This window comes from Equus caballus, chromosome 1 (assembly GCF_041296265.1).
Source record: "Equus caballus isolate H_3958 breed thoroughbred chromosome 1, TB-T2T, whole genome shotgun sequence".
Lineage (NCBI taxonomy): Eukaryota > Metazoa > Chordata > Mammalia > Perissodactyla > Equidae > Equus > Equus caballus.
In genome coordinates, this window is record NC_091684.1 from 160,862,562 (window position 1) to 161,137,097 (window position 274,536).

Below are 274,536 nucleotides of genomic sequence, written 5' to 3' on the forward strand. Positions count from 1 at the left end.
CATGTCCATCCCTTCTTGTCTATTGCCACGGCTGCCCTTGTTCTGGGTTCTATGCCAGCTTCCAGATAGACTCCCAGCCACCCTGCACAAGCCACCCTGCACAAGGTTCCCTCCTCCAGTCCTGCCTTCATCTGCCCTTCACCTGTTCAGACCCTAGTGACCCCCAAGAACCCCTCTGGCAGTGTTACCTGGATGGACTCATAAAGTTCAGTATGTGGAGAGGCAGAGAGTGGCAGAGCTATCGTGGGCCTTAGTTAAAGCCCTTCTTCCTAGTGAGGCTGAGATTTGTTCTTGATTTGTTCAGAGACACAGAGCTAGTGGCAGAGGCCAGCCCAGATTTCAGGTCTCTCTCTTTTCTTTTTTTTTTTTTTTTTGAGGAAGATTAGCCCTGAGCTAACTGCTGCCAATCCTCTTCTTTTTGTTGAGGAAGGCTGGCCCTGAGCTGACATCCGTGCCCATCTTCCTCTACTTTATATGTGGGACGCCTACCACAGCATGGTGTGCCAAGCAGTGCCATGTCAGCACCCGGGATCTGAACTGATGAACCCTGGGCCGCTGAGAAGTGGAATGTGTGAACTTAACCGCTGCGCCACTGGGCCAGCCCCTCAGGTCTCTTGACTGCCAATCTTGGGCCCTTTCTGTGATTCTGACCTGCCTCCCTGCAAAGCGTTTCCAGATGATATTGTTTTCTAATTCTATATTGCAGGCCCAAGGAGAGCTGTCTGGATGAGTTTGTTCTTTTGTTAGACCATGTGGCTCACCCTCTCTCTGTGAATTTGGGGAGAGAAGGCCTGGGTTTACACTAGCCTTCATTCCCATTTGCCAGAGCACCGGTACTGACCATTGCTCTGAGGAGTGGGTGGTTTGGTGAGAATATTCAGTCCTTAACACTACTACTAGGAAAGGAACACTGAGGGGCTGGCCAGGTGGCCTAATGGTTAAGTTCACACACTCTACTTCCGGGGCCCAGGGTCCATAGGTTCGATCCTGGCGCGGACCTAGCACTGCACGTCAAGCCACGCTGTGGTGGCATCCCCCATAAAATAGAGGAATATTGGCACAGATGTTAGCTCAGGGCCAATCTTCCTCAAAAAGAAAAAAGAAAGAAAGAAAAAAAAGAAAAGGAACACTGAGCCAGCCCTAATGGCCCAGTGGTTAAAGTTTAGCACGCTCTCCTTTGGCAGCCTAGGTTCAGTTCCTGGGCACAGAACCACACCACTTGTCTGTCAGTAGCCATGCTGTGGCAGCAGCTCACATAGAAGAACTAAACAGACTTACAACTAGAATATACAACTAGGGACTGAGGCTTTGAGGAGAAAACAAAGTGAGAGAAAGACTGGCAACAGAAGTTAGCTCAGGGTGAATCTTTCCCAGCCAAAAAAAAGAAAAACAATATATATATACACATATATATATGTGTGTATTTATATAAAATTCTGAAAAAGAAAGAAAAAGAACACTGAGTGCCTTGTCTCAGACAGTGATATGGTGGTTTCTATGGGTAGCTGTGGTGGATTCTCTGCAGAAGATGGTGGACCAGACCTCCCCTTCCTGTATGTGCAGCCTGCTCCTCCCACCAAGAGGTGGTATCTTTCTTTCCCTTCCCTTTGACTGTCACTTGCTTTAACCAATAGGACAAAGCAGGAGTGGTGCCACATGACTTCCAGATCTCAGCCTTGTGGCTTCCATTTTTCCCTCATAGAACCAGTTGTGATGTAAAAAAATGTGACTCCTCGCAGGAAAGACAGGCCACCTGAAAAGAGCAAGACCCTGGAGGATGCGAGACTATGAAGGGAGAGAAAGGGGTCCAGCTGTCTCCCAGCCACCGCAGCTGAGGCACTGCGTGAAGCCATCTTGCATCCTTAGCTCTGTCGAGTCCCCCCCAGCAGGAACTAGCTGCATCTGCCAAGTCTGCCCAAGTTGCAGAATCGTGAGCAAATAAATGACTGTGTTTGTTTTAAGGCTTTAATGTCGGGTGGTTTGTTATGTGGCAATAATAACTGAAACATTGTGGCAATGATAACTGAAACAGAAGGATAATATAATTACAGAATAAATTTTAGTTTTAATGATCTAATAATCGTAAATCAATAAATTTTAGGGTTTTTTTTTAAGATGAGATTTTATTTTTCCTTTTTCTCCCAAAGCCCCCTGGTACATAGTTGTGTATTTTTAGTTGTGGGTCCTTCTGGTTGTGGCATGTGGGATGCTGCTTCAGCATGGCTTGATGAATGGTGCCATGTCCGTGCCCAGGATTCGAACCAGCGAAACCCTGGGCTGCCAAAGCAGAGCGCACAAACTCAACCGCTCGGCCACGGGGCTGGCCCCAATAATTTTTAGTTTTAATGGTCTAAGTAAGAGCCCACTAATTCCACTGATAGAACAGAACTGAGCATTTTTGATAATGAATTTTGGGGAAAGTAATGCAATATTTTTCAAGGTGAGGTCACTGTCATTAGTTCAATCTTTATTTAAAGGAGACAGTTCCTCTCAGATACTGCTGCAGCCCTCAAAGGGGCATTTTTGAAGAAGTCTCCTAATGTCAAAAATACTCACAATTGGGGCCAGCCTGGTGGCATAGTGGTTAATTTCACGTGCTCTGCTTCTTCAGCTGGGTTCACGGGTTCGGATCCTAGGCGCAGACCAACACACTGCTCATCAAGCCATGCAGTGGAGGCATCCCACATACAAAAAATAGAGGAAGATTGGCACAGATGTTAGCTCAGGGCCAATCTTCCTCACCAAACAGAAAAAGAACAGCCTAGTTCTGATGGGTTGTGCCTGCTGCCCATTTATCCCACTACTGGACCCAGGCCAGGACAGGAGAGCAGGGCAGACACCCTCGCCTCTGCCCAGGCCCGCATCCTCTTTGTTTCCCTGCCCTGATGCAGCCTTGTGGTCCTGGTGGTTTTCTCTTCCTATCTTATCTTGGGTCTTGAGTTCCCTTATCTTGGGCAAACTTATTGAGGAATGGTGACACATGACACACCTAGGCCACTGAGACGTGTGTCAATGCTGAGATGGAAGAATGTAAATAAGGAACCTCACACTATAAATAACGGACATAACTCATTTGTGTGCCATCGAGCTTCACCAGGCCATGCTGCATGCTCATGCAGAATCTCACCAACCCCTCATTTACAGATGAGGAAACAGGATCAGAGAGGCTCTGTGCATGAACCTGTCTGTGTCCCTGTGTAGGCATCCATGAAGTTTGCATATTATGTACCCCTAATCTATCACCAAGTTCTATTAAATATTACTCCCTGATTAGCTCTCCAGTCTGTCCACTTCTCGATGTTGACAGCACTGCCTCCCTGGTCAACCCCTGCAGCAGTGGCCTCCCAGCTGGTCTCTTCCAGGCCTTCTGCACCCTCTGATCTATTCAACAGCCAGGGGGATGTTTGGAAATTTAAATCTGAACATGTCAGCCTGAGCAACCACCATTGCTTAAGACTCTTCAGTGATTCCCAGTGGTCTTAGGATGGAGGCAAAACTCCTCAACATGGTTCAGAGGGCCTTGTGTGTATACCTCCATCCCTTCTGCCTCATGGCTCACTTTTCTCTCCCTCCTCTCTCTGTTCCTAGTCCGTTGTACTCGCTGTCTCCCTCCTGCCACAGGGCTTTTACATATGCTCTACCTTTTGTTAGATCCACTTCTGCTGGCCTTGTGCCTCCTACTCGTCCTTCAGAACTCAGTTCAGATGTTACCATTTACTAGGTCACACCCTCACTAGACATTCTCGTAGCACCTCTTACCTTTTCTTCAGATCACGAAATATAGTGGTAATTTCACATTTATTTGATTAGTTGACTAAATATTTGTTTATTTTCACACTAGACTGTAAGCTCATGAAGGCAGGGACCGCCAATCCCCAGTATTGAGCATAATGCTTGGCCTGCTAGAGGAGCTCATAAAATCTTTGTTAATGAATGAGTTAATGAGTGGAAAAAAACCCAGTGACTCTTCTGAACTAGTTCCTTTTCCGAAAGGGCTCCCAAACCCTTCCAAAGACAGGAAACAGAAGAGGGAGGAGACTATCATAATAATGCCTGCCATCACAGGCTCGAAGTAAGAGCTGAGTCTACTGGCTGTGTTTTAGAGGCCTCGCTACTCTGGCTCATCTCCACCCTCTTCCAAAGAGGGCTGAGAAGGAAGCCACTGCAGAGAAATCCCAGGGCCAGTCTTTGGGGGACAGACCCCCTCCCCCCGGAAGTCAGGGAGAATGGGAAGGCGAAGAAAGGAAGAGGATGGATATCTACTGAGAAGGGACTGTGTTTTGGACACCCTGCTAAATGTTTACATACATCATCTCATTTAATCCTCCCCAAACCCCATTTTGCAGGGGAGAAAACAGACTCAAAGAAGTTGTAAAGCTTGAAGGTTATAAAACCAAGGCAGGACAAAACTGAGTGTGAACTCAGATCTGTCAGCCTTCCTGCAGAGCCTGGGCTTTTCCAGGCTACCATCCCGGCCTCCAGCCCTCAAACACCTCCCCCACCCTGATAACGTACGTAGGGCCCCAAAATTTCATCGTTAAAGACTCATCTAGCAGCCTTTGTCTAAAGCTCTCTTTTAGGAGTCCGTGTGTCATGGTTGATGTCAATACGTTGGAAACAGAAACTCAGCATCTTAAAGGCGACACCACAAGACCTAAAAAGAAATATATAAACAAAAATTGGAACATGGAAAGTAAAGGAGATGAGGGAGTTAATTTCTCATCCTTCGTATTGAGGGAATGAGAGAGACTGTCTAAAATGGACAAATTTATGATATTACATAAAGCGATAATGGTGATTACAGAGAACTAAAAGCGAGCTGTTGATGGGAAGATGGGGAGAGGAGAGAAACTTTCGCTTTTCATTTGTCTTTCTGAGCTGTCCATTAAAAAAAAATTATAGTGCTCTCCTGTAAATTTTTTTAAAAGTTTAGAAATTTTTGTTACAAAGGACTACTAAATAAGCAAAAATACCCTTCCTTTAGAATGCGAGTATGGCTAAAAGTATTAGTCCTGACTCCTGGGTGTAAGTTAGATCTGCAGGTTTCCTCTTTGTCAGGAAGCACTTGAGTGAGAGGAGGGTCATGTGACGATAAACATGGCTTCCTAAGCAGTCGCTTCTGGGGGCCTGGCATGGTAGACGAGCTGGATAAATTTCCTCCACGAGTGCACAGCGCCAGCTGACAGAGGAGCCCCTCTGCCCTCACATATTCCCAAAGGCAGCTCACATTCAGACACACCCCCCGACAAGAGGGTACTGACCCCACAGGAGCCAGAGATAACCCCTCCTCTAACCATCCCTGGCGAGACTCTGCCCCCAGCAGCAACATACTCCCAACAGGAGCCCCTGCCGGCCAGGGACTCTGCTCCTGCTGGATCCGTCTGACTGCTGCTGCTTAGGGCCCAGGAAGGTGGGATGCTGAGGCTCTCAGGTGAGTGTGACTTAGGTCTTGTTCCAGAGCCGGCCATAGAGCGCCCGTCAGAGCCCCACACCCCTCAGGATACAAGGGCCCTTTCTTCCTCCCGAGGCACGGCACCCACTTGACCTTTGTTCGACTGCAGTTTATATCACTCTGGGCCCCAGTGGCTGCAGGAAGGGAGGCTGGGGCACTGCTCAGGAGTGCCACTAACTGGCAGCAGGGAGCCAGGAGACTGGCATTCCCAGCACCAGACAAAGGCCTGTTGATCTTTGACCCCGGCCCTTCCTGGAGCCTTGGGCCTCCCTCCCTCCCGCCTTCCTTTCTTCTCTGCTGGCCTCTCCCTCTGTTCTCCGTCTCCTCACTTCCCTGGCACCCTTGCTCTGACTGGCAGTTTTTCCCGGCTCCTTGCCCAGGCCGATCCTTCCATGCTGTCTTCAAGCCCCACTTCCTGCACATCTCCCAACCCAGACAGGGAGAACTCAAGTAAGAAGGTCCAGTGGGCTTCTGGGAGGAGGAGGACGTCATCCACAGACTCAGAGTCAAAGTCCCACACCGACCTCTCCAAAGTGCCCAGGTCCCGGAGACCCAGCCGGCTGACGGTGAAGTACGACCGGGGGCAACTCCAGCGCTGGCTGGAGATGGAGCAGTGGGTGGATGCACAGGTTCAGGAACTCTTCCAGGTGGGTAGCACCAGGGGTGGGGGTCGGGGGGTGACAACATGGTGCCTGGGGCCCGGGCAGATGGCTGGGAGAAAGCCTGCCTGGAGACCTCAGGAGTTGCTGGAGGGCTGATGTGAGATGCTCCCACAGAAAGCTTTTCCCAACAGGTGAGGCATGGCTTTGCAGCCCAGAAATCTGCCTCCCTCTGGTCTAGGCTCTGCCTCTAACTGTTCCTAATCTGGGGCAGGTCTTTCAACATCCCTGAGACTTAGTTTCCTAATCTATAAAACGGGGCTGTCGGTGCCTGTCATATCTCCTTCGTAGGACTTTTTGATGCTCAAATGAGACAGTAGAAGGGCTATTTTTCTTCGTTTTATATCTTTATTTACTCTCATCCTCAGCACACATGCGGTCGAGAGCTGCAGTGTCCACGACTGTAGCTATTAGCGGTGTGTAGCTATTTAAATTAATAAAAATCAAATAAAACTGAAAGTCCAGTTCCTCAGTCACACTAGACACATTTCAAGCGCCCCGCAGCCCCATGTGGCTAGTGGCTACCATATTGTCAGGACAGCTGTAGAACATTTCCATCATCTCAGAATGGACAGAGCCCAAGAGAACATCAGAGTAACCAACAGTGAGGCTAACACCAGCGCCTGACCCAGCCTTGGCCCCAGCCCTGACTGACCCCCCCTCAACCCTAACCTGGGAAAAGGATGGGTCTTGGCCCCTTGTCACGGAAAGTGGCATTTTCTTACTTCGATACCTCCAAGTTGGGGTCCTAGATAGTAACAACTGTTGCTTCAACAAGAATTACATTTTGAGCACTTAACTCTGTGCTAGGCCCAGTGCCCAGCTCTGGACACGCACTATCTCATTCAGCCCATCCCACAACTCCATTAGGTAGGTACTGCTTTACCATGGAGGAAGTGGAGCCTTAGAGATGTGGAGGAACTAGCCCAAGGTCACATAACTAGGAGCTGGGGCTGTGCTGGCAGAGCCTGAGCACTTATTGGAGCAGCTAGCGGTTCTCCACCCCCGAAGTACTTCAGAAAAACCCGATGCCCCGGCTGCACCTCCGCTGACTTTATATCTACTAGGATAGGGCCCAGGCGCTGGTCTTTTTTATAAGCTCCGCAGTTGATTCTAGCGTGTGGCCAGCTGAGAATCACTGTACCAAGCCAGAGACCAGGAGTCCTCCTTGTCCACATACCATGGTCCTTGTTTCTCCTCCTTCTCAACTCAGGTCCTCTCTTTTCTTTTTGGGGCAGCGAGGGCCTGAGATTCTTCCAGGCAAGGGCTGTGTCAGCTGCCCTGTGGTTGGGGGCGGGGAAGAGTGATGCATGTGGCCTGGGCTGTCTTGTGAAGCTCACTGGGTCATGTGTCAATTTGGTGCATGTCCCCTGCGGCATCCTGGGCCCATTCGAGGAGGGTGGGGAGATGCCCTGGAGCTGGATCAGGAGAGGAGAGCTTTCTTGGCCTGTATCTGCTCTGACCTTACAGGGTACCTCCACTGCCCTTCACTACTGCCAGCACCTTCTCTTTCTGATTCAGTTTCAATTTCAGAGTGTTGTGCACTTGCATGAAAAGTTTCATGTTTCAGACACCTCAGGGTAAATTCTTCCAGGCAGAGGGGAAAGACACTAGCTAAAGAAACTTGTTTTGCGAGATCAAGGCGGGGGAAAGCTGTACAATAATGAGCTTATACTATTGGAAAACAGCACATGTGGGAGGACTGCTCCCAGGCAATGGCCAAAATCAAATACCCGGTCTAGAGTTGCCATGGCAATTGTCCAAAGGGGCCACGTGGCAGTTCTTCTCCCACTCTCTGCTCTTTCCAGCAGGAAGCAGCCAAGTGGCTGGGGAAGCCCCAGGTGGCTGGCCGTTTTGGGCAGAGATTGAGGCAACGCAGTCTCCAGGCTTACCCTGCCCTAGTTCTACCTTCACAGAGCCCCTCCCCGCCCACCAGGGCTCTCCTCCACATGCCCACCTTCCATAGCACCCTGGGAGTCGTTCAAGGGATGCATTGCCACATATTTAGTTTAGTTTAATGGCACTCACCTTCCTTTATTGGAGGGGCCCACTTCTTCTCACTGGATGTGCAGCATGCTTTGGGGTCTTCAGAGGAACCAAATTCGGGTTCATCACAACAAACAGACCTGAGGCCCTGGAGCTCCCATTGTCCAGAGGTGGAGTGTGGATTTGGCTTCTAAGAAGGGACTTCAACCCTCCTGAGTTTCTCCTATTTTAAGGAGTCTCTTGCTCAACGGCCTGCCGCCTTCCAGTTCCCATCCCCTATTTCACGTCTCCTTTACAAGAAGACTCCTTGGAGGGTTTGTCCATCCTCACTTACCTTTTCCCTTCCTAACACCGTTCACACCACTGAAATCTGGCTTCTGTTCCCACCACTCTGTGGAGAGCTCTTGCCAGGGTCACTGCCTTGCGGCTTAATCTAATGTGCACATCAGCAGGGGACACTGTGACCACCCCAGAGTTTTTTTTTTTTTTTAAGATTTTATTTTTTCCTTTTTCTCCCCAAAGCCCCCCAGTACATAGTGGTATATTCTTGGTTGTGGGTCCTTCTAGTTGTGGCATGTGGGACGCCGCCTCAGCGTGGTTTGACGAGCAGTGCCATGTCCGCGCCCAGGATTCGAACGAACGAAACACTGGGCCGCCTGCAGCGGAGTGCGCGAACTTAACCACTAGGCCACAGGGGCCAGCCCCGACCCCAGAATTTTTAAACATTGCTTTTCTATAGCTTCCATAATACTATCTTTTCCTGGTGGCAGCTGGTGTTTTGATGCAACACTTTTTTTTTTTTGAGGAAGATTAGCCCTGAGCTAACTACTGCCAATCCTCCTCTTTTTGCTGAGGAAGACTGGCCCTGAGCTAGCATCCATGCCCATCTTCCTCCACTTTACATGTGGGACACCTACCACAGCATGGCATGCCAAGCAGTGCCATGTCCACACCCGGGATCCGAACCGGTGAACCCTGGGCCACCGAGAAGCAGAACATGCGAACTTAACCGCTGCACCACCAGGCCGGCCCCTTTTTTTTAATATATATATTTTTTAAAGATTTTATTTTTTCCTTTTTTCTCCCCCAAGCCCTCCAGAACATAGTTGTATATTTTAGTTGTGGGTCCTTCTAGTTGTGGCATGTGGGACGCTGCCTCAGCATGACCTGATGAGCAGTGCCACGTCCGTGCCCAGGATTTGAACCAGTGAAACCCTGGGCCGCCAGCAGCAGAGTGTGTGAACTTAACCGCTCGACCATGGGGCCAGCCCTGATGCAACACTTCTGATGTGGTGACACTGTAAGAAACAATCTATTAAACTTCCAACTTTAAAAAAATATTGTCAATAAATATGTGAAACAAAGATTTGTTAGCTTGTCTCTGAGCCTTACTCCATTGCTGGTCCCCATGGCGTAGGGATCAGGAGTAAGGGGCCTGAGTATGGAGTGGAGGTGAGAAAGGGGGTAACATCAGGCAGCACTTGGCAGGAAACTACCACATGTAATACAGAGTTACAAGTTTACCACACTTGTTCATCTCAGTAGGAGTTGTTGGATATATCCCCTCATTTTCTGAGAATTCAAAAAATACTTGAGGGAAAGAATATTTGGATTATGATATGAACCCATATTCTCAACTCTAGGCTACAGGGGCAAAATGACTCTCAGTAATTTACGTACTTTACATCCAATAGGCGTATAGTTAATATCATAAGAAATATACAAAGGCTTTGGGGGCAGGACTGATGCTTTTTAGAGGAGAAATCCTAATCATTAGAATGGATCTTTTTTTTTTTTTTTAAGATTGGCACCTGAGCTAACATCTGTGGCCAGTTTGTGGGGGTTTTTTTTTTCTTTCTTTCTTCTCCCCAAAGCCTCCCAGTACATAGCTGTATATTCTAGTTGTGAGTGTCTCTGGTTGTGCTACGTGGGACGCCGCCACAGCATGGCCTGACGAGAGGTATCATGTCCGTGCCTGGGATCTGAACCGGCGACACTCCGGGCCACCTAAGTGGAGTGCGCTAACTTAGCCACTTGGCCACAGGGCCGGCCCCCAGAATGCATCTTTATTGTTTGCCTACACCCTCCACCTTCTAGGATTCCAATTAGTGATCTGTTAGACCCCTTAATATGGTCCCACAGGTCACCAAGGCTCTGTGCTGTTCTCTTATATTTTCCCCCCAGGTTTTTTTCTCTCTAGGCTTCATTTTGTCTAGTTTCTTTTGCTCTATCTTCAAGTTCAACTGACCTTTTTTCCTGCAGCATCAAATATACTGTTAATTCCATGCAGCAAATTTCTCATTTAAAATACTGTACTTTTCATCTCTAGATGCTCCATTTGGTTCTTTCTCATATCTTCCATTTCTTTCATTATTATATTTGTGTTTTCCTCATCTTCTAAGTCCATCATCTCTGTCACTTCTGGGTCTGCTTCTACTAATTGACTTTTTTTTTTAAAGATTTTATTTTTCCTTTTTCTCCCCAAAGCCCCGCGATACATAGTTGTGTATTTTCTTTTAGTTGTGGGTCCTTCTAGTTGTGGCATGTGGGACGCTGCCTCAGGATGGCCTGACGAGCGGTGCCACGTCCGCGCCCAGGATTCGAACCAGAGAAACCCTGGGCCACCGAAGCAGAGCACACAAACTTAACCACTTGGCCACGGGGCCAGCCCCTAATTGACTTTTCTCCTTGGTTATAGGTCACATTTCCTGCTTCGTGGCATGACTAGTGATTTTTTATTGGATACTAGACATAGTGAATTTTATGTTGTTGGGTAGCTGAATTTTTTTTTTTCTTCCTTTTAAGAGGGTTGAGCTTTGTTGTGGTAGGCAGTTGAGTTACTTGTGGTTCAGTTTGATCCTTGTGAGCCTTGTTTTTAAGTTCCGTTAAGGTGAGTCTAGAGTGGCTTTTAATCTAAAGAATAATTGACCCCTCCTACTAAAGTGTGGCCCTTCTGAGGTCTCTCCTGAATTCCTGCATGGTCAGCAATGTCTGTCCACTCTGCTTGTGTGCAACTTGATTTGTCCCCAGTCTTGTGTGAGGTCTAGGAACTGTTCACCTCTGTGCCCTCAGTGCCTCATTGGCCTTGTGAAGTTTCACCCTATGAGTGTGAATCTTGCATTTAGCAAAGACTCAAGAGAACCCTTATACAGATTTCTGGAGGCCTCTTTTTTCATAACTCCCTCCTGTCCAGAACTTTGTCCAACAACTTCTAGCCACCTCAACCCTGAACTCTGATCTCTGTCACATCAATTTAGCAAGACCACTGTGCTCTGCTTGGGACCTTCCTCTCTGCCCTGAGGTCTGGAAATTGCCTCCAGGAAGAAACCCAAGGCAATTGTAGAGTTTACTTCTTTTGTTTCCTTTCTTTCGCAGATAGTCCTGAGCTACCTGTTGTCTAATGTCTGAAGATGTTGTTCATATATTTTTGTCTAGTTTTCTAGTTATTTATCTTGGGAGAATAAATCTGGTCCCTGTTACTCCATCATGACCAGAAGCATAAATATCTGGTTAATTCTTACTCAGTCTTCAGGTCTCAGATTAGAGGTCACTTCTTCCAGGAAGCCTTCTAAACCCCAGGCTTGGTTAGGTCCCCCTTCCATGTGCCCCCATAGTATCTTAGTATCTCATCAGAGTGCTTATTGCCCTGAATTGTAACTGTGTCTATAGCCCTCACTAGTCTGTGTCCCTCAGGAGACTGAGCTTTTCAAGGGCAGGATCGTGTGTGTCCGTCTTGCTGTTATGGCCCCAGCTCTCATCACAGTGCTTGGTACATGGCGTGCACTTGATAAACAGGCATTAACTGAATGAATGCTGAATCAGGCGAGGTAGAAACCAAGGCAGCAAAGGGAAGGTCTAGAGTGTGGGGTGAAAAGGCTGACTCAGAACTCTAGAACCGTTAACTTTTAAAAAAGGTATGGAGGGACCGAAACTGTTAACCGTGGTTACCTGTTGGCAGTGAAAGGAGTGAGGGGGTAGATGAGCCTTCTTTTTCTTTCTTTTCCTTAAAAATCAACTTTATCGAAGTATGATTGACAGAGAATAAGATCTGCCTGTTGGAGGTGTACGTTTGGCTGCACTTTGCTGTATGTAACCGCTATGCCAATCAAGATACGGGACATTTTCATCATCCAAAAAGTTCCCCAAATAGTACTTACCTTTAAACAAATTATACAAATTAATTACTTAGTACATCTGTTTTTATTACGTCTCCTCAACCGCCCCTAACGTGTAGGCTCTTCGAGGGCTAGATTTTGTTTTGTTCACTCAAGTTCCCAAGTTCACAGTGATGGGTTACTAGCAGCCACTTGACACAGTTGTTGAATAGATGCCAAAGGATTAAATAATCGAATGGAAAAGGTGAAATCATCAAACATCTAGGAAAATACAAAGGCGAATATCAAATATTTATCCAAGTCAGTATGGGTAATTGCTAAGCATTAAAAAAAAGAAGCAGCAGCAAAACCCCAACACAAACATCTATTGCTCCAGCCCCTCCCCCAAACACAAAGGCTATTTCCATCATATGTGGAATACTAGGGCTTATCTGAATTATAAAAAAAAAAAAAAGATTCTTAAATCAATAAGAAAACACCGAACAAACCAATAGAAAAATGGATAAGACAGCAGTTCTTGAAGTGTGTTCTGGTGACCCTCAGGGTTCCTAAGACCCTTTCGGGAGGTCCATGATTATTTTCACAATAATACTAAGATATTGTTTTCCTTTTTCATTATGTTGACATTTGCACTGATGATGCAAAAGCAATGGTGGCCCTTAGCACGAATCAAGAAAGTGGCACTGGGGCTGGCCCTATGGCCGAGTGATTAAGTTCATGCACTCTGCTGTGGGCGGTCCAGGGTTTCGCTGGTTCAGATCCTGGAAGCAGACATGGCACTGCTCATCAGGCCACGCTGAGGCGGCGTCCCACATGCCACAACTAGTAGGACCCACAACTAAAATATACAACTATGTACTGGGGGGATTTGGGGGAAAAAAAAAAAAAGATTGGCAAGAGTTGTTAGCTCAGGTGTAATCTTTAAAAAGAAAAAAAAAGAAAGTGGCACCAACCCGTACTAGTAATCGTGCTCTTCACCACCATGCCACTTTCTCTTGAGAAAGTCCTTGATGAAGCAGTAAAAAATTAAGTTTATTAGATCTTGGCCCTTGAGTTTACATCTTTTTTTAAAGTAGACTTTATTTTTTAGAGCAGTTTTCGGTTAACAGAAAAATTGAGCAGAAACTACAGAGAGTTACCATATTCCCCCAGCCCCCACACACGCACTGCCTCCCCTCCTATAAACGTCGCCCACTGGAGCAGTACGTTTGTTAACAATCGATGAACTTATTGACACATCATAATCACCAACAGTCCATAGTTTATATTAGGATTCACTCTTGGTGTTACACATTCTATGGGTTTTGGCAAATGTATAATGATGTGTATCCACCAGCAGTGTCATACAGAGTAGTTGCACTGCCCTGGAACCCTCTGTGCGCCACCTATTCATCCCGCCCTCCCTCCAACCCACGGCAACCACTGATCTTTTTTACTATCTTCATAGTTTTGCCTTTCCCAGAATGTCACATAGTTAGAATTATACAGTATGTAGACTTTTCAGATTGGTTTTGTTCACTTAGTAATATACATTTAAGCTTCCTCCATGTCTTTTCGTGATTTGATAGCTTGTTTCGTTTTAGCACAGGATAATATTCCATTGTCTGGATGTACCATAGTTTATTTATCCACGCACCTGCTGAAGGACATCTTGGTTGCGTCCAAGTTTTGGCAATTATAAATAAGGCTGCTATAAACATCCATGTGCACATTTTTGTGTGAACCTGTTTTCAGCTCATTTGGGTAAATACCAATTGCTGGATCGTGTGGTAAGAGTATGTTTAGTTTTGTAAGAAACTGACAAACTGTCTTCCAAAGTGGCTGTACATTTTGCATCCCACCAGGAATAAATGAGAGTTCCTGTTGCTCTACATCCTCATTAGCATTTGGTTTTGTCAGTATTTTGGATTTTTTGCCATTTTAATAGGTATGTAGTGGTATCTCACTATTGTTTTAATTTGCAGTGTTTTAATGAGATATGTGGTTGAGCATCTTCTCATATACTCTTTGCCATCCGCACATCTTCTTCAGTAAGGCATCTGTTCGAATCTTTTGCCCGTTTTTAAATTGGGTTGTTCACTTCTTATCTTGTTGAGTTTCAAGAGTTCTTTGTGTATTTTGGATAACAGTCCTTTATCAGATATATCTTTTGCAAATATTTTCTCCCAGTTTGTGGTTTGTCTTCTCATTCTCTTGAGCTTCTTTCATTTTTAATTTTATCAACTCTGTATTGTTTAGGTTTTTTTCAATGACTGTAATAACTTTTAAAGGCAGCTTTATTGAGATATGATTCACATACCATACAATTCACCCATTTAAAGTGTACATGCCACATCCCACATGCCACAATGAGAAGGATCCACAAATAAAAATATACAACTATGTACTGTGGGCCTTTGGGAAGAAAAAGGAAAAATAAAATCATTCATGTTGTAGCACGAATCAGTGCTTTCTTCCTATATATTGCTGAATGATATTGTATGGTTATATCATATTTTATTTATCCATCAGTCAATGAACATTTGGGTTGTTTTCGCTTTTTGATTCCTATGAATAATGCCGCTATGGACATTCATGTGCAAATTTTTGTGTGGATATGTTGTCATTTCTCTTGGGAATAGACCCAGGAGTGGAATTGCTGGGTCAGATGATACCTCTATATCTGACTTTTTTTTTGAGGAAGATTAGCCCTGAGCTAACATCTGCTGCCAATCCTCCTCTTTTTGCTGAGGAAGACTGGCCCTGAACTAACATCCGTGCCCATCTTCCTCTACTTTATATGTGGGACGCCTGCCACAGCATGGTGTGCCAAGTGGTGCCATGTCCATACCCAGGATCTGAACCGGCGAACCCTGGGCCGCCGAAGCGGAATGTGCGAACTTAACTGCTGTACCACCGGGCCGGCCCTGTATTTGACCAGCAGTGTATGAGAATTCCCTTTTCTCTACATCCTCTCCAATATTTGCTATTTTTTGTCTTTGTGATTATAGCCATTCTAACGGGTGTAAGGTGATATCTTAGTGTAGTTTGGATTTGCATTTCCCTGATAGTTAGTGATAATGAGCATCTTTTCATGTGTTTATTGGCCATCTGTATATCTTCTTTGGAAAAATGTCTGTTCATATCCTCTGCCCATTGTTTGATTGGGTTGTTTTTTGTCATTCAGTTGGGTGAATTCTTTAATATATTATGGAGATTAACCCCCTGTTGGATATATGATTTGCAAATATTTTCTCCCAGTTGGTGGGTTGTCTTTTTGTTTTGATTCTGGTTTTATTTGCCTTGCAGAAGCTCTTTAGTCGTATGAAGTCCCACTTATTTTTTCCTTTGTTTCCCATGTCTGAGTAGACATGGTATTCAAAAAGATGCTTCTGAGACTGACGTCAAAGAGTGTACTGCCTATATTTTTTCCTAGGAGTTTTATGGTTTCAGGTCTTACCTTCAAGTCTTTGATCCATTTTGAGTTAATTTTTGTGTATGGTGAAAGGTAGTCGTCTACTTTCATTCTCTTGTATGTGGCTGTCCAGTTTTCCCAACACCAATTATTGAAGAGACTCTCCTTTCTCCGTTGTATGTTCTTAGCTCCTTTGTGGAAGATTAGCTGTGTGGTTTTATTTCTGAGCTCTCAGTTCACTTCCATTGATGTGTGTGTCTGTTTTTGTGCCTGTACCATGCTGTTTTGATTATTGTAGCTTTGTAGTATGTTTTGAAGTCAGGGATTGTGATACCTCCAGCTGTGTTCTTTTTTCTCAGGATTGCTTTAGCTATTCAGGGTCTTTTGTTGCCCCATATGAATTTTAGGATTCTTTGTTCTGTTTCCAGGAAGAATGAACAGATACTCTTTATAAAGAGCCCTAGCATTGTTTCAGGTGGAACATAGTAGGTCTTCAGTAACTGTTGAATGGAAGAATGAGTGGGTGGTTTGAGTAAGGTGAGGAGAAGGACTGAACATGGGAAATAGGGTGGGAGGAGGGTGAGCCCCTGACGGTAAACATCACTCCCGCTCCAGCTGGCCAGGCCCCTCTGAGCCCCATGTGATTCCTAAACAGGATCAACCAACTCCTTCAGAGCCTGAGATTGACCTGGAGGCTCTCATGGAACTATCCACAGAAGAACAGAAGACTCAGTTGGAGGTAGAATGGCGGGGCTGGGCCCAAGCCCCGGGGGTCAGGGGATGGAAGCTGGGCTTGGACTAGGGAACCCAGGAACCCAGGCTCTGCTTCTTTGGGTGGAGTGGGGAGAACCAATTCAGAGGAGAGAATTCCTGGGAGACTGAGTGGGGCTTGCGGGAAAGTGCTGTGGCTTGGGACCCACTTCTTTTTCTTCTACCCAGGCCATTCTCCAAAACTGTCCCCGCCCCACAGAGGTAAGGATGCTCTGCTGATCTGGGGGTAAGAAGAGGCCCAGTGGGGAGGCAGCTGAGGAAAGGAAAGCTTGGCCCTGGGTCCTTCTCCTTCCCGGCTCTGGGGAAATGGGGTCAGGGGGGATTAGGGAGGGCAGTGTGGCAGATGGGTATGACCCCATGCCTTGATCTCATCCCTGTTTCTCTCTCAGCCGTTTATCTCTGAGCTGCTTGGTGAACTCAAGAAACTCCGTAGACTCAGTCGGCCTCAGAAATAAGCCTTGTGAGACTACCTTCAGCAGCCTCAGCACTGCCGGGCCTGCCCTGAACCTCTGGATCCCGGGCTGCAAGGGAAATGACTCCTTGAGACACAGACAAGGAACGTGGAGGATGAGGGACATTTGGACACCCCTGGTGTTTGTGCAGTCACAGCTAGTTCCTGTCAGCTGGTCTTTCTGGGAGCCAGTCGTGGCTGTTGCCCCGTGCTTTCCTTGGCGGCTAAGTGGATAAAACCTTTAGAAGCCCCAGCTGAATGGAGTGTGGAGCATATCTGTGCTGAGGGACGGGGGAGGGAGAGGGTGAAGTGATATACCAGAAGGCCAGCAGCCTGAGTCACTAGGCTCTATCTGCACACCTCATCCATCCATCCACCCACCCATCCATCCAAACAGACCTTGAGAATTCAAAGATGAAAGCCACAGTTCTGCTTCAGAGAGATCACAATCTACCAAGGCCCAGAGGCCAACCAGCGGGCACCTGGTTAAGACACACAGCGTCCTGGCATCACCAATAATAGGAGCCCAAGCGGCAGAATAGTTCTGAATCCCAGAGGAGAGGTAACAGGAAAAACCTAGCTGGGTCTGGGGGCATCAGGGAAGGCTGAACTCTCCTTCCTCCCTAAATGATGCGGCAGGCTTTGAGGACGCTTTGTTGAGCTGGCTCCAGCCAGAGGCAGGAAGAGATAAAGCAGGGGCTAAGCAGAGGGGTATAAAGGGTCCAGGCTGAGAGGCCAGGAGGGAGTTGCTTGAAACAGGCACTGAGTCTGAATGGCAGGGAGGTTGGGACAGGAGCCCTGGGAGGTGGTGTCCTTTGGGAGTAAGGCTCAAAGCAGGGCACACATTCATCGTTTGTGCATGCAGTGTTTCAGTACTAAAGAGGCTGAGAAATCCAAGATGGTGGGGCCTGGGGGCTAAGCTGGGCTGCGCAGAGCAGGAAGCACAGTTCAGTTCATGCCTACTGTGTACACGGCCACCAGGGCAGGGGGGACTGTTCCTGCCTGGAGAAGCTTGCAGGATGGCTCAACCTTTTTCCTCACCCCACAGGCCTGGACTTATAGCCTACTCTACTCTTGCCACCTCTCCAAGGGCCCAGGTCCAGGGCCTACAGGATTTTAGAATTAAGAGATGCTGGGTCCAAGGAATCAACATACTTTATTAGATCCACTAAGTGCCAGGGGAGGGCCCTGGGCCCTTGAGCAGGTTTCAAGGCTCATCTTTAGATTCAGTCTGGTCTTTCCCCATCATGCCTCTCACTCCCAGTCCAGGCTTTGCTGCTGGAGGGCTCCTGACTTCTGCCTTCCCTCTGGCTCCTCCAGTTATCTCGAATGGAGACTCTTTCCTCCTTCCAGGGGGGACACTGAGATTCCGGAAAGGATGCATCCGTGGGCAGTCTAGCCTGACATGCTCTCCCGTCAGATGCCCTGAAGCTGGGCCCAGAGTGGGCGCCCCAGCCTGTGCAACAGCCTGTAGGATCACCTTCCCAGGAGGACCAGGGTCTCCTCAGTGCCCTCGGCCTGCATACGGGGGGTGATAGGGAGATGTCTGGTGCTCTTTAAGATCAAAGGCATCATGGCCTTCCCTGCAGAACAAACAGATACAGGTCAGGAATCACAGGCAGCCCTCAAATCCTCCCAGTCTCACAGAACATTCTACCTGTACCTACCGGAAGCAGCGGGCACAGTAGAGGTCTCCGTCACAGCCAGCACAACGCAGGGTGGCATCCTCATTGCAGATGCAGCACCAGGGGAGCTCCTCTTCCTCAGCCTCAGGCCTGGGGGCCATGGCCTGGGCCTTCAGGGACCAGAAAGGAATGGGGACAGTAAGATACCCGATGAGGTATGGGAGGGCTGCTGCAGGAGCAGCCGGCCAGGCAGGGAGGCAGGCTGTGGTGGCAGCCTGGGGTCTGTGTCTGGGGCTTTTCTCACCTCAGGCTCTGCCCTGTGGGATTGGGTCCGGGGTCGGGGAGCTGGCTCCACGGGAATGTTAAAGCCACTTGCCTCATCCAGGGCAGCTTCTTCAGTGAGCTGTGGACAGAGCAAAGAGGTACAGCACTGCTCCAGGCCCAGGCCCAGCGACCCCACCCCCTGTATTTATGTGCTCTGTAGCCTTAGCTTCTCAACCCCTCTTCCTTTATCTGTTGCCTGTGGGTGCTGACACCCCATCTCAATGGGCCAAGGGGCAGGTCTGGGTCACAGGGACAGTAGGGCCCCAGCTAGAACAGGAGCTGCACAGCGACTGACCATCCAGCCTCAGAGCGGAGGCAAGATGAATGGGGCCAGGTGGGAGGTGGGGCAGCGAGGAGGGCAGGACACGGGATGGCCGGGTGGCTGAGACGGGCCTCACCTGCTGCAGGACTCTCTGGATGGCTGTCTCCTCATCCTCGTCGTCATCACTGTCTGGGAGGCGATAGTCTTGAAGGGTCACTTAGACCGGGGAGATGGGAGCAGGGGAGGAGGAGTGAGGCTGAGAGAGTTCACCTGAGTGGCTTTTGGCTATACTCTTGCCCCAGAGCTGGTTGGGTTCCCAGTGGCACTTGTTCCAGAGCTGAGCAGCTCAGCAGCCACTCTGATCAGACCCTGCCCCTCCCTATCCCATTCTGCAGGGCTGGGGAGCAGGAACAGAAGGCTCTGCACCTGAAGGGACTGAGGGTCCCCTGTCCCCTGATGACTGCCACTTACTCCTCATCCACTGTTTTGCCCCAGTACCTTCCTCATGACTCTGGGCAGAGCTTGTTGGACCCCTGGGCATGGGGACTCCGGCACCTGACTCAGCCTGGCACAGAGTGCAGCCATTTTGCAGAGCTTGGCCTGGGGGTGGGAGCGGGGGGCCTGCCCAATGGATGTGAGTGAGTGGCTGCTCCCCAGCCTCTACCTCTATCGGGGTCCTCTCCCCGCAGCACGGCCAGGCGCTTGGCAAGAGCCAGGATCCGCTCCTGCCTCGTGTTCTCCTGCCGCAGCTCGACTGCTGCCTCAGCCAGCAGCCTGCTCTTCTCCTCCTCCAGAGACCAGGTGGCCTGCCCCTTGGAATCAGTGCTCTGGCCCCCTGGGCCACCCTGGTTGAGGTCGTTCTGGACAGAGGCAGCTGGAAGGAGCAATGCAGTCAGGGAGGCAAAGACATTCTAGCTACTCATCAGAAGCCACTGAGCCCATTTCTCAACTTTTTAAAAAAACCATAGATGACCAGCTTTTTGTTCAGCACTAGCTCCTGTGGTTTATATTACAAGTAAAATGAGTATTTCCCCCATTTTTCCAAATGTAAAAAGCTAGTAATCTTAGACTTGTTTTCTTCAACCATATCCATCCCCACCCACCTGATACTGTAACATGCTACCCTTAGGGTGGGCACCCCATGGTAGGAGAATCACCGCCCAAAAGGATCAGGGTTTGGGGAGGCCAAGGTTCAGCCAGCCTCTGCCTTACAGGTTGGAAGCACTTCCAGGGAGCAGCACAGAGAGGACAGGAGGGAAACTCAGGTCTTGTATGTCACCGACGGAAAGAATTTTACCAGAGTGGATGTGGCTCTGAAATGGTTTCAGAGCAAGAGATTTGAAATCAGACAGCTTTGGGATGAAGTCCAAGATCTGCCACTTAATAGCTGTGTGACCTCGGCCAAGTTCCTTGAGCTCACCGGGCCTCAGTTTCATCATTTTATTAAATATGGATAATAACAGTATGCACCTCACAGCATTACTAAGGATATTGAATGAGATCGTGTCTCTAAAGCAGGGTTTCTCAATCTTGATTCCACTGACAGCTTGGACAGGATAATTCTTTGTCGTGGGGCTGTCTTGTACATTGTATGATGTTTAGCAGCATCCCTGGCTGCTGCTCACTAGATGCCAGTGGTACCATCTGAGTAGTGACAACAAAGTCCCCAGATATTGCCAAATGGGCCCTGAAGGGAAAATCATCCCTGCTTGAGAACCACTGCTCTGAAGCCTTTGAACAGCACTGCCTGATAGAATTTTTTATGATGATGGAAACATTCCATATCATGGTCTATATCTGTGCTCTCGAAGATGGTAGCCATGAGCCACATGTGGCTACTGAGCACTTGAAATGTGGCTGGTAACCCTGAGGAGCTGAATTTTAAATTTTATGTAATTTTAATTAACTTTAAATAGCCTCCTCCCCCTCATCATGATCAATGCAGAGAACATTCACTGAGCACGTCCTATGAGCCAGGCAGGGTCCCAAGCACTTATTGGATTATCTCATTTGCTCCTCACGACTTTCCCAGGAGGTGGGTGTTACCACACATATCTCCATTGTACAGAGGAGGAAAGTGAGACTTAGATAGGTCAAGGATGTTGCCCAGGGTCACCCAGCTAGTAAGTGGTAGAACCGGGAATCACTGTCTGATTCTAAGGCCCACACACTTATCCACCAGGCTTACACTGACTCCCGTTGAAGTAAATACTCAATAAATGGTAGCTCTTATAATGTTGATTGTTCTCTGATTTATATTCACCTCCCAGAGAGGGTGCGGCAAAGCCTCTCCTACCTGGGGAAAGAGGTGGGGCAGGTCCCTGGGCAAGCCAGGTGGAGGGGTTACCTGGGCCTCCTCGTTCCCAGCTCTCATCAATAGCCACCTCAGCTGCCAGCTGTGTCAGCAGATCCTGTGCCTGCTGGGCCTGGGTCCTGGTGTCTGGTGGTTGATGTGCCTGTTCAGAGCAGAAAACCTCAGTGGGGAGCAGGAGAGGGCGGAAGCCACACTGTAAGGCCCAGAGCAGTCTAGGTCAGGGGTGGATGTTGTGGACATCTCAAAGCTCAGAGAAAGGGGACTAATCCAGGGCCCACATAACTGAGTAGAACTAGCAGTCCCCAACAGGACTGAGGGGCCACTCTTTCCTGCCCGACCCAATCCTGCTGCTTGACCCTGGTTCCCTGGCCTGGCAGCAGGCCTGAGGATCAGGAGCAGGGTGCAGAGGGGGGAGGGTTTGCCAGCTCTTGCCAAGTACATAAGCATAGGTGTATCTGGGCTTCTTCTGGTTCCTCGTTCTAGGACCCCCTTCCCTCCCAAGCCATAGAACTCACCAGCTGGGGGGTGTGAGAAGGTGGAACTCTGCCCTGCAACGCAGCAAGCCGTGTCTCCATCTCCTTGGTGGAAGGTATGGAACCCTGGGGTTCATCCCTCAGTGCAGCTAGCCTGGCTTCTATCTCCGCCTGTGAGGGCACTGACTCTGCAATTGGCATGGGGGAACCTTGTAAGATCCAGAGAACTCCCAGTCCCTGGAGCCCTGGATGGTGTCCTTCAGGCCACCCTGCTTGCCGCCACTCACTGGGCTTGTTCTCCTGGCGGAGCCGTGCTAGGCGCTCAGCAATGACTTGGTCTTGCTGGCTCAGTACCTGACTCCGTGGAGTGTGGGACTTCTGCTTGGCTTCCAAGGCTGCCACACGCCTGGCAAGATGAGATAGAGGCTCTTGAAGAAGGCAGAAGGGAGGGATGACCACTCACTCACTCCCATTCAAAGAATTCTAGGCATCTAGGGAGGCCTCCAATGGACAGTCTTCTGTAGTCTTCACTCATGTCGCCCTGGAGCCCAACGCAGCTGACCAGGTCAAGGTCTACCAAGCTGAGAGGGCAGGGTCTACCAAGAACCCTTTCTGGGGAGAGGGCTGATGAGCTGCTTTCTGAGTCCAAGCGGGATTCAGGAGCCTGAGAGGTAGACATTCTCCTGACTCTGTGCCCACTTGATCTAGGGGTTAGGAAGAGAGTGCTACCCTATGGCTTCCTTGTCCTTTCCCCATCTCCATTTGTCTCTGTCCCTTCAGCACTTACTTCTTATAGTTCTGAGGTGGTGACCATTTGGAGGTACTGACAGGAGAAGATCCTCTATAGAGAAGAAATCTGGTTCAGAAGTCCTGCCATCTGCCAGCCAGTGTCCCCAACCCCAAACACTTCCTGGGCTGCCCTCTAGCCACAGAGCACAAGGCTGTAAAGGCTGGCCAGGTGCCTGCTGCCATGCTTGGCTGAATCTTTGCCCACGTTGGCTTCTCACCTGGTCAGGACCTCATGGCACTGCTTGCAGACTTTCTGCTGGGTGTTTCCAGCCCGAGGCACCGCTGCACTGAAGCTCAGGCAGCCGGAACAGAAGGCCCGGCCACAGTTCTTACAGCCATACTACAAGAAACATGAAGGAGGGGAATCCACCTCTCACCCACCCCTGCAGGCTCCTCCCTGGTACCCTTCAAGTACACACAGGAAGAAGACGCTGAAGGTGCGAACAGCTGCTGGGAAGAGGATGAGGAGTGGGGCCCCCAAGGCCTAGAGAGAGACAGCATTGGAGGGTAAAGCAATTTCTCAATCTCCAGTCTTACTTGATTCAAATCAAGTAAAGCTTCATGCAAAATTCCCAGGCTTTTTATCCTGTCTTCAATTCCTTGACCCTGGGGTGTAGAAGACAAACTGGAAAGGCCTATGCTTCAGGTCACTGACCCTTCAACAAAGGAGAATTGGAGAGAGTGCAGAGCCCAGGCCTTCTCTGCTCTAGCAGAGATGGAGGGAGGCTTGGCTCAGGATGGACAGGATGGTAACAATAGCCTCCATTTATTTAGCACTTAGTGTGTGCCAGGCACTAAGCTCAGTACTTAATATTCATCATCTGACTTAATGCTCACAATTATACACAGCATTTTACTTAATCCTGATGACCACCATTATTATTCCTATTTCAGAGGGAGTCAGAGAGGTTATATGACCTGCCCAAAACAAGGTCATCCCGTAAATAAGACAGCAGAGCTCAAATGTGAACCCTGACCACCCTCCCTCCAAAACCCAGGTTTCTGAGTGCTACACGGATCTGCCTCCCCACCTGGTTCCTATCTCCTGGTCACGACTGAGGCAGAGGAAGCCAGCAGTCTACCAGCGGAGGAGACTTAGCGGGTCTGTGCTGAGGACAAAAGAGACTTTGCCACGGTGCCCTGAGGGCAGGAGGAAGGCAGCCGGTAACCTAACTCAAGAAACCTGGGAAGGGCAGCCGGCGTGATGGGGAAGGTTTCAGAGCAGAGAGTACGGGTAAGGCGAGATGGAGCGTGGTCCCAGGGTATTAACTAAGATGGGGCTGGGAAGCAGCAGGGTGGAGGGAAGGAAGCAGCCGGATTCTTCACTTGGCAGACAGAAAAGCCAGTTTTGCAAAAACAACAGGAGCGCACTTTACATTATAAGGAACTTTTACCTCCAGCACCTCACTGGATCCTCACACCAACCCCTGAACCGAGGGAATGTTAGCCCCATTTTACAGAAATGGAAACTGAGGCTCAGAGACTTCATCAAAAGCACGCAGCTGGAAAGGGGCGTAAAACCAAGTCTACGGACTGCAAGTCCTACGCTTTTCCCTCCACTTCGCGTCCTCCCTAGCCCTTTAGCCCCCGAGGAGAGAAGACTCGCCTCCTTCTTGAAGAGGGTGAACTTGACAGCGCAGCCGTAGCACCTACTCTCCATCCTGGGTCCCGGCGCGGCGCGGCAGGGTCTGCAGAGTTGAAACTCCGCCCGCCAGGTCCGGGGCCCCCTGGACCTTCACGGAGCCCCGCCCCCGCCCCCCACGCCCACTCGCGCGCGCCAGCCACGGCCTCCGGCCGGGGAATGGCGACTCGCCACCCCAGCTGGAGAGCAGCAGCCCGGGCGTGGGGGCTGCTGGGAGTCGTAGTTCATTTACGACTACCCGCTTCCCTCAGAGGCAGTCAAGCCTGATCCAGAACACATTTCCCAGGGGGCTAAGCGCCACTTAGCCAACACGGGGCCGACGGTCCCCGGGAATCCCCACGCACGCTTAGACTCTTGGGAGTTGTAGTACGAATCCAGCTAGGGTGGAAACCATGGCGGTGGCCAAGGAGCTCTTACAGATGGACCTGTACGCTCTGCTAGGTATCGAGGAGAAGGCGGCGGACAAAGAGGTGAGAATGATTGGCGAGGAAGGACGATTCCGAGCGGCCTGGCGGCCCCTTCTGCCTAGGCGCCTCGCCCATGGCTGGCACCCGCCTTCCAGGTTCGGCCGGGCCCTGGGCGGGGAGCGAGGGGTGGCGTGATGGCCAGAGAAGGTTGGCTCGCAGTCCTTTTCTGGATGGTCTGAGGGCCTTACGAGGAAGAGGGTGGCACAGGAACGAGGCTCCTCGCGCGGGAAACAGTGCTCTCTCTGTGGCTCTTGTCTAGGAGAGGCCGCGGGGTGAGCCTGGGAGGGAAGGCTAGCCTCCTCCCTGCGCCTGCGCAGTGGCAGCCTCTGATTCCGCTTCTGTCTTGACTGTGGCTGGAGGTGCTTCGTTCAGACCCTCCTGCAGGCTGATTTAACTCCGCTTAGAGCCTAGGGCGGAAGAAAGGCCAGGTCTCAGGGTCCCTCCACTCCCTTTTCATCTCCTCCTTGGCACTGTTACCTATGACTCTGCCGTCTGTTTTTTTCCCACCCCAGCCCATTGACTCTTTTCAAGTAACTAATGCTCAGGTGTTGCCCTCTCAACATGTGCTAGTGGGCCGAAAACAGGAGGATCAGAAGGGTAAGGCGGACACCTGGAGTTCCACAGGAAGGTGTTGATAAATGTGCCAGGGAGCAGGACACGGATCAAGCTGTAATGAAGATTTTGCTTATCTTCTTCTGGATCGTAGTGTAGTTGTAGCAGTGAAGGAAGGGGGGGCAGGTAAATTCATCAGATGAAAATTAATGCCTGCGAATGTCCCTGTACTTCCACGCTGCTCTGCTCATGAGTTGAGTGAGCTTGTGAGAAGCAGCAGGTCTGGGGCAGAAAAGCAGGGAGACCCATAGGGCCCTTGAGGAGGAATGCTTTCAGCCTGCTCAGAGCTGTCCTCTGCAGCTGCAGCTGCGGTGAGAAATGGGCCATAGGCTGGGCCGACCCGGTGGCCGAGTGGTTAAGCTCCCACTCCGCTTGGGTGGCCCAAGCTTTCTCCAGTTCGGACCCTGGGTGCAGACCTAGCAGCGCTCATCAAGCCATGTTGAGGTGGCGTCCCACATGCTACAACTAGAGGGACCCACAACTAGAATATACAACTATGTATTGGGGGGTTTTGGGGAGGAGAAGAAGAAAAAAACTCAGAGCTCCTCTTAAAAAAAAAAAAGAAATGGGCCATGGGCATGCGTACAGAAGACCAAAAGCATCTGCTACACCTGTATTAGAAGTCTTAAGATTTCAGTATTAATAATGCCTAACACCTATATGTGCTGGGCACTATTCTAAGTGCTCTACATTTGTCAATTGTTTAATTAGTACTTCCTTAATAGAAATTACTTTGGACATGTGTTGAAACCCTGAAGTTGAGAACTCTTGAGAAAGGCAGTTGTGAACCATTGATGTATATATTAATCAGAGAAGTGACATAATCAGATTTTAGAGAAAATATTCAACATCAGTATGCAGAATGGACACGAATGGAGGGTGGACAGAGGCACTACCACTAGGGGATCAGGTGGGGCTGTTGTCTAGGCAAGAAACCAAGGTCTAAGCAGGGCAGTGTGGTTGGGATCCAGTTTTCATTCAGATGAGATAAGGGATGTGTGAGGAGGCTCTTTGTAAAGGGTAACAAGTGCTGCTCCTGCCTTTTACTAGGGGAGGCACAACTATAATACAAGGGAGAACGTGTCAGTTCCTTAAAAAGGGATACCGACAGAGTGCTGTGGATGTTCAGAGTAGGCTGAGGTTTCTTCTAGTCTGGGAGAAGGGGCAGGGGAAACAGAGAAGGCATTTGAAACCTTGAAGAACGTGCAGAGTTTGGATGTGTGGAGATGGAGGAAGTGTATTCTGAGAAAGGGGAGGGTGGGTACAGTACAGTTTGTCTGGAGCATAGGCCAAGAAGGAGTGAAAGAACGTAAACCTTGGAAAGTAGGTTGGGGCCTTGTTGTAGTCTGTGGGGGCACCTGGAGGTCTAATAAAGTATATACAAGGAAGGCCTCCTAAACTTTGGTTGTCTGCTCGTATAGTCTAGGAGTTCTTAATTTGGGGTCCAAAGAAAGGTGACAAGTGATGAGGATTATTTTAGGCTGGTTACTTTTAAAACTGCAGATGAGAAGCAGGCTCCGAGGACTGGGATTTGCTTGCCCTTGGAGAGATGTTTGCATTTGTAAAGGAAATCTCCATCTGTTGGGGATGGCCTTATCTCTGGAAACTCTTCATGGGGAAGGCAAGAACTTAAGTTGTTTACTGTCTGGCAACCTCATGTAACTGACCCCCCCCCCCCCAACATCCTCCTTTGTCTTTAGCTGAAGGTAATATTTAAGCGTGGCTTCTGCCATTTACTTAATCTGGTTTGATAACCAGAACCTACCGGTTTGATAACCAGAACCTACCGGCACTGATAGCATTTTAACAACTCTTTTTACATATTCTTTCCTTTGTCTTGTAAAGAGATGGCTCACCTACCTATGCCTTAAATTTAGCCTTACTCTCCACCCGTGTTTGCAGCAGCAGCAGTGGTGGCAGCCGCAGCTCCTCCTGCCCGTGGGTCCTGTCCCCACGCAGCAGCTCTGACTGCCCATGGGTCCTGTCCCCATGCTATTCCACACTATTCTCTAAATAAAAGAGCACTACTCCCAGATCTTGAGAGTCCAAGAAATCTTTCTTTCGACTTTCGGCTCACTGACCCCACATCAATGAATAAACCCCTGAAATCATGTGTAATAGTTTTTGTATATTCATTTTTGAGGAGAGGAGGTACTTCTTATTCAAAAAAAGTTAAAGATATTCTCATCTAGGCCAACCTCCTGTGTTATTGATGGTAAAACTGAAACTCAGAGAGAGTGATTAGTGATAGAATTGGGACTAGAACCCAGATCCCCTGATGTCCAGCCCAGGTCAGTGCTCCTTCCCCTGTGTCACTCTGTCCAGCACCGTTCACCTCTGTGGTAGTGCTGGGCACCAACATCAGACTTAACTTTCGTTCAGACCACTTCTCTGAATCCCAAATCTATATATCCATCTGCCTATTTGATCTCACCATTTGGATGCTTCACAGGGGTCTCAATCTTATGACATCCAGAATCAAACTCTTGAACTTCTCTCTCCAGACCTCCTCCTTCTTTGGACTTCTCTGTCTTAGTAAATGGCACCACTATCCATCTACTCGAGCTGGGAATCTGGAGTCATTTTTTTTTTTTTTTTATTGAGTTCATCATAGTTTACATCAATGTGAGATTTCAGTTGTACATTATTTTTTGACTGTCATCACATAAGTGCTCCCCTTCACCCCCAGTGTCCCCCCCACCCCCCTTCCCCCGATAACCACTGAACTGTTTTCTTTGTCCCAGTACTTGTTTATATTCCACATGTGAGTGAAATCATCTGGTGTTTGTCTTTCTCCGACTGGCTTATTTTGCTTAGCATAATTCCCTCTAGGTCCTTCCATGTTATTGCAAATGGGATCGTAGGGGAGGAAGACTTTTCCTCTATCCAAAGTGGGTTCGTCTGGCCAGAGAATGAATTAAATTCACATGAGACAAAACAGCAAGAGAAAATTAAACAAAGCTTTATGAGGAACCATGGCCTGGGGCCTTTCTTCCTGAAGGAAGAAAGGGCACCAAAGAAGTGGGGTGCACAGAGTGGTTATATACCCCCAAACAGGGTGTTTCACATAGGATTGAAATGTCCCTCCCACAATAGTCACAAGATTGCACAGCGCTTGATGGACACAGCAGATAGTGGGTCTGCTATCTCAGTGGGCGTAGCAGGAGGCAAGTCTATTGTCTCGAACTGGGTGGTCACAGATGAGCACAGCAATCAGTTCCTAGCCTAAGGAAAGATGCTTAATCCTGAAAGAAATGCCAATGTTGGGAGGGGGAGGGAAGTCAGTTACAGGGGGTTACCAGACAAGCACAATAAACAAATGCAGATTTAAGTCCTTGCCTTCCCCAATGATTAACAGTTTCTAGAGACAAGGTCATCTCCTTTCTTCTTCCTGGTACAGAGAGGGAGGCACCTTTACAGATGGAGAGTTCCTTTACAATGTAAATGTCTCCTAACAAAGGGCAAGCAAGTTCCACTCCTCAGAGCCTCCTTCCCTGTCCCAATTTATCAAAAGCAATCAGCCTCAAATAATCCTCATGCCAAAGAGACATATCTTGGGGTGGCTATTTCCAGGTCCCCACAGGATGAATTTGTCTTTTTTCCTGACTGAGTAGTATTCCATTGTATGTGTATATATATATATATATATATATATATATATACACACCACATCTTCTTTATCCAGTCATCAGTTGATGGGCACTTGGGTTGCTTCCATGTCTTGGCTATTGTGAATAGTGCTGCAATGAACATAAGGGTGCATATGTTACTTTGGATTGTTGATTTCAAGTTGTTTGGGTGGATTCCCAGTGGTGGGATAGCTGGGTGATATGGTAGTTCTATTTTTAGTTTTTTTGAGGGGTCTCCATACTGTTTTCCATAGTGGCTGCACGAGTTTGCGTTCCCACCAGCAGTGGATGAGGGTTCCCTTCTCTCCACACCCTCTCCAACATTTGTTATTTTTTGTCTTAGTGATTATAGCCATTTTAACAGGCATAAGGTGGTATCTTAGTGTAGTTTTGATTTGCATTTCCCTGATGATTAGTGATGTTGAACGTCTTTTCATGTGTTTATTGGCCATCTGTATATCTTCTTTGGAAGAATGTCTGTTCATCTCCTCTGCTCAGTTTTTGATCAGGTTGTTTGCTTTTTTATTGTTCATTTGTGTAAGTCTGGAGTCATTCTTGATACCTCCCTATCCTCTCACTCCCGCCATCTAGTCTCTCACCAGGTCCTAATGAGTCAACCTCCCTAATAATTTTCGAACCTGTTTACTTATCTCCTTCTCCACCACCACCACTCCAGCCCAAGCCCCCATCAACCTCCATCTGAACAATTAGAGTATCCTGCCAACTGGTCTTCCTGCTTCCAGTCCCTTCTATTCCGATCTGTTGCTTTCCTCCAATCTGTTCTCCTCACAGAAAATGGAATGATCTTGGTACTCCCTTAAACCCTATTGCGCTTTTAATAAGATACTAAGTAGAATTCTTACCCCTTCATTCATGCTTTTTCGTCTGCCAAGAATGTTCTTCCTCCCCTCCTGTTAATCTGGATTACTTTTCCTTTTCCTTCAGAACTCAGCTTAAGTCCCACTTCCTCAGAGAGGCCTGGCCTACTATTCTCTTTCATGGCAGATGGTTCTCTTCCCAGCACTTATTTTGGTTTGCGGTTACGTATTCATTTGGGTGGTTATTTGTCTCATGGCTTGCTCTCTGCTGTAAGGGGAGCAGATCTGGGAGCTCTGAGGAACAGATCTGATCAGTTCACTTCGGTACAGCCCCTTCCAGGGTAACTGGCACAGAGTGGGCCCTCATAAATATTTGCTGAATGAGTGAAGCAGTGGCTACAGAGACCTCCGGAACAACTTGACTTGAGAATCAGGAGACCTGGGGCAGTCACTGCCTCACCCAGGGTCTGATTTTCCTCAAAGGTAAAATGAGGAAGTTGGGCAAGCTTCAGAGGTCAAATGGCCCATGACCTGTTTTTTTAATGGCCCAGGAGCTAAGAATGGTTATTGCATGTTTAAAGGATTGTAAAACAACAACTACAACTCAACAACAAAAACCAAACAACTTGACTTTAAAATCAGCAAAGGACTTGAATTGACATTTCTCCAAAGAAGATATATAAATGGCCAGTGAGTACGTGAAAAAATGCTCAATACCACTAGTCATTAGGGAAATGCAAATCAAATCCACAGTGAGATACCACTTCACACCCACTAGGATGACTATTAAAAGAAAACCCCAGGCTGGCGCCGTGGCCGAGTGGTTAAGTTCGCGCGCTCCGCTGCAGGCGGCCAATTGTTTCGTCGGTTCGAATCCTGGGCGCGGACATGGCACTGCTCATCAAACCATGCTGAGGCAGCCTCCCACATGCCACAACTAGAAGGACCCACAATGAAGAATATACAACTATGTATGGGGGGGCTTAGGGGAGGAATAAAAAAGGAAAAAATAAAAAATCTTTAGAAAACAAAAAAGAAAAAAAAAAAAAGAAAAGAAAACCCCAGAAAGTAACAACTGTTAGCGAGGATGTGGAGAAATGGGAACCCTTGTGCATTACTAGTGGTGCAGCTGCTATGGAAAACGTATGGTGATTCCTCAAGAAATTAAACATAGAATTACCGTACGATTCAGCAATTTTGCTTCTGGGTATATACCCAAAAGAAGTGAAAGTGGGGACTCAAACAGACATTTGTACATCTTTGTTCATAGTAGCCTTATTTGCAATAGGCAAAAGGTGGGAACAACCGAAGTGGCCGTCCGCAGCTGAATGAATAAGCGAAATATGGTCTATACATACAGTGGAATTTTTTTTTCCTTTTTGAGGAAGATTAGCCCTGAGCTAACTGCTGCCAATCCTCCTCTTTTTTGTTGAGGAAGCCTGGCCCTGAACTAACATCCATGCCCATCTTCGTCTACTTTATATGTGGGATGCCTACCACAGCATGGCGTGCCAAGCGGTGCTATGTCCACACCCGGGATCCTAACCGGCGAACCCCGTGCTGCCGAGAAGCAGAATGTGCGAACTTAACTGCTGCTCCACCGGGCCAGCCCCATACACAATGGTATATTATTCAGCCTTAAAAAGGAAGGAGATTCTGACAAGTTACAACGTGGATGAAACTTGAAGACATTATACTGAGTGAAATAAACTAGTCACAAAAGGGCAAACATTGTATGATTCCTCTTGTATGAGGTTCCTAAAGTAGTCAGATTCATAGAGACAGAAAGTGGAATGGGGGTTGCCAGGGGCTAGAGGGTGGGAATGTAATGAGGAGTTGGTGTTTAATTGATACAGAGTTTCAGTTTTACAAGATAAAAAAGTTCTGGAGATTAATGGTGGTAATTAATGGTGGTACAATAATATGAATGTACCTAATGCCACAGAATGTATACTTAAAAATAGTTAAAACGGTAGATTTTATGTTATGTATGTTTTATGTTACATATATTTTACAATAAAAACAACCAACCAAACCAAAACAAAACAGAAAGAAGCATGCGTGGCAAAGACCATATGTGACCCGCTACAATTTTTACTGTCTGGCCCTTTTCAGAAGAAGTCTGCCTGCGCCTGCTAGAGTTAGGCGCAAGTCCAACTCCACCTTCTGTATGTGGAGCTGCACATGTTTTCCCCTCTTCACAACAAACCTGAGGGGCCCAGAAATGGGCTAAACACCACCATTCATGGGAATTTGGAGAGTCAGCAATTCCCAAAGGTAGACATTTTTGTTCCCCATCCAGCTCTAGGAGACAGGTGGGGCAAGGTGTCATTTTTTGTAAAAGCCTTAAATTGAGGACCTGGGTTTGGTATGGAAGTGCTCCTGGGGAGAGTATCATGCCCCGGGAATCCAGTCCCCTGCTAGAACCTGAAGCAGTGAGCCCTGGATTCTTATGTGTTGTGTGCACATGCTTCTGCACATGTGCATGCACACACACACACACACACACACACTCATGGGACAGGGCAGGGCCCCAGGGCCTACCAAGATGAAGAGTAGGTTGTGGATTAATGCCATTTGCAAATCCTCAAGAGATTATGAGGTAATCTCTGGAATTACCTAGGTGACTGCAGTGCCCTTCTAATCCTTTTCCTGGTTCTGTTCTTGCTCCCTCTTCACTCAGCAGCCAAACTAAGCCTTTAGACTGTAAATCGGATTGTGTCATCTCTGCTCCCACCTCCCCAGTGGCTTCTCATCAGTCTTAGAATGAAACCCAAAGGCTTTTCCTGGCCCATGGGGCCCGCATTACCTCTCTTGCACTTTCCCTACCATTCTCCCCATGTTCACTGTACTCCAGCCCCATCAGTCCTCCTGGGATTTTTTTTTTTTTTTAAAGATTTTATTTTTTCCTTTTTCTCCCCAAAGCTCCCCGGTACATAGTTGTGTATTCTTCGTTGTGGGTCCTTCTAGTTGTGGCATGTGGGATGCCGCCTCAGCGTGGTTTGATGAGCAGTGCCATGTCCGTGCCCAGGATTCGAACCAATGAAACCCTGGGCCACCTGCAGTGGAGTGCGCGAACTTAACTACTCAGCCATGAGGCCAGCCCCCACACTGGGCTTTTATTCAGCCAAACTTTACAGCGTTCTCCCTGCTTCTTGGTGGTTTCCTTTCCCTTTCTCCATGTGTGTTTTAGAGGAAGGGAGAAACATTTCCCACAAACAGCATTTGATTCTATAGACTTATTAAGTGCCTACCGTGTGCCAGCCTCAGAGCCTGGTGCTAGAGATACAAAAGTGAAGAGAGCCGTCCCTGTAAGCTCATCCCATTTTGTTTGTTTCCAGCTTTTCTGTCTCGTGCTCCTGTGGCCCATCGTTTTGAAATGCAGATGTTAAAGCTGATAATTCTAGAAGTTGACATTTTCTAATCAGATGATTTCCTGGAAGGTGTAACTTAGTGTAGAAAATAATAGTTTTTATAACTAATCTTAACAAGTAAGGCCAGGAACTGTTGCTTGTTACATCTACCATGTGTTCAGAATGGATGGAAATCATAATACAGAGCACTGAGCAATGCTGGGAATTGTAAATGTGCCTTTATAATCACCTTTGTACTCATCACCTGTGAGTTAAGACAGTGGACTTTGGAGTCAGACTGCCTAGATACTGGCTCCATGACTTATGTAGTATGTGACCTTTATGCAAATATTTAACCTCTGTGTGCCTTGGCTTCCCTCTCTGCAAAATGGGAATGCTGGCAGTCCCTCCTTGCCAGTGTTGTTGTGGGCTCGATCCAAGTAAAGCTCTTAGCACTGTGCCTGGCGCAGAGTGTGTGCTCACTGCCAGTTATCTCTTGCTGTTGCATTGTCATTCCATCATCCGTACACTGTAAGTGCTCAAGTCAAGTACAGCTGTCCCACAGCTCACGTCCGTGGTTGCCGCGACCCCGACCCCTTCTCGCTCATTCCAGTCCTGACAGACCAGTGCTGATTTATCTGACACCACGCTGGCGATTCTCGACTGAGGCAGCCGTCAGGGTAGAATGGAGGAGGGGAGTCAGATGGAACAAAACTGAGGATCACCAGAGTTCACTGCTTAGTTCAAATCTACGAATGAATGGCGTTTATCACCATGGACAAGGTCCTGGGGGGGCATGGTGGGACTGGTGGGACTTGAGAGCTGAAGAGGATATCGCCTCTGCTTTCTGACGGCTCACACAGTGTAGTAAACAATGAATTCTTAGGTACAGTGAAAGAGGTTCAATAAAAGTATATAAGGAAAATGCTGTAGGGACGAAGAGGAAGACATGATTCATAGGATTGGCAGGATCAGGGAAGACTTCCCTGAGGAGGTGTTTTGTGCAAGGCCTTGAGTGAAGAAATGACTGTATTGCAGCAGAATTAGGAGGGATCTTTGTGGTCACTGACTTTCTTCATTTTGTAGACAGGAGGGTGGAGGTCCAGAGAGGATATGGAACTTGCCCAAGATCAGCCAGTGAGTGAGTGTCGGGCCGGACTGGAGCCCCCGTTTAATATTCTTTCCACCCTGTGCAGCCGATGCTTCTCTCCCTCTCCTGTCTAGAGCAGCCTCCCTTTTCACTGGAAGCCTTTAGAGGGGTATAACTCGCTGTTATCTTAGGAGGTATTACTTGGTGAAGGCAGGTGCTTGAAAGTGCATTTTGATAAACTCTTTCAAGACTCAAATTTTAAGTCTGTTTACCAGAAAAACTACCGTGGAAACTTATTGACATTTTCAGAGAAGGGAGGTTATATTTTATTATTGCTTTAAGGAAAGGGCTATTTTACCTGTATGCTAGCTAATACCTTTATTTAGACTACATATTTCTGTTACGTTCTTTTTTTTTTTGAGGAAGATTAGCCCTGAGCTAACTACTGCCAATCCTCCTCTTTTTGCTGAGGAAGACTGGCCCTGAGCTAACATCCATGCCTATCTTCCTCTACTTTATATGTGGGATGCCTACCACAGCATGGCTTTTGCCAAGCAGTGCCATGTCTGCACCCGGGATCCGAACCAGTGAACCCCGGGCCGCCGAGAAGTGGAACATGCGCACTTAACCGCTGTGCCACCGGGCTGGCCCTCTGTTACATTCCTGAGTGTGACACACCAATATGGTTTCTTAGAGATATAAGAAGAGTAGGTTTTTGAGGACAGAGGACAGAGAAAGGCTTGAAGGGAAGGCCTGAGCATGAAGGTGTAGAAGTAAAAGTGCCTGGAGTGACAAGGCATGGGGCATTGCCCAGGGCTTGTGGAGGATGTGGCAGGAGATGAATCTGAGAAACGTGGTGTCTTCAGGCCTCTAGGCCCCAGAGTGGCTGGACTTGATTCTGTGGGCATCTAGGAGCTATTTCAGGATCTGAGGTGGGCTTGACTCAGTCCACAGTCTCCAACAGGAGCCTTTCCCAAAGCCTCTCACCTCCAGACCAGGCGCTGAGGCCTCGAGTTGGGCACTGAGCCTGGTGTCACTTGCCAACAGTTGTTCGTTCACTAAGGGCCTGACCATCGCCGGGTGGGACCAGGAGCCAGGCCTCCCCGTCCTCCCGGTGTCTCTCCGATGGTTAACTCACTCCTGGGTTTGGGTGTCTCTCCGCTGGTTAACTCACTCCTGGGTTTGGGTGTCTGGCTGAAGCTCTGGATTTTTGAAGTTACTTGTCTGCCTGTTAAGTCAGAAGGAATGATTCATTTGTGTTCGTAAGCTGTAAGCTACTCATTAGCATTCAAAACCATACCTCACATTTATATGACACCAAAGTGCTTTCACATAAATTATCTCATTTGATGTGATCTTCAAAACAAGTCTGTGAGGTAGGCAAGGACTATTAGATCCAATTTATAGATGAGAAAACTGAGACTGAGTTTAATTGACTTGCCCAGCATAAGGTGGCTGGGAAATGCAGAACGCCTGCACAAACCCGAATTTTCTACTCCTTTTTCAGCATTTTTTCCATGACCCACATTTTAGGAGCAATTAGGACAACTGCAAGAGAGCCTTGCAGCTCCGTCTGTGACAGACCCAGAGATTTGATTGAGTAAAGCTGCCAACCCAGGTGAACCTGACAGGTAGGAAGCCGGCCTGGACAGCTTGAGGAAAAGCGTTACAATTTGTGTTAAAACTACCAAAATGCAGTTTCCATTTCAGCCGAGGCAGTACTCAGAATATTCCCCATTTGCATAGCTGCCTTCCTTATTTTTGCTGTTCCTGAGTACTAGTCACTTACTATTTTTTTTTAAATTGATTCACTTCTTTTTACTAACATAAATTTGTTTATAAGGGAAATCAGTGCATTAAGGGAAAAAAAAGACATGACTGAGATGTAGGAAGTAAGGAGAGCCCAGAGAGAAGGAGTTCTGCACCTTGGGAGAGTGCAGAGCCTGGGCAGAGAGTGGCTCTGGGGCTGGGAACCGGGTCTCTAGGCATTGACGGTGACAGCAGGCAGTGGGGAGAGGTGAGGGGCAGCCAGACGCAGGGTATCTGACAGATCTGAGGGGTGAGAATCTCCAACCTAGAAGGAAGGCGGGCAAGGATTTTGGCATCGGAGCCTGATATAGGGGTGCTTAGGGTAAGGGTGGGAGGGAGGAGGCAGGGACTGAGAGAAAGGGGTGTCTGAGGAGGAGGAGGAACGTAGACGGAGCTCCAGGTGGGCAACTGGTTTGGGGAAGTGGGCTGAGAAGGAGGGCAGGGCAGAGGTTGAGGCCCAGGAGGGAGTGCTGGGAGGCCTAAAGGTGAGGGGACCCGGGGGTGAGAGCCTGAGGGATGGGAGGAGCTGAAGAGTGACCTCAGAGATGGGCTGAGGATTCAGATCCCAAAGGGTGCATAGGGGCAACATTTGGGGAGAAGTAGGCCAGGCCCTGTGTGCAGGCCCAGTTGGTCCAGGCTACTCAGGTCACTGTCCTGAGTCTGGACCATGGGCATGGTTAACAGACTAGGAGAGATGTTGGTGTGAGGCCGGAGTTCTCCCAGAGTCATCTCAGTACCACCTGCAGGCACCCTGATTGCGCTGAGCCTTAGGAGCAGTCCCCGGTGTCTGTAGTGACCAGGCATTTGGGGATTTCTCTGTACTGCTGTGGCATTGTGGGCCACAGGCTGTAAGGAATGACAGTGACCAATCTTTGAAGCAGAGGGAGTTGTGGATAAGTGCCCAGAGCTCTGTGGTTTGCTTCCTGCTGTGCCATTGGGCAGTCACATACCCTCTGGTGTTCTGGCTCCTGCAGGGATGGGGCGCTGTCTGCCTCCCTCAGGCTTGGGGAGAATTACTGCCTGCGCCGAGATTACTGACTGTTCCCATTCCTGGAAGCGGTCCTGGTAATGGCATCCTAGCTGATTGACTGGGAGGGTTGGTGCATTTAGTGCTTCTTGTCACATAGAGCAGCCTCCCTGTGTGTCGTCTGTATCCGAGTCCGACCTGTGAGTCTAGCTTTTGAGAACTGGGCCTAATTACTTGTAACACTTACTTACCTGGCCTCAAGTTTTATTTTAAGAGAGGACAACAGCCTTTTAAAAAAGTAATGATCTCTTCTTTGTAGGGCACCGTTCTTTTAAGTTAATGATGGGCTATTTTATGTTTATTGGCCCCTTTAGCACCTTGCTTTTTTGGGTGACTCATGAGTTCATTTCCCTCAAGAGGTGAAACTGGAGGCAGGTGGATTGTCAGAGGCCCTGCTGTGTGCCTGGCACAACACCCAGTGAGATGGCGGGGAACCCAGCTTCCAGCCCCCTTCCCTGCTCTGGGCTCAGGTTGCTGCGAGCGGCAGAACCAGTTATGGAACCTCCAGGAAGGGCTGGGTGGTTGCGGCTCATGACTCATTCTTCCCCTCTGTGATGTGGGCTCTGGGGGGATGATATATAGTTCTCATGGTGGTTTTCTTGGCAGTCCGCTGTAGTGATTTCTTCCCTTTACCAGACTCGGTTTCTCAAGAGGAGGTGTTAGCAGGTAGAAGGGGAAATTGTGAAATAGTGGTAAGGTCTCCTAGGATCCAGACAGCACCACTGCCTGCTGCTCCTCAGTGGGCCTCAAGTAACTGACATAGTTGAGGTTTCCTACTGTGTTTTGGTTGCGAATGAATGAATCTTTGCCACTTTCATTCAATAGGTATTTATTGTGTGCCTGCTAAGTGCCAGGTGCTGTTCGTGTACTGTTCTGGGCCCTGGGGATAAGCAAAACTCCTTGCCCCTGAAAGCACATTCCCTGTATTTGTAAGGGGAACCCCCATAATACCTGTATGCTCTCATTTAAGGTGTAATTGTAACCAGTTTATCTGTTTTTCCAGACCATACCAGAAAAGAAACAGCAGGTTAGAAAGCACCTCTAGGGAAGTGCCAGAATCTGGTCCTGTCTAGTAGAGGCTGACTGGGGAAGAGAGAAAAAGCCCAGAAAAAGTAGAATTTAAGATCATCGCTCCCTGAGGAAGCATAGGAAATGCCTGACTCTTTGCCTTGAGTATCACCTGTATGTGTTGTAGTGTTGAGTAGGTTATGTTCCGGATGATGATCCCGAGACCTGGAAGACAGATTGAACTCAAGCAGTGTCCTAGGATGGAGAAGCGGGGGAGGGAGGCAGTAACATTTTAGGAAGATGTCAGGAGAAAGACCACACTTCTGCAAACGGGAGTTTCAAGTCCTCGTGGGTCTTCTGTTGATCTGAGATCTTTGTTGTGCTGACGCTGGGCCTTGGAGACAGCCTGGTCTTCTGAAAAACCATGGTCCGGGCTGGGGGCATTGGATGGGAATCCCCTCAGCTGTCACCTAGCTCCTCTCTGTGAAGTCTCAGGAGATGCAAATGAATGTTTCCAAGTGCTAAGGAGATGGGCGTTAGGGGAAACCTATAGGTCAAGAAGGAAAGCTGCAGGTGTTAAGACAATCCAGGAGCCTTTGGCAGCTTGCTGTGGGCACTTCACCTGCCTAAGTGGTCCCAGCACCTGAGACTCAGTTTCTTGGAGGAGCTGCCAACACCGATGCCTGGCTTAGGCAGTCCTGTCTTTATCCCACATCATTATACGCAGGGCCCCTCCATTTCTTTGTTCTTCTGAGAGTTCCTCTTCCTAACTCTATCATAGTTAGGAAAACTATTGTTGCATCTTCTTGAATCCAGCCTCTTGAGCTGCTAATAAGGTAGAATTATTTCATAATCAACGATATTGACACCAGAAGCTTTTCAATGGCCTGCCATAGGAGAGTTGTGTTTACGTGATGAGAAATTCTTCAGACAGCAGTCACTCCAGGAGGGCTGGGCAAAGCTGGGAATCCAGTTTGTAACACAAGACACGAAACTTCAGGCCAACTGGTTCGAAGTCAAAACTGACCTTCCAGGCTAAAACCCAGGAATGGGCCCTGCCCGGGGCAGGCTTAGGAGCTAAAGATAGTAGTAACTAGTTAATCAGGACGGACACACTTGACCAGCATTCTTAGGCTGGCTGAGTTTTGGTTCACAGCTGCTCTGGAAGGTCTCAGGCTACCTACCTGTGCCCTCGACACTTTGAATGAGGGTATTTCAGAGCCCCTGGAGGCTACCAAGGATAGAACTTTATAGAATTGCTCCCCAGCAGACTGGAAACCAGCCCCAGCCACTGCAAGAATTCAGATTGGGCTGAGCTGGGCCCGCTGTGGGCCACATCCATCCCTGGAGTTCCTGTCAGGTTGGCATCATACTGGGCTAGTGTCACAATTTACCTCCCTCCCAGGAGTGGATCAGTGAGGGGTTTGGAACTTACATCGAGTGCTAGTTTTTGTCAGGTACTTCACTTGGGTTATTTTCTTTAATCCTCACAGCAGCCTCTGTGTAGGGGATGCTTCCTTCACGTTGCGACTGAGGAACCTAAGGCTGAGTGAGATTCAGTAATTTGCCCAAGGTCATGCTAGCACCATGTGGAAATTCAAAATTTGAAAACACATCTAGAACCTTCTTTCAGTGAACCATGCTTCCTCCTAGCTTAGAATAGTAGATAGAGGCTAAACATCCCTGTTTTTTTTTGTAGAGATGCAGGTGACATGTGTTATTATATTAGTTTCACGTATACAACATAATGATTCAATATATATATATTGTAAAATGATCACCACAATAAGTCTAGTTAACATCCATCACCACACATAGTAGCAAAATTTTTTTTCTTGTGATAAGAACTTTTAAGGTCTACTTTCTTAGCAACTTTCAAATATGCAATACTTATTATTACCTCTAGTTACCATGCATACGTTACATCCCCATGACTGACTTATTTTAGAAGTATATGTCATGGAAATTTGTGCCTTGACCTCCTTCACCCATTTCATCCCCCTGCCCCTCCTCACCACCCGCCACCGGCAACCACCAGTCTGTTCTCTGTATTTGTTAGTTCAATTTTGGTGGTGGTGGTTTAGATTCCACGTATAAGTGAAATCACACAGTATTTGCTTTTGTCTGACTCATTTCACTCAGCATAATGCCCTCAAGGTCATCCATGTTGTCACAAATGGCAAAATTTCCTCCTTTTTTATGGCTAGATAATATTTCCTTGTGTATATCTACTGTTCTTTATCCATTCATCCATCGATGGGCACTTAGGTTGCTTCCATGCCTTTGCTATTGTAAATGACGTTGCAGTGAACATGGGGGTGCATACATCCTTTTGAGTTAGTGTTTTCGTTTCCTTCTGATAAATACCCAAAAGTGGAATTGCTGGATCATATGGTAGTTCTATTTTTAATTTTTTGAGCAACCACCTCTGTACTGTTTTCCTTTGTGGCTGTACCAGTTTACATTCTCACCAACACTGCACAGGGTTTGTTCCCTTTTCTCCACAGCCTCGCCAACACTCGTTATTTCTTGTCTTTTTGATGCTAGCCATTCTAACAGGTGTGAGCTGATATATCTCATTGTGGTTTTGATGGGCGTTTCCCTGATGATTAGTGATGTTGAACATCTTTTCGTGTACCTGTTGGCCATCTGGATGTATTATTTGGAAAAATGTCTATTCAGATCCTCTGGCCATTTTTAAATCAAATTGTTGTGGGTTTTTTTTTTTTGCTATTGAGTTGTGTGAGTTCTTTATGTATTTTGGATATGAACCCTTTGTCAGATATATGATTTGCAAATATTTTCTCCCATTCTGTAGGTTATCTTTTCATTTTGTTGATTGTTTTCTTTGCTGTGCAGAAGCTTTTTAGTTTGATGTAGTCCCTCTTGTTTATTTTTGCTTTTGTTGCTTTTGTTTTTGGTGTCAAATCTAAAAAATCATCGCCAAGACCAATGTCAAGGAGCTTACCACCTTTACTTCCTTCTAGGAATTTGGGGTTTTTTTGCTGAGGAAGATTAACCCTAAGCTAACATCTTTGCCAGTCCTCCTCCACTTTATGTGTGGGTCTCCACCACAGCATGGCTGACAAGTGGTGTAGATCTGCGCCTGGAGTCTGAACCCATGAATCTGGGCCACCATATGGAGCGCACTGAACTTAACAACTACACCATGGGGCCGGCCCCTCCTTCGAGGAGTTTTATAAGGTTTCAAGTCTTAAATTCAAGTCTTTAACCTATTTTGTGTTAATTGTTGTGTATGGTGTAAGATAGTGGTCCAGTTTCATTCTTTTTTTTTTTTTTTAAAGATTGGCACCTGAGGTAATGTCTGTTGCCAATATGTATTTTTCCTTCTCCTTCTCCCCAAAGCCCCCCAGTATATACCCAGCACATAGTTGTATGTTCTAGTTGTGGGTCCTTCTAGTTGTGCAATGTGAGATGCTGCCTCAGCATGGCCTGATGAGCAGTGCCATGTCCGCGCCCAGAATCCGAACCAGTGAAACCTGGGCTGCCAAAGCGGAGCACGGGAACTTAACCACTCTGCCACGAGGCCAACCCTAGTTCCATTCTTTTGCATAGTGCTGTCCAATTTCCCTAACACCATTTATTGAAGAGACTGTCCTTCCCCCATTGTATATTCTTGGCTCCTTTGTTGTAAATTAATTGACAATATATGCATGGGTTTATTCCTTGCCCCTCTATTCTATTCCATTGATCTGTGTATCTGTTGTTGTGCTAATACCATTCTGTTTTGATTATGATAGCTTTGTAATATAGTTTGAAATCAGGAAGTGTGATGCCTCCAGCTTTGTTCCTCTTTCTCAGAATCACTCTACCTATTCAGAGTTTTTTGTGGTTCCATGCAAATTTTAGGATTGTTTTCTCTATTTCTGTGAAAAATGCCTTTGGAATTTTTTTTTTTTTTTTGAGGAAGATTAGCCCTGAGCTAACATCTGCTGCCATTCCTCCTCTTTTTGCTGAGGAAGACTGGCCCTGAGCTAACATCCGTGCCCATCTTCCTCCACTTTATACGTGGGACGTCTACCACAGCATGGCTTGCCAAGTAGTACCATGTCCGCACCTGGGATCTGAATCAGTGAACCCCGGGCCACCAAAGTGGAACGTGTGTACTTAACCGCTGCGCCACTAGGCTGGCCCCTGCATGTTTTTTTATTTGAATATAGTTTCAGTATCATAATTAACCCCTCATTATGTCATAGTTTCCTCATTTATAAAATGAGGATAATAGTTTTTACCTCATAGGGATGTTTTAAGGGTTAAATAAGTTATTGGATATAAAGCACTTCAAACAGAGTGTAGCACACAGTGAGCATTATATAAGAGCTGGTAGGGGCCGGCCCAGAGGCGCACGTTCCACTTTGGCAGCCCAGGGTTCGCCAGTTCAGATCCCACGTGCGAACATGGCACCACTTGGCAAGCCATGCTGTGGTAGGCGTCCCACATGTAAAGTAGAGGAAGATGGGCATGGATGTTACTGCAGGGGCAGTGTTCCTCAGCAAATAAAAAAAAGGAAAAAAAAAGAGGAGCATTGGCAGCAGATGTTAGCCCAGGGCTAATCTTCCTCAAAAAACCCCCAAAACCTGGCTATATAAGTGCTAGTTACTATTTTTTGGAATGTAAATGCTACTGACCTTATTATAAATAATGCTATAAATAAACAGCAGTATTTATAAATATTGTATGAAGTTTTAAATATTTCTTTAGAATAGACCTTTTTTTTATAGAGGAGGATTGGCCCTAAGCTGACATCCGTTGCCAATCTTCCTCCTTTTTTCTTCTTTTTCCCCCTCAAAGCCCCAGTACATAGTTGTGTATAGTTGTAAATTCTTCTGGTTCTTCTATGTGACCCACCGCCACACCATGGCTACTGACAGACGAGAGTGGTGTGGTTCCACGCCCAGGAACCAAACCCGGGCCGCCAAAGTGGAGCATGCCGAACTTTAACTGCTAGGCCATCAGGGCTGGCTGTAGAACAGACTCTTGCAAGAGGCCTTGCTGGATCAAAGGGTCTGCACTTTTCAAAGCCTCCTGATATGAACTGCCAGATTGCTTTCCAGAATCATTGTGTCATATTCACCACAAAGCCACCAACATTAAACACCATCCTGTTCTTCCTTGTTGTCCATCAATAGGTGAAAAGGGACTTAATTTGTGTGTGTGAGGTTGAACATTTTCTTGTTATTAATCATTTATATTCTATAAATTGTCTCTTCATGTTCTTTCTGTATTTCCTTGTAGTTTGTTTTTTTTGGCATGAGTTCTTTTTATAATGAGGATTGTGTTGTCTGTTATATTTCATGCAGATAACTCCCTCAGTTTTCATTTTCCCTGTCTTTTAATTTTGTCCAATTTTTTTTTGATGAGGAAGATTGCCCCTAAGCTAAGATCTGTTGCCAATCTTCCTCTTTTTTCTTGAGGAAGATTGTTGCTGAGCTAACATCTGTGCCAGTCTTCCTCTATTTTTGTATGTAGGATACCACCACAGCATGGCTTGATGAGCGGTATGTGGGTCCACACCCGGGATCCGAACCTGCGAACCTGCGGCTGACGAAGCAGAGCACACAAACTTAACTGCTATGCCACAGGCTGGCCCTATTATTTTTGAGTTAGAGAAATTTAAAATTTTTCATTGTAGATCCATTCATTTTGTGTATGTGTGCCTGCATGTGTGCACATGTGTGTGTGATTTCTTCCCTGGCTTTAATGCTTAGGAATTTCTTTCCCATCCTAAAGGCAGACTAATGGTCCCAATGCTTTCTTTCTTTTAGGTTCTTTTAATTTTGTTTTTTATATTTAGTTTTTGATCTGTCTGGAATTATTTTGGTATATGATTTGAGATGATGATAGAACTTTTTTTTCACTCGGTGTAATAAATTTTAATAATACTTTTTACCATATATTGAATTTTTACATTTATTACTGTATGAGCCAACCTTATATGTTCCTAATATTAATCTTGCCTTTGTGCTTTATGATACGCTTTCCTAGCTGACAGAGAACATCGAGGTTCAAGTTCTTTGGGCTTGGAGACCCCAAAAGCCTCCTCTCGTGAGCTCAGAAGGCTGTGCACGTCTGGCCCTGCTCGTGTGCACCCTGGGGTTTTCCCTTCTGATCGTTCTGCTCTGTCTTTCATGAAGCACATGTACATTATGAGTCACATGAATTTTCTTATGTTTTCAGTACCCTTGCCTGAGTTAAGTTCATCATTCTTTCTTCTTTGTTTCCTTCTCTTCTCGGCCCGGTTAGCGTTTCTTTGCCTGTATGTGTGCTCTCATTCCCTGGCATTTCTTCATCCCAAGTCTGTGAGTGAAAACCTGTTTGTATGAATTTATTCTTTTTCTAGTTTTCTTCCATTACTTTTCTTTGGTTGAAGTTTTTTAATTAACCAAAATATCCTTTGACAAAAATATTTTTACTTCTATGTTTTATTGCAACCATGTCTCTCTTTTTTCATGTCCTTTTTTGTTCTCAGCACCTTTTCCCCATTAAAGCAAAGCTTTTACATTTCTCCTCTCAGAAGAAGTACTGCTCATCTTTCAGACCCAGCTCAGATACTGCCTCCTCTGGGAAGCCTTCAGAGCTCATATTAGTCACCATCTTCTCTGTGTTTTCATTATTTTTTTTTTCCTCCCCAAAGCCCCATATCATATACATGGTTGTATATAATTGTAAGTTGTTCTAGTTCTTCAATGTGAGCTGCCGCCACAGCATGGCAACTGACAGACAGGTGGTTTGGTTCCGTGACCAGGAAGTGAACCTGGGCTGCCGAAGTGGTGAGCGCTGAACTTTAACCACTGGGCCATCAGGGCTGGCTCTGTGTTTTCATTCTTATGGACCATGTTATGGCATCTCACACACCGTGACTGTAATGTAATTCATTGTTTTCATGGCCATCTTCCTTGCTAAGAGCGTCCTTCCTCTTCAGTGTCAAGGAAATGCCTGATTTTTCTCTATATCCCCAGCTCCAGCTCAGCCCTTGTATGTCCTAGATGTTCCATCAGTGGATCCAGCAGGTGGGGTAGATTCAGGGCTGTACTGGAGGGTTCTCAGAGAGGTCTCCTTCTACCCTTAGATGTACCTCCCTGGGAATGAATAGCATCCTCACCTTGACTTTCTAGCCTCACCTCTCTCCCTACTAGTATCCAGCCAGTGCATGAAACTGATAACGTTTCCCTATTGGATCTTGAAACACAGAATGGTCAGCCCTTTACACCTTTAAAGGGTGGTTTGGAACTTGAGGCCCATAGCAGGCCTTGAGGGAATGGGGGTCCAGGATTCATCAAGCTGATTGGGGCAGTGGTATTTGGTTGTAGATGTTGGGAGTGTGGGAGGCTAGAGGAGTGGGGGTAAGCTGGGGTCCACCCAGACGGAGTGAGGTTACCTAGGTCTGCGTAGTTGCACTGCTGCTTCAAATAAAATCTGCTGAGACGGTTATGGACATTTGTCAAAGGAACACATTCTGGAAGGAGAATTGATAAGGAAGCAAGTTAATATGTACAGATTAATTTCCCATTATTACATAATTAATTTTTTCACTTTGAACAATTTTGTTTCCTTATTTAAGTAAAAAAGCAATTTTTTGATATAGAACATCTAAAGTGAATTATAAACCACAAAACAATATTTAATATCATTCCTTTAGAATAAAATCCATAAAGCATCCTCTCAAAAGAAAAAAAAAGAAAACAAAGAATGTACTACCACCCAGGCTACCGCATGCTCCTTTTATCCCTCTTGCCCCCTCTCTCTCTTTTATTGTCCCTCTTTGATTTACGAAAAAGAACATATAACACTTTAGAGAGCCCCGCGAGACCAGAGAAACCCTAGTCCACGGAATCCCTGACACCAGTAGGGCGCCCTGCTGCTCCTGGTCCCGAGGAAGGTCATTCCCAGGGGGCGCTGTGGGGTGAGGCAAGAGGCACCCCGCCTCTGTCTGCTTCTCACCCGCCTCAGAGAGGCGGACACGGGGTCGGAGAGAGAGGTGGGGGTAGAGAGGCTGAAACAAACCCCGGAAGACTCCTGAGTGTCACACTGATCAAGGAGGAAGGTTTAGGAGGACGCCCACCATCCAGTTAACGTTGGAACCTGGACGAGAGGGTGGGGGAAATGGGGAAAGAACATTAGCTTTCGAACTTTCTCTTTATATATTTTTGGATTGTTTCACTTATTGAAAAAACAAAAGACCTTAAAATATAAAGAATATGTAGTAAAGGCTAGACTTAAAATAAAATAGAAATGAGGTCGGGGTCACCATGGGGGTGGCAAAAGGAAGAGAAAGGGAGAAAAGGGAAATGCAGAGGGGCCTGAAGAGTAAAGGTGATGTTTCTAATGTAAGCTTATTTGTAAAACTATCACCTCCACTTCTCTTAGTATTTTTCTAATAGTGAAAACGGAGCTAGATTTTGTTGTTGTTCTTTTTCAGTGGTGAAAGCCAGGTTGGGGTGGGGAGGCAAGCAGGTGGGCCAGGTGAGCACAGCTGGGCGATTGGAAGGTGGGAGGGCCAGGAAGCACTTCTGCACCCTGGCTGCTCAAGGCCGGTCCTGTGAGTGGTACTCCCTCTGGCTCTGGAGCTGATGGGCTGATGGAGGTGTGGTGCTGGCCATGGCCCAGCAGGTGGCAGCACACCCCAGAGGTCCTGGGCTAGGAGCTGCTGGCCCTCCTTGGCCATGGAGGTGGTAGTGGAACCAGGCACCCACCCACAGGCCCTACCCTGGTGCTGCTGGCTGCTTGCCTCTGAAGGTCCTTGTTTCACACACTGTGGATAGAAGTATTTATTGGTTCCCTCTGAGAAGCCCGGATAGCCAGTCTGCTTGGCTGCTCGTGGAAGTTCTGGGTACAGAGGCTCCTCCTGCCAGGAGGTTTGAGCAGCAGATGAGGTGTGCAGGCGGAAGTGAAGGCAAGGCCTCAGGAAGCAGAGGGCAGATCCTGGGATTTTGAGCTCTGCTTTCCCTTAAAACAGCTGGGTTGGTAATATGTGAAAGAGAATATTGGTACCTATGTTGGTTTATTTTTCTGATCTAAGAAGTAATACTTTTTTTCTTTTTTAAGATTCTGTTTTTCCTTTTTCTCCCCAAAGCCCCCTGGTAGCTAGTTGTATATTTCTTTTTAGTTGTAGGTCCTTCTAGTTGTAGCATGTGGGACGCCACCTCAGCATGGCCTGGTGTGCAGTGCCATGTCTGCGCCCAGGATCCGAACCGGCAAAACCCTGGGCCGCTGAGACGGAGCGGGCGAACTTAACCACTCGGCCACGGGGCCGGCCCCACCTCTGTTAAATTTCTTACGATTACTTTGAGAAAAAAGAAAACAAAGGCTCTGCACTGGTTTGACTATCTCTAACTATTTATGTTTCTTTTATTTATTTGTTTATTTTAAACCCCAAAATGATCATATTGTATATACTGTTCTAAGCCTTGTTTTTTTCACACACTATACCTTGAAGATTTTTTTTTCATTGAGGTATAATTGACCTATAGCATTGTATTAATTTCAGGTGTACAATATGAAGATTCCATATTTGTATAGATTGTGAACTGATCGCTACAAGAAGTCTAGTTGACTTCCGTCACCGCACACAGTTACAGAATTTTATTTTTTTATTTCTTGTGATAAGGATTTGAAGATCTTTCTAGTCATCACATATAGACTTCTGTCTATCATAATTTTTTCACTGGATCTCCCTGTTGATGGAGATTTTGGATGGTTCCAGTTGGGGGCTGATATAAACAGTGTTACAGTGGACATCCTTGTGTGTTTATTTTGGCATACTTCTACAAGTCCAAATTCTTACAAGTGAGTCAAAGGGAAAATTTTAAAATTTGATGGCTAAATTTTCCTCTAGAAAGGTTGCCCCGCTTTACACGCCCAAGAAGAACGTGTGAGGGTGTCTGTTCCCATGTGGCCGTAGAGAAACCTGCCCCTGCCAGGAGCCCTTGGACATCCTAGGTGGTAGGATTGGGCTGTGGACAGGAAGTGGGCCCAGCGCCCCTGCTGTGGGACAGCAGCCACCTCCCTCCGTGGCCTTTACCTCCTCAACTGCAAATGTCCTCGGTGGTTGTGAAGTGACTGTTGCACTGTGGGAGCCAGCAGCCTGTCTTCTAGTGATGGGGAACACTCCCTCGATTTCCCTTATCGCTTCAGCAAGGCTTTCCTGTCTGCCTGTGGATGAGAGAGTGATTAACCACATCTTCTGACTCTTCCAGGTGAAGAAGGCATATAGGCAGAAGGCCCTCTCCTGCCACCCAGACAAAAATCCGGATAATCCCAGGGCAGGTGAGAGTCTTAGGCATGGGAAGAAGGAGACCCGCTCGCCTGGGTGTGGTGTTTCCCCATCTCTGCTCCCGTGTGAGTGCTGTGCAGCACCGATGCGCGCAGCCTGGTGCTGGGCCCCACAGCTGCACTTTGCACCTTAGGGGCCTCTGGTCAGTTGCTGATGTGCACACCTTTCTTTGCTTGTCCTTCATCTGCTGATGTCAGCTTTTCTGCCAGCCTTTGGCTTCTTTGAGGTGCTTTGTTGAGGGAGCACACCATCACCAAGTCTAACTATTTTTCTTTTCTCTCTTTTTTGATCCTTATGTTTAGCTGAACTCTTCCACCAGCTTTCTCAGGCCTTGGAGGTGTTGACTGATGCTGCAGCCAGGGTGAGCACATCCTCCTCTATCTGAATCGTCCCCCAGGGTAGAGACCACTGTGGCACTTCCCCCTCCGTCTTCTATACCCTGCCATGTGGCACAGTCCTTGCCGTCCCAGCCCAGAGACCCAGTCACCAGGCTGCTTCCCGACGGCTCTGGGGCTGGGTGGCGGGACCAGGAAGATGCCTGGGCTCTGTGCTTCTCTGGCTGAGTGCTCCTTGGCGTTCCTTTCTCCCACCAGGCTGCGTACGACAAGGTCAGGAAAGCCAAGAAGCAGGCAGCAGAGAGGACCCAGAAACTTGATGAGAGAAGGAAGAAAGTGAAACTTGGTAGGTGACGTCGTGGTGCTGGGTGGCCTGCGGCTTCCCGGGGCCATTCCCACGCAGCTCCCTCACCTGTCTTCCTGGAGCTTCAGTTCCAGCTACTCAGCTTTTTTTGCTCAGCTCTAGGCAGAACCCTGTTCTTAGGGGTGGATCCCAAAGGACACCCTTAGAAATAATAACAGTGACTAGATTTACTATTAGCTAAGCATTGTGACAGATGTTTTACTGTCTCCTTTAATTATCACAACCATCCAAGGAGTGGGTATTACTAAACCCATTTTTTATAGACAAAGAAGCTAAGGCACCAAAAGGATAAGAACTTGCTGGCGCTGGGACGTAAAGCCGCGCAGTGTGAGCGGGACCAGTGTTCTCAGTCACTGTGCCGTCCTGGTGACTCCTCCCAGCCTCATTTCTGCACAGAGCTTTCACTCTGAGAAGTCCCCTCGGAAAGATCCAGAGAAGTCTAGGCATTCTTTTTTTATAAAAATAGCTTTATTGAGCTATATTTTGTATATCATAATATCCACCCATTTCAAGTGTACAATTCAAGAATTTTTAGTAAATTTGCCAAATGGTGCACCTACGACTATAAATCGATTTTAGAATATTTCCATCACCCTAGTAAGATTGTTCCAGGCATTCTTTACTTGATTTTTCTCCCCTTCTTCTCACCTATTTGATATCTGTATATTTAATATGTGCATATGCCATCCCAGTACATCCATTTGTCTATCAAAAACAAACAAACAACCTTGGACGTTCTAGGCAAGTAAAGTGCAGAGAAAAGAAAGGAGTGAGGCCCAGGCCTGAGAGAAGGGTTTGCCACAGCAACTGGCCTGGCACAGAGCCACAAGCAAGTTTCTCTTGGAAGGCGGGAAGGGCTCCAGGACCTGGGGTGACTCCCTCGCACAGAGTCGGCCGTCCCTCTAGGAGTGGCCGTAGCCGGTCCGCAGTGAGGCTTGATCAGTGCAAGTTGAGGGGGAGGGAAAGAAGACAGTGGGAACTTGAGCTCAGTGGTGGGAAAAGCATCAAAGCCAAAGCAGGGTCACAGGTCAGGCTGTGGTGCCAAACTCCAGGAGCGGAGGCCAGCAGCTCCACCTACTGGCATCCCTGACATGGCCCTGGGCCGCCGACATAAGCACCCACCCACGACATAAGCACCCACCCACACCCTGTTCATTGATCAGAGAACCGGCTTGATCAGCGTGAGCTGATTTAACTCTTCCAGACCCCGGCCGCTCAGCTGCAGCCTATACTTCTTCTGTGCTATGACTTTTCTCAGTAGAAATGAACTTGGGAGCACAGGGGTGTGGAGGCAGGCGGCAGAGTTACTGTATGGTTTCATCCCGTGTGAGACTCTGGGGAAGCATCCGGAGCTGGTGGGCTGAGGCCACATAGAAACCGCTTAGACCAGACATTGGGTCATTCGACCTTTGTGCCTAGACCTGGAGGCCCGGGAGCGGCAGGCCCAGGCCCATGGCAGTGAGGAGGAGGAGGAGAGCCGGAGCACCAGGACGCTTGAGCAAGAGGTGAGCGTCCAGGCACACTGGCCCGAGGCCATCTGCAGGAGGAGGAGGGGGACCCAGTGGCGGTCGTGGCAGGGGAGGGCACCTTTCCACCTTCTTCTGTAGGATCTGGGTAATCTGTCCCACCCGCAGGTTGCTGAGCCCTACCTTGCAGGTGGAACCTCCCAGGGACCTTTACAAGGTGAGCCAACCTGGAATTGGATCTGCACAGAATTGTCACCCTCCCAACCCCTGCTCTGCAGATCGAACGCCTGCGAGAAGAGGGTTCCCGGCAGCTGCAGGAGCAGCAGAGGTTGATCCAGGAGCAGATCCGCCAGGAACGGGAGCAGAGGTTGAGAGGTGAGAGGCCAGCCCCTGCCGCCTCTGCCTCTGAGGCGGCTCCAGATGCCCAGAGTGGCCATGCTGGCTGCCCAGTGGAGTCGCTGTGGAGGCTTCCACATGCCAGAACCCAGAGGCACCCCTCTCGGACACGTGCCGCCTGTCCCTTCTTCCTACCAGTTCTCTGGGGCCTATTTGCTTTTCACTCTGCCTAAGATGTCCTGGCCCCTCTGGTCTCAGTCCCAGGCAGAGCTGGCTCTATTTTGGAGCATATCACTAGGGGGAAAGGCCCTGGGACACTTTGTTTCAGGGGAACTGTGTGGTCTGTGCCTCTGCCTCTTGCCCCCAACCCTTTGTTGGCAGAGCGCTGACCGTGGCCTTCAGCAGGCAGCTGGGCAGACGCCCCTGGGCTAGCGGCTCGTCGGGATGCGGGCGTTATTGCCTCTACCTTCCCCACCAGGCTCCTCAGCAGGGCAGGGCAGACACTGCCCTTAGTCAGGAATGACTTTTTCTAGGTCCTTCTGGCTCTGGGCAGTATCTCCTTTGGGAGAACCTCTGGCTTCCTCACATTCTACCTTGCTAATTTCCCCAAATTTTCTAGGAAAGCCAGAAAATCCTGAAGGCAAAGCGACCCCCAAGCTAAAGGTGAGCCCTGTGGGCCCATGGGCCACTTTACACTACCTCTATCCGCAAGAGCAGATGCTTCCAGTGGCTTGGGGTTCTGGCGGGGACGCTGGATCTGGGAGCCAACAGCACTACCTACATCCTCCCATTCTGCCGCCTCGGGATGAGGATGTGCCGTGAAAGGCTGCTCTTAGCCCTCACGGTTTCAGCGCAGCACTCTCCAGAAGCCCCCGAAGGAGAGTATCTTATAGGGCTGGAAACACGGCAGTGGGTGAGCAGGGTGCCTGCCTGTCATTTTCAAGGGGAACACATTTTGGGGGGGTGCTCCCTAGATTAGAAGGGCCTTGAAGACTGGCAGGGTGTCTGTGTGGACTAAAGCTCCGTGTAGGGGTCTGTGCTGTTCAGGCGAAGGTCAGTGGTTAATGGTGACGCCCACTGCTGTCTTCTCAGCTGAAATGGAGGTGCAAGAAGGAGGTCGAGTCGGATGGTGGCTACTCCAGAGACGTCCTCCTGCGGCTTTTTCAGAAGGTCTGCCCTGCTGACTTGCCCCTTTCCTGTCACCTCATGCCACATCTCAGCCCAAACCCCAGGAGCTCCTTCCTAAACTTTCCTTCCGTCTCTACCTGCCTTTTGTTTTTTCTGTCACATAGACCATAGGACAGCCTGGAGACTTCTCCCCAGGCCACCGCCCTCCAGTCACTCTTGTTGCCATGTGTGGCCTCCGGCCTGGTCTCACCCTCACTGCCGGGTCTAGCCCTTGTCATCCCTAGAAGCAGAGGGCTCGGCCGAGTGTGGGGACAGAGGATGTGGGCATCTGGCACAAAAGCCCCATTCCCTCCACTGCCCTCAGTTGCTGAGGCAGCTGTGCAGCTCTGCCTTTCTAAGTGCCCAGTCCTTGGCCCAGCTCCCCTGTGCCATCCTTCTGCATTCCTGGAAAAGTCCTTCCTTTCCCATCTCTGCTCTCCCTGCTCTGGGAGCCTAGCAACAAGAAGTAATGCCCCGGTGGGCCTCAGGGCAGCCCAGGCTTGTCTCTGGCATGAGGTGGGCCATCCTGAAGGCTGAGCCATGCTTACAGGGCCCCTTGTCCCCACAGTATGGAGAGGTGCTCAACCTGGTGCTGTCCAGTAAGAAGGCAGGCACCGCCGTGGTGGAGTTTGCGACCGTCAAGGCTGCGGTGAGTGCTGCGTGAGGCTTTGAGGGGCCACTGGCGCCCTGCTATTCCAGGGGATGGACCTAATTCTGTGGGCCCTCTGAGCTTAGGTATCCACACTCCCCGGGGATCTCTGGTCCAGCTCAGAGCCAAAGTTCTCTAGGAGCCCCCCAACTCCCGGGAGTAGTGGCACAGCAAGTGAAGGGACGGATGGGAGAATGCTCCAGGGATGAAGGAGAGCACAGACTGACTTTGTTATCTGCTGCCTGGTCCACACCCTCCACCCTCCTGTGGAAGCCGGCACGCCTCCAGTTTGGGGGTCCCGCACTGCCTTCTCCCCTTCTCCCACTCCTCAGTCAGAAGGCTCGTACGCCCCAGTCGCCCATGAGGAGGGTCAGAGCTTCAGCACAGCACCGTGGGAGGGTTGCGGAGGTTGCTTGGCCCTCTTGGAGGACGAGAGTGCTGGCTCTGGTTCTTTCAGTGGGGGAAGAGAGAGCCACCTCATAGCTGACTGGAGTGATGGGACCAGGGCTGGATGCTGTGTTGGCAGGAGCTGGCTGTCCAGAATGAAGTGGGCCTGGTCAATAACCCTCTGAAGATTTCCTGGTTGGAGGGACAGCCCCAGGGTGCAGTGGGCTCCAGCCACCCAGGACTGTCACAGGTAAGGAGCCAGGCCTCACCCACTTGGCCTGCTCAGAGTTTGGGGGCCCTTTTCATGTTTGGGCTCTTCTCAGGGCCCTTTCCTTGCAAATGCAGGTCACGGGGAGTAGAGTGAGATGGGCAGGTCCACCCACCAAGCAGGGGGACTGTGGTTCCGTGCTGACATGTTTTTGGCTCTGAGGGCCAGGGGGCCCCACACCACGCAGAATTCTTAGACCTTACCTTCCCTCCTGTCCCAGGCTCCAGTTGGGGCTCTCACCATCACTCAAAGGGGTTTTCCTGGGCCGCGGGGTGCTCGGTTGTGGTGTGAAGCATTTGGCATTTAGACGACCTAGTGCTGCGGGGAAGAGGCAGGTGACACGGGCAGCTGCTTCCCTTCGCAACTTGTTTTCCAGATGTGTCTGTCCCAGACAGGCCCCCGCTGGCAAGAGGGATCATTTCCTTAGAAATAACACGGGCTACCCGGCTGACACTGGGGCGCTGCCTGGGTGCCTGACTCATAGTGAATCAGAGACTTCAGCTGACGCGTGCCCAGCACTAGCTCTTAGTCCTCACAGCTCAGCACCCCCCCAAACACACACACACACAGGGCCCTGGTCACACCTGCCCCTACTTTGGTGGGACAGAGAGCTTTCAGGCCAAGGACTCTCCCTTCTGTGAAATGGCCTGGGGGTGTGTGGGAGCCTCAGGCTGATGTGTTCACAGACCCCTCTGTGGGGGAATGCCCCTCTGTGTGTCAGCAAGGCCTTTGCTTTCATCGCCTCGGTCATGCCACCCCTGCTCCCCTACATGCCCCTCACCTGGCCGTGAGGACGGGAAGTTTTCTGCGAGTGTGTCCCAGACCCTGGACAGAGCAGGAAAATGAACTGGTCTGAACCCAACTCAGGACCCTTCTTTAGAGACCTCATTCCCCCACTGTGAGTCCCAGCATTTCACAGCCCCAGATGACACTCCATAGGCTGTGTTAGAAAGAACTTTATTCATTATCTCCTGCATCCAGAGGGGAGGCTTTCAGCTCGGCACATCCACACAAGAGGAGGGAAGAGGGGGCCACAAGGTCTGGGTTGTGGAAGCGTGTGCATTGAAGCTCCCCTCTCCCCCTCTGCCACGCTTGGAAAGGCCTGGCATGTCAGAACCAAATGGCCCAGCCAACTTGGGCTCTGGTTTCAAGTCTTCTGGTCAGGCCACAGAGTGGGGCAGTAGTGTGGCCTATGGCCTTGACCCAGGGGGCTCGGCCCTGGGTGGCAGGCCCCCATCCTCAGACGGTCCAGGCAGGCAGAGCTCTCCAGTCCTGGTGGACCAGCTGTGGGCCACAGCTCTTCTGTGGAAGAGGCAGACCAGCTACGCCTCTTCACGGTAACAGCCACGAGTTTGGGTCCATCCCCTAAGCCACTTCTCATGGGGGTGGGAAGGGGGGAAATCTACCACTATTTTTGGTGCATTTCCCAAGGGCTCCCATCAGTGATGATTCTGGGGATTCCCCATAGCACCCCTTTGCAAGGTGTGTCTGTGCCTTCGGTTGGCATGCCCTCGAGCCACCTTCCTCGGGCACTGGGGAGAGCTCCGGGCGGCTGTGTTGGCAGCTCAAGTCTCTCACGCCCCCGTTTCTGCTGAGATTCTTCTGGCCTTTCTCATGAGTTAGGCTCTGTATGTCTCCGTGCTCTGCTCTTCCGACTCTGCCAGCCCCTCCCTCCCCTCGCAGGCCCATGTGCTTCCCCTTCCCCACCATGCCACTGGTGGCTCCAGGCCATGGTCTAGGCCAGCGCTGTCCGATAGAACCTTCTCCATCGATGTTAATGTTCACCCTGCACTGTCCAGTGTGGTAGCCGTGGTAGCCGTTAGTCATGTGTGGCTGTTGAGCAGTTGAAATGCAGCTAGTGCAACTGAGGAACTAAATTTTTAATTTTACTTATATTAATTCCAACTACAACAGCTACATGGAGCCAGTGGCTACCGTATCAGACAAGGTCAAGCCTGTCGCATCCTCCTCCCCTCAAGTCTCCCCCCTTTCCTATTCTGCCTGGGGTGGACCACTTTTGCCTAGACCTGTCCTGTAACCTCTCTCTGTTGACAGTGGCTTCAGAGGGGGCTGGCACAGGGCACCTGTCTGATCTGCCAGGTCTCTGTGTCTTCCACCCCTTGACTGGCACTTGTGCCACCCTCCCCCTCTGCTGACCTCTGCCTGGTCCCCGCAGTTTAGGCGTGGCCTCCCTCCCCAGCTTAGCCAGCTGCCTTCAGGGTTCCTGCCAGCAAGCGCCACCCTCACAGCGTTTCCAGCTTGCCTCTGACCCTCTGCCCTGCACTCTGGGGTGACCTGGAGGATTCTTCAGGTCCCAGAGGGCAGGCAGGGCCCTGGATTCGTCTCCCTACCTTTTCCTTAATCCATGACTGTACCCTCCTTCCCTGGGTCCCCAGGCTCTGGGTCTTCCAGTCAGCCCTTCTCTGCCTACCCTCGCCGCATTCAGAAGCTGGGCTCATTGGGAAACTGTTCCCTCAGCATCTGTAGAACTTCTTCAAGAAGAGAAATCCCCAGGTCCACTTTGAAGGAGAAGAAGGGATCATTAAGGTCTGGAGCCCGTGTCCCCTGGAAGGGGGGAGTGTCCAGAAGGTCCTCCTCGGAGCAGTGGTGGAGGGTGCCCGCCAGGGAGAGCGCTGAGGGCAGGGTAGCCGAGTAGGCAGCAGTGTATGCAGGTGTCGGCTCCAGGATGTTGGGGCAGCTGGAGCTCTCTCGGTAGAGGCGCGGGGGCTTCGGAGGGGCCAGCAGGGTGGCCCGGGGCTGCTCATCCCCCCACAGTGGCAGGCGCCGGCCATCTGGCCTCCCTTGCAGCTCCCGGATGACCTCTCGGTTGCTGTACTCCTCATGGTCCCCGCCAGCTGTGCTGGCCTGGCTAAGCACACTGCCCTGTCGCCGGAGTCGTCCTGGCCGCCCCAGGCTCAGCCGCTTGAAGAAGGAGGCGTTGCGGAAGGAGCCTTTCCGCCAGGTCTCCATGGGACCCCGGGGAGCCAGCAGACAAGCCTGGTACCTCCGAAGCCTGGTCAAGAGCAGCCGCGGACCATTTGGTTCCCTGCTGGAGCAGTGACTGTCAGGAATTGGAGAGATGGCCCTACTGGGCCCGGAGCAGGGGCCTCCAGGTTTCTGCTCAGCATAGGCCTCTGGCCAGCATCTTGGATGGTGAGATGAGGCTGCAGGAGGAGGGTGCTTTTGTCCAGGAGAGCAGAGAGCTGGGAGTTTCCCAGAGGGACAGGAGTGGCCTGGTCACTTGATAGGACAGTAGGAAAAACCCCAAGAGGAAGAAGCAGCACTTACTGGAGCCAGAGTGAGGGCTGCTCCCGTGGAGTCAGAGATGGATCTTCTCAGCTGGCGGGGGCAGCCTGTGCTCCTTGGCCGGCACTGGGTTCCTCATGGCCCTGCTCACCTTCCCTCCCTGGCCCCTGCACCCATGTCCGGAGCAGCACAGGGCTGTGCTGTCTGCCGCGGCTGGGGACTCTGATGAGTGGCTTGGCTGTTTGTGCCTGTGTGTGGCAGTGGAGCTGTGTTGTTGTTTGCAGCTGAGTCAGTCAGGTGGGAAGCTGGGTTTCGTGCTGAGGTAATTGCAGCATCCGCAGGCAGGGATTGGGCAGCCCGGGCCAACACCCCAGGGCACTGGGGAGCTTAAGATTCCTCTGGGGACTCATGTGGGGGCAGCCTGCTTTATGTGTCACCACGCGGCCTCCTTTTTCCCCACAGGCCCACCACCCTGGGCAGGCCAGACTCCCCAGCCCCCAGTGTGTCTGGGAGGGAGGAGCCCAGGGAGGGTGGGAGTTAATTGAAAGGCAGGCATGTGGAACAATTGTTGGGGAAGGAAGAGAGACCTGTCCCTGGTGCGAGTGACTCAGCCCTGGGGCCTGGTGACAGGCCCTCATTAGCAGAACCTGCAGGTATAGGGAGAAAGAGGCAGAGGGTGTGTTAACGGGGAACAGCCCCGTGCCTGTAAAGGGTTGGCTCCGCCCAGGGCTGGGCTCAGGCACGCCAGGGTGACTCCACGTTTTCTTGGCAGAGCAGCATTACCTTGGGGGGGCGGAGAGAATTGCCCTCCCTTTGGCCTGACACCCAGTCTAGCTGCTCATTTCCTTATCCCTCCTTGATTGACCCAGATGGCCTCAGAGCAGGGGAGAGCAGTTGAGGTCCTGGGTCCTGCTGCCTCCTACTCCGCTGTGCTCCAGCCCTTCCCCTCGGGCTGCCCGGGGTCCCTCCTCTTGGAGGGGGCTGGGCCACATGGGGCTGCCCTGAATTTCAGCAGTGCTCTGGGCCAAGCTTAGGAAGTGGGTCTGGCTGGGAGGGCAGCTCTCCTCAGAGCTGCTGCTGCTGCAGTCTGGGAAGGAGGAGGGCTGAGGCCGTGGGCAGGGGCAGGGGCATCTGAGCTGCATACCACTTCCTGGTTTTGTACACCCCTTAGTCCAAACCAGTTGGCCAGGGCCTGGCATCTTAACTCCAGCCACTCCCTTCTTACTCCCCAGGTCACTGGCCACCAGCCTTTCCCCCTGGCTTATTCCATGACAGTGCCCCAGCTTGGTGTACCGCAGAACAGGGCTCAGCAGTGTCCTCTTCTGTGCAACCCCCCGGGCCTGGCTGGCTTCTCTGCCAGTTCAGGTGGGCTTCACACTTCACACAGCTTCAGCTGCACTGAGGGAGGAAGAGATTTAATTCCCACTGCAGACCTTATCAGGGCATGGGGTTGGCGGCTCAGGGCTCTGCCGTAGAGCTGCCTCTCCACCGCACAGCCTTGGCCCGTTGATGTGACTGTTTATTATTCTTTTGATTATTAAAATACAGCACTCTTTAATCCCCTGCACTGTGCTGGCAAGAGCATAAAAGAAAAAGCCACGAGCCCTGCCCTGCAGGAGCCCTGGTTTGTATTTTTAGGAGGCAAGCCGGCCTCTTGCTTGTCTCTCTCCTCCTAGGGTGGGGCTGATTGAGGCTGTCTAGGGTGGGGCTCCCTGCTCCTGCATCCTCAGCAGGAGCCAGGCCACAGGGAAGGTGGGCAGCTGGGAGGGGGCAGAGCGGAGTGGATTCCTGCACCTCTGACAGCCTCCCTTCACCGGAACCTGTGAGAAGCAGAAACCACAGGGTGGAGGAAGTGAGTGTCAAATAAAGGGCTGAGAGGAAGTGAAGGGAGCCGAGGGCCTAGGAAGTGATTCACCCGGGAAGGATGAAGCCAAGCTGACTGTAGATGCGAAGGGCCTGGGAAGGGGAGGTGGCAGGGATAACTGGTTGGGTGGGCTGAAGGGGAGCCAGCTGAGCAGTGGGCCTGCGGCCACAGGCCTGCCTGCTCGGAGGGAACGTGGGGGAGTCGGGGTCGCAGGCTGTTCCGGGGTCCTCCCCTTCCTGGCATCCTCCCTCCTTGACTCTTGACTGCAGCTCTGCCTCGGCCCTGTCCTCCGGGTCTGGAGTCTGGAGCTGTGCTCTGCTGCCCTTAACCCATCCCTGTCCCCACTCTGTCCCCCAGGGCTCAGTGCGGTCTGAGAGGGACTATGAGAGCCTCGTCATGATGCGCATGCGCCAGGCAGCTGAGCGGCAACAGCTGATCGCCCAGATGCAGCAGGAGGACAAGGCGGCGCAGCCCACGTAGCCACCAGCGTCCAGGCCTCCCCACCACAGCCCTTTTCTTAAATACCACCAATAAACTTTGTTTTTTTTAAGTCTTCCTCTATTGTATACATAGCTGTAGGGTGCTGGCTTGCCCAAGTGTGGCCCTGGTGTCTGCGCTCTGCCTCAGAGGGCCCCACCCAGGCCTGCCTCACCCTCCCCGAGTGAGCGGGCGGACCCCAGAGAGGCGCTCCCTGTGGTGAGAGTCAGTGCGCCAGCAGAGGAGCAGCCGCTCATCACAGCCCTTTATTGGCTTGGACCCGCTGTGCAGGATCCACCCACCCAGTCCTGGGCCCATGCTCTGCCCAGCTCCCAGCCAGGGGCGGCCTGGCTCTCACTGGCCCCTTCGGCCTGCCCACAGAACATGGCCTCTTCCAGGGCCCTCACCAGATGTGAAGCTGGAGGGACAGCAGGAACACCAGGGCAACGGGCCCTGCCCTCCCTCCGGCTGAGGCAGGTTTCAGAGAAGGCCACTCACTGCCCAGTGCTTCCGGGCCCAGGAGAGTGATGATTTGGGAAGAGAAGGGCAGGGTAGTGAAGTGAGGCAGGGGTTGGGGCCAGTGGCAACCACTCGAAAGAAGGGGTGCCCTGTCTGCTCCTCGGTGTGAGGGGGTCACTCCTTGTGCAGGCACCACACCAGCGTCTGGCCCACGCCCGTCATGCTCAGCACACGGAAGCCCCTGCGTTCCAGCTTGTCCAGGACTATGCGAGGAGGGTCATTGACGTAGTACTCACAACTGCAAAGAGGGGGCAGCATGAGCGGGTACACAGTGCGAGCTCCCCCTACAACTACAAAGCTGGTATCTGCTGAAGACGAGGCCTGGTCAGGAACACTCACTGCAGCTGGGAGCCAAGCTCAGCACACAGTCCCCGCACCCTCCCCTGGCTTTGCAGGCATGAGCCCATCCTCCTAACAACCTAAGGAAGTTACCACTTTCCCACCGTCTGACAGATAGTAGAACCCAGACACCCCACGACACCCCACGTGCCCTGGGCCACTGCTCTATTCAGGAGGAGTGGCCTGCTCTCCCTGGCTCCTCCCCCAGGCCTCTGCCTGCTCTGGCTGCCCTGCAGTCCTGGAGCAACGGGCTGGCCCCTAATAGCTCCTGGCTCTGGGTGCCGCTTCCAGGCATGGGAAAAGCTTGGTTTCTCTTCTTTCAGGGTTGATTCTGAAGGGCCATCAAGCGGATAAAGGGCTCAGGCCCCAAGCCAGGAATCTTGAGACAAGCGCCTTGAGGCAAAAGGATGGGGTTGGTGGCTTCAGCCCTCCAACCTGGCCCAAGGGGCTGGGGCCAGCTGGCCTCCTTTCTCCTGGCTTTGAACTGGGACTCCTTCTGCCAACCCCTCTCAGGAGTTTGGGACCTGTGGAGCCAGAGTTCCCCCTGCCTACAGAGGAAGCCGTGAGGGGGCAGAAAAGGAAACAGCGCTCACTGTTCAGACGTGGAACTGGTGGGGAGGCTGCCAAGGAAAGTGGCCAAGTCCCCAGGTAGCAGCTGAGCCGAAAGTAGGACCCAGGCTGCCTGCTCCCTGTTTCTAGGGCTTCACTTTGTTACTCAGCTGGCTCTTCAAGACAGAAACCTTTCTCTCTCTGCCTGTCTTTGCCTTGATGGGCTCCCGCTTGGAGCTGAGAGGGCAGGGCAAGGAACAGTCCTCGTAGGGAGTCCTATGCCCAGGGAATCAGGCTCTCTCCTGGGACTTTGTCCTGGGGTCCTCTTGTGAAGGGAGGGCCAGTGGGAAAGCTTTCAGAGCAAAAAAAAAGCTCAGGGAGCTATGGTGAGGCCACAGACGGGGACCCCACCTGCAGAGGTCAAAGCCCCAGGATGCAGGACAAGGGGCTCCAAGGCTGACCCTGGGCTTGATGGTTGTGTAAAGGGAACAGGGACAGGCCTGGGGCTGGTGAGGAGAAGATACTTAGCAATGCCGCTACTTACAAGTTGTTTCCTAGGACACTTCTTTTTGAGGCCCCTAGATGCTGCATCAGCTCCGGATCTGAGTGCTCATCGCCCACCATGGTGGGGCCCACCTCCTGCAAGGGAAGCCACAGCGGCTGCTCGGCTGCTACCAGGGAGAGCTGGCAGGTCTCACGTTTCCGTCCTCCCCTGCTTGCTGGCCCTGAGCCAGCTTCAGTGAAGGGCTAGAGGGGGTGTGAGGAAGCTTGGGGGCTGAGCACAAGCTGGGAAGCGGTGGGGCCCGTCAGTAATCAGGCCAAGCAGTGTGGGGCCTCTCTAGCCCCTCCTTGCCGAGCTGGGCATTGCCCAACTACTGGCACCTGCATGCCAAGCACCACCATCCGTGTTTGTGTGTAGCAGAATCACCTGGAGAACAGAGAGATGAAGACATACCTCCACACAAAAACTTGTACACCAAGGTTCACAGCGGCATTACTCATAACAGCCAAAACGTAGCAACAGCCTAAATGTTTGTCAGCTGATGGATGGATACATAAAATGTGGTATGCCCATACAATGGAATCTTATTTAGCAATAAAAAGGAATGAGTACTGACCCATGCTACAATATGGATGAACCCTGAAAACATGCAAGTGAAAGAAGCCAGGCACAAAAGACCAAATATGACAGAAAGTAGATTAGCAGTTACCTAAGGCTGGGGGGCTCAGGAAATGAGGAGTAACGGGTAAGATCTGAGGTATGGGTAAAGGGTTTCTTTTTAAGGCAATGGAAATGTTCTAAAATTGATTATGGTCATGGTAGCACAACTCTGAACATCCTAAAAAAATAAAAAGCCATTGAATTGTACACTTTAAATTGGTGAATTCTATGCCTATATGTATTTTATATCAATAAAGCTGCTATCTTAAATAAATAAATAAATAAATAAATATATAAAAAGAATTGCCTGAGGAGGAGCACTGATTCCCCAGCCCCAGGCTGATACAGTGTTTCAGGAGGTCTGGGAAGGGGCCCAGGAGTCCACATTTTAACACCTGCACAGGTGACTGGCCCTCACACCATCGCCCTAGGTCACTGCCAAGACCCCTGCGGTCAGCCGAGCTCACCTGCTATCTCTTTCATCCCAAGGAAGCTGTGTACCCGCTGAGGGATCACCCAAGCACGGGGAGTGGGAAGGGGCAGAGAAGCATCCTGCTGCCCAGCTGGGGGACCCAGTCTTATCATTCTGAAGCTAAATGGGGACTCCTGGGGCGACCAGCACCTTCTCAGACCAGGAAATTGCGCAGAGAGAAAGGGGCGTGACTTCTGACTGCTGGCCGGTGTTCTCCCCACCTCTAACCCTAAGGCCTGTCTCCCCTGGCTTCTTCACGAGCAGGAAATTCTTTCTTCTCTTCCTTTCCTAGGGCCTCGGATCGCTCTTCCTGGAAGTGCCTATGGGTGCAGCTAGTGGCTGTGGATGGGCCAGGCACTTGGCACAGGTATTTTAGTGCCTTAGCACGTCCTTTTCTTTTCCAAACCTCTTTCCCTCAGGTTATTTCACTTTTTCCCCCCTGCAGAGCGGTTCTGTGTGGAGCAGTGGGTGCTGCACGGTGAGGCCAGGGCTTCCTGGGTCCCTCCCGGAGGCTCGGACCTCCCGCGACAGGTAGGACAGGAGCCGCAGGTGCCCGGCGCTCGGTCGGGCGCGGAGGCGCACGCACCTGGCCTCCTTCGCGGCCCTGGAGGCGCCGGGCCGGCCAGAGCTCCCCGAGTGCCGGGACCCGAGCAGAGTCCGGTCTCCAGGCTCCCTCCCAGCGGCCCGAGGGGGCGTGTCCCGGGTGGCTTCCGGGTCCAGGCACCCCCCCCCCCCCCCCCCCCGGGAGGGAGGCGCCTCGGTGCGGCCGCAGCCCCCTCGGCCCGGCCAGCGCCAACTCCTGCCGGCCGGGGGCCGGGTACTCACCATGCGGATCTGGGTGCTGATGAGCAGGTAGGGCATGGTGCGCGCGTCCCGGCCGGGCTCCCACCCTCGGCTTTAGGCCGGCGCCCTCGCCAGCTCGACGGGCTACGGGACTGCAACCCGCCGCCGCGAGTCCCGTTACTCCGGCGCTGGCCTCGGGCGGCGCCAGTCCGGGTGCGCCCGGCCCGTGACCGCCGCGGCCGGCCAATCAGGAGCGGGCGCCGTGACGCGCCCAGGCCCTCGGCGACTCGGGCCCGCCCCCTGCCCTCCGGGCAGCGCCCTGGGACATGGGCTGCGACCACGGCTTCCACCGGCTGTCTGGCCGCCAGGAGGGGTGCGTGTTGGGGGGGGGGGGCCGCTCCCGCCCCCGCAGCCTGGAGGCGGGGTGGCCCGCCGGGCTCGGCCGGCTGCGGCGGGCCGTGGCGCCATGTGCGCGTGTCGTCCTTGCGCCCTCTTACTGCAACGCCTCCAGTAACAGGTTCCAAAGTCCTGCTGGTCCCCGCCCTCGTCCCTGCGAAGCAGAGCAGGGAGCCAACGACGACCCCGCTGAAGCCTCCTAAGCTCCAGCTCACCCCACTCAGCGGTTGGGGTGATTTTAGCGGATCCCCACTTCCCGTCCCCAAGACACGGTCTCCAGAGACGACTTCAGCGCGCGGGAGACAGGGGTAGGAGGCTTGAGGCCACAGCTGAAATGCCGTCTCGGCTGCATTGCGCATTCCCGCCTCCCCGACGGTAATGCCCAGTCCAGCGGCGGAGCCTCGCATTTCTGTGGCCCTGTAGGTGAATCTGTAAAGGAACTGAGCGCTTGGCCTGGTGCCCGCCTGGAGGGACTCAGCCCAACCGATCCTGGCCCTGCGTTCCGACGGCTGCCCGCGAAGCTGGAGAAAGGTGGCGCACGCGCAGGAGAACTGAGGACAACACTTGGGGCAAAACAAAGCTCCCCGCCCCGGGCACCAATGAGAGGGCAGGGAGTTCACCTCCACGCGTGCACGCCCTCGTCTGGATGTATCAAAATGCGACAACTCTACATTCCTTACCTGCCTTGTTGTGATTGGTTCTCTAAAAAAACGAAGCAAAACAACAGCCTGTAACGTGCCCTCCCTGCCCTTGAAAACTCTTCATTGAAGGGCGCTTACAGAGCCTCCAGCACTTGGACAAGATGCGGAGAGCGCTCTAAGGGAACTGGGAAGTTGTAATCCTAAAGGATCCTTACTGGTCTAATTTGTTACTCTGCAGTCTCTACCCCTCTTCTCTACCTCCAGGACTAACAGTTTAGCTAGAGAGAGAAGGCACATTCCTGCGTGGCTGGCCTGTGGGGTAGTGGTTAAGTTCGCACGCTCCACTTTTGCAGCCCCAGTCATGGGTTCGGGTCCACGGCACAGATCTATACATGCTGTCAAACCATGCTGTGGCAGCATCCCACATACAAAATGGAGGAAGATTGGCACAGCTGTTAACTCAGGGCGAATCTCCCCCCTCACTCACCCCCCCACACAAAAAAACATATTCGTGCTTAACAAAAGGTTTGTTAAACTGACAAAGGATTAATCCCCAACACATATAAAGAACTCCTACAAATCAATGAGAAAAAGATAAATCAGTAGAAGAAACATGGGCAAATGACTAGAACAGGTACTCTCAAAAGAGAGAATGGAACTGGCCAATAAACGTACAACACGATGTTGAGTATCATTAGAAATCCCAGAAATGCAAATTAAACTACAGTTTAAACCACAGTCAATACTGCTTTAATGATTTGCACAGACACACACAAAATCTGTAAACGTCAAGTATTGGTGAAGATCTCTAACAACTGGAACGACTACTGTTGGGATTGCAAATTGTTATGATTGATACAGTCACCTTGGAAAACAATCATCTAGTAAAGCTAGATGCCTCCCGGGTGACCCAGCCAGACCTCTCCCACATCAACCTCAGAAAAACTCACTGACACGCATCCGGGTCCATGTGCAAGAATATTCCTAACAGCGCTGTTTGTAATGAGGAAAAAAAACTGGAAACAGTCCTTATAGCCATCAAAAGTGGAGTAAGTTTTTGGTTGATTCATGCAGTGGACACTGTATAGCAGTGAAAGTGCTGAGTGAAAAAGCAAGTCTTAGAAAAATATAGAATAATCTTATTTACATAAAGCTCACAAACTTGCAGAACTAAACAATATATTGTTTGGGGATAAAAACATGTGGCCAAATTATAAAGAAAAGTAAAGGAATGATAAATGTAATAGTCAGGGTACTGGTCACCTCTGAGAGAAGGGAAAGGAACAGGATGGGGACAGACGTGCAGGGGTCTTAAAAGGCAAAAGTGATGTTCTCTTCCACTAGGATATGGGTGCAAAGAGTTATAAATGTATTCAATCTTTCTACGTGTATTATAAATACTCTTTTTTAGCCATTAAATATTTTGTAAGAACAATTAAAAAATAAAAATAATTTTTTTAAGTGTCAAGTACCTTAGAGGTTAGACACAAGGGGTAAAGCCACTAGCCCAAGGCATTTGACCCTGTCTCCTCTCTTGGAAGAGCCAAGTAGATAAGGCTCTCTCGTTCTGGCCAGAGAGCAGAGCAGGAGTTAGGGGTCCACTCTGCTCTCTGCTCTCTCAGGTTGGGCTGTGGAGGGTTGGGGGGAGATGGAAGGGCAGTGCATGTCTCAGGCTGCCAGGGCTTTATTACATTTGCAAAGCTGATCTGCAGATGCAGTGTAAGATAGAGAGCTCCATCCAGAATCGCTCACCCCGTGCTGAATGCCCTGGCAGCCCCCTACTTGCCAGATAACATCTTTAATATCCAGGGGGAAATGAATTCCCCCGCTTGGTCTGCCCATCTGGCCTTGCCTCTTGCCACAATCAGTCTGGCAGATCTTCCTCCCCTGCAAAAAGAAGAGAAATTGTTCTTCCACAGCTCCGCTTTTCATCATGAAAGCATCGTCTGAGTGGCAGGGCCTGGGTATTGGTCATTCCTTCTTGCCTGCCTTCCTCTATTCAGCTTTCATGGGTGGCTTCTGTATTAGAGCTGTGCTAGGCACAGGGGACGAGGAGATGAATTAGGCGTGAACCTCATCCTGAAGAGGGAGCGGTCCAGTGGGGTAGACAGATAGAAAGCAAATAATCAGGCACCAAGTGTAATGGAGGTAATGGAGCCTCAGGAGCAGAGAAAGATAAAAAGATTAATTCCACCAAGGTGGTGGCCTGGGAAGGTTTCCTGGATGAAATGAATTTTTATTACCTCTAAAATAAAGTTAATATTTTTTCTTATTACAAGAGAAACGCATGCTTATTTCAGAAAAATGAGGAAAAAAATGTGGAAAAGGATACTAAAAACACTCTTTTCTCATCATCAAGACAATCATAGTTAATAATCCCTTAGTATATCTCAAGAGGTATTAATTGAACTGAATCCTTAAAAATGAGTAGAAGGTACTGGTGAAGTTCTATTCCTTAAGCTGTGCGGTGGGTACCTCACTGCTTTTAAATTAGTCTTTAGAATGTATATATAAATTAAATGTACTTTTTTTTTTTTGGAGGAATATTAGCCCTGAGCTAACTACTGCCAATCCTCCTCTTTTTGCTAAGGAAGACTGGCCCTGAGCTAACATCCATGCCCATCTTCCTCTACTTTATACATGGGATGCCTACCATAGCATGGCTTTTGCCAAGTAGTGCCATGTCCGCACCGGGATCCTAACCGGCCGGGCTGCCAAGAAGCGGCAGGTGCGAACTTAACCACTGCGCCACTGGGCTGGCCCCCTAAATGTACTCTTATATGTGTAAAGTATCTCACAATTAAAAGGTAAATAAATATCTAGTCAAGGATTTTGGGAGGACTGGTCTAGATATTTAGGCTGTCACTAAACTAATTTTTTTGTTTTTTAATTTATTTATTTGAGGAAGATTAGCCCTGAGCTAACATCTGCTGCTAATCCTCCTCTTTTTGCTGAGGAAGACTGGCCCTGAGCTAACATCGTGCCCATCTTCCTCTACTTTATACATGGGACGCCTGCCACAGCATGGCTTGCCAAGCAGTGTCATGTCTGCACCCAGGATCTGAACCAGCAAACCCCAGGCCAGCAAAGTGGAACGTGTGCACTTAACTGCTGCACCACGGGGCCGGCCCCAAAACTAAATTTTAACTCTTAAGAAATGTCGATGATAAAATTGGAATCATAGTCCGTAAAATCCTGTATTTTTAGTTTCTAAAACTACAAGAAATTGCATAAGATCACAAGAATAAAATGGAATATAAAAGAATCTATGGGGGCTGGCCTGTGGCCAAGTGGTTAAGTTCTCATGCTCCGCTTTGGTGGCCCAGGGTTTTGCCAGTTTTGGTCCCTGGCACGGACAAGGCACCACTCATCAGGTCATGTTGGGGGGGCATCCCATATAGCACAATCAGAGGCACTCATAATTAGACTATACAACTGTGTACTGGGGGTGCTTTGGGGAGAAGACCAACAACAACAACAACAAAGATAGGCAATAGATGTTAGCACAGGTGCCAATCTTTAAAAGAATCTATGGGCCACGGGTGGGCACAGAAAAACTGATGAACACAGATTTAAAAACAAAAAAAGCGAAATAGTATCTGAACCAATTTAAGCAATCAGAAATCAAGTCAAATTTCAGCCTCACTCAAATGTTAAAAAATGTTACCAGTAGAGGAACAGAATGTTACCACATGAAGGGCTTTCTGCTGGCTGGGAAGCAAAAGCCAACCGTCAAGAGGTAAGATGGTGGCAGAGAAAGGGCATTTTATCACAGCTTGCTAGCAAGAGGGATGATGGCCAACTAATGTCCAAAAGAACCATCTTCAGGAGGCAGAGAATCTTGAAGCAGTTAGGAATGTTGAACCAGGAGTCACCACACCGGATCTATCAGTTGTCACTGAGATGGCTATCAGCACAGACTCTCTGTTTGGGGGTCATCACATTCCTAAGGAACTCAAAAGAACAAGGGTATCTTCTTATCCTCTTATTGCAGCTGGGAGGTATATGCACTAGCAGGGGTCATAAAATCTATGGAGCAGGCAGATCTCCTGGAGAGTGGTATCCAGTTAGAGGTCATTCAAAGTTACAATATGGCTTCTTTTCTACAATATGGTTTCCCTTATGTCAACCTTGTATTGAGCTGGTATTATGAATTTCATTACATTCTGGAAATGGAAAAACAATTTATAATCCTACCCCTGGTTAATGTAATAACGACAATGTAGAGTTTAAGGCTTTTTTTAGTGCTGGGGTGTGCATCTGTGAGTTTTTAAGTGTCAACAGGCAGAAGCTGACCCTGGGAACTGCGGGACCTCTTGTGGCTAACCAACGATTTATCTGTTCTAATCTCAACTGTCAAAGGCGCTATTGTCTAGTGCTTAGCAAATGGTGTGAGTAAAAATGAATAAACAAATTAAGCCAAAATCAAATAAAGTCTGAGTTTTGGCAGAGTGTTAAGGTGAAGGTAGGAAACGGTAGCGTTTTCCAGGTAGAGAATGGGTCATTCTAGGCACCAACAACAGTAGATCTGAAGGTAGAAAGTGTGAATTTACTGAGCATATAACAGACCTCAGCTGGCCAGACCGCGGGGGTTACTGCTGGAGCGTGCGGCCCTAGAAGTCCCAGCTTTGCCCCTTGTTCCCTCCCTTCTCCCGGCTTCTCCGTTCCCCTTTCCCGCTCTCTGCTGGCTCCGCCCCTCTGGGGGCGCCCCGTGGTCCCGCCCCCTGAAAAAACCTGGGCCGGAGGCGGAGCCTCGTGTAGTCATCTCCCCACGCCGTGCTGACTGCGCGCGGTGCTGAGGCGCCGCTTACTGACGTCACGGTCATTGACAGCGTGAGGCGGCGGCCGCTGCCATGGTGGTGAGGAGGCGGATAAGGGTGTGCGTGGGTCTCCTGCCAGGCCGGGGCGCCTTCAAGGGCGGGAGGGAGGCCGGGAGGTTGCAGCCAGGGCGGCGGGCTTGTAGTCTGCCGTGTCGTGAGGCTGGGGGGAGGGTCGGAGGCCCAGAAACCTGATCGGGAGTCAGGGTTAGGGGGCGTGTTGGAGGGGAAGCTGAGTGAGAGGCGCGGGAGTCAGGCTCGGGGCGCTGGCGGCAACTTTAGGGTCCGGACTGGGGTGAGGGTGGTTGGGAGCTCAGGGTCTGGGCAAGGAGACATCTCCAGGGGGTCGGCCTTGGGGGTGGGGGCACCACACTCACGAATCTCTCTCCCCCTGCCCCGCCGCCGGCTCCCGGTGGCTCACGCGGGCAGCAGGTGCAGCATGTCTAGTTTGGGGGCCTTGGGCGGCGCCCGCGCCGGGCTGGGACTGTTGCTGGGCACCGCCGCGGGCCTTGGATTCCTCTGTGCCCTTTACAGCCGACGGTGGAAATGGAACCAGCGCCATGGCCAGACCCAGACCCAGAGCCTGCCGAACTCCCTGGACTATACGCCGACGTCCGAGCCCGGACGCCAGGGTAGGTCCCCTGCGGCCGCAGTCACGGCTGATGGATGGGCCTGGGGTCCGGGCTGCCTTTGGCAGAACCTGTGGGACAGGACAACAGAGGGAGGGGGTGCCTGAGAGTTTCACCTTTTTGGAAAGCTTATTGAAAAGGAAAGCAGTCTTCCTCTTCTGTACTCTTTCACCTCTAATTTCAGGAAAATGTATTGTGGAAAGGCTGTTCAGCTTTCACTTTTAGTTCTGGCCACAGTAGTGCTATGTATGTATTAAAGGCACTTGCTTAGTGTTGGATGAGGTGTTTAGTAAGTAGAGGAAGGGCCCAAAAGAAGACAAAAGGAAAAGCTAATCCTACAGGCATTAAACGTCTTGAGGCTTGTGTATTACATTGCATACTATTAGAATTTGAAGGGGCGTTGGAGACTACCTAATCCATTTTTTTATCCTTCTTATGAGGGAATCCAGATTCAAAAAGATTGCATAAGTTTCCTGAGTTGGTCACAGGGCAAGTAAGTGGCAGGCTTGGGCCTGGTCACCTGGTCCTGTGGACTTTCCCTGGCCCGAGGCTGGGTGTGCACTTACTGCAGTTGAAGCTGAATATCGCTGGAAGGCAGCCACAGCTGAGAGGGGTAGTGCTTTCAGTTTTGCAAACTTTCCATGTCAACAACTCATTTGAGGAAAGCATCTGGGGCTGGTTCAAACCACTCCCCTCAGGTCTGTGGAATGGAGGAGCGTTCCAATCATTTCACCCCATATTAATTGGGAATGAATGTTATCTCTGATTACCAAATGCCAGATGGTTTGGAAAAGTTAGTTTTAGAATAGTCTTCAAAGAGTTATCACCTTCAGTTGCCACCTGCTGTCAGCATCTTATAACCTGGTGGTAACCTAGGATTGCAAGTGTGCTTGTCTGTCTTTTCCTTGTGTTTTGTTCGTTTGTAATTTCCTAGCAGTTGTCTTTCTTCTGCTGAGGTGGGGAGAAAGTGGCCACATTCCCAGGGATCTTTCTTGCTCGACATTCTTGAACATTGTTGGGTGTGTGTGGTAGTCTGGCCCAGATTGTTACTAGATCTCCTTTAACAGATTTATGGTTGCCTGGACTGTGGGTCCTGCCTTCCTGGTTTCTTTCCTGTTCTTAATTTTCCAGTCCAGTTGCCTTCGTTTCCCAGTATGTGCTGTTGGAATTGACCTACAGCTCACTTCACGGCTTGGGAATGGTGTTTATCCGATGAGGTTTGGCTTGGCTTTTTCCGGTGTACCCTTTCTCTTTGCCCCTCTCTGATGATACTCAGTGAAGTTCTTGAGAGGCACTCAGCGTTTTCTTTGCTATTCTTTGTGACGTGAACGATCAGAATGTGAGCAAGCTCAGTTTTAGTTTTGCTGTGTGGCTGGTGTTGACTGCCTGGTACTTGGGCAGTATATAGTCAGGTAAAGGTTTCTCTTTTACTCTAGCAGGGCAGCTGTCCTGCCTTCTAGATACCACAGTCTTGCAAGCATTTTACACTATCTGCTGTGGTGTGCAGTGCTGCTGAAGGACCTGGTGTGGAAGGTTCTTGGAACAGAGGGCTCTTGTTTAGAGATGGGGACCTTGACTTTTTTTCTGGATAGTTACTTGGGACTCGTGACCAGGACATAGCTGTGAACATAGGCTAACTGAGCCTAAAGGGTCTTTGTAAATTAAACTCCAGTGAGAAGCAAGTGTTCTTGAATTCTAGGCGCCAGATCTTTCCCTCACTGTATCCCGTGGCATCACTGTCTCCTGTCCTCCTTCCTTCAGTGCGGCCGTTGCGGGCAGTCCCAGGCGAGGCTGGAGATGCTGCGGTGCTGCCCGGCCTTCCACGAGAAGGGCAGGAGGAGGTGCTGGACCGCCTGGACTTTGTGCTGACCAGTCTGGTGGCACTGCGGCGGGAGGTGGAGGAGCTGAGGAGCAGCCTGCAGGGGCTTGCCGGGCAGATTGTTGGGGAGGTCCGGTGAGTAACGCATCCTGTCTCCTGCCTTGTCCCCAGCCCCTACAGCTTTTTCATCTAAGGTTCTGGCCTTTGCTGTCTGCCTCTAAGAAAGAAGCCAATTTTAGCTTCTTACCTAATTGGCAGCATGCTGTATACTTGGGACCTTACCTTGCACACATTCCTGGTAGCTTTTGGGCCCTCATGGTCTAGTGTAGCAGCTGAAACGCTTTGTTCTGACTAACCTGGCCTGCCCATGCAGGCTGGGTCCAGGGAGCCGCCCTCCTGTTCCCCTGAGGGTAGAGACCCAGGATTTTCTCTGCTCTTGACCCTTTGATGAGGAGCAGTATTAAGAGGCTTCCTCATGGTGAGGGGAAAGACAGGCTGGATGGAGCTTAATGGCACCCTCTGGAAAGGGGCCTGCTTTTCAGATCTCATGTGGAAGAGACCCAGAGAGTGTCTCGGCGGCGAAGGTTCCCATTTGCCCGGGAGAGGAGTGACTCCACTGGCTCCAGCTCCGTCTACTTCACGGCCACCTCGGGAACCACATTCACAGATGCTGAGAGCGAAGGGGGGTGAGTTGTTGCTCCTGGAAGCGGTCGTGGCTTCAGCCAGGTTACCTTTTGTAAAAGTAATGTTTATCAATGGAAAATTCACACCAAACTGCTATAAATAATTTTTGGAACAAGGTAAGGGTATAAATAAGTAAAATACAGAGCAGTTGAAACAAGAAAAACCATCCACCTTATGTCATCCAGACAAATGGAAATGTTAGTGGTTATTGCTCGCGTCTCTTATTTTCCTCTGAGTAGGTTTGTTTTTACTTAGTTATTAGATTTTTTATTTTGGTTTTCCTGTAACATTAGTGAGCATTTTCCTGTGTTATCAGAGGACTTCGTAAGGCTTGTTGTATGACTTTATCTCCTTCACTGAGCGGCTGAGCTGGGTGGACCGACTCTCTAAGCACCAAGTGTGTGCCCCTCCCCTGGACGCTCTCTTCCTTGCTCACGCTCCCTTGCCATCTTTACAAAAATGACTCTCCCGAGTAACCGGTGGCCCAGCACCTCTGACCACAGGCCTCACTGTGAGACAGGGCAGCCAGCAGGAGTGTTGTGGACAGCCTGCAAACTTGGTTAGGCTAAGGACTTTTTGATTTTAAACCACTGGTGCCATTTTGAAACTTTGGTTCCAAGGACGGAGTCTGAATGAACGTCTTGTTGTGGTGGCTGGTGCTGTCACTGGCAGCGTCTGCCCTGGTCTGCTGCTGGGTCAGTCATCCGGCTGGCCTGTGTGAGGTCTAGAGGCTGATCTCTCCTTGGTATCTGACCTTTCTTCCTCCTCAAGGAAAAGACTGGTGCAGAGAACAGCCAAACCTTCTGTCAGGTCAGAATGACTGATTTGGCTCCAAACATGCACGTGGAAACCAAAAGTTAAAATTTTGATCTTTGCAGCACTGTCCCCTTTTAGCTGAAACACCTTATAATATTAACTACCATTTATTCTGTCTCTGTGACAGACTCTCTGCTAAGCGCTTGAGAGCTCTCTCCTCACACGGATCCTGTGACGTAGGTGGTGGTTGTCTTCTCCCTGTTGCTCAGATGGAGCCTTGAGCTTAGTGAGTTTGACGCCTTGCCTGGGTCTGTGCAACGTGCAGTGCTGGCTTAGCCTGTCTGACCCCGAGTCCATTCTCCCGGCGGCTGGGCTCATCTGCAGGGGTAAGGGTCTGCGATCTGAGGCATGGCCCAGTTGTCAGGGCACAGAAGGGCTTTCACAGGAAGATGTGTCACATGCAGCCCTTGGGAATTCTTTCCATGGACTCAGAGCTGCCATAGCTCCCTGCCCAGGGAAGACCTGCCCGTAGCAAGACGGTTTGTTCAGTACATCTCACTCAAGACATTTCAGCCTTGTTTTCTTGTTTTGGCCGTTATATTCCCTGTTTCTCCTCATTTGGTTTTCTAAGAAAATTACGAAAGTGTTACTCTCTTTTTCCACTTCACTGCCATTGGGCATCTGTGCTGGATTTGATTATTGCTCAGGTGCCCCTTGAACAAGTGCAGTTTTGGTAAAGAGCTGTAGTCCTCCATTTGTGTCATCTGATCCCTATTATCTGTATTCTCAAGAGCTAGCAGAAGTGGCCCTTTTCTATTCAATTTACCTGCTACCTCTGGGCTGAGAGATGCTTTCAGAGGGCTGTGTTAGTGGGGGCAAACGTGAAATTAATATTTGACACATCTGGATTGAAAAGAAAGAAGGACAGTAGTTGATAGTGGGCACTGAGACTTAAAGAGCATCTCTATGCAACCCAAGGAAGCAGGTCACTTGGGTGGGGAATTGGCCTCTGAACATTGTAAGAGGGTAGAACAGAAGGAAAGGTCACAGCTCTGCCCAAGATCAGGATGTAGAACTCAAGGTCCTTGATGATCTTAAGAAGTGTACAAACTTCTGGGGGCAGAGAGAGCCAGAGTGGTTAACCAGGGAAGCTGGGGGTGCTTCACTGCTTAGGGGGCTCCCTGGGCCTCCCAAGGTCATAAAGGACAGGACAGGGCTGCCAGCCACCTCTAATGGGATGAGAGGAAGGGTGGCTTTCTTAATTGTAGCTCCAGCAGGCTCAGCCCCATGACCGATCCTGTGGCATGTGGAGGCCGAACATGGTACGTGGTGTCAGACTCTGGTTTAGCTGGCTGCTATCTAGGGCTGTGACCACGGTGAATAATTCTTTTTTGCCATGGCCAGTGCTGTATAAGTCAAAGACAAATTCTGGGAGACCGCTAACTCTGGAATGGCTTTGAACACACGGGCCTGGGGGAAGGAGTGCTGCTTTGAGGGACAAAAGGATAAGATTGGATGGGCTACTCTACTCCACTGAAGGCTGTAGCCTCCCTCTTTCTTACAAATAAAATAAAATAGCAACTTTGAGCTCCTAGAGGATTGACTGAATGTGGCAGGGGCAGAATCATCGTGTGAGCTTGTTCCGAGCATTGTACCAAACACAGCTTCAGTTTCCTCCCTGTCAAAACCCAACTTGCCCTAAAACGCCACCTCCTCCTGTAAGCCTTCCCAGGCATCCCAGCCGAGATCGCATGCACCCTCATTGCCACTCCTCAGGCATTTACCCCCTCATCTGGGTTGGTCTTATCTTCCCCAGCAGTGAGTCTTCTCAGGGTTGTCTTTAATACTTTAGCTCAGCCCTCTAATGGGGCTGAGGAGTTGAAAGAAACTTAATTGCCGGAAGGAGGGGATATGTGTATAACTGAGTCCTTGATCACTGACTTGTGGGCTCTCCTCAAGGAGCAGAGTAGGGTAGCTCTGGTCTCCTTGCTCTAAGGGAGCCTTGGGTCCTCGACCCTCTGTGGGGACAGTGTGTTCTGTCTGAGTGCACAGATCCAAAAGGCCTTTTCAAAGGCCCCTGCCGTCCCTGGCTGATCTCAGAAGCTGCGGGGCATGCTAAACAAAAGGGCCACCCTTCTCTCTTCTAATGGATTTCTCCAAGGGCTGGGTTGGTGGTCCCAAGAAATGTGAAAGAATGGTGTGAATGCAGAGACAGCAGCCCGCATACCTCTGGCACATGGTAAATCTCCTCTGAAGCCCTGGAAGCCCCTGGGGCTGATGTTGGTGCTCACTCAACAAATGTTGGCCTGCCCACCACATGCCAGGCAGCGGAGTTGCAGACTACTGAGGCAGAGCGCCTCCCAGTGGGGCTGAGGTGCAATAAAGGGCCTCCTCCCAGTGCCAGCCTCCCTAGAGCCCCTTTGCCTCACAGGGCTCTACCAGCTCCCACTCTGGGTGGCAGTAAGTCCCCTCCTGACTGCTCCTTTCCCTTGTCCTGTCAGCTCCCTGCCCTTTAGGACCCCGAGGGATCACAGCAGTGCAGGACTTTCTTCCTGCTCAGCTCCCTGGAGACACTGTGCTGATGCCTGTACTCTAGCGAAAAGAGCAGGGGTCCCTCCCTGGGAGACTCCTGATTTGAACTCCTGATTGGCCAGGGCAGCCTTCAGCTGAGCAGGGAATGGGTCTCCCCTTCTTTGTAGCAACAGGAGGTGATGATTCTCAAGCTCTCCATCCCAGATAACCCACTTACCCATTTTGCCTTTGGGCCTGGCTAGGCTGAGTAGGGGCACTGGTAGACTCAGATTTGACTTTCATTTGGGACAGCTTGTTGACTAAGCCCTAGGAAGGAATTAGTTGGGAGTTTCTCTAGGCTGCCCCGCTGTGGTCTCTCTCATCACCACCCAGGTTGGTTGTGAAATCTGATGCCACTTTTCCTTGTCCCTTTAATTTCTAAAGTTTTTACTGCAAATTGTTAGAGGGAAAAGATACTTGGATAACCTGCTAAAAAGCAAGGTGAGGTCAGGAAGATTTTAAATGCCCCTTACAAGTTCCTGTAGTAAATGCTCCTGGGGCCCCTTCATTAGATGAGTCTGGAAGCTCCTCTATAAAGCAGTCAGCGTGGATTGGGCACCAGGTCTGGCTGCTCACTTGCTACCTTCTGGAGCCTGCTTCCTTGTCATCTCTGCCTTTCTGGATGAGCAAGACAGTACTTCAGCCTAAACATTCAGCCTCTGACTTTAGACTGTCTTGTACGGACTGTATTCGGAGTTTCTCCCACCCCTTTCCCTCAGCTCTGTTTTGCTCCAGCCATAGGGATCCCACCCCTTTCATTCCAGGATGGAGGACGGCTTATCCCTAAGTGACGTTAAGATCTTCCCTGTGCTTCAGAACCTTCTGGCTCTGACAGAACCTGCTTTTCCTTCAGTTTGGAGGGCTCTCTGGTATCTGGTTGTGGCCTCTGGAAGTCTTACCTTCTCCCTTGCTCAGTGTTTATCTGATTCAGTTGGCAATTAGAGAAAACACCCTAATCAGCTGCTGGTGGAGGCCAAGATCTGAGAAACTTGGCTTCCTCTTCAGTGGGCCTACCAGGGTTGGGGCGCCCTAGGAGACCCTGGCTTATGGAGCCCCAGACACCTTCCCAAGGGGTGGCTTGCATCTTCCTCCTCTCCTGCTCCCTGCTGCAAAGTGGCCCCTCCCCATCCCCAGCAAGTTCCCAAAGTTGCCAAGGGCTACTCCTGCTGTGGTTTAGGTTTGGTTGCTGACTTGGGGCAGAGGTACATCTTGAATTGAGAAAGACAATTTGACTATTTGTGGCTATCCATGGCCTCAGAGGCCGGCACCCACTCATGCTGGTTCTGGCAGGTGCCTTTGGCTGATAAAGCAAAAATGATTGATAAACCATTAGCCTGGTGAGCCATGTAGCTCAGGAGATCAGCTCCACCTATATCTTAAGGTTTTTATCTTAAACATTTTTTTCTTTTTTGTTTATAAGAAGATTATGTTTATTAAAGAAATCATCTATTAAAAGACGAGGGAAAAATGACCTTTTATTCCTCTACCCTGAGAGATCTACTGGCAACATTTTGGTACACACCTTTCTAGACTTCCTCTTTTTCTCTATTTTCGGGCAGGCTTGATGGTAATTAAGCAGGGAGTTCTCATATTAACCTTTCACAGGGCCCCCAGTTGGTCACTCTTCCCCTCCGGGGTCATTTTCCCAGTCCATAGTTCTATAGGAAGCTTTGAGGACTAATTTCTGCCTCTAAATGGTGGGAACGGTTCTTACTTGGTGCTCTCAATGACAGTGCCATGCAGAGTCCCTCTTTGTGGGTGGAGGGTTGACCCTAGGGGCACTGGGGCTCACCTCACCCTGTCACTTACATTTCTCTGCCAGTTACACAACAGCCAATGCCGAGTCTGACTATGAGCGGGAGTCTGACAGGGAGAGTGACGATGGGGAAGATGAAGTGAGCTGTGAGACTGTGAAGATGGGAAGAAAGGATTCTCTGGACCTGGAGATGGCTTCGGGTCTGGACACAGGAGCCCTGGAGGCCGGAGGCTCCCCTGGCCTGGAGGATGTTCTGCCCCTCCTGCAGCAGGCGGATGAGCTGCACCAGGGCAGTGAGCAGGGCAGGCGGGAGGGCTTCCAGCTGCTGCTCAACAACAAGCTGGCGGTGAGGCTCCCCCTCCCTTCCCCACCCTGCTGACCCCCAGCGTATGACGGCAGGCCACTGTGGTTACTGACCCGGCAAGGTGACATGGGGAAATGAGGGCCAGATGGCTAGGTCTGCATCTTTCCCCCAGGGTTGCAAATCCTAGTCCAAGGAGGCCAGGCACCCCTCACCCTAGAGCTCCTCCCCCCTCCCCCACAGGGCGGTCCTCTGTCTCCTGGAGAGACTGCAGAAGAGCACCACCTCTCACTTTAGGGAGAAATGTGGAAAGAACTGGAATTTTTTTTACTCTTTTATTTCCCTTGAGGCAGTCCAAGCTGGCTGCCCCACTTGAAGTTTCCATAAGTGACAAGTGTGTAGGTCACTCATCTGCACTTCCCTTCTCCTCAGGTTCACTGCCAGAACTTATTTATACAGAGCTCTCTTGTGTATAAATGCCCCTAAAGTCAGAATTTTCCCTTTTCTTGGGCATTTTCTCATGTTCTTCATTGTGGCACGATGAAAAAGACTTCTCTTGCTGTGCCTCATTACATCTTGGAGTTGACCTTTCTTCCTTACAGTAGTAGGTCAGAGTGCCCTCACTCTGGAATCTACTGGCTAGAGAGACAGTGTCGTCAGTTAACTGCAGGTGGGAGGTTGCATGGGGGTGGTAGCCTGATGTCAGTTAGTGTTGGTGTAACACACTACCTTGGAAACTCAAAGGTGGGAGGGAGAAGGCCACAGCCCCAATTCTCTGCAGCTGAGGGAAGAGGGGCCTCATCCCTCTGTTTGGTTGGCAGTATGGAAGCCGGCAAGACTTTCTCTGGCGCCTGGCCCGGGCTTACAGTGACATGTGTGAGCTCACTGAAGAGGCGAGCGAGAAGAAGTCGTATGCTCTAAATGGTAAGTGCCAACAGGCTCCTGGTGGGAAGGTGACTCACTGACTCTGCAGGTGGAGCCAGCCCAGCTGCTTGGGGCCCAGGGGAACCACCAAGATGCAGGCTGTCGGGGCAGTTATGGCGTACTCACTGGGGACAAACCCTGGCCTCCAGGGAGCCCTGCTTCCTCCTTGGGGCAGAGCAGTCTGTACAGCATGATGGTGAACACAGGTGCACGTGTTTTCAGTAGTGTATCCTATTAGCATAATTCTTTGTTTTCTCCCAACCACAAAGACAGCAGAGCCTGCTTTCTTAATCTGAAGAGGTTTTTTGCTGCTGCTGCTGCTGCGGAATCTGTTTCAGTTATGGAGCCTGTGGGGCAGGTGTTCTAAGAATATAAGTGGGGTATGTTAGGTGAGCACCTGTAAGGAGCAGTTTGGGAGAATACTGCTAGCTCAGTAGTCCCTGGGATCTACTTAGCAACTCTGTTGCCAAAGTGGGTTGCCTGGTGGGTAGGGTGCATCTGACTTGTGCCAGGCTCAGGGCTCGTTACTGTCCGTCATGAGGTCACTGAGAATCCTAGGGCTTCTCTTAAAAAAGAGGCTGGTTTCATGGGGAAGATGATGCATCCTGTCTAACCACACACCCTCTGGGTCAGGCACCATCAATGGGCTTTCAGGCCTTGTGGTTCAGTTAGTTATCCAGAGTTATCTGATCTAAAGTAGATTTGTCTGCTTTCCCACTTTTGTAAGTACAGCCTTGCAAACATTATTGCATCTTTGATTATGTAGAATCTAACAGTAACTCAAGGTCATTGTTCTAAACATTTGTAGAATTTTGTTGATATAGAAAAACAGGCCAATTGAGTTAAATGTTTATTGATACAGATTTTCAGAAAAATCTCTGGAAGTTTTAGCAAAAGGTGCTTGCTTAATTACTGTTTCTTTCTTTTCAAAACAGTTTGTTTTCTCTCCTAAATTTCAGATGAGGATTCTGATCAGCTTTTGGGCTGATTTTTGGACTCTTGTTATCAATAAGAACCTTTCCTTTCCTTTGCTCATTGGTCATCTCTTATTAGTACTAGTACCCAGCATGAACCCTGCAGGTGGAGGTGGGGCGGTGGTTAGAGGAGCAGCCACGGCCAGCACTGGTCTGGTCTGGCTTCCCCAGCTTAACACCTTTGGACTAGTCTGTTCCTGCTGGAGGTCAGATGACTGTAGAGCATCTGTGAAGGCCCTGCTCTGGGATTCTAGCTTTTTAGCACCATCCTTGCTGGTTCTGAAGTTCTTCATTTTGTTCCATCTCTAGAAGCTGGACCACCAGGAGGCAGCCATTCTTTAGGATCTCAGGCGATATCTGTTCACCCCCCGTCTGTCTGTCTTGGCAGGAACTACTTGTCTCATTCTTCACTATTATTTTCCTAGTGAGACAGTGCTTTGAAGTGGGGGGGGGGGGCGGGGGGGCGGAGAGAAGTCCCCTAAGAGACAGTGTCCCTCATTAGCAGGGCCATATGGTTCTTCTGTTTGGAAAGGGGGATGTAGGGTTCTCATCAGCTGTTTTAAAAATGTCTTGGTTGCATATACAACCTTATAGCATAATTACTATCACTGAAGCATGAGGAAACGTTTCAGATTAGCCAGCCTGCCACCTCAATACATTACTTTTGTTCCATTTTAATCACAGGAAAAGTTCCATTTTGCAGTGTGCTCTTTTCTCCTGTGTGTAGGCCTGATAGTCTTCATCTCGAGGGCTCCAGGCTCCTTGACACTCTTAAGGGACCCTTGTCTAAAGCTTTCATGTGGTTTGACCTTCATATTTTTATTAGTCTTGGTGCCTAGAAAACTTGGGTAAGACTGAGTGAGTCATCTCTGGTCAGACCTCAGTCTGTTTGGCTCTGGTGAGGAGTTTTGGCCGAGAGCCATAAGGAATGTTCTTGGATTGTGGATCCTTTTGAGAATTTGATCAAAGTTGTGGACCCTCTCAATAAAATGCACATGTACATAACATTTTATACAACTTCAGAGGCATTCATGGACACCCTGTAGCCTGTCTAGAACACAAATCAAAAGCCCTCTGCAGGAAGGTCTGTTGGGGACAGTTTCTGATTGCCATTGGTCCTTTTATATTTGAAATGCCTCGAGCATATCAGGTGGGTGTTGCAAAAACAAGGTAGCTGGGGCAGCTGATGACAGAGAGAGAGAGCAAGGTGAAGCAGAAGTCATCCCTGAGAAGCTATTTGCTGCTTTTCATTCTGCTCAAGTTCACAACTATTTCCAAACCAGTCCAGGTTGGGGAGGGGTTGGTGAGAGCTAGAGCAGTCATTCTTCCCACAGCCTCTTCTGTGGAAGTGTGCGTGGGAGCTCTTGTTAACTCTGGATCACCTTTGTCCTACAGGAAAAGAAGAAGCGGAGGCCGCTCTGGAGAAGGGGGCTGAGAATGCTGAATGTCACCTGTGGTAATAACACCCTCAGGGGCCCGGGAAGAGCCAGCATGGGTTAAAGCAGAGGAAAGCCCTTTCTTTTCTCTGTCCTGGCCACAAAGGCATTTGCCAGAGAAACCAGGAGAGGGAGCTCTGGCCTTTATTTCGATATGCCCCACCCTACTCCCAGCCAGGGACCCAGAGAAGTTTTCTTTGGAAGGTGCCTCGGGGGTGAGGTACCTCCCTCTGTTGGGGCTTGGAGAAATGAGTCTTTGTAAGAGTCATCCTAGCCAGAAAACTTGTGGGCTCTTGGCTCCTCAGGGAGGCTCAGACAATTTGCAGCTCTCGTCCCCTGCATAAGCTCTCCTTTCCCCTAGCTGTGATCCCTGGCTGGTGGTGGATTTTGGCTTCCTTGCTTGGCTCGCATGAGGAAAAGTGAATGTGAGCTCACCCCCTAGGAAGTTCAGCAGTCAATTTATTAGCTTAAAAAGCATTAGCCCTTTTGTGGTCTCATGTGAGGTAAAGCTCTGCCAACTTGCATGCGTCATTGCCAACTTGTGTCCTGGGGCCTGGTTCCAGCATCTCAGATTTTAGTGAAAATGTTCCTTTCCAACCTCCCTCCCTTCCTTTCCATATCTCTGCCCTCAGACCGTGAGGTGGGAGAGGCTATTTCTCCATCTGTTGCTGAAACTTTGCCTCTGCAAGGGCTCTTCTCAGAGGCCACGTCACTGTTTCTTGGGTGTCACAGGTGCTGCTTCCCTGTGGGCTTTCTTGGGACTCCTGGGCTCCCAAAGATAGAAATTGGCCTCATTTTCTTAGCTATTCTTGGGAAACAGCTGTTTGGAATAAACATGGAAATCAGCCTCTCTATGGATCTGATGCAAATACCCCCAGATATTTAGTGAATTACTAGAAAAGGAAATTGGGCCTTTAGACGCTCATTTAATGTCAGCTGTGTTTCTAGAAACAATGCTGGGGGATGGGGGATGAGACCTTTGTTTGTGAAGACAAAAGATGGGAAGCTGGCTGGCTTTGTTCCCCTGGGAGAGAGGATGTGAAGGACAGGGCTGAAATTGGAGGCCTTTCTTTCTCTGCTTCTGTTGGTTCCCAAGTTAGCATGAGAAACTCCTGGAGTGCCCTGTCCCAGTCTGACTGGCCTGGAGTGCGGTTTCCCAGTGATGTACCTGTATACTTCCAAGGCTAAGGAAACGTTCCTTCACTGTCTGCTCAGGAGACAAGTATCAACACTCTGTTGCTGATTATTAGAGATCTGCTTTCTGAGTTTTTATGATACCTATGATTGTATTCATTATGAGGTGAAATTTGGAGGTCTAGAGTGACCCCTTGCCTAAATATTAAGTATAAGAGACATTTCCTAGGGAGGACCCAGCTTTTTTGTACCTAGTATACTTTGGAGACTTGTGAATCTCCTACTGTGTTTGCTAAAGAACATGAATTGGGACCACAGATCTGTGAGAAGAGGAATTAAATACAGATGGAAACAGTATTTTCAGCTCTAGTTGAGGGGGCAAGGGGGCAGTGCAGTTAGGCCACATGCATTCCTTGCAGTGACAGTACCCAGTCCTTGTCCCTGAGCTTGCTGCTTTCCCCCATAGGTATGCAGTGCTTTGTGGTCAGCTGGCTGAGCATGAGGGCATCCAGAGGCGCGTCCAGAGTGGCTTTAGCTTCAAGGTGAGGAAAGGCTTCTCCTCCTCCCCTTGTGCTGGTCTAGTCCAGGTTCCCTGCTGCATCCTAAATCCTTGTGAAGGGTGTTCCTAGAGCCTCTATAACTTGCCTCTCTTCCCTTTGCAACTCCAGTGTCTGATGTTAGTTTATATTTACATTTTCCCCCCAGGAGCATGTGGACAAAGCCATTGCTCTCCAGCCAGAAAACCCCCTGGCTCACTTTCTCCTTGGCAGGTGGTGCTATCAGGTGAGCTAAATCCCAGGCCTTGATATAAGGGCCCAAAGTGTCCTGTGACACTGATCTCCTTGCCAGGAAGAACAGGATCCTCAACCTGTTTCCTCTAAACAGTCATGGTACTGCTTGATTGGACCCAGCCTTACTTGACCCTGTTTGTTTTCACTACAGAATATTCGATGTTCCTAAAGATACTTCTTAAAACATTTTATTCACACCTTGGTCTTTTGGTGGCAGGTCTCTCACCTGGGCTGGCTAGAAAAAAAAACTGCTACAGCTTTGTTTGAAAGCACTCTCAGTGCCACTGTGCAGGATGCCCTCCAGAGCTTCCTAAAGGTACAGGGAAGGGTGAACAGAAGCCAAAAATGTTAGGGGACATTTTATTTTTGCTTATTCTATGGGAAAATCAGAACCACCTGGAGAGCTTATAAAAAATATTGCTTCCCAGATCCACTGAATCTGTCTTCAGGCTGGGGACTGGAAATCTCTATTTAAATAAACTTTAGCCTAACTAAATTTGGAAACTCCTTACTGAAATGCTTTCCTTCCTTCTCCAGGCTGAAGAACTACAGCCAGGATTTTCCAAAGCAGGAAGGGTATATATTTCCAAGGTAAACTTACCTGCCTATTCCAACATAGACAAAAATATCTATGTTGATGATATTTCTGAGAACTCTTGAAAGCATACTATACTCATCCCCTTCTAGTCTCCTGGCGGTATTTCTCCCAGGTTTTCACTGTTGTCTCTTCTCAGTGCTACAGAGAACTAGGAAAAAACTCTGAAGCTAGGCAGTGGATGAAGTTGGCCCTGGAGCTGCCAGATGTCACTAATGAGGTAGTACTTTAAGAGCTTTTCTAACGCTGGGTTCCATCATTGAGTCATCATGTGACCTTTTCAGGAAAGAATATTCTCCCTTGAGGTCTTATTTCCATGGAAGAGAGAGTCTACACTTTTACATGTAGGCTCTTTTGTAGACATCTCACAAATGAATGGAGTGGGGGTGGGGGGGGTCGGGGAGGAAGATTTCAGAGGCTCCAGGCTATCTTAGGAAAGTAGGCAGTAAAGGGCCCTTCTTGGGTACTAGTGGTTTGGGAAATGTTGGCTTAGATTTTGAGTCCTAGTCTTATTCTCTTGTCTCCCTAGGATTCAGCTTTCCAGAAGGATCTAGAGGAATTGGAAGTAATTTTAGGAGAATAATCACATTTCAGTGGCCACCACGACTTGAGGGATACCACTCCTTAAGGGGGGAAAAAATCAATTCTTTTTTCCCTTAGGCTCTGCTTAGATCAGGAAACTGAGCAAGACTGGTTAAGGGAGTGTCCTGACTCCTGGGTCTGACTGGTACCTGCTATCATTGTCCAATTTCTTGACTATTGTCCACGGATTAATTTATTCTAATCCCTTGCCTAATCTGAAATTGGGGAAGTACTTGTGGCTTGGGTTTCTATTGTTCTCTCCCTTAGGTAAATTCTTGAAAAATCAAGACTAGCATAGCACTTGCCCTAGGGTTGAGAGTGGGTAAGAGCACTGAGGGCTGCCTTGCAACTGCTAGTGAGGTGGATGAACTTCAAAGAGCTGTAGGAACAAAACGCAGAACTTGTACTCTTTAATCTTTTTCACTGATTAATACTCCACACCTTAGTCCTAAAATCACACCCTACCTACTAGGGTAAAAGGAAGGGCCAGGGCAGTCCACTGATATTGCCCTCTTCTTATGTATCATGTGGATTCTAAGTGTATTCTTGGGCCAAGGGGCTGGGCCACTTAACTTCTAGATCCCCGGCAGTTTTGGAATGACAGCAGTGCATAAAGGCTTATGAGACTGAAAGTTGCCTGGTATATATTTTGGTACAAACTTGAAATAAACCAAATTTGACTAGAAATGATTGTATTCCCCTATGTTTATTTGTTATCAGCTCCTTATTCTTGCTTGACACTTCTATAATTGTTTCTTACTACAGAGGCTACTGCAGACAAGCAGAAAAAAACAGCATCAGATAGTTTAGAATAAGCTCTTTGGTTAATGCTATTTCCAGTGAACATTTTAGTTACGTGTAAAACATAGGCAGAGACCTTACTTTTAGCCTAACAAGGCCTATTCCAACTAAGTAGTGTTCCTTGACCCTCTCATGTTCACTCTTAGGACTAACAGCACAAAGCCTAATCTATAAGAAAAACTGAGACAAGTTTCTAGGTTTGAGATGCTTTTATACAAGAACCAAGCTTCCATTCCAGAATCTGTCACTGTGGCTTTATTATGCCATCCCAGGTTTGTTTTGCAGCGTAGAAACAAAAGAGAAGACCTGGAAGGTACTCCATTCTTTATAAAGTCAGGGAACAGAACTGCTTTTGAAACATGGCTGCAGTGAATTGACTATGTCTTCCTATCTCCCTACACATAGTAGGATCAACACAGGCAATAACAGATTTTTACCACCTCTCCTCCCAATATTAGCTGAAAGGCCCTCTGAAATTGCAAGAGCTGGTTAAAACCCATCCTGAGTAGAAGTCTGAAGGGGAAGACGAGGATTATCTCAGACTCCAGAAGTAGAATAATCCAGGCAAGTACCGGAACTCTACATGAGACTTACAGAATAAAAGCAAAGGCCACAGGAAAGCCATAGTATATCTATTTTGTAACATTCTCTATTAGGTTGAAGGACAACCAGCTCAATCATCTGAATGTAGGACTTCCCTTTTAAATTTTCAATTTTAAAGCAATAGAAACTGATCACCCCTATCTACTGCCAAAAAGATATTATGAAGGCCCTATCTTGAAGTATTCAGCTTATACCAGAAAAACAGCACATTCACAACAAATTACATTATTAGCAGCCCCACCCTGAATCTGCTTACTTAAAGAGCCTCTGAAATGCTTAAGATTCCAGAACTATCTTGAGTTGCTCTTAGCAGTAAAAAACCACAGCATGTAGATGGTGAAGGGCTGGCAGCCCAGCAGACCTACTCAGTACCCTTAACTAAAAACAAATTCTTGCATAAGATAATTCAGGCAAACAAACTTAAAAACCTCCTTCTGACTGACAGTTTTACTGACAGAAAAAGAACCTGAAGGAGACCCATTCCCTTTGCCGCTTAGCTGAGGCATTTTTTCCAACATTATTCAGACAGTGAGAGAAGAGTTAGGTCTCCCTAGCTTTAGTTTTCTTTGAAGCATAAAATTGTCCAGTAGACAGCTGTTAGTCCTAAGTCAACCCCAAGGGACTATGTCAAAGGTATTCCATATCTCCCCTCCCAAATCCAAAGAATTCACATAGAGATTAATACACTCTAGAAGGAATAAACATTTCAGATCAGTTTGTGACTACTGACCTGTCTCCTGTTTACACCATCAGAAAAGCTGATACAATGGCTGTTTTCCCGGAAGCCTGTTTCTGGCAGTCACAACAGGAAGAGGCCTGTGCAGAACCCCAGGGAGCAGTCTTCTCCATTAGGCTGCAGCACTGAAGGTTTATCACAGGAAAAAACCCAATGATTCAGTCTTTGGCATCTCCCACTCCATCCGCATTGATGGCAAACATAGCTTCAGCTTCAGGAAGACAGGGAGAGTCGTAGATTTTGCAGATTCTGGTTTCCCCTCTTCCTTTCCTCAGGTACAGTCTGACCCAAAGACACAGACCAAAGCACTAAAGTTATTATAATTAAGAAATTCTATACTTGACTTTTTATGGTGGACTTAAATTTTTTTTAGACATATGTACTTCCTAGAAAGACTTCGGGGTTCTTCTTTAGGGCACTTCCAACCTGGAGAAATCCATTTCTGTCCTGTATCCAACTTAGTGGATTTTCCACATGGAAACAGTTTTTTTTTTTTTTTAAATAACGAGGGAGAGGTATATCAATGCTTCATATTCATTCTTCTGCATTTCAGGCTTTTAATTCCTTTATGAACTAAAAGCAAACACCTGAACTAACCAGAGCGTGACAGTTAGATTTAGCAAGGGCTCCTGTGTAATTACACACAACAGTAGCTTTAACAGGGTTTAAATGGAAATGTTATATCTTCATGTCTACTCCACAGTTAACATGACATTCCAAGATGAAGTCATCTATCCCATCACTTTACCTGGTTGTTGAGGCATGAGCAATGATATTTCCTCCAATAGGTTTTTTAGGATCTGCAGCAAACATAGCTGCTCCGTCCACTTGGGCTACCACCTGGTTGGTGATTACCACTGCTACACCAAACTGATGGGGAAAGCATAAATGTCATTTTTTGTGGCCACAGATATTCTAAAGACCTTAGGGCTGCCACCCTTATCCCCCACAAAGCAATGAATGACTAAAGTCTCTCTTCATATCCAACTGATATCTTGATGATACCAAGCCCTCATGTCCTGGCCTCCCAGCAAGGCTCCTGGAATTCATAGCCCCTGAAAACAGGCATTCTCTGTCACTACCCCACAACTTACCTCATCAGCAAGTCGCAGAAGCATCCGCAGAAACCTGGCCAAGTGCATCTGCCTGGCTGAAAGCTCACCACGGCCCGAATAGTCTGTTCTGTAGAGGGCGGTGGCACTGTCTACAATTAGCAGTGCATACCTACAGGGAGCAAGGATTCTCTGAAGCCTATGTCAGATGCTGCTCCCTTCCTCACTACCCTAAAACTTCATATTCATAAAACACTTGCATATATAGATGTTTTATTAAAATATTTGTACAGCATTCATGTCTGAGGCACCATATAACCAGGTAAAATTTCCAACAAGTTCAGGTGAATTATGGTTTCATATTTTAACAGTGACTTGACCTAAACCACAAAGCAAGGTGTCAAAACTAAAACTTAAATCTTCCCATTTCTAATTGAAGCTACTATCAATTTGGCCAAACTGCCTCTACAGGATTCAGGGTGGGGCTCTGGGAGCATATTCAGTGGCTTCTACTGAGCACATACCTGGACTCTACCATCATGGCTGATGCTTGATAAAGAAGCTGGGTCTGGTGGTCTGTGTTGAACCCTCGAGCATATGCTACGTTATCCAGGACATCACTGCCAGAGAGGCCATATCTAGAAGAGAGGAGAGAACATTTTCAGGCTGCATGCACAACTCAGGCAGATGAGAAATTCATCTCTAACAACGAAATTACCTGGATGTGTAGGTAAGTAGTGGTGTTGGGGGCTAAAGAATATAATTCCCTCTCTATTAGCAAGTCCAGGCAAACTATAGAAAGAGATGACAGCAGCAACTGCTTTAGAGAGATCTTCCTGGCAGGATTTTGAGATAAATCAAATCTATTCTTTGAGGACTCCTGAACTAGAATGACAATTTCCAAGTATAAGAAAGCAGTGTTCTCCTGGAAAAGCCAAGGGCAACACGACAGAATTGGGACTGAAACAAAAATAATCACTCAGATCAATTAAATTAATATAAACTGTTGTTATATAAGAATAAAACCGGGGCCAGCCCGGTGGCGCAGTGGTTAAGTTCGCACGTTGCGCTTCTCGGCTGCCCGGGGTTCGCCAGTTTGGATCCCGGTTGCAGACATGGCACGGCTTGGCAAAAGCCATGCTGTGGTAGGCGTCCCACGTATAAAGTACAGGAAGATGGGCATGGATGTTAGCTCAGGGCCAGCCCTCTTCAGCAAAAAGAGGAGGATTGGCAGTAGTTAGCTCAGGGCTAATCTTCCTCAAGAAAAAAAAAAAAAGAATAAAACCTTCTAAGCAAGAACTCAAAACTGTAAGAAGTTCAAGAGAAACAAGTATATTTCATTTCTTCTGTTCTCCCCTTTTTTCTTGCTGGTAACTAGTTACAGTTCAGACAGAATATGTGACATGTATGTAGTATGGTTAAATAAGTGATACCTTAACTCATCTTAGACTTCATAATGATTCTTTTTCCTTTGCATTTAAAAAAGGCAAATACAGTATCTCCTATTTTCTTAGAATAATCTATATTTCCTCACCTTTGTAACTGCTGCCTAAGGCATGAATGTTCAAGGTGGTTTGAGTAAGACAATTTTCATTCTCATTAAATCTGTCACAGTGGGCCCCATTGCTTCAAAGGTAGTTTGATTTACCTATCTATAAAAAAGACAACTAAATGCCTGCACTTTCATAAAGGCTTCCCTGCACCTCTCAGATATGTGATTCTCCCTCTTCCGCACTTCCAGAAAACTTGACTTAGGCCTTTTTATGGCACTTGTGAGGAGCTACCCTGCCATTCATTTACTAGACTACAAATTTCTCGAGGGGAAAGACCAGGTCTCTCTACCTAGCACATTTTTTATACCTTGTAAATTCTGAATAATTGTTGCTGAATAAAAAGCTTTTATCCACAACCCAAACAAAAAGAGAACCATATATCATCACTTTAACCCACGTAATATTTTCATATTGTCACCTGAAATTATATTCCCAAAGTATTATACTGACTCCCTTATGTCATAGTTCAAAAGAGAATCTGTTTAGACAAAATCAATGTGCTGTAATTCTTTGAGAGCCAAAAGTTTCTACAGTTACAATTCTATCAGTCTTTTAAAGCAATCTATTCTATGTGGAGACTCTGATCATTACAAAAGCATACAGTGTCAAACCTGTTTTTCTGAGATTTAGCTTTAGTAAAACAGCTTTCTTCTCATTTTTCCTCCTCCCAAAAATAGAAAAAACAAAAGACTGTTCTAGCACTTGAAATAACACTGCAATAAGCTGAACTTCAATAGCAGGAGGTTCCACTCTACCCAACTGAACTTTCCATATCACACAATGGATTCTTCATGTTAGGCGCAGTCTTTGCACTTTCCTGGACATTTCTCCTGCTATTCTTCGCCATTATCAACACCAACGGAAGTTTAGCTCTGGCATTAAGTGGATTGATAATGAATTATTACTTAAGTCTGGGCATGGAGATAAGGAAATGATGTAAGGATAGTTTTACCTTGGGAATCCCAACCAAATAAAATAGGAATAAGGAGATAAAATTTTCTATATTCAAATCATAACTGTAAGATAGAAAAAAAGACTCAAAAGGCCTAAATACTGTGCAACACAAGTCTTCTAATCTTGCCTCAAGAAGCATTGATATAATCTACTACCAGGAAGGGAGATTTATCTTTTGATATCAAAATATGGATGGTTTATGAGAAAAACAAGAGTTATCCTGGCTGTTCTCTCAGCAGCTTTCACAAAAAAAGACTATAAGGATCTCTGTGCTTATGTTCCTAGAGCAGCACATGGAATTTTTAATTCCCACAACTTGGAAAAAGTTAGTTGGAAATAAGCATCCTGTCTCATAGTGTTTCCAGAACTTCCTTAAAGATGAGAATAACCTGGAACACCTGTTAAAAAGAAGGTAAATTCCTGGGCCTAATCCAGACTTAATGAATCACAATTTTCAAGGAAGAGGTGTGATAATTTGCATACTTAAATATTTCAGGTGATTCTTAACATGTTAGTTTGACAAGCTCAGCTGTATTGCCTCAAGGGGGTTCTGTCATTCTCTCTTCACAGTACTTAACAGAGCTTTCAAAAAAGGTGGTGATCCTGTAGCTAGCAATTGTGGCTGTGGTTCTCAAACTTCAGCAAGCACCTGGATTACCAGGAGAACTTGTTCAAACAGATTGCTGGACCCTATCCTCAGAGTCTCCGTTTCTAATTCAGTAGATCTGGAGTGGTGTCAGAGAATTTGCATTTGGAACAAGTTCCCAGGTGATGCTAATGCAGCTGTACTGAGGACAACATCCTGAGAACCTCTGAGCTCCTGGAACCTGAATGTGGGTTAATATTCTGCACAAGGGCATGGCAAAAATTAATCAGTGAGGGTTGTGCTGTTGTGAAGGGAAATTAGGTATTAGCTTAAGGAGGCCCTGTAACTGTCTCAGAAATATAAATTTTTAAGTGCAATATACATAAACAGAAATTCAATTATAAAATTTTTTCTTGATAGGTAGAAGTGATTAAAGTGAATTAATGAAATTTCTATTTAAACCTATTTTTCTTTTAGTTGACAAAATAGCCATAAACATGGCCCTAATTAATAAATATTCATTGATTAACAAATACTGGAGGCCCTGTTCTAGGGCGTAGGGATATGAGTGATTAAAACAAAGTCCTTGTCCTCATAGCCAACACCCTACTATCTCCTCTATCCTATCTGAACATTTATGTTGCTGGACAAAATCAATGACTTTATCCAAAAGAGAACTCTTCAACTACTAAAATAGCATACTTAAAAATTAAAAGTGTGGTTTATGTACAAGAACACCAAAAACAACTTGCAGAGGGAAGACAGAGTTTACTATACTCATCTTTAGAAAACTTAGATCAGGTTACAAGGGAGTAATTCTTTTCTCTTGACAAGGATTTTATAAGCAGAGGCAAAGAGCTGCAATTATTGTTCCAACCTAATTTTATGCCTCAACGGTGTACATTTGATGGCTTCGATTCCTCAGATTGTAAACTGGGAAAGAGAATTTTGTTATAATTATAAAACTAGAAAAGAAAATTCTCCTCAACTTAGCCAGGCAGGTTCTAACTGGAGTCTGACATCTCAACATGCAATTAAATTCTATTTAATCACTAGGTTTCAGTAATGTGTGGTAGGGACCAAATTATCACATTTGACCCCAGACAAGGGAGAATAAGTAAGACAACTTTGAGAGTTTATTTGAAAGCTGTATTAGGGGATGTAATGGTAAAAGTAAATTCTTTACCAGCTTTACCGAGGTGTAATTTATATACCATAAAATTGACCCATTTTAAGTATAAAATTCAATGACTTTTCAGTAAATTTGCAGAGTTGTACAACCATCATCACAATATAATTTTATTTATTTTTTAAAAGATTGGCACTGAGCTAACAACTGTTGCCAATCTTCATTTTTTTTCTTCTGCTTTTTCTCCCCAAATCCCCCCAGTACATACTTGTATATTTTAGTTGTGGGTCCTTGTAGTTGTGGCACATGGGATGCCACCTCAGCATGGCTTAACAAGTGGTGCCATGTTCATACCCAGGACCCAAACGGGCAAAACCCTGGGCTGCGGAAGCGGAGCACGCGAACTTAACCACCCAGCCATGGGGCCGGCCCCCAACAATCCAATTTTAGAACATTTCCATCATCCAAAAAAGATCTCTCATGTCTATTTGCAGTTACTTCCTGTTCCTACTTCCAGCCCCAGGCAACCACCAATCTACTGTCTCTATAGATTTTCCCCTTCTGGAAATTTCATATAAATGGAATCATATAATATATAGTCTTTTGTGTATAGCTTCTGTCATTTAGCATGTTTTTGAGATTCATCCATGTTGTAACATGTATCAGTACTTCATTCCTTTCTATTTTGAATAGCATTCCATTGTATGGATAAACCAAATTTTGCTTATTCATTTACCAGTTGATGGAAAATTGGTTGGTTTCCAGTTTTTGCCTATTACAATAATACTATAAACACCCACTTACAAGTCTCTGTGTGGACATCTTTTCATATCTCTTGGGTACATAACCAGAGTGAAATTGCTGGGTGATATGGTAAATTTATGTTTAACTGCCACAGTTTTTCAAAGTGACTGCACCATTTTACAGTCTCACCAGCAATATATTAGGGTTCCAGTTTCTCCACATTCTTCCCAACACTTGTTACTATCTTTTTGATTATTTTATCTCACTGTGGCTTTAATTTGCACTTCCTCGACTAATAATGTTGAACATCTTTTCATGTGCTTATTGTCCATTTGTTTATCTTCCTTGGAGAAATGTCTATGTAAGTCCTTCACTCATTTTTTAATTGGGTTGTCTTTTTACTGTTAGGTTGCAAGATCTTTATATATTCTGAGTACTAGACTCTTATCAGATATATGATTTGCAAATATTTTCTCACATTCTTTGGGTTGTCTTTTCACTTTCTTGATAGTGTTCTTTGAAGCACAGAAGTTTTAAATTTTCAAGAAATGAAAACTGACTCTATTATCAACTTTCTTTTTTGTTTTTTGGTGAGGAAGATTGGCCCTGAGCTAACCTCTGTGCCAATCTTCCTCTATTTTGCATGTGGGACACCGCCACAGCATGGCTTGACAAGCAGTGTGTAGGTCCACACCCAGGATCTGAACCTGCAAACCCCAGGCTGCTGAAGTGGAATGCGTGAACTTAACCACTATGCCATTGGGCTGGCTCCTGATTTTTTCTTCCATGGTCTTTGCTTTTTGGCGTTGTATCTAAGAAACCTTTGCCTACCTTAAGGTCACAAAGGTTTTCTCCGGTTTTTTCCTAAGAGTTTTATAGTTTTAGCTCTTACATTTAGGGCTATTGTCCTTTAAAAAAGTTTATAGCAAATATACATAAAATTTACCATTTTAACCTTTTTAAAGTGTACAGTCCACTGGCAATAAGTACATTCCCACTGTTATACAACCATCACCACCATCCACCTCCAGAATTTTTTTATCATCTCAAACTGAAACTCTGTACCCATTAAACAGTACCTCCCATTCTCCGCACCCCCAGCCCCTGGCAACCCCATTCTACTTTCTGTCTTTATGAATTTGACTACTCTAACTACCTCATATAAGAGGAATCATACACTATGTGTCCTTTTGCAACTGGCTATTTCACTTAGCACAATACTTTCAAGTTTCATCCATGCTGTAGCATGTGTGAGAATTTCCTTTTTAAGACTGAATAATATTCCATTGTATGTATGTATGACATTTTGTTTATCCATTCGTCTGCTGATGGATACTTGGGTTGCTTCTACCTTTTGGCTATTGTGAATAGTGCTGCTAGGAACATTGGCATATTAGTACCAGTTTGAGTCCCTGCTTTCAATTCTTTTGAGTATATACCCAGAAGTGGTTTTGCTGGATCATTTTGTAATTCTGTTTAATTTTTTTTGGAGAACCACCAGATATTATCCACTTTTGGTTAATTTTTATGTATAGTGTAGGGTAAGGTCTAAAATTTATCTTTTTGCACATGGATATCCAACTACATTAGCACCATTCATTGAAAAGACAATTATTATTTCACTATTATTTCCCCCACTAAATCGCCTAGGCACCTTTGTCAAAAATCAAGCGACTATAAACGCAAGAATTTATTTCTGAACTCTCAGTTCTGTTTTGTTGATTTGTATGTCTATCCTTACACCAGCACCACCCTGTCTTGATTATTGTTACTTTATAGTAAGTTTTAAAATCTGGAAGACTAAGACCTCCAATTTTTTTTTTTTCTTTCAAGAATGTTCTGGCTATCTGGGTCCTTGTTATTTCCATACAAATTTTATAATCAGCTTGTCAATTTCCGCAAAAAACTTGCTAGAATTTCAATAGGGATTGTGTCAAATCTATGGACCAATTTGAGAGAGAACTACCATTTTAATAATAATGCGTCTTCCTATCTATAAATGTGAAATGTTTCTCTATTTATGTAGATCTTCAATTTCTCTCAGCAATGTTTTGTAGTTTTCAGTGTGCAAATCTTACACTTGTTACATTTATTACTATTTTATTATTTTCGTTGCTACCGTGAATAGAATTGTTTTCTTAATTTTTGATTTGTTCATTGCTAGTATATAGAAATACAATGGATTTTTGAATATTGACATTGTATCTTGCAACCTTGCTGAACTAATTTAGTTCTAGCAGTTTTTTTTGTGTGTAGTCTCCTTAGGATTTTCTACATGATCCCTTAGGATCATGTCATCAGTGAATAAAGATAGTTTTACACCTTACACTCCTATCTGGAAGCCTTTTATTTCATTTTCTTGCCTGATTGCACTGGCTAAGACCTTCACTACAATGTGGAATACAAGTAGTGAGAATGGACATCCTTGCCTTATTTCTGATCTTAAGGAGAAAGCATTCAGACTTTCACCATCAAGTACGATGCTAGCTGTAGGTTTTTCATAAATGCCCTTTATCAGGGCATCTGATAAATCTTCTGTTATTGAAAGCAAGATGCTGGTCCCTAATTATTATGGTTGAATTGTCTATTTCACCCTTCAATTATGTTAGTTTTTGTTCACATATTTTGAGGCTCTGTTATTAGGTATGTATTTGTTTATAATTCTTATACCTTCCCAGTGAACTGAGCTTTTAAATATAAAATGTTCCTCTGTCTCTAGTAATTTTTTTTGTCTTAAAGTCTATTTCGTCTGATATTAGTATAGCCATTCCAGCTCTCTTATGGTTATTGTTTGCATGTGATATCTTTTTCCATCCTTTTACTTGGAACCTATTTGTGTCCTTGAATCTAAAGTGTTTCTCTGGAAGACAGCATATTGTTGGATCTTGTTTCTTATCCAGTCTGATGGCAATTCATAGTTTTTTGACTAACGAAGAATGCTCTTCTCTACTAAGGAAGGTCATTCTTTTGAACCACACATATAACTTCAGAATATAGAGCAGTAAGAGAAGAGACATTCGTTAGACATTCAACTAACCCTGGCAATCACTATAATGATAGATGCAGCCATATGTCTCTGCTAATCTAGTAACCCACCTCTCAGCCACTGCTAGCAGCCGTTCTGGCCTAAAGGTACCTTCGGTATCAATGTACATGGCCTTTCCTTCACCTCCACCTCGGTCAATGGGAAGCTAGAGAGAACAAAAATAACAGTGGAAATGAACACTGTACTTCTGATATAAGTGACCAAGCTCCCCATGATGGGTCTATAATTTGCCCCCCATTAAATAAAGCAAAAGGAAAAAACACTTTAAAGTGACAATCAGAGGCAGAGAGGAGACATTCCCTTCTGACAGAAATATACTTAGTAGTAGATATAAACCTCATTGTGCCCCCTGGCAGGGGAGGCTAGAATCTTGCCAGAGTTGGACTGCTTGGAAATATAGTTCAAAGTAGGTGATAAAATTCTATGACTGTATACCAACACAATACTGATCAATTCTCTCAAAAGTAAAAACATCTGGAAGGTCATTTAGATTCTCATGTGATACTCAATTAATTTTAGCATATCCAAACCACACTTACACCTCACTTTATAGAGCAGAGTTCGTTCCTATGGGTTACTAAAGGATACTGGCAATGCCCCAGGGGCATCCTAGAAGTTTAAAATATCAGCAACAAAGAAGAAAAAAGGTGTTTGCTCCAATAGCACATAGCGATGTTACAAATGAACAAGAGAAGAAAGAAAAAAATAATAATAGAAAGTAAGTGGGGGCTGGCCCCGTGGCCGAGTGGTTAAGTTCGTGCGCTCCGCTGCAGGCGGCCCAGTGTTTCGTTAGTTCGAATCCTGGGCGCGGACATGGCACTGCTCATCAGACCACGCTGAGGCAGCGTCCCACATGCTACAACTAGAAGAACCCACAACGAAGAATACACAACAATGTACCGGGGGGCTTTGGGGAGAAAAAGGAAAAAATAAAATCTTAAAAAAAAAAAAAAAATAATAGAAAGTAAGAGTGGGAAAAAAAATAAAAGGAGGAATGCCGTGAAAACTGTCTCAAGAGCTACTCAAATTTCTGCTTCCAGCTACCCGTCCCATGCCAGACATCTTTAAGTTCTACAAATTTTAAGAGAATCATGTTAAAGGGTAGTTTCCACCCTAGAAATCTACTTTGAAGCCATAATTCACCTTTAAATTTTTAAGAAAATCCTTTAAGACGTTTTACATTAAGGGCCTGGTAGCACCAAATTTTCTTTCTTTTCCTATTTCTGAGAATTTTTTTTTTCAAAATTACAAAAGTACCATATGCTTGTATTAAAAATTCAAACAATATAGAATAAGTCAAGCAAAAACTGAAAGCTCTTCTTCATCACTCTCATCTCCCAGAAGTAATCTTCCACATCATTTTCTATGCATTTTCATACAAATACTTTTTATATACTATGTGGTTCTGCCACTTACTATGTGACCCTGAGAATATTAAATCTCAGCTTCCTTTTCTGTAAAGTGTAGATAAAACCCATCTTTGAAGATTAAGTAATTCATGTAAAGTGTTTATTTTAGCACAGTGCCTAGCACACAGAAAGCACTTTGAAGACTTATGATATCCTCTATCTCTAGGGCACTGATTTTAGCATATACTCAGTTACAAAGCCTTTATTAACTGGGAAAGGAAAAAATGATTATGTTATCATTTGGCAGGTTGGCAGATAAAATCTTTCAAATGATAGGAATCAACAGAAGGAACAAGGACTATGTATACAACAAGAGAGTCTTGGGGATTGCCTAGTGGCATAGTGGTTAAGTTCATGTGCTCCACTTCAGCAGCCAAGGGTTTGCGGGTTTGGATCCTGGACGTGGACCTACACACCGCTCATCAAGCCATGCTGTGTCAGCATCCCACATACAAAACAGAGGAAGATTGGCACAGATGTTTGCTCAGTGACAATCTTTCTCAAGCAAAAAAAAAAACCAAAAAACAAAAAACAGAGAGAGAGAGTGTCTTGATAGAGGAAAGGTTTGGAACTATTGGCCAAAAGGACAAAAAGCAGAAACTGCCTCAGTTTTTTGGGGAGGAGAAAATCTTGACACTCACAGGGCTAAGTCCCCAGGAATTAAGACGAATGAGCTTCCCCCCTTCTCTCACTTTCTGGTATCTTTAGTGCTAGCATGAGAAGGGATTCTTTTCTTGCTAGGTAGACCTCCTTGGGCAGAAGGGAGGCCATAATGTGGCTGGGCACAGGTAAGCAGACTGACAGCAGAGGAGTGGACAAGGTCCCAGTATATTGTTGGGCCAGTCTCAAGTGGATGGACTATGTACTCTGCACTCCAACCCATTTTGTCTCCTCCACCTTGCCCTCCCAGTGCCATCGCAGCCATTTTGTGTTACTCGGCTGAGACACCACAAGATTAGCTATTTTTAATAACAGTATCATAATTTAACTCGTCTTCCTATTTTATAGTAATACAGGCTGTTTTCAACTTTAACCATTTGATAATGCTACGGTGTAAACTCTTTGTACATTTATCCTTGACTATATGTGAAAAGTTTTGTAAGACACATTTTCTGTCAAAGGGCATGTGCATTTAAAACCAGTACTGATGTTAAATTGTCTTCTCAAAATTTTAAAATGACCCTAGTACTTTGAACAAGCATGTAGTATTCATTTTTTGTAACCTACGGCTCTCAACTTTATTTACATAATTTCACTATTAGACAAAGATCTAACACATAATGGGGTTTCACTTCATTAAGTTGAAAAATTTGAACAAATGAGAGCAGATAATGTTTACATTTAAGTAGTAATCTAACATCCTTTCTGTATGTCTGGTTCAGCTCTTAGAATAGTGAAATGTAATCCTTTCTATTATTAATGAATTAGCATTCTTTTTCTCTGAAAACAAAAAACAAAGATCCATAGTTGTTCAGCCATCTGCGAATGTTATTTTTATAGAGAGAATATGTTTGCGAATTTTGCTTCAGTTTATTGTTGACCAGCATTAGCTGACTGCTTAATAAACATTCCCAGGATAGGATTCTGTTTACACAACTGAAGAACATCAGTGTGATATGCTGAGTTGCCCTGGCAACTATAGATATTGTGTACTGTCCTCTAAATATTTATTCCACATGAATTCCTGTCAAAACATGGGGAAAACATTTCTATTTCAAAATGTCACACATCATGTCAAATGACCCATGTCAGGGTGATATTTTAAACAGTCCTATTTCCCTTTAGTAACAATTTTCTATTGGTGCTCTGGAGATAAGCTATAGCTCCCACAGCTCACTACCACTCTTCTTCTTCTCCTCAATGATTCCTCCCTTATTATCCTAAAAGTTCTCATGTCTCCCCAGCTCTTCCCTCCTCAGAATTATTTATAAGCAGAGCCGACACCAGCTTAGATCTACTTGGACTCCTAACTTGACTGTCTCATAAGACACATGGTGACGTTTTGGTCTGCAATGAAAAGATCAGTAGAGCAATAGAGGAAAGAAATACAATTAAAATGACAAGTGAGAAAGGAAAATGATGAGCAAAACAGGAGACTATCTCTTGCTGTGAGATAAATTTTCATTCGTAAAGAACCAGAATATTTTCCTGTCTCAAGAAATGGCATGCACTGCTTCAAGCAGAAGTAGTGACTGATGAAGGACCCATCTGTAACATGAGAAAAATAAGGAGACAAATTTTCTTGGGTGACTTGAGAACATCGGTCTCATTATACTAGTCTCCACAGATATGTGTTTTACTAACTGTGAATCCTATGCAGGACACATGGTCCTAACAAAGTTCCTATTTTTTTTATGGCACATAGCATCTTTGACTATAGCACAGCATTATATCAATGTAATAAATATTTTTGATAAAGTGCTATTTAAATACAGAATAAATTATGAAGGACAGTTCATAACTTGTTTTACAAGGGAAAAAACACAAAAAAGAACAATTTATATTTGATATCTAAATTCATTTTCATAAATGAGTTCCAAGAACTACTGTTACTTTATCGAGAGGATAAAAATTCACACTAGAATAGAAAGATACTGGGAAGCCTCCTCTATCACAATGATATAGCTAAAACTGTAATAAAGCTTCAAAAGATTTTGAGAGTTGGCCCATGGGAATGAGTCCGGTTCCAGGGTGCTTTGTGGGCCAGCCACTCACAGCAGTATACTCTTAAAGCCAGGGAATGCTAGGATCCCACTCAAAGAAGAAAAAGGGCTCCTCAAAACATTGCTTGAAGTTGCAAAACAGTGAAGTTTGTTCAGTTTCTCTTCTATATCCTCCTCTCTCTGTTTCTCTCTCATAGATCTTTCATTTTCAGAGATTCCAATGTTACTTCTCTGTATAAGACTTAGTTCCACATCTCTAAATACTGCTAGAAATTTTCACTTCTTGTCTCATCATCTCAACCTCACCACCTCTAAACTTGAACTCATCTTTCCATAAAAACTGTCTCTCTCTCCTCAATCCTTTTTAAAGTTACCAAATTAATACACTGTTGGGCTGAGGGATATTTTTTATTGTCAATCATTAAGTGCTGCCCTTTACAGTCATACACCACAAAATGATGTTTCAATGATGGACTGCATATAGGATGGTGGTCCCATAAGATTAGTACCACATAGCCCACATGTGTATAGGCAATACCATCTAGGTTTGTGTAAGTATACTCTATGATGTTCGCACAACAATGAAAGCACCTAATTATGCATTTCTTAGAACATATCCTCGCTGTTAAGTGATGTATGACTGTGTATCTTCTGCCTATATCCCTTCAGTCTCACTATTTTACTTTAGTCCAGATCAGCTAATTCTTGTAAAAATCACACATCAAGTACCCTCAGCTCTCAACTCTCCTTCCAATTCATTCAACAGGTTGCTACTAGAATATTTTTGAGAATTTTGCTCATGTTATTCTTCGGCTGTGAAACATTGAATGATCCCCACTCTTTACAGAATCAAATATAAACATTTTTTTTTTTTTTGAGGACGATTAGCCCTGAGCTAACATCTGCGGCCAATGCTCCTCTTTTTGCTGAGGAAGACTGGCCCTGAGCTAACATCCATGCCCATCTTCCTCTACTTTATATGAGGGATGCCTACTACAGCATGGCTTGCCAAGTGGTGCCATGTCCAGACCCGAGATCCGAACCAGCGAACCCCGGGCCACAAAAGCAGAACATGTGCACTTAACCGCTGTGCCACCGGGCCAGCCCAATATAAACTTCTTACACTGGAGTCAAGACCTTCTAAAATATGGTCTTAATGTGTCCTTTTAAGATTTATCTCCTACAACTTTTCCAAATAAAACCTCTAAGTAAATGGTTTATTTATTGTCTTCTCCTCAATACGTTATGCCTCCCTGTCCCCTGTACTTCTGTTCATACCATTCCCTACAGTTAAATGATTTTTAATTTTTTTACCTGCTCAAATTTAGCATTCTTCAGGAGTCTGGTCCAATCTCTTTTCTCCATAAAGTATTCCATGCTTACTCCAGGGTGAAGTAATCCCTCTCTCTTCCTTAAATAGTTATGCTACTTCCTCTATACCATTTATAATGTATCAGGTATGCCTTAGGACATCTATTTTATCATCTCCATCCATTCAAGTATTTACTGAGTGCTGAAGACTGACTAGCAATACAGCAGAGAACAAGCCAGTTACAGGTTCTAATCTTATGAAGGTTTTAAGAGCATGGGCTCTGAAGTTTCATTTGACACCTGTATCTACTACTTAAATGAGATACGACCTTAAGCAATTATTTAACTCACCGTGTCGGTTTCCAAATCCACCCATGAATGGGAGCATAAGTAAAGGAAGAAGAAACAAAAGGAGTCCAGGAAAGGTTTTCTCCTAAAGATGGAAATAGATATGTGTGTATACCAATGAGGATCATCTAATAGAGAGGCAGAGCAGAAAACAGGAGTAGAGTCCTTGAGAAGGTGGCAGGAGATGGTAACCAGATCACACTGGTAGGATGGGCCTTTGAGAGGAAAAGAGACACTTTCTCCATTGTAACCCAAGATAAGAAAAGGTGGGTATAAATGTAAGTGGATTTATAGATTTGATATGAAGAGTAAGTTAGGTCATTGGCTGAGAGTGAAGGTTGAAGAGAAGCAAGAAGGTTTGAGGAGAAAGGACAAAGTACAAGACAGTTGTCTTACTAAGTGGGAAAAAGTATGCCTAAATGGAGAAATTCAGCAGATCTGCGAAACAGTACTGAACGTTAACCTACTTTGTCATCTTGAATTTAAAGTGAAGCCAATTAGCATTATGTTATGATTTTTCTCCAGTTTGACTGCCTATTTGGCAATAGGCACTGAGAAGACAGACAGCGTTCATCTAAGATTGGCATCTCTTCAGGTGGGAGATGTAAATCTGAGGGTATTTGTAAAGGAATGATTTTAATGATGAATCATAAAATCTAGACTAGTGAAGAGGGCAGGTGACAGTGAGGGGAGGCCTAGTAGATGGTACCAAAGTATTTGAAATCAATGATCTTGAAGTTTCTTAAAATGTGAAAGAATTTTGCAGTAGGAATCTATAGGATTCTTAAGGACAGACAAAGTGCCATCCCAAAAGATGCTTGCAAATAGCAGGAATCAACTCATTCTTGCTGATTTGATTAGTTAGAGCCCCAACAGCTCACCTGGCATGTCACAGCCAATGTATGACAGATCTGGGTCTTCCCAGTTCGGAATTCTCCAAACATCTCTGTAATGGATCCAGTCTCAATTCCTCCTAAAAGAGCAATAAGAAACACCTCTTAGCACAATACAATGTTTAGAAACAATAATCAGAGAAATGCCCTTGAAGCTCATCAGAAAGATGTTTACATAATTTGGAAATATAATTTTCAACAAGCAGTAATTTTTAAAATACTTTTTATTTTGAAATAATTCTAGATTTATAGAAAACTGCAAAGAAATGTACAGGGAGGTCCCATGAATTCTTCACCCAAACTCCTCCAATATTAACATTTTACATAACAATCGTAAAGTAAACAATCAATATCAGTTTTCTGACATTGATACAATCGACAGAGCTTGGTCAGGTTTCTCCAGTTATACATGCACTCATTTGTGTGTTCTATAAAATTTCATCACATCTGTAGCTTCATGTAACTACCACCACTATCAAGACACAGAACAATACCAACACAAGTCAATAAGCAGTCATTCAAAAAAAAAAAGATATGTCATCTAATATTTACTAAATGTTTCTCGTGTACCTGGCACAGTGCTATGTATTTATATGCATCACTTTATCTAATTCCAATAACTTATAACGTGGGAGGTCTTTTTATCCTCATTAAGAAGAGAAGAAAACTGAAGCATAGAACTATTAAGTAATTCGCACCATGTAATACAGCCAGTAAATCCTGGGAGGGGGGACAGGAGAGCTAACACTCAAATTTGAGTGTGATTCTCGAACTCATGCTATGTTGCACCCTAAAAAAAAAAACTTGTGGCAGACCCCGTGGCCAAGCGGTTGGGTTTGCGCGCTCTGCTTTGGCGGCTCAGGATTTCGCCAGTTCAAATCCTGGTGCGGACGTGGTACTGCTCACCGAGCCATGCTGAGGCAGCACCCCACATGCCACAACTAGAAGGACCCACAACTAAAAAATACACAACTATGTACCAGAGGGCTTTGGAAGAAGGAAAAAAAAAGGGGGGGGGCACTTAAATTATTAAATATTTGGGGAAGCAACAAGAACCAAATCTAACTTTGCAATAATTTAGGACAGCAATGTTTTCAAAAGTTTTAAAACTTTTACAGCTTTCCATAAAGTCTTGAAGGTTAGTGTGTACTACAATGTAGTATTCAAACATGGAATTTTTTTTTTAATTAAGATTATGATAGTTTACAACCTTGTGAAATTTCAGTTGTACATCATTGTTAGTCATGTCGTAGGTGCACCACTTCACCCTTTGTGCCCTCCGCCCTCCCCCAACCCCCCTCTCCCCTGCTAACCACCGATCACATCTCCTTGTCTATATGTTAACTTCCACCTATGAGTGGAGTCATACAGAGTTCATCTTTCTCTCTCTGGCTTATTTCACTTAACATAATACCCTCAAGGTCCATCCAAAACATGGAATTTTTTAACCAATCATCAGATTGTCAACCTTGTAGTAGAGTAGAACGTTATAATTATTTCTTTAGGCAGAGGGCGCTTACTCTCTGACTACAATATTAAATGGAGATTAAATTATTTAACTGGAAGATAACTTTAGTATTTTATAAGTCAGGTTCCAGCCTGCAGCAGTCTTACTTCTTCAGTGTGGATCCTTCTCTTCTCTCTCAATCATAGCTAACACATAAATTCTACCCAAATACTTCAGTTTTGTTCTGTGACCTGGATGCTTTGCTAACTGCAGTTCACAACATATGATAAGGGATTACTACACCTTGAAGTAGTTTGTCAAGCTCTTTGGAGCCAGTAGTAATCTGTATGATCTCTGATCGCCTTTGGTGGAACTCAGTTGCAGTGGTGAAACCCATTGGAACTAATTTAGCTGCCTCAGTCTGGGAAAAATAAGAAATGTCAAATCAACAAAATATACTTAGTAAAACAAGAAGCATGCATGCAATAGAAAGAGACGACAGCTAACAAAATTTCCAGAATGATTTCTCTTTAAAAAGTCATCAAAATACTAGTAGTTCTAGTTCTAGGATTAATTTCTCTCTCTGGCAACTAAAAGATAAACTAACTTAGAGACTCCATGAAGACTAACTTTTTAATTGCCAATTTAAGTAACACATTCATGTAGTAAAAAAAAAAAAAAAGAAAAAGAAATTATAGACCCACATGCGTACTTCACCTGATTTATGATAAATTAACACTATAATACAAAGTCTAACAACATATTTAAACCTTGATTTCCTGGTCCATCAATCACAGACTGTAACTTTCAACTACCTTAAATGAGGACATTTGTCCTTTACCTCCATGTCTACTTCCCCTTCTGTCAGGTGTACCTTTTCTTATACATTGTCAAGGTTGAGAACATTTATATCCTATTTTGTAGTCATTGATAAGCCTTCAATGATCAATCTATAGGTTGATTCCAAAATTTAAAAATAAATGCATTCACAAATATGTGGAAATTAAACATTACACTCCTAAATAACCAATGAGTCAAAGAAGAAATCACAAGGGAAATTATAAAATACTTTGAGATGAAAGAAAATGAAGACACAATATACCAAAACTTATGGGATGTGGCAAAAGCAGTGCTTAAAGGGAAATTTATAGCTGTAAACACCTCTGTTAGAAAGATCTCAAATCAATAACCTAACCTTCCATCTTAAGATCCTAGAAAAAGAAGAGCAAACTAACCATAAAGCAAGCAGAAGGAAGGAAATAAGATTAGAGCGGAAACTAATGAAATAGAGAATAGAAATATAATAGAGAAAATCAAGAAAACCAGAAGTTGGTTCTTTGAAAAGATGAACACAATTGATAAATCTTTGGCTAGACCAAGAAAAAAAGGCTCAAATCACTAAAATCAGAAGTGAAAGAGGGAACACTACCACTAATCTTACAAAAATAAAACTCCATGCCAACAAATCAGATAACTTAGATGAAATAGGGAAATTCCTAGATACAAACTATTAAAACTCACTCTAGAAAAAGAATCCAAGCCAAGGCACTGAATAATTGAATTCGAGTCTAAATTCAGTAAAATAAATTATCTTAGTTTGACTATAAAAAACAAAAAACGAAAAACTGAATAGATCTACAGCAAGTAAAAAGATTAAACTTGTAATTCAAAATTTGCTACAACAAAAAGAAAAAATCAATGAACAGCTAAGTAGTGAGTCGCATTATTCTTTAAACTTGTCTACTACTTAATACTTCTCTTGAAAATTCATTACCATGTTTATATTATAGCTTTGTAAATATAATTCATTGCAGAACCAAATGGTGTGCTAGAAATACAATTCTTTCACTAAGGCTCCAATGTTAACAACCCTATGTCTCTCAAAGATTTCTACTGTCAAACTCAAATTCATTCTTTTTTATACACCACCAGTTTCAAAATCATGCTCCATTTTACCTTACTTTTATAACTGAGCGATGTCTTCCTCAAGTGTCTGACTTTATCATTTCTCAAATTTTCCAACCTCTCAATCTTACTATGTATTCTATTGAATCCTTCTTTCCCCCTGACGATCTCCTTTCCTTCTCCAAACTGGGCTGTCTGCTCTCCAGGCTAGCTACTGTCCTGGGTCTTCCTTCACTGAGTACTTGAGTTGGAGTCACTCTAACCTAGATTTTGTTTTCCACCCTCATTTTGGTAAAGTATATTCTCAAGTAACTTCCTAAGAGTGGACAAGAGAAAAACGTTCAGAATTCCTCTATTTCTGAAAATGTTTTATTCTCCCCTAATACTTGATTAATAATATTACTACAATAGAATTCTAAGTTCAAAATTATTTTCTCTCAGATCTTTGAAGGCATTGCTCTACTAGCTTCTACCATCCAGATTTCTGATAAGAAATGTGCTGTCTTTCTGATTTTTGGTTTTTTCAGGTCACTTAGGTTTTTTCTCTCTGAATCTTCTCTTTATGACTGGTATACTAAAATTTCACAATGATGTATCTAGGTGTGGGTCTTACTATGTAAGACTTCTGCTTCCCTTAAGCTCTGGGAAATTTTCTTGTATTATTTCTTTGAGAATTTCTTCCCTTCTTTTTTCTGTGATGTCTCTTCCCATAACTTCTAATCTTCAAGATGAATGAAGATTAATGAAAATTAGAAAATAAAAATACCAAGGGGGGGAACTATAAACCAATATTGAACTCTAGTTAATATATGCTAAAATATTTAGGAGGAATTGTACTGACATCTGCAACTTTCTTTGAAAAGCATAGAAAAATTCCAAGATACACTGATCACTGGATTGAGAGATAAATAGGTGATAAAGCAAGCATATTAAAATGTTAATGGTAGAGTCTACTTGACGGGTATATACGTGTTCATTGTAAAATTCTTTCAAGCTTTGCAGTAAGTTCAAAAATTTTAATAACAAAATGTTGAAGAAGGGGCTGGCCGGGTAGCGTAGCAATTAAGTTCCCATGCTCCACTTTGGCAGCGTGGGGTTCACAGGTTCGGATCCTGGGCGTGGACCTATGCACCACTTATCAAGCCAGGCTGTGGCAGGTGTCCTACATATAAAATAGAGGAAGATGGGCACAGGCGTTAGCTCAGGGTCAATCTTCCTCAGCAAAAAGAGGAGGATTGGTGGTGAATGTTAGATCAGGGCGAATCTTCCTCATATTTAAAATGAATAATAATAATTAAAAAAAAGGGGTGGGGGGCCAGCCCCATAGCCAAGTAGTTAGGTTTGTGCGCTCTGCTTTGGTGGCCCAGGGTTTTGTTGGTTCAGATCCTGGGTGCGGACATGGCACTACTCCTTAAGCCATAGTGAGGGGGCGTCCCACATAGCACAAAGAGAGGCACTCACAACTAGAATATACAACTATGTACTAGGGGGCTTTTGAGAAAAGAAAAAAGTTGAAGAAAAAATACTCATAGGAGATGCTTTCCCTTCTAGTGATTTTAACCTCTACATTTTCTAGTCTAGGAGTTCTTAAAAAAACAGAATATTATAACCAAAGTGAAATCTGAAGTAAAACCAGGCAACTGTAATTTGGCAGAACTTTACTTCTATTCTTACACAATAAGCCTGCTTTCATCTGTGCTAGGCAGAAGTGTTAAATCTGTTGGAGTTTTCAATAGCTAAGAACTACCAAATCCTTGGACACTACATAGAATGGCAAGTAAAAGAAAAATATTACAAAAAAAATCCATGCTGAATCTGTCAGTACTGTCATAGTGCACCAAGAGAGCAGAGCTCAACAAAAGCCAATTACAATTACATTAAACTTTGAAAATGTGAAGACGACCACAGAAGAATCTGCCACCTTCTGAATGAGTTGTTTTGTTCACCATATCTCTCTCTCTTGTTAAGAAACCACTTTGATTTATATTTTGAACACGATTTTTCTTTTCTTTAGTTTCCTTTCTCCACTGTGACAGTGGATCTTCTTGCTGAAAGTCTCAGTTCCAAAGACTTTGGGGGAATGGGAGGGGATAGCCACTGTGACTGACCAAATATTCTTTAACCTTTAAAAGCAAATAACACAGTCTTTACCCACCAGAAACTCATAAAATGTCTGAAATCAAAGAGGACAGAAAAATAAAAAGACCTATCTATATCACTTTGCACATCTCATTTCACTTATTACAGGTTTGTATATATGTTTTCACAGAAACAAAACACTGGATTTGATTTTTAAAACTAATGTCTGACAAGGCATAAGCAAAGACCCTGTCAGGATCTGTTCAGTCAAAAATCCATGCCCAGAAAGAAACAACAGACTTTAGAGCCACCTACTGGCTTAGTCAACATCACAATCTTTCAATGAGGCATTAGGGACTCAGAACTTTTATTTTCAATTAAGTCACCACTTCAACAAACATTTATTTATTTGAGTAATCCAATAAATGACAATTTCATACTTCCATGGATGGCAACACCTTTACTCCAAGGACTTAAATTAAGAATTACTTATGATTTTTGAGCCCTGAGTGGCTTACTATCACAGACTGGTACTAAATAAATGGAATAACAGCCCTGCCAGTGCTTACAAATTTCAAGCTCTTAGTATAATACTGGGTTGTGCATATATTAATGTATGAGATATTAAATAAGTACAAACAAATCTCAGATATTGTCCATTTGACTAAGCTACATGGCAGAACTACATGTGCGGAAGCTCCCAATAATAACAAATGCATTCTTTTTGAAGATTCTTTGGCTTTTGAAGATTCTTTTTCAGAGAAAATTTCTGTGAAACTGTAACAGGAATCAACACAAAATATGAAAACATAACTTTATAGATAAATATTTGCTTTACACTATATAAAAGTTCAAGGGTAAAGCCAATCAAACTGTGTAACTATATAAATACCAGAGGATAAGTGCATAAAATAAAATGTAATCATGGGGAATTATGGGTGCTAAAGATGTCTGACCCAAGAATAATAAGACCTTGGAGGGAGACAACAAAGGATCACAGTATAATAGGATGAAAATAACTGGGTTCTCGTCTTAGTTCTGCCATCATCTGTATGACCTTGGATAAATCACTGAACCACTGTGCCTAAGCTTCCACATCTGTAAAACAGGCAGAATCCTGGCCCTACCTCTCTCTCTGTGTCGTTATGAAGGCCAAATGAGAATATAGTGAAAAGGATGGGATTTCAAAGTTAAAGTGCTATATAGTATAAGAGATTATTAAGTTACTACCTCATTTCCGCTAAGCCAGTAAAATCATTTTTATGTCATTTATTAATGTAAAAAAACTAAGCTCATCATTTGAAATCACATTCTCTGGTCATCATTAAAGAATCTTGCCTGTGATTAATTAACAGATTATACACAGAGAGACTAATTAATATGACTTTCAAGTGATAAAAACAGCTTGTCTATTTAAAAGTAATATATGTTTATTATAGAAAATGTATGGGGCTGGCCCCGTAGCTGAGTGGTTAAGTTCGCGCGCTCCGCTGCAGGCGGCCCAGTGTTTCGTCAGTTAGAATCCTGGGCGTGGACATGGCACTGATCATCAAACCATGCTGAGGCAGCATCCCACATGCCACAACTAGAAGGACCCACAACTGAAAAATATACAACTATGTACTGGGGGGTTTTGGGGAGAAAAAGGAAAAAAATAAAATCTTTAAAAAAAAAAAAATGTAGAAACTTCAGAAAACTGAGGCAAAATAAAAACTGTTCACATTCTTACCATCCAGAAATAACAGTTAATATTGTAGTGTATTTACCCCCAGTGTATGTGCTATACACAAACACACATTTTTAAAAACAAAAATCAAGCACATATACACACACACGTATATTCATGTGTGTATACATACATACACGCATGTTTTGTTAAGCTGCTTTCTTATATCAGGAACATTTTCCTATGTCAATGAATATTCTTCAAAACTGTTTTTAGTGGCTGCATACTAACGAATATATTTCTAAGGCATGACATCATAATATCCAGAAAGATAAGGTACACACCACTCACTGCTGGTAGGAGTGCAAAGTGGTAGTCAATTTGGCAGTATTTATGTCATAACCCATGATACTGTAATTCCCTAGAGAAAATTCCAATTTATGCAAGGAGGTACATACAAAGATAATTAACTGGTAATGCAGTCACCTCTGAAAAGGGGGACAGGGTCATCCTGTCAACAATGAGGGATAGAAGGAGAAAGACCACCACTTTTCACTGTATACCCCTTTGTACTATTTCCACTAATGCCTCCCTAGGTTACATAAGCAGTACTTACCAGAATTTTATCAGCTTTGGCTTCACTAATCCCCTTAATATTTATTAGCTCCTTCTTTGGTGCATAGGCAACAGCCTCCACAGTATGGAATCCGGCTTCTTCCAATTTCTTCACATCATTGGCATTTATGCCACATTGCTACAAGTGAAGAAAACCAGGGATAAATTTAAGCTTCAGTTCTCTCAACTGTCCAGTGTGGATATTTGCCCTACCTACTTCACAGAGCTCTTTTTGAGAACTGTGATATTATATGCAAAAGCTTTGAAAAGTGTGCCCTACATATGAGGTATTTAATAACAAATTATCAACCTTTTCATTAGCAAAACCAGTTTTAAACTAGCACTATGTCATGTATATTAAAACTCTTATAATGGACTCATCACGAAATGAGATTAAACCAGTAATTCCTAAGCACTGGGAATAAACCTGCAACTCTCGACCTTTTATGCCTGGGACTCTAAATGAACTTTGAGACCCTAAGCCCTAAATGGCCACTTTAAACCAGTGTTTCCCATATCAAGCACACACAAAAAATAATATCGTCTACACTAAGCTAGGGTAAACTGATAAGGTTGCCCCAGAGCTAAGAAGAACAGTATCTTAGCATATCAATATCCTTTTGGCAGCACAATGACTAGAAAGCTCTGCTCTAACAACTGAATTAAGAATGGGGAAAACTACTTTTGGTCAGGGACTTACATACATACTTCTCAAAACAAGCCACCTAAAGGTACCTCTTCCTCCCTATATACAAAGTCAGCTTTGGTTTTATTAGCCACCGAAACCATGACTTGGGGGAAAGCATGGGGAGATGTCTATGTATTTGGGGGTCAGGGAAGGTTTGGAGAGGGGAGAGAATAGTATCTGCCCATACAAACCATGTCTGCTATTAATATTTAAGCAATAAGCAATACACATGTGTATTTAAGGATGCTCACGATAACAAGTTATGACTCTAAACTCTCTAATGTTTATCACAAACCCATTTAAGTAACTTCTGGAGTCCTGAAGCTTAGCTGGGGATGGGAGGAATATGTGTAAAGAAACAGAAGAATGAAGGCTTTCTCTGCTTTCACTCCTACTTCTTTTGGCCCATGTCAGCTGCACTCACACCGGGGCCTCTGTACAGTGGGCAGAAATAGTGCAAGGCCCCAGCTCTTGTGCAGAGTCCTAAGCTAGAGCCTGGCTCTTATACCTTCACACTTCAAGCCCTTCTGCCTCTCTATGACAGCTGTCTTCCTACTAACTTCAGCACAGATCTGGGTCAATGGAGAGATGTTGCTCCTGTCTCCTTCCCATATAGCTGGCCCTGGCCACTGTAATTCCCTGAACAGTAATTTCATACTTAGTACAAATGACTCCGCCATGGGATCCTAGGGTTTCTTAGTTTCTGACAATCCAGCTCTGAGAAAGAAAAATGATAAATTAGGAGGAGAATTCTCAACAAAAGAAGAGATCTAGACAGACATGTTTAGCAACTATCTTAAGCCTTTCCACAGGATCCTTGACAATGCCCTTGAAAACTCTAACTTGGGTCTTGATTTGAGGTAGTAAACCAATGGTATTTGTAAAAGTTGTGATTTCTCCCAATAGGTAGAAGAATCTAGTCCAGTATTGTAGTTCCAAAATTAGCAACTAACACATACCTCTAACCGTGAAACAGGTTGTGGACCAAAGCTCTCTTCTTCCACTGAAGTATCTGCATTTGCTTCAAGCTGCATCTGCATAGCCATTACTCAGTGTTCAAGACTGAAAAATACAGATGGCCATCAGGAAGAACACTAAAAGTAAAGAGCTGCAAACTCAGGTTTACAATAAATCTCTGAAGAATTCCTTGCTAGGCTTTTGGTCTATTCACTGACCGACTCATGGCAGGAAAAAGAACAAATCTCTCACCAGCTTTCCCTTCTACTTTGCTAGTTGTATCAGAAAGACTAGGGAGAGCCAGGACTATTTTGCTTCTTAAAGATGCATAGCTTAACTAGATCAACTACATGCCCCTGGTCCCCTGCTTCATATTCCTTGAGAGTAGGGGCCAAATTTTATTTATTTCTATACACTCTACAATACATCATAACTGTCAGGTGTTTGGTAAATATTTGGCAAATGAATGCAGACTTTCTGGGACTCTACTTATAATTAAAAAAAAAAAAAAAGGTGAACGGTTAAACTGCTTCAGTTCCATTGTTCCCTTCCAGCAAGCAGGGTTTGGGGGTGGTGGGACAGGAGTGAAATGAAGGTACAGAATGATTGCCCATAAGCCTCCATTCCTGATAGAGAAACAATAGATGGAGATGAGAGGTAAATTCCCAGCTCAGGCAAGGATCATGCTTGTAGTCACACATTTTGCTTCTAATAGGAGTGTATGAAATTTAAAGATCACCATTTTAATCAATTACGGACCTCAGTGAATGCACAAATGAATAAATAACATGCAAGTACCCTGCTTAGTCTGAAACCTTCTAGATAAGCATAAGGCCAAAAGCTCAAGTCAGGTCATTATGAGAGGGTTAAGATTGCTCAGGGTGAAACGAAGAACTGAGAACAAAAAACATCTGTAACTGTCTTCAGGAGGTACTAGTAAAAGCGAACAAGTCTTGATGTCCACAGAATAAATGAACCTAAATCACACCAAAACAACCTGGACAGTTAAACCATCAGGATAAATTTAACTCAAAAGATAACAAATAGGAAATCGCCATTCTTAGAGACTTGACATGATCATTTGTTCTTAATTGGTTCAAGTACAGATCTCTTAGATGGCAGATTTAGCATAACCTGAGCTTATGATAATTCCAAATATCGAATCAGCTGAATGTAATTTAAATTTAAATGTCTCCCTTCATAATTTATGGAAAAGATGGCAAAGCAGAGTAATGGGGGAAGGATGGTCTTTTCAATAAATAGTGCTGGGCTGATTGGATAGCCTTAAAGAATAAAATAAACTTGATCTCTATCTCACACCACAGAAAAACAATCAATTTCCAATTTAGATTATAGATCTAAATGTAAAAACAAAGCTTTTAGAATGTAGACGTGTATCTTCACAACTTTGGGTTAAAGGTTTCTTGAACTAGATACATAAAGCAGTAACCAGGGGCCGGCCCCATGGCCAAGCGGTTAAGTTTGTGCGCTCCACTTCGGTGGCCCAGGGTTTCGCCGGCCCGGATCCCGGGCGCGGACATGGCACCCCTCATCAAGCCATGCTGAGGTGCTGTCCCAAGTCCACAACTAGAAGGACCCACAACTAGAATGTACAACTGTGTAAAGGGGGGATTAGGGGAGAAAAAGCAGGAAAAAAAAAGATTGGCAACAGTTGTTAGCTCAGGTGCCAATCTTTAAAAAAAAAAAAAAAAAAAGCAATAATCAAAAAGGAAAAAGACTGAAAAACTGAACTATACTTATATTTAGAACTTCTATCCATCAAAAGACACCATTAATAAGAGAATGAAAAGTCAAACTACAGTGAGGGGAGAAAATATTTACCACATATATAACCAGGGGCTGATAATCAGAATATATAAAGAATTCCTTCAAATCAGCAAGACAGACAACCCAGAAGAAAAACAGGCAAGAGATCTGAACAAGGCCTTCACAATAGAAGATATCCAAACGGCCAAAAAAGGTATGAACAAACGCTCAACCTCATTAATAATCAGCAAAATTAAAAATTAAAACAACAAAATATAACTATACACCTACCAGAATAGCTAAAATTAAAAAGATTGACAAAATCAAGTGTTAGCAAGAATGTGGAACAACAAAACACTCAAAACACTGCTGGTTTGAATGTAAATTGGTACAACTTTGGAAAACTAGTATTACACGTGAAAGTTGAAGATAGACAAATGCTATGACCCAGGAATTTCAATACTCTATTATTAACCCGTTGAAAAGCATACACATGTGCACCAAAACGTATACAGAAATGTCCTCAGCAGCCTTTCTTATAAAAGCAAAAAACCAGAAACAACCCAACGTCAACCATGGGTAGAATGAATAAGGAATACAAGATAGCAACGACAAAGAACTACTGCTACACGCAAAGACATGTATGAATCTAGGCAATGTTGACCAAAGCCAGACACAAAAATAGAAACATACAGTCTTACTTATGTAAAATTCAGAAACAGGCAAAACTAGTCAAGGGCGTTAGACGTCAACACAGTGGCTCCCTTCGGGGAGAAGCCGGGAGAGTATTAGACCAGGGGGAACAAGTGCTGACAGCATTCTACTTCTTGAGTGCTGATTACACAGGTATGTTCATTTTGTAATAATTCATGGAGCTGTGTACGCTTTGATCTGTGCATTTTTCCATACGTCTATTACACTTCACTTTAGAAGTTGTTTTAAAAACCAAATCTCCCTACAGATCATTCCGTAGGCATCACTAAACGGTCTTGCGCGTTGGATACCGAAAATCTCCTTTCGGCAACTGGAGGCCGGCACTTTGTGAGCGCAGCAGGGCGTGAGGGAGAGAGGGCTGACCAGAAATCCGGAAACCCCGGCCTTGACACTCAACAGCTGCGACTTTAGGTCACTTACGCCTCCCCGGATCTGGGCTTCCTCGGCCACGCCCCTAAAGTGGCTGGGGGGAAAGAAAGGCCCCCAAGGCTGCTCCCAGCTCTAAAGACTGGGCTCCGCTGCTGTTCTCGCCACCACGAGCTCCCAAAGTCGGACGGGCCCGGGCAAGCCCCTGCTCCGCCCCGCCATGTTGGAGCTTCTCCCTCGGCGCAGAGGCGCCCCATAAGCCGGCTGGAGGGGCACGGGCCTGGGGCCGGTCCGGCTACCGCGGGGACGAGCCCAGCGGCGGAAAGGGGCCCGGGCCGCGCCTGACACCCTCACCTCGGCCTGCAGCGCCGCTCGCTCGGGCGGGCTGCGCGCTCCGACTTCCCTCCGCTGGCTTGGGCCCGGCCGCCGCGGACAGACTCCAGACCCCCTGGCCTGCGCCCCGCTTCTCTACTCCGTCGCTTCGGCCTCTGCACACAACCCAGGCGAGCTTCGGCTAGGGACTACGCGCCTCGGAGTGCGTCTCGGCCCCCCTCAGGCCTCCGTCTCAGGCCTCAGCGCCCGCTCTCCCCGGCGGCTTTCGGAAATCCCGCCAAACCTCCGTCAGGGTCACGCCCGCGTCAACGTAACGTCTCCCCGTCCTTCTCGGATACGCCTTCTGGCATCTTCGGCCACTGCTAGCGAGTCTGAGGTGGGACCACGGAGCTTGACTTTGCCTGCTATTATGGATTGCCCTCTTCCTTTCCCCCCTAACGACTAATTAAAAATTTGGGACTTGCACCTTTCTTTTCTTTACCAGACCGAGGACTACAACTCCCAAGAGGTAGTGGGGTAGGCCTGAGACTACAACTCCCAGTATGCCTCGCCGGAGGACGCCGAGGGATTAGCTCCTCAATCCCTCTGGGAAATATCCTGGCTCCAGAGAGCTGTTAGTGATTTGCTTCTGAAGTTTCTTCTTTTTAAATCTTTTTGTTGTTGTAACATTGGTTTATAACATTATATAAATTTCAGGTGTACATCATTATATTTCGATTCCTGTGTAGATTGCATTATGTTCACCCCCCAAAGACTAATTACCATCCCTCAGGATACACATGTGCTTAATCACACCTTTCGCCTTCCTCGCTCCCCACCTCCCCTGTGATAACCACCAATCCAATTTCTGTCTCTATGTGATTGTTGTTTTATCTTCTACTGATGAGTGAGATGTATGGTATTTGACTTTCTCCCTCGGACTTACTTCACTTGCCATGATACCCTCAAGGTCCATCCATGTTGTCACAAGTGGCTGGATTTCATTGTTTCTTATGGCTGAGTAGTATTCCCTTGTGTACATACACCACATCTTCTTTATCCATTCGTCCCTTGATGGGCACCTAGGTTGCTTCCAAGTCTTGGCTATTATGAATAATACTGCAGTGAACATAGGGGTGCATGTATCTTTACTCATTCGTGTTTTCATGTTCTTTCAATAAATACCCAGCAGTGGAATAGCCAGATCGTATTGGAGTTCTATTCTTAGTTTTTTGAGGAATCTCCATGCTGTTTTCCATAGTAGCTGTGCCAGTTTGCACTCCCACCAGCAGTGTATGAGAGTTCCCTTCTCTCCACATCCTCTCCAACACTTCTTGTTTCCTGTCTTGTTAATTATAACCGTTCTGACAGGAGGTGATATCTCATTGTAGCTTTGATTTGCATTTTCCTGATAGTTAATGATGTTGAACATCCTGTGATGTGCCTGTTGGCCATCCGAATATCTTCTCTGGAGAAAGGTCTGTTCAGATCTTTTGCCCATTTTTAAATTGGGTTGTTAGTTTTTTTGTTATGGAGATGTATGAGTTCTTTATGTATTTTGGATATTAAGCCGTTATTGGATATATGGTTTGCAAATATCTTCTCCCAATTGTTAGGTTGTCTTTTCGTTTTATTGATGGTTTCCTTTGCTGTGCAGAAGCCTTTTAGTTTGAGGTAGTCCTGTTTGTTTATTTTTGTTATTGTTTCCCTTGTCTGGTCAGTGAAGTTTCTAAACATGGGCTTTTGGCACTTTGGGTTGTTGTGAGCCTCTGACTCAGTCAAATTGCCAGAGCCGGGCACTTTCTAGGCCCCTGCAGGTGGTGGAGCTGAGGAAACTCAAGTAGACATGTTAAGCTGGGAAATAGAGCTTGTGGAGGGGAGAAAGAAATGACTGAAATATTAGTTAAGCTGTGGTACTTTACTGGGTGTTTGCAGGACTCCGGTGGAAGGAGGCATTGATTTTGAGAGGGTAAACCTTATTGTTGTTTACTAGGAAGTTTGGCTTGTGATTCCAGTTTTAAAGGGTAAATAGGGTTTCCTGGGCAAAGAAGAAGAGATGTAAGACATAAGCAGATAGAGCAGTTTGGGTGTGGAAATTAATGATGTGGTTAAGGAATAGTATTGTCTGAAGAGAGAGGGAAAGTGTTGTAAGAGGTGCCGAGACTGGAAAGTTATGTTTGGTTCAGGATGTGAAAAAGCTTAAGACCACGTATGGAGCTTGGTCTTTACTTTTTAGGTAATGGGGAAATCATTGAAAGTTTTTAAGCAGACGAGTCATGTGGTTAGATCTGCTTTTTCCTCCACCACTCCTTTATGTTTGTGGAGTGCTTTAAAGTTCATTAAGTTTTTATTTAATCCTCACACCATTATCTTGTGGCAATGAAGGATAGATTTCAGGAGAGTGAAAGTAAAGACAGCGAAAACCGTTAGGAAGCTTTCGCAATATTTCAGGCAAGAGATGAAGGCGTGAGTTAGAGCAACACCAGAAAGAACAGATTCAGGAAGCATTCTGGGGGTAGAGCCAAACTAACTTAGTGATTACACAGGGTTCCTGAGGATGATAGTGAGTTGCTTTCCATACCGAAGATACCCACCTTTCCCTCCAGTTCTTCACACACTGTCCTCCTCAGAACATCTGCAGACCCCTCTTGGCTGAGTGAAGTCTCGTGCATTTGATCTTTCATTAAAATGAAGTTCCTGTGTCTATGTGGATGTCAAACCAGAGAAGCCCCATCTGCAGAAAGATAAAGAAATTGAGAGACTAAGAAAGTAGGAGAGAGTCTGAGACGGAAAGAAAACAGTTTCGAATTCTGACTGCTTTCCAGATCTCCTTTCCAATTTCTTAGAGGCCCAACAACACTTACTGCTCTGGAGGTCCATGGGATACCCCTACATGCCAATAAATCTCCCTTCCATTTTAGTGTAGAGTAGTTTTCTGTTCCTTTCTTCCAACAACCCACTAAGAACTTGGAAATAAGACAAACTAGATTTCTCACTAACAGTTAAATTAACAATCCATGAGAATATTTATAAATGTGTAATTGAAAGGTTTTGGATATATCCCAAATTGTAATCGAGGTGTCCTATCTGAAATCTCAGGGAGACAACCTCTAATAAGACCAAAACTTAATAAGCAGAAACCTAATCTTTTATCTTAAGAAAAATAATCTCAGGGGCTGGCCTGGTGGCACATTAGTTAAGTTCATGCACTCCACTTCAGTGGCCCAGGGTTCACCAGTTCAGATCCCCAGAATGGACCTATACACCGCTTATCAAGCCGTGCTGTGGCAGGCATCCCACCTATAAAGTAGAGGAAGATGGGCACAGATGTTAGCTCAGGGCCAATCTTCTTCAGCAAAAAAAAAAAAAAAAAAAAAAAAAACCCCACAGGCTTGGCAGTGGATGTTAGCTCGGGGCTAATCTTCCTCAAAAAAAAAAAATCTCATTGGCATAGTCAACCTGGAGCATGGAAAGGGAAACCCAGTGTCACGTCAAGGTGATCCATTTGAGTAGTGTGAGGAAGATTTAGTATTAGGAAGTCTCTAATTATAATTGACCACATTAATAGGTCAAGGAGAAAAACCCTATGGTAAATTTCATCATTTTGAAAAGGCATTCATTAAAATTCAACATAAATTCCTGATTAAGGGGAAAAAAGGTAAAAAGGAATTAGATGTTTCCTTAACATGATCAAGAAGAAAACAGATATCCCAAACAAGCTGCTGTCATCTGCTTACCAGTGAAACACTTTCATTAGAATGAAGAGCAAAGTTGTCTATTGCCACTATTATTTACTATTGTTCAGGAAGTGCCACTAAGTGTAATAATAAAAGCATGAAATAATAAAAAATAATTTAAAAGTAAATAATAAAAGATGTAAATGTTGGAAAAGATTTACAGATATGATTATATACCTGGACAGTTTAAGGGACAATAGTGTAACTGATTACAAAATATAAAAAGATCAGAGCTTTATTAAGTACTAACAATAACTAGACAATGTAATAGAAAAAAAGATCCCATTCACATTGGAAACACAAAACATTTCTGGGAATAAACTTTTAGAAATGTTCAGGACCCATGTGGAGAAATCTCCAAAACTGCGTTCCCAGAGGAGAAGGCTCAAGATTATAAAGTTGAAAATTCTCCAAAATCAGTGAATTCCCAATAGAAACCCCAGCAGGATTTGTGGCAGTCACTGTTGGTTGCCTACGTAACAGTCATTGCTCTTCTTTATGGCTAAGAGAACCTAGTCTACAGAAGGTTGCTCACCAGTAAAATTTTGGATGACTTTGCCTTCATCTGTATTCTTTTATGTATTGTTTGAATTTTTGGTATGAATTTGTTTTGACCTTATGATGATAATTTAAAAATCGTAACAAAAATGTAAAATGCCTCAGGATAAACTTAACAAGAAAAGTGCACATCCTGTAAGAAGGAAACTTTAAGATCTTAAAGGACACAAAATAGAAAAGCATACTATCTACTTGTTTTGGAAGACTCAACATCTTAAGCATTTCAGTTCTCCATTAGTTGATCTTTGAATTTAGTGTAACATGATCTCAGTATAAATGCCAACAAGATTTTTTTGGGAAGTGATCAAACTAGTTCTCACCTTTATAATGGTAAAATAAAAAGCAAGAAGAGCTAGGAAAATCCTGAAGTAACTAGAGCCTGAACCAACCAAATATTAAAACATATTATAAAACTACAATAATTAAAAAGTACTTGTACGAAAAAGATAGGTCAATGGAACAGAATGGTTTTCCAGTGTCTTAGTTTCCTATTGCTACTGTAACAAATTACCACAAATTTAGTGGCTTGAAACAACAAAAATGTATTATCTTACAGTTCTGGAGGTCAGAATTCCTAAATGGGTTTCATTGGCCTGAAATCAAGGTGTTGGCAGAATTGTGTTCCTTCCGGAGGTCCTAGGAGAGAATCTCTTCCTTTGCCTTTTCTAGTTTCTAGAGGCATCTGCATTCTTTGGCTCAAGGCCCCTTCCTCCATCTTCAAAGCCAACAATCACTCTGACCGCTGCTTCCAGCATCACATCTCCTTCTCTAACTCTGACATTCGGCCTCCCTCTTATAAGGACCCTTGTGATCGCATTGGGCCCACCCTAATCCAGCATAGTCTCCCCGTGTCAAGATGCTTCAAAACATCTGCAAAGTCCCTATTGCCGTGTAAGGTAACATTCACAGGTCTCAGGAATTAGAATGTGGACATTGGGGGACTATTATTCTGCCTGTCATACTCAGATATAGATACAAATACATAGAGAAATTTAATATATGATAAAAGAAGCATTCTGAATCAGTGGGGAAAAATAGGCTGGTTAGTAAATGGTGCTGGGATAACCACATAGCCATCTGGAAAAAATTATTTGGGATACTTATCTCATACTTTATGTTAAGATAAGTTTCCAAATAGATTGAAGATATAAATGTAAAGTATTAAACCATAAAAGTTCTGAGAGAAACCATGGATCTTACAGTGGGGAAAATCTAAATATGATGCAAGCCCTAAAAGCTATAAAATAAAATATTGATACATTGGACTATGTATCTTTAAAATTCTAAATGGCAAAACTCATCATAAATAAAGTCAAATAACACAACAAAGTGGGGGGAAATTTGGAACCTGGATCACAAAGAGTTATTTTCTCTTATATTTAAAGACGTCTTACAAGCCAATGAGAAAGATAAATAACTCAGAAAAATGGGCAAAGGTTATCAACAGACAGTACACAGAACAGGAGATAAAAATTGCTCCAAAGTATAGGTAAAGAAGCTTACTTCACACATAATGAAAGAAAGGCAAATTAAAACCATATTGTGATACCATCAAAAAGTTTGGAAGGGGCCCTCCTGGTGGTGTAGTGGTTAAGTGCACACGTTCTGCTTAGGTGGCCCAGGGTTCCCTGGTTTGGATCCTGGGTGCGGACATGGCTAATCCTTTGTTTTTAAGTTGTACTTGCTTACAGGAACCAAGGCAGAACATTGCCAGAGGGCCAACCGCAGGATGGGTCCAACCCAGAAGGGTCCAAGATGGCGATGGGGTGCCATGGGCGAAAGGAAATGTGTGCAAAAGGTGCCGTGTGCAAGAAGGGAAGATCTGCGCGTGCCCCAAATGCACTTGCCCTAAGCCATGATGTGGAGACCCCACCCCCTTCACATCCTGTAAGAACCCTGCTCAGCTTTCCTTCCGGGTAGAAGGTGTTTCAGAGCAGGAGCTCTGCCTCCTCCATTCATTGATCAAGGAATAATGTTCCTGCTCTGCTATTCTGAACCCAGTCTCATTCTATTGGCAGAAGCAGCTCTGGCAAAAGGACCCACTTGTGGGTCACTGGTTCCTTAGGGCTGGGTAACAGTATTTAATTAAAAGGAAAAAAATATATGTTAGAAGTTCTTTATGTGCTGATCTGAACCTATCAAGAAAGGTAGTTAAGTGAAAAGGAAAATGAATAATAGTGTATATTGATGTGCTATTATTTGTGTAAAAAAGAGGGAGAAAAGAAATGTATATATATATTTTTATTTTTATTTTATTTTTTTAAAGATTGGCACCTGAGCTAACATCTGTCGCCAATCTTCTTTTCTTCTTCTTTGCCCTAAAGCCCCCCAGTACATAGTTGTATATTCTAGTTGTAGGTCCTTCTGGTTGTGCTATGTGGGATGCCACCTCAGCATGGCTTGATGAGCAGTGCCATGTCCATGCCCGGGATCCAAACTGGTGAAACCCTGGGCTGCTGAAGCAGAGCGAACTTAACCACTCGGCCACGGGGCTTGCCCCAAGAAATTCCTATTTCACACTCCTACCTAGTTGCATACAGGTTTGCTTTTGTACACAGGATAGCTTTAGAAGAATGGACAAGAAACTAGTAACATTGGTTGTCTCCAAGAAGGGAAATTGTCTGTCTGGGGGCAGAGTGAAAGGTGGCTTCATGGCACAAGGGATTGTGCATTGGACTTCTAGAGGCTGAAGGCATTCAAAGAGAAACTTTTTACTTTCCTTTTGGTACTTTTGTTTGTTTGTTTGTTTTGCTGAGGAAGACTCACCCTGAGCTAACATCTGTTACAAATCTTCTTCTATTTTGCATGTGGGCCACCACCACAGCATGGCCACTGACCAGCAGTATAGGTTTAAATCTGGGGCCATATGAATGTATTATCCACTCAAAAACTAAAAATAGTACAGATTTAGATCTTATTTTTTAAAAAAGAGCACTCAATAAAATTTTTAATTTGGAAAATTTTTAAAGGATAGAGGAACACCAATAGCAAGAATTTGGTATAGTCTAGGGAAGAAAAAAAAGAAATTTGGCATCAAAAACAGTTGCTGGGGGGCCGGCCCCATGGCCGAGTGGTTCAGTTTGCACACTCTGCTTCGGTGGCCCACAGTTTCACTGGTTTGGATCCTGGGTGCAGACATGGCACTGCTTGTCAGGCCATGCTGAGGCGGCGTCCCACATGTTGCAACTAGAAAGACCCACAACTAAAATATACAACTATGTACTCGGGGGATTTGGGAAGAAAAAGCAGAAAAAAAAAAAGAAGAAGATTGGCAACAGTTGCTAGCTCCGGTGCCAATCTTTGAAAAAAAAAAACAAAACAGTTGCTGGGGGCCAGCCTGGTGGCGTAGTGGTTAAGTGCTTCGGCAGCCTGGGTTTTGCCCGTTCAGATCCCAGGCACGGACATACACACCACTCATCACGCCATGCTGTAGTGGCATCCTACATACAAAATAAAGAAAGATTGATACAGATGTTAGCTCACTGACAATCTCCCTCAAGCAAAAAGGGGAAGATTGACAACAGATGTAGCTCAGGGCCAATCTTCCTCACCAAAAACCAACCAACCAACCAAAAAAAAAACAGTTGGAACAAAACATATACATTTAATAAAGTGTTCCATCAAGCTTCCCTAAAGCCTGTATCAAATCTCTCTCAGAACTAGACTACTTCTAGTTACTTGGCTACCAAATAAACCTTTTTTCACTTCCAATTTTTTTGTTTTGAAAAAATTCAAGCCTACAGAATGTTGAAAGAATGGTACAATTAAACACCTGTGTACCCGTTACCTAGATTCATCAGTTGTTAGCATTTTGCTATATTTTCTCTCTCTCTCATTTTCTGTCTCACTCACACACATACATCACATACATATATACACATATATACTTTTTTTTTTTTTTGCTGAGAAAGATTAGCTCTGAGCTAACATCTGTTGCCAATCTTCCTCTTTTTTTGCTTGAAGAAGATTAGCCCTGAGCTAACATCTGTGCCAATCTTCCTCCACTTTATACAAGGGATGCTGCCACAGCATGGCTGACCGGTGCTATATGTCTGCATCTGGGATCCAAACCCGTGAACCCTGGCTGTGGAAGTGGAGCATGCAGAACTTAACCACTATGCCGGGGCTGGCCCCCCCTTTTTTTCTGGCATTACAGTAAAACTTTATTTACAAAAACAGGCAGCTTTGCTGCAGTCTTGTGAAGTAGATAGGATTATTTCTCTTTGGCAAATATATGGAGATACAGCTGTCATTTTCTGAGTTTCTCCATATCAGATGCTTTAATTGCAGATTTAGAAAATCTGTCACAATACTGCATTTCCTTGTTTCTAAGATTCAGTTGAGTATCAGATGCACCTCTGATTTAATAACTGCTTTTTTGGGGAAAGAAAGAAACAACACTCTATTAAATGTATAAATCGATTGTGAAGACATGTCCTAAGAAACGCTGAGGTGATAAACAGTACATCTGGGAATTAATGTATGGTAAAATACTTGCCACTGCTTATTGGACACTTGCCACATACTGGGTATCGAGCTGCATACATGATATGTCAGTTCATTTGATTCTCCCACCAATCCTTATTCATTTGCTCATTCATATTTTTAACAGATATGGATTGGTATCTGGCTTACTGTGCGTCACTCTCGGCTGGATACCAAATGCAGAGGCCCCTCAATGAGGGTCAGAGAGAGGACGGGGGGGTTGGGGGGTAGCAGGTTATGTAACATGCCTACTTTTGAGAGGACACTTGTTTTACACATAAGGGAAGAACCTGCACATAGCGTCTCTATGACTTGCTTCGTGCCTTAGAGATAATCAATGGCAGAGCTAGGATACTGACTGCAAAGTCCACCTTCTCCTTGTCAGGTGTACAACTGAGAGTAGAATCCTGTGGACTGGGACCAGGGAGTGGATGCCACCCCGAGGTAGGTTTTTGTTCAAGATAAGGAGGAACGTTCTAATGGTTAAACAAGGCCGTGAATGCTCCCTCACTGGAGCTGGTTGAGCACTATTATGGATGCTTATCTGCCAGAAATTTTACATCTGCAATAAATGTACCCCACAGGAGATTTCAACACTGATTCTTGATCCCGCGGTCATGGTCTTGTTCACTTAACTAATCAAAGTAGGTATTAGAGAAACTGAAACAGTTAACTATTTCTTCTTTACTTTTACTTATTCTTATGGCTTTTCCCTGGAGGAAAATAATAGCTAACATTAAGTGAGAATTCATCATACATCACACTTTATATGCACACACACATGCCTAGGTATATATATTTCTCTCCTTTGTCCATTATGACAGCTTTGCAAGGCAGATGGTGTTTATTATCTTAGTTTTATAGACGAGGCATCTGAGGTGCAGAGGTCCAGTCTTTGCCCAAGATCACATAGCTGGTGAAGGTAGAATCAAGCCTCAAACTTGAGCATGTCAGACTCCGAAGTCCCTGCTCTGTCCACTGCATAGCACGGTCAGTTTTGCTTCGGCAGATTGCTAAAGCCTTTCTGTGGAGGAGTGCATTACATCAGGAATGTGGAAGAGGGCAGAACATAGTGTTATGGGGGCAGTGCAGCATCTGGAAAGCTGGGTAAGTTGCTAACATGTGTTTTCATGCTGCAACTATATAATATCTGTATTTCAAGTGTTAGAACTTTCCACGATAGCAGGCATATCCATATTCAAAGAGAAGGTCAAAACACACTTGAAAACTAAATAGAAATTGTTTTAGGTTATTATCCCCCATACACCCCCCTACTATTGATATAACATAATTCTTTTTTGGGGGGGAGTCCTTTTGACTTAATATAAAGGGAATGTAAATATTCCACGTTATGTTTCAGAGGTGCTATACATATTATCTTTAGAATATTCTTACAAGTGTTTTTAATTCTTTCAGTGTACTCAAAATCTATCCATTGATAGTTACAAGATTGAAGTTCTGGGGCTGGCTTGGTGGCTCAGTAGTCAAGTCTGCACATTCCACTTCAGCAGCCCAGGGTTCGCCAGTTCAGATCCCAGATGCAGACCTATGTGCTGCTTGTCAAGCCATGCTGTGGCAGGTGTCCCAGATGTAAAGTAGAGGAAGATGGGCACGGATGTTAGCTCAGGGGCAGTCTTCCTCAGCAAAAAGAGGAGGATTGGCAGCAGATGTTAGCTCAGGGCTAATCTTTCTCAAAAAAAAAAAAGATTGAAGTTCTGGCTTTTACCTGCTGAAAGTAATCACAGGTCAGGATGGTAGTAGGAGGAGTCATAAGGGATCTGCAAGACCAGGAACTGACTCCCCGTGGCACAGGGAACATTCCAGATCAAAGCAGGAGAGCAAGAGGGTTTTTGTGGCAAAGAATCCATGATTGGACACTACAGGAAAGGGGTTTCATCGATTAATTTCCAGCAGTGGGCCTGATATCGAACCTGAAGTGAGTTTGCTCACCTGCTGAGCAGCAAGCCAATTTTTGACACCAGGTGTAGTGGAAGAAAGTAGGCATTTTATTGCAAAGTGCTGAGCAAGGATAGTGGACAGCTAACACTATAATCCCAAACTCTCAGAAAAGCTACAAGTAAGGGTCTTTATTTAGGGTTTTATGTAGGGGAGGGAGAGCCTGTGGCCTTGCTGGTCAGCGTTGTCCCACCAGCCTGCGTTTGGCCTTGTGAGGCTGCTTGCAGCAAGGAGGATGGTGAGATAAGGGAGTCTATGGATGAGCGTCTTTGGTTGTCTGCCTGGGGTCGATGATGGATTCTGATGCTAGGAAGTCGAGGAGTTGGGCTCTGGGAAGCTTCAGCTTCTTGATAGTCTCTGGATATTGGTTTCCCTGTAATAAAACCATAAAGGACCTCTAACTAGCCAAAATATTAGCATGAGGCCATCTGGGTTCTAACAATTTGTAACTTCTATTTGCCCTGTGAAGTTCAGGGATACAAAGGTTTGAAACAACGGATATTTAAATATGAATGTAACTTAAAGAAGCAGGTGAGGGGGACAAGTGCTTTTGGTTTTAACTCCATATACGCTTGGTTCAATGTAGGGGAACTGATATCAGGGCCGGTATCAGGCCTTGTGTGAGACAAGATGTGGTAGATTCTGCTCAGAGCAGATAGCTACTCCCAGCTCTGTGAGAGTCCTGTCATGGTGGGAAGCTAATGTCTCTTTTTGCCTACTTCCATTCTTAGAGGATAAACTCCAGAGAAGCTGGCATCCTAGGGACTGATATCCATCCCAGGTGGAATCAGTCTTGGGAAAGGAGTCTGTCTCCATTGGGTTCATGACTCCGTAAAATTGAGTCTGTACAACTGGTTCTCAGATACTGGCTACCCCTGTGGTTTTTTTTTTTTTTAGATTTTATTTTTCCTTTTTCTCCCCAAAGCCCCTCACTGCATAGTTGTATATTTTTTAGTTGTGGGTCCTTCTAGTTGTGGCATGTGGGACACCACCTCAGCATGGCGTGATGAGCGGTGCCATGTCCGCATCCAGGATCTGAACCCGTGAAACCCTGGGCTGCAGAAGCGGAGCATGCGAACTTAACCACTCAGCCATGGGGCCAGCCCCTACCCCCATGTTTTGCAGGTGGAACTAGGGTCACAAATCTTCAGGAACCAACTTTCAGAGACTTCCATCAAAAATAGATACCCTAAAGGAAGAGATGGATGAAGCTGGAAATAAAGTAGAAGAGTGCAAGGTAGGAGAATTTCCTAATAAATATGTACTTACATGAAAATTCATCAAAATTTTGTTCCGCAAAAGACCCTGTTAAGAGGACTCAAAGACAAAGTACAGACCGAGAAAAACATTTACAAACCACATATCTGACAAAAGAATTATATTTATAATACATAAAGAACTTTGAAAACTGAACAGTAAAAACAAAAACAAAAAACAATTAGAAAATGGGCAGAAGGGATGAACAGACATTGCATTAAAGAAGATACACAGATGTCAAATAAGTACACAAAAAGATGTTAGCCATTAGAGAAATGCACATTCAAACCACAGTACTATCACTATACATATATTACAACAGCAAAAATAAAAAATAGTGCTAATACTAAACGCTGATGAGGATGTAGAGAAACTGGATCTCTCATGCATTGTTCATGGGGGCATAAAGTGGTGCACCCACTATGGAAAACAGTATGGCAGTTTCTTATAAAACTAAACATACACTTGCCCTATGGACAAAGCGGGTGCACTCTTGGACATTTATCCCAGAGAAATAAAAATGTATGTTTATACAAAACTTGTACCTGAGTTTTCATAGCCACATCACTCATAATAGCCCCAAACTGGAAACAGCCCAGGGTCCTTAAATGCGTGAATGGTTAAACAAACTGTGGTACATCCACACAATGGGAATAATCCTCCACAGTAAAAGGGAACAAATTATTTATACATATGACAACTTGGGTGAATCTCAATGGCATCATGTTGAGTGGAAAAAACCCTAGTATCGCAAGGTTACATATCTTACAATTCCATTTATATAACAATTCTAAAATTGATAAAATTATACAGATAGAAAACAGATTAGTGTTTGCCAGGAGATACGGACAGAGGCATTGGTGTGACTATAAAGTGGTACTGTAAGAGTCATAACTCTCTGGTGATAGACCAATTCTGTATCTTGATTGTGGTGGTGGCTACACAAATCTATACATGGGATAAAACTGCATAGAACTATACACGCACACACAAATGAATTGCATGTAAAAACTAGTGGAACCAAAGGTCTGTAGGTGCCTCACAGAAGTGGAATCATACAATATTTGTCCTTTTGTGTCCAGCTTATTTCGCTAAGCATAATGTTTCCCAGGTCCATTCATATTATAGCATAAATCAAAATTTTACTTCTTTTCATGGCTGAATCCATTGATTGTATATACTGTGTTTTATTTATTCATTCATCTGTAGTATGTATATACTACATTTTGTTTAACCTTTCATTCATTGAAACTTGGGTTGTTTCCACCTTTTGGCTGTTGTGAATAATTCTGCTATGAACGTTGATGTAAAATACCTTTTCGAGTACCTGCTTTCAATTCTTTTGAACATATACCTAGGAGTGGAATTCCTAGGTCATATGGGAGTTCTATGTTTAACCTTTTGAGAAACTGGTCAACTGTCTTCCACAGTGGCTGCATCATTTTACATTCCCATCAGCACTGCACAAGGTTCTGAATTCTCCACATCCTTTCCAACACTTGTTTTCTATTCTTTTATCATCCCATCCTAGTGGGTTTAAGGTGGTGTCTCACTGTGGCTTGAATTTGCATTTCCCTAATGACTAATGATCTCAAACATATTTTTCATGTACTTGTTGGTCACTTGTATATCTTCTTTGGAGAAATATCTATTCAAGTCCTTTGTCCTTTTTAAAAATTGAGTTGTCTATTATGTTGTTAAATTATAAGAATTCTATATATATTCTGGATACTAGACTCTTATCAGGTATATGATGTGCAGATTTTTCTCCTGCTCTTTAGGTTGTCTTTTCACTTTCTTGATAATATCCTTCAGTGCACAAAAGTTTTTGATTTTGATGAAGTCTAGTATACCTGTTTATTGTTGCTTGTGCTTTTGGTGTCATCTTTAAAATTCCATTGCCATATCTGTATGTGATGGAGATTTATCCCTGTTTTCTTCTAAAAGTTTATAGTTTTAGCTGTTACATTTAAGTTTTTGATCCATTTTGAGTTAATTTTGTATATGGTATAAGGTAAGGGTCTAGCTTAATTCTTTTGTATGTGGATATCCAGTTTTCCCAGCACCGTTTGTTGAAAAGACTATCTTTTCCCCATTGAATAGTCTTGTTACCCTTGTATAATTGACCACATATGTAAGAGTTTATTTCTGGGCTCTCTATTCTATTCCATTGATCTTTACATCTGTCTTTATGGCACTGCCATGCTGTTTGACTACTGTAATTTTGTAGTAAGTTTTGAAATCAGGAAATGTGAGCCCTCCAACTTGGTTCTTTTTCAAGATTTTTTTTGGCTATCCAGTGCCCTTTGCAATTCCATACAAATTTTTAGGACCAACTTTTCCATTTTCCATCCTGCAAAAAAACATGCTGGTGGGATTTTGATAGGGATTGCATCAAATCTGTAGATTGCTTTAGATAGTACTACTGCCATCTTAACAGTTTAAATCTTTCAATCCATGCACATGAAATGTCTTTCCATTTATTTAGATCTTCTTTAATTTCTTCCAGCAGTGTTTTGTTGTTTCCAGTGCATAAATCTTGTACCTCTTTAGTTAAATTTATTCCTAAATATATCATTCTTTTTGATGCTATTGTAAACGGAATTGTTTTTCTTAATTTCGATTTTTGGATTGTTCATTGCCAAATATGTAGAAATACTATGGATTTTTTTGAGGTTGTCTTTTTTTTCAGCTTTATTGAGGTATAGTTGACAAATAAAATCGTAACATATTTAAAGTATAGAACATTATGATTTGATATAAGTATCCATTGTAAAAGGATTCCCATCACTGAGTTAATTAACACATCCATTACCTCACATTTACTCTTTTTTTGGGGGGGGGTGAGAACACTTAAGTTCTGCTCTCTTAGCAAATTTCAATTATACCATAAGGTATTACTAACTGTAGTCACTGAAATACTATTGATTTTTATATAGTGATGTTGTATCTTGCAACCTTGCTGAACTTGTTTATTAGTTCTAATAGTTTTTAGTGAATTGCTTAGGATTTTTTATACACATACAAGATCACATCATCTGCAAATAGCTTTACTACTTCCTTTCTAGTCTGGATGCTTTTTCTTTCCTTTCCTTGCCTAATTGCCCTAATCATGTATAAAGAAAATGTGGTATATTCATATGATGAAATATTATTTATATGAAATGTCCAGACTAGGTAAATTTATAGTGATAAAAAGTAGATTACTAGTTGCTTTAGAGGTGGGCTGGGCAGAGGTGATGTGAAGATAGGGTGCAATACCTGATGGCTATGGTTTTTGTTGTTTTTGTTTGTTTTGCCTGCATACAACTCAGCATTTATTACACGTAGGGGAGGAGGGTTTCACTCTGTCCAGCAGTGGCCAAAGCATGGGGCCCTGGTAGTACAGGCACTTGGTGTCCTCCACCCTGGCATTGTGTGACTGGAAGAACACTGCCTCTTTGTGGCCACACTTTTGGCACAGGCGGTCCTTGTTTCGCAGCAACGTGGGGTCTTGAGACACTTCAGCGATGATCTGGATCAGGTTGTCCACTTCCTGTGTGATTTTTTTTTTAGCTTTTATTGAGATTATGATAGTTTACAACCTTGTGAAATTTCAATTGTACATTATTGTTTGCCAGTCATGTTGTAGGTGCACCAGTTCACCCTTTGTGTCCACCCCCACCCCTTTCCCCTGGTAGCCACTAATCTGTTCTCTTTGTCTACCTGTTTAACTTCCACATATGAGTGGAGTCATACAGAGATTGTCTTTCTCTATCTGGCTTATTTCACTTAACATAATTCTCTCAAGGTCTATCCATGTTGTTGTGAATGGGACGATTTTATCCTTTTTTTTTTTTTTAAGATTTTCTTTTTTTCCTTTTTCTCCCCAAAGCTCCCCAGTACATAGTTGTATATTCTTCGTTGTGGGTCCTTCTAGTTGTGGCATGTGGGACGCTGCCTAGGCATGGTTTGATGAGCAGTACCATGTCCGTGCCCAGGATTCGAACCAACGAAACACTGGGCCGCCTGCAGCAGAGTGCGTGAACTTAACCACTCGGCCATGGGGCCAGTCCTGATTTTATCCGTTTTTATGGCTGAGTAGTAGTCCATTATATATATATATATATATACCACATCTTCTTTATCCAATCATCAGTTGATGGACACTTAGGTTGCTTCCACATCTTGGCTATTGTAAATAATGCTGCGATGAACATAGGGGTGCATGTGACTTTTGGAATTGCTGATTTCAAGTTCTTTGGATAAATACCCAGTAGTGAGATGGCTGGGTCATATGGTATTTCTATTTTTAATTTTTTGAGAAATATCCATACTGTTTTCCATAGTGGCTCCACCAGTTTGCATTCCCACAAACAGTGTATGAGAGTTCCTTTTTCTCCACAACCTCTCCAACATTTATTACTTTTTGTTTTCAATATTTTTGCCATTCTAACAGGTGTAAGGTAATAGCTTAGTGTAGTTTTGATTTGCATTTCCCTGATGATCAGTGGTGATGAACATCTTTTCATGTGCCTATTGGCCATCAGTATATCTTCTTTGGAGAAATGTCTGTTCATGTCCCCTGCCCATTTTTTGATTGGGTTGTTTGATTTTTTGTTGTTGAGTTGTGTGAGTTCTTTATATATTATGGAGATTAACCCTTTGTCAGATATATGACTTGCAAATATTTTTTCCCAATTGGTGGATTATTTTTTTGTTTCAATCCTGTTTTCCCTTGCCTTGAAGAAGCTCTTTAGTCTGATGAAGTCCCATTTGTTTATTCTTTCTATTGTTTCTCTCATCTGAGAAGACATGGTGTCCGAAAAGATCCTTTTAATACTGATGTCAAAGAGTGTACTGCCTATATTTTCTTCTAGAAGCCTTATGGTTTCAGGTCTTACCTTTAGGTCTTTGATCCATTTTGAGTTTGTTTTTGTGAATGGTGAAAAAGAGTGGTCAATTTTCATTCTTTTACATGTGGGTGTTCCGTTTTCCCAGCACCATTTGTTGAAAAGACTTTCTTTTCTCCATTGTATGCCCTCAGCTCCTTTGTTGAAGATTAGCTGTCCATAGATGTGTGGATTTACTTCTGGGCTTTCGATTCTGTTCCATTAATCTGTGCACCTGTTTTTGTACCAGTACCATGCTGTTTTGATTACTGTAGCTTTGTAGTATGTTTTGAAGTCAGGGATTGTGATGCCTCCAGCTTTGTTCTTTTTTCACAGGATTGCTTTAGCAATTCTGGGTCTTTTGTTGCCTCATGTGAATTTTAGGATTCTTTGTTCAATTTCTGTAAAGAATGTCATTGGGATTCTGATTGGGATTGCATTGAATCTGTAGATTGCTTTAGGTAGTATGGACATTTTAACTGTGTTTATTCTTCCAATCCATGTGCAAGGAATGTCTTTCCATCTCTTTATGTCGTCATCAATTTCTTTCAGGAAAGTCTTGTAGTTTTCGTTGTATAGGTCTTTCACTTCCTTAGTTAAATTCACCCCAAGGTATTTTATTCTTTTTGTTGTGATTGTGCATGGTATTGTGTTCTTGAGTTCTTTTTCTGTTAGTTCGTTATTAAAGTATAGAAATGCTACTGACTTATGTAAGTTGATTTTATACTCTGCAACTTTGCTGTAGTTGTTGATTATTTCTAAAAGTTTTCCAATGGATTCTTTGGGGTTTTCTATATATAAGATCATGTCATCTGCAAACAGTGAGAGTTTCACTTCTTCACTCCCTATTTGAATTCGTTTTCTTCCTTTCTCTTGCCTAATTGCTCTGGCCAAAACCTCCAGTACTATGTTGAATAAGAGTGGTGATAGATGGCATCCTAGTCTCATTCCTGTTCTCAGGGGGATGGCGCTCAGTTTTTGCCCATTGAGTATGATGTTGGCTGTGGGTTTGTCATATATGGCCTTTATTATGTTGAGGTAATTTCCTTCTATCCTCATTTTGTTATGAGTTTTTATCATAAATGGCTCTTGGATCTTCTCAAATGTTTTCTCTCCATCTATTGAGATGATCATGTGGTTTTTATTCCTCAATTTGTTGATGTGGTGTATCACGTTGATTGATTTGCAGATGTTGAACCATCCCTGTGTCCCTGGTATGAATCCCACTTGATCATGATGTATGATTCTTTTGATGTATTGCTGAATTCAGGTTGCCAAAATTTTGTTGAGAATTTTTGCATCTACGTTCATCAGTGATATAGGCTTGTAGTTCTCCTTTTTCGTGCTGTGTTTGTCAGGCTTCGTATTAGAGTGATGTTGGCCTCGTAGAATGTGTTAGGAAGTGTTCCATCCTCCCTACTTTTTTGGAATAGCTTGAAAAGTATAGGTATTAAATCCTGTCTGAAAGTTTGGTAGAATTCCCCAGGAAAGCCATCTGCTCCTGGGGTTTTATTCTTAGGGATGTTTTGATTGCTGTTGCAATCTCTTTCCTTGTGATTGGTCTGTTCAGATTGTCTGTTTCTTCTTGACCTAGCTTTGGGAGGTTGTAAGAGTCTAAGAATTTATCTGTTTCCTCTAGGTATCCATTTTGTTGGCATATAGTTTTTCATAGTATTCTCTTATAATCCGTTGTATTTCTCCTCTTTCATTTCTGATTTGTTTATTTGAGCTTTCTCTCTTTTTTTCTTTGTAAGTCTGGCTAGGGGTTTGTCAATTTTATTTCTCTTCTCAAAGAACCAGCTGTTTGTTTTATTGATCCTTTCTACTGCCTTTTTTGTTTCAATAGCATTTATTTCTGCTCTGATTTTTATTATTTCTCTCCTTCTGCTGACTTTTGGCTTTGTTTGTTCTTCTTTTTCTAATTCAGTTAGGTGTAATTTGAGATTGCTTATTTGGGATTTTTCTTGTTTGTTAATGTGTGCCTGCATTGTGATGAATTTCCCTCTTAATACAGCTTTTGCTATATCACATATGAGTTGGTATGGCATGTTATCATTTTCATTTGTCTCCAGGTATTTTTTGATTTCTTCAATGCTCCATTACTTGTTGAATAGCATATTGTTTAGTCTCCACATCTTTGTCCCTTTCTCAGCTTTTTTCTTGTAATTAATTTCTAGCTTTATAGCATGATGATCAGAGATGCTTGTTATTATTTCAATTTTTTAAAATTTATAGAGGCTTGCCTTTTTCTCAACATATGGTCTATCCTTGAGAATGTCCCATGCGCACTTGAGAAGTACATGTATTCTGCTGTTTTTGGATGGAATATTCTACAAACGTCTATTAAATCCAACTGTTTTAGCTTTTCATTTAATTCCACTGTTTCCTTGTTGATTTTCTGTCTGGATGATCTCTCCAATGATGTGAGTGGGGTGTTGCGGTCCCTTACTATTATTGTGTTATTTTTGATATCTTCTTTTAGGTTTGTTAATAGTTGCTTTATGAACTCTGGTGCTCCTGTGTTGGGTGCATAGATATTTATAAGCGTTATTTCTTCTTGATGTAGTGTTCCTTTGATCATTATATATTGCCCCTCTTTGTCTCTCTTTACCTGGCTTATCTTGAAATCTACTTTGTCTGATATGAGTATTGCAACACCTGCTTTCTTTTGTTTGCCATTAGCTTGGAGTATCATCTTCCACCCCTCCGCTCTGAGTCTGTGTTTGTCCTTGGAGCTGAGGTGTGTTTCCTGGAGGCAACAAATTGTTGGATCTTGTTCTTTAATCCATCTTGCCACTCTGTGTCTTTTTATTGGAGAGTTCAATCTGTTTATGTTGAGGGTGATTATTGATGTATGAGGGCTTAATGCTGTCATTCTGTCACTCATTTTCTGGTTTTCCTGCATTTTCTTTTGTTTCTCGTCCTGTATGTTTTGGTCTAACCATTGATTTCTGCAGTTTCTTATGTTGTGTTTCTTAGTTTTTTCCTTATTTATTTTTTGTGTCTCTGTTCTGCTTTTTAGTTTAGTGGCTACCCTGAAGTTTGTATTAAGAATCTTATGCATAACATAGTCCATTTTCTGATGGCCTCTTATTTCCTTAGTCTAAACTGATTCAGTTCCTTTCCTCCTCCCCTCCTAAGTTATTATTCTCATATCTTATTCCAACTTGTGTTGTGAGTTTGTGGTTAAAGTGACATGATTGTCATTATTTTTGGTGTTTTCCTTCCCTTTATGCTAATGTTGTTGTTGAATATTTGCTATCCTATTCTGATTCTATTTGTCTCCTTACTCTGTGTTTTGTGACCCCTTTCTCCCTTTTTTTCTTTTTTCAGGTATGAGGGCCTTCTCGAGGATTTCTTGTAGGGGGTGTCTCGAGACTATGAAGTCCCTTAGCTTTTGTTTGTCTGGGAAAGATTTAATTTCTCCCTCATATCTGAAGGATATTTTTACTGGATAGAGTATTCTTGGCTGAAGATTTTTATCTTTTAAAGTTTTGAATATGTCATTCCATTCTCTCCTAGCTTGTAAGGTTTCTGTAGAGAAATCCGCTGAAAGTCTGATAGGGGTTCCTTTGTAGGTTATTTTCTTCTGCCTTGCTGCCCTGAGTATTCTTTCTTTGTCATTCATTTTTGCCAGTTTTATTGCTATATGCCTTGCAGTAGGTCTTTTTACATTGACAAATCTAGGAGATCAGAAAGCTTCCTCCACACATATTTCTCTCTCATTCCCTAGATTTGGGAAGTTCTCCACTATTATTTATTGGAGCATGCTTTCTGCTCCATTCTCCTTCCCTTCACCTTCTGTGATACCTATAATTCTTATGTTACATTTCCTCATTGAGTCGGATATTTCTCAGAGACTTTCTTCATTTCAATTTAGTCTCACTTCTCTCTCCTCCTCTGTCTGAAGCAATTCAGCATATCTATCTTCGATTATGTTGATCTGCTCCTCTATGGTGTCCACATGAGCATTCAGGGAATCCATATTTTGTTTTATCTCTTCCATTGTGTCTTTTGTCTCTAGTATTTCTGATTGATTCTTCTTTATAGTTTCAATCTCTTTTGTGAAGTAGCTCCTGAACTCATTGAACTGTTTATGAATATTCTCTTTTACCTCATTGAATTTTTTGACGATAGGTATTCTGAATTCATTGTCATTTAGTTTACTTATTTCTGCATGCCCAGGACTAAATTCTGGGTGCTTGTCATTTTCTCTCTAGTCTGGAGTTTTGGTGAACTGCCTGATGCTGGAAGTATGGGTTTTTCCCATTGTGATATTATTTGGTTGTAGTTACAGCCTATTGCCACTGGATGGGGGTTGAGAGCCGTGTATTCTGAGCCCGTTGCCTTCAGCCGAGATGGCATGGCACAGCACTGGGGTGGGGGTGGGGGGCATTTTCTCTAGCATGCAGTCCCAGGTTTCCTGATCAGCTCTCACTATCTGGTCTTCTGGGGTCTTGGCTTGATGAGGTCACCCCACGCAAAAGCTTTCGCCCCATTAGAGGGCTTCCCTCTAGGCTGCAAGGGCACTACAGAGTCCTGGGTGATCCTGTGGATGTGTGACCTCTCCTCCACTCCTTCCCTCACAGAGCCTCCCACGGCAGCAATCCCAGTCTTTAGGGGAGGGAGTGAAGTTCTCTTATCCCATTCCAGCTCCTCCAAGGGGGGCTCCAGCCTCTCTGCCCTCCATCATTTGGCTGTTGTGACTCTCCAAGGATGCCTGTGATATTAGGATATTTTCTGTTGGAATACGGTTGCTTCTTTTTGTTGTATATTGGATGGGAGAGAGCCCTGGGCAAGCTCATTCTGCCATGACACTGATGTTCTTCCTGCATGATTTTAACGACCTAGATGCAGCTGTTATTGACTTCCTGCTAGTAATCACAATTTTGGCACTTGTAGAGTGCGATTTTCCTTGTCCTCCTTGGGGCAAAGCATGTTGTTACATATCTGGTAGAATTGAATACCCATGAAGCCAGGCTTATAGGTCCTGTCTGATTCCATAGCAACACCTATGGGTTTTAAAAAGGTTTTGGTAAAATACACATAAAATTTGATATCTTAACCATTTTTAAGTATACTGTTCAGCAGTGTTAAGGACATCCACACTGCTGTGCAAACAATCTCTAGCACTTCTTTTCATCTTGCAGAAGTGAAACTCTATGCCTATTAAACAAGTCATTTCCCTCCTCCCCTCCCCTCTACTTTCTGTCTCTGTGAATTTGACTGCTCTAGGTAGCTCATGTAAGTGGAATCACACAGTATTTATCTTTTTGTAACTGGCTTATTTCACTTCGCATGTCTTCAGGGTTCATCTATGTTGTAGCAAGTGTCAGCAGTTCTTTTTTCTTTTTTTAAAGATTTTAGTTTTCCTTTTTCTCCCCAAAGCCCCCCGGTACATAGTTGTATATTTTTAGTTGTGGATCCTTCTAATTGTGGCATGTGGGATCTTGCTTCAGCATGGCTTAATGAGTGATGCCATGCTCGCACCCAGGATCTGAACCAGTGAAACCCTGGCGCACCAAAGCAGAGCGTGCCAACTTAACCAGTTGGCCATGGGGCCGGCCCCTAGAATTTCTCTCCTCCTTAAGGCTGAGTGATATTCTATTGTATGTAGGGGGTCCCCATTCCTAGCATTTCTGATTTAGCAGGTTTGGGGTGAGGCTGATGCTGCTAGTCTAGGGACTATACTTTGAGAATCACTCCATTAACTCACAGAAACAATAGTTTCCTGAGGAACTTCAAAGTAGTTTTCTTTCACCGTCCTTCAGAGACACAGGGATAACTGTGGTTTGTACATGGTTCTTACATCCAGGTCCTGACGTATTTTAATCTTATCTCAGTTTTCAAATAGGTGGGTGTTTCCAGAGGAAGCTTTCTTTGGTATGTCTTCAAAGGTCTATTGGATACATGGTAAAAACACTTTTCACTTCATAAAGAGACACTGCTTAAAAAAGATTGCATATAATAAACTTATTTTAATAGTGCAAAAAATAATCTGCTTCCAATAAGTGAAAGAAAAACTTCCAAAAATGTTTAATAAAAACAGCCAATACTTTGAACAAATACAAATAACTAGGTAAATAATACAATTATGTACTCCAAACCCAAGAAAGCAGAGACCATCTTTACAAGCCAAATCATTCGTGGAGCTGGTCATTCTAGGTTACCAAAATGCAGAAAACAAAACTTCTACTTTTTAGGCTTACAGAAAAGAAAGAAAACAACTCTAGCAAGAAAAGTAAGTTTCACCAGAAACAGCCCATATTGATAACTTTAAAAGTTTTTCAAGGCGTTCATACAAACGGAACATTTACATCTTTATTTTTATGGCAAATGACTTCTGTGTTCATTTTTGAAGTTTAAAAGACCATGTGATCTTTTGACTAATAGCTCAGAAGTAAAAGCCAATCAAGAGGGAAGATAACATTCATGGGACCCAGAGGACTTTAACCTGATCTTAAAATATAAAGCAAAATTTTAAGATGAATTAGTTTAAAAATCCAAATACATTGTAGTTTAGAATTAAACACAAAAGAAACAAAAATTACCATGATTAGGATTTGAATGAAGTTTGGGTAAAAGTTTTTTCATATTTATCTATCTCACAGATAATACTGATCATTCAATATCAATGAATATGTTCATTTTTGTGTATGCAAAAGGTATGGCTTCAGAAACCAATACTCATATTAAGTTCATTACTGCTGCAGGAACTTGACAGAACTGGCATTTTGAATGTGGCATATAATTATTTAAGAAAAGGAGCTTGAGAATTTTGCTGTAAGGCATACTTCAGAAAGACAGAAACTTCCAAGGCAGAAGGGTATCTCTCTATACATCTCTGCGCATTTCTATATATCTCCTTACTACATCACAAATACAAAAACAATATTAATATATTTACATGTATGAGTTGGACTAAAATGAATTAAATTTCCTACAAAATTATACTTATTAAGAAAACACTAATAGACACTATATAATAAAAGGAGGCAAGGCCCTCAAGAATAGATCATTCCAAAGGTTGAGTGCTATTGCTTTCTCTTAATATTTCTTGAATGGAGAAAAAAGAGGATGAGTAGTTTGTAGACAGACCTGTGTCTACTCTAGAAATATCTGCTAGACAGAAGCCAGGCAACCTAAAAATCATAGCTCTACATATGGGGAAATGGCTAATATTTTTGTCCGTGGTGACACCTTCTCTTACATTTAAAAGTTACTCCTTCAGGTTTGTACTAAAGCAGAAAGCACCACTTTGGTTAGGAGAAACTTTCCCTAAGTGTTCTATTACTTAGACTTTTGGTAGAAAGATGATCAAGTTGATTAGCAGGTTATTTGAGGCCTTTCATCATTCCTGACTGTAGAGATTTAAAAACTAACCATACAAATTAACTATAACATCATCAGAAGGAATTTTACTAGGCTTCTCTCCATGACCTAAAGACAAAGATTAAACAGCAGTGGAGATTCTGACATAATGTCATTATTAAGTATACTGTGCTTGGTTGTTACAGCTGTGGTCCATGGTTCTAGTGGGAGAAATGGCAGTCCTGAAGAAGATCTCGGTAAACTTGCTTGACTACATTCTTTAGGTAGTTGTCCTCCAGTGGCACTTTAGATAGAATGGTAGTGATTTCATTTTGGCTGGAAAGAACAAAATGTTAATTAATTTTTCTGGAAACTTACACTTATCTCCATTTCAGTGGAATTCATGTTTTTGGGTACCTTCTCTGAGTCTCCTAGGAAGCACAAATAGGATTTCCAGAAATAATTAGACTGTCCAGTTTGAACTTAGATTCCAAAGCAAGGCCTAAGAACCAATTCTTATGTAAGTGTGAGGTATCTTGACCTAATTGTTTTCCCTGGCTATAAAAATCTAAACTGTTGGTGTTTCCTGATGGATTTGAGGTGAGCATATTTTAAGCTCTGCCATCTTACAATCTGTCAGCAATGTGTCTAAAGGGTCACAAAATATATACTAGACATGAAATATTTTTAGTTCTGGTTCCACAGACTAATTGAGAAAAGCATTATGACTGCACAGATTTTTAAGTGATTATTCTGTTAAGGCCATAAAAGTTATTCACATATGATCTGGGCTAAGCTTATGCAAGACTTTTTTCCCTTCTTGATTCCTGTTTTATGTAGGAGTGTTCAAAAAGTAGAACAAGTATAGAGCTAGGCCATGTGCTCACTTCGGCAGCACATATACTAAAATAGAGCCAGCCCTGATGGCTTAGCAGTTAAAGTTCGGCGTGTTCTCCTTCAGTGGCCCAGGTCCTGTTCCTGGGCGCAGAACAACACCAACTTGTCTGTCAGTAGCCATGCTGTGGTGGCAGCTGACACAGAAGAACCAGAAGAACTTATAAGTATAACCAACTATGTACTGGGGCTTTAGGGGGGAAAAAGAAAGAAAAAAGGAGGAAGATTGGCAACAGATGTTAGCTTAGGGCAAATCTTCCCTTGCAAAAAACCCACAAAAAACAAAAAGTGGAGCAAGTTTAAAAAAAAAGACCAATGGTCTCCAGCAGCCACTGGAGATAGCAAAGTTCACTGACTTTAAAAGAACAAATTCTTCAGAATGAAGTCAGAGAGAAGCGACATTTGGCTCTCAGTATGGTCTATCCATTTGCTGACCACTTTGAGGGATCTTTCAAATTATAATGTAAAGTAAAAAAGTAGTTGGGAGCCCCATCCTGCTGGCCTTTTACTCACCCAATGTTTCCAATGTGATTTTGAATGGAAAAAGTTAACGGGACAGATGGATAAAGGGCTGAGAGAGACAAAGTTATCTCAAACTTTGAAAATGCTGCAGAGCTGGAGAATAAAAGCCTCAATCTGTAAAAGACAAGATCCTCAATTAAAAATACAAAACAAAAACAGAATGAAACACAAGTACATTTTTTTTTACATTGGCATGTGCAACTTAGGTGTACATTATTTCTTGTCCTTATCAAATGGACAAAAGGTAAAAACATCTAGGACAAAGTAGTATTATGGTTGTTTTTTTCATTGTTAGTCATAAAACTCATTAACAAATTATTTTAACAAGTTTTTGACTAATTACTTATTGTTATGGGTTGAAATGTGTATCCCCTCAAAATTTATATGTTGAAGTCCTAATCCCCAGTACCTCAGAATGTGACCTTATTTGGAAATACAGTCATTGAAGATTTAATTAGTTAAGATGAGGTCCTACAGGTGTAGGGTGGGCCCCTAATCCAAAATGACTGGTGTCCTTATGAAAAGGGGACATTTGGACACAGACATGCACACAGGAAGAATGTCACATGAAGATGAACGCAGATATTGGGGTTATGTATTTATAAGCCAAGGAACATCAAAGATTGCTAGTAAATTACTGCAAGTTAGGAGAAAGGCATGAAACAGATTCTCTTTCACAGCCCTCAGAAGGAACCAATCCTGCTGACACCTTGATCTCAGATTTCTAGCCTCCAGACCTGTGAGACAATAAATTTCTGTTGTTTAAGCTGCCCAGTTTGTAGTACTTTGTTATGGCAGCCCTAGGGAACTAATACACTTACTCAGTATTATTTACATCTATGTTCATTAAGTTATAATTTGGTCCCCATCTCTTTAAAAACTCAATCTCTTCTCCAAGGAGTCTGCAGTGGCTCACTACCAGTGAGATTTCTTGAAGCATCTGGGAAAACGAGGAAAAAAAAAAAAAAGATGAAATTATGAAAACATTTCAGTGTTTATGGGTTTTTTAGAAAGAATGCCCCAAAGTTAAATAATTTAATATATTTATGATTTCAGGATCCACTATTACATATGTAAAATTTCAAGTCTGCTTTTTGGAACAGATAACATAAATTTCCTTTAAATACTTCAATCAGAATTTACCTTGGGTACCTGATGCTGTGTTGTACATTTCTTTTTCCAGGATTCTTGTTCCTCAATGTACTGGAAAATAAGCTTATGAACTAAAAGGGAGGAAGGAGGAGCTTTGTCCTCTGAGGAGGAAAAAAAGGAAATCAAAAGCAGTGTATTACTTATTCATATAGTATATATACAAAAGCTATAAATATTATATAAACTAGAAATACCTTCAAATTACTCGTATCTAAATACCTTCTCTGTTTTATTTTCAAACACCATAGATCAACATATATGGTGAATATAAGACATTCTTATAAAAACTCAGCCTTTATCACATACAAAATAGAACTTGGTTAAGAGCATGGGATTAAATGTTAACATAAACCTGAGTTTAAATCTTAGCTCTCCTTAATAGCAGAGTGATCCTAAGCACAACACTTCTTTTGAGCTGTAGTTCCCTAATTTGTAAAACATGGAATAATACCTACTTCACAGTGTAGAGGTAACACACATGTCTGATACAGAATAAGTACTCATAATGGTAATTTTTATATTATGGAAATAGCTATTATTAATCATTGCTCAAGATCTAGTAATAATTAAAAAGAAAAAAACATTTCTTTTAAAACCCACCTAATATTTGGAACATTACCTAGCAGTTTTTTAAATGTGTTGAACTTACCATCTAATAAAGATTGAAAATTCAGGTCAACAATCTTCCTATGAGCATTGCCCAGGAAAGAGAGACCAACTAGGAACAAACAAAATAAGGACAGTATTTCTTTTTATTATGTGATTTTAAGCCACATAAAATTCAGTACTTTAGAATCCTATTCTTTCTGGGTAGCAGGGTTTTTTCATAGGCATTTGAAGGTTTATCCTTGAATCATATTATTCTCTGTCCATGGCAAAGGCTCCCCTGAGACGGCTGGACTACACTGATTGGCAGCCCTTTGAAGGAAATTGAAGGTGTAGTATATTTGTAGTAAATTTATCAAGCCTCCACCTTTGACCCCTAGCTTCTGTGCAAAGATATTATTTTCATGAACCATATAAGGAAAATGGCTATGACCTCTTACACCTGCTGTCTTTGCACAAATACAATAAAAATAATTTGTGCTTTTAGTATTATAGTAATGAGTTTTAGGTAGCCAGGATAGTTGCTTGTTCCTCCACACTCTAGAGTTATCTCCTGTCTCTCAAATTCTAATTTTTTTCACCTTGTTGAATATTTTCTATATGTTAGGCATTGTGGATACAATAGTGAGACAAACAGACATGATCAACCTATGCTCTCAAGAAGCTTACAGCTCAGGAGGACTCACAGATAATTGCACTACTAAACACACCAAGAACTACAAACTCTGATAAGTGCTATTAAGGAAAACTGCAGGAAGCAATGAGAGCAAATAACAGGAGGGCAAGTAACAGAGGGAGTAGGTAAAAGGAGAGTCATGGAAAACTTTCCTGAGAAAGTGATAGCTGAGCTGAGCTCTTAAGGATTATTAGTAGAAATTTATTTAGTGAAGAGGGGGTGCTATGGTCTGAATGTTTGTGTCCCCCTCAAATTCATATGTTGAAATCCTAATGCCCAATGTCTTGGTTTTAGGAAGTGGGATCTTTGGAAGGTGCTAAGGTCATGAGGGTGGAGCCATTTTAAGTGGGATTAGTGCTCTTATGAAAGAGACCCTGGAGAGCTAGCTCAGCCTTCCATCATGTGAAGATACAATGAGAAGTCTGCAACCTGGAAGAGGGCCTCACCTGACCATGTCGGCATCCTAATCTCAGATTTCCAGCCTCTGGAACTGTGAGAAATAAATTTCTGTTGTTTATAAGCTATCCAACTTATGGTAATTTTGTTATAGCAGCTTACACGGACTAAGACAGGGGAAAGAGCTTCCAGGCATAAGAAACATCAGTATGAAGGTCCTGAGGTAGGATGGAATATGACTGAGCATGAAAGGCTATGACCTTTTAAGGAAATGAAAGAAATTCATTGTGGCCAACGTGCAGAGAACAGTATAAGATGAGGCAGGAAAAATTCAATTCATGCAGGACTTTACAGGCTATATTAAATCTTTTGATAATTAGTCTAAGAGTAGTAGGTACATGATCAGATTTTCAACAACCACTGTAGTTTCAGGAAGGAGAATGAATTGGAGAGGAAAAGGAGAAGATCCAGAAAGACCAGCTGGAATGTTACTGTAGTCATCTAGGTTAGAGACGACTACTGACAGAAGAGATGAAGAAAAGTGGTTGAATATTAGGAAATTAAAATTTATGTCTTATTGATGATTTAGATATGCCTAGTGATGGAGAAAGAGGTATAGAATGATTCCTAAGTTTTAATTTTGGACCCAATGGAAGTTGATGGTATTCTTTGAGAAAAGGAACTTTTAAGGAGAATCAGGTTTGGGAGCTGGAAGATTGTGAGGATTCTCAGTTCCAATTTGGCCATGTTTAATCATGGTTGGCCATGCTGAAGCTAAGTGTTTCAAGAGAAAAGACCTAAACATACTGACAGGAAACTCCAACAAAACAGCTAGGACTCTGTCTAGTCACCATATGGTGATGTCTACCTACTGTGATAAGCCCACCAATAAACAGAGAACTTCCAATTAACCTTTTAGGTTAATTTAAGTAAAAAAACCAGTCAAGAGTCACCAGCCATTAGAGTAAATCCTCTATCACAAAAGACAGATGGAAAAAAGGAACTCAGAGTAAATAATGTGAAGAGCATGTTGATCCATTGTTTGGATAGGCAAAATTTCTACAGTCTAATGTAATTCAACAAAGGGCAACATTCACTAGCCGAATTTTCATTTTACTTTTTATCTAACAAAATAAAATACTATAATCACTAATTAAAGTGATTGCCTCTTCTAAGAATTTCAGCAGTGCTTTCATTATGTCAATAGTTATTATTGCATTAAAACAAAGATTTGAATCTTTAGTGAGTTTGAGCCATACATTTTTCTGCAGAAGAATTATCTTACTTTTGCTACTCACCTACTGGCTCTCCAAATGTGATGGTGAGTTCTATTGTGTCATAAAGAAAGGTGAATACAGCTTGATCATCACTCCACTCAATGACATCCCACTCAGACAAGCTGGAAAGAGATAAACAAGACAACCATTTTTGGGGGATAAAGAAGAGAGTTAACTTCTGATATCACCCAAACAGTATCAGCAGCAGCTGCTGGAGTTTTTCTACTGGCTTGGGAGACAATCAATATTTTAATTCAAATATTGAGAATGTACAAATTTATGCTTTTGAAAGAAATAAGAATTGATTCAATCTTGAGTTGTATATCGGAGAAAAACCAAGTCTAGGCAATATAAAGTGTTAAATATTTTAAAATTATAATTCCACAGCACTCCCACCTTGTATATTTTCAGCTTAGTGTTGAGTACCTTGACTCTTTTTGAGGCTGCATTGTACTGTAGGTTAGAATCAGTGATACACATTACAAACACATGCCAACTGCTCTAGTTGGTTTAGATAACCATGAAGGCACACGATAAAACACAAACTAATGACATCTGCTTTTCCTTACCTCAACTGATCCAGTAGCTCTTCAGTTCTATTTGTTTGTTTTTGCACAAAGTCTATTTGAGCTAGGGTCTGCTCTTTCTGTACCTCCAGTTCTAAGAGATTTCTGCAAACCAAATCAGGTATTCAGAGAAAGGTAAGGCCATCACTAAGAGAATTTGAACTCCATTAAAATAAAAGGTTTATGACAAGAAGCCACATGCTAGAAGGCTCCCCAGTGAGATGAATGGCATCCAAATTTTTGCACTCTTAGTTTTTTGTTTGTTTGTTTAAAGATTGGCACCTCAGTTAACAATTGTTGCCAATCTTTTTTTTTTCCCCTTGCTTTTTCTCCCCAAAGCCCCTCAGTTGTATATTTATGTGTATATATAGTTGTATATTTTAGTTGTGGGTGCTTCTAGTTGTGGCATGTGGGACGCCACCTCAATGTGGCCTGGTGAGTGGTACCATGTCCGCACCCAGGATCCAAACCAGCGAAACCCTGGGTCACCAAAGCAGAGCGCGCGAACTTAACCACTAGGCCAAGGGGCCAGCTCCTCTTTTAGTCTTATACTTAAATAAAATCCATAAGTAGAAGAAATATATACTTCATTTTATATGTACTTATGTATAATATAAAAAACAGTTTAATGCTAGGTTTATTTTCTTTAAAAGGATCCTGATATCATTCAAGCTTGAGAAATACTGCTTTGGATTAATGCCCTGTAAACAATAAATGCTTAGAAAATATTTTTGACTAAGATGGCCTCCAGGGTCGAGTTCAAAGTGGAGCAGAAGCCCTGAGTCAGCTTTAGCCAATACTCATGTCCCCAACTATATCAGTTTCTGAAGGTAAGAAGTCATTTAGCCTTGTGAAGTTTAGCATGTTTTCTAACACTCAAATTGAAGGCTGACCTTTGAAGCACTTCTTCTTCAGTTTTCAGCTGTTCCAGTTCTTTGAAAGGAAAAACAAAAACAAATCTATCAAAATGAACACATTAAAATGTCGCAACAAAAATCATGTATTATATTGAAAATTCTATCTCATTTAATCTCACCTAAATAAACAAACTAGCAACAAAAGTGTTTTTTTTTTTTATTTATCTACTTAATTAATTCAGTTACCTTTCTCTGCAGCTCTCATTTCAGAATCCCATTCTTCCACAGGATTGTCTTTCTCTTCATCTTCCAAATTCTTAGTTTCTAAAGTAGACAACGAGCATTAGAATAACTCAGTCAAAAATAAACAACCAGAGATAAAAAGAATAGATGGTCACAAACACTCATTTTTCCCCACTTTTCCTTGCCAATATAGTGAGGAGCTATAGTTATAATTTCATACAATGACTTGCTTCTAGTGGCAGACAAGTGAACTTTGAGCCATATGGCAATGATCTCCAATAACAGCTTCTCAGGGGTCACTTTGAGATGGAAATTGTTTATGTGTAATTTGCATATATCAAAGTTATTGTCAGGCAACATGGACTAAGCAGGAGCAGATACTCATATATAAACACATGCACACACATTTTAAAATTTTGTTTTTGAAGGATTGGGAATCATCCTTAAAATCCCCCCTCTCTCCCCACATCCAAACCAAGCTTATTTTTACCTCAAAAATATTTTTTGAATCTACTTTTTTTCTTTACCACCAGCTTACCTAAATATAAGGTACTGTCTTTTCTAAACCATACTAGTCCAATAACTACTTAACTTCTTACAGTTACTCTTGATCTATTCAAACCCAATCTCTACACTGCAGCCAGGGCTTGACATCCTTCAAATGGCTCTCACTATTCTTAGAAAAAGTCAAAACTCCTTAAGAGGCTGTCCTTGGCCTAGTCCCTAGTAACATCTCCAGCTTTATCTCAGACCATGTTCCCTTTTGCTCTGTTCTAGCTACATTAGCCTATTTCAGACCCTTATAATTGGTATTCTCTTTCCCATAGAAGGCCTTATGCGTGTATTATTCATTTTGAATAGTCTGCTCTCCCTTCCCTTCTCACTTTAACTCCTACTCATTCTTTAGATCTTGGCTTAAATGTCACTTCCTCAGAGGGAAGCCTCTCCTGACCTGACTAGGTCAGATTTCTGTTTCAGGACCTTATAGCACCATGTAACCTCTCTTCCACAGCACTTACCTTAAAATTATTTATTTAATTCTTATATTCTCTTCTAGGCTAGAAGCTCCATAAGGGCATAAAGTTTTTGTTTTTAATCACCATAATTTTCTTAGCACTGAGCACTGTACATGGCATATAGTATGTACTCAGTATATTTGCTCAAGGAATAATGATGGACAAGAAAGAAATAGGGAGCTATTCAGTGGTACTGGAGAGGGAAGTGTGGTTGTTGGTATTTTTAAAGACGAGAGAGAGGTGAATATATCCAGTAGAGGAGGCAGAGAGGTTGAATACCCAAGAGATAAGGGAAAATCAGTGATATACAGTTCCTGAGAAGGGGATTCAAAGTTTACATGGAAAGATTGGTCTTAGGGAAAAGAAAAGAATGATGCAAGGATAGATATAGACATATTAAAAAGTTTAGTTTGTTTGGTAGCAGAGAGTTTAGAAGTTCTGGCCTAACGGCTTCTCTTTTTTTTCCCGTTAAGTAGAAAGCAAGGTAATAAATAAAGGAGTGGGGCAGTCTACAACAATGGAACTCATATACTTATCAATTCATGGAACTCATAAACTCATTATCAATTCAATGCAGAAAACATGTACTAGGCACTTATTCTGTGCAAAGCACAGTGCTAGGAACTTCAAAGGATATGGAGAAAAATAAAAACTTACCTTTGCCCCCACAGAGCTTACAACTTAGTTAGGAAAATAAACTATACAAAAGTAACTACAATTACAAGTAGATGTGATAGGTACTATAAAAAGTAATAACAAAATAGCCATAGAAGCTCAAGGGAGACAGAGACCACTTCCTTTGGCAGAAACCAGAAAGAGAATGCATTAGCAAAGACCAAGTGGCAGGACTGCATAGAAATGACAAGACTTGGTGGGAATTTAGGATGTGTACGAGAATAATAGTAAATCATGTAAGAAAGGAAGATCTGAAAAGGATTGTAAAGAATGTTAAATGTCAAGCTCAGGAATTTGGACTTTATTTGGTAATAAATGGAAAGACAGAAAGTTTTTCAGGGTAGTAACATAATGAAAACTGTCCTTCATAATTATTAATCTGGCAGCAATGTATAGGCTGGACTGGAAGGAGATAGAATGAAGTTAAGAGTATAGAAAGATTAGTTAGAAGACTTGAAATAGCACATTTCAGAATTAATAATAGCCTTAATGGGAATGGGAAAGAATACAAAAGATGTTGAAGAAGCAGATATGACAGGACTTGATAAGAGAGACTCTAAGACTGCAAGTTTTGAGCTGTTTACAATGTGTAAGAATGGTGATGCCATCAATAGAGATGAGAAACATTATAGGGAGAACAAATTTTCAGATTTTATTTTGGAAATGGGAGATGACAATAAATTCTATTGTATTCACACAGAGTTTAAGATGTTCAAGGACATTGAAGCAGAGAGGTGCCATAGGAAGCTAGAAATGTTAACTCTGGAATTCAAGAGAAAGAGGCTAACGATGCCCTCACCCTAAATAATTACAAGCTACTTAACGGCAAAATCTGTGTTTTATATATCTTTTTTCTGATGCTAAGCACAGTATCTGGCATGCAGTAGGTGCTCAACATATGCTTGATGAATTTAACTGAATTTGGGAATCATTCATATAAAGAGAATTGTTAAAGCAGATGAAAACATTAGGGGAGAGAATATAGAAATGAGTAGATGATAAAATCTAAATGCTTACACAAGAGGTTAGTTAGAGAGAGGCCAACAGAGGAGCTAGAAGGAATAGCCTGGCAAAAAGAATAGGGTCAGGGTGCAATATCATGGAGGTTTAGGGAGATGAAAGTTTCAGGAAGAAAATAATCACCAGTGGTGTCAAATTCTGAAAGAGGTCAAGATGGCTAAGGACTGAGAGCTACCAAATTTGATTAGGTGGAATTTTGTGATCTTTGAGAAAGCAGTTTCTGGACAACAGTACTAACAAGTTAGGATTACAAGAGGTCAAACTGAAAGGATAGAAAATTTTCAAAAGGAGATAAGTTCATCTAATTTAAAAAAATAACAAGATTATGGTCTAGAGACTTATCTTGGGCATCTCTTGTTGATTGTGTTATGGACGGCCACAGCAAAGGAGCTTTAATTTTCTCTAATTTAATGTCTCAAGCTACTAACACAAGGCTTCAGCAAAGTGATACCAGAAATCTGTGCTATAGGGAAACATTTAGATAAAATTAAATTTTCTTTTGGAAAAGTATTCAAAATACTTTACCTATTTCCACCGCAGTGAGACAGTTATCAATCTTCTTAAGTATGTTGTCCATCTCATCTATCCTCATGTGAAGTTTCTCCCTCTCATTCTAAACACACAATATTATAGACTGTCAAATTAAACCTCCAAACAAAACATTCTAACATTATAAATGGTTCAAATTGCTGACATAACTGCTATGTCTAAATCATGAACAGGCAAATCTCAAAATGAAGGTTAAAACTTCAAGTCTGGACTTAAAAATTTTTAAAAAGTAAAAATATCAGGTTAATATACAGTTACACGTTGCTTATTGACGAGGATATATTCTGAGAAATGCATCATTACACGATTTCATCATTGTGCAAACGCCAGAGTGTACTTACACAAACCTAGACAGTGTAGCCTACTACACACTTAGGCTACATGGTACTAATCTTATGGGACCACCATTGTAAATGTGGTCGGTCATTGTCCGAAACATCATTGTGTGGCTAATGACTGTGAAATCATTTTTTGTACTTTCCTTTATTCAGCATTTTCATGTAATATAAGGTGTTAATATACATTACAAGAGTTCTTAAAAAAATGTTCTATGGTCAAATAAATACGGGAAACACTGGTCAAACAGAATTATAGCATTTTTTTCTTTTTAGGCTTAAAAAAAATGATTTCTGACTTTAGACTTTAATATGCTAGCTATTATAATTCTCCAAAGGGGGGATATTGCATGTAACATTTCTCAGACTGATTTGCCAATGGAAAGTTTTTTTATGCAGAGCCTTTCTTAAGGATGATCATCTTGGGAAATGCTACTTTAAACAAATACACACACACACACACAGAGCTGAGTATGGACTATGAAGAAGATAATACTACAGTATAGTCTTTAGCAATGGAAGATCAGAATCCTATATTGTTCTATTTCTATATGTATAATGGATAAGAAATTTGAGATAAGGCACAGGCCCGTATTAGTAAATATATTCTAGAATTACTCAAGATGCCAGGATTTGCCACTTTTGACAAATTGAACCCCACTTCTTATGAACAATTCTAAGTTTTTGCCCAAGTCTCATTCACTTGTCTCCTAAGGAACATTCTTCATATTCCACAACCACTATAAAGTAATTTTAATAGCTCTTTCTTTCTATGCTAACTGTCTCAAATTACCTGAGCTGACTGCACCAGCTTGCTGTACAGAGCCACTTTTCCTTGGTGAGTGAAGACTTTAGTCATCTTGGTAAAATGTGATTTCATTTTGTTTAGGTAAATTCCAAAGGCCTTCAGCTGCAAGGGAAAATCAAAAGCTACACTGCACTAAAACAAATGAGTTAGAAAAGGCAAATGGTCTGGGAAGCCTGGGTCAGCTGCTATGTGCTAAGCTTTGCCCATACTAGACTCTGATTCCTAAGGTAGGGCACTTTTCACTTGGAAATTTAATTCCATTTAATAGTTTCAGAACAGAGCCAAAGATTTCAATTTTGGTTCCTGCTTTTAATTTACTTATTCTTATTACAAATTAGGAAATGACAAGATTTTAGTTAATAAAACTCTTTTAACACAGTAGAGCACATATAAAATGCTTATTATTTAATCAATTAAAGTAATTCTTTTCCTCATGTAAGTCTAAGAGAAAGGCAAAAAAGAAGGAGGGAACTCTAAATAAACTTCAAATATAGTTCATATTTAAAATTGATCATTTCAGGTTTGAAAAGATTATATATTAACAATTCTCATGTATAATTAAAACTTACCTGAGAAGTAAGTTAAAGAACTCATCACTAAGTAAGTAACAGTTGCTTATTTCACAATAAAACATTGTTCAAAATATCTATACTGATTCCCATTCAGAAATGAGACCAAAGTACCTCCTCATCAGAGCAGTGTCTCATTTTTTCCCACAGATTCTTATTTACACAAGTCAACAGTTTATCTTGGTTTGATGCAGAAAGCTTTAATCTAAAATATAGAAAAGTTAATTAGCACAGAGTTCAGAAGTTAGCTTGAATGAATCAATTCAGATCTACAGGCACACTTAATTTAATTCTTCCTAGTTCTTTTCTACATAAAAAGAGCAGAATTCATTCAAGAACAGTGGCCAGCCTGATTATTTTAATACTAGTAGAACATGTAAAAAATGTTATGAACCAAAAACACTTCCCTCACAAATAGAATTCTCGTCTCAATGTATCAACTTGTTCCAACATGAAAACATATTGCTTAAGAATCCTTAAGGCCTGTCAGCGTATAACTGTTGTGAAGTTGTAGTTATTATTTTAAGTAACAGTTCCCAATTCAGTTCAAAGTCTTCTCTCACCTTTACAGAACAGCATTTATAAAAGCAGCAAAGTTATCTATTAGTCTTTTGTTGATAAGAAATAAACGTCTATTAGAGTTAGAAGATACAGGAACACAGGTACAAACTCAAACAATAGAGCACATCTAAACAGACTGTTCATTGTATGCAAGATCCTATTTCATTCAAAATAAAACATTCTCAGACAAATCCTGAGACAGCCAACTCTTTTAAACAAGATGAAGACAAGAAACTTGTCTGTCTTGTTCAGTGATGAACCCCAGTACTTAGTACAGTGCCTGGCATATAGAAGGTGCTCAATATATATTTGTTAATCTGCAGTACTATAATTTAACGGCATCTTAATTTTCTTTCTTTTTTTCTTTTCCTGCTTTTTTCTCCCCAAATCCCACCAGTACATAGTTGTATATTTTAGTTGTGGGTCCTTCTAGTTGTGGCATGCATCTTAATTTTCTAATTTTAAAACTACAAAGTTATTAAAAGATTATTTTATTTCCTTTCTTTTTGTTAGACTGGTTCAAACTTAGTTGGATAGTTCTGGATAAGTACAATATAAACATTATTTTGGGTTGCAGGTCCTGATTTACCTGGGAGAATCTAGATATATCTAATTTGTAAATTAGTCTATAGCACCTACATATGCCAAAGCACTGAGCTACAGTCTGAGTAAAACCACGTTCTTTAATATATGCAAATCAAGGGTAAACGCGATAAAATATAAACCCAAAGGCAATCTTGATTTTAGGCACTCTATATAAATCTCTAAAGGGAAAAAAAAATCTTCTTTTGAAGATGTTCTTTTGCAATCAATTTATGATATCATAATCTAATAATTATTGTTTTTTGAGGACACACTTTTTGGTAAGAAAGGCAAGAAGACCTTTTATATACAGTACACTATTTCTACTGCTCATTTCTCCCTGCTGAATAGGTATTATTATCCCCAATTTATGGATGTGGAAATGAAGGTTAAATGACTTACATAAGGTTACATAGCTAGTCTTGTAGCCAGGATTGAGCTTCAATCTGTCTGACTACAAAGTCAAAAGTTTCCCACATACCATATCACATCGTCAATTAATGCTATAAACTTTTTCCTATGCCAGTGTTATTCTAATCAAAACCTTACCACACTGATTATTCACTCATCCAACAAAACACACACAAAAATGAAAACTTTCATACTCTTCAATCTTTTGGCGAAGAACCTCACAATCTTCTCTATAAATCTGTATCTTGGGTCGGTAAACATACTGACTTAACATCAGATCTTCTGGAGTAGGTGGTGTGTTTATAGTATACTGCAAAAAAAAAAAAAGTCAGTCTCTCAAAACTGGTATTTTGAGGACAAAATCATGTTCAAGAACTGTTTCAAGTTTCAGAGTGCCTATTTTAAAAAGTTCTGCAAATAAATATTTGAATACTCTATTAAATTCATACATCCAGTAAGCTTCAAGTTGGAGTTTGAATTCAAGTCTTTGACATCAAAGTCTATTTCCCAAAGATGTTTAGGGGAACTGTACATGTTCCACTCACATGAGACTGAAAGTGATTTGAAAATGGCTACGCATTATCTGTCAATTATACTTCCAAAAGCTGGAAAAAAAAAAGAAAATGGCTATGCATTATTTTAAGAAAATCAATTCATAAAAATTCAAACTTACCAGGAGCCCCTTCATTAAAAGAAAAAAGATGCCAGTTTCCCAGTTTATCCTTTTCTCTTTCCATTCTCTAGTCCTGATCCTTACCTTTATGCCAGGTCGAACTCAAAATGTTCTGGCATATGTAAAATAAGTCAGTGAAAATTTGTAAAATAAGGCAGTGAAAATTTGGTTATTTTAAAAATGTCTTACAGCTCTAATCCAATGACTTTCTCATGTCCTTGATGCAGTATTGGAAAAATCAAGTCAGCTCCTTGCGTCATATCACATATAAAAACCAAACCAAACAAAACCCCCAAACCGTCCATTATTCATAGGCAGTGTGGCACAGAATAAGTCATTTTACAACTCTAAGCCTTGGTCTCCTTGTCTATAAAATGGGCATAGTATTGACCAGCCTCTTCAGATTGTAGCAAAAGTTTTTTTTAAAGGTATTGAAGCCCAGGGGCTGCTAAAGTAACCTAACAAATGTTAGTGTCCTCTCACGCTCCTCTTTTAGTTGATAAATTAAAAGTAACTGAATGAGGTTTTAATCTCTTTTCTCCATCCCTAACATATCTAGCAGATATGCTAAGAAAGTGCATAAACATGCTAAAAGCAATTATAAGTGAAGTTGACTTTCTTTCTAAAAAATATTTATAAGGCTAGATTTATAAATAAAAATCAAAGCTCTAGGCACTAGCTCAAAAAGAAATGGCAACGCTGGAACCCAGATTGTGTTTTTTAAACAGTTTTCTCACTAAAAGAAATCAGGCCTCCTTGGGAAAATGGCTGATTGCTTTTCATATAGGAGCCAAATACTTGGAGGAATATTTCTGCTTATATAGAAGTATTTGGACACTAAGTGAAAAAGGAACGATAGAATTAGGATATAATTACTTTATGACTTCTAATGAATTACTAGATCTAGATAATGATCATTAATGGCTGCCTACACATCATCACCAGACATTATCTATCTCCTGATGAAAGTACAATTATAAAGTAAACTCGGAAAAAAACCCTGAATCTATTAAAGCCTCTGCCAATTACAAAAAATACAAAGGACAGAGGAACATGTTGAACTGAAAGGTTGGGTATGCACAACTAGCAAAATTCATCCTATGGTAAATTTTATAGGAGAAACCTGGTTTCTTCACTTAAAAAAAAAAAAAGAGATGGAAGGGGACCTCACAATTTAAAAAGACAATTAAGAGAGAGAGATTAACGAATTATCATTGCAATGTTTGGACTTCACTTGGGTCTTAATTTAACAAAGTAGAAAATAATGCATAAGACAATCAGGGAAATATAAATACTGACTGAATAATTAATCATCTTAAGGTGTGATTATGGTATCTGGATATGTTTTTAAAATAAGAGTCTTCATCTTTTTAGGGATACATATTGAAATACTTATAAATACAGGTAAACTGATGATGCCTGGAATTTGCTTCAAAATAACAGGGGTGGGGAGGTAGGGCAATGTAGAGACAAAACAGGAGTTGATAATTTTTTAAGTTTGATGATGGATACATGGGGAGTTCATTAAACTATTCTCTATGTATTGTATATGTTTGAAATATTCTATAATAGTAAGCTTTTTTAAAAAAAAGGGTAGGTTTCCTCCTGAACATTCATAACGACAAAGTGAAACACAGGACCACATTCCCAGAGATTCACCAGGAATGCAAGTGCCAATGGATATTAGTACACATTGGATGCAGGTGCCCATGCTGTATGCACTAGGTAGGTTAATACGCTGCACCTTGAGCCAAGGACGACGTGCACAGCTACCTTCTCTCCTTGACTTACCTATTTTGATTAAGTGCCCAATTTATGCACAATCAGCACTTGGGTATTTCAGGTCTGGCAAGGTTACTTGCAATAGTTCCTCAACCTCACTGAGGGAGTGTAAATTATAGTACTTCAGGCTGAGCCACTTGCTGGACATGCAGGAGGTCATGAGGCAGTACAATATCACCTTTTGCTGGTGCTGCTAGCTGAGTTCCTACAACGGCACACATATGGGTGCTGTACATGTGTCTATGGAGGCTGGCACACATCTCCCTACTTGCCTCAAGAACACTCTCTTCACTTCTACCCTAAAGGAAGATCATGGTCATTTAAGTGCCAAACAGATGCCCACAGCTGTGAAACTCATTTCCTATGGTCAATATACATTCCATCCCTTTGGCCTTTCCCTACTATGGGATTTTTAGATTTCTTTCCTGAGATAGCAAAAACTCTCTTTCTATCTTGATGGGTTTGTTCCCAGATCTATTTCCCCAACACTGGTCCTCCTGACCTCTGTAAGGCCTGAAATGAAAGGAGAAAGTCACACCCTCAAGAGTTAGCTCCTGAGGTATCCTCTCCCTTTTCCACCCTGCCAGCATCCTCTCTGCCTCCTATCCTTCCCCTCTGCTCTCCTCTGTTTCTCTTGGTCCCTTAGTACTTTCTGCTTTTCCTAAGAAAGGTATAGACTCTGGATACACACCTAGGCACTTTTCTACCCCCCATCTACAGCTGAGGCAAGAGGATTCTAGTGGGTAGGAGCAGCTATGGTGATAGGAATAATGAAGTTGGTGACCTGAAAGATGTGTGCCCATCTTTCCAGTTTCGGTCTTTGATTTACTTTTCACATTTAGACATATAATACTCCTGGAATTGATTTCCTTCTTAACAGCTTTATTGAGATTTAATTCACACACTATATAATTCACGCATTTAAGTATACAATTAAATGATTTTTTTTTTTTAAGATTGGCACCTGAGCTAACATTTGTTGCCAATCTTTTTTTTTCCTTCTTCTCCCCAAAGCCCCCTAGGACAGAGTTGTATATTCTAGTTGTAGGTCCTTCTGGTTGTGCTATGTGGGATGCTGCCTTAGCATGGCTTGATAAGCGGTAGCATGTCCGCGCCCAGGATCCAAACCAGTGAAGCCTGAGCTGCCGAAGTGGAACGTGTGTACTTAACCAATGCGCCACAGGGCCGACTCCAAGTCCTGTCTACCTTTTAAAGAACAGACTCACACATACATAGACATTTGGTTTATGGCAAAGATGCCCCTGAAGAATAGCAGTCTTTTCTATAAATGGTGTTGTATCAGTTAGATAGCCATAGGAAAAAAATGAACCTTGACCCATACTTCACACTATATACAAAATTCAATTCTATACAACACCAAAAGCACAAGTGACAAAATTAAAAATTGGGCTTCATCAAAATTAAACCTTTGTGCTACAAATGATACCATCAAGAAAGTGAAAAGACAACCCACAGAATGGTAGAAAACATTTGCAAGTCATACATTTTATAAGACCTGTATCCAGAATATATAAAGAACTCTTGCAACTCAATAATAAAAGGACAGCCCAATTTAAAAATAAAGGATCTGAACAGACATTTCTCCAATGAAGATAAGCAAATGGTCAATAAGCACAGAAAACATGTTCAGCATCATTAGTCATTAAGGAAATGCAAATCAAAACCATAATGAGTTACTACTTCACACCTGCTAGGATAGCTGTAATCAAAAAGACAAGTGTAGGGGCTGGCCCCGTGGCCGAGTGGTTAAGTTCGCGCGCTCCGCTGCAAGCGGCCCAGTGTTTCGTTGGTTCGAATCCTGGGCGCGGACATGGCACTGCTCGTCAGGCCACGCTGAGGCAGCGTCCCACATGCCACAGCTAGAAGGACCCACAACGAAGAATATACAACTATGTACTTGGGGGCTTTGGGGAGAAAAAGGAAAAAATAAAATCTTTAAAAAAAAAAAAAAGACAAGTGTAATAAAAATAAGTGTTGGCAAGGATGTGGAGAAATTGGAAGATGGGCATGGATGTTAGCTCAGGGCCAGTATTCCTCAGCAAAAAGAGGAAGATTGGTAGCAGATGTTAGCTCAGGGCTAATCTTCCTCAAAAAAAAAAATAAATAAATAAAATAAAATAAAAAAGGTAGACAGGACTCATCTGGTCCTAATGACAATTTTAACGGTAAATTTTAAAATAATATTTTTAATGGTAATTAATGAAAGTTTTCCACTTCTTGGGTTAACTTTGGTAATTTCCATTTTGCTAAAAAATCATCTTGGTCTTAAAATTTGTTGTCAGAGCTGATGGATTTTTAAAAAATTCTTTTAATTTCTCTCAATCTGTAGACATGTCTTCTCTCTCAATCTTCTATATTTTAGTTCCTCTTTTTACTTAATCAGGCCTTTAAGAGTTTTCTTAGCTATTGTCTTTTCAAAGTACCAGTTTTGGATTTGTTAACCTCCCTACCATTTTTTGTTTTCTATTTCATTAGCTTTACCATTTACCCGCATTAATTCTGTCTTCTTGCCTTGTTATGGATGTTATTTTGTTGCTCGTTTTCCAATTTCTTAAAGTGAGTATTAAAATTTTCTTTATTTTTAGACTCTCTTCTATAATAACATTGATATCTAAGGCTTTTAATTTCCTGCTAATTTTTGCTGTATGTCCCATAGATTTGGTATTAAATGTTCTCCTATACTTTGCTTTCTAAATAGTTTTGATTTCCTCTTTGATCAAAGAGTTACCCAGAAGTGCATCTTAATTTCCAAGAAGCTAAGAATGTTTCAGTCCTTTTATTAGTTCTAATTTTACTGGATTAAGATCAGATGATGTGGCCCATAAAATCTCCATTTTTTTCAATTTGTTAATGTCTTCTTTGCAGCCAAGGGCATAACTAATTTTTATAAATGTTTGACTGAAAAGAAAAAACATTCTTACATAAATGATACGTTTTTCTATTGATCTTTTACATTAGTCTGTTGATTATATTATTCAACTATTCTATGATCTTACATATGCTGATTTTGAAAAATGTTTATTACAAACTTCTGCTATATTTGGATTTTTATAACAGTGGGGAAAAGTATATGTTCAGGAAATCACAAACAAAAATGGAAAGGAATGAGAGAAAAAAATAAAATTTTACCCTATCGAAATTCATGATGTAAAAAAAATCAATTTTTATGCTAACCATAAATGTACCTACTACAGGAAAATTTTTTGTAGGAAAATTTGCTTCCTTAGACTCTTATCATTTTTGAATAAATGCTTGCTTTGATGCAGTTTAGTAAACCAGTACAATAAATTTTAACTGAGATAACTATTTTGCCAAGAAATTGCACTTACTTTGGCTGGGAGATTGCTCTGTCGGGGTTTCTGTATCAAAATGTGAACCTGAAGAAGTATAAAGAACTCCTTTATTGTTATTCTCCCATCTTTGAGTTTCTGAGGGAAGAAAAAAAGTATGCATGACCATTCAAGGTGAGCTCATTTTGATTATAATCACCTCATTTTTTCTAAATAACATAAAGTACTTTGCATATATTTGTGGAAATATTATTCAGATATTTGTAGGATACATATGAGCCTACAAATCTTTAAAATATTTTATCTAATATAATTTCTTAAGGTTATTCAGTAACAGTGGAATTGGGAAAAAACAACAAAACAAAGGTCTTCTAATTGTGCTTTCGACTCCACATAATTAATTGCCATGTTGAGTCCTTAACAAAAAAATTAGGCTCCTGTATATTTGAAATATTTCACAATTCCTTAAAAATTTTAAAAAGATAAAAAGACCAAGGAAATTAGTTGCATTAGAAATGAGAAATATTTTAACATACCTCCTTCAAGCTCTCTTCACAAATAGTGTCTCTGAGAAACTGTGATTCCATTTGACTACTGCGGTGTGCTAGGAGTAAAGCAAATTCAGGTGATAAGTCAAAATTAAATTGTAAACTTTATTTTAGTTATCCTTTAGGTTTACATGTGGTTCATGCTCCTGAAGCTATCCACTAGGATCTTTCTGGGAAGATAGTCATTTGTAGAGCAAAGTATATTACAGTTTTAAGGCTCCATTCAATGTTTCTCTACTAATTATAAGCCTGTTAAAGGAAATCACTCTACCACTTGTAGTATTAACACTTCTCAATTTATTAAGTAACTAAGAATTAAAAATAAACTGAATATTATTTTACTTATGAACTATTTATAACTCCCCAAAAGTTTATACAAATTTCAAATATCTCCTGCATTTAAATACATTTATTATTAGTCAAGTAAGCAGATGACTTCTATTATTTAGCCTTCCTAAAGATCTTACTGCTGAAGTCCAAAGAAGTCCCATCAGCTTTGATTGAATCCAGAGAACTGCTGCAACTAGATGGGGTCCTGCTCAGGCTTTTTATCAATACACTGGTAGCATTTTTATCTATTTCCCCTTCAGCATGGTGATCCAAAACCTGAAATTATCAATTAAGGAACATCATCAGGATAAAGTTATGACACTGTATACTTATAATAACTAAATATTTGTTGAACACTAACAGCAATACTACTTCTAACATAAAATTTATCTGTAATTCACATGAAATACCTTAGTAAAAAATTAGAATAAGTAAGAAGCAACTTAGGCCTTTAGAGTTAAAATAATTTTATTTAAAAATATGTAGAAATAATTTTGTGCATTATATTGTATAAGGAAATTGTTTCTCAGATCTATCTAAGTTACAGCCAGATCCTACGAGCTACCAAATGTTGACCTATCCAATTATTCAACTACCAGCCACCAGAGTCAGGGCTACTACACTGCAGAAAACCAGAATAGAATATTGGCTATATATGGTAGACTTAGCCAGAGTACAGAGAAGAAACTTATTTCCAGGCTTTAGTACTTCTTTCACCAGACCGAGACTCCTTTGGCTGAAGTCAAATAAGTGATGTGGTCCTGCTTTTACCATTTGAACCATTTGACTTTACAGCCTTAAATGCCATTTTTATACACCTACTCACATATGTTTTTGAGGACAATCTATTCTTTATCTAAATACTAGAATGTAAGCTCCACGAGAGCAGATTTTTGTCTGTGAATTCCCATTGACACATTCCCAGCACCTAAACAATACCCAGGACATAGCAGATACTCAATAGGTGTTTATTGAACAAAATAATACTAATTTTCATAGAACCTATTCAGTTACAAATTTTACATTACTGTTACTACTTTCTCAAAGCTTCATAGACGAACCATTTCCTCAGGACCTCATCTTATAGAACCACTGAGTCATCTTCTAAACTTACTTACATATTTCTTTTTTTCTTTTTTTGAGGAAGATTAGCCCTGAGCTAACATCTGCGGCCAATTCTCCTCTTTTTGCTGAGGTAGACTAACCCTGAGCTGAGGTCCGTGCCCATCTTCCTCTACTTTATATGTGGGACGACTGCCACAGTATGGCTTTACAAGCCATGTGTAGGTCCGCACCTGGGATCTGAACCGGTCAACCCAGGGTCACTGAAGCAGAATGTGCGAACTTAACTGCTGCGCCACCAGGAGAGCCCCACTTATGTATTTCTAAATGGAGTTTATACTTTGTTTTCTGTGAACCTCTGATACTTTTAAAATTTTATTTCTCCACTTACAAAACTCGGTTAAAGTGACAGGTTTTATTCTCCTCAAGTTATCCAAATCAGTGTTCTCTCAACTTCTTACAAAATCTATGACCTCTTTCATAACTACAAAAATCTTCCTTACTTTACTTTTCTTTTTGAGGAAGATTAGCCCTGAGCTAACATCTGCTGCCAATCCTCCTCTTTTTGCTGAGGAACACTGGCCCTGAGCTAACATCCGTGCCCATCTTCCTCCACTTTATATGTGGGACACCTACCACCGCGTGGCTTGCCAAGCAGTGCCATGTCCGCACCTGGGATCTGGACCAGCAAACCCCAGGCCGCCGAAGTGGAACTTGCAAACTTAACTGCTGCGCCACCGGGCCTGCCTCTTTACTTCACTTTTGAGATACTGGGCTTGACCTAGGCATTCTCCCATCCACTAATGAAACGGACTCTCAGCTTCTACATATCCTCATTAGCCAAGAAAAAAAAAATTTTTTAATGAAGTGTGCATAATAAAAAGGCTTTTTATCCTCCAAACATTTATAACACTGAAGATGACTTTTCAAACTAAATATACCCTTCCTAGAGATTCTCATATGCAAAGCCACAATGCCAAATCACTAGAGATGACAAAATATTTAGAATTACCTATTAATTTTCATACTACTTTCCATTTCATTTTTGTGACCATTTTTCACTTCAAATTGTTTTCATATCTAGCTTGATTCTATATAAAAATATTTCACCAGACTTATAACTGGAAATAATCAATTCTTGCTTACCCAAGACTAAAATTCAAATTCAAAAATACTCATAATTTTTAAAAAATCAAGAACATTCCTAAGTTCAAGACAGAACTCACCTCCTGATCTTGTGCAGTATCACTAACCCTAATCTCACTTTTTCTGATTTTTTTCTCATTCGGAATATCATCATCTTCTTCTTGTACCCAGGTTCTTTTTTGGCTATTGCAGGTTTCTTCCATTTTATTTTCAGATGGTGAAATCTCTTTTTGGTATGTCTCAATCAAGGCCTTCTCCTCAGTTTCTATACTAATAGAGTCTGAGGAATTAATCTCACCAGGATATATAGGAAGATTTTCCTCATTTATATATTGAGATGGACTTAAGTTCAGTTTAGCTGCAACAAATCCAATGCTTGAATCCTTAATGGAGACCGGCTGAGATTCTAAGTGATTTAAATCAGTTGTGTCTGCTGGAATCTGCTCCAGGTCATCAATACCAGTGACACTACAATTTCTCTTGTTTGGCAATCTGGGCAAAAATATTCCCAAAGAACACCTCCTCACTCTATCTTTTACACCTGTCATTAATGGTACAGAATTGGTTTCAGTTCTATTATGAGAACTTTTATTTTCTTCATCTCTATCATCTTTAACACTGCTGGACACTATGTTATTGTTATGTATTTCTGTGGCTTGCACTATACTCATATCATTGTGTGCCTTATTTACTAATTCAAGTAATTTTTCTGGAGAAGGTGGTATATGAACAGTTTGGAAATCTAAAAATTCTTCAGTTTTTCCATTCAAATTATTCAGATTTGGTTTGACACTACTAAAACTTGCAGCAGTAGATGCAATTACAGGATCTGATGCTTCTCTAGGATTGGCATGAGTTTGAATGACTTGCTTAGTCAAGTCTGAGTTACTGTGGAAATCTATAGCTGTGTTACATTTAGCTGTTTGAATCTTCTCCTTCAGTTCTTTTTTACAGGCTATAGTAAATTGTTTCTCATTATTGAGCATTTTGGACTCATTTTCACATGTGAGTACAGAGGAATTTCCTATAACAATATTTAAATTCTTATTTCCAGCTTTAGACAATATTGTTGCATCTTTATTGATAAGACCCTGTCCTTGTTGAGGTAACAGAGGTAGCTGGGTGGAGAGATGAGGCTGAGAAGCAACACAAACATCATTAACAAAGGTCTTCTTTAAACTGTATTCTGCCTTGTCAACAAAGGCCTCCATTTGATCCTTTGGAAGCTTAAAAGATACTCGCTTTGAATTAAGTTTAGTCATCTCTCCCAGATCTTGACCATATACTAAAGTCTGATTAGCTAACAGATTTTGGGGCTCCTTAATCAGATCTTGGTCTTTCAGCACTTTTATGACACAGTCTAACTGTCCTTTGGTATTGGCTTGAATAACTTTTTCTTTCTCTAGCAAAGAACAAGGAGCAGAGACAGCCAGTCCCTCAGATTTCAAGTGATATTCACCGGCTAAATCGTTTGCATAAGTAAGATCATTTTGTACTGGGCAATTATTGGCTTTCTCATCTTTATCACATAGGGACATGACATTCCCCTCTACATTATCAAAACAGGAAATGACATTTGGTAAACAGGAATAATTATCACTGGGTCCACAAATAGCAGATGCATGACTGTTTGTAAAATCCACGTTTCTTCTATCTGTACTATTTAAGTGACAGCTTTCAATTTTGGCTTTTTCCAACGCATAGGCCTGGTGTACAACTTTCCCCATGACCTCTTCATCGACAGCAGTACTATGGAATTTCATTTCTATCTCACCTTGACACCCAGACAACGTATTAGTAGGAACAAAGGGAATCATATGATGTTTTTGCTCAGTGTGAAGAACATTTTTGTCTTCTACAGCCAGTGTTTGTTTTTTAGTGATTTCTTGAAAAGTGCTACCATCCTTAGGAAAAGAAACACCCAAGATTTTTCCTTTTGTTATTCCAAATTTAGGGCACTCCTGAAGTATTTTCTCCGTGGCTTGACAATCAATGAAAACAGTATGGGACTTGGTGACTTCCAGATCATTGTGATTACCTACAAACATTACAGTTTTGTCTACAGGCCTAGTGGTTATTTGATCTGCTGAGACAATTTTACATTCTAAGGCACTTGTGTGACTTCTGGTGATCTCCATGTCATCCTGCCCACAGGTATACAAAACAGTTTTAGAAGTTCCTGCGAAAGGCACCAAACGGGAGTCTTCTCTGTCTTCCAGGGCACTTTGGTTATTTATTTCCACTGTACAACTCTGGGTGATATCCATATCATTTGTATCATTCTTTGAAAAAACAACGGTCTTGTCATTTTTGAGTCTAAGGCTTTTCCTTCTCTGACTTTTGCCTGATAGAGGTTCATTCAGAAATCCAGGCTTTTGTACATCTTTGTCATTTTTCCCAATGGTTGATTTAGACACTTCCATGTTATCATCAGCTATAAATGCTACAGCTTTCTCTGTGGGACCACTATTAGACCATTCTCCCAGTAGTGTTAGCTGGCTGACTTTTGCTGCTGAATGGTCACTTTCACCATTCTTTGGAAGGAAAACATTCTCCTCAGCAGGAATAGATGTCACTTTTGGTTCTTCAAGGCTTTTCCTTTTGGATAGTTCAAAGTTAGGTCTGTCTGGAAGTACAGTTTTCTCCTTTGCATGGTAGTCAATGAGAGCAGTATGGGACTTTGTCATTTCTAGTTCACCATGATTATCTACAAACATTACAGTTTTGTCCATAGTCTTAGTAGCTATTTCACCTGGTGAGACTGTTTTATATTCTATGGCAGTTGTGTGACTTCTAGTGACCTCCACATCATCCTGCCCACATGTATACAAAACAGTTTTAGAAGTTCCTGCCAAAGGCACCAAATGGGAATCATGGCCATCTAATAAAGGTCTATGATTTATTTCCTCTGTATGACTTTTGGTGATATCCATATCGTTCTCATCACCCTCTGAAAATACAATAGTCTTATCAATTTTTAGTCTGCCAATACTTTTCCTTTCACAAATTTTAACATCTTGCTTTTCATTCAAAAATCCAGGTTTCTGGACACTTTTGTCCTCTAACACATCCATGATATTATTAGAGATAAATACTCCTTCAGTTTTCTCTATAGGACTTTTATTACATTTTTCAACTTTTACAGCTACCTGTCTGTTTACTGTTGCTATCTGGCTGTTAGTGTTTTCTAAATTGGTCTTACCAAGTTCTTGTACTTCAGAAGGACCAAATCCAATGGCAATAGTGTGACTTTTGATTAGATCCATATTTTGCTCCTCCTCTGAACAAATAATTATCTTGTCACGGGAACATTCAGTGGTAGGATTGCCTAAACTTTTCCTCAGTGGCTCAGGCAGTTTAGAATTCCGGCCTGGTATAGATTTCACTGTATGACTGTTAACAGCAGTATTATGATTTTTCATGGCAGATTGTCCTTCTGATAAAAATAATGGCTTTGTGGCAGGAAACAAAGATTGCTCACATGAAACTGTATTTCTATCATTTGCTAGCATTACTTGTTTCTTAAGGTCTCCACTAGAGTATACTATATTATGTCTCATTGCTATGTCCTGGTTAATATCAGCTGACTGAGGAGAATCTTTATCAAGATAGGGTGAAACCTTCAAAACTTGATCTTTTTCTTTGCCCCAGGTGTCAGTTAGGATGTTTTTAGATATTACGTTTGGTTGTTGGGATGGTTCAATATGACTTTTGGTCATTTCTTCCCATTCATCTAAAGGGCTTTTGCTCTGAGAGTGAGATTTACTGGTATTCTCAGATGCTAGATTATAAGATGCAAGACAGACTTGACTTTCTAAATTAGTTGTGTGACTTTTAGTCAAATCCATATCTTCACCTGTGAAGATTTCAGTCTTTTTGTCAGTCAATGAAATAGATAAAGGATTTGTCAGGCTTTGCTGTAATCTTTCCTTAGATACATGAGGAACTGAGCTACAATTTACATTCATTTCCTGAACTTCTGACACAGTTATGTGATTTTGGAACATCATTTCTTTTTCAGGTATTGGTGCAGCTGCTATCTGTACATTTGTCTGATCTTGCTTAAAAATTTGATTATCTATTGCAACCGTGTGACTCTTGGTAATGTCCATGCTATCCTCTCCTGAATAAGTAGTTTTCTCTATGAGAGGAGTGATGGCATCTGGATTGGGATACATTTTAGAATAATTACTGTCATGCTTTAGCAAATTTTTCTCCTCTCTCATACTTGAGAGACACTTGGTGAGGTCCATAGCATTATTACAACTAGAATAGAAAAATGTCTTATTATCTTGAATAGCTGGACTGGAACATACAGATTCTTCGATCATGGTCAATGTTCTGGCATCTTGGTTAGAAGGCTGTGTGACTGTGTGAGTTTCTGTCCCTGTAATATGACTTCTGGTAACATGTACTTCACCTTTAGGGTTTAAGGAAGGGTATTGAAAAGGAACATTCAGTTTATTCTCAAAGACTGTCGTCTTTCCTGCAGCTATAGTTCCATATCCTGTTGTAACATCTGTCACGACATTCTGAGTTTGATTTTCTATTTCAGATAAATTATCTGAGGGTAAAATCTGTATAGTGTGGTTAACTGTCAAGTCCATAAAATCATTGCCATAAACTGTAATATCATCACCTTTAAATTCCCTTAAGCTGACCTCACTGGATGTAGGAACCAGAGTCTGAATATTGGCTGTATGACACTGGGTGAAATTCATCCCATCATCTTGTTCTCTAAAGATTCTAGTCATATTACTGCTATTTTCATCTGTATTAACAGATACATGCATTTGATGTATAGAAGAGGCCCTATTTGATTCTTTGGCATGAACAGATATCTCAGAATTTTCTTTATCAGGTCCCGTAGAAGAAGCCTTACATTTTCCTTCTTTCAATCTTTTTATAAAGTCATTGAAATTTATTTTCTTTTCTGAAGAAGTGTTTTGATCCATGGAAAAATTTAATTCTTTCTTCATACTTGAATCCTCAGTGTGGAGCTTCAGGTTAGCCAGAAATGATGTGGTATCTATTTTGGTGGATGTTTCACTTTTGGTACAATCTAAAAGGCCTTTGGTAATCATCACGGTGTGACTTGCTGTCAGATCCATCTGGTTTTCATCTGAAAAGATGACTGTCTGGTCATTTGCATGTTTCTTTTCATCGTTGTGTTCTGTTATTGAAATCTATAATGAAAACAAAATATAAGAGATCAGATTAAACGCAAACTTTTAAAAAGGCATTTTACAACATGTATTATATAGAGAATACTATATAAACAATCCTCAATGATGGTTTCACGATACATTGATTTGTTTGAATCAGTGGTGTGGTGTGCAGCCCGTAATTTGTTATTAAAACATTTTCTAAAATCTGTGAACACTTTTAGTGTTTCTGGACAAATTAAAAATTCAAGGTTAATTATACACCCAATAGAATGACTAAAAAATGAAAAAGACTGACAATACCAAATGTAACTGTAATGAAAATTCTAGTTACTGTATTAGATAGATATTCTCATTCTAAATAAAAAAGACTTGGAAAGGGATAAGTGTATGATGGCTAATTTATGTACACTCTGTACTCTTGGGAGCTGAGTTCTTTTTGAATCTTAATGCAGTGGTTTTATCTGTAACGACATGGTCTAACTCCTTGCTACTCAAAGTATGGTCTGTGGACCAGTGTACTAGTATCACCCAGGACATTGTTAAACGTATAGAATCTCAGGGCCTACCCCAGATCTACTGGATAAGAATCTATATTTTAACAAAATCTTGAAATGATTCATATGCCCATTAAAGTTTGAGAAGTCCTGATATAAATAATATATTTCTCTCTCATTTAAACTGGCAGTGATTTAACTGTTCTTGGTTAACTGGAAAGGTAGGAAGGTTTTCCAGTCTATACTCGTCCATTTTCGTAAGTAATCCCTAAATCATACCATTACCATTAAATTTTTTGTGTTTTTAAAGTTTTAACTGTCAAGGGAGATTAAAATATAAAGGCACTTGCATGAACTCATACCTCTCTCTGTTGCCTCTGGATCTGAATGGGAGCACAAAGCAATGTGTCCATCCCTATTGAGGAAAAACAGAAAACTATAGTCAATGACAAAGATATGTAACACCAAGAGCCTGATTTTCCTTTTCTTAGGTTCTTTATCAGTTACAAGTATTTAGTGAAGTTTAATCAGTTACTAAGCCCTTCGTAAGGACTTAGGTATTAAATTTCAATAAGACTTTTAATTGTCTCATCTCAGGGACAGAGAGATCAGTGATTATTGTATTCTCTGTATGACTGAAATATTTTTAGAATGTGGTGGAGATTTTAAAGGTAGAATTTTAAGGGTGGAAAGTTTGGACATGCTTTTTCCCCCTTCATTCCTCCATTTTTATTTCCTGGATAATAGAGGTTACATGGTAAAGAGTACCAACTGATGAGACTGAAACGTTAGGGTAAGATTTTGAAGCATTTTTTATTCTATGTTAAGGAATCTAGACAGTCCCATGATAAGATGTGTATTTTATAAAAATAATTCCAGAGAAGGAGAAGAAAGTAGATTCAAAATAAGATGAACCAATGAGGAAGCTACTGTAATAGTTCAGATACAAAATGATGGGAGTTTATGTTAGGGCAAGAGACAATGAGAATGGAAGTAAGGGATTAGATTCAAAACATTTTAGAATTGAAATATAAAGGTTTAGGTAAGCAACAAACTAGACTTTGGAAATAAGGCAGATATTGAAGATACTAAAACAGAAAACATTTAAAAATACTTAAGTTTAAAAGCAAATCCTTAGAATATTTTAAAGAATTTATGGCAACCTCGGCTGAGTATGATGAAGTAATTATAGGCTTTTTATTAAAAGCCTTATTTATATATCAAGCTTCCATTCATTTGTTCAACAAATATTGATTCAGAACCTATTATGTGCCCCAAAAGTCAACTATCTACTAAAGCAGAAAGAACAAGACAAAATTTCTGGATTCAGAGTTCCTAGTCTAACAAGAGAGGCAGAAGTAAATACCTAAAATACAATGTGATAAATCCTACAATAGACTGAGAAATAAAAGGGGTGTTATGAAAACACAGGACAGAATGACTGACTCCTTGGTTTTGTCAGAGAAGGCTCCATTTAAACCACTACAGTACTACTTAATATATGGTACCAGTCTGTGAACTGCTTGTTATCAATTCATGATGAAATAAGGAGCTTGCAGCCAATGTAAATCAACTAATATTTCCTTCATCAAGAAAGCTTTGCTAAGAAAAAAAAAATGTCAGCTAAACTAAACAGTAGTTTACTGCCATAGTTGATTCACATTCTAGTGCAAGTTCCTTTTTTTGTCATGGACTATAACAGTTTATGGACTGGCTAATCTGAAGAGCTCTTAAGTTAAGCTAAATGAAAAGCCAAATTAAGTGAAAAATGAGAAGACTGCTAGGCAAATTGGAGTAGGAAGAGCACTTTAGTAGAGGAAATAGCATTTACAAATGGATACAGGTAGAAAAAAGTTCACATGGGGAACTGCAAATAGTTCTTCATGGACTAGAGCATAGGCTGCCTATAAAGGGCAAGAGATAAAGTTGAAGACAAGCCAAACTATAAAGCCCTTTCTAAGTCTATCCTAAGGAGTGTGGGTTTTATCCTGTAAGCAAAAAAGTGTCAGTGAACAATTTTAAGCTGGGAGGTAACATGATCAGATTTATAAATATGTAGAATGGATTAGAAGGAAAAGAAATTAAATACAGTAGCCAAGAAAGAATAATGAGGAAGTCAAACAGTGGCAGGAAGAATAGAGAATAAGTAACAGCTTTGTAAGATATTTAGGAGACAGAAGAGGAAGACAGTAGGGCCAAATGGATATGGGGAATGAAAGAAAATTTGAAAAAATGACTCAATTCCTGAGTTGAATGAATGACAGAGTGAGTGGGAGTACAAGCTAGAGAAAATAAGAGGAACAGTAGGTTTGAGAGAAATAATAGTAAAGTTTGTGAAATTTTAAATTGCAGATTTTGTGTAAAGAACAGAGCCCTCTTCACATTTTTTTTTTCATGGTTCTTTTACATATTCCTTTCAGGGAGTCCAGATGAAGAGAAAAGGAGTATGATAAGAAAAGTATTCTGGTCATACTTACCAGTAATCTCACAGCAGTTATCTTCCGGATTCTTATTCCTAAAAATTAAAAAGTATTTTCAAAATCTATAAGACAAACAATTACCAAGAATCATTAACAGTTGAAAGAGTAGGGAAGGCAAAAGGTTTTCATAGGGTGACTGGCAGAAAAACACAAAGACAGCTTTAAAAAAAGACTTATCTAATACCGGTCGAAGAAATTACAAGGCAATTAACAGGACCCTTTTCAGATTGGTCTTAATGGTTTGTTCATTTCAAGAATACTAAAAAAATATGTTTAATACATGCCACTTGCTTATTATTATTTTTGGTTTTTAAAAAGAATGACTGAGTCAGCCCTGATGGCCTAGTGGTTAAAGTTCAGTGTGCTCTGCTTTGGCAGCCTGGGTTGTTCCTGGGTGCAGAACCACCCACTTGTCTGTCAGTAGCCATGCTGTTGTGGTGGCCTGCACAGAAGAACTAGAATATACAACTATGTACAGGAGCTTTGGGGAGAAAAAAAAGAGAGAGGAAGATTGGCAACAGATGTTAGCTCAGGGCAAATCTTCCCCACCTGCCGCCCCCCCCCCAAAAGAATGACCTATAAAGTAATTCATTTTCTAGCAATTTAGCCTAAAAAGTAAATAAAAGGAAACAACTCAAATGTCCATCAATAGGGAGCTAACTAAATGTTGGTGCAGACATATAATTTATTATAATAGACTGAGGTAGATCTACATGTAACAACATGGAAAGTGCTACAAGACATTATTAAGTGATTCCATTTTTGTCTTGTCAAAAAAAAAGATAAGGATAAACATGTACTTGGATATACATATAAAATTTCTGTAAAGACATCCAAAATTATCCACAGTGGTTATCTGTGAGGAGCCTATGTAATATGGCTTAGAGATTTTTCTCTATCAGTAAGCATAAAGAGAATCTTTTTTTCCCCAGCTCAACAGTAGTCAATTACATGAAAAAATTGCAATTTATTTAACTAGTCCTTTACTGATGAACCTTTAGTATCTTTCACATCTTTTACTATTACAAAAAATGCTGTAGTGAACAACCTTATATATTCATTATTTCAAACATTTACAAGCATATTGATAAGATAAATTCCCAGACACAAAATTGCTGAGTCAAAGGGCATGTGCATTTAAAATTTTGAATGATATTGCTAATTGCCTTCTACAATTTATACAAAATAGCAATGGATGACTCTTTACCTATACTCTTAATTGATTACATGAAAAATCATATCTTAGTATAGTCTGAGTTTGTATTTCTTTTATAACGAATGAAGATAAGCATCTTTTCCTTTGTCTAAGAGCTATTGGTATTTACTTTTCTATGTACTAATATTAAAACAAAACTAATTTAATGAAAAAATCTGAAGACTTGATATTTGTTGTTTTGTACTAGTTGATGCATTTAAGGATTTATATATGACAGGAGAGTGTTTCATCACTTTATTAAAAGGATAAGCTACACAATGCACATATTTATCAGATATAGCAGTATATTAAATTCTGCAAAGAATTTGTTTTCTGAATTAATCCTAAGTATTCCACAAAGGGACACAAAAAAATAAAAAAAGAAGACATTTAAAAAATACTTCATTAATAGGAATAAACAGCTTTTAAAATATAATTTGAATCACATTTTCCTTACTTACCGTATAAACAGAGCATTTTCTCCTGCTTCTGTTTCTAAAAATAAAATAAAAATTAAATTTGTTCAAGGATACACTGAGAAAGCATTAGAAAAATTGCATAAGGACATTAACAATAACGACAACAAAAAGAAATCACTAACTGTCCACCTTACTTTCTGCCTCCCATGCCTCAAGCTGTACTTTTTAAGCAATAAGATAGACAATAAGTTATATCAACTATCTGGTTAGATAGCTGCAGTAAAATTTTATGGAAAACAGATTTAGCAGGGATTGCAATAACATATTTACCTTCAATTTCTGACTTTCTTACTATTTTCTTATATGACTCTGTCTGGAATACTCTAGAAGAGAAAGCAAACATTACTGAAAATCTGCAACTTTTAATTAGAATCCCATGGTGTTAATTTATAGTCTGTTTTGAGATGGGTACAGATAACACTTTGATTTCAGCTTCTTTTTGCTACACAGCACATACTATTAATATTTCAAAGGCCAAAATTAGTTTACTACATTAAAATCTGTTATGGTTTGTTTGTGTGTGTGTGTGTGTGCGAGGAAGATTAGCCCTGAGCTAACATCTGTGCCAATTTTCCTCTACTTTATACGTGGGACGCCTCCACAGCATGGCTAATGAGTGAAGTAGGTCTGCACCTGGGATCCAAACCTGCGAAGCCAGGCTTTCAAAGCAGAGCAAGGGTAACTTTAACCCCCTTGGCCATGGGGCTGGCCCCTGTTATGGGTTTTTAATGAGCTTTCATAGAATCATTATTTTATCCCTCTCAATAACCTAAAATTTTCATTTTATTCAACAAACATTTATTAAGCATTATCTACCTGGTGCTATATGTTAGAGTCTGACACATGATCCTTGACCTCAGGGAGCTTTCGCTCTAAGTAGAGAGCTGGATTATAAACATTACTTCACTGACTTTTGTTATTAACAGTTCAGATAAGGTGGCATGGACTCCAGAGGAGGGAATCTCTTTTCACTGGGATGATTAAGAATAAGCTTCTTGGGGCCTGCCCCGTGGCGAAGTGGTTAAGTTCACGCACTTGGCTTCAGCGGCCCAGGGTTTCGTCGGTTTGGATCCTGGGTGCGGACACGGCAACGCTCATTAGGCCACATTGAGGTGGCATCCCACATACCACAACTAGAAGGACCCACAACTAAAATATACAACTATGTACTTGGGGGATTTGGGGAGAAAAAGCAGAAAAAAAAAAAAGAAAAAGAAGATTGGCAACAGTTGTTAGCTCAGGTGCCAATCTTTAAAAAAAAAAAAAAGAATAAGCTTCATGGAGAAGTAGCACTTCATATCTGCCTTGGAGAATCAGACCAGTTCATTTTCATTCTGGTAATATTAAGTATCATAGAGATATATAGATATATATATATAGATATATATAGAATCTCTTAATTAGAAGGAGAATTTTATTTCAATTACAAAAAAGCAGCAAACATTTGTATGCATGCTGTGTGCCAAGCACTTTGTTACGTTCTTTACATGCATTTTTAACGATTATAACAATTACCATGTTATTTTACAGATGTAGATATTGAGGGTCATAAAGGTTAAGTAACTCTCAAGGTCATATAATTGATAAATGGCACAGCCCAAATGCAAACCCAAATTTGTCCAACTTCAAAATCTGAATTTATAACTACAAAGTTATACTTGAAACAACTTTTCTTCAAATAATTTATAATAGAAAAATAGAAGCCTTTTTATTCAACATGAGCAGGATCAGTTAATCAAAAAATATCTTTTAAAATAAGGAATCATAAGCAATCCTTACACACCTTAAACATTTAAAAAAAATTAAAACACATAAATGAATTTTAATTTGCAAATCTCCTAATGTCAATCTGAGGTCTTTACTCTGAGTGTGGATCTATTGGTACAATTTTAATGTATTTATAAAGTGGAATAAACACTTAAAGAAACTTTGAAGCAATATAAACACAGAATCTTTCTAAATTTTTATGAATGATTTCCCTATCTTTTATGTTGTCTCACCCATACCAAACCTGAAAGCATTTTTAAAAATAAATTCACCTTTATCAAGTTTTTCCTAGCCATTCAGTATAATTTTCGTAGAAATAACTATCTTTGTCTTTTGAGCTCATTTTCATTGGTTTATGTAATATTAAATTAAATTATGTAATTACAACAACTTCAACTAGATAAACAAGATAAACACTTCTTGGTAAGCCTACCAATCAACTCTCAGGATTTGAAGTTTATGGACATGACAGAGTGTTTAGTGTGCTGTAGGTATCAGTATGTTTTACAAGGGGAATGAAAAATATAGGTTAAGTCTAACAATTCAGTTAGGTGGGAGTTGTTAAGAGAGCTTTTACTGTACTTGTTTCTATATCTAGAATCCTGTAAGTTTTTCAATTATCTATTTTAACAAAGAATATATTTTTGAAACATTACTTATACATCGTTTATGACATTTTCTGTCATAACATACACTATCTCATTTTGGCCATGCAATAACACTATGAGATATGTAAGGACAATTACTTCCATGTTAAAAAGGAGGAAACTGATGCTCTGATAAGTTAAATGACTTAAACTAAGGGCTATTTAGTAATAAGCCAGAACCTGTTCTGGGTTTTTTTGGGTTTTGAATCTGAAATTCCTTTTAATATCCCAGAGCCATTTTAGGAAAGTAAGTATAGTGAATAGATTATTTCCAAAGAATGGAAAGGGTAGAAGAGGTATAACAGCATTTGGGAAAAGTATTCAAAAGCAGTGCAAATAGCAGTAGACTAGGAATTAGGAGACCTATATTATAATTGAGGTTTTGTCACTACCTATATTACCTTGGGAAAGTCATGCCACCTCCCTGGCTTTAATCTTCTCATCTAAAGGATGAAGAGTTTGGACTCGATTCTCTAAGGTTCCTTTTAATTTTAACATTCTATCATCTAAAACACAAATTTGAGTAGAAAACGCTTAATTTTCTCATATATCTATCCCAGGCACTCCTTCTTGTCTCAGAACTTCCCTGTTGACTTCTGGGAACATGTTTTTTATTAGCCAAACTCATTATAAAACAAACAAAAGAAACAGAATAAGCCAAGTGATCATTAATAACACAGCAAATCGGAAAAACAAAGAAAACAGCAGAATTTAAAACTTATATTTATACAGGAAAACACCCAATAAGCAAAATTAATATGGGTAAAAAAATTTGCAATACAGATGAAAAAGGGCTGTTGATATCCTTAATAGTTAAAGAACTTTAACAAGTCAAAAGCAAAAGAGAACTATTCACATCAAGAAGAAGAAAGACCTAGAAACAATGACTAATTAAACAACAAGGAGAACCTAATAAGCATCCAGATTGTGGTCTCTAAATGCCATTTCCTACTAAAAAGAACTGGGCTCACTCCTTGGAGAAAGGGCTGATTCCACGTCTGGGACCGATAATACACAAGATGAACATAAATATCTTGTTATACTATAAAGCAAAGAAGCTATCAAAGATTACGGGGTTATGTCAAAAGGTTAGAAACCAAAATGAAGAAATTCCACTGGTCAAAGATACAGTAATTTGAGTATCAATAAAAATAATAATTACAATGTACTGAAGTACATGAAATATAATTAAGATGATGGTCTTGATACTTAGATTTAGATATTTAGATAAAGATAACAGGGGAAAAAAAGCTCATTAGTCAACTTTGAAGGATGCTAGGAAACCAACTCATTACACTGAAAACTAGTAAATAATGGGGGGAAAAAAACCCGGAATTTAACCTGACTTTCGTTTTATAAACCATAATTCAGAGTAAACAAACAGCTATTATGGGAAAGTCCTCTCAATAGAAGTGCTGTTAATAAATGAGGAAGGAATAACAGAATGAGAATAATATCAATTAACAAAATCTAAAGAAATAATGGATTTAGGCAATGATCATCAATGGCTGTTAACATCAGAAAAAGAAAGATAACTGAACATTAGGTGACATCTGATGGAAGCACAGGATGCTACCTATGAAGTATTCTTGTCTAAAACAGGAAATTTAAGTCAAATCAAGCCTTCCAGATCTAACAACCAATTGACTGGAAATCTAGAGTAAAAGAACATATTAAACAGTATTATCCCATGGGGATACAACCAGCAAAACCCAGAATGTGGGACACTCTATAGAACAAACAACCTAGTTTCTTAAAAAAATAAATTATAAGGAAAAAAAAGGGAGGAAGAGCCTACAGATTAAGAGACTGAAAAGACATATCAACCAAATGGAATGTGTTAACCTTGTTTGGATACTGAGTTACACGGATCATTTAGGGAAAAAAATTGAGACAATCAGGGAAACATGAACACTGACTAGATGTTTGATGACATCATGGAATTACTGTCAGCTTTTCAAAGATGTGATAATAGCATTATGAATATGTTTTTAAAAAATATTCTGTCTTTTAAAGATATGGAAAAATATTCTGTATCTTTTAACGATATAACTAATGCACTATATCTGGGATTCACATAAAAAGAATCCAGTGGGAGAGGTACGGAAACTAAGTGGGGGTGTAGTGAAACAAGAGTGGCCTTGTACAACCAGAGAGACTACAACTACAATATACAACTATGTCTTGGGGGTTTGGGGAAGGAGAAGAAGGAAAAAAAAAAAGGAAGATTGGCAACAGATATTAGCTCAGGTGCCAATCTTTAAAAAAGAAAAAGAAAAAAAAGACTGGCCATAGCTGACAATTGTTGTAGGTAGAAAATGAGTACCTGAGTTTTCGTGATACTATTTTCTGTACTTTTGTGTATGTTATAAATTTTCTATCATAAAATGGGGAGGGGAAAGGAAAAGGAAACTGTAAGTTTTCTTTTTTTTTTCCACTTCCCAATGACCTCTTTTTTTTTATACCTCCACCTTCCTTATACAAGTTTGTAACCCAGACCTTTGCACTGTTTCTCAAGAGTTTTTGCAAATTTAAACTCTTGCTTCTAATTATGGAACAAAAGGCTTTATTTAATGTTTAAAAAAAAGATAAGGATGAAAATAAGCAACACTAGGAATAAGAAAGTGGACTATAAATACAGAGACTATTTTGATTGTCTAGGAAAATAAAAATGATCAAAATGAGTTAAAGAAGCAGCAGAAAACCAGAATAGATAGTAAACAATAAACAACATTAGGAATAAGAAAGTAGACTATAGGTACAGAGATTATTTTTAAAAAATTGTAAGAGACTATCACGTAGAACTTTAAGTCTATATTTGGAAAAAAACCACAATGATTTTCTAGAAATATATAGATGATCAGAATCAGCAGAAGAACTACAAAACCAGAATAGATAGTAAACAGAGTAGGAACTGAAAAGGTAGTCAAAGATGTACATGTTATAAAAGTACCCGGCCCATTAAAAAGAAAAAATGGGGCTGGCCCCGTGGCCGAGTGGTTAAGTTCGCGTGCTCAGCTTTGGTGGCCCAGGGTTTCTCCGGTTCAATCCTGAGCACGGACATGGCACCAGTCATCAGGCCATGCTAAGGTGGCATCCCACATGCCACAACTAGAAGGACCCACAACTAGAAATATACAACTATGTACTGGGGGGCTTTGGGGAGAAAAAGGAAAAACAAAATCTTTAAAAAGAAAAAAAGATCTATCCATAATGTTAAAAAAAAAAAAGTGGGGGAAACTGTTTATGTATTGATACGCAAAGATCTCCAAGATACATGTAAAGTTAAGGGAAAAAAAAGCAAATACAGACGAACATGGATAACATGTTACCATTTACGTACAGAAGTAAGAAACAAGAATGCATACCTGTGTTGGCCTGTATATGTATGAAAATTATCTAAAGGAACAATAAGACCTATTTACGGGATAGAAGCTGAATAGATGAGGCACAGGAGTGGAAAGGAGACTAAACAGTTTTGAAGGTCACTTTGAATAAGCTTACATAAGGGGTTAAGAGCATAGAAAATAAAAAGCTTTCTGATTGATTTTTATAAGACGTACAGAACACCAACAGTAAAACCAAGTAAGAATAGCACACAAAAAATCAAGAGGCCAATCTCACATGTGAACCTTACTGCGAAAATCCCAAAATATTAGCAAACTGAATCTGGTAATGTTTTAAAAGAATATTTTATGACTAAGTTGGATTTATCCTAGGAATGCAGAAATAATTCAATATCCAAATAGTTATTTTACCACATAAAAGATTAAAGTAGGAAAAATGCTACAGTTCTTTTAATAGATGCTCTAAAAGCATTTAATAAAAGCCAATACCCATTCTTTTTTTTTTTTAAAGATTGGCCCTGAGCTAATATCTGTTCCCAGTCTTTTTCCCTTTGTTCTTCCTCTCCTTAAAGCCCCCCAGTACATAGTCGTATATTCAAGTTGTAGGTCCTTCTAGTTCTGCTACGTGGAATGCCGCCTCAGCATGGCTTGATGAGCGGTGCTAGGTCTGCGCGCATGATCCGAACCTGCCAAACCCTGTGCCACCGAGGCAGAGCATGCGAATTTAACCATTTGGCCACAGGGTCGGCCCCCCAATACTCATTCTTGATTAAAAACAAAACAGAAATCTGCAACGAGAGTTAAATTTACCCAACAATAAAGGGAGAATAGGTATATAATTTTGACAAATGTAAATAGGCTGAACTATTCTATTAAAAAATGGCTATTGACAATTAAAATTTTTTAAAACTCAATCTACAACCTATAAGGTACAAACTGAAAATTTTCAAAGTTAGGAAATTATCTATCGACAAACATAGAAAAGGTAAAGATAATTACGAAGTTATACAACACATTTTTTTCACAGCAAAAAAGTATTAGCACTAAACAAAGTTGCTATCATACAATAGAAGGAAAATAACAATGAAAACTAATAATAATGAATGATCCAAATTACAAATTAAGAAAAAGATGCCAGAGGAGAAAAATTAAAGAAATATAAAGAGGAAAATGCATAAATATATTTCCTAAAAATCGAAATATTAGAATGCCACATATTAGGCAGGCAAAGAGTAAGTGGCAAACCAATATAATATAAATAACAAAGCATATTTAGTAAACATATGGAGAGACCTAACCAAAAGGGCAAAATAATTCTTTCCTCCATTTTTCAGTAAATTTATCTTAATTATGTTTGTTCCTTGCTTTCTCTTTCTCTTTTTTTATCTACATAGTATCTATGATATAAGGAAAGCTTTCAAAGGTGTAATCTTGCAAAAATTATTTATGAACCAAGAAAGACACATGCTTTAGCAAATACAAAATTTAAAGGGCTCAATCACACAAAAACTTTAAGATATTTTCTTCAATATTGCCTAGGTAGATGAGAAAATAAAAAATGAAACATTTCAAAATGAGAAAAAAGCATAAATGAACAAAATATAGAAAAATGGTAATGGCAAATAAAGTACAAATTAAAACAAGTAAGAGATAACATTACAATCAATCAAATCAGCTAAAAGTAAGTGCTAAAATCTAATGCTTACAGTATATTGGGAAAAAATGTACATTACTATATAGTTTAGTGGTACTAAAACCAATAACAAAAATGTAATAATGGCTAAACAAATGCTTCTTCCTTTAACCCTGGCAATTCTATTTTGGGGAATATAATCCCAAGAAAGTAAAGCAAAAGAAAAAATGTAATGTGTACAGAAATATATAACACAGCACAAGAAAGAATCAAATAGCCAACAGAAAGTTAAAAATTATTATTTTTACATTAACATGAATATACCTAAAGAAAACATGTGAAAGAAAGGTCAGTTTGAAACAAACAGGAGAAAATGAGTTATTAAATCAAACTTGGCCAAACCATTCAAGGAGTATACAAGTAGAAGCATTCAAGGCTTTGCAATAGATGTGTACATGTGTGCTACTGTGGAGATGGATTAATTAGGTTGAATTGATTAGGATTAATTAGCTTGGTGCCATTAAACATTATGAAACATTCAAATAACTAGTGGTTCAGATTCTGTGATCAGCAAGTCATATTTATATTATAATTTACTTTCTTAGATAAAACGCCTATAAACAATGTACTGATCTACTCAAACAAGTGTTTTGATTCATTTGATTTATTTCTCATGATATATTTAGCAGTATATAGAATATATGTCATGAAATATTCTATTTATACACAAATCTCTAGTGAGTCTATTTAGTAAAAGCCAGATCAACTCATTTTGGGTATAGACAAAAACAATATAGAGTCTGCAAACCCAAAGGCAAGATCCAGGAAGACAATCGCAACTTCCCCAAGGAATATACCGCCTAGGGAAGTGTACTGGCAGGCAACAGCTAGTCTTCCCTGATTATACCAAATCTTATTATGCATCATTCGTTTTTTTCCCCCCAAACTCAACACGTCAAATATTGACAACTCATGTTTATCCAGGAAGACTTTAATTGATTTATGGATAAAAGATGAATAGAAAAAAGTTATAAAGCAATTAAATTACTATCAGTCTACAACAAAAAACATATTTCAGAAGGTACTTTACCATTTGGAACTACTCAGTCACAAAAATGTCACTCATTGTCTACTGCTAAGTGGGAACTCCTTTCTTGACACCTTACCCAATATTTACTTATTACTCCTCTAAGGAAAAGAAGAAAGTAAGTTCCTAATAGCCCCACAACTGGAATCCTGGGCAACTATAAATTTATCCTAATGCAAAATCATGTTTTATATGGCCACTGTAGAACTGGAGTTACTTAATTTGTCTGATCCTAAAGGCTGGTTAAGGTAAAGAGTTCGGGGGACAGAGAGGAACAAATGAGAAATGGAAACCAATGCAGATCAAAACCCATGACTTTGCCAGGAAGATTTCTGGACATGAAACAATCAGGCCTCATCTGAAAACGTTTAAATTCAAGGTTAAATTGATCTAGGAACTCACCTCACAAAAGGTCAAACTGAAGCAGTCTGAGGTATACAGAGAATAAAATTTGAAGAAGCTGATATTAAATAGTCTGTTTTTATGATAGCTAAAAAGAGAGTCTCTGTTTACAAAAAACAGCTACCCTGGAATACCAGCACATCCCTTCCCGCTCCACAACAATGTCTTGAAAATAGTTGGTTCAGGAAAACCCAACCCATTCAATTATGAGTAAAAAGCATAGAATCTACAAAGACACCATAAGATAAAAGGGAAGAAAAGTGCAACATACTTTATTAACATAAGAAAAACACTCATCAGAAAAATGTTGTCCCAGAGCAGACAAAAATTGTATATGGATTTAAAAAGCATAATAAAGCAATCATCTCTATGAAAGAACAGAAATGAAAGCAAAAATACAAGAACTCAAGGAAGAGACAGTAAGACAGCAGGAAATGAAAAACAAATAGATGAAACTCATGAAAGCAGCAGAAACAAAAATATAATCACCACAGGAAGGAGGCAAAACTAGAAGGGGCACAAGGGTGAATAAGCAGTTTGGAAAATATATTTAAGGACATAAAGAAAATTTTAAAAATGAACAAAGTTAAAGAAAATAAAAAGAATTAAGAGAGAAAACAATACACACAGAAGAAAAGCAAAGAATATTTATGTTCATAAATTATTGAGTCCCTAAAGAAATCTAAAATAATGGAATAGAAAAAGATACTTAAACGTTAATTCAAGATTCAAGACCCAAAACAGTCAAAATAGAGATATATCCTCGTAATGTCAATAAACTTCAAAGACAAAGAAAAAAAATCTGTTAGGCAGCCTGTGAAAAAGATACAGTCACTTATGAAGGGGAAAAATCATTCACTCCTCAGATTTGTTCATAGAAATATTCAATGCCATGGGGCCGGCCAGGTGGTGCAGCGGTTAAGTTCGCACGTTCCGCTTCTCGGCGGCCCGGGATTCGCCGGTTCGGATCCTAGGTGCAGACATGGCACTGCTTGGCAAAAGCCGTGCTGTGGTAGGCGTCCCACATATAAAGTAGAGGAAGATGGGCATGGATGTTAGCTCAGGGCCAGTCTTCCTCAGCAAAAAGAGGAGGATTGGCAGTAGTTAGCTCAGGGCTAATCTTCCTCAAAAACAAAAAAAAAGAAAAATATTCAATGCCAGAAGACAACAGAATCACATTACGTTTCTTTCCTTAAGGAAAGGAAACGTGAACTGAAGATTTTATATCCAGGTAAACCTTCCTCTTCAAGTATAAAGGCTATAACTAACAGTTTTGAGCACCCAAAAACTCAGGGAATATTATTTCAATAAGCCCTTCTTGGGGAAACAATAAGAAAACACACTTCAATCAACCAAGAGATAATTACGGCAACTATAGCAAAGGGAATGATATGAACACTTAAATAAATATAATACAACTAAAACAAACAAATGTGACAAATGCCCTAATGTCAAACACTAAGAAAGAAAGAGAGAGAAAGAGAAAGAGAGGTGATACAACTAAAAAAAGTTGGGAAGGGAATGAGGATGGGCAGAAGTATGCTAATTATCTCATCTATTATAACTGCCAAAGGGTATCATATAAAACAATGAAGTTTTACTTGAAGTTTAAGCATATTTAATACTACAAAGATATATTATTGACTAAAATTGGGTTGGGGGAGAGGAAATAGACTAATTTTACCATTGTTAATACATGGTGAAACAATACACAAAGGCATACCAGGCAAATGAAAACAAAAATATAGCAGAGACAGGTCTTAATATCAGTCTAGGTAGAATTTGGGTCAAAAAGCAATAAACAAAACAAAGATGAGTATCTCATAATGCTAGAAAGTACAATTCTGAAGATATAACAATGATGACTATGCACCAAAGAACACAGAAATCAGAATTCATGAAGAACTATCGGAAATAAAAAGAGAGAGTGAGATGCACTACCAATAAGAGACTAATTTACCTCTCTCTTATAATTCATGACAGATTAAAGTGACTAAAACTATATAACAGAAGACCCAAATAACATAAGGTATAAAGTAGATATAATTGATATATATCAAACCCTGCCCCCTAAAATACAAAATATATCTTCTTTTCAAGTATGTACGGATCATTCACAAAAACTGATCATATACAAGATCACAAAGAAAATTTCAATAGAAATCAAAATAATGATTACAATTGTAATCATGATTACAATATCACTAAAAATTAATGACAACAAGATGCCCTTACCACCTAGATATTTTTAAATTCTTTAATAAACAACTCTGGAATCAATGAGGAAATACATATATACTGTTTAACATCAAGAAAATAATCATAAAGACACTACATCTAAGAATTACGTTAAATTAATAAATTAACAGGGGGAAGCGATGATGTTGAATCTTTTTATTCAGAAACTTGCTATATCTTCATTTGTACAATTCTTCTTTAGTATCCTTCAGGAACATTGCTTCTTTATACACATTTATTATTAAATTTACAGCAACAAAATATAACATAATGAAAAAAAGACATTTATCTTCTATGTGTTTATTATTTATACATAGGAAATATACTGATTTCCATATATTAATTTTGTTTCCTGCTACTTATTGTCTGCAGAGGTATTTCAATCGATATTCTTGGATTTTCCTAACATACAATCATTTAACCTGCAAAAGGTAATTGATTTACCCCCATCTTTCCAATGTTTCTAACTCCTCTCTCTCTAGTTTATTTTTGTTGGTTAGCACCTCCGATACAACACAAATACAATACAAATAACAGTGGTAAGACTTAGTTATTTTGTTCCTGACCCTAAAGGGAATGCTTTCAATGTTTCTCTTTTAAGCATAATGATGAGTAACAAGCTTTTAAGTAACATTTCTCTAATACTTATCTAATTGAAACACAGATTATCAGAGTTAGTACTAACATATTTGGTTTAACACACAAAAAAGCATTACCTGTAACATTTTAATTATTTCTCCTTTTAACTTACTTTATAGTATCTGCAAAGCTGACTCGACGAGAGCTTTTCTTATTTCTCAAAGCATTGGATTCCTAGGGGCAGAGTATATATGGTATGATTCTTAATGAAACCACTGTGATTAGGTCTCCAGAGTACTACAGACAGAGACTAAGTCTTACTCTCAATTAATTTGATATTATTATAAATTTTCATAATAAAGTATTAATTTGATTCTCCAAAATATCCAAAGCCAGAAGCACTTAAAAATGAATATGATTTTCAGTGTGAATGATAATAAGCATACTGACACAAACAACATACATTTAAGGAAGGTGATTGCTGTCCCTTATCTTTTCTCTCTTTTTAAATGAATGGGTTATTTTACTATCAAGAAGAGGAAAGACTGGGGACAAACCAAGTGATACGCTGCCTGTTATGGGAACCTTACTATACTATTTTTAAGATTTAAAAAAAATTAATTGTAGTAAAATACACATAACATAAAATTTACTGTCAACCATTTAAATTTTTTTAATTTTTATTTTATTGTGGTAAGAACACTTGATAAGTGATCTACCTTCTTAAAAGATTTTTAAGCGTACAATTGTGAACTATAGGCACAATGTTATAAAGCAGATCTCTAGAACTTACTCATCTTGCATAACTGAAACTTTATACTCATTGATTAGCAACTCCCTGTTTCCCCCTCCTCTCTGCCCCTGGCAACCACTATTCTGCTCTCTGCTTCTATGAGTTTGACTATTTTAGATACCTCATACAAGTGGAATCATGCAGTATTTTTCCTTCTGGGTTGCTTCCACTTTTTGGCTACTGTGAATAATGCTGCTACGAACAGGGGTGTACATTTCTTCAAGACCTTGCTCTCAATTCCTTTGGGTATATTATACCCAGAAGTGGAATGCTGGATCATATGGTAATTTTATTTTAATTTTTTGAGGAACCACCGCACTGTTTTCCATAGTGGCTGGACCATTTTACATTCCCACCAACAGTGCACAAGGGTTCCAATTATTACACATCCTAGCTAACACTTGTTATTTTCTGTTTTTTTGATGTAGCCATCCTAATGGGTATGAGGTAATATCTCATTGTGGTTTTTATTTGCATTTCCCTAATGTTTAGTGATGTTGAGCATCTTTTCATTATAATAATCTATTTTTATTTTCCCTCATCTTCTTTAACAAGAGCAAACATTTTTACTCACATTGATATCAAACACAAAAAGCAAAAGAGAGAGAAACAAAAAAATCCACAGAGAATTTTACTGTGTTAATTCTGAATACCTAAGCATAAGTCTTATTACAACAAAGAATTAGGAATGTTCATCCTCTCTGTTAAGACCCTAGCAGACACTACAGGGGGCCTTGAGTTTAATATGACAATAATACTGACATAGTAAATACTGGGACTAATAGAGATTAATATATTTCTTACTAAAAAAAAAACACCCCAAACTGAAATTCATGTGGTATAGTGGAAAGAGCACTGAGCTAGAAATTAGGAGAGTAGAGCTCCAATTTGAAGTATGCCCCGAACTAGCTGCATGAGTTTAGACAAAACATTTAACCTCTTTGGACTTCATATTTCTCATCTATAAAATGAAGGACCTAGAGTCAAGATTACTGATGAGCTCCTGTTGGTTTTAAAGTTCTCTGAGTCTATGAATAGGTCATTTACTCATTCAACATTCATTAAATTTTTAAAAAATACACACACACACCCCAGATCCTGTGCTGAGTGATGGAAAAATGGTGGTAAAGGAAACAAATACAGTCTCTACTGGGGATTAATAATGAGACAGATATTAAAACAAAAAATCCACACAAATATAAAATTCAAAGTGTGATGAGTGGTATGAAGGAGAACTATATAAAAAAAAGTAATTTAGCCTGAGAATCAGGGAATACTTCCTTGAGGAAGTACATCTAAGTTGAGACCTGAAGGATTAGTTAGAAGTTAGTCAGATGAACAGCTGGGTAGAGGGAAAGCATTCTAGGCAGAATGTGTGCAGAGGCTCTAATGTATTTGACAAATAGCAAGATCAAAGATGCCAAAGTAGAGTGAGCACTCAGAATTATATGTCTCCAAAACTATATGCATTTCATCAATCAACAAAATGTACTGAAAGTCAACTATGTATGGGGCACAATAAATTAAAAAAACACATGATAAAGTTCCCACCCTCAGGGAGTTCTCAATTTAGACTAGACATTAGTAAACAAATACAATAGAAGGTGCTAAGGGATGATTTTCTGAGAAAAGTGACATGAAAGCTGAGTGTTGAAGGACAAACAGGGATTATCAAAGAAGGCTACAGATTTATGATAAAGCAAGTATGATAAAACATTAATTGTAGAAGCTAGGTGATGCTATATGAGCACTGTAAAATTCTTTCTACTTCTCAGTATGTTCGAAAAAAAATTTTAATAAAATGTTGGGAGAAAAAAGAATAAGGGACTAGCAATCTAAATGGAGGGTACATCACATGTAAATATTTGCAGGCTTGACAGTTCAGGCCTTGTTTGGGGAATAGTAAGCAATTCCAAATGGTGAGACATATGTGTGAGAGTGGCAAGAAAGAAGGCTGGAAAAGTAAATAGAGGTTAAAATTCATGAGTGCCAGCTTACTCAAGCATTTGGATTTTAACCTGAGGGCCATGGGATGTTTACTTGTACACAATCAATTGAGAATTATTTATGATAATCTCTCTTCATATAGCTAATAAAGCTCCTGACTATTAGAAATATCACTGAAAATAATCATCTATAAAGCATTTATATAAAGCTTATATATATAAAGCACTAGAGACTTACCTGAACTATTTCATTCCCATTTCTGAGGTCCTGAAGAGGACTCCTTGGGGGTTTCAAAATCTAGAAGTAAGAGTTAGAATTATTCAAGAAAATCTGGCATACCTATATTTTAATAATCAGTTCATTTCAAGTTATACCATGAGTAGAAAGGTAGAGATGCTAAATATCCTGTAAAAATCTCTAAACTCCTCAAATGCAAACTGTTCAGGGCTATATTTTGTGGCTGGTTTAAATATTTGGCATCTATTACCTTCTCCCTGCCCACCTTCCCCAATTATTTTGCCTATTCTCATTCCATGTGGTCTGGGTAAAGCTCCACCCCAACGGTAGGGTACAACACGTGGCCTAGTATAGAAGAATCTGCACATGATATTCTGTCATCAACAGTGATTGGTACAGGAATGAGGGCTTGACCCATATCAAGATAATCAAGCCAACATGATTCAATTCTGAGTCTTTCGTTTTTTTATCTTGAGGAAATAGACACTATTTTTCATGTAGGACTTGAACCTGGAAGTTGGAGAGCTAGATGATATACTGTAGTAACTACAGAGAGAGAGCCTGTCTGATCATGCCCAGAAGAAGCAGTCAGAATAGGAAAAGTGAAAGGAAATCCTAGTACTAGTGATATTGTTGGATATTGTGGTCACCAAGTAGTGCCTAAAGTCATCTCTATCTTTGGATTTTTCAATTTTATAACCCAATAAATTTTGTGCTTAATTCAGTTTGAGTTGGATTTTTTGTGTCTTGCTACAGCTTTGTACATCAGTTTAAATATATTTTTAAACAGCTCTACTGAAGTATAATTTACAAGGCATACGATTCATAAAATTACCATGAAATTCGTAAAATACAAATTCTAGTATATTTACAGAATTGTGTAACCAGGTTAAATATTTGAGTGTTTATCCAGAGAGCAACTGGAGCCAGTGGGGGTGGATGGTGATGCCACAGCCAAAATTACTGTGGTATATGATTATTACTCAATAAAAGGTAACAATTATTGACTTAAGTGTTTCTTACTGAGGAGTGTCGTCTTCTAACAGGTCTTTCTGTATTGTCACTGAAAGAGGAAAAAAAAGTTTACACACACATTGGTAAAAGACGGAATTTTCAAAAGCCATCATCACAGCATCCCTTACATGCTTTTAAATTGGCCATCACTTTAACTTAAAACTTGGCATCATTTTCACTTAGAAAAATTTATATTATAAGACTTTAAATTCAGTAGTTAGGAAGTCAATATTTTAAAAGACATATTGTATAATACAAGACTCTCTCTTGAAAAACAACCAGTACAACATAATTTACCATAATTACAAAGGTACAATTATAAGATATATCGGCTATAAATCAAGAGACTCTAGCTCTGGTTTTAGTACTGCGTGATTTTTAGACCAGGTGAAAATTCAAACGCCTGGGGAGGTCAAACAGATAATTTAGTAAGTGCAAGAAAAAGAAGTGGTTTCAAGACTATAATGGAGAGTTCCTGCTTGGTTGAAAGGTCACAGCTATTACACTGCTCAGGTTAGTTGATGCCAAGCAAAAATATGACCCCTGTTTTGCCACACTTGATTTCTCAAGAGAAAGTGAAAATCTAATTGTTGTATGGAATTTTGAAATTTTGGCAACTAATTCAAAAATTTAAAAACATTGTTTAGGCAAAAAAAAAAATTAGGTCTATAGGCTGTAAACAGGCCGCCAATTTGTGAGGCCAATTCTAGACAAATCATTTCATTTTCTTAGGCCTCAATTTTCTCATCCTTAAAATTGAAGAGACAGGAGGTGGTCTCTAAAGTCCCTCCTAGTTTTAACTCTAGATGAGTTTATACAAAGACACGGCAAGGAGGTTGATGACTTTGTAACATTTACTTCTTTTCCCTGGAACAGAATGGAAAAAGATTTCAGAAGCTATCAAATAGGTATTACTAGTAGGAAAAGTACCTTTCTCTGATAAAGAGTTTAACATTTTCAGCTGCCTTGCATGAACTTACTTTTCTTCATTAGCCTCTGAAGACGTCCCATCCATTTTTGAAGAAAAACTTTTTCTGTAACAAATACACAATATTAGAAAAGAAGAGAAAGAAGGAAGAGAAACTACAGTCTATGAAGAGATATGAGCAGAGTTGAGACTTCAGGATTACTTTCTGGGGAAGACCAAAAAAAGGAAGGAAAAACTACACTAATGAGACTATAAAACATGAGAAATTTTGAGGAGTTTAAACTATTCTGTTATAATTAATGTTCCTGGTAAATTCTCATATTCAAAATAAAATCAGTGACCAACTCTGATGGGGATGATCTGAACTTTTAATGATTCAAATAAAAATTCGCCGTAGTTTATAAGAGTTTATGGATTACATAATAATTCAGTCTCAAAATGAAGTCAAAATTGGGTATCAAAATACCGTGGATTTGCATAACATGCATATTTATTTATGAAAATTCAACTATAAATACTCAGCAAAAAATTTTAAGACAGAAAAATAAAGTTTTAAATAGAGCAGCTGATTATGCTTACAATGCCACTCAATGAGTATTTGTCTTGGAAAGACTGAAATAAAAGGCATACCTGAAGTTTCCTCAGTTGGTCTTAGTTCCTACCTATCCATAACTATTTTAGATTTTCACTTTATGCATTAACTTTACAACCTCACACCTAGGTAAGAAAAAAATCCATTGCAGATTTCAGAAAAGAGAACAGCTAGAGATTTTAACTCAACAATAATTAGTATTTCTACCAGAACATTAAATTAACACTATATACATAAACTGTTAGAATCAATGTTCTTACTTTTAGCAGTAAGTAAAAAAAAAAACAGGTACTTTAAAAGATATCTTATTTTACACGCTTTCATCATACATAACAAAAGTCAAATTAGGAAACAATTCTTCAGAATAAACCTGAACTTCAAACTGAAATAAAAGTCTGCTTATTTTTAGTATCAGTTTATTCAGTTAGCTATCAATATAGACAAGATGATGGGCATCTTCTAGGATTTGATCTCTGATCCTCTTCTTTTGTCCTTCATCGCTTAATCAGTCTGCTTATCCATTCTTGTGGCTTCACTTACCTCCTAGTCACAGATAACACTCATATGTACTTAATATTTTTAATTCTTAAATTTTAGCTTTTATGTACACAGTATAAGAAGTTCATTTTACAAGATTGTTTTTTTTAAAACAGCAGCCCCCTGCACTTCAATATCCTCCTTCCCCAAAGCAACCACTTTCACTACTTTAAGCTAATTATTCTGTATTTAAAGAAATCTCTCCAGCCAGCCCTGATGGCCTAGTGGTTAAAGTTTAGTGCTCACCACTTATGTGGCCCGGGTTCACTTCCTGGTAGCGGAACCCTACCACTCGTCTGTCATGCTGTGGCAGCGGCTCACACAGATAAACAGGAACAACTTACAACAATGACGTATAACTATGCGCTGGGGCTTTGGGGAGGGAAAAAAAAAAGAAAGTTCTCTTTTCTGCAAACACCTGTCACTCACATACACACATTTAGACACCCCCCAGACCCAGATAAATACAGTACAAGAAAAGAAAGATTACATGCCAATTTCACAATCATAAATATAAAAATCCCAAATAAACAGCAAAAAGGAGTCAGCAATTTGTAAAAAAGGATAATATATCATGGTTATGTTGGTTTTATTCCAAAAATGCAAAATTAGTTTAACATTAGAAAATCAATTTTACAATTTACCATACTAACAGATTAAAAGGGAAAAATCATCTCAACAGATAAAAAACAAGTTTGATGAACTTTAACATCCTTTCTTTTTTTTTTTTAAGATTTTATTCTTCCTTTTTCTCCCCAAAGCCCCCCAGTACATAGTTGTGTATTTTTAGTTGTGGGTCCTTCTAGTTGTGGCATGTGGGATGCCACCTCACCATGCATGGCCTGATGAGCGGTGCCATGTCCACGCCCAGGATTCAAACCCGCGAAACCCTGGGCCGCCAAAGCGGAGGGCGCAAACTTAACCACTCGGCCACAAGGCCGGCCCCTAACATCCTTTCATGTTGGGAAAAAAATTTGGCAAACTAAGAATAGAAGGTAAATCCCTTAATCTAACAAACAGCATCTATTTAAAAAACTGACAGCAAACATCAACTTAGTGGTGAAACTCTGAAAAATTTCCCTCTGAGACCAAACAAGTATGATAGCTACTTCCATTTCTATTCAATCCATCATCAAGTCTTAGTAGTTCTGTTCCCAGTATATATTCCAAATCCTTTCACTTCTATCTTCAGTGCCACTACTATAGTTGAAGCAACCACCATCTCTCACATAGAATACCGCAATATCCACCTCACTGGTCTCCTTGCTTTCACTCTTATCTCCTTACAGTCCCTTCTCCAAATAGTAGGCAGTTACCTTCTTAAACATAAATCACATTTAAGACATTCTCCTACTTAAAACCCTTCAATGGCTTCCCATCATACTGAGAACCAACCCTTCACCGGGACTTACAAAGCTCTACAAGATCTGGTCCCTGCTAGCCTCTCAGACTTTATACTTTATTTCATACCACTGTCTTCCTCACTCACTATGCTAGTCACACCAGCATTACTAATTCCTGCACACACAAAGTGCTTTCCCAAGTCACTGAATTTATATTTGCTATTCTCTCTTGGTAAGAAAGCCAAGAAAAGCACTCTTTGTAGCACTGTGTATGTCTCCTTTGCAGCATCACCACCACTGTAAGTTAAAGATCTGTTATGTAAATTAATCATTCCTGTTATCTCCCCAAACTACCCTTATTCCAACGTAAAGTCTCTGAGAACAGGACTGGTGTCTCTTATGTTCACTGTTATACACTGAGAACCTAGGACAGTGCTTTGTAAATAACAGGAGCTCAATAAATATTTGCTGAATGAGTAATTAAGAAACAATTCTTTAAAGTTAACTTTATGATCACTGACTTGCATATTCTCCTTTTGGGAATATTTTCAAATTTAGTGACATATTAAAAATTCACAGATAAAAATATTAAATACTATCAAATCAGGATCACCTAAACATCTTTGCTGTTTGAAATAGTCATTGAAGCTGAAATATAATGATGTACACCTGAAATTTACACAATGTCATAAACCAATGTGACTTCTATAAAATAATAAAAAAACCCAACTACCTCCCCCAAAAGAAATAGTGAACATCGTTCCTGTCTAACCTGCAGACTAACTGGCACGTAATTCAGCGATAAGATTCAAAGCTTATTGAAGCCCTCTTTTTAAAATATCCTATTTATTACATAACTATAAGTTCCACCTTCAAGAGAAATGAGACCCTAGATCTTCACATTATTTATAAAATTTGTAAGCCTTATTTGTAAAATGCAGTAATAGTTGAATGCTTGATCACTGACACATTAATTGACTATTGTTTGGTTCCAAAACTGTGCACCTGGCACAACTCAGGGCTGCTACAGCATACTCACAGAGGTATCCTGGGATATTTTAAATTTTTGAGAGAAACAGCACTTCTTGATATCTGTCAGGCACTGTGTGAACTACTCTCTCAAAATAGTACCTATTCACATTACATCAGTTTTGATAAAACATTATTGCAAAGCTGGATTTTTGGCAGATGTTGTGATATAAAGCAAGTATTTTTTATCCACATGGTACAGGAAATGAGAGTGGCAGTGTCCAACCTGATTCTAAGACTTGAGAAGTTGTGCAGTGTTCAATAGGCACACATATCCAATTAGTAGATAATTGTGATTACTTAAGAATAAAATTGAAACATTATCTTTTCCTTCAATTTATGCATATTTTTTCAAATGGCTACTAAGTGGTTAGGACATAAATTTATTTCAACTTAATAACAACTTATTAAGTTGTTTGGACCTAACTACTTAATAAATGGAACTGTTAGGTATTTCTTTTGGCCTAAGGGCACCATGAGCCAAGAAAGTTTGGGCACTACTAGCAAACCACCACTACTGGGCCAAATGGGCCCTTAAAAGTGTTTTTTTTTTTTTTTTTTTTTACATTCGAATGGGTTGTAGAAAACAAAACAGAATATGTGACAGAGACGATGTCAATGACCACATAGCCTGCAAAGCCTGAAATATTTACTATCTAGCTCTTTGTCCACTCCTGCATTTTACACTACCAATATCTGGAGTTAACATATTCCATAGTGTCCAATGATACAGGCTCTAGACCTATGCTGTCCAATACAGCAGCTATCTAAATTTAATTAAAATAAAACTTAAAACTCAGTTTTTCACTCACAAGAGGCACATTTCAGGTGCTCGACAGTCACATGACTAATGGGTACCATGTTGATAGCACAGATATAAAACATCACCATGATCACTGAAAGCTTTATTGGACAGCACTGTTCTATTATCAATATCTAGAGTATCTTCTACAGTCTCTTCTTTAGCACCAAACCCATCATTAATACCATTGCAAACATTTTTACTCGGTTTCCATCTACCTATTGGTCATCTTGTAAACATTTCCAGCCGTTCACAGAGTCAAGAAGAATTATACTGCTTGGACCGAACTTTTAATTAGCAAAATCTTCCCAGACATTAACTCCTTATCTCCGTAAATCAGTCTTCCCTTCGAGTTCCACCTCAAATGCCACTTTCTCTGTGAAGCCTCCACTGCCAAGAGCATCAAACAAGCTCTCCCTTCTCTGCGCGCCCACAGTACTCTAGAACGTCCTATAACCCTCATTCTCTTGTATTGCAGTTATTTGTGTATATTAATTATTTCCCTTGCTGGACTGTAAACTCCTCTAGATTAGCGACTCTGACCCATCCGCTCCCAGCCCTAGCACAAGACAACCAGGAACCCAGTAAATAAACAAGGAATTCGATTGATCCAACTCAAGTGGATGAAAACTGCAATCTTCATATCTGCAGGAAGCCCTGCTTTGGTCTTCCCTGTCATCTCTCTATAAACTTATTTTTAAAATTCCAATCAGCAATTAAAAAAAATTTTTTTTTCTTAAACTCTAGTACTGAAAAAACAACAAGGAAAGGGTCTTTAACTCTGAGCTAATAACGGGCAGAGGAAGCTTCTGCAAACCTCATTCGCGGCGTACCAATACTGCCTTTATTTGTTAATGTTCAGATGGCTGCGGGGTCTGTTCAGGCTGCTAGCGCTCCGATCAGACCCTGTGCACAAACTACGACAGGCCGAGACTTTGGAACCACTGACTGATGTCGCTCCATTTACAGCTGAGGAAAGACGGGGTCACAAACACACACAGCGGGGAGTTCCCCGGGCAGGAGCGGCAGGGCTGCGCGGAGGGGCCCGGGCCCTGACAGACAGCGGCGCGGCGGACCCGGACGCCCCGAGAGCCGCGGACAAGCAAGCCGGGCCGGCCGACGGGCCCCGGGGCGGTGCTAGGGAGGAGGGCGGCGGCACAACGTGCAGGCCCAGGTGAGGAGAGGAAGAGGCCTGCACCAGGAACAAGCGTCTCCTCTGGGCCCGGCGCCTCCGCAGGCCGCCTGGCCGAGGGAGCGTCCCCCACCTCCCGCCGCGGCGCCTTCAGAGCGCTCAGACAATACCTAAAGCCCCCTCGAAGCCCAGAACGAAAGGGTCATTCTCTTTACCCGCCGCGGCCCAAGTGCTTGACAAATTCTCTTCAGACTTGTTTGGGGTCCGCGCGCTCCTCAGATCAGCAGCTCCCCGCCGTCCCTCCGCTTCACCTCACAACGCCCGGACAGCTTCAGCGAAGTATTCAAATCTAACCGCCTCGCTGGCACGCATGCGCAAAGCCGCTCATCGCGTCGGCTCCGCCCCCTTGGACTCCACCCCATCCCTAAGACGACTCTAACCAAACTTCCTTTCCAGCCTGTATGCCAATTTTATTTCCTTCAAGGTTATCTCATTTTCTACGGAGTTTTCCTTTGTCCCTCACCATTGCAGATCGCCTGTATCATGGGAGCGGCCATCTTCTTTTGATAGCTTGCTATTAAAATGATCGGATCTTTGTTTCCGTACAAAATGGCAGCCTCCATAACATTGCGTCACATCCCCCTCGTATTACTCCCTATAGCTAGCAGGAAAAGGTAGGCTTCTGGGACGAGGTGGCCGAGTGGTTAAGGCGATGGACTGCTAATCCATTGTGCTCTGCACGCGTGGGTTCGAATCCCATCCTCGTCGGGAAAGCTGATTTTTTTTTTTTTTTTTTTCCCTTGCCTCAGATTTGAAATTTATTCGCGGAATAAATTCATTTGTGGAGCGGAAATAGTTGAATATTCCAGTTATGATTTGCTAGTCAATTTAGCACCATCACTCTCAGGTTTGAGATATGTGAAACCTTTTGGAGCGTTCCGACCTCACAGATAAAGAAAAGCGAGGAAAATGAACAGAAAATGTCTATGCTGTATATAATTCCTTTTTATATGAAGTAAACAACAGGGCATAGAATTCCACGATTATTACCATTCTCATATGTTCCAATGCTGGTCTGCTCCATATTAATTAACCTAGCTCCTGACTGAGGGGTTTCAGTTATTGTGGACTCTCAACCCAGGGTTTAAATACGTACCTGTGCTTACTATGAAATATCAGGTTCCACTTCAAAAGCTACTGCGAGACAGTGTTCAGGATTCTCCTACAGTCCCTGGCAGGCTGCAGGCGCTCAAGAAAAGTATAACATTAAAAAACATTAAAAAGATGTTGACGTGTAGAACCTTAGGAGTACTATCTAGAAGCCAGACACTGGAGACCTGATAGATGGCTACCTTCCCAGAAGTGTTAAATCCTCTCTTGGATTTAAGCAGAGAGGGACGAACAGGGAGCAGAAAAAGAATAGATTTCCCTCTTGAAAGGTCATCAGGCAGATTCACTCAACTCAGATTAACAACCTTTATTTATCCAGTATTTATTATCCGCAGGCACCACATGAATTACGTCACTTTAATTCACCATTGCCCTATGGTCATGATAGACATTTTTATTAGCCCATTTTACAGATGAGGACACTGATATAAGCTTGCCCAAGGTTTTACAGCTTTTCCATAATTGCAGAAAGGGCAGTGTTACCCAATCTGTCGAGCTCCGGTGGCTTTCACCACCATCCCATACCGCGCTAGAAATGAGTACACAGCGCGCATCAATCCCTTGTTCTGTCACACCGCACGGCACCCCAGAACCGGCACCTGGCAGGTGCTTCAGCAAGGCAGCAGCCCCTGCTTAGCCAGCTCCTCCCTCTTAAATCCAGACCCCTTGGGAATGTTGATACCTCCCTGGGCTGAAGACTGAAAGTCACCCCTGCACGTGTCTTCAGCCTTGCCTCCGATCTGTTTGCCACTCGGCTGCTAGGAAGCGTTTCTATCCGGGTTCCACTCACTCGCAAGGGGTCCATGGATAGAATTCAATTGGTTATTTGGTTGGGGAAAAAACTGCATCTTTGTTTTCACTAATCTGTAATTGAAAGCACTTCCTTCAATAAAGATAAGCAACAAGCTACAGTAATATTAACCTTACCTGTGACTTCATCACCAATAGAAATCATGGATATTTTTATATTACATTACCGTTATCGCTTTGTGCTCATCACTACTTCAAAATAATGGTAGTTATTAGACCTGCCATTAGATCTTGTAATGTTACGCATTCATAAAGAAGTACTTACATTATTATACTATTATATCACAGATTTTAAAAATATTTTGATAACTATATTCTAATGTAATTGGTTGCCTTTGTATTCCAACAAACTTAATTTTATGCGTTTTAAGACAATATTCTGAGAAAGGACCCATAGGCTTCAGCAGACTGCCATAGGGGTGTAGGCCACAAAAAAGGTTAAGAGCCCCTGAGGGACTTTTGTTAAATTCCCTCAAGACACTGATCTTAAGGTGTTCCTGAACCAGGCCTTGCTTGCTCTCCCTGAGACCTTTGCAGATACTGTCCCTATTCTCCCTGGAGGATGCTCCCACTCCCCCACATCTTCCCATCCACCTCTGCCTGGCTGGGTCCTGCTCCTCCTTCGGATCTCAGCTTAACTGTCATCCCCATCAACACCTCCCCCAGCCCTGCAACCTGCAGCCCCTCTTTGGATTTCCCTCAACTAGACCCTGTGCTTTCTTCTGCTTCTGGGGCTTTGCGCCCCTCCTAGATGCTCCTGTAGCTCCCTGGGTTTTCTCCGACACTTGCCAGATAGTATTTAAATTGTCCATTAGTGCTGCACCCTCTCTAAAGACTGGCAAGGCTGCATCATTTTTCTGAGTTTTGCCTCCTTCTTGCTGTGATGACTTCCTATAGAAAATTGATAAGGCCTATCAACGTGTCCAGGCCACAAATGAAAGGTGAGTGGATTATTTTCTCAAAGGAAAATCTTCAGCTGTAGAAATTCTGGAAATACAAAGCACTGGAAGTGTCTAGAGAAAAATAAAATAAGAAATTGTGAGTAGACGCTAACTTTACTGTTCTTCAGTTCTTTACCTGTTTTCATGCTTAGTTCATTTGTAGTTTCTTTCACATGGAATTGCAGTAAGACTTGTTATGGCAGACCCAGTTTTTTTGCATTGCTGTGATCTCTTGACCTACGAGAATCATGTTTATTTTACCTTTTCTAATTTTTCTAAGAGAATAAAAAGAATCAACAGCATGCTAGATTATTTAAAAGCCCAGAAAAAAAATACTTGGATTAGTAGTAATGGAAAAAGAAATTTAAAAGCTAAGGCAGTAAAAGAGTCAGAGGCGCCATCTACCGGAGCAGCTGCAACTGTAAGACTTGGACAAGATAGTTCCACAGGCGTGGCTTCTATGTTTTGAAAGATCCCCGTTACTCCCTCAAATTTGTCAACAAATCAAAGCTCAGGGAAGCCATTCTCCATCAGCACCAGGGTTCTTCTTCACAAGTCCTATCCTGAACTGTTGCAGGACCCTTCAACCTCTGGAAAGAACCATTGCACAGTCAAATGTATTACCAAGCTACTCCAGCTCTCTTACTACTTCAGTGCCAGAGAATGTGTCCTTATTCTTCGAGTCCAGCTTCAGGAAGACCCATCACATCTGGAGAACGAGGTGCTCTGGGAAGAACTGTCCATTGTTTAGTTGGTAATGTTCTGCACCCCAGGCAGGCCCATATATGTCAGCAGTCCTTATATGACGTAGCTCTGAAGGAAGAATTGAAATCCAATGAATTTTTTTGGTCTGCCTACAGTTTGTTTCTTAACTCTTGTAAGAAAAACCCAGACCCTGGGCTGCAAGACTTGCAAAGATTAGTTTTGAGAGGCAGGCAATGACAGAAGTGAGTTCAGTCTGTTCCTTATTGTTAGATAGTGTGGTCCCACTGGAGAACCATCTGTGGGAAGAGAGTCGTGACAAAGCCTGGAGAGGGTCAAGAATGAATCTAGGCGTTCTCACAGAGTCTGCAACATCAACCTAAAGCATTTTTCTTTGCTCAAATCATTCTCTGAGCTGCATGCTATTGTGTGAAAACTTTGACCTTGCTATAACAGCTTATAGGAATGTCTACCGAGCTGAAAATGAAGTAGTTTTTTTATATTGAAGATAAATAGAGTAAAAACTGAAATCTAGTTTATAATTACCTTGCTTAGGAAAGACAAAGTGAATGAACACCAATAGACGAGGGAAAATGGGGAATAACACCCGTGATATCCCATGCTTTGTATCTTCTGCTGAGATAGCTATGGGTAGGTAGCAAGCAACACCAGTTATGCCTTTCCTTCTCATCACATTGGGGAGGAGCAATGTCTCAGATTTCAAATTTCAGAATTTTCATGTGAAATCTCAAGAATGAAGTAAAACTGGATCAAACTCAACTCCAATAGAGTGAAGTTAATGGATGAAGGCAAGACCTGAGGACATGACCCATGATTTCACGGAGTTAGAAACAGAAGCAGTAGGGGCCAGCCCCATGGCTGAGTGGTTGAGTTCGTGCACTCTGCTTGGGTGGCCCAGGGTTTCACCAGTTGGATCCTGAGTGCAGACCCAGTACCACTCATCAAGCCATGCTGAGGTGGCGGCCCACATGCCACAACTAGAAGGACCCACAACTAAAATATATAACTATGTACTGGAGGGTTTTGGAGAGAAGGAAAAAAAAAAGAAACAGAAACAATAACTCCTTTTTTGATTGTGATACTATGGAATAGTAAATTTTTCATATTTCTCTTTGGCCTAAATAAAAGGTCATTGACTCTGGGCACTTTTTTCTCCTCTGGCTTTCTCAAAGATTCTGACTTTCTTGAATATTCTTTTCTGAACGTTTTGATTTATATTTATCAATTGTAGATCAAATTCCTTCAGTAAATGCTTACAAGTGTTACAGAAGGCTACATTTGTTCTGGACTGTGACAGCATATGGAGTGATAAAAACAGACCATTAAAAAAGCCCAAATCATCTCAATGATCAACTTTCTGTTGATAGCTAATACATATAACTATGGATTTAATATTCTGATTTTTAACATCTTGAGCGACACAGAAACTTGACAACTGAAAAATTTTTTTTTTCTTTCAGCTTTTAAAAAATTGAATGATTCCTTGACAATGGTTTCTGTGTAGTCACTGAAAAGATCACTTCCAATCAATTCTCCTTTCAATGACTGTCAGTAATCACTTCTTGTTATAACCTAGCAAGTAACAAAGGCAGCCTTTATTTTAGCTCATGATGCAGGACTTTTAGCTCATGATGCAGGACTTTAAAAAAAAATTTTTTTTGGCTTAAACAGCAGAAATTGTCTCACAGTTCTGGAGACTAGAAGTCTGAGATCAAAGTGTTAATAGGGTTGGTTCCAGCTGAGGGCTGTGAGGTTGAATCTGTTCCACACCTCTTTCCTAGCTTCTGGTGGTTTTCTGGCTGTCTTTGACATTCCTTGGCTTGTAAAATTCTTAATCCTTACAATTTTGCCTCAATTCTGACTCTGGAAGATGTAGCTTTTGGGGTGATATATAGAGCTATTCTTTTAAAATTCTTAACCTACCTTAACTTCGACATTTAGAATGTTGGAAAGTTTACAAGAAAAGAGAACCAGGAGCAACCTTAGTAGCCTAGTGGTTAAGTTCAGCACACTCTGCTTCAGCAACCCAGGGTTCAGTGCCCGTTACACTACTCTGTTAGTGGCCATGCTGTGCTGGCAGCCCACATACTAAAAACAGAGGAAGACTGGCACAGATGTTAGCTTAGGGTGAATCTTCCTCACAAAAAAGCCCCAAAACAACAACAAAAAACCCCCCAGAAAAACTGCATCGTTTATTACTTGAGCTACTGAAGTATTTTCAAGAATCTTGTATCTAGATACCATGGTAATGAAGTGTTAGAAAACGCAAGGCACAGGGATCTCTTCGTGTCTGAGAGTATGCCAGATCTAGAATACTAAAGCCATAGACTGCTTTTAGGTCCCTCAGTTCTTTTATGATAAAGAAGCAGTAATTGAATCTGCTAAGATGTATTAAAGTGGTCAGTCACTTTTGCAAGTTATTATGTATTGCTTGTCATTATAGTCTCCCAAATACCGAACGTACGGTGTTCTCTTTCCATCCCTGATAAAAGTGACCATGGCCTAGGCAGTTGGGAGCGGTACCCACCAGCTGTATGGAGGTCAAACAGACCTTAGGGTTGTGAGGTGGGTGACTAAAAGAGGAGAGTCACTATTTCAAAGATAACCAAAGATAAAAAAGACAGAGATCTTTTAACATTTTTTATTTAAAAAACTTCATCTTGAAAGATATCATATAATGATACAATACATACATATGTAATATATAGTGCATGTACAGTTGAAAAGAACAATAAAACCAATGCTATGTATACATGACCCAGTTTTAAGAACACAACATTACCAGCACCTTTGAAGCTTCATGTGCGCCCCTCCTGCTGCATCCTCCCACCAAGGAGATAACTACTTACTGAATTTTGTGTTAATCATCCTCTTGCTTTTATTACCAAATATGCATGTAGAGATCCCTAAAAAAATGTTTTATCTTGTCTGTTTTGAATTTTATGTAAATGGAATATTGTATTTATTCATCTGTGACTGCTTTCACTTAACACTGTTTTATCCATATAACTCGCTCATTTTCACTGCTGCTTAGTATACAATCTTCTGAATATACAACTATATATCCATTATCTTATGGATGGATATTTTGGTTGTCTCTGGTTTTTTGCTATTATAAGAACGCTGTTGTGAATGTTCCTATACATATCTCCTGGGCTAGGTGTATGTGTTTCTCTAGGTATATTGCTAGAAGTACAATCATTGGTTATGTGCATCTTCAACTTTACTAGGCAATTTTAAACTGTTTTGATGTGGTTAATGGCTGATAAAAATGTTGCAGTTTTGAAAACATGGACAAGCTTCAAATGAAAGGAAGAGAGCACACACAGGGCTTGAGGGGAAGAAAACAACGGTCATAATCATAGACAATGTTGTTTACCATGGCAAAGCAAGTGTTCTAAGCAGAATGAGTGCCTTGGTGATGATACCTCCGATTGCAGTAAACTTATCCATCCAAAACCTGGTCACATTCCTTAGGCTGCTCTGCTTCCATCTTTGCTGTCCAATAATCCTATGTTCTAGAAAATCCTCAGTCCTGAGGACCAGTGTTCCAAAGCTTGAAGAGGCTCTGAAATGAGCCCATTTTCTCTAACGCCCTTGGGAACAAAATTCACCCAAACGAATCTAGGTCATCCACTGAGAAATGCAGACATTCCAGGAAACTCATGGTTCCCACCCACAGCTGGAACGAAAGCCAACCTTGAAAATGCAGCTGTCTGACCAGATGTCTCAGTTACAACATTCAGCAGTCTCTGCCTCTCACACTGCTTACTGGAGGAAATGTAAATTGGTATAATCTTTTTGGAGGGCAGTTTAGCATTACCTATGAATCAGTATTTAAAACTATTGACACCATAATTACACTAAAAATTTGTTCTACAGAAACACTGGTACAAGTGCAAAAGGATATAAGGATGTTCACTACAGTCTGTAATCATGAAAAATTGCAAATACCTAAAATTCCACCAATAGGGGATGGATTAAATTATAGTGTTGTGACACAATGGAACATAATGCAGCTATTTAAAAAGATGTTTTAGAAAAAAGCAAGTTGTGGAACAATTTGTCTGGCATGATCCCATTTTTATTTAAAAAATACATATAGATTTATGTGTCTATTAACAGAAAACAGTCAGGAGGAGACCATTTAATTATTAATAGTGGTTACCTCCAGAATAGGGGTAAGGAGGGGGGGGCTATAATAAGAATTAAATTTTTAAAAAGGATATCATTTGAGGGCCGGCCCCGTGGTTGAGTGGTTAAGTTCCCACACTCCACTTTGGTGGCTGGGGTTTCACTGGTTCGGATCCTGGGCGCGGACATCACACCACTTGTTAGGCCATACTGAGGCGGCGTCCCACATGCCACAACTAGGACGCACAACTAAAAATATACAGCTATGTACTGCGGCGCTTTGGGGAGAAAAAGGAAAAACAAAATCTTTAAAAAAAAAAAAAAGGATATCCTTTTAGAAGGGGGAAAAAACACATTCAATCACAGCCAACTGTTAACTGCAGGAAAGATCAACAGGACTCAACCTGAACTCCCTTATGGGCAATACCTTTTTCACAGGTTTTGTATAATATCTTGGCACGTAGCACAGCATTTGACTGGCACAGAGACCGATTACTAGACTAGTATGCGCAAGGTGGAAGAACACATGCATATGAATACACACACACACACACAACACCTCTTTTTTGAGTGTGTGCAGACTAGTAGAGTCATTGCAAGTCAGGGACTCTTGTTTTTAATAGAGACTCTTTGAATCAATGTTGCTGCATAGAACTTTGTGTGATGATGGCAGTGTTCTGAATCTGTGCTGTCCAACATGGTAGCCACTAGACCAAGTGGCTTTAAAAGATTAGAAACGTGGCTGTTCCACATGTAAAAGAATGAAAATTGACCATTCTTTCTCACCATTAACCAAAATAAACTCAAAATGGATCAAAGACCTAACGGTGAGACCTGAAACCATAAGGCTTCTAGAAGAAAATGCAGGCAGTACACTCTTTGACATCAGTAGTAAAAGGATCTTTTCGGACACCATGTCTTCTCAGAGAAGGGAAACAATAGAAAGAATGAACAAATGGGACTTCATCAGACTAAAGAGCTTCCTCAAGGCAAATGAAAACAGGATTGAAACAAAAAAACAACCCACTAACTGGGAAAAAATATTTGCAAGTCATACATCTGACAAAGGCTTAATATCCATAATATATAAAGAACTCTCACAACTCAACAACAAAAAATCAAACAACCCAATCAAAAAATGGGCTGGAGACATGAACAGACATTTCTCCAAAGAAGATATACGGATGGCCAATAGGCACATGAAAAGATGTTCATCATCGCTGATCATCAGGGAAATGCAAATCAAAACTACACTAAGATATCACCTTACACCCATTAGAATGGCAAAAATATCTAAAACTAATAGTAACAATTGTTGGAGAGGTTGTGGAGAAAAAGGAACCCTCATACACTGCTGGTAGGAATGCAAACTGGTGCAGCCACTATGGAAAACAGTAAGGAGATTCCGCAAAAAATTAAAAATAGAACTACCATACGATCCAGCCATCCCACTACTGGGTATCTATCCAGAAAGCTTGAAGTCAGCAATTCCAAAAGTCCTATGCACCCCAATGTTTATTGCAGCATTATTTACAATAGCCAAGACATGGAAGCAACCTAAGTGCCCATCAACAAATGACTGGATAAAGAAGATATGGTATATATATATATATATATATACAATGGAGTACTACTACTCAGCCGTAAAAAAGGATAAAATCGCCCCATTCACAACAACATGGATGGACCTTGAGGGAATTATGTTAAGTGAAATAAGCCAGAAAGAGAAGGACAACCTCTGTATGACTCCACACATATGAGGAATTTAAAAATATAGACAAAGAGAACAGATTAATGGCTACCAGGGGAAAGATGGGGTGGGGGGTGAGCACAAAGGGTGAAGGGGCGCACCTACAATATGACTGACAAACAATAATGTACAACTGAAATTCCATGAGATTGTAACCTATCATTAACTCAATAAAAATTAAAAAAAAAAGAAATGTGGCTGTTAAAACTGAATAAGTGTATATTAAATTTTATTTAATTTTAATTAATTTAAATTTAAATAGCCACATGTGGCTAGTATTGGACAGTGCAGATTCGAAGGATCTGTTGAAATATATAGACTTTCCTCAGAAAAATGCAAACATACACAAACTTTTGCATACAATTTCAAGAGATCCAAGACCCTTCCAAGTCCATCCACGTGTCCTTACATTAGGAACCTCTGAAGCTGACTAAAAGAACAAGAATAAGATAAACAGGAATAGAGAGGGAAAGAAAATGGGCAAAGGCTAATGCTTCCATTCAGAACCCTAGAAGGCCACAGACCAGGTATGGAGGTCTGTTGCCTCCCAACTCCTCCCATCACACAGGTTTACCTCACTGTATGTCAACTGTTTCCTGGTCTTCCCCACATTGTGCTGTACACTGCAAACTGTATACTCTCTAAGAGCGGAGACCACATCTATCTTATTGACCATTACATACTCAAAGCCTATGTAAACCTAGCACGCAGTTGGAACTAAATGGCTGCTGAATGAATGAGTTTTACCAGGCATCTGATTCTTGCCAGTCCTAGGAAACCAGAACTCCTGAGTTAAGAAGGGTCTTAGTGATAAGGAGAATTGTCTGGCTCACGAGAGATAGAGCTAGAGTTTTCACAAAGCTGAGCAGATAGATATTCAGATCCATGAGAATCTTGTCTCACCTAGGCTGTTCCTATGCCTTGTAGTTCAGAGTCCCTTGCTGATATACAAACCATGCAGAGTTCAGCAGTCAGTGACAGTGAGCCATACACTGAGACCAGAAGGCCAAATATCTCCAAAGCCTTTCTCCTTGGGTGTCTCCTGCCTTCTCTGGCTCTGCAATATGCCTATCTTCTCCAGCTCTGGAACGTGGCCCCCTCTACCTGGAATTCCTCTCATGTCTCTATTGGGCAAATTCTAACTGATTGTTAAATGCCTCTTCCTCTGGGAAACCTGTGCTGGCACTTTCAGACAGAATTATGCCATATTTTCACTTTTTCTCTTTTTATTTGGCACATTCCATCATGTGTGCTCTACCAGAGCAGGGCCTAGTCATTCATTTTTGTATCCCAGCATTAAATAATGTTTGGCGTGTAATAGGTGGTTAACAACCACGACAGTCCACTGAAAGAATATAAACTCAATTGCTTTTCCTCACCCAGACTACTACTGCTCAGTATGTGTTGGTCAAAGGCTACAGACTAGTTGGGTTTTTTTTTTTCTGCTTTTTCTCCCCAAATCCCACCCCCTCGCCCCCTGCCACCGTATATAGTTCTATGTTATTAGTTGTGGGCCCTTCTAGTTGTGGCATGTGGGATGCAGCCTCAACATGGCCTGAAGAGCGGTGCCGTGTCTGCGCCCAGGATCTAAACCAGCGAAACCCTGGGCCACCGAAATGGAGCCCCCAGATTAGTTGTTAATGAGCCTGTTTCATTCACCCTGAGGGAGCCTGAAAACAAAAATCCAGGGGTCTCTTTATGGGTATGCCAAAGAAATAGTAAGTACATGACAGATGTAGAACAGAAGGAACAGAAAGGAGAAAGCTTCTGCCTGAACAGAAGTCAAACAAGGCAAGAAACAAGGCAGTAAGAACGTCCGCAGGGCAAGAAACAAGCAGTAAGAACGTCCTCAATATGGTAAAGGGGATTTACAAAAAGACAACAGCTGACATCACACAATGGTGAAAGACTGAAAACTTTCCCCCTAAAGATGCCCACTTAAGTTATGCTACTTCTATTCAACATTGTACTGGAATCACAATGAGGTATCCCGAGCAATTAGACAAAAAAAGAAATAAAAGGCATCCAAGTATGAAAGGAAGAAGTAAAATCATCTCTATTCACAGATGACATGAAAAAGAGATACACACATACACATACACTTTAAGAATCCACAAAAAAGAACTATTAAGCTAATAAAGTCAGTGAAGTTGTAGGATACAAAATCAACACAAAAAAATCAATTGTAATTCTAACCACTAGCAATGAATAATCCAAACATGAAATTAAGAAAACAATTCCATTTAAAATAGCACCAAAAAGAATAAAATACTTAGGATTAAATTTAACCAAGGAGGTACAAGACTTATACACTGGAAATAACAAAACATTGCTAGAAGAAATAAAAGAAGACCTAAAAAAGTAAAAAGATATCCCATTTTCATGGATTGGAAAACCTAATACTATTAAGATGGTAATACTACCTAAAAACAACCTACAGATTCAATGCAATCCCTATCAAAATCCTATCAGCCTCACAAGCAACAAAAGCAAAAACAGACAAATGGGACTAGATCAAACTAAAACTTTTGGGGATCAAAGGACATAATCAACAGAACAAAAAAGCAAACTACAGAATAGGAGAAAATATTTGCAAATCATATATCTGATAAGGGGTTAAAATATGTGAGGTGATATCTTACTGTAGTTTTGATTTTTTTATTTCTCTGATGATTAGTGACATTGAACATCTTTTCATATCCTTCTTGGCCATTTGTATATCACTTAAAGAAGTGTCTATTCAAGTTTCTGTGCATTTTTTAAATTGGATTTGATTTTTTGTTGTTGAATTGTAGGAGTTCTTTACATATTCTGCATGTTAACCCCTTATCAGATATATGATTCCATTTATATAAAATGTCCAGAATAGGCAAATTTACAGAGACAGAAAGTAGACAAATGGTTGCCAGGGGCTGGGAGGAAGGGGAAATGGGGAGTGACTATTGAATGAGTGTGGGTTTCCTCTTGAATTTCACCTCAATAAAAAACAAAAAGAAAAAGAAGCAGTAAGAAAATCAGACACACAAGCTCTTAGAAAAAGGGATGTATTTACAAACCAAAAAGTTCCCACACTCTAGCTGGAGAGAAAGGAAGGAAGGAGGTAGCACGTATGAGCAGGTCCTTTAAAAACCCAACCTCACTCCTGTAGAAACCCTGAGTACCAGCCCATGAGGTCAGCTCCTACCCATGGCCCATCCCTCTTCCAACCCAAGAAGCAGGCCCTCCATTGGCCACAGCCCTCAGTCCTCTTGCCAGTCATCCTGTGCCCAGGCAGGCATGGGTGAAAAGTACTCAAAGCCTGGCCCTTTATAGCGCAGGGCATGCAGGAACATCACAAGATCCTGGGGCAAGGGGTCCTGTCGCACCAGCCGGCATTCTGCACAGAGAGGGTCCATCTCTTTATTCACAGCATCTGTTTCAGTTGCGTTCCCTGGTGCCAAGGCCATTTTATCCAGATCCTGAGGGGCTGCCTCAACTGCTCCATCCATCTTCTGGGCAGATGCAGTCAACTCTTCTAGGCAGTCCTTGCCCAGCTCTGAGGAGGGAGCTGTAGTGTCTGAGAGTCCTGGGGACAGGTCGCCCTCACAGAGATCTAACACATCCAGGCTCTGTTTGGCTTGGTGCTCTGCCACAAGGTCCCGAAGCAGTTGTTCATCTGTCTTGGGAATGTGGCCACCCCGGCCCCGGGAGGGGCCCCAGGCAACTGAGTTGTAGATGGGGTCATTGAGGATGGGGTGGCCCAGGAACTGTAGGTGAACTCGGATCTGGTGGGTGCGGCCTGTAAGTGGCCGGCAGCGCACCACACTGGAGTGGCCATTGTAGCTCAGTCTCTGGAACACTGTCTCACAGGGCTTGCCCCGAGTATCTACACGGCACACCCCCACCTTGTAAGACACTACCAAGATGGGTTCCTTGCAGGTCACTTCCTCAGTAGGAAACTCCCCCTCCACTCGGCACACGTACTCCTTCTCCAGCTGCACAGGAGGGAAGAGCGAAAAAGTCAGCACAAAGCCTAAACTCCTGAAGCCCAGACCCTCTGCAGTGATGAGAAATGTGCCAGTGTCAGACAGGAGAGGATTCAAACCCCAGCTCCACCATTTCCCAGTTTCATGATACTCAGCCTCTTAAATCCCATTAAGTTGTCTAGAAAACACAGGACTAGAAAAGCATTTACCTCACCGGGCTGTTATAAGGATTCAGTAAGTTTGGCTCTAATGTACTTGGCATTGAGCCTGGTATACAATAAGCACTCAATAAACGTATCACAATCAGATCCAGAACTACAAGTCTCAAGACCACAATCATTACCATTTAACTCTTCTACCCAAGCCTCTTCCAACTTCATCCAAAATCTTTCCACCAAGTAGGCTCTCCCCACAATCTCAAAAATCTTGCTTGGCCTGTCAGTACTTTAAAACTCCAAAACAGCCAACTACTAAGAGAAGCAGTGTACGCCATCTCCAAAAGTCTTTTGAAACATGAGAGATAATAACCTGTCTTTGGCACTTTAGGTGTTGACCTTTCTGAAGGTAGGAAGCTTGGCCAGATAAACGTGAAGGCCCACTTCAGTTAGAACTCAGAGATGCCCTTTTGACACAGAGCATTTGTGTGCCCAGGAAGTGGCCTGCAGGAGACAACAGCCTGGCTCACCTGCCGGTCCCGAACCTGCTCATGAATTCTCTCTGAGACGGCTGCTGTCTTGGCAAACATAAGGACTCCTGAGGTAAGGCGGTCAAGCCGATGCAATGGGTGTAGCTCCTTGAGTTGGTGCTCTTTGCCCAGGATGAAGATGACCGTGTTGTGCCTGAAGCGGCCACAGGGATGGACAGGAATGGAAGAAGGCTTGTCTACAACCACCATGTCTTCATTCTCAGCTAGCAGGCGGACAGGCTCTGCTGTGACTGGTGGCTCATGCCTATGCACTGTGTTCCGCAAGAAGTCATTGTCCTGCCAATGACATAGGCAATCAGTCAGCCCAGGGGCCAGCAACCTGTATTCTGCACACACAGCTTTCCTTTTTATTGACAAGAAGAATGGTGACAGTCCATCCTTATGCAGAAAAAGCAGTGTGCATAGTGTATTCTCATTTGGTAAAAATACAGACACACAGGCAGATAGCAGGCATTGAAAAAGTATTAGAAGGGTATACACAAAAATGTTAACGGTGATATCCCTGGGTGGTGGAATTATGGATGTTTTCTGGTTTTGCTTATTTTCTGTTTTCTCTACAATAAAGTTACATTTAAAAGCCAACTTTTTCTAAAGTAGAGGGAAAAAATCATCACATCGTGAACTTGAACAAATACCAAGCTGCCAGTCCAGAGATCTGGGCTCTAGAGCTGGGTTTCCCACAGGTTCCCTGCATGATCTTGGGCAAGTCACTTAACTTCTCTGGGCCTCAGTTTTCTTATCCATAAAGTATAAGGGTTAGACCAGATCTGTGCTTCTCAAAATTGGGATGAGAAAGGGGATTCAAATCACCCCTTCCCCAAATGCTGAAACTGCCTTGTCTCCACAACCGTGGCGAGCCAGTGTTACTGACAGGGGTGTCTGGGACCTCTTAGCTGTGATGGAATTTTAAAGAATGGTCAAAGCACTGGGCTAGACAGTTCTAGTCTCTATCCCTGACATTTCACAATTCTATCATATCAGCCTCTATGATAAATAATTTAAGTAGTGGTTAAAAGAACACAGGTTGTGAAGGTGACACTGCTGCCTTACCTTTGTGAGTTTTACCTTAGTTTGGTTTCCTCACAGGTAAAATCAAGTAGTAATACCTATCCCACAAGGCTGTCGATAGAATTAAATGTTGAAGTACTTAACTGTGTCCCCAGCACACAGTAAGATGTAAGTAATAGCCTCTATTATTACTATTTGTACAGTGCCTAACAGGAGCTATGAGAATTCCAACTTCTGTCCCTTGGAAACAAGGAAACCGCAGTGATGGAGGGGATAAACGGGCTGAGTTTTGAAGCACAGAGGATACTTGCGGAGATAAGGTGGCAGGAGGGCGCTAAAAGAGTGTTCCAAGTGAAAGCGAGAACGCTTCAGAATTACCCCGGTTTTACTCTTGTACCTATGCCCAGTAACTCTTGAAAAACCCCTGCTCCCTTTCCTCGCCCGCTTCCGGCCGGCCCCATCATGACTCCACCTTGAGCACAATGCTGAGGTCCTGTACCGGCTCCTCGTTGAGGTGCAGGCGCCCGGCCCGGACCGCGGCCTCGTAGTAGGCCAGGGGCTGGGCTCGGAACTCGGTGCTGAAGACGTGCAGCAAGCTGTGGCCCACCCAGCGGCCCTTGCAGTAGGTCTGGAAGTCAAAGTAATAGGGCCGCACTTTGCGCAGGCCGCCCTCGAAGTAGTAGCTGGTCTCTGCAAAGTGCTCATCGCCGAAGCTCACTCCAGCCCGCCGCTTCTTCGGGGGCGGCACGATGCGCTCCCCGGTTGCGCCCCGCCGCTTCTTCCGTTTGCCTGGGCCCGGGGCAGCAGCCGGAGCCTGCTCCCCGCTCCCTGTGGCTGGCTTCCCGTCCCCTGGGGCTGGCTCCACTCCCGCGCCCGCTGGTTCCGGGCGCCCTGGGGTCCGCTCATCCGTCGCGTGGCCACCCGTGTCTCCATTTTGCTGAGTCGGAGCCCTCAGCTCGCTAGCTGCCTCGGCCTCGATCGAGGGTGTTTCCGCCATCCGGCCCTTATGGCCACCACAAGTCCCGGCAAAGCTGAGGCGCCGGAGGTTCAAGCACTCCTGCACCAGAACCGAGAGCCAGCGGCGGCGGGTCAGCCACATAACCGCGCGGCCGCAGTTCATGGGTCGCGATCTGAGGACGTCACTCAGCACCAGCCAATCAGTGAGGCCCAGTGCGAAGCCGGGACTGCGAAGAGAAGCTAGGGAGAGAGTTGAAGGAGTTGAGTGAGTGGCGAGTTGAGAGGCTGCGAGGATGTCTCACCGAAAGTGTGGATTCCCTGTAGATATGCTCAGAGCCCTTGGGTCTGGAAAACTCTTGAAAGGAGTTGTTTAAAACAAAACAAAACAAAACAAAACAAAACAGAATGAGGATTGCTAGACTCCAAATATACTAAGAAGCCCTGCGTTGTATACTTTAAAAGGGTGAGTGAATATTATAGTATGTGACTTATATCTCAATAAAGCTGTTAAATATGTATTTAAAAATACACACACCCCAGAAGCGATGTTTTCACACCGCTCCCCCCAACAGCATGAGAAGGATTAGAGATCTCCCGTTTGCTCCTGTCCTGAGATTAAAACAGCAAATGGATCAGAGGATATGTTTATCAGAGTTCTTAAATGCAAAACACTGAAACCAACTCTGATTCACTTCATCAGAGAGGGAATTATTGAAAGGATATTAGTACCTCACAGAATTCACAAGAGAGCTGGAGAGGAGGCTCAGAAAAAGAGCCAAATCAAGAGAAACCAAGGCTTCTGAGAATCAGCCACATGGCAAAAGGGTGAATTGTATTTCAAGAAAGTCATTATTTTTTTTAAAAAAGAATGCTTTTCAGAATGTGTGCGAAGCATGGACAAGAAGAGAGATGTGAGAGAGGTCTAGAGAGGGAGTCCTTGTGGGATTATCCAAAGCCTTGCCACTCAAAATGTGGTCTGTGGATTAGTAACCTGGACTACACCTGGCAACTTGTTGGAACTGCAGGGTCTCTTTTCACTGACAGTGGGGTGTTCCCTGAGCAGTCCCTCAGTGAGATTTAGACACTGTTCCCCGTTTTATAGACCCCAAGCCTGACTCTGGCCCATCTTGAGATTCTGTGAACTAATTAACATCCTTTAATCCTGTGCTGTACAATATAGTAACCATTAGCCACATGCGGCTATTTAAATTTAATTAATTAAAATGAAATAAAATTTAAAATTCAGTTCTTCAGTTGCGCAAGTTGCATTTCAAGTGCTCAATGGCCACATGAAACTAGTGGCTACCTTAGTGGACAGCTCAGATACAGAACATTTCTGTCATCACAGAAAGTTCTATTGGAGAGAGCAGTTTTAATCAACTCCTTTTACTGCTTAAACTGGCTAGAATGAGTTCTACTGTTTGAACAAAGAACTCCAACTAACTACTATGATAAGGATTTAAGTCTATTTTAAGAGCAACGGGGAATCATCAAAGAATTTTTGGGGGGTGTGTGTGTGATATGATCTGATCTCCATTCCAAAGGATCACCCTGGTTGAAACATAAAGAAGTGACCGAAGAGGGAATCACAAGGTCTAGCTCCAGTTCAGTGTGGTCCTTGATCGTGAGGGTTCTAATTCAAACATTCACACACCAAACAAACTTTGAACATTGCCAGGCTGATTGGCTCTGGAGATACAGAGGTAAGAAAAACCTGGTTCCTGATCTTAGTGAAAGCGTAGGCTCGTTGAGGATACAAATAAGAAACCTATTTGTGCTAATCACACTGCTGCAAAAGCAGAGAGTCTGAGATAAAGGGACGCTGACCGCCCTCATGTGGCTTCCTGGTGTGAGCAGTTCTTGAGGAAGGGGAGATTACCATGGCTTATAGTTTCAGTTTTACAAGTCCAGGATCTGGTTTGGATTTATTTAGTGAACACACCAACTAAACTCAGAAGACATGGGTGAATCGGTAAGGGTGCCAATTTGTTAATTTACAGCTGTAACTTTAAGTCACAAAATATATTCCATTTCATGCCAGCAACTATTTATGCCTACTGTTAAACACACCCTCATCCTTCTACCAAGATATTTAAGAAGCCAAATCTGAAATTAAGAGTATGTTTGGTGAGCAGGAAATCAGAGAAAAGGGCATAAGCAAGTTGAGAGGCCATGAAGTAGCTTGATGAAGCACCCATAACCCTATGATGCTGCCCCTTTCTGTGAATCAGATGCTGCCAGATAAATATTGCCAGGTTGGGTGGTAGTCTGAGGATCCCTCACTGGGAGACTCCGCCCCCCTCCCTATTTATTCCCCAAAAATAAGCACTGCCAAAATCTTGCTCCTTTGTTTTCTAACTTCCTTGCTTTCCACTTCCTTCTGTTTGCATATTCTAAGAATGGTTATAAATGGGAGCAACGGAGTACCTTGTAGTTCCCTTTCACAGGGTGGTAGTTACTACCACCACAGCCACATAGACTGACTTTGCGCACATCTAGAGACTATATCATCAGCCAAGTTACTTCTACTGATGATTGGTTGATGTCTTTCAGCACATGTTTCTTCGAGAGAGAGTAACCGGCCATGGAAATTAGAGGTGGATGGGGGAAGAAGGGTTGCATCTCAGCGCACTGATAACCCCTTTAGGATATCAAAGGTCATCTCCTTTAAAAAAGCGTTTCTGACCCGTCCTTCCCCCTCCCCCCGCCCACCCCTGCCCATGCCGTAACCACTGTCGCCTTTATGTGTTCCTGCCAGACTTCCGTCGTATCCTCTATAACTCTTTGCTGTTATTTGTAAACTTGTCTGAAGACCTCTGGAACCCATACCAAGTCTTATCTGTCTTGAATTCCCGCTTAACACAATGCCTAGAACACAGCAGGAGCTTGGCGTCTATTGACTAAAGGAATGAGAGAAAGCTTCATAACTTGGTGAGTGGGACACGGGTGTCCTGTGACAGTTAAAGAAAGAAGTCGCCTTCTTCTCCATTTGAACCATCGATGTGCTATAACTTGGTTAGAGAAGGGCTGAAATTTTCAGAAACAAACACTGGCTCAGAGAATTGTCCAGAAGATGAACTTGCTCAGGGAACCAAAAAAAGTCAAAGGCCTTGGAAACTAGGCTTCTCCCTCCGAGGAGAGTAGGGTCGGAGGTCGCCGCCCGCGCGGCTGGAACCCGCAGGAGTAAACGGAATCAACCCGGCCCCAGGGAAGGCAGGAGCCAGTGCACGCGATTCCACCGTTCCCCGGCGACAACAATCCCGCCCACCGCTTCCTCGCACCCATCTCCCCACTTCCTCACCCTGTTGAGCTCCACTCGACCAATCGACGCACAGAACATCGCCAGCTCGGGCGGTGGTTGGAGGGCTCCCGGGATCCGTCACTTGGAGACTCCGCCCTCCCGCTTCTTCCGGTTGCCAGCGACGCAGCTGAGCTGAGTGTTTGCAAGCTGCCAGGCAGGTGATTGCGGTAGGTGAGGAGGGACAGGGTGCCCAGCGTTTTGTATCCCCGGCTCCCGCCCCATCCTGGGATCCGCAAAGGGGCCTCGGGGCCTGACTCACCCCGCTCAGCTAGTGCTTGAGGACAGAGTGACTGAGGCCCGGGGTCTGGACCCCAGGGTTTCCAGCGCTGTTCCGGACTTCCTAAGGGGAAGAGCGGGGACCGGGGCGCAGGTGCGAGCAAAGTTCTGATTTGGGTGGGTTCAAACGACTTCGGGATGGGGGTGGAGGGTTCGTTGTGGCCTCTGGCATCAGTTTATCCAGGGCTGCCGTGACGTATCTGCCCCTTTTACTTCCGGGCCCTTGCACTGGCTGGGCTCCCTGTCTTGGAATTATTCAGACCTTTCTCCAGGCAGCCTTCCTAATCTCAGAGATCCCTCCTGAAAGAAGGTGTCAAGCCATCCTGTGAGATTAGATAGTTCTGAAAGCCCCCAGGCTCTGTGCGTAGCCCTTCCCACCTAGCTCTGCTTGGGCTACTTTCAGTAAATTCCCAAACAAGCAGAGTGGTGTTGGGTAAAAACATGGATTTTGGAGCAGCACAGGTCCAGTTTCCAATCAAGGATTCACCATCTATCAGTAGTGTGCCCTTGACAAGTTACCCACCTGATCCTCAGTTTTTTCATCTGTTAAAATGATGAAAATGTCTCTCTCTCAGTATTTCTGAGTATTAAAATAAGAACATGAGGCGTATAGCCCAGCTTCTACGTGTAGTGCGTACGTGGGCCTTTGCATATGACAGTATTCTCTGACAGAGTTTTCATCACGAAGCACCTTTATTATCCTTGTGTATATGGAATGTGTGCAAGATTGTTAGTCTGTGCCCTAATGAAAACAGAATTTAATAGCCTGATGACAGACTGGTTGCATTTTGGAGAACCTTTGGAGAGAAGTGCAGGGTGGTTGTCCTTGCTGGAAATATCCTAGAAATTCCTTTGTGTGTGTGTTAACACATATATAATGTAAAGTTTACCATTTTAACCATTTTAGATGTCCAGTTCAGTGGCATTTGCATGGTTGTGCAACCATCTCCACTGTTCATCTCTAGAACTTCCCACACTGAAACTCTGTACCCATTAGACAATAACTCCCATTCTTCCCTCCACAAACCCCTGGCAACCCCCATTCTATTTTCTGTCTCTAAATTTGAATCCTGTAGGTACCTCATGTAAGTGGAATCATTCAGTATTTGTCCTTTTGTGTCTGACTTGTAGAAATTCCATTTTGAAAGACAAACTTCATTATGAAAACAACTTGAGGGCAGAGCCAGAAGAGGAACCCAATTACCCTCTTGCCATCTTTTATCTGTAACTTAGGAATTGAATAGAAGACACTTTAAGTTTGGTTAAGGGAAACTTCTTAAAAGGCTATTACCTTCCTTCAATGGGTAAACAAATAATCTGAGTACCTCATAGTTATACTGTGTCCTTAAAGCCAGTCTTTACTCACTCAAGCTTCTGTTTTTCAGCTCAGATTCCAAATGAAAATGTTTGAGAGCATTGACTCTACAACCACAAGATCTGGCCCGGATCTTTGGGCCGAAATCTGTTCCTGTCTACCAAATCCTGACCAAGAGGATGGTGCCAACACTGCCTTCTCAGACTCCTTCGTAGATTCTTACCCCGCTGCTGCAGGCCAGAGGGCCTCAGACTTTGCTGTTCAGCCAGCTGTAAAGCCATGGGCTCCCTTGCAGGATTCAGAAGTGTATTTAGCATCTTTAGGTAAGTTCAATGGCTTTTTTCTTCTTTAAATCAGAAGCTGGTGGTTTTAAGGAAGCATACTGAAGTTCTGTTACATCAAACCTGGATTTTTATTCTTAGGTGTTTTTTTTTTGTCCTCACCACATGTATCTATCAGATGTAATTCTAGCGGATGTTTCAGGTTGATTGTTGGAAAGGAGCCCCCTTTTCCTTGTACATCTCTTAAAACAGTCTTTGTTGCCTCCTGCCTCGGACTGTTTCATCTGAATTCTGCTCTATTTCTTGGCATTCTCTATAACCCTCTTGCCTACTATTAGTGGCCTATATATTCAAATAACTCAGAAGTATCAAGTCTTATGCAATCCTGAAAGAAAAGATCATGGCCCCAGAGCTACATGTGGATTTCTGATGCTACACTTTGAAAAACTTACATTAAATAGATTGATTGTTGTAATGGGTGCATGTTGACATAAAATTCATTCTGCCTCTGTTAGTCATTTTATTTTTTTAACATTTCCTGAACACATCTTCACTGTCCTGTCCTGTGGCCTTAAGTGTAAGTATTTAGAGAGACTCCAAACACAGGAAAGAGATTCACATTGTCCCATGCAAGGGAAAAGAAAAATATCATTCTAGGGAAGTGATGGCCAGTCTTTAGAATTGTGGTATCTTTTTATTATTAAATATCCATGAGACCCATCTGTGTGTCACAAAACCAAACCTGGGAGGAAAGACAATTTAGGAAGAAGCAGCTTTTGAGGAAGAAGAAAAAGAAGAGTCAGAATGATAGTTTATGTGATTGCTGAGAAATATCTTGAAAAAATAAAAGGAATTTTGTTAATGATGTACTGGAGGAAAAAGATGTGAGAAAAACACAGGTGGAATGATGCGTAATGAGAAAGATGAGGGTGTAATGTGAAATTTGTCAGGAAGCCACCGAAGATAGGATAGTAATGCTTGCAGCCGTGGCTGAGGAGGTTGACAGTTCTGTTTTGTGGTAGTCGGAATGCCTGTTTAATGATGATACGGAGAAGGAGCAACAGTCTGAGAAATCTGAAGTACCAGATCCTTTGCTTGTTGGTGCTCTGCGCCCAGGGGTTATAAGAAACTTTCATGGATTCGGTGATGATTTTGATTGGTGAAGACTGGTTCAGAAAGTTAAAACTCCACCGATCATTTTTCTGAAGTCAGTTAAGAGGATGATTAAAATTTCCTTCTCTGAGGAAAATAAGAGCCACTTCTGTTGCCTTTGGCGGAGTCTGGGAGAGAATGGGAGGCAGGTTTGGAGTATGCAGTGGTGCATGTTTCTGCCCGCCCCCCTTAAGTCACAGCTGATCAGAGACTCAGCACACTCGGAGAGAGGAAGACCCTTTCCAGCCCAAAAGAGTACCTTGCAGCTTGACAACCAAGGTCAGACAATATAAAGATTGTTTCTATTGCCAAATAAACCTGTATCAAAGAGAATCCGCTAAGAGCAACAATTAAAAACATAGCCAGTTCAATGTGAGATGTGCATAATCCTTTTCAGGTCCTCAAGGTGGAAAAAGCTCCTCAAATATTTAACATTTGTCAACTGCGGGCTTTTTCCATGCGTGAGTTCTTGGTGGTAACTTGCAGCAACAAAAAGTGTTTCTTGTTTTGATCTGTGGGTGCTAGCTGATATGGCTTGTTTAGAGATGAAAACTGTATTGCAAATCATAAAGTTTCTTTTGGTTCCGGGCTTGATGTTCCCCCTGCCCCCTCCAAAAAGCCATCATTTATTCATGTATTATAGTTGAAGGCAAGACTAAATGAAGGCAAAAGGCAAATGGCGATACCCCTTCTTGCTTTCTTCAAAGGGGGATATCTGTTCAACAATTATACTTAAAATGCAAAGAAGAGTAATTAAACATCCATCATGAGGAAGCCGTATGGACCACTCTCAAAGGGATTACAAGACGTTTGTTTTTGTTAGGCTCTTACATTCAGGCTGCAAGTTGAGCAACTTTAAAAAATGTTGGGAGATTCTTTTTCTTTAATCAAAAATTTAATCACATATAGAGATCTTAAATGTCTTTTGTTATTGAATTCTCATCTAGTCCATGTTAGTGTCTAATGAACCATTGGATCTCTCATCATTTTCTCTAATTCTTTCTCATGAGGTTTGGAAACCGCTTCATGTCACTATAGCAAAAAGAAAAAACCATTTACTCCTCAGAGAGACTGTTTTCAAGGAGTTGAAAAAAGATGGTAGTACACACATGTCAAGCCAGGGAAAACAAGCATTCCTTGGAGAGATACCTGCTGGCCTCTGTGATTTCAAAGAAAACATGCCATCGATTTATTTATGAGAATCTGTGGCTGTTCCCTTTTCGGGGTTTAGACATTTATTTAATACAATGCAAAGTGAAGACATTGTGAAGGAAAAAGAAAAATGTGCATTTACCCGTCCTCCTTAGAAAATGAGCTCTTGGCCATAACCCGGTGGCATAGTGGTTAAGCTCGCACACTCAGCTTCAGTGGCCCAGTGTTTGTAGGTTTGGATCCTGGGTGTAAACTTATACACTGCTCATCAAGCCATGCTGTGGTGGTAGCCCACATACAGAAAAAAATGGAGGAAGATTAGCACAGATGTTGGCTCAGGGCTAATCTTCCTCAAGCAAAAAGAGGAAGATTGGCACAGACGTTAGCTTAGGACCAATCTTCCTCACCAAAAAAATTTTAAAAAAAAAGCTCTTTGGCAGGGAGTATGGACGTACTCCTCAGTGAGAAAATTTTCAAGTTGTCATTTTGCATTTTAGATTTAGTTTTATTTCATACTCACTTTCCTTGTTAAGCTCTACTTCTCTCTTTAGAGAAGAAACTGAGACGAATCAAAGGTTTAAATCAGGAAGTGACTTCCAAGGACATGCTTCGAACCCTGGCCCAAGCCAAGAAGGAATGCTGGGATCGGTTCCTGCAGGAGAAGTTAGCGTCAGAGTTCTTCGTGGATGGACTTGATTCTGATGAGAGGTAATTGATTCCCAGTCCAGTTCCAGGTGACAGTCTGTTTCACTGAGGGAATTTCTCATTCTCTAAAGAATTCAGGGAGAGTGACATATGAGTCCAGATATGAGTTGATACCAACATCAGCTTTTCTGAGCTAAAATCATCCTTTGTAGGGTTGCTCTATTTGCTCTTAGTCCAGCAGCAGATTTCTGAGAATGGGTATTTTTGCCAAAATATAAATACCCCACCTACATTTTGATTACAGGTTAAAACAGAGTTGAGGACAAACCATTGTCTTCATTTCTAAGTACACAGTTTACTTGAGAAAGTAGTAATCACTGAACAACTGAAACTGCATCTTCTTAACCTGTGAATCTCCAGTGCCTCCGGAGTTTCTGTCATGTTATAGGCACTCAGCTTTGTGTAGACTAAATGAATGAATTTCTTAAGCATCAACTGTGAGAAGGCATGTGCTTGATGCCATGGGGCTGGGGGAGTAGGGTGGAGGGGAAATGTAAGGAAGTTTTAGACCCCTTTTTTTGGTGCTCAGAACTAGGGGGAGAGATGACAAATATATATATATAAACACACACTTAACAAAACGAGGCCGCATAAGCTCCAGATGCGTGGAAGTGACAGAACATGCTTTGGGAGTTGAGAGACCACTGAGCTCCCTCTGGGCTCTGGTGTTTGTGCTGGAGAAAGAGGCAGGACTTGCACAGTACCTGCAGGTGAGCCGAATGCAGACAGGAGGAGAGGACATTCTGCCACAAACAGCAGCATGGCACTTGATACTCGGGAAGGTGGCTCTGCCACTCCTGCTTGTGTATTCTTGGGTAAGTAATCTGTGTGTGCCTCAGTTTCCTCCTACCTCATAGGGTTGTTATGAGGGTTATTTGGGTTACTATGTACAAAGTGCTTAGAACAGTGCCTGGCACATGGTAAGTACTATGTAAGTGTTAGCTACTCTTAGTATTATTCTTCCTAACAGAATTTCTGAGTTCAGTAAGAAATTATTCAAAATGAAAATTGGTGAGGGGAGTCAAAACCTGAATTTTAACAAAAGGTCTTAGGGGAATATAATTTAACCCAAGTTTGCAACATATTACTAACATTGATTTTGAGAGTCCCGTGGTGTCAGATGAAGATACTGCTGCTGAAATCATGGATGGTATGTGAATAAAACTTCATAGTTACATTTTACTTTTTAACTTGCAAAATACTTTCACTTCCATTATCTCAAAGACCGCATTGGCATGCCCCCAGATCCAATAGAAATCATTGTGGCATCTCAGGTCAGGCCAGCTATCCTCTGAGGGTTCAGAAAATAATATACATTTTGCTCTTTTCTGTCTCTAAAAGCTCAACCCAGTTGAGCCTTAAACACAAAAGACTTGCAGACGCACAGATTCCTGAGCCACTAATAATTTGGTGTTATGTTCTCTCTCCCCTTGAATGTTTCCCTCTTCTCCAGTTCTGAGAAGAAAAGACAAAACTTTTTCCTGCATAGTTCTCAAGTAGGAATTCATTATCTCTGAAATCAGATCACCACCAAAGCTCAAGAGAATGTGTCTGTGTGTTTATCAACACACCTAAAATAATGTGGTTTTCCCTTCTCTGTAGAAATAATTGAAACAATCCTGTGAAGAGTGTGGTAGATGAAGATTAGATGCCGGTGTAGCCCCCGAGTCCTCTGAGCTGTGGGCCCTTGTTCCCCTGAACCTACATCTGTGGGAATGTGTCTTTCTATAGGGTTCAGGACAAGCACCAGGAAGCAGTAGATATGCATTTTTTTTCAAACTTCAGTTTGTGTTTTAAACAGAGGCCATTCTGTAATGGAATTGTGTGGTTCTTCACGTATGTGAAGGCCAGGTAGGTGACCCTCCTCATGGCGTGCTTTTGGCAAGGGAGGCATAGGCTGAGAATCTGACTGTCCACAACATGATTCCCCCGTCTTAGGTGTCTAAAATCTGCTAGTTATGGCTTTATTTCTTGGCTTCAGACTTTGTGCTATTGAAGAGCGTAGAATGAGGTTTACGTTATTTCTAGTCATTTGAACTTTACCGTGAATGTCTAATAGCTTTAGAGTGGAGGATCCTGGGTATTTGAGGAGGGTGGAATGGGGACACTTTCCCCCTCCCCATAGATCCAAACCAAACAAGAGCCCTCTGGCATAGTGGCCATTCCTTTGTGGGGGACATTGCTGCTCCGATATTTCCATCTTGGGGACTTACTACAGGATGGACTAAACAAACAAAAACCCCACAATTAAACCCCCAAATCATGCTTCAGGCAACTAAGTGCTGTAAGTATAACTGAGTCTCAGACTGCAGCAGATATAAGATTTCAAGATGCTCAGGTTTCTGCCTCACTAATAATTTGATATTTATTTGAATGTTTCCTCCCCTGGACAATTTCTCTCCTTTCCAATCTTGAGCAAAAAAAAGACAGGACTGGGGCATAAGCTCTTAGCTGTTCTCATCAAGCCTTCAGGGGCTCTGCATTTGAAGGGGGCTCGGTGCTGCGTATAGCCAAAGTGCCCACTAGGGGGTAAATTATGCCACTGAGCTGCAAGGATGCACAGCTGTCAGAGGAGTATCATCGTTCTCCCCGTGTTAGCAGTGAAAAACAATTGTAGGAAGAAATTGGTGGTGGGTGGGAAGGCAGTGTTTGAGTAACTGAGATAATCATCAAGTAATTAATCAGTGAGGTCTGATGCAGCCGCCTTTTTCTCCTGCTCTTTCCTAGCACCTTGGAACATTTCAAGAGGTGGCTCCAGCCAGATAAAGTAGCCATCAGTACAGAGGAGGTCCAGTATCTGATTCCTCCAGAGTCACAGGTTGAGAAGCCAGCGGCCGGGGACGAGCCAGCAGCAGCAGAACAATAAATTACACACACGCACGCTGAGCAGCTGTCTTGGGTCCAGAGGGAACATTGGAGAGCTCGGCAGCAAAAGCGAAGGAGAAATCTAGGGAGGGAAAAAAGCCCAGCCTTCCACCGCACAAAGCAAACAGCTGCCGGCCCCTGAGGACTTGCTTGGAGCTGGCATGTGTGACTGTCTTGGATAAAGTGACTGACCCAGTGCTGGATCAAAATACTGCTTTCCTCTGTGTCTCGCAGCTTGCCTGAGCACTGTTGGTGCAGGTGAGAAGTCTGCTAAGAATCTAGTGCACGACCAAGTGTGAAAGCATTTGGAGAAACTGATGCCCTTGTGTATAATGTATAAGTTAAGTGAGCCATATTTTTTCTTGCCTTTTCTGGATGTTCCCGCCTGTGTCCCAAGCATTCCCTTGGGAAATTGTCAGGGGTGCGTGGGGCCAAGGAGAGTGACGTCTGCCTGCTTGAATCCAAGCCCCATCTGGGGCTTCTCTAGCAAATCCATAATAAATGTAGGGACTTCAGAAAAAGAGGCTGGGCTTTTCCTTCGTCTGATTTGTTCCTTGTGGGGAAAAATGGACGAAAAGAAGTGTGAAAATGTGAGTGTTTCTGTGTGTATGTTTTTTTATTTCATGCATGGTTTCTCCCCTAACTTCCTTCTGCACTTAAAAAGGGCCAGGTTCCAAATTAGACTTGTAAGTGTGGTGTTGGTGTTTGACACCACTCCTGAAGAGTTCCAAGCTTGCTGCTCGCAGCAGCTTTCCTGGCTGAGCCTGTGCTTCCTCCTTATTTGTGGTTCTTCTTGTTCAGTCTGGGTTGTCCATATAACTTTTCTCATCATAAGAGCTGTGTGTGTGGTGCTATTGACCTGATTCCTTCCAGAGAGATACTCTGAGGCAGTGGGGAGGTAAGGAGAAAGGCATGCGGCCATAGGGGAGCCGGTAATCTTTGCTAGCCTCTTGTTTTTAACATGTGCCTTCTGAGAAGCCAAATCTCGGTGTTCTGAGGGCTGAAGTCTGAGGCCACGGCTCCATGGAGCTTCTTCCTGGGTAGTAGCTTCCAAATCCCTAATGATGAGCAGGATGGCCGTAAAAATCTTCAGAGAACATTTGCTCATTTATAAATCAAGTATTTGTCCAAAAGGATGGGAACCAACCAGGTGACTCCATATACTTGCTTAATTATATGAATATTTTTGTTGTAGTTTCCAGATATATTTTCCTTTTTTTTTTCATTGTCTAACGGTGTTAGCTTTATTCCTACTGCTTTTTATTAGAAGGCTACCTTTGTTGTAGAGAGTGGCCTTCTGTGTTCCCCAGACACTTGGAGGAAGCCAGACACTGACAATCACCTGGCTCGGACCGAGCTTGCAAGCTGCCATCTCTGCCTGGGGTTCAGATGCCAGCCCTCACTCTTCCTACAGGGTCATCTGATGGCTTTCCTCTGGATGCATAGGTTTTAAAAAAAAACTAAGATTGTCTTTTCCCTGCATGATAAACAAAAATTATTCTTCCTCGGTAGCAATTTAAGAAAAAAAGAAATAAGGTCCCCGAACACTCTCCCAAGGAGCAGCTGGTCACAGGATGGTTAGAGAATGTATCTGTACCAGAAAATAGTGTTTCTGTAATTCAGGCAAGAGTTTAGCTTTGCCTTTCCCCTACCTCCCATTTTCTACCTAAGAAACAGAAATTTGAGTATGAGAAGGTGGGGAGCTGATTTAGAGGAACCGAAAAGCAATTGTAGAACTGAAAGGCTTTGCCCCATGTGAAAGAAAACCTGATGAGGTATCGGAGGAAGGCCCCAGATCTCTGACTGCCTTCTCCCTTAACTCTTCAACAGAGACAAGTTTCCACAGAGGGAGTCCAATGAGTCGTAACTATGGTTTCTTAATTGGTTTAGAGGTGACAACTTAAGTGATGGCTCTAGTAAAAGGTGAAACTCCATTTACCAAAACAAATTTGATATTAGTTCTCAAAGCTAACTTAGAAGTAGATTTAACTTAGGGTATTGAAGTGGCACTAAATTTGAAACCAAGAGTCTTGGGTGCTATCTTTATCTGTCTTGTGGCTTACTGTGTGATCATAAATAAGTCAAATGACCTCTTTGTGTTCCAGTTCCCTTTCAGGAATTGAACTAACCATAGGAAGGATAGTATTGGCCAAAAATGCTGATCTGTTTCCTTTGACCCTGGAAACTTCCAAAGAACTCCAGTTAGGATTTCCTCAAATTGGTAAAATTTGAGCTGAGAGAACCTTTCTTAATACCCGTAACTTTTTGCCTTCCTCATGTCCTTAGTGAAACAGACAGAGCAAATGGAGAATAATTAGTGCTAAACCTTAGAGCCATGTAAGGGCAATTACCAACAGGGGCAAAGCAGTAATGACTGGGTATACCCAGAGAAGGTTGGGGTGGAGCCAAGGAGATAAGCTAAGTGACTGCCACTGTTCTCTCCTGGCACACACACTCATCACCCGAGGCTTGGCAAGATCAGTGCTGGAATGGTGCAGGCTGTGTCCAGTACCTGCTCTAGAAATAGGCTCTGGATGTAGGACAGCAAATAAACAAACATCCTTTCAGCAGTTGTGAGGTGTGTCCCTCTCGGGCAGACCTGCCCACCAGGACTATTGCTGGAAGAGGGGAGACGCCTTGGAGCCACTCCCTGGCCCTGCCTTGACAGGAGTCCCCCAAGGCTGAGAACAGCTCCAGCCATGAGAAGCAGCCTATATTTTCCTGAAATTCCAAACTATCCCAACTAGCTTTGGCCCTGCTTCAGTTATAAGATTCAAGACAAGACACTGCCATAGAAATCTTAGGTCTGTGGGAGGTCTGTTTGCTTGAACCCAGAAGTGGGTTGGTTATTTAAGGCACAGATTTCACTCATCTAACCAAATTTGTTGAGCCCCTACCCTGCATCAGGCATTGTGCATGGTGGTGAATAAAAGGAAACCACAGCTTCCCGCGTGGACTGATGGAGGCGGAGATATGGCCTAGCTAATTAGTGCTGTAATCACTAGTGCTGTAGAGCCTGGGCAAAGCACAGGGAGCTTTGAGAGCGTATGGGAAGGAGATTGAGAGACCCAGACCAGTCGGGTGGGAGGTAGGAGAGGTTGGGTTACGGAAGCCGAGTCCAGAAAAATGAGTAGCAGTTAGAACAGAGGGATAAGAGCGTGGAGGCAGAGAAAAGTCCTAGAAGAGGAAAACTGCATGCACCAAGGCCTAAAGGTAGAAGAAAGTTTGGAGGCTGAAAAGGAGGTCAGTGTAGCTGAAGCGTAAAGGACAAAGGAGGAAGCATCAAAAGGTGAGGTTGGAAATCAATAAACAAGGCCAGGTGTAAAGGGCCTTATTAGCCATGTTAAGGAATCTGGAATGTATTGTGGGGGCATCAGGGAACTAAAGGATCATTTTAAGAGAGGCATTGACAGGACCAGATTTGCATCTAGAAAGGTGGTCATGGCTGCCATGAACTTGACATGATTAAATTGATTAGGGGAGCACAAATTCACACTTGGCAATGATATGTCTACATGAAATCACGCAATTAGAGGGCTCATGGTTTTCCTTTGTTTTTATTTTCCAGCTTGATTTCTTTGAAGTTATTTTTCACTGTTACGGAACCAATAGACTCATGTATGGCAGGTTGTATTTTCTAAAGATGGCCATCTCAATATATCACATCCCACACTTTCATCTTACAGTGTGATGTGGACACTTCTCCAGTGAGATGTTGGGTCAATGTTCCCTCCTCTTAAACCTATGTGGCTGCCTTGCTAATGGAGTACAGCACAAACTGTGACTTCTGAAGTGAGGTCATAAAAACATTCCACCTGGGGGAAGATGTGTGTGTGTCTCTCTCTTTCCCTGCTCCTTACTAGCTGTGAACCAACGTGTAGGAAGTCAGCCTACTTTGAAGCCACCATGCTAGAGAGGCCATGGAAAGAGAGAGGTGCTCCCAGCAGTTCAGTCCTCAGCTGTTTGAGTCTTCCACCCCAGGCACCAGGGATATAAATGATTTCAGGCCCCAGCCTTCAAGCCGCCCCAGCTGACAGCAAGTGGAACAGAGACAAGCTATCCCCACAAAGCCCTGCAGGTTCATGAGCAAAATAATTGTCACAGTTTAAGCCACTAAGTTTTGGGTTGGTTTGTTACTCAGCTATAGAAGACTGGTACACCGTAACCTAGGTTTCATATTTTATGTAGCTAATTTCAAGTTTTTTATTTTGCAGTCCCTTCTAGTTTCTGATAGAGAATTTTAGTACTTATGCTGAATGCATAAGTATGTATGGAGAGGAGCGAAATTGGATGCAGGGGAGCAGCTGTGAGGTGGTTGCTGTTTAAGAAAGAGATGACGGTGACTTGAGGACTTCTGTTTCTACTTAGGATGTAGGATGCTGCAAGAAAATGTTACTCCCTAACAATGAGAAATAGCCGGATAATCTACAAAATGATAGCTTTTCTGGAGCTCTCAGAAAGCTGAGGTCATAAGGCAACCAGGTAAAGCCTCTTCAAGGAGAGGGACTCGTGAACCATTTCAGCTTTAGCAGAGCACAGGAGAAAGGGCTGGCTCTCATACAAGCAGGTAAGAGACCAGCAAAAATTTTAACAAAACTTTACAGGCTACCCGTGGGCTAGCGTGTCAGTTTAGCTGGAGACCAGCCCAGACACAGGGGAGTTTGTACTCACAGGCGAGGTTTTTCATGAGAAAAAGTGGGAGCAGGGCAGGAAATGGGAGAGAGCTCTCCTCTTTGTGGTGCCGGCAGGTAGGGGTTGATTAAGGCAGCTGCTAGGGGAAGGCAAAAAGCCTCAGCTGCTGCCACGGGCCTTCTCTCCTGTAAGCAAAAGCCTGGGGGAGGGGCAACAAACTCTTGCTTCACAGGGAGGAATAAAAGCAAAACTCATCTGTTTCTGGGTGAGGGCTAAAAACCTCCTGCCCTTCTTGAGCAAGGCAGAACCCACTGCTTCTGGGGAAATAAGAAAAGCAAAAAACCTCTCCCCCAAGGGGAGAAGCAGGAAACTGTTTTGGGTTGAAAATTCAAGCGAAGGTTTGCTCTGTTGGGGGAGAAGGCAAGAAACTCTGGTCACCCAAAACCAACCACAGATATAAGGCAGGGTTTGGCTGTCATAGGGAGAGGGGCAGACATACTGAGAAAACCCCACTCCTAAAGCTCAGGAGCATAGGACCTGTCTAAGACTGAAGTTGAACCAGGATATCAGAGACCTTGCCCTGTCCCCTCACACTAGCACCAAACAGCAAGTAACAGCAGTCTGCTGGTGGAGGGCAGGCCTGCAGGGATGGGGAAAGCTGAAGGTGGAGCAAGAACACAGAAAAACCCTCTGACACTCCAGTCTTTTTGCACCATCCTCTCACCTTCCAGTGCTATATGAGACAACGCTCCACTGCCATTCATAAGGTTTTCATGGCCAACTTTTTCGGAAGTGGGTGTCCAGGTCCTTCTTCCTAGTCTATCTTAGTCTAGAATCTCTGCTGAAACCTGTCCACCATGGGTGACCCTGCTGGTATTTGAAATATTTGTGGCACAGCTTTCAGCATCACAGCAACATGCAGCTGCCATAGTATGACAACCCACACATGGGTGGTGTGGTTCCCTGACATGGAAACGAACCAGGGCCACTGTGGTGTGATCGCCAAATCTTAATCACTAGACCACCAGGGCTGGCCTGAGATAATGATAACAACAACAAAACCTGAACCCTGCCTGACTCCTAACTAGATTGATTCAACTCCCAAGGCCAACAGGCTGGCAGAGGAGGCTTGCCCACTTCCAGGCGTAAATACTATTCACCTCAGTCTCTGCTGTTCTACACATGATAGGCATTCAATAAAAATTTACAAAACAACAACTCAACAACAAAAAAATCTAACAACCCCATCGAAAAATGGGCAGGGGACACGAACAGACATTTCTCCAAAGAAGATATACAGGTGGCCAATAGGCACATGAAAAGATGTTCATCATTACTGATTATCAGGGAAATGCAAATCAAAACTACACTAAGATATCACCTTCACCCATTCAAATGGCAAAAAAGAACCAAAACAAAAAGTAACAAATGTTGGACTGGTTGTGGAGAAAAAGGAACCCTCATACACTGCTGGTAGGAATGCAAACTGATGCAACCACCATGGAAAACGGTATGGAGATTTCTCAAAAAATTAAAAATAGAAATACCATATGTTCCAGCCATCCCACTACTGGGTATTTATCCAGAGAACTTGAAATCAGCAATTCCAAAAGTCCCATGCACTCCTATGTTCATTGCAGTATTATTTATAATAGCCAAGACATGGAAGCAATCTAAGTGCCCATCAACTGATGATTGGATAAAGAAGATATGGTATATATATACACAATGGAATACTACTCAGCCATAAAAAAGGATAAAATCGTACCATTCACAACAACATGGATGGACCTTATGTTAAGTGAAATAAGCCAAATAGAGAAAGACAATCTCTGTATGACTCCACTCATATGTGGAAGTTAAACATGTAGACAAAGAGAACAGATTAGTAGTTACCAGAGGAAAGGGGGGGGGGTGAGGGTGGGCACAAAAAGTGAAGTGGTGCACCTACAACACGACTGACAAACAATAATGTACAACTGAAATTTTACAAGTTGTAAACTATCATAATCTCAATAAAAAGTTAAAAAAAATTTACAGAACATACAAAAAGGCAAGAAAGAAAAAAAAAATGCATTGTCAAAAGATAAAAAATCAACAGAACCAGATTCAAATAACACAGAGGTTGGAACTACCAGGGGGCACTTTAAAGTAACAATGACTAATATGTTAAAGGGTCTAGTGGGAGAAGGTGGGCATCCTGCATGAATAGAAGGGGAGTTTTGGCAGAGGCTTGGAAACTATAAGAAAGTCAAATGGAAATGCTAGAGATAAAAACATGATATCAGAGATTAATTCCTTCAACAGGTTTTTCAACAGCTAGGCGCAGCTGAGGAAACAACCAATGAACTTAAGAAAGATCAGTAGAAATCATCCAAGCTGAAACGTAAAGAGAAAAAGGCATGGGGAGGGGGCTGGCGGGGGAAGAAAGGAAAACAGAACAAAACCAAGTTTTCAAGAGCTATGGGACAAAGCAAACACTCTAACATACATATAATTTGAATCCAGAAGGTGAAGAGAGAGAGAATGGGGCAGAAGAAATATTTGAAGAGATGATGGTTACATGAACGAGGATGTGGCAATGAGGCTGGAGAGAAGTGGATATGAGAAGCATTTAGGGGGAAGAACCATTGGAACTTGGTAACTGTGTGGAATGAAGTATGAGAGAGTGGGAAGAGTGACGCATGGCACCCGAGTTTGGCTCAAGGTAGTGGGGAGTGGTTAGCAAGTGGTGGTGCCAGGGTTGAGAGCCAGGCCTAGCTCTCTCCAGAGTCTGTGCCCTCTATTGCTGCACCATACTGCCTCCTCCAGGCCAGACTGGAGTGACAGTGGGCCTCTTGCTCCTTGATCCCCCGCCCTCCAGCGCCAGGCTTTACTAAGCCTTCAGTGGGCTGCCCCCATGAGTCAATGTGTGGCTAAGAGAGATTCACCTCCTTCCACTCCCCCCACCTCCCTCTCCGAAGAGCTCCGTGTCACAGATTGTTCTGAAGTAAAGGATTTCTCTTCCTGAACAGACTCTCTTCTTCCTTCATGCTGACCTAATCCACTTTAAAAAATCGGTTCTTTTCCAGATGAGATAAGTGGGGAGGGAGGAGGCAGAGGCGGGAGTGGGTGAGAGGGAAAGTGTCTATGTGTGTGCATGCATGCATGCATGGGAAGGGAGATGGGTTACTGAGAATTTATGGCTATTTTCAAGAATAGGACCAGTTTTGGCTTTTTAATCTTGTGTCCTTTTTGGACGAGATGATCAACCGCTAGCTCAGCAGAGAGCCAATATGCAACTTGGTCTTCAGCATGGTGCTTGATCAAATCACAAGATCTGGAAGACAGGATGGAGGGTGTAGGCTGGATAAGAGTACAATTGGGTAGATTCACAGTTATTTGAACAACCATCTAAAGAGTACACTCATTGATTGATAAGCTGACATGATGCTGTTTTTTTCTTTTCTTTACTCTATGCAGCTCAACATTTTTATCAATGATTTGTATAAGTGCATAGAAGCCATCCTCATGAAAAGTGAGAGAGATAGGTAATTGATTGAATAACAGAATCAGAACTCTAAAATTTTTCTATACACTGGAATGATGGGACAAAATATGAAACCTAGTAGGGATAAATGTGAAGAACTTTTCTCCTAATTTATCATTTAGAATAAAGAAATTAACTACACAATTAGGAGACAAAGAAAAACTATGTATTAGTTAGTATGTTCTGGTGACAGAAGCCAGACTCAATCTAGATTAAGCTGTAAAGGGACATTGATTGGGAAAGACAGAAGTAGAGCTGGCCTCAAGTTCAGCTGGATCCAAGGACTCAGACAGTATCTTCAATCTCCTTTCTTTCACTCTTAGCTTCTCTGCATGTTTCTCTGTGTGTTGGTCTAGCACAGAGAGTTCTGGAGCTCTGTACATTGTCACGGTTTAGCAATTCTAGAGCTAGAGATCTTCCTTCCAATTCCATATAATAAATCCCTGGGGAGGACTCTGATTGGCCTGGCCTGGGTTACATGCACATAATTGAACCACTTACTATGACCAGGGAAAGGATACTTTTATTCGCTGGGCTTAGGTCATGGGCCCGCAACTATGGCTAGGGGTACTGTGGTTCGCAATCCCACCAGACCTGTTTGAGAATGGGAAGTGGGGGAGAGTTGCTGTTACCTGAAAAAAAGCAAAAGGGATGCTGAGAAGCCAAAACAACAGATGTTCAGTGTCTTCACAGTTCAATTGAGTCAGTAGTGTTGTGTACCTGCCAAAAAAGTGACAATGCTAGGGATCAATAGTAGAAATGTACTTAGGGACATAGTAGTGTAAAAATACATTCCACACTGGCCATACTATTCTGAAGCATCATCTGTGCACCACATTGAAACAGGAACATTGACAAACGCACAATGCTCCCTGGAGGAGGGGATCCAGGATGAGGAGCCTCAGGACATCGAGTCATTTGAAGAAAGTTCAAGAAAATAAGATGTTTTGGCCTGGAAAAGAGAAGATATAATAGACACAGTTGGCCTTAAAATATTTGGAGGAGTCTTCAGTAGAAAAATGAGACATTCAAGTACAAAGGACAAACTAGGACCAGTGTGGGTAAGTTTTGGGGAGATAATTACCATTCGGTATAAGCAGAACTTTCTAATAGCTGTCCAAGAATAGATAGGGCTGCTATGTAAAAGGTAGTGAGTTCCCTGTCATTGGAGATGTTTAAGCAGGTGTCAGGTTGTAAAGAGGATTCCTGTATTGCATAGAAAGTTGGATCAGGTGACCCCCTAAGGTCCTTTCCAGTCATGAAAGTATGTGGTTGTCCAATGGACACCTATGGGAGATTGCTACTAATAAGTCGGCCCTGGCCTCCCCAACATCTGGGAGGGAGAGCTGGTTAGCTCTTTTCCCTCCCTAGATGATAGTGACCCCTTCTAACAACCACCTGATCACCTACCAACAAGCAGCTAGAGGCAGAGCCCTCCAACACTCCTTATCTTAGCCCAGCCCTGTCAGACAGACTCTTTGGCAGGGAAGATTGCAGAAAGATAGCCCTTGTGTTATTTTATGTCCTCTGAACACATACCATAAGATAAGGACTTGGATGTAGGCAGTTTATTTTAGGGGGTGAGCTGGAGTGAGGGAGCAAGGAGAATGAGATAAGAAGGTGCAGTGAGTGGTCCACTGTGGATAGTTAGTGCTCAATCGCCCTAGGAGCTCTCTGAGGAGCCATAATAATCACAGCTGAGAATTTCCCCATTGAGTGATGGGCAATCTGGGGTATAATTCCAGCAGTGCCCATTCCTCATTGGCTCAGGTTTGCCCTTTGGGAATGTTAAGCTCCTGCTACTTCCAGGCTGCTGTGTAGGGGCTGAGAAAAGCCTCGGCAGAGAAGGAGAGAGGTGGGAAGCTGTGAGCATGCACCAGAACTGTCCACTGCAGCTGCAGTTGGCCACAAAGGTGGGTGAAGGTATGTGGGGCAGGGCATCCACAACGTCTGCCCCAGTCCCTTTCCCGCCCCTTCCAGGACCCATCTTCTAGGGGCAGTGTGAGAACTTTGATGTTCACATTCCAGCCTCTGTGGCCCAGGGTGTTCTCCAGGTTGGCTAACTCAGCATAACCTCATCTGAATGTCCACCCACAGCTCTCTTGGGCTCAAGTCTCCCTTCTGGGTCTAACTCCCTCACTGGGCTGTCAGGGCTGAGGGCGCTAGGGCAGTGGGCTCTCCAGGCTACCACCTGTTCTGTTCTACACCCACATGTGTGCTTAGAACATGGTGACAACAGGGACACTGGCTCCATTGTCCTCTCTACACTGTGGTCAAGGTCAGGACAGGCTGCAGGTTGGATGGGCTCCAAGATTCCCCTGCTGATAGACTCATTATTTCTTAAGAAAGAAAGGCTAATAAGGACCAACAACTCAAAGACCGTGAGAGACTTCACTCAAAGCCTCAGAGACACTTCGAAGACGGGAAATCATGGCACTAATGTTGGAGGCGGGGTTCCTGGCCAGACCCCGAGGACCAATCCAAGCCGGCCTACCACTCCTGTTACTTCTCCTCTGGCCTGCCTTGGTCAGAGCTCTGGACCCATCTCTCTCTTCTTCCCTCTGTTCCTCTCATCCTCTTGCCCTCATACTCCCATCCGGTACTCACTGTGCAACCTGTTTCTTCTCTCCTCTTTCAGGTCAATTTCCTGCCAGGGCTTCATCATCTCTGATGAATGATGAATGAGCGCTCATTGCTCCCTAATTTTGCCTCATTTCTTACCATCCCTGCTTTGATGCCCATTTCACCAACTGGGAGAGGTGAGGCTGAGAGCAGGTATTTATCATGAGTCTGCGGTGGAATGGAACCAACGGCCTCCCTAAGGCAAGGAGAGTGGTGTATGTGTGTATGCGTGCGTGTGTGTGTGTGTGTGTGTGTGTGTGTGTGTTGGAGTGGGGTGGGGTTCAATTTTACCATTGTTATCTTATGGCCAGGTCCCTCCTAATGTGGTAAATGATATTCAGCCGGAGGAAGAGCCTGGGGAACAAATCAACTCAAACCCCACCTGAGACCTCAGAGAGGATGAGATAAAGAGAAATATGGGATCCACACCCTGCTCAGAACATGGTAATTTATGGGGATGGGAGCGAGGGCAGCGTGAGAGCTGATCCTCTCACACCTCTCCCCACTCCTCTTTTCTTCCTCCCTCGGGGCCTCTCCATTATCCTTTTAGCCTGGGGTTCTCTCTCCCTCTGTTGTAATGGGTCCTCTGTATCTCTTTGTCTCTTTTTCTTGGTTCCATCTCAGAGTCTGTTTCACTTTATTTGTCCCTCATTCCTGCATCACTGAGGCTCTGTCACCATCTCACTTTCTTGCGTCTTCATATTCTCTGGGTCCCTAAGTATGCTTGATTCTCTTTGCCTCGGTCAGTGTGTGTGCCTCTGACTTGGTCTGTTTTTCTGTGTCTGTCTGTCTGTCCCTATTTCCAGAAGCCCCATAACTCCGGAATGCCTGGCAGGAGTGACTTTTCTGAGAATGGAGCCTGGGACAGCCACCCAACGTGCTGAGTGGAGGTGGCTAAGGACATTTCCAGCCCAGCAGTCGTCATGGTAACAGCCAGGGCGGGCCAGGCAGGGGACGTGCGGAACCACGTGGGCTTGACCTTTCTGTGGGTGTCAGGTTTGAGCGGGAGCTGGAGAAAAACAGCAACAACTGCTTCCCTCTGGCCCAGCCCTCGGGCTTCCAGGCTGGGCTGAATGGAGAGATGGAGAGAACGAGAACCAGGACAGCTGGCAACAGAGTGAGAGGAGACACAGGGGTTAGCCATAGCCATCTAGAGAAACCACAGGAGAAAGGGACAGGAGCACAGGCACACACACATGCATGCACATACACCCTGCCAGGTTTGTCACGAAGACTCTGGTTGTGAACTGACCTGTGGAGGGCACCAGACATCATTCCTGGAGGCTCAGCTCGCACTTCGCCAGCCAGTGGCTCTGGGTGGGTGGTTACTAAAGGTCAGTTCCCCACACTCAGAGCTCCCCTCCAGACTCCTTCAGATCAAATGTCACTTCTTCCATATTGCAAAAGCCTTTAATGCTCTAAGGAGGATACATTAAAATAAAAAGAGCCAAATGATTCTTTCAAAAATAGATATACTATAAATGCAAAAGTCCAAAGGAAGACGCTCAGAATAAAAGCAATTCTAACCCTGCCTGCACTTCCCTCAGCTCTGAAGGTCCCTCCACAGTTGCTTCCTACGCCTGCTAGGTCAGTTGGGAGAGACATGGCTGGGCCCCAGTGTCCACTTCTCTGACAAGGGCACAAGGAGGGAGCCAGGTCAGCTGTTGCCTGTGTGTGAAGGGGGCTTGGACTCCCAGCCTCTACACAACCTCTCCACTCCTTCTCTTTCTCCTTTTGGGGCAGACATACAGGCAACAGGAAGAGGTGCCCACAAGTGCCCTGTTAACCCCATGACCCTTTAAGGGAGAGACAAAGGGTACAGGGCAGACTCAGGTTAGCTCCATAGAGAACACAGCTCAGCTGTGGATCTCATTTCCAGACCTTCAAGTCATGGCCATGTAAGAGATCTCAAGCCTTCTGAGACACGCTGTGATGGAATCAAGACCACAAACTCAGAATGAAAAATAAGGTCTTGTTGTGTACTGAAAATCAGCAGGCAGGAAAGACAGGGAGGGGGCACACACCAGCCAAGAGGGGGATGACTTACACCAGCATTCCAGGCTTTCTTTTTATACAGCAGCACAACCCAAAATCCCCTTAGAGAACTGCCATTGTGTCACTCAGACAGGGGAAGAGGATTCTTGTGATTCTTGGCAGCAGAGGGGATGGCAGACCCTGTGGTCATAAGTTAGCGCGCTTCCAAAGGCTATTTGAAATGAGTTCTGATTATACCTATTTGAAAGTGGTCACAGTGTTACCAAAGATCCGGCATTTTTGAAACTAATCTTTCTTTCTCTGACTCACAGGTTTATGTGTTGTTGACCTCCGCTTTGGAGTCGATTGACGTCACCTCCTAGTTCTGCCCCTAGGTTCTGTAAAACCATCACTGAACCTTCCAGCCCCTTCCCTGGAGACAGAGTAGGTTCTGGAAACCTTCGGGTACCTGTGATTCCAGGGCAGCAGGCAGTGTACTGGAGGGCGATCGGGGCTGTGTTGCCCACACCTGAGGCCCAGACTCCACACACACTGCACCATTTCTCTCCCATAGTCAACCATTCTTGCGGTTGCTTCCCTGTGGGGGACTCAGCCCAGTGCTAAGTCCCTCCTTTTTCATTCTGCCTAAGCCCCTTCCTTCCAGCTCTGCCTTTTCTCCATCAGCCCCTCAACTCATCCTTGATCCCCTCCTCCCGCTCAGCACCTGGGGCTGGGACAGCTCCCCAGGGACGCCGATAGTCTCAGAGCATCTGCCCAGCGCCTGAACTGGTATGAACTGGAGAGTGTGGGTCAGCCTGACAGTTGCTCCTGCCAGGCCTGTGACCTCTAGAATCCATCCCTTCTCTCTCCACTCATGCTCTGAGCCAGGACTGCCACATCTCCTGGATGCTCACTGGGCTAGGACAAGCCACCCAGTATTTCATGCCCCATGTCTTTGCTCACTCTATTCCCTTTGCCAAAAACATCTTTTCTGGTGAATCCCTTTTCTGCTTCAAGGCTCAACTCGAATGCCACTGTGCAAGTAAAGCCCTCTCAATCTACCTTAGGCTACTCTGTTGCCCATTGAACTTTTTCTTATCATTATCATAGCAGTTATGTCTCTGTTTTCATGTCTGCCTCCCTACTGGAGGGTGTCTTTTCTGGAATGGACTGGGTCATATTGATCTGTGGATCTCCAGAACTTGGTTCCGTGTAGCTCATTGAGTATTTGTTGTTGCTGTTGGCCCTCACCTAGAGTAGATCCTTGGTCTGGGATGTGAGTTGGAGAAGGTCTCAGACTCCCCAGAGACAATGGTCTACCTGCATGGCAATGAGTACCGGTGGTGTGTGTCATGCCTCCTCTTCCTTGCCAGGCCACGACCCCATCCTACTGCAGGTCCTGTAGTGCCAGGCTGGTTGCAAGACACGGTACTCCTCACCTCTGACAAAACCACAGCTTGGCCCATTGGTACCCCGTGGGATGGAGCAGCCACATCTGGCTAACATCTGGATGCTTTCTCCCCAGCTCTGGGCAGCTGTCTCCTGTAGTTTTTCCCTCCTCCTATGGCTTTACCGACTCCTCCTGCTGCTCTAAGAGAGCCCTAGAGAGTGGGCTCAGAGTGGAAAGAGAGGGCAGGGGGCATCTCCCTGTCTTCCTCCCTCTCCTTCCTCCTGGCTGGCTGCAGCTGTGCTGCGTGATGTGGAACTGAACACAATCTTAATTAGTGCTCAGCCCTGCTCATTATTGCCTCTGGAAACCAGAGAAGCTCCAAGTTAGGAAGTCTTGATCTCAGTGGAGGCCAGGGCCCCAGATGTCCTAGTCCTGCTTCTTGTGGATTGGGTCTGTACGACCTGGGATCCCTTTTTGGGCCTTTAAAGGGAGATGCCCCTCCCTGGAATGAGGAAAGGGCTGGAGCTGGAGGGAGGAGAGGGAAGCCTAGGCCCCTCATGGACTCTCACTCTGTGCAGAGCATCTCCAGGACAGCGTGTCGTGGAACATGTGAAACTCCACTGCAATCAGAGAAAGATGAACGAATGATTAAATAAAGCAAATGTGCTCAAATCCAGCACACTGGTGACTTGCCTGCCTTTAGAGGGACTAAAGCAAGAGGACTGATGCATTGTTCAGCATTCTTTTTTTTTTCTTTCGGTGAAATGGAATAAAGAACTGTGAAGTGCCTGAATACTAAACAAAAGGAAGCTGAGCGAAGGAGGAGAAGAGGGGCGGACCTGGAAATTATAACCCATAGGCCTGGTTCCAATATCTGGGAAAACTCCTTCACAAATATCAACTTGTAAACAGCCTAGAAGATCAAATGAGACAATACACATGAAAGCCCTTGAACTGTGAAGGGCTTTATAAATTTAAGGTGTTATTATTGTAATGTTTCTGCTCAGTGCAGACTATCAAACAGATGCTATTGGGAGGCTGTAGATTTATGATAGTGGCTCGTCACCCACAAGGTACTCACAGAATTTAGGCTGTTTCATTTAATTAGTCATTGCCTGTCACAGAAGCTACTGCAGAAGCCTTCTAAGTGGACTCCTCACCTCCACCTTTCCGTTTGTTCTGTTTATCTTCTGTGCCACCGCCCGCTTAATTTCCCTGATGCAGAGCTCTGATCAAATACTTCAGTGTTCCTCTGGCTGACCGCACAGAGCCTGGAGACTTCGGGTTAGCAGTCAAGATCCTCCATAATGTGGTCCCACACGACTTTCCCAGTCTGCTTTCCCTCCTTCCATCCTGGGGGACATAGGCTCAGGAAGACCAAGTCACTTATCCAAGCGCACACAGATACCAAGCGGCATATCCCCAAATCAAGCCTTCAAACCCCAGACACCAGACTCCAAAACCAACTCTCTTTCTAGCCCGCCACTTCTTCACTTCGACGCAGCCACATGCAGTGAAGATTTTCCCACATAGAGCTTTTTCTCTTCTTTGGAAAAATTTTCTCAGGACAGATTCCCAGGAGTGGGATTGCCAGATCAAAAGATATTAATATTTTTATGGCTGCATGCACTGACACATGCTTTGCAAAAAGGGGCTGAGTTGATTTATATTTTAGCCAGTGATATAAATATATAGCAGGCCCTCCTTTCCACTGGGGGTAACCTTTGAATGAATGGCTTATTAAATAAGGCATATCTTTGTTTTATTTTGCGTTTCTTTGACTATTGATGTAGAATATTTTCCATGCTTTGGTTTACTATTTGTATTTAATCTTGTGTGAATTACGTGTTCATATCTGCAGCTCATATAATTATAAAAGCCTTCACATTTCAGAAGGTGCAATTTAAAAAAAAAACAGAAAAGGCAATCTTGAAGAGCAGATATGGTAGACTCTGTGAAATCAGAGCAGAGGCCCCTATCTGATAAAGGCATGTAAATAAGATGCATCTCAAGTGAATCTTTAAAAGAAAATTGAGGGGCCAGCCCTGTGGCCGAGTGCTTAAGTTCACATGCTCCGTTTTGGGGGCCCAGGGTTTCGCTGGTTTGGATCCTGGGCACGGACATGGCACCGATCATCAAGCCATGCTGAGGTGGAGTCCCACATGCCACAACTCGAAGGACCTACAACTAAAATATACAACTGTGTACTGGGGCCTTTGGGGAGAAGAAGAAAAAAAAGAACATTGGCAACAGTTGTTAGCTCAGGTGCCAATCTGTAAAAAAAACAAAAAAACAAAAAAAACCAAAATTGAGATCGACTAATTTAAAATACAAGTCTACATTTAAAAGGAGAACTTAGGAGAAGGCATTTCTTGGACTCAGACAAAACTTTTCCTGACTCTGTCAATGTGTCATAACACTAGCATTCATTATTTAATTTCTGAGTCATTTTGGTGACTATATAATTGTGCTGAAACAGCCATGTTTTATTTTTTTATTTTGTGTTACAATTTATTTATTTATTTATTTATTTTTTTTAAAGATTTTATTTTTTCCTTTATTCTCCCCAAAGCCCCCCGGTACATAGTTGTGTATTCTTCGTTGTGGGTTCTTCTAGTTGTGGCATGTGGGACACTGCCTCAGCGTGGTCTGATGAGCAGTGCCATGTCCGCGCCCAGGATTCGAACTAACGAAACACTGGGCTGCCTGCAGCGGAGCGCGCGAACTTAACCACTCGGCCACGGGGCCAGCCCTAAAATTTATTTTTTGACTAAGTCATGCATACACATGGTACAAAGGTCTAAAGATATAAAAGGATATAGAAAGAAAACAACATCTCTCACTTTCCCATCTTCTAATCACCCTGTTTCCCTCCCCAGAGACAGATGCTATTCCTAATTCCTTGTGTATCCTTCTAGAAATGTTCTGTCCCTATATGAACCTGTTCGTGTATATTTTTAATAGCTATAATAGGATACAGTACATGCCAATCTGTACTTTACTGTTTTGAGAACATTCCGTAACAGTACATAGAAAGTTTAAATACATTTTTAAAACCATAATGTCAAAAAGGCGTGCTCTACCCTAAGAAAACTCAATAAACGAAAATATACATATATAAAGCAAATTTTCAGGAGGTATTTACTTCACTCACTGAGCCTCTATTTGTATAGAAATCTTCTAAATATCAAACCAAATTTGCCCATTTCAGTTATGATTCATTTCGTCGAAATTATGTTTGTATATTTACACAGAAACATTCTATGAAAAGCAAAGGCCATTTAACTTGGAAATTATTCATTAAGCAAATTGATTGTTAAACATTATCCTTCAGTCATAATGACATATCCTGACCTGGTCAGAAAGTGTGATTATATATTCGAAAAGTTGATCTTATGTAATTCTTGTATTTTTTAAGAAGCCACAAATGTAATAATTCCACCTGTCCAATTTGCAAGTTGTTTAACAAACATCAATGGCATAAAGTGTAAAGAAAAGGACTTTCAATATTAGCTGACGTGAGATACGCAGTCCCGGGTCATCTGGACTTCTTGGTAGGGCCCAGCCTACCGAGGTCCTGTGTCCTAACATGGCGCAAGACTAGATTTTTACCCCGGATCACATCAAAGGGTTGGGGCATGCTCTACAAATATCCCCAATTTCTTTTCATCACTGGCCCCTGAGCCTAGGTCTATGAGTTTATTGAAAACTGTCCTGCTTTCAGCCTATGGCATCTTTAGGGGCATAAGTGTCCTGTGTTTACTACCTGCTGTGTAAATCAGCTTTCTTTGTCTGCTCCGAAATTACTTTGGAGCAGCAAATTGGCGCTATTTATGGAACAAGTCATTGTTCACCCTATCTCTGCTTGGTATGACCTTCTAAATTTTAATCTTATCTCTCCTTGGAATTTATCTTTCCAAATTTGGGAGTTTAGCCCTACCAATGCCTGCTCTCTAACTGCATAGTTAGAATGTATCATAAAAGTCATTTTATTCATTCATTTGTTGGTTCATGTGGTATTCACAAGTCGTTCTCATCTCCTCCAAGGCTTTTCTCAAATGTTATCTCCTCCATGCGGCCTACCCCATCACTCTCTTTAAAATTGAAATACCCCTCCTCCTGTGCCTCCTATTCTCCTTACCCTGCTCCATTTTTCCAATTGCTGGGCACCTTATAACATAACATATACTTTCCTTATTTATTATGTATGTTCTTTATTGTACATCTCCCTGCCACGCAATGTTAGCTGCACTTTGGCTATGGAATTGGTGACGTGTCCTGAGAATCTAGAACAGTGCCTGGGGTGTAGCAGTCCCTCGATAAATACAGTATTTGTTGAAAGAATACATGATGTGTGCTCCTGCTATGTGTAAGACACTGGGCTAAGCACACTGAGGCCTCCAAAGATGAATCTGCTGGGAGTCCTATCCTCAAAGAGCCCAAAGTCTAGTCTTAGAGTTGAGACATGGAATTAATGACTACAATACAAGCTAGAAACTGCAGTACAGAAAAGGAGCTGTGAAGCAAGACAAGGAGAAAGAGAAAGCTCTCAGTCATGAAAAAGCCGAGGGAAGGCATGAGCAGAGGCACAGGGTGAGCTGAGGAGTCAGAGAGACTGGAATTGGATCCTGAACCTGCCCTGGTTCAATGAGCTTGGCTTGTTAGAAGCTCCTCATCCACAGGGGTAAAAACATTCATCTTAGTAGGATCACGAGGGTCAAATAAGCTAACACCTGCCTGTGGTGGATGGTGCCTGGCACCAACTTCGTGGTGAACTAATATCAGTCCCCTCCTTCCTCTTCAGAGTCCATCAACAGGAGAGCATAAATGATGGTATATAATAAAATATTGTAAGTTGTTAAAACGATAGTTACAAGGAATGTGTAGCAGCATGGAAACCAGTTTATGACTGATGTTAAGGGAAAAACGACAGACTACCAAATGGTCTATGATTACCACTGGGAAAAAATGATTCAAAATCTACACAAAACTTAAATCCATTCTTGGGCTAGTTAGGTGGGAATGAGAATAAGCTTAAATATGCGCCTTTGATTTTTGTAATTCGACTTTTTCGGCACCAATTTTGATACCATTTCAAACTTACAGAAAAGTTGCACAGCACAAAGAATTTCCAAATTTCTTTTACCCAGATTCACCAGTTATTTTCACGTTTGCTCTCTCTCTCTCTGCTTATATCTATATATATATGCATTTCCTAAAAATAAAGACATTCTCTTACATAACCACTGAGTAGATTTCCTACTATTTTTACAAATAAAAAGGCCGAGAGACTGTATCTTCCTGAGATCGTAGGCCGCATTCTCACTAGGTTCAGGACGCAAGGTTCTTGTCTGCAGTCTTCAGTCTCTCACATTTGAAAACACCACTAAACTACCAGGCCAGTAACACTGCTTGTTGGAGAGCCCCCTTAACACACCTGGCAGAGGGAGTGGTATATTGTGCCCCCCAGGTTGCAGGGGGGAGGGGCTGAGATGGCACCCCCTCTCCCCATCGAGGGAGGCTCCCATTTCGGGACTGAAATCCTGCAGGTGTAGGACCGCAGAAGTTTCTGTGATCCTGGAAGCCTGTTGCCTGGAGCTGAGTTTCCCTGGGGAATGAATGGATTCTCAAGGGAAAGATACTTAGCTGCCTGCTGGCTCCCCACCCAGAGTCTGCTGAGAATGATTCTTCAAACTGCTGAGTTCTGAGGACCAATCTACAAGTGCTGGAGCCAGAAGTGGTTAAACAAGAGTCTGTCCTTGGAATTCCTAGGCTTAGAGCCACTGTTGTACAAGGAGCATTCTTTAAGGGGGTGCTTCTATTTTGAGGAATGAGGTCTGTGCTGAGGGCCCTGGGCAGTGACTGGAGCAGCAGCCAGTTGGGAGGATAGAAGAGGTTTCCCGTCAGCTTGTGGATGAGGCCTGCACACATACAATCAATTCCTACACACCCCCGCCATCACCAGGGAAACAGTCCTCCCCACTCTTCCCTCCATCCTTCTGAGTTACCAGACCCAGGGCGTTCCTCTCTCCATATCTGCAGTGTCCACCTCATGCCCAAGCGGGACAAGTACAGGCAGAACAGATCCCACACACTGCAGCCCAGGGGAAGGCGTTTGGCATCATTCCTGGCCCCCACCCCCATGCCACGGCTGTGGCTCTGGCTTTGAGGCCCAGGTCTGGTTGCACCCAAGCCCCAGAGTTAATAATGGTTTTGCCCTTTTTACTCTTCCCTTCACCCTCAGACGCCACATCTTCCCTGGCTCTGTTACTTGTTAACTTTGTAATTTGGAGGAGTCAGCTTCTCCAGACCTGTTTCCTCATCTATAAAGGAGATAATGACATTTACCTTAGAGGGTGGTGGTGAGGGAGAAAAAAGACCTTGCGTGTGAAAGTACGCAACTAACCCAAGCAAGTGTTCGTCAGATCTGAAGCTCTCCCATGGGAGCGGCTGGAGCTTGACCTCTCTTACTTTATACTCCAGAAGTGCCCTTTGCTGAGGGTCATAAACTGCTCAGTCAAGAGCAACGGCTGAGGCTGATTAAAAGGTGACTACCCATTTTCACCTATCAGATTGACAAAATTACTTATAGACCACAGCAGGCAGGGTCCTCTCATACAGCAGTAGGAGGAGAACAAATGGGCACAATCTTGATACCTGGGAACAATGATCAGGAATATTTAGAACATTCCCTTTAATCAAGCAATTCCCCTCATGGGAGTCTGTTAGAAATATTCACAAATGTCCACAAGGTCATATGACAAAGGCACTCATTGCAGCATTACTTGTAATAGAAAAGTATATGGAGAAAATCTGAATGTCTAAAGTTAGGGAACTAGTTAAGGAAATGGGGAGTTGTGATGCTGCCATGCTAGGGGGTACCATGCAGCTGTCAAAAGTAATGACAGGTCCCAAAGCCATCTACAGATGCAATTCAATCTCTATCAAAATTCCAATAGAATTTTTCACAGAAATAGAAAAAACAATCCTAAAATTTGTATGGAATCACAAAAGACCCCAAATAGCCAAAGCAATCTTGAGAAAGAAGAAGAAAGCTGGAGGCACCACACTTCTTGATTTCAAACTATATTACAAAGCTATAGTAATCAAAACAGTATGGTATTGGCATAAAAACAGACACATAGATCAATGGAACAGAACAGAGAGCCCAGAAATAAACCCACACATATACAGTCAATTAATTTACAAAAAAGGAGCCAAGAATATACAATGGGGAAAGGACAGTCTCTTCAACAAATGATGTTGGGAAAACTGGACAGCCCCATGCAAAACAATGAAACCGGACCACCATCTTACACCCTACATAAAAATCAACTTAAAATGGACTGAAGACGTGAATGTAAGACCTGAAACCATAAAACTCCTAGAAGAAGACGTAGGTTGAAAGCTCCTGGACTTTGGTCTTGGGGATGATTTTTTGGATTTGAAACCCAAAAGTTAAGGCAACAAAAGTAAAAATAAACAAGTAAGACTACATCAAACTAAAAGGCTTCTGCACAGCAAAGGAAACCATCCACGAGATGAAAAGGCAACCCACAGAATGGGAGAAAACATTTGTAATTCATATATCTGATAAGGAGTTAATATCCAAAATACATAAAGAACTCATACAACTCAATAGCAAAAAAAACAAACAATTCAATTAAAAAATGGGCAGAAGATCTGAATGGATATTTTTCCAAAGAAGATATACAGATACCCAAGAGGTACATGAAAAAATGCTCAACTTCACTAACCATTAGGCAAATGCAAATCAAAACTACAAGGAGAGTGGGTCAGTCCCTGTGGCCTAGTGGTTATGTTCAGTGGGCTCCGCTTCAAAGGCCTGTGTTTTGTTCCTGGGTGTAGACCTACGTCAGTCACCTCTCTGTCAGTGGCCATGCTGTCGCAGCAGCTCACATGCAAAAAGAGGAAGATTGGCAACAGATGTTAGCTCAGGGTGAATCTTCCTCAGCAAAAAGAGGAAGATTGGCAATAGATGTTAGCGCTCAGGGCAAATTTTCCTCAGGGAAAAAAAAAAACAAACCACAAGGCAATATCACCTCACACCTGTTAGAATTGCTGTCATTAAATAGACAAGAGACAACAAATGTTGGCAAAGATGTGGAGAAACAGAAACCTTTGTGCACTGCTGGTGGGAATGTAGATTGGTGCAGCTACCATGGAAAAAAGTATGTAAGTTCCTCAAAAAATTAAACAAAGAACTGCCATATGATCCAGGAATCCCATTTCTGGGTATTTATCTGAAGGAAATGAAAACACTCACTCGAAAAGATATCTACACCCCTATGTTCATTGTAGCATTATTTACAATAGCCAAGATATGGAAACAACCTAAGTGTCCGTTGATGGATGAATGGATAAAGAAAACATGGTGTATATATATATATATATAATGGAATATTATATATATATAATGGAATATTATTCAGCCACAAAAAGAAGGAAATCTTGCCATTTGCAACAACATGGATGGAACTTGAGGGCATTGTGCTAAGTGAAGTAAGTCAGGCAGAGAAAGACAAACACTGTATCATCTCACTTATATGTGGAATCTAAAAAACCCCAAACTCAGTAGAAGTAGAGAACAGATTGGTGGTTGCCAGAGGCAGGGGGTGGGGTTGGAGGGTGGGGAAAATGGGTAAAGGAGGTCAAAAGGTACAAACTTCCAATTATAAGACAAATAAGTTCTGGGGATACGATGCAGAACACAGTGACTGTAGTTAACAATAGTGTATTGTATATTTGAAAGCCGCCAGGAGAGTAAATCTTAAAAGTACTCATCACAAGAAAAAAATTATAACTAAGTGAGGTGATGGATTTTAACTAAACTTATTGTGGTGATCATTTCACAACATATACCAATATCAAATCATTATATTGTGTAGCTTAAACTAATACCATATGTCAATTATGTCTCAATAAAACTGGAAAAAATAAAATAAAATAAAATTCCCATCTTGCCACTGCTTAAAACTATGTAATTCCTCTCACGGCTCTTTACATGGCCTCCAACATCCCACGTGCTCAGGGTCCATCTTACTTCTCTGGCCCTACCTATGCTTCCACGTGATGTCCTCCAGCCCCAACAAACTCTCTTCAGTATCAGCTATCACAAAGATGTAGATCGTAAGTAGTTGTACTGATCTACCAATTTTTTTACAGATCCACACTAGAAAGCAAAACTGAAAAATGTTTTAATCCCTTAAGCCTATGACTTAAGTCCTATGCTATTGCCTAAACCTGGTTACCTCCCAAAGGCCCCATCTTAGAGAGTCTGTTCATTGCATCCTATCCAGTGATGGTGACAGAAATAGCTAGAGGTACTTTGATCAATGCCATATTTATCAGAGCATAAAATACATCGAAGTGGTAAGTGCACTAACGTTTTACAATGATAAAAAGAATAATGACAGATCATTGTGTATTGACATGGAAAGATTGTAGGCTCTTAAGCAAAAACTGCAAGTTGCAGAATTATTTTCAATGATCTAAAAGTGCCTAGCATAAAGTAGGTAATCAACAAATACTTGTTGAATTGAAAGAATATGATCGCAGCCCATTTTTAGAAAACAAATTACCACCCCAACACACACTTGTAAACAAGCCCATATATTTTCATGTGCCCAAAAAAAGTTCTGGAAGGACAGTGAGCACTGTCAACTGTGTTTATCCTTGGGGTGGGAGCAGCTTTTGCTTTCCCTGGCTCTGGTCTACAGAGCCCATACTGTGTGAGGTGAGGCTGCAGGGGGCAGCCCACGCGTATACCAGGCAGCTCACAGGCGTCAACGTTGTTGGAGGAGTCTTCAGTCCTGCTCTCTCAGCGGGGAAGAACAGGGAACCACTCCCAACCACTATACAAGGTAACTTCCAGGTCAGGGAGAAAAAAGCCAAGGACAAGATGTGCAATTATTCAGGACATTGTTTTATTTATACCTAAGGAGAGACACCAGAGTATGAACCCCCAGAAGCCTAGGCCTTGGGTGGGCCAGACATTGTGGGTGGGTGGCTTTTAAGGCTTGGAGAACCCAGGCCAGAGCCAGCCAATATTCCCTGAGCTGGGGTCATGCTCCGGCAACTGAATCCTGAAAGTCCCAGGTCTCTGTGCTTAAAGCTTAAGGGAGAAACAAGGGGTGTCAGACAGGGTCAGCTCTGGGAACAATGTGAGGCCCTATTGGCACCAAGGCAAGGTCAGAGTGATGAGGATTTTAGGCTGGTTAATTTTAAAAAACTGCAGATGAGAAGCAGGCTCTGAGGACTGGAATTTGCTTGCTCTTTGAGAGATATTTGCATTTGTGAAGGAATTGGGGATGACCTTGTAGGGACCTGAAATTGGCCACCCCAGGATATGTCTCTTTGGCATCCGGATTGTTTTGGGCTGATTGCTTTCGATAAACTGGGACAGGGAAGGAGGCTCTGGGGAATGGAACTTGCCCTTGTTGGGACACATTTACATTTGTAAGGTAAATCTCTATCTGTAAAAGGTGCCTCCCTCTCTGTACCAGGAAGAAACCCTTAATCGGGAAGGCAAGAACTTGGGTTGGTTGCTGTCTGGCAATCTCATGTAACTGATATAGGGTGGTGGCTTCTGACCTTTACTTAATCCGATTTGATTCTTGTCTAAAAGCAATGGGATCACGCAATGAGCAGACCCCACCTGCACTGATACCATTATAACTTTTTTCATGTTCTTTCCTTTGTCTTGTAAAGAGATGACTCACATACCCACGCCTTATAAAATTAGCCCTAACCCTCAACTCGGGGTAGCAGCAGTGGCTCCTCCTGCCCGTGGGCCCTGTCCCCATGCAGCAGGCTGATTGCCCATGGGTCCTGTCCCCATGCCAGCAGCTACAGCAACTCTGACTGCCCATGGGCCCTGTCCCCATGCTATTCTACACTATTCTCTAAATAAAAGAGCACTACTGCCAGATCTTGAGAGTCCAAGAAATCTTTCTTTCGACTCCTCGGCTCACCGACCCCGCATCTAGAGGAACACTTGAGTATGGGTAAGAGGTCACTTAAGAGGAGCAGGATTGGTTACAAGGGCCTGAAGAGGACAGGCAGGCCTCTCTGAGATTTTGGAAATGGGTTCAAAACAGTATGACTTTGGAATATTCAGAAAGAATTTTTCAAAATTTGAGAGACATAACATAGTTTGGGGAACTCTTGGAGGAAGGCATCATAATTCGTCTCCAGTTTGCCACGATGAGGTCTGTCTTAGTGTGCCCTGGCTGCTATAACAAATTACAATGGTCTGGGTGACTTAAACAACAGACACTTCTCACGCTTCTGGAGGTTGGGAAGTGTGAGATCAGGATGCCAACATGGTTGAGTTCCCTGAGGGTCTTCCTCCCAGTTTGCAGACAGTCACCTTCCTGCTGTATCCTCACATGGCAAAGACGGAGAGAGCCAGCTAGCTCCGGTTTCTTCCTCTTTTTATAAAGACACTAGTCCCATCATGAAGGCAGTCCCACCCTCATGACCTCATCCAAACCTGGTTACCTCCCAAAGGCCCCATCTCTAAATACCATCTCATTAGCGGTTAGAGCTTCAACATATGAATTTGGGTGGCACACATTCAGTCCCTAACAAGGGCTATATGACAGTGGTGCAGTCAAGACAGCTTACAAATTTCCAGGTCAGTCAGAGCAAAATGCATCCTGGGCCCCGGGGGATAGCGGGGAAGAGGGAAAGTCAACCCCACTGCCCTGCAGGCTCTCAGAGGCCAGGCAGACCCCACAGTTCCCCTACCAGGCTCCAAGGAACCGGGGCCCTTCGGAAGGCGAGGCTTGGAGGTGACTGTAAACAAGCCAAGACCCTGGTAGGGGACAACCAGCGGGACCTCTCAGGCGTTTAGGTCAGGATTGTGGGGAGGCTGCAACAGCTGGAAGCCTGGGGGATCTCTGACTTACAAGTCAAGACTTTCTTGAATAGCCCGTCAAAGCTGTACTTGCATATCTGTTATCATGTTTGATTCTCACAACAATGCTGAGAGAGGCATTTATTAATTTATTGATCAATAAGTCTTTATTTCCATCAAGGAAGACCCATTTCTAACATTTATTATGATAAATAGTGACGCACTTGATACAGGTAAGAGCTAAAGATAGCTGAAGCACTTGTAATAGCCAACTCTGGAGTGTAGACATTATTTAATCAGCTTTATTGAGGTATGATTTACGTATAAAAAAGCACCCATTTTAAGTATACTAATTTTTATTACGAATGTATCCATTTTAAGTATATTAATTTTTATTACAAATGTATCCATTTTAAGTATATTAATTTTAATGTACATCAAATACATTAAAAGCAGCTCGATGATGCCTTTTCCAAAGGTATATGGCCATATGACCACTGCTCCAATGAAGACAGAGCATTTCCATCACCTCAGAAATTTCCTTCAATCTTCTTTGTGGTCAGTCCTCCCACGCCCACTGTCCCCAGGAAACCCCTGATCCACTGTTACTTTAGCTTAGTTTCGCCTGCTGTAGAATTTCATAAAAGTGAAATCATCCAGTAGGTACTCTTTTGTGTCTGGCTTCTTTCACTCAGCATAATATTTTTAAGATTCATGCATGTTGTATCAGTAATTTGTTCTTTTATATTATTGACTTGTCTTTAATTGCATTTGACATACCACAATTTATTTATCCATTCCCCCGTCAATGGATATTGGATTGTTTCTGATTTTTGGTTATTGTGAATAAAATCGCTATGAAAATTCATGTACAAACCTTTCTGTGGATGTATGTTTCATTTTTCTTGGGTAAATACCACAGAGTGGAAATACTGTTATTTATGTTATGTATGTTAACTTTATAAAAAACTGCCAATCTGTTTCCGGAAGTGGTTACACCATTTAATACTCCCACCAGCAGTGAATGAGAGTTCTAATTGCTCCATATCCTCACCAGTACTTGGTATTGTCAGTCTTTTAAATTTTAGCCATGCTGGTGGGTGTGTCTCATCCTGGTCTTAATTTGCATGTTGGCTAATAATATTGAGCATATTTTCATTTGTTTACTGGCTATTTGTATATCTTCTTTTTTTATATATATAATTTTTTTTCTGCTTTTTTCTCCTCAAATCCCCCCAGTACATAGTTGCATATTTTAGTTGTAGGTCCTTCCAGTTGTTGCATGTGGGACGCTGCCTCAGCATGGCTTGATGAGCAGTGCCATGTCTGCACCCAGGATCCCAACCAGTGAAACCCTGGGCTGCAAAGCTGAGTGTGTGAACTTAACCACTCGGCCACGGGGCCAGCCCCTGTATGTCTTCTTTAATGAAGTGTCAGTTCAAATCTTTTGTCTTTTAATTTTTTATGAAGTATTTTTTTAAGAAATTGATTTAAAAAATACTTACTGCAGTGATTGAGGTAATCATGGTTGTTTCCTTTTTTACAGATAAGGAAAGTAAGTCCAGAGGAGAAGGCTTACCCCCAAGCTTTCTTACAGCAGAAAACCAGCAGTCTGTGGCAGCAACTCCAAGTTATTCTGAACAACCGTCCGTATTGTTATCCTCAAGCTGTACTGAATGACACCCATCTGCTTAGTAGGCTTTATTCAAGGTACCCCAAATGTTTGAGAGTGACCCAGAGCCATCTGATATTTTAGCTTCCTGCTTAGTAAAAATAAAATAAAAAAATCAGACGTGCACCTAATTAATAGAAAGACATCCTATGTTCATGGATCAGAAGACTTAATATGGTTAAGATGCCAATGCTCCTCAAATTGATCTACAGATTCAACATAGTCCACGTTAAAATCCCAGTTGGGTTTTATGTAGAAATTGACAAACTGATTCTAAGATTCATATGGAAATTCCAGGGACCCAGAGTTGCCAAAAGAATCTTGAAAAAGAAGAACAAAGTTGGAGGGCTCACACTTCCTGATTTCAAAACTTACTACAAATTCATAGTAATCAAGACAGCATGGTGCCAGCATAAGGATAGACAATAGAACAATAGAATAGAATTGAGAGTCCAGAAATAAACCTTTACATTTATGATCAACTGATTTTCCACAAGGGTACCAAGACAATTCAGTCAGAGAAAGCATAGTCTTTCAACAAATGGTGCTAGGACAATTGGGTATTTCATTGTAAAAGAATCAAGTTGGACTCCTACCTCTCATCATAAACACCACACATTTCTTAGAGGAAATATAGGAAGAAAATATAGGTATAAATCTTTGTGACCTTGGGGTGAGCAAAAGTGACAGAAGAAAAAATAGGTAAATTGAACTTCATCAAAATCCAAATCTTTGATGCCTCGAAGAACAACATCAGGAAAGTTAAAGGGACAACCCACAGGGGCCCACCCTGTGGCTGAGTGGTTAAGTTCACCTGCCCCGCTTTGGTGGCCCGGGGTTCACGGGTTCGGATCTTGGGTGCAGGCCTACACACTGCTCATCAAGCCATGCTGTGGTGGCATCCCACAAAGAAGAACCAGAATGGCTTACAACCAGGATATGCAACTATGTACTGGGGCTTTGGAGGGGTAGGAGGAAAAAGGAAGATTGGCAACAGATGTCAGCTCAGGGCCAATCTTCCTCACCAAAAGAAAAGCATACCTTAAAAAAAAGAGAGAGACGACCCACAGAATGAGATTAAATATTTGCAAGTCAGATGCCTGATAAAGGGCTTGTATCTAGCATGTATAAAGAACACTTACAACAGAATAATAAAATGACAATCCAACTAAATAATGAGCAAAGGATCTGAACAGACATTTCTCCAAAGAAGACGTGGCTGCTAGCCATCAGGGAAATGCAAATCAAAAGCATAGTGAGATACCACTTCACAACTACTAGGATGACTATGATCAGAGACAGTTAACAACAAGTGTTTTCTAGGATGTGGAGAAACTGGAATCCATATACATTGCAACAGGAAAACAGCCTGGTAGTTCTTCAAAAAGTTAAACATAGAGTTACCTAGGTATACACCCAAGACGAATGAAAACATGTATCCATACTCAAACTGGTACACGAATGTTCATAGCTGCACTATTCATAATAACCAAAAAGTGGAAACAACCCAAATAACCATCAATTGATGAATAGATAAGTAAAATTCCATACAATGGAATATCATTTAGCAATAAAAAGGACTTAATTATAGATATATAATATATAGATGACAGCGTGGATGAACCTTGAAAACATTATGCCAAGTCAGGTACAAAAGGCCATTTGATCCACTTATATGAAATGTCCAGAACAGGTAAATGTATAGAGACAGCAGACTAGTGCTTGCTTAGATCTGGGGAGGCAATATGGGGGGGAATGAGGAATGACTACTAATGGATAGAGTTTCCTTTACGGGTGATGAAAATATTCTAAAATTGAGTATGGTGATGGTTGCAGAACTCTGTGAATATACTAAAAGACATTAAATTTTACACTTTAAACAATTAGGTGAATTGTAAAAAATACATTGTGCAAATGTCCACTTTCATAAATTATTAAACATTTTCTTAATTCGGAAATGATTTTATAAACATAGTTACACTATTGTTTCGTAAATAAAGTACTTATAAGTCCACAGAACATAATGCAAAATGATACCACTATTCATACACTTCATATTAGTTATTTGCTGAAATTATATCAGTATTATAGTACATTGATCTTGCTTCCTAGGCAGGTATAGAAAAGATTTCCAATATGATGAACAACGTGTGGACTGAAAAGCAGAGGCAAAGATGGCATAGGATTGGGTACAAAGTAAATGTATTTCCTTCAACATTCTGTCCATGTCATTGTTCTGAAGTGAAAGAACAGGTTCCGAACACTAAAACAAGCACACGGACACCAACAAGGAAAATGACACAATCAGTAAAACATACAGCATACACTCTTAAAAACACATTTTCTCACAAACACACACACAGACACACACACACACACTCAATCTGGCAGCCACTGCCACATCTAGAGACAACTAGACCACTGTTGGTGGGGCAGGCTTCCCGGTTTCCCTGAGGAAAGGAACGTTTCCTGATTTTCCACCTCCACTCCCCCTCACCATTTGCGCCCCTCACCTAGGTGCAGAGTGGGGAGGGGGTACCCTGCACGCCAGGTTGTCTTTCTTCTTTCAGTGGGTGTCCCTGTGTTTCCAGGGTAAGAGAGGAGCAGGGAGTGGAGGACATTCTCAGGAGGGCGGCAGAGAGTGCTCAGCCCAAGGAGGCGACCTCAGCAAGCAGCACTGCCACCTTGTGGTTCAGGTTGGTCCTACTTTTGGATAAGGCCCCAGGGACCCTCCGTGGGGCTCCTTCATACTCCACAGAAGAAAACATCTGGGCACTCAGTAATATTCCTTCAAACATCATTTTTATTGTCCTCTCAATATAAAAGTAATTCAAGTTCACTTTATAAATTTCAGAAAGAAGAAATAAGCAAAAATAAAATAAAAATTTATTGTAAATCCAACACCCAGAGATAACCAAGCTTAGGCACTTGGGTGTGTATTTTTCCAGACGTTTTTCTAAGTTTTTTTTAAATGGGATTATATGGTACATAACAGTTTTTCATAAACTGAATATATTGTAGAAATAATTTTCCTCTCGTTAAACACTGTTCTGCAACATCTTTTTTTTTAAGGAAGGAAAATTTCAAAAATGCATGAAAGTAGAGAGCCTAGTAGAATGGATTCCTATGTACAAATCACCCAGCCTCAGCTATTATCAACACATAGCTGATCTCACAATATTTTTGACGGCTGAATTGTATTCCCTTCTTTGGGTGGCTGGGCCATAATTTATTTAACCAACTCTTTATTGTTCAGCAATTAAATTACACTCAGTTTTTCACTGATTTATTGTTATACTGGGTTGAACATCTTTGTTGCTGAATCCTCACAGAAATCCATGGTTATTTGCTCAAATTCACAAGTCAGAGCTGATATGAAGTTTGTAAGATGTTTCAAATATTATCCAGATACTTTCCAGGAAGGCTGAATTAGGAGCTCTTTAAAATATGAAAAAATTGAGGACCTTTTCTCCATATGATGGTGAAGAGAAACTGGTAGGGAAAATTTACAATGATTAAAAAAATACTATAAATTCAGCAACATTTTAAGGGAGTTTTATTTTTATTAATCACAATTATGCCTATATATTTTTCCTTCAAATTTTTTATTTTCAAAAATCCAAAACCACAGAAAAGTTGAAAGAATAGTATTATGAACACCCCTATACTTGCCACCAAGCTTCAACAATTTTTAGCATTTTACCACTTTGCTCTCCCTACATATATATATATATATATATATGAAAACATTTTTTGCTGAAAATTTTGAAAGTAAATTGCAAATATCATGTCACTTCACTCCTAAATACATTAGGATGCATCTCCTAAAATAAGGGCATTCCCTTACCTAACTACAAAACCATTACCACACCTAAGAAAATGAACAATAATTCCATAATATCATCTAATATTAATCTGTATGAAAATTGACCCCAATCGTGGCTTTTAAAAAAAATCAGATTCAATCAAAGCTCACGAATTATTATATCATTTAATCTGCATTAGTCATTCCTTTCTTTTGTCCTGACATTGTCCTTTTGAAGATGGCAGGCCAGCCTTCTTGCCGAATGTTCCACATTCTGGATTTACTGTTTGTTTCCTCACCAGTGATGTTCAACTTGTTCCTCTGCCCCCTGTGTTTTCTGCAAATTGGAAGTTAGGTTCAGAGGCCCTCTGTGAAAGAGGTGTACCATATTGGACTATATTATTTATCGGTCCTGATTGTATTCCATTCTTTCCTCTGAGGTGCCTGGCATATATAGTACTCAAGTATTTGCTAGACGAATTATCTTCTTACATCCTTGTGCTGTGATTTTCAAGAGCCAGTGTGTGGATCCCTCATGATCTTGAAGATATTTTCACCACACAAGAGGAAAATAAGGACTGTGGAGTGAGTTTTCCAAAAAGCCAATTTTATTTCACTTCAAAGATCCGTTAATTCACCTGACAATTACTGACCAATTCCAAATGGAAAAATAGTAATTCAACAGTGGAGAAACATAGTCGTCACCATTCTAACCAAGAGATCAAAGTTAGCATCTCTCAAAATAGGACAAACCAATGTCATGTGGCTCTTGATGTGATATACTGAGAAGGGACACATCATTTCTATGGTATTCTTGGCAAAAATGCGTTACCTGAATATAGTCATGAGGAAACATCAGACAAACTCCAACTGAGGGACATTCTACATAATAACTGGCATGTACTTTAAAAAGTCAATGTCGTGAAAGAGTAAAAGGTTGTGGAACAGTTCCAGAGTGAAGGAGACTAAAGAGACTTGACAACTAAATGTAATATGTGATCCTGGACTGGATCCTGGACTCGAGAAAACAATAGCTATTAGAAGACGAAGAAGAGGGAGGAGGAGGAGAGGGAAGAGGACGAGGGGAGGAGGACGAGGGGAGGAGGGAGCTGTGGCAGCAGGGGGGAGGGGAGATTATTGGGACAATTGGCAAAATTTGAATAAGGTATGTAGATTAGCTAATAGTCTTGTATCAAAGATATTACATTTCCTGATTTTGACAATAGTACTGTAGTATTTCAGAGTTAAGAGGTGCCATGTCTATACTTTACTCTCAGATGGTTTAAATAAGACATTTATGTCTATAGAGACTATTTCACTCTCTGTCTCTCTCTCTGTGAATGTGTGTGTATGGAGAGAATGAGAGAATGATAAACCAAATATGACAAAATGTTAGTAATTGGCAACTCTGAGTGAAGAGTGTACAGTTCATCATACTATTCTTGCAACTTTTCTGTAAGTTTGAATTCATTTCAAAACATAAAAAAACCACAAAATCAGTTAGTAATCCTTCAGTGATGTCATTCTCATATTTTTGGAATTAAAACTTTGCTTCTAAATGAAATCATCATGATAGTAGACGGTAGTTATTATCAATGAACTTCTCGACAAAGTAAAAAGTTAGCCATTCCCTCTCAGCCCCTCCTCCAATGTTTTTCTTGGTGCAAAAAGTCCCAAAACATGAGAAGCACTATTTTCGTGTGCATCCCTGAAAGGATGGACTCCTGTCTTCATCCAGAGGGAGGACGCAGTTTGTCCTCAGTAACGGGCCAAGAACAGCTCTGTGGAGGCCTCATGGCGCACGAGGGACCTGCCTGCACATATCTTCTTGGGCACCCATCCATAGCACACATCCTGAGTGCTTCTGGAAGGAGGAGTCCAGCCTACCTTGGTAGGTGACTGGCTGTCCAGCCTAGGTGTGGTGGAGTGCTCCAGAGTTGACTATAGGGACAGGACTGACATCACTGTCTCTTCTGGAGATAGCAACCACAGAGTGAGAAAACCACAGCAAGTGATAAAGGCAGGCTCCTAATTAAGCCCTCAGCTGCATGCGGCTGGGGGCTTGATGGGAGGGGTAGGATTTAGCTAAACCAGGAGAGAGGGTGACGCTCTTCTCTTCTGGGAGTCCCTTCGTACACTAGGTAGGTGCTCAGAAAATGGCTATGCTGCCATCATCAACTTCAGGAAATAGGGGCAGCCAAGACTCTGAGGATCAAACCAGCCCTTGCTTCTTTTACCAATTCTTGTTGGGAATGTTTAGCTGACCAGACAGTAAGCTCCCCTCCTCCTCCATCATCCCAGGAGGTCCTTGGAGGATGCAGGACCCTCAACGGCAGGTGAGATTAAGAAACAGGACTCTAACTCTTTGGGCAGAAAAAGCAAGAGCCGGAATCTGCCTTGTAGACCCCAGCAGGCCTGCCGGAGAGGAAGAGAGGATCCTGCCAGGCCTCTGGATTCCACTGATAGGTCTGTGAGCACAAGCAAGGGTACAGGCTGGGGTCAGGATCCAGAGCAGGGTAAGAGCTGCAGTCTCACGTAGGGACACAAGCAGGTCACACAAACTCCATCAGCCCAGGTCAGGAAAAAAAAAACTGCGCTGGACTGGGGCAGTGATCCCAGATTCAAGGGAGATGGGATAAAGGCCTGAATCAGGGACCATGGTGACTGCTGGGGGAGGGCATTGATTGGAGTTCATGTTAAGGATAGAGACTAGAGATGGTAGGGGAATAGGGAACCAGAAATAGCCACTGAATTGTGAAGACTGGAAAACAAGAATGAGAATGGGGACAGGAGCTGAGTACTAGGGTATTGCTGAAGGAGCTAAGTAAGCCTCAGCTGTGACGAGGGTCAGCTGCCAGGGGTGGGGCTGAGGAAAGGTCTGGGGGAGATTGGGTTACTGGGGAAGACAGGGTGATGGTGAGGAGGAGGAGGGGGAAGAGGAGAAAGGAGGACAAACACCGAGAGGGCAACCGGAGGTCCCTACAGAAGGACATTCAGCAAGCGAGGGTGGCGGAGCCAGGAGAGGTCACACCTATGCCCCAAACAGAGGTTGGGGAGCAGAGGCCTATAGGGTGCGGTCATGGGGAGAGGTCAGAAACTCCGGACCTCCTCAGTGGGTTGGAGGCTGCCTGCCCCGGCCTATCCTGCAGGAGGGCTTGGCTCTCGTGCACAGCTGCATCACCAGCTGAGCGCACTGGGGCTGTGTCCCTGTTTTACACACGCCTGTCCCAGATCAAGCAACATCAGGAGCATAGTCTCTGAGCTCCGCTCTAAAACATTCTGCTCCGACCAGGCAGCGCGCAGGCCCCAGGGGCGGCTCCCGGCGAGCTGGCGCGGCGCGGTCCAGGGCGGCCACCCAGCCGGCGGCGCCCGCCCTCCCGGCCGCCGGATCCACGCGGGCGCCCAGTCTCCGCCCCGTCGGCGGCGCGGGAACCGGTTGCGCGAGATCCGCGCTGGAGCTGCAGGCACGTTCCCGCCGGCTCAGCGCCAGAGGGCGGCGCTGCGAGCGGACGGAGCCGAGACCTTGACCCTGGCCCGGCCCCTGGGGAGAGAGCGCTGGGCCGGGAACGTGTCCCTCTGCTCTCTGCGTCTCGCACGGCGGAGTCCGGGCGGCCGGCGGGCGGGAGGCCAGAGTCACGAGTCAGAGGGCAGCAGTGAGGGAAGCTCGCGGGGAGCACAGGGTCCTGTCACCGGCCCGGGTTAGCGGCGCCTGTGGTCAGATCCCGGGAGGGGCCCTGGACCAGCGCGGCGCGGGCGAGAGCGCACGCGGGAGATTCCCAGCAGGCCGCGGCCGGGCGCGGCGGCTGAGAGGCTGCTCGCCGCTCCCTGCCCGGCGCCTACGACCGGCATGAAGCTAAGTGGAGAGTGGGAGGGAATAATCTGCGCCCCAAACAGGGAGGTTTTGCTGGTCCACAGGCGAGGCAGAACTGGAGCCTTCTCTCGCTGCATCCCACCCCACGCGCACCCACCTGAAGGCGCAAAGACGCATGAACACAGTCTGGAGCACTGCCCTGAGCCCACGGCGTGGAATGAGGCAGGTTCTTCCGCCAGACGTGTATACACGTGTAACACACACAACATAAAATTTCTGTCATTTATTAAGCATGTACCCTGAACCCAGAACTGTGCAAGGCACCAGGGTAACCCAGGTTTGGGTGTCTGCAGCCTACCTCTCCTTCCTATGCCACGCCTGAAGCAGGACTTTAGCAATTCCCCTCACTCTCAAAAAAATTCACTTACACAAGAGCCTTCGTAAGTCTTGCAGGGTTTTTTTTGAAGGCTTATCGAGGAGACCAAGGAGAGGGGATTTTATACATACAGCACAGGGCGCAGCGTTTCATTCCTTTAGACATCTCTTCCCTTATGCGCCTTTTGGGCTGTTCATCCACCCTTTCTCTGAGAGCCTCTGAATCTTGCCCAGCCCCAGGCACTCCCTCCAAAATCTTCCTCTGGGATTCTCCGTCTCTCCCCCTTCCTCGTGCAGAGAAGAGCAGCTGGGTCCTGCCTTCCCAAAACCGTTGATGGGAACACATGCTCTCACCCACACCATACAGCCTGCTCAACAAAGACCCTCTCGTCACCAACATTCACCCTCTGCGGAGATCAGCAACAGTTTTTACTTCTGAAGCACGTACCTTCTCTCACCCAACTGTCCCTAAAATCCACACGGGGTGGGTAATTATTCCCATTTTACAGATGAGGAAACTGAGGCTTAGAGAGGTTAAGTAACTTCCCCAATATCGCATGTCATTCAGGCTGAACCAGTTTTCAGACTAGGCAGTTAAGCTCTTTCTCCCACCCCAGGCAGCCTCCCAGAGAGGCAGTTTAAATAGCCACATCTGATGTGATGTCTTCTGGTGCATCCATGAGCATTCGGCACAGAATTTAGCATGTGTGGTGTCCAGGTCATAAGCGTCTGTGATGTCCCTTGCATCCTTCTGTGCTTCTTTGGTATTTGGACTTGAAGCAACATTTCTCAGATATAGAAATTACATCAGACAGTTAAATTGGATGACTTAACTATCCATATTTATATTATTATTTGTCAAAAACAAAAGTAGCTGAGGTAAATGGCCCCATTTAATTCTGCCAACTCCCTTTGAGGTTGAGACAGCAGTAAACTGGTTCCTCTTCCCTCAGTGGGAATTCCTTTATGGAAAATTCTGACAGAGAGTACTTTAAAATGTAAGTCTTTCCCACAATGTCGCAGATTTCAGATTAATTATAAATACTATATATAAATGCTACATAAATACTACATGTATACTATAAATGCTATATAAATACTTGTATGGTAATATCTATGTGCCAGGCACTGTTCTAAATACTTTAGATATTCACTCATTTAATAATTACAACATCCCCATAAGGTGGGTACTATTATTTTGTCAAAGATATTTTTAAACTCAAGTTTAATTTCCATAAAATAAAACACGCAAAATTTGAAATATAATTCTCTGAGTTTTGACAAATGTATATGCTTATGTAACCTTCACCTCAATGGAGATATAGCATATTTCTATCACTTCAGAAAGTTTCCTCTGCCCTTCTCAGTCCATACCATCCCGAGAAACCAATGTTCTGATTTCTTTTTTTTTTTTTTTTGAGGAAGATTAGCCCTGAGCTAACTACTGCCAATCCTTCTCTTTTTGCTGAGGAAGACTGGCCCTGAGCTAACATCTGTGCCCATCTTCCTCTACTTTATATGTGGGACGCCTGCCACAGCGTGGCTTGCCAAGCGGTGCCATGTCTGCACCCGGGATCTGAACCGGCGAACCCCGGTCTGCCGAGAAGCAGAATGTGCAAACTTAATCGCTGCACCACCGGGCCGGCCGGGTTCTGATTTCTTATACCATAGATTAGCTTTGCTTTTTCTAGAACGTTGTATAAATGGAATCATAGCGTCTGGCTCACTTGGTATAATCCTTTTGAGATTCGCTCGTGCTGAAGCCCGTAGCAGTAGCTCATCCCTCTTGTTGCTGAGGAGTATGCTATTGTACGAATACGTCTCCGTGTCTTCAGTTTACTTGTTGATAGTCATTTGCATTGTTTCTAGTCTTTGGCAGTTATGAATGAAGCTGCTATGAACGTTTGTAGGCAAGCGTTTCGCTGGACATAGATTTTCATTTCTCTTGGGTACTTAGGAATTGAATACAGTGAGTGTATATTTAACTTTATGGGAATCTACCAAATAATTTTCTAAAGGTTATAAAGTTATCTATTATTATACAAAAGAGGAAACTGAGGCCCGGCCAGATTCACTAAATGCCCCCAAATAACTTGTCCAAGCATATGTGTTCTACAGTCTCTCTAGTTGAGAAGGAATTAGAAAAAGAGCCAGCTGGCGCTGGGAAAAGAAAAGGCTGTGAGGCCAGGGAGGAGGTGCTAAAACCAGGGGAGCCAGCCTGGACCTTGGGCGACCCTCTCTGTGTCCTGGGGAGGGGCCCTGTGCCGTCAGGGGGCAGCGCTGTCCAGGCTGGGCTCTGGGTGTGCAGCCTGGCTTTGGCAGACAACACCCCTCCTCGCCACTCTTCTCCGGCCCCCGGGCCCACCACTGCTCACCCAGACTCCCCCGCTAGGAAGCTGCGGGCCGGCAGGGTGGTAAGCTCCCCTTTCCGGGGAAACACGCGGCTAGACCGCTTTGCCCAGGACGATTCTCCGCGGATCCTGCAGGGGGGACCCACTCCCACCTCCAGAGGCTGGTGGAGGGCAGGTTTCCACCTCTAGGAGGGGATCTGGGATCCACCTCTGGCCTTGGCGTGAGTCTTTCAGACTCGGCTGCCCCTACCACCACCAACCCCAGGGTCGGCGCAGCCTGTGCTGGACTCTTACCTATTTTTGTCTCTTCCCAACTAAGTGATTTCTCAGTAAGCAGCTCACAAGAAGGGAGATCACATTTGCATCGTAAAATCAGACATCTCGGCTGAATTATCCTTTGGCTCGAAAGACACCAACTTGCAGATTCTAACAATAGAGTTGTCGACATTGAAACAGGAGAGGGGGAAATAGATTTTTTTATAGCAAGGAAATAGATTTTTAAATGTTGGCATTTGATACAGACAGCCATTTGAATCAGAAAATACCATCCGACATACAATAGGTAATTGATTGACTAGAAAGCAAACGCATTTTCATCAATGAGATGGAAACTGCCTTTTTTTTTTTAACCTGAAGATATCCTCTCAGGAGGCCCAGTTTACCTGGCAATTTTCGACGTTACTTGTCCTTTCACTCTAATATTTTGATTTGCTTGAAAGGAAGAAGCGGAAATACATAAGAAGAGCTCATGATGAAAAGAGATGAGAGTCTGAGAGGCCTAATCAATCAAGAGGTTGTCCTCAGCCCCCAACCGGGTGCCCCGGTTAGGCACTGCAGACTCTCCGGAAGCGGTGAGGGCTGCTGGTTTCTTTGGGGAGACAGGACTTGGGCACAAGAAGCAATTAGTGAGCCACACAAACGGTCTGTACCATCCAGTTATGTCACTGGTCATGAAAATTTACATTTTCCCAAGACCATCATCATCCTGCCCAAGCTGAATTAAAATCAATGAGATCTTGTTACTTTTTAAAATTTAACGTATTGAATGCAACGCATTAATAAGGTTCAAACATCAGGAAATATTTGAAACATTTTCACAAACGTCTCCCTCCTATGGCATCTCTGAGCCAACAGTTCTCATCTGCTCTTCTCCACTGTTGTTAGTCTGATCCCAGAGTTTCTTTATGTACCAACAAGCACATAGGAATAATCTCCTCTCTTTTACACAAAATGTAGCGTACTGTTCACACTGTGCTGCATCGTGCTTTTTCCCCTTAATATAACTTGAAGATCTTTCCATATCAGCTCACAGAGAGCTTCCTCATTAAAAACACTCTTTTTCATAATATGATACTGTTCCACTGTATGAATGAGCCGCAAACTAATTATCTAGTTCTCTTATCTATGGACATTTAGGTTGTTTCCAGTATTTTTACTATTACAAACAATAATGCAATGAGTAACCTACATGTCACTTTGCACGTAAGCTATATCTTTGAGGTAAGTTCTTGGACGTGGAATGGCTGGTGGAAAGGTAAGTGTAGTTTTGGTTTGAGAGAGATTGTCAAGTTGCTCTCTGCAGACCTTGCGCCGCCATGTTTCTATTTTTCCCCACACCCTCACCCACAGAGTGTGATATCAAAGGTTTAGATTTTTGCCAAACTCTTATTAAAAAATGTTTTCAGTGTAGTTTTAATTTACAGTTACCTTATGGATGAGGTTGAACATCTTTTCGTATATTTAAGGCCCATTGTATTTCTTTCTTATGTCTGGTCTTTTACATCCTTTGCTCATTTTTCTATTGACTTATTAGTGGTTTTTGTTTTATTTCTAAGAGTTCTTTTTATAATAGGGAAATTAACTTGTTGTTATGCAAATTGCAAGTATTTCCCCAAATTTTACATTGTCTTTTGACTTTGCGTATAATATTTTTGCCATGCAGGAGTGTTTTCTTTTTAATGTGGTTAAATATATTAATATTTGATTAAAGCAGCAGAACATGCTAGATTTTTACAAGACTACTTAAAACAAGGCATTTATTGCATAATGTTGATCCCCTCTCCTGCCCCACATTAGTATATAAGATAAATAAGCATGATATCATCAAAAGTGACTGCTCTTTTAAACAGAAAAATGTCCGTTTTCAGATATTTTCTAGACATTTTTATTTATTATGGTCTAATCACATAAAGAACAGAAATTTAGTTCCTTTTCCAGTTGCCAGATTCAGACCTGGATAGTGGATTCAGGACTGAAGACATGGGAAGCTCTCGATTTAGGGTACATTTTTATAGAATATACCTCTTTCACATCAAAGAAAGAAGTAGCCGTAAAGAGGATTGATGCCTATAATATTTATAAAACTATTAAAATGAATATTTTAGAACAGAATGCTCAGGTAAGGCACAATCATAACAAACTCTGGATCCACCTTAATCCATGAAAATCAGTACACGTGCAGCAGGTGCCTGCTGTGGCAAGGCACTGTGGGGACTATGAAGAAACGGAAGGCTCATTGTTCATGTTTACCCTTTAACATAATTTTGCACGTGTTTATATGACAATTTAAGTATTAAGCTGTCTTCCTAAGGTATTTAGCTGAGAAGCCATGCAGAAACTTTGGCCAGGAGAGAGCAAATATGAATACCCATGTGATTTTTGTTACTGAAATTAAAAAAGGAAAACAGTTGATGCTTCATTTCTTTTTTACCACCCTGAAGGGTGATAAGGAGGAGGCCAGACTACAGCCCTCCCTCACATCGATTCATCTTGCGCTTTCTCTGCATCTGCCCCCAAATGGAGCAAAGAGATGTGGATGTTGGTCATCTCCCCGCTCCCTCCTTCATCCCCCATGCCTAAGTCATTCCATCTTAGGAGTACACTTTTATCACCATTGCCTTTGGTGCAAGTGTCCCCATAAAACATAAATGGCTACACAGTCTTTTATTATTCATATTATTTTATGCAATGCATTTTAAATGTTATTTAATGTGTTTGGGGACAGTGATAGTGGGTAATTGTGGAGAGTGGAGTCTGCAAATACATCTAGACATTTTTGCATTCATCCTTGTGGAAATATTTTCTACTTATAAGGTAGTAGAGATGAAGAGTTGTCTACAGGACTTCATGCTCCTCTTTCATAATATAGTGTATTTCTAGAAAGGGGCTTTCCATCCAGGAACTGTATTTCCAGTTCCCCTTATGTCTAGGTGGGACCATGTGCTAAATTTGCATTGATGGAATATGAACAGAAGTCATTGTGTACCACTTTCAGGCCAGGTTTAAGAAATGTCGCTGCCTTCTCCAAGTTGTCTCTTTGCTGATTGCCTGCAGAGCATGACAAAGCCCGAGGAGATGGCAGAGCCATGTGATGGAAGGAATCCCCTGGGCCTGAATTACCAGAGGGAGGCAGGATACTCACTGAGCACAAACATTAGCACTAGACTGTTACGTGAGAGAGAAATAAGCTTCTGTTGTGTTAAACGTCTGAAATGTTGGGGTTTATGCGTTACATCCGCGCTGGCGATACCCTAACTAAAACAAAAATCCTTTCATTGTAAGTTGCATCTTCTCGGAGTATAACTTCAATATGGAATGTAGATCAGTCCTCTATCTCAGCTATATAAGCCTGGTTCCTCTGTCCTTATGGAGGTTATAATTAAGTTGACTGTTCTGTCTTTAGCCATGTTCTCATTTAGTGACCTGAATGAACAATAGAGGGTCCAAAATGAGACTTGCAGACAAACACAAAGCTGAAAGGGAGAGCATGATGCTCAGTGAGAGAATCAGAATCCTAAGTTATCTAGACTGGGATGATGGGTCAAAAGCAACAAGAGGAAATTTAGGCATGCATTAAAATGATGCACTTTCCTAGACAGTGGTTTGAAACAATTGTAATGATTTGGACATTATTATGAATTGGTATATGCTACATTTGATAAGCAATGGAAGAAAAAAAGGGATCATTTCTGCCATGTGTAAGGGAAAAGTGATTTTTGTGCTCCACGAGATGCAGCTCACTCTCCAGTTACCTGAATAAAGAATCTGGGTCAGAGTATTTTAAATTGTCGTCTATTGGGGCTGGCCCAGTGGTGCAGCAGTTAAGTTCGCACATTCTGCTCTGGCAGCCTGGGGTTCACTGGTTCAGATCCCGGGTGTGGACTTATGCACTGCTTGTCAAGCCATGCTGTGGCAGGCGCCCCACATATAAAGTAGAGGAAGAGGGGCATGGATGTTAGGTCAGGGCCTGTCTTCCTCAGCGAAAAAGAGGAGGATTGGTGGTAGATGTTAGTTCAGGGCTAATCTTCCTCAAAAAAAAAAAAAAAGAAATGTCATCTATCTACTTTGAGTGAGTTCATTTCTCCAGACATAGAGACTTCCTTCCACTTGGAAGACTTCGTTTACTTGAAAAACAACAATAAAACAGACACCAGAAAGACTAGATTTAAAAGATTAAAACCTACAGTTTTTAACATCATTAAAACTCACATTTATATCCAAAAGTCCTATGCACCCCAATGTTCACTGCAGCCTTATTTACAATAGCCAAGACATGGAAGCAACCTAAGTGCCCATCAACAGATGAATGGATAAAGATGTGGTACATATATACAATGCAATACTACTCAGATGTAAAACAGAACAAAATCATTCCATTTGCAATAACATGGACGGACCTTGAGGGAATTATCTTAAGTGAAATAAGCCAGTTAGAGAAGGATAATCTCTGTATGACTCCACTCATATGAGGAATTTAAAAACTTGGACAAAGAGAACAGATTAGTGGCTACCAGGGGAAAGGTACGGTGGGGGGTGGGCACAAAGGGTGAAGGGGTGCACCCACAACACGACTGACAAACATTAACGTACAACTGAAATTTCACAAGATTGTAACCTATCATTAAGTCAATAAAAAAAACCTCACATTTATAGGAAAATGGAGACTCATTCTATGTCAGACTCTGTCTAGGTGCTGACCTTGGCAGTGAAATAGAATATAGGTCTGTGTGAAATACCATAACAATAATTACACATCTTTATAGCACCAGAGCAGTGCTATCCAAGAGAAATATGAGAGTCACATATGTCATTTTAATTTTCTAGTAGCCACTTAAAAACAAAATGAAATAGGAAATCAATTTTAGTAATATATCTTATTTAACCTATCTTATTTCGACATGTATTTCATATGAAAAATTATGAATATTTTGCATTCTTTTTTTCATATAAGTCTTCAAAATCCAGTGTATATTTTACACGTCAGGACATCTCCATTCAGACTAGCCACATTTCAAGTGTTCTGTAACCACATGCTAGTGGCTGCTCTGTTAGCACAGTTCTAAAGATTTCATCCACACTATCTCATCTCATCCTCACACAAACCCTCTGCCATACGTATTTTTATTCACATTTTACACATAATAAAACTTTTACAGAAGTGAAGTCATTGCTCCAAGACACAGAGCCATATGGAAGAATGAGGACTCGAGCCCAACTTTCCTGATGGGCAGTGTATCCCAAGGTTAAGTAGGTTAATGTGGAGTCAAACAGAACTGACTTCGAATCCTGACTCTGACATTTGCTCAGCTGTGTTACCTCAGGCACATATTTTTTCTCTGACATTTGATTTCATTATCTGAAAAAATGGTGATAATAAGAGTCCTCCTAGTAGGCTATTATGGGATTAAATGAGATAACGCATGCAAAGCGCTCAGCACAGCGCCCATCCGTGGAAGTTAATGGTTATTACCTTGACAACAAGCCCAGCGCTCTTTCCATCTTCCTACACCGCTTCCCAGGAGCTTCTCCTTCCATTCGTGGAGGGTTCGTTCTTGATGTGTGGCTTTTACTGCGAACCAGTGAACTGGATGATGGTTCTGACTCCGAGGCCAGCCTCATCCCGCTACATCACAGCTGCTTTGTTGTCATTTTTCGTCAAACATTGTTGTCATCTTCCAACAGCGCAGGGTGCGATGATTGACAAACCACAAAGCAAACCTGGAAGTGTCTGAAGCCAACCACACAGTCCCATCCTGAGACTCCTCCAAATAGCCCCACCTGACTGCGTGGATTGTAGGAGTACCTGTCACTTGGTTCCGGGACTGTCCGCCCCTTCTGCAAGCCCTCTGCAATGTGCACGGCTGAAGGGAGGACATAGGATGTCCCCCGCAGGAGCCCGGGCACTCTCGCAGCCTCCTCCCTGCCTGGCGCGGGTATCCTCACTTGTCTGCAGTGAGGTAACATGACCCTTCCCCCAGGGCCAGGTTAACTGCCCGCAAGCCAGTAACAGAGTGTTTTTTACCACCTTGAACGAAATACTTTAAGAAAATATGGGGTTGGAGTATCAAACCCACAAGTAGAAATATTGTGGTGCTCACATATGCAGTGCGTACTGGTTAGTGACTGTCCCCAAAAGTGTTTTACTTGCCATCATAGAGAAATGAGCCTACAAAGACAGGTTCTCAAAAGCTTGACATGCACTGAAGTGCATCATAGCTCTTTCACTCATTCAACAAATATTTACTGAGCTCCTCCTGGGGACCAGGTGTTGTGCAGGATGCTGGGGACACAACGGTGGGTGAAAAAGACAGAGTTGTTGCCTTCAATGACCTTATCTTCTAGAGGAGGATGTAGATATAAATCAGATATAGAATTACAAACTGGAGTCAGAGCTACAAAGGAGAGTGAGCAAACCACAGAGAGATCCGATCTGTGGGTCAGAGGAGGCTGCGCTGAGAAGGAAACTTCTGAGCTGGAGGGGGCAGAGACTAACTACGACGCCATGTGAGGGGGTGAGGATGCGGGAGATGTCCTGGCAGAGGGCAAGTGCAGCAAGGAATACGCTGGGGTCAGTTCTGGGTCTAGGATAATGGCTGGCTGTTAAGAACCTCTTTTATAGGAAGGCCCACTATCCTGAGAATATTGCAGAGGGATTTTGAGATTCAACGTTGGGCTCTGGGGGCTCCAAAATCAATTCTCCCAGATAAGAAAGGTAGAAAAATGTCGCCCCAAACTTCTGAGAGAAGCAAGCTGGGTGGGCAGGTAGAAGAGGGTGCTACGCGGACAGCATCCGGGAGAACTGGCTGGTGTCCCGCTCACAAGCCAGACTGTTCAGGATTTGGCCCCGACTCGAGAAGCCTGGGCTTGATGACAGTGGAGAAACCACCCCCTCCCCCCCACCGCCGAATTGATGGGGGATGGCAGCTGCAGTTGAATGTCACGAGGGGCAGGGTAGTGGCCCTGGTCTCTTTTTGGCAGCCAGTGGCTGGAGCAGTAAGAAAATGGGAGCTACAGAGAGTGGTGGAGGTGGGAGAGGCAGGAGCAGCGAGGGTAGCTGCAGCTGAGAATGAGTGAGGGGAGTCAACCCAGTGGAGAGGGCGGACCTGGGGTGCCGGGGCCTCACACGGTGCCTTCAATGTGTTGGGGGCCTGACATTAGAGATCATTGGATTTTTTATGCCCTTGACTGACCTCTAGGTTGTGAACATATGATGATAAAGCTCAACAAATACCCAGAATTGGGAGGTATTTGTGGGCAGCATGGCTCATGGTCCCTTGAAACAAGTGGCAGTCTCTTAGGGGACATTTTCAGCAGAAAATGGGGGACCGATGAGCAGCAAGCACAATGACCTCTTGGCAGAGTGAGAATTTCAGTAAGATCTGGGACATCAGAAACATCACTTGCTGTAGGCTCTGACTCTTCAGGTGCCCACCATTCCCTCGTTTTTGTAGATCCACCGACGACTGAAACACATATCAAAAGAAAAGAGGGGAGAATAGGGAAACTTTACATTTATGGTCATTTAAGGAAATGTAAATACAAGTTTCTTTAAAGCAAAATTGAAAAGCTCCTTTTATTGTTAAAAGAGTTGAACATTTTCAGTATTGGAAATGCTAAGACTCCAACGCTAAGCTGGGTACGAAGGTAAGCAGAATTAGACACAGTCCCTATCCTCATGAAACACACTGGCTAAGGGGGCAGACAGCTATTAATTAAATAATGCACTAATAGACACATAATCACACACAGACAGGACTGCAGTAAAGATGAGGGACATCTCGTGGTGAGAGCTTACGACAGGGCGAGTGATCTACCACAGGGAGTTAAGTAGGTTGCTCCTCTGAGTGACAATTAAGACGATCTGAAGGATGAGAAGGAGTTAAACAGGCAAAGAGGAGTGGAGGCAGGAGAGGGAGAGCATTTCAGACAGAGGGAACAGCATGTGTAGAGGCCCTGTGGTAGGTAGGAAAGCACAGGAACTGAAAGGCCTATGTGGTGGGAGAATGTTCTAGGAAATGGAGGTCAGAGAGGAGGGCGATACAGGGCCTATGGCTGTGTTGGGGATGTGGGTCTTTATCCTAAGAGCAGAGGGAAGCTACTGAAGGATATAAGCAGAGTTGGGTTGGGATGGGTCCAATGGTAGTTTGGGGAGACAGAAAGGAGCCTATTGCAATAGTTCAGGCACCAGATAATGTTAGTTATCACCTGACTTCTGGCACTAGGGAGATGGAGTAGAGATAGAGAGAAGTGGAGGCATTTGGTGGTAAAAGGGACAGGATTGGTGACTGACTAGAATCTGGACTTGGGGAGAAAAAGGTGTCAAGCAAGATTCCCAGGTATGTGGCCTATGGACCTGGATGAATGGTGGTCATGTTCATTGTGACAGAGATGGAACACAACCAGCAAGGCTTCCTTGTTTGTTCCTTCCATCCTCTCCCCTCCCCTCCCTTCCTCTTCTTTTTCTTTCCCTTCCCTTCTCTTTTCTCCCTCCTCATAGTTTGTCTTGGGGATAAACCATGAGTTTTAGACATCTTGAGTTGGAAGCACCATTGAGACATCCAGGTGGTGATGTTAATTAGCAGTTGGATACCGGAGTCTGTAACTTAGAAGGGGGGGCCTGGGCTGGAGAGCTGTGTGTGAGATCATTGACATAGATGGTACTTGAAATATTGGGCATGAATGGACGGTTGGGGGAGAAAGCATACAGTAGGGGAGAGGGGGCCCAGGAAAGATCTTGATGGACCTCAGATTTTAACGACTGAATGGAGATGAGCCCACGAAGCAGCCAGAGCAGTAGGGTCAGAGAACGAGGAGGAAAACCAGTAGAGGGGGTTGTCCGGAAATCTAAGGGAGGAGGGTGTTTCAGGAAAGAGAGGGTGGCACACAGGGTTGAATGCTGCTGAGAGGTCAGGAATGAAGCCTGAGGATGCCCACTGGACCTGGTGAGTCAGAAGTCGCTAGATCTTGACCTTGGGGAAAGATGTCTCTGTAGAGCGATGGAGGCCAGAGTAGAAGAAGAAATACGAAGTTAGGAAATGGAGACAATGAGCATAAACAACTCTTACTAGAAGCTTGATTATTCTGTTAAAGCACGCAAAGGTGACGTTGAAACCTGTGCATTAGGATTCACTGAAGCCAGGACTATATTTCAGTGGAAAGAGAGCCATCATTTGTCAACGGGAAATTCACAAACTAACAAAACCGGTGCCCTCCTTAATGAATCTGTGGGACATTGATTCTGGTGGGATTGCTACATATATCATGGCAGCAACAAGACAAATGTTCTTCATTTTGGGTGTGCACCTGTAAACCTAAACGACATGATCTGTAGGCACAGAGGGTTTGGTAAACAATTACTGATACGGGGCCTTTTTAGCCTGTTCTCTGGGGAACAGGAAGTGACAGGAGGGGAGACTAACCACAGCGATGGATGTGTGCATCTGAACTCTTGACTCACAGTGTGGGTCCACAAGCAGGTCTCACCACCGTTGCCCGTGGTGCTTCAAACTGCACAGAGGCCACCTTAAAACCAAGAGGAGGGGTCTGCTAGGCACCAGGCGTTCAACCATGACAAACGAGAACTATGAAAAAACGGGCCTTTGAGATGGAAACATACACTAAAACCCACAGCTGTGATACCCAAAGCCAAAGGCAGAGGATTATTTAAGTCATTTTGGACCTAATGCTTCAGACATTTTGACCCATTTGAAGATATTGGCAAAGATCACCTGGTACTGAATAGGAAGCAGCATACGTTTTGATCTGTATGCATACGCCCCAAATCTCCTAGCTCTAATTTGTGATACCCAAAGACTTCATTTTAGAGGCGGGTACCTCTCCTATTTTATCCTTTTTACTGGGAAAAAAGCGGATCCTGAAAAGTGGAAATATATGTCAGGAGAAAAGAAAGTGTTTGAAACTTTCAAATTGGTGTCCACGAAGGCAGGCACCTCGATGACACATCATCATGACAGCTGAGATGCCATACACGGAGAGGGTTGGTACTTAAAAACGGCTTCGGGCACACTTGAAACGTATTTATTCATAGACCTTGCATATATTACAGGGAAGGGTTTTCGGAGACGGTTATTTGACAGTGACAGTTATCTATGTTCAGACATCTGGTGCTTGTTTCTCCTCATGCCTGAGCTCTCCTTGGGTTTAAGGAGGACGACAGAGCTGCCAAAATATCTCGTTCGCGCCACAATTCACTTTAATAAATGCTGCTATCATCACGTCTTCAGAGGAGGAGGAAGAGGTGGGCCAGGCGAGGCAGGAAGCCAATGTGGGCAGGGCCGGAGGACCCCCGAGTCTCCCGGCAGAGCCACTCATTCTAGGGCTAAGAAGGCAAGCCCCTGCCCGGGGTGAATTTCGAGCCCTGGAGAAAGGACCCTCTGCGAGGAGGGCGCGAAAGCAAGGCTTACGATCACAAAACTCCCCCACCGTGCCATCCAGAATCCGTCTAATAGGAGTTAGAGATAAAATGTAAATGCTTATGGCCCTGCAGGAAGTAATTCAGAGATTTAAACTCCCCCTCAGGTGTAAATGATGCTTCCAGAAAACTGCCTGGGCCTGAAAGAGAGTGGCAGAAAGACCCACGCAGGAGGGGGAGCTGCAGTGGGGGCGTGTCCATGCTAGGCAGACACAACCCACATTTTGGCTTCCACTCAGGGCTGGGTCTGAAGGCATGGAGGCTGGGGGGCGTTGGAGAGAAACTGTGTGAGGTGGGAGTGGGCTCTTTCTACTCTTGGGAGCCTGAGCAGGGTGGCTGGGTGGTCGATAGTGGGCATGTCAAAAAGGAGCCACCATTTGGCTGCCCTCTCTGCGGGCCTCAGGCACTTGCTTTCGCAATGCTGCCCCCAATGTCTTTCCATCCGTCTTGACAACTACTGTGTCAACACAGGACCTTAAAATTTGTTCCAAGATGCCTTTTTGGGAGCGTATGCTCTGAAATCCTGTCCACTGCCTTCACTTTCTGAAAGAAATCAAGGTGATATTTGGTGGGGACCAAACCAGGCGTAGGGGAAGGGCTCCACGGGGCTCTTCTACCCTAGTTCGATGGCATGGATTTAGCATTTGCACATACCTTCTTAAATAGCATTTAGGATCTTAAGAGTTTGTACGTGTCTGTGTATGCACGGACTTGCCATTATTATCTCATAACTTTTATTTCTTTTAAAAAAGAACTTTTGGGGGCTGGCCACATGGCCAAGTGGTTAAGCTTGCCTGCTCCGCTCCAGCGGCCCAGGGTTTTGCTGGTTCGGATCCTGGGCGCGGACATGGCACTGCTCATCAAGCCATGCTGAGGCGGTGTCCCACATGCCACAACTAGAAGGACTCACAACTAAAAATATACAACTATGTACCCGGGGCTTTGGGGAGAAAAAGGGGGAGAAAAAAAAAATCTTAAAAAAAAAAGTCAATGCCTTTAAAAAAAAAAAAAGAGCTTTTTTATGAGTGTCAATATAACCTAGTATTTAAGGGAGTAGGTCCTGGAACCACATGGCCAGATTTAAATTACAGCTCATGTACTTGCCAGCTGTGTGACCCTGAGCAAGTTACTCAACCTCTCTGTGCCTCACTTTCCTTATCTGTAAAATAGGCATGATAACTGTACCTGCTTCGTGGGGTTGTTATGAAGATTAAGTGAGATCCTACATGGAAAGCCAGGACAATGTCTAGCATGTAGTATCACCTAATAAATGTCAACCGCTTTTGCTGGTGGTTTAGGGTTATATATACATATATCCTCCCAGCTCCCAAAGCCACAGTTCAAGATGTTCCTCTGTCCCCTGGATTTCCTCCAAACTGGCAGCTGGTTATCTTACGTTTTGTGATGTTAGCAGCTGTTGATGCTCGGGGCCTAGATCCATTAATTCACTGGGGATTGCAAAATGGTGATATTTTATCACTTATTTTTTATTTATTAATTGGGGTACTGTATTTTAAAAATGCTTCTCTTCATCTACTATTTGGTTACCCAATAGTAAAGTTCAATAGAAAGGCAAGATAAATGCTAGATTCTTTCCTTTTATTTACCAATTTTGAAGATAATGACTCATTTTATGAAGATGACTATAGTATAAATAGTGGTATGAACTCATAAATAAATTTGAATGCAGCTAATGGTTTCAATCAGTTACAATTATTACCCTTTTTGAAGTTAAGATTGTCCCACCTTTGCCTGGTGGGAGCCTTTTTAAGTGGGCTCTTGCATCTTTTGACATGACTGCAGTAGTCTTTGATCACTTCCTTGCTATCCAGGCTGATCCTGTACGTTTCCTACCCCAGACCTGGAATCAGCCATTTCTTCAAGAAGCTCTAGTTTCTTTTAGTAGAAAATGGTATTTCAAGACTAAAATCTGGATACTATATTTACTCATTGCTACTATGTTGGTCATTGTTTCTAGGCCTCTTCAGTTGACAAAACTAGGATGGACAGACCAGTTGATAAATCAATCAATATGAAAGAGCTCATGAGTTCCTACTGATACTTTCAATTCAAATTCAGGACTAAAGTTTTTTTTTTTTTAAATCTTAGGGAGTTTTCCTAGTCATGTATACTTTAGTAAGAATTAGCTAGACCCTTTCAAAATTGGCAGGTGAGAACATGTTCTCAAACAAGTTTCTGCAGCAAAGGGAAATTCAGTATAACGATACACAGGGTCCATGGACAGAAATGCAGCCAGGCCTCAGGAAGGGAGTGGAACCAGGGAAAAGAAAGTTGTCAGGGTTCAGGGCAGCCCTTCTCTACAGGGCAACTTCTTGCTTTTCTTTCTCCAGATCTACTTTCTCCACTCCATCATATATGTGGTTAATAAAAGGCAAACACTTCCAGCCAGTAGGCATTTTCATGTGTTACAAACATGGCCATCGGGGGTGGAGACAGGGATGGGAGAAGGAAGGGCAATGCCCAGGCAAGAGAGAACCTCAATAAGCCAGAGTCCATGTCATGCTGGATGTGAGGACCTTTGTAAGCTGTGGGCACAGGGAAGGCAGCTGTGGCTTGTGAAGAGAATGCAGGACCACAGGGTCTTCACCTAAGCTTTCTGTATTACATGTGTAGCTCTTTTGTTCCATTCTAAGAAGGCTGGTTCTCAAGGACAAAGGGCAGGATAAAATTAGAATATCACATTATTAATAACCTACTTTATCCCACATCACATACACAATAGTCTCAGAACAACATTAGGGGCTGGCCCTGTGGCCGAGTGGTTAAGTTCACGTGCTTCGTTGCAGGCGACCCAGTGTTTCGTTGGTTCAAATCCTGGGTGTGGACATGGCACTGCTCATCAAACCACGCTGAGGCAGCGTCCCACATGCCACAACTAGGACCCACAACAAGGAATATACAACTATGTACTGGGGGCTTTGGGGAGAAAAAGGAAAAAAATAAAATCTTAAAAAAAAAAAAAGTAATAAAGTATTTCTTCTTTATTTAAAAAAAAACAAAGAACAACATTAATACTATCACCATTGATACAATTACTGAGAACAGTCAAAACTGATTATTTGCATTTGCTCTCCCCATTCTCCCCCATTTTTACAGTTGTGCTATAGCTACATTACATGAGCATATGGCCTTTACATGCTGTATTTTCTCTTTCTTAACCCTCGCTCAGTCTTAGTTCTATGAGTACCTGTGTATTTAATGCTTACACCAGTCCTTAGATTGATGTTTTTTAGTCATTTGGATAATCTTACTTGTGAAATTTTAAGAATATCTATGAGGGGCTGGCCTGGTGGCAGAGTGGTTAAGTTCACGCACTCTGCTTCGGTGGCCCAGGGTTCACATGTTTGGATGCGGGGGGCAGACATAGCACCACTCATCAGGCATGCTGTGGTGGTGTCCCACATACAAAATAGAGGAAGATTGGCACAGATGTTAGCTCCGGGCCAATCTTCCTCACCAAAAAACAAAACAAAACAACAAACAAACAAAGAATATCTATGAAAGTTGTGTTAGTCAGAGTTCTCCAGAGAAACAGAACTAATAGGATGTGTGTGTGTATGTGTATTTATTAAAAGGAATTGGCTCAGGCAATTCTGGAAGCTGAGAAATCCCAAGATCTGCAGTTGGCAAGCTAGAGACCCAGGAGAGCTCATGGCATAGGTCCAGTTCAAGGCTAGCAGGTTTGAGACTCAAGGAAGAGCCGATGTTTCAGTTCAAGTCTGAAGGCAGGAAAAGACCAATGTCCCGGCTCAAGGCCGTCAGGCAGGAGGAGCTCCCCGTGTGTCTGGGTGTGTGTGGGGAGATGTCAGCCTTTTTGTTCTATTCAGGCCTTCAGTTGATTTGATGAGGCCCTCCCACATTAGGGAGGGCAATTTGCTTTACTCAATCTACTGATTCAGTTGTTAATCTCATCCCAAAACACCCGGAATAATGTTTGACCGAATATCTGGCAAGTTGACACATAAAATTAACCATCACAAAAGTAGAGGGCAGCAAGAATTTTTGCTGCCCCTACACTCAACACACAGTCGTTCATTCTGTCTGTTAGTTCACAAGGCCAGAATCAGCAATGGTGCCAATAAATACTTCATATGAATGGCTGCAATTTATAGAGGATTACATGCATTATCCCATCTAACTCTGCAAATAGACCCCATTCTACAGATCCAGAAATGGAGGCTTCGAGAAGTGAATCCATTTACCCAGTGTCATACAGTTCGGCCTGGAAGTGGAGATTTGAACAGAGCTCCTCCATTTCCCACCCTGTGCTCTTAACCACCATGCCAGATCCTGGAAAGAACCAGGCTTACAAGGATAGAAGGCGAAGTTTTCTACTCTGTGGCTCACGGTTCCGTGGAGGGATATTTACAGGCGTTCCAAGCCTCACATTCTCTTTATGTAGATGTTGAAAGAAACAGATTTAAAATAGCAGATACGTGAGAAAAGAACCAATCTGTTTGGACCAATTTTTAGATTTGCTTACTATAATTTAAAATTTCAGGAAACTCATTTCTCCATTTCTAGAGTCAACAAATAATGGTATATGGATTATAAAAGCTATGGTACTTACCAGGAAAACAGGAGAACAATAATTTTTGACAAAATATACACACAAAAGAGTGTACATAAAATATATGTGCAGTTCGAAGAATAATAAAATAAACATTCACGTATCCACCACCCATTTCTCTACCTGAATCATACCTACTAATTTCGACTACTTCTAGAAATTAGACATTTAGTACATGTGTCTGTCTACAGGAGAGAGTCAAAATAGCAAAGCTGATTTCGGAGTGGGTTTGAGCCTCCTAGAGACTGTCTTTCCCAAAGTGGATACAGACTTGTGAAAAAAGGGATGATGTAGTCAAATAAGTTTGGAAGGACAGTGGGAGTTCTACTGTGCCCACCTTCCACTCAGATCTGCCAGACACATTAACATATCAGGAAAAAACGTCCTGCAGTGATCTTTGGATTCTGTGTAACCCTGGATTTCTCCAACATGTGTGACCACCAAACCTTTTCACAAGGCCTGTTACCACCTGGCTGCGACTTGTATTCCTCTGGGGAGATGCCAGTCCGGGCAGGAATGGAAGCGTTCCTGACCCGTGATGCCAGTGACAGCGCACTTTGAATGGTACAAAACCGCTGGACTCCTGAGCCAAGTAGGAGTTCAGGAGGGAGGAGGGAATGGAGCCAAAGTTACAGCCACTGGAGTCACAGGGAGGGGCAGAGGAGGGAGCTGACGCAAGATAGGCAAATTTGCTCTGCTGGTTTAAGGAAACGTTACCTTCAAGTTTGCAATTCGGGTGGTGTTTTCCAGGAGGGAGAGGCTGCCTTGAATTATGAAAAATAAAGCTTAAGATCCTGTCATTTGACTTGTGGTTTAATCAGGAAGAGCCTCTGTCTTAGTCAGTTTGGGTTTCCATAGACTGGCAGCTTAAACAACAAACTTTCATTTCTCGCAGTTCTGGCGGCTGGGGAGTCCATGATCAAGGTGCCGGCGGTTTCAGCGTCTGCTGAGGGCCCTTTACCAGGTTTGTAGATGGTCACCTTCTCACTGTGTGCTCACGCGGCAGAGAGAGAGAGTTCTGGTCTCTTCCTCTTCCTCTAAGGACACTAATGCCACCACCCTCATGACCTCATCTAAACCTAATAACCTCCCGAAGGCTCCACTTCCTAACACTATTACACTGGGGGATTAAGTTCCGCTCCTCGGCGGGCTGGGGTTCGCCACTTCAGATCCCGGGTGCGGACATGGCACCGCTTGGCAAAAGTCATGCTGTGGTAGGCATCCCACATATAAAGTAGAGGAAGATGGGCATGGATGTTAGCTCGGGGCCAGTCTTCCTCAGCAAAAAGAGGAGGATTGGCAGTAGTTAGCTCAGGGCTAATCTTCCTCAAAAAAAAAAAAAAAAAACACCAATGATGACATTAACAATTGTTGTAAAAACATCTGTTGTGCCATTATGCTTAAGAACACAAGATATTGGGGGCTGGCCCCGTGGCCAAGTGGTTAAGTTCTCACGCTGCACTTCAGCGGCC

At 42.9% G+C, this 274,536-nt stretch overlaps 11 protein-coding genes and 1 non-coding gene across 42 annotated transcripts; 6 read left to right on the forward strand and 6 right to left on the reverse strand.

Moving 5' to 3' along the window:
• Nucleotides 1-5,706: 5,706 nt before the first annotated feature.
• PPP1R14D (protein phosphatase 1 regulatory inhibitor subunit 14D) lies at nt 5,707-17,087 on the forward strand. 2 transcript variants are annotated; one of them, XM_003363520.4, is made up of 4 exons: nt 5,707-6,099; nt 16,262-16,345; nt 16,546-16,578; nt 16,767-17,087. In XM_003363520.4, the coding sequence occupies exons 1-4, from the start codon at nt 5,845-5,847 to the stop codon at nt 16,830-16,832; spliced, it is 438 nt and encodes a 145-aa protein (XP_003363568.1). In that variant the 5' UTR covers nt 5,707-5,844; the 3' UTR covers nt 16,833-17,087. The 2 variants fall into 2 exon arrangements, with proteins under 2 accessions (XP_003363568.1, XP_070128261.1); XM_070272160.1 differs by lacking the exon at nt 16,546-16,578 and having other exon boundaries at nt 16,767-16,972.
• An 878-nt stretch (nt 17,088-17,965) lies between these two features.
• Nucleotides 17,966-24,459, reverse strand: ZFYVE19 (zinc finger FYVE-type containing 19). The gene is made up of 11 exons (XM_014733736.3): nt 24,222-24,459; nt 22,834-22,955; nt 22,614-22,667; nt 22,114-22,232; nt 21,869-22,014; nt 21,387-21,495; nt 19,704-19,913; nt 19,176-19,255; nt 18,758-18,856; nt 18,496-18,623; nt 17,966-18,411 (listed from the first exon to the last, which is right to left on the reverse strand). The coding sequence occupies exons 1-11, from the start codon at nt 24,273-24,275 to the stop codon at nt 18,333-18,335; spliced, it is 1,200 nt and encodes a 399-aa protein (XP_014589222.1). The 5' UTR covers nt 24,276-24,459; the 3' UTR covers nt 17,966-18,332.
• A 138-nt stretch (nt 24,460-24,597) lies between these two features.
• Nucleotides 24,598-58,996, forward strand: DNAJC17 (DnaJ heat shock protein family (Hsp40) member C17). Its single transcript, XM_001503513.6, has 11 exons — nt 24,598-24,727; nt 48,288-48,357; nt 48,667-48,725; nt 48,958-49,045; nt 50,483-50,568; nt 50,808-50,904; nt 51,485-51,528; nt 51,958-52,035; nt 52,601-52,681; nt 53,208-53,318; nt 58,804-58,996. The coding sequence occupies exons 1-11, from the start codon at nt 24,650-24,652 to the stop codon at nt 58,924-58,926; spliced, it is 915 nt and encodes a 304-aa protein (XP_001503563.1). The 5' UTR covers nt 24,598-24,649; the 3' UTR covers nt 58,927-58,996.
• C1H15orf62 (chromosome 1 C15orf62 homolog) lies at nt 54,275-56,306 on the reverse strand. Its single transcript, XM_070272154.1, has one exon. The coding sequence runs from the start codon at nt 56,304-56,306 to the stop codon at nt 55,779-55,781; it is 528 nt and encodes a 175-aa protein (XP_070128255.1). The 3' UTR covers nt 54,275-55,778.
• On the reverse strand, nt 54,275-62,943 carry GCHFR (GTP cyclohydrolase I feedback regulator). 2 transcript variants are annotated; one of them, XR_011440278.1, is made up of 4 exons: nt 62,790-62,929; nt 60,875-60,969; nt 56,625-59,680; nt 54,275-56,500 (listed from the first exon to the last, which is right to left on the reverse strand). XR_011440278.1 is itself a non-coding variant. In XM_023619824.2 (3 exons), exons 1-3 carry the CDS (start codon nt 62,823-62,825, stop codon nt 59,557-59,559), a joined length of 255 nt encoding a protein of 84 aa, XP_023475592.1. In that variant the 5' UTR covers nt 62,826-62,943; the 3' UTR covers nt 54,275-59,556. The 2 variants fall into 2 exon arrangements, 1 of the variants encoding a protein (XP_023475592.1); XM_023619824.2 differs by having other exon boundaries at nt 54,275-59,680; nt 62,790-62,943.
• Nucleotides 62,944-68,536: 5,593 nt separating this feature from the next.
• Nucleotides 68,537-84,240, forward strand: RMDN3 (regulator of microtubule dynamics 3). 13 transcript variants are annotated; one of them, XM_014733839.3, is made up of 13 exons: nt 68,537-68,643; nt 69,031-69,233; nt 70,992-71,184; nt 71,577-71,735; nt 76,883-77,162; nt 77,939-78,041; nt 80,411-80,471; nt 82,052-82,127; nt 82,291-82,368; nt 82,594-82,692; nt 82,914-82,967; nt 83,111-83,191; nt 83,501-84,240. In XM_014733839.3, the coding sequence occupies exons 2-13, from the start codon at nt 69,041-69,043 to the stop codon at nt 83,552-83,554; spliced, it is 1,431 nt and encodes a 476-aa protein (XP_014589325.1). In that variant the 5' UTR covers nt 68,537-68,643; nt 69,031-69,040; the 3' UTR covers nt 83,555-84,240. The 13 variants fall into 13 exon arrangements, with proteins under 13 accessions (XP_014589325.1, XP_014589328.1, XP_070128212.1 ...); XM_014733842.3 differs by having other exon boundaries at nt 71,592-71,735; XM_070272111.1 differs by having other exon boundaries at nt 68,546-68,643; nt 69,040-69,233; nt 71,592-71,735.
• On the reverse strand, nt 84,241-114,214 carry RAD51 (RAD51 recombinase). Of its 2 annotated transcripts, none has more exons than XM_001503522.6 (10): nt 113,940-114,214; nt 110,741-110,843; nt 109,095-109,232; nt 103,132-103,249; nt 101,370-101,461; nt 94,808-94,902; nt 87,270-87,383; nt 86,788-86,917; nt 86,442-86,563; nt 84,241-85,975 (listed from the first exon to the last, which is right to left on the reverse strand). In XM_001503522.6, the coding sequence occupies exons 2-10, from the start codon at nt 110,825-110,827 to the stop codon at nt 85,852-85,854; spliced, it is 1,020 nt and encodes a 339-aa protein (XP_001503572.1). In that variant the 5' UTR covers nt 110,828-110,843; nt 113,940-114,214; the 3' UTR covers nt 84,241-85,851. The 2 variants fall into 2 exon arrangements, with proteins under 2 accessions (XP_001503572.1, XP_023475637.1); XM_023619869.2 differs by having other exon boundaries at nt 113,640-113,972.
• LOC138918772 (uncharacterized) lies at nt 113,162-114,635 on the forward strand. The gene is made up of 3 exons (XM_070241918.1): nt 113,162-113,351; nt 113,846-114,294; nt 114,403-114,635. The coding sequence occupies exons 1-3, from the start codon at nt 113,162-113,164 to the stop codon at nt 114,436-114,438; spliced, it is 675 nt and encodes a 224-aa protein (XP_070098019.1). The 3' UTR covers nt 114,439-114,635.
• A 22,084-nt stretch (nt 114,636-136,719) lies between these two features.
• KNL1 (kinetochore scaffold 1) lies at nt 136,720-193,093 on the reverse strand. Of its 4 annotated transcripts, none has more exons than XM_070271916.1 (26): nt 193,033-193,093; nt 187,127-187,180; nt 186,156-186,195; nt 185,133-185,192; nt 182,328-182,389; nt 170,726-170,778; nt 170,438-170,465; nt 168,779-168,816; nt 166,664-166,716; nt 160,720-165,825; nt 158,569-158,707; nt 158,090-158,157; nt 157,593-157,691; nt 151,982-152,097; nt 150,348-150,438; nt 149,650-149,766; nt 148,498-148,585; nt 145,265-145,342; nt 145,055-145,094; nt 144,165-144,266; nt 143,617-143,717; nt 141,290-141,358; nt 140,632-140,741; nt 140,310-140,428; nt 139,480-139,602; nt 136,720-138,408 (listed from the first exon to the last, which is right to left on the reverse strand). In XM_070271916.1, the coding sequence occupies exons 2-26, from the start codon at nt 187,159-187,161 to the stop codon at nt 138,294-138,296; spliced, it is 7,050 nt and encodes a 2,349-aa protein (XP_070128017.1). In that variant the 5' UTR covers nt 187,162-187,180; nt 193,033-193,093; the 3' UTR covers nt 136,720-138,293. The 4 variants fall into 4 exon arrangements, with proteins under 4 accessions (XP_070128017.1, XP_070128008.1, XP_023475660.1 ...); XM_070271907.1 differs by having other exon boundaries at nt 170,438-170,471; XM_023619892.2 differs by having other exon boundaries at nt 192,725-193,074.
• Nucleotides 193,094-193,195: 102 nt separating this feature from the next.
• On the forward strand, nt 193,196-193,277 carry TRNAS-GCU (transfer RNA serine (anticodon GCU)). The gene has a single exon. It is a non-coding gene; the product is annotated as a tRNA-Ser (tRNA).
• Nucleotides 193,278-205,065: 11,788 nt separating this feature from the next.
• On the reverse strand, nt 205,066-211,843 carry RPUSD2 (RNA pseudouridine synthase domain containing 2). Its single transcript, XM_005603147.3, has 4 exons — nt 211,503-211,843; nt 208,189-209,028; nt 206,688-206,984; nt 205,066-206,011 (listed from the first exon to the last, which is right to left on the reverse strand). Exons 2-4 carry the CDS (start codon nt 208,834-208,836, stop codon nt 205,277-205,279), a joined length of 1,680 nt encoding a protein of 559 aa, XP_005603204.1. The 5' UTR covers nt 208,837-209,028; nt 211,503-211,843; the 3' UTR covers nt 205,066-205,276.
• CCDC32 (coiled-coil domain containing 32) lies at nt 211,830-220,241 on the forward strand. 13 transcript variants are annotated; one of them, XM_023619931.2, is made up of 4 exons: nt 211,830-212,141; nt 213,636-213,888; nt 216,684-216,858; nt 219,583-220,241. In XM_023619931.2, the coding sequence occupies exons 2-4, from the start codon at nt 213,648-213,650 to the stop codon at nt 219,719-219,721; spliced, it is 555 nt and encodes a 184-aa protein (XP_023475699.1). In that variant the 5' UTR covers nt 211,830-212,141; nt 213,636-213,647; the 3' UTR covers nt 219,722-220,241. The 13 variants fall into 13 exon arrangements, with proteins under 13 accessions (XP_023475699.1, XP_023475717.1, XP_070127949.1 ...); XM_023619949.2 differs by having other exon boundaries at nt 216,702-216,858; XM_070271848.1 differs by having other exon boundaries at nt 213,641-213,888; nt 216,702-216,858.
• The last annotated feature ends 54,295 nt before the right edge of the window (nt 220,242-274,536 follow it).

What these genes read in the sequence shown, in the direction of transcription:
- PPP1R14D (XM_003363520.4), top strand. Translation starts at nt 5,845, where the DNA reads ATGCTGTCTTCAAGCCCCACTTCCTGCACATCTCCCAACCCAGACAGG. An exon ending in AGGTTCAGGAACTCTTCCAG is followed by an intron (nt 6,100 to 16,261) that starts GTGGGTAGCACC and finishes ATTCCTAAACAG; the next exon opens with GATCAACCAACTCCTTCAGA. An exon ending in ACTGTCCCCGCCCCACAGAG is followed by an intron (nt 16,579 to 16,766) that starts GTAAGGATGCTC and finishes TTTCTCTCTCAG; the next exon opens with CCGTTTATCTCTGAGCTGCT.
- ZFYVE19 (XM_014733736.3), bottom strand. Translation starts at nt 24,275, where the DNA reads ATGGAGAGTAGGTGCTACGGCTGCGCTGTCAAGTTCACCCTCTTCAAG. An exon ending in CCACCTCAGAACTATAAGAA is followed by an intron (nt 22,233 to 22,613) that starts GTAAGTGCTGAA and finishes TCATCTTGCCAG; the next exon opens with GCGTGTGGCAGCCTTGGAAG. An exon ending in TACTGTGCCCGCTGCTTCCG is followed by an intron (nt 18,412 to 18,495) that starts GTAGGTACAGGT and finishes TTTGTTCTGCAG; the next exon opens with GGAAGGCCATGATGCCTTTG.
- DNAJC17 (XM_001503513.6), top strand. Translation starts at nt 24,650, where the DNA reads ATGGCGGTGGCCAAGGAGCTCTTACAGATGGACCTGTACGCTCTGCTA. An exon ending in AAGCGACCCCCAAGCTAAAG is followed by an intron (nt 51,529 to 51,957) that starts GTGAGCCCTGTG and finishes CTGTCTTCTCAG; the next exon opens with CTGAAATGGAGGTGCAAGAA. An exon ending in TTGCGACCGTCAAGGCTGCG is followed by an intron (nt 52,682 to 53,207) that starts GTGAGTGCTGCG and finishes CTGTGTTGGCAG; the next exon opens with GAGCTGGCTGTCCAGAATGA.
- C1H15orf62 (XM_070272154.1), bottom strand. Translation starts at nt 56,306, where the DNA reads ATGGAGACCTGGCGGAAAGGCTCCTTCCGCAACGCCTCCTTCTTCAAG.
- GCHFR (XM_023619824.2), bottom strand. Translation starts at nt 62,825, where the DNA reads ATGCCCTACCTGCTCATCAGCACCCAGATCCGCATG. An exon ending in TCAGCACCCAGATCCGCATG is followed by an intron (nt 60,970 to 62,789) that starts GTGAGTACCCGG and finishes CTTCCCTTGCAG; the next exon opens with GAGGTGGGCCCCACCATGGT. An exon ending in AGTGTCCTAGGAAACAACTT is followed by an intron (nt 59,681 to 60,874) that starts GTAAGTAGCGGC and finishes CCCTCTTTGCAG; the next exon opens with TTGTGAGTACTACGTCAATG.
- RMDN3 (XM_014733839.3), top strand. Translation starts at nt 69,041, where the DNA reads ATGTCTAGTTTGGGGGCCTTGGGCGGCGCCCGCGCCGGGCTGGGACTG. An exon ending in AATGCTGAATGTCACCTGTG is followed by an intron (nt 80,472 to 82,051) that starts GTAATAACACCC and finishes TTTCCCCCATAG; the next exon opens with GTATGCAGTGCTTTGTGGTC. An exon ending in TGCCAGATGTCACTAATGAG is followed by an intron (nt 83,192 to 83,500) that starts GTAGTACTTTAA and finishes TTGTCTCCCTAG; the next exon opens with GATTCAGCTTTCCAGAAGGA.
- RAD51 (XM_001503522.6), bottom strand. Translation starts at nt 110,827, where the DNA reads ATGGCTATGCAGATGCAGCTTGAAGCAAATGCAGATACTTCAGTGGAA. An exon ending in CCAAAGCTGATAAAATTCTG is followed by an intron (nt 103,250 to 109,094) that starts GTAAGTACTGCT and finishes TATTTTTCCCAG; the next exon opens with ACTGAGGCAGCTAAATTAGT. An exon ending in TTCTGCGACTTGCTGATGAG is followed by an intron (nt 86,564 to 86,787) that starts GTAAGTTGTGGG and finishes TTTCCCCATCAG; the next exon opens with TTTGGTGTAGCAGTGGTAAT.
- LOC138918772 (XM_070241918.1), top strand. Translation starts at nt 113,162, where the DNA reads ATGTTGACCAAAGCCAGACACAAAAATAGAAACATACAGTCTTACTTA. An exon ending in CTTGAGTGCTGATTACACAG is followed by an intron (nt 113,352 to 113,845) that starts GTATGTTCATTT and finishes GCGCCCCATAAG; the next exon opens with CCGGCTGGAGGGGCACGGGC. An exon ending in CCACTGCTAGCGAGTCTGAG is followed by an intron (nt 114,295 to 114,402) that starts GTGGGACCACGG and finishes TTTCTTTACCAG; the next exon opens with ACCGAGGACTACAACTCCCA.
- KNL1 (XM_070271907.1), bottom strand. Translation starts at nt 187,161, where the DNA reads ATGGATGGGACGTCTTCAGAGGCTAATGAAGAAAA. An exon ending in GTGAAGAGAGCTTGAAGGAG is followed by an intron (nt 157,692 to 158,089) that starts GTATGTTAAAAT and finishes TTCTTCCCTCAG; the next exon opens with AAACTCAAAGATGGGAGAAT. An exon ending in AATGAGAGCTGCAGAGAAAG is followed by an intron (nt 145,095 to 145,264) that starts GTAACTGAATTA and finishes TTCCTTTCAAAG; the next exon opens with AACTGGAACAGCTGAAAACT.
- RPUSD2 (XM_005603147.3), bottom strand. Translation starts at nt 208,836, where the DNA reads ATGAACTGCGGCCGCGCGGTTATGTGGCTGACCCGCCGCCGCTGGCTC. An exon ending in ACCTCAGCATTGTGCTCAAG is followed by an intron (nt 206,985 to 208,188) that starts GTGGAGTCATGA and finishes TGTCATTGGCAG; the next exon opens with GACAATGACTTCTTGCGGAA. An exon ending in AGCAGGTTCGGGACCGGCAG is followed by an intron (nt 206,012 to 206,687) that starts GTGAGCCAGGCT and finishes CCTCCTGTGCAG; the next exon opens with CTGGAGAAGGAGTACGTGTG.
- CCDC32 (XM_023619931.2), top strand. Translation starts at nt 213,648, where the DNA reads ATGAAAATGTTTGAGAGCATTGACTCTACAACCACAAGATCTGGCCCG. An exon ending in AGTGTATTTAGCATCTTTAG is followed by an intron (nt 213,889 to 216,683) that starts GTAAGTTCAATG and finishes TTCCTTGTTAAG; the next exon opens with CTCTACTTCTCTCTTTAGAG. An exon ending in GGACTTGATTCTGATGAGAG is followed by an intron (nt 216,859 to 219,582) that starts GTAATTGATTCC and finishes GCTCTTTCCTAG; the next exon opens with CACCTTGGAACATTTCAAGA.